A 288,358-nucleotide genomic window follows, 5' to 3' on the forward strand; every position below is an offset into this window, starting at 1 on the left:
TGGCAGGCTTTATCAGCATTGATATTGCTCCCTGAAAGTAGCACACAAGTAGACAGTAGAAGGCATATGGCACGCTTGCCTTCATCAGATGAATCATTGATCACATGCAGTGACCAATTTACCTACCAATCCGCATGATTTTGAGATGTGGGATTTCTTCACAGTGTCTGAGGAAACCCATGCAGTCACAGGGAAAATAGGCAAATTCCTCACAATAGCTCCGGAGGTTAGGACTCAACCAGATCACCGAAAAGGAGAGGCAGTGATTCCCAAAGCTGTCTGTCCTTCTGTTTTATTCTTACGTTTCAAAAAACACTGGAAATTTCATGACCAAAATCTCATGCTTATCTATGTTATTGTATCAGTAACATACCCATTTTTCTGCTTTATTAACTTCTACCTATATTTTTAACGGTAGTGGCAATTAATGTGGGTCTCAGGTACAGAACATTGGATAACTCAGCCAGTGAAACAATCTCTGCAGAAAAAAAAGTCGAGGAAGAAAGTCCTCCCCCACCTTTGCTGCTGTTTAGACTGAAGAGTTTCTCTTATTGCAGGGTCCTCAGCCTGGAAGATTGACCGGTTTCTATTTCCACAAATGCTGCCTGTCTGGCTAAGTTCTTCCTACGGTATATATATTCTTACTTTAATTCAGATTCTGCATCTAATTGTTTCCTATTAATGTGTTTATACAGAATTTCAATACTTTTATTCAACAGTTTAGATAAACCTAAGAAACAAGAGATCTTCATTTGGAACACTTTTTAAAGCGAACCATCTTAAACAATGACAAGAAGAAACCACTATATGTATGCCTTGCCACACACTTACCAAGCGAGGCATTCACTGTAAAATGTTCTATTAAGACTTCGCTGCATGAATTTATTTTATATACATACCAAAAATCCAATATATTACCATCTACTTTATATTGCTTGCCACATTTTATTAAACCCTACATGAAAGGTAATTGGTCTGTGCACTGATTTGACTTTCCTGGTAAAGTGATGCTGTAACGCTACTTTTTATATAAATTTTTGAAAGTGAACCTAATATCTTTGAGTTTTGCTAAGAGTAATTTAATTTATATTTCTAGCCATGAAGGAATATAGATGTGGACTATTAAATTTTAAGCATGGGTTGGTAATCCAATCCCTCTTGAATTAATTTTCCATCACATTACTTGACAGTAAATTCCAATTCCTAAACACCAATCGGTGGTGCGGAGTCACTTGGTTCTTTTGTTTTCACGCCGCTCAACCTGTATTTATGCCCTCTGGCCACGGAGTCTCCAGCCACTAAGTCGCAATTGATCTACATTTTACTCCTCTAAACCCTTTGTAGTTGTAAACAGCCCCATCAAATCTTCCCATAACCTTCTCTGACTAAAGCTTTTGTTCAGCAAGAAAGATAAGGCAACCAAAGTATTGCGTTCACGATTTTTTGAAGGAAAAAATCATTTAAACAAGCTGCCCGTGGTCAGGTGTCAAGTGATAAGCAGTAAATTGGCCTCAACGAAGTCGTCTTTTTCACGGAATATAAGTATTTATTTTGTGCTGAACGATTCTTGTCCCAACATGTGTACACGTGCTTTACAGAAATACCTGCAAAATACGATGCAGAAGAAGGGTGTATAGAAATGGACTGAACATATCGGTTACCAATGTCAGCTTCATACCTTCCCCCAGAACGGTACAGCGTTTACTGAGATTAAATTTATGGTTACTGAAAAAGAAAAAAATATTTTCCATGAAATAATAGAAAAACTCGAGATTATCTCCCCAGTATCTTATCCAGTTTTTTTTTTACCAACTCCCGTTATCTACAGATATTAATTTCTTACTTAATTTTAAGCACGCAGTTCTTCAGGTGCTAGAAATCTTGAGCAACACAGACTATCTTTCAAAAATAGATTTATTTTCACTATATAATATTTATTCATGTAACTCCCCCACCCCCGAATAGCCTAACGTCTTCATTGCTATTTAATTTCTGATGGGAAATTAATATTTTACAGTTATGGGAGAGTCACGACGGGAATTATTTGCCCTGCAACTAGAGGTCTTCGACCGAGACCTGGGAACCTTTTTGTTATGACACCGCCAGATGGGGACCACAGCATCAGAATTAACGCCAGTAAGGAAACTGTGACTGAAAAATACCGAGCAAATACACCGCCATGATCGGCGATCTAAAATCAAACCGCACGTTCGAGATTTGCAACTCCGCGATAACTATATCCTGACAAAATTCAACTCTTTCTACCTCAGAGCAAAATTGCTAATTATAACAAAGCATATTGAATATTAATTGTTCAAAACTATCCCTGTTTTATAAAACCAACAACATTTACAAAAAGTAATCTTTTTAGAATATCGAACTATTTGCACTGGAATTAGAAAAATACAGTGCCAGAAAATGAATACGGGTTGTGGTTTACAAAATCCTATCGGGATGGAGATTATAAGGAACTCGCTAAGAATTTAAAGCGTCAACAAAACTGATTTTCAACGTAAATCCCATTTCTGAAAATCCATATGTATATGATACACTGTAGTTTGCTCATTAAGTTAAGAACTGCGCCTGCAAATTCAGGAGGGTACCCTAAAACTATGCAACAATATAAAACAAAGTGAAGACTATAACCTAACTTTTTGGAGCGACTTTAAACTACTACCGAACTACCTTGACATTTCCTGTTCAAACACCAGATTTTGTATTGTTTTGCGATGATGTGGAAAGAAGTTCGCTTGGTTTTGAATCGCAGACTTCGCGTCGCCAATCTTCTCAACGTCATGTAGCCACTGGGCCAAAAGCAAAGAGCCTGATCACAGACCTGGAATCAGCAGGAAACCCAATACAGAGAAGGAACTTCATCCGCCACAGAAAATAGGGAGACAAAGAAAGAAAATCAAGTTCGCATTGTACAATACATTCCCAAGAACTATTCCATTCCCTAAACGAGCATTCGCTTGCGATCCTTCAGTTTGAATTACATTCAATTTGGATTTACACGTTTCAGTGGAAAACGGTTTTCCACCCCACAAAGATCCATTTAACACCGACAACACGACTACTTTTTTGACGGTTTATCATGTATCATTCGTTTGGAATATCCAAATTTCAATTAAAAATATCAACGGTATTCTCCCGCCTTCCTCCTGAGCTTCTTTAATGTAAAAAATGACTTGTCGAGTTTTGATTGCAGAATCCATCAGACGTGGAGATAAAAGATATTTACTTACGCTCAATAACTCCAGATGTGCATTCCAAGAGTGAAAATGTGAAACCTGGAAACGAGCAAAAACGATTTTTTTGGGCGATGCTGGAATCCTGTATGAGTTACCTCGGAATGTGCTATTTAGATCAATGCTCATCTGGCCTACCTAATATCCCAAGAGAAAAACAATAATTTATAGCACTTCATACAATTACAGCTCGTGACATTGCTTATGATTGATGTGCATATAATTTGACATCTTTGTCTGATTAATTTATTGCATTATTTTAACCTGCAAATGCAACTTAGCTATACGGTCTGTAACTTTTTTGCAGGGATCTTTATTGCTGAAATCTACCACAGGTATATCAGGAATATATAGATCTAGATGGTTTGGTTAAATTTCAGTAGCATAAAATTGACTAATAAACGCGCAGAAAATTATCAGTTCCGAACACACATCCAACAGGCATATATCCATATAAACGTCAATAAAATAAGTTGTTGCAAAAAAGAAGCGATTGTTAAATACTGGTTTATTCTGGAGCAATGGACAAATTAATATGAATGCATGTTTCTGTACTATAATACTGACATCACTGTGTACAGCAGTACAACCACACTGACAACCCACTGGCTGTAAATCATTTTAGATATATTGAGCTTGTAAAAAGGAGGTATTGTTTTATTTCAGTAGTCTTGCAGCAAACCCCTACAAAAACAATAACATGGTCATTGAAGCATTTCTTATTCTTTCACATAACCTCCAGTTCAGCATACACTTATTCATTTTCTCCCCTCAAAGACTCCTCTTTATTTTCTGTCACATTCAATAGATCATCCTTTGCAATCTGCACAACTCCTTCACAGTCTCCAGTACATACACCTTCCACTTATTCTCTTCAGAAATGTTCTAGTTTATTTGTCCATCTCCACCATTACCCATCACTTCCCATAGATCTTTCAGTACATCCAGACGTTGCTTTATGTCTTCCTTTGCTACTGTTCAGGGTCACAATCGTTCACTCCTAACTCAACTTAACTCAAAAGCTGCTCATGATGCTTTCTTCTCTAAATCTAAGGTGGTCCAAAACATATCGGATGACTAATTTGTATATCCTGTTGAAATTTCAGTTGTCTGCCACTTTGTTTCACTCTGACCTCAAATTTGAGCCTTATACACCGCTCTAGCAAAGCTTAGTGCGAGTTCAAGAAACACCTTATCTTCCCCAGGTAAGTTGTGGTTTACCGTATTCAACATTAACTGATTTCATTTCAGGTATTCAGCACTTGCGGCATTATTATTACACACTTCCAGCATCACTTCCTTTTCCTTTGTAATTTTAGATACACATTCTGCATCTATACTTTCCCAAACAACTTTGGTTTTCTATCAACACTTTCAGCTTGCATGATCACCTTTTTAATGTACTGGCATTTAAAGAATCTTCGTATTTAATGTAATTTCCTCGCACACGATACAAGGCAAAGTACTACGGAAATCTGAAAAAGGCTGCACATTCTCAGCGGGTTCGGTAGCAACCGTGGAGGAAGAAACTGAATAAACGTTTATCGCTGTCCGATGGGGGGGAAAAATCACTGACTTAAATCATTAATTTTATTTCGCTCTCCAAAGACGCTGCTGCATACTTTCGTCAAAATCTGTTTTTATCCGAATCTAGGATGCTGCATAGGTAATGGCAATCATTCCCGAAGGTCAGGAGGGCACAACGTTATTAGGAGTCGTCCTTGCTATTAAATAGTAATGCGGTAATTCTGATGTGACCGGGCAATCTCAGCAGTACAATGGTGGATGCTACCAATTAATTGTGTTGTCGTCAGAAACCCTTCTGTACATTCCACGAGCAGCGACTGATTGAGACCCGAGCCACTTTGGCCGGTGGAGGAGGGACTGCAAGCCGGCCGTTTGAGAGAGTGCGGGAGCTGAAGTTTCCATCGCTGAAGGGCACAGTGAGTCGAGACCTTCAGACAACTTTTTTACGAACAAAGAAAAAGCCTTTAAACCTTGAGGGAGTATGTAAGCGGAATATGAAGCGAAAGCTCGACTTCACTTAACTTGACTGCAGAGTGCGGCTGGGAACTTGTTGCTGCACGGCCGGGTTTGGCTCTCAGTGCTTCCGTCACTGACGAGGCGGGCCAATGATAATTGGCCATTTATTCCCGGTCCTCCTGCTATCCCTCCCCCTCCCCCCTTCCTCTCCCTCCAGGCCGCGGAAGGATACACGGACCGGTGCTCCGCCTCCAGTCTGAGCGTCGCCAGTGCCTCAGCGGAGACGAGTTTTAAAGTTAGGTGGGGAGGATAAAAAAGAAAGGAGAAAAAGTTGAAACAAAGACAGGTAACGTGAAGAAGTGTAGGGGGGGATGTTTGGACGCCGTCGGGTGGTTTTTGCGGCGGTGGCTCGGGCGCTTTGTGGATTCAGAAGTTTTTCCAGTGTCTGACATGGCGTCAGCGTCCAGCCGCCGGTAGCACGCCCCCCCCCCCCCCGCTTCCCTTCCCGGCCGCTGTTTCTCTCCGGGGGAAGGAAGCTGCTCGGGTGGCCGATCGCCTTCGGGTAACCGGACCGGTCTCCGGCTCCGGCACCGGCACCGGCACCGGCTCCGCTCTCCGCCGCGCCCGCGGAGTTTGCTGTTCTGGGATCCCCTCCGGTGGGCGGGGGCTGCGGAATGGAGTCTGGGCGGGGCTGCGGGGGAGGTTTCTGGAGCGGGGGCAAATTTGGTGCCAAACTCGGATGTGGGACTCCACCGCTTGCGGTGTCCCGCCCGCAGCTTGCGGGCGTTTCGTACTTTGACGATTGATTGTTAATTTTTAAAAATATAAATAAGTCCTTTCAGAGCCTCATCTGTGCAGCCTTGAAACTGTCAGCAAAAAGTGGACCATGTAATCAAAGGGAAAGCAGGAAGACACTGTCAGTGATTTTTTCCCCCCACTCTGAAATCCGATGAGATGATTTTGTTTTGGGGGAGGGGAGGAATGGGGGCGGGAATATTGGTGTGGGGTCTAGTGGTTGGAGAACCAGAGGAATGTCAAATTCTGTTTAACAGGAGAGTAACAGCTGATTTTGGATTGAGCGATACTGTACTCAGATTATGCCATACTGAAGGCAGGTCACCTCACAGATGTTAATGCAATTTTAAAATGTAACTAGTCCAAATGGTGGTTTGAATTCATTTCTAGGATGTACGTTTGTAATAAAGTGGGTAGCATATCAACCTTGCAAAATATCTTGAGCAGGTTTTTGATGTGGTATAACTAGAAGTCCTGTTGCATTCGTTTATTTTTAATCTGTAATACTATTTGTGCTTAAAATCAGCAGTGTTTTACACATCATAACACTGTATACATGATGTTAATTATTTTCAACTTTAGAGACTCGTATCCTTGGGTTAAAATATAAAGCTAAAAAGGTTTGGCTTTATATTGTTTACTGTAGAAAAGGTATAATTTTTCTAGAATTACCATTGAAGCTACTTTTCCATAAAAATCAAGCATGAATCCAACAGACCCATATTTTTAAAAGCGGGGTGCTGTAGTCTGCCGTACTGACCTCTACCTTGCCGAGGCACAGCGACAACTCGTGGATACCCCTTCTTACTTACCCCTCGATCATGACCCCACTAAGGAGCACCAGGTCATTGTCTCCCATACCATCACCAACTTTATCCGCTCAGGGGATCTCCCATCCACTGCTACCAACCTTATAGTTCCTACACCCTGCACTTCCCGTTTCTACCTCCTACCCAAGATCCACAAACCTGCCTGTCCAGGTAGACCCATTGTCTTAGCTAACTCCCTGCCCATCCTCTGGGCTTCCCTCCCCCTTTCTTTCTCCCCAGGCCTCCCATCCCATGATCCTCTTCCTTCTCCAGCCTCGTATCCCTTTTGCCAATCAACTTTCCAACTCTTAGCTCCATTCCTCCCCCTCCTGTCTTCTTCTATCATTTTGGATCTCCCCTCCCCCTCCCACTTTCAAATCTCTTACTATCTGTTCTTTCATTTAGTCCTGATGAAGGGTCTCGGCCCGAAACGTCAAAGGTACCGCTTCCTAGAGATGCTGCCTGGCCTACTGCGTTCCACCAGCATTTTGTGTGTGTTGCATATTTTCCAAACATTACTTACGAAGAGCATAAAATTAAGAGGTTATAATTTAATTTAACGTGTGCATCAGATTATATAGTGTTAATTTTAGTTAATTGCACTAGAGTTTTGTGCATTTCAGATATGTGAGGTGCTTATGATGCACAAATGCGAAAGCAAATTTTGTTATGTGGGTTTGAATGAATTCTGGATTACAGCTTTAATCAGTAATTGTGCTTGTGTTGCTGATGTCTGAAAACGTTCTGTGCATTCAAAGGGTAAACTTCTGGTGGTTTCCTGATTTTTGACAATCCTAATTGTTTTGGCTTGATTGAATCTCTGTATTTTAGCACTAATTATATTCTTTCTGTTCATCCTGCTTGTATTCCCTTCTCCCTGTTTTTTTTCCTCCCTTAAATATTTTTATTAGTAACTTAATGCTGCAAATGTATTTATAACAGTGCCTTGTGAAAGCATGCCCTAAGTCTTTGTTAACACAAATGAGTATTACAACTAGGGATTTTGATTCATTTAACTGAGAATTTTTATTTGTGAATCAAGTACTCTTTGTCAAAAACGGGGAAAATTGTAAAGCATGAAAAATTAAAAATTCAAAAAACTGAAATGTAAACAGTTCAAAAGTATTCATCCCCCTTTGCTCAGTACTTCATTGAACAACTTCTAGCAGTTATAACAGGCAGTAGTCTTTTTGGATGAGTCTCGATTAACATTGCACAATGTGATGGAGCAAGATTTGCCCGTTCCTCCTTGCAAACTTGTTCAAGCTGTGCTGGGTTAGTTGGAGAGCGGCAGTGGACAGCAATTTTGAGATCTTGCCAGAGATGTTCGATCAGGTTAAGGTCAGAACTGTGACTGGGCCACTCAAGGACATCAGTGTTCTTAATTTGAAGCCACTCCATGGTTGCTCTGCTCGTTCTGCTGAAAGATGAACTTCCTCTCCAGTTTGAGCTCTCTAGCAGAGACTAGTAGGTTTTCATCCAGGATCCCTATGTTTAGCAGCCTTTATCTTCTAATTAATCCTGACCAGATTTCCAGTCCTACCTCTGAAAAAACATCCCCTTAGCATGATGTTTCTGGGCTCCATCATACTTTACAGGAGGGATGGTGTTATCTTTGGGTGGTGGGGTAGAGATGCATCTCTACCAAAGGAGGTGAAAGGTCCATCCCTTTGCTAGCCTGCAGGTCACCAGAGGGCAAGGTATAGCACCTGCTTAACAGTCTACACCCCCAACACCAATCAGGGTCTGGTGAAGCACTGGGAGCAGGTGGTGGATAGTCGTATGAGCAGTTGGCAGATGATGCATGGCACAAGTCCTGGTTATGCGACCACTGATGCCAGGCAGTCACTCAATCTCTGAAGAGTATTGATTATTGCTGGGGTTGCCTATCTTGAAAAGATACTGTTCAGAAGGCGGCAATGGCAAACTGTTTCTGTAGATAAATTCACCAAGAACAATCATGGTCGTGGAAGGCCATGATCACCCACATCATACGACATGGCACATGATGATGGTGTGACAAGACCTTCTTCCACGTCTTTACAGTATTTTCTAAATAAAGTTCGCGGATCCAGCCATGAAGTTCCACCTCCAGTTGCAGCTATGCATTTCCTCTACATTAGCTATGGTGTTTATTTTGCTAATTCTACTTTGTAAATTGGCTAAATGTCTGCTGTAATTTGTTTTAGAAATGCTGGTTGCACAGCTTCTCCATACCTGATCACTGGAGTCTACATATTCTGTTTGTCTTGATTAACAGCTGTAGACATGAGATTTGATGCATATGTTAAAACACGCAGATTTTGGAGCTGGAACAAAATTGAGAACTGAGTATTTTGCAGAATATAAATATTTTCAACTTGTGTAAGTGTGAGGCTAGGGAAGAAATATGCAGAAGCCAGCTGAGATTATTTGCATCATCATTAACCATGGGTGAAGTGCCAATGGCCTAGAAGTTAGAAAATTTAAGGGTGGCAAATTAAAACCTGGGACCTTTAAATCAGTAAGTCTTAACATCTGTGGGAAGGAAGTTACTGGAGAGGATCCTGAGGGATAAGATGTATCTACATCTAGAAAAATGGGTTGATTAATGGAAGTCAGTAATTGTTGTGTGCTCAATAGATCATATGTTAACAACTTCATTGAATTATTTGATAGGTGACCAAGAAGGCTGATGAGGGCAGGGTGATAGATGTGGTTTACATGATTCGAGTGAGGTCTTTAAGGTTCCACATGATGAGTTAGATTGCATGGAATCAAGCAGAAGATATGGTAGAAGGTCATTTCTTTGGTCGGATATCCATGCGAGACATCAGGAGAGAGTGTTGTTTGTCATCTATTTCGGTGATTTGGATAAGAATGTACAGGGCATGGTTAGTTAGCAGATGACACTAAATTAGGTGATGCAATGGATATTGAAGAAAGTTATCAAAAATTACTGGGGATCTTGATCAGCTGATGAAGTGGGCTGAGGAACTGTGAGGGTGAGTGCGAAGTGTTGCATTTTTGGAAAGCTGAATCCAGGTAGGATTTTCACAGTGAACAAACTAGAGTGCTGCAGAACAGAGGGACCTGGTATACAAGACCATGTTGCCTGAAAGTGGAATCACAGGTAGACAAGGTGGTGAAGAGGGATCTTGGCCTTTTATAATTCAGGGCATTGAGTTTAAAATTTGGGAGGTTATGATGCAGTTGTACCCAGCTATTCAAAAGATGTTATAGAAAAATAGAGGGCTATGGGTAAGCCTAGTAATTTCTAAGGTAGGGATATGATCGGCGCAACTTTGTGTGCCGAAGGGCTTGTATTGTGCTGTAGGTTTTCTATGTTTCTAACTGGAAAGTGTCCAGAAAAGAGTTAAAAGGATGTTGCCAGAACTTGAGGAAATGGTATACAAGTTAGAGTAAGAATTTTTTTTTAAAGAATGTAAGAGACTGAGAGGTGAATTTGTAGATCAGGAAGGGCATAGACAGGGTAAATACACTCAGTCTTTTTCCCAGAGTTGGAAATTGAAAGAACTAGGGGGCATAGGTTTAAGATGATAGGGCAAAGATTTAAGAAGAATTTGAGAGGCAACTCTTTTAAACAAAGAACTGAGCATATGGAATAAGCTGTCAGAGGGAGTAGTTAGATCCATATTATAACAACTTTTCGAAGACAGTTGAACAGGTATGTGGATTGGAAAGGTTTAGAAGATTATGGGCCAAACACTGGCAAATGGGACTAGCTTGAATGGGGCATCTTGTTGTGCTGAAGGGTCTGTTTCCATTCTTTGTAACTCTGACTCTAGTGACGGGATAGCATAGTAGAGCTCCTAATAAAGTAACTTAATAGCAAGCATGGTTTGCAATTTCATTGTATTTTGTACATGGCAAAGAAGTAACTTAGAATAGGAGATGCACATTGTAAATTCTGATTTACTTTCTAATCTAGCAAATTTGTGTGTGAACAATGCAAGAAAGTTTGTGGTACATTAGAGATTTCATTAATGGATATTGGCCTTTGCTAAAGCAGTTAATCTTTATCATTGATTTGGCTCATGGGATTAAGTATAATATACTCAAAATGCTGGAGGAATTCAACAGACCAGGCAGCATCTATGCAAAAGAGTAAACAGCTGATGTTTGGGTAGAGACTTCATCAGGACTGAACTCAGTGAAGTGCGGGCACAGGGGGACAAAGGTGAGGCCTTTACTGAGGACGGAATGTTCTGCCTCAGAAAGGAGAAGGCCTGAGGGAATTGTGAAGACCTGGTATGGATGAGAGCTGGGATTAGATGGGGGTGGGCAAGAGGGTTGGTAGTGTCTGAGGAGAAAGGAGGGTTGGGGTGTTCAGGGAAGGTGGGGTAGGAGGAAGTCCTGATGGAGGGTCTTGACCCAAAATGTCAACTGTTTACTCTTTTCCATAGATGCTGCCTGGCCTGCTGAGTTCTTACAGCATTTTGAATGTGTTGCTTTGGATATCTAGCATCTGCAGATTTTCTCAAGTATAATAGATCCATGTTTGCTAGGTGGCATGATGGGTTGTGAAGAAGATGCAGATAAACTTGAGGGATATACAGGCAAGTTAAGTGAATGGTTAAGGACTTCACAGATAGAATATAATATGTGAGCTCATCACTTTTTAGAAGACAAAATTGTAAATTGGGTAAATGGTGAAAGATTGATGATAGACCTGGATGTTCTTGTGCATCACTGAAAATTAATGTGCATCTTCAGCATACACTTAGGAAGGCAAATTGTATGCTAATTTGTTTGTGAGACAGTTTGAGAACAAAAGTGGGGATTGCTTGTCCCATTATATGAAGCCCTAACGAGGTTGAATTTGGAATATTTGATACAGGTGTAGTCTGTCCTGGAGGAAGGGTGTGCATTAGAGGTAATGTAGCAAAGCTTCACGAGTTTAATTCTTGACATTGGGATTAAGCTGTCTCTGCTTGTAGAGTTAAGTGAAATGAAAAATGATCTAGTTAAAATCTAAAATTCTTACCGGGTTTAACAGAATTAACTCCACTTTATCCTTGTGTTACCTCAATTTACATTACGCATTCCCAGTTAACTAAAAGTTTTCCAAAAGTTTCTTTTAACCATTGCTAATTATAGATCATATGCTATTTCATTAGCGAACTAACACCAAGCAATTTTGGCTTTGTCACATAACTAACTCTTACAGTTTAACTTGTATGAAATCACTATAACTAGGCAAAGCCACAACATTTCTCAACCCGTGGAAATAACAAGAACATAAACGGAATGTTATTCAGTGTCTCATGCCTGTTCTGCCATTAACCAAGATCATGGTTAATCTTACACTAAGCCCATAGCACTTGACTACCTTGATGTCAGCAAGTTTATTGATCTCCATCTTGAATATACATCTCCATCCTGATAAGGAATGGTGTTTTCCCCTGCCTGTAGGATCTGTAGTTGGGGTCACAGTCTCAGGTGAGGGTATGCCATGCAAATGTGAGGTTTTTAAAACAAAAATATTTAGAGATACAACGCAGAACAGGCCCTACCAGCCTAATGAGCCACACTGCCCAATGACTCACCTACCTAGCTCTATCCTAGTCAGAGGACGTTACTATCTGGTACGCCTTTGGAACGTGGGAGGAAAGGGGAGCAACCGGAGGAAACCCATGCACTCATGGGAAGGATGTGCAATCGTCTTACAGGTGGAGCTGAAATTTATTGCTAAATTCTGACTCCCTGCACTGTAATGACATTGAGCTAACTGCTATGCTACTGTAGCAGTCCTTTTTGAGAAGAAATAGCTTCAGAATTCACTGCACAAAGTCTGTGGAGGCTGACCATATTCAAGATGGCGATCAAATACATTTGCTATTGGCAAGGTAGTTGTGTGATATGGGTTTAGTGTAGGAAAATGTGAGATGTAGAATTAGCCATGGTCTTGGTTAATGGCAGAGCAGGCATGAGACACTGAATGACATATTCTGTGAATGTTCTAGTTATTTTCATGGATTGAGGAAGTTGCAGTGGTTTTGCCTAGTTCCAGTTATTTCGTACAAGTTAAACTCATTGTGTGACAAAGCCAAAACAGCTTTGTGATGGTGCAGATGAAATGGCATATAAATCTATAATTAGCAATGGTTAAAGAAAAAATGCAGTAAATTTTTAGTTAACTAGGAATGCATAATATAGGAGGTCACATTAGTTACTGGTAAGTTATTGAGGAAGGTAGTTATTGTTCTTTTGACTGTAAATGAACAAAATCAGTTCTGACATTTAATTCAGATAATGGACCGTCTTCATACAATTCTTTTAACAATTGTATTCTCCAAATCTTTTTCATGGTAACATTCAAGATGATTGATACCTTAAAAGTTCGTAGTTCCTAATTTGTTGAAGTAGTAAAATTGTTTAATTTTCACTTCTGGTCATTTCTGGCATCTCCAAACCTGAATGCTTGAAATTGCATTGAGCAAAACTGTTCCAGATAGTCTTCCTGCATATTTCTTGACAACTATCAGTGACAAAAATCACTGCTTTTTGAACACCAACAGACGCAACTGATGTTACTTAAAAACTGTTCACTGTAGGCATGGCGAAGTGTCCAACGGCCACCCAATTGCAAGTGACTGTTACTAGTTGGAAACTGTTAGGCAACAGTCTCCTGCCCTAATTAAGCAGCACAGTGTGCCAATTAAATGAAAGGAATCTTGGCTATTTTCTGGATTAATTTTTGTTCTAGAAGGGTTATCCCAAATAAGTGGCTGGCCCAGTGAACCAGAATCCACTGTGTATGTATAAAAATGAAATTAAATAGGTAGTGCAAAAAGAGCACAAAAGAGGAAAGAAAAAGTGAGGTAGTGTGCATGGGTTCATTGTCCATTCAGGAATCTGATCATGGAAGGGAAGAAGCTGTTCCTGAAACATTTAAGTGTGTGTCTTTGGGCTGCTGTACCACCACCTCGATGATTGCAATAAGAGGGCATATAATGGGTGAAGGTGGTCCTTAATGTTGCATGCCACCTTTTTGAGACATCACCTTTTGAAGGTGTCCTGGATGCTGGTGAGTCTAGAGCCATGTTGGAGCTGACATTGTTTACAAACTTCCTCAGCTTTTTCTGATCCTGTGCAGTGACCCTCCAGACCAGAGGGTGATGAAGATAGTTAAAATGCTCTCCACAGTAATCTGTAGAAATTAGGGCGAGTCTTTAGTGATATATCAAGTCTCCTCAAACTCCTAAAGAAATACAGCCACTGTCATACCTTCTTTGTAAAAGCATTAATGTGCTAAGTTCAGGCTAGATATCTTCAGAGATGTTGACACATGGAGCATGAAACTGCTTACCCTTTTCACTGCTGACCCCTCGATGAGGACTGGTGTGTATTCTTTTGACTTCCCCTTCCTGAAGTTCACAATCAGTTCCTTCATGTTACTGGCATTGATTGCAAGGTTGTTATTGCGACGTCATTCGACCAGTTGAACTAATGTACGCTCCTGTATGCATCCTCATGATTTGAGATTCTGCTAACAATAGTTGTCGTCAGCAAACCTATAGCTGGCTTTTGAGCTGTGCTTAGCCACACAGTCACGGGTGTAGAGAGAATAGAGCAGTGGGCTATGCATGCATTCTTGAGATGATCCAGTGTTGATTGTCAGTGAGGGGATATTCTCATCTGCACTGACTGTGGCCTCCTGGTGAGGAAGTGGAGGATCCAGTTGCAGACCGAACTGCAGGTTTTGAGGCTTGTTGATTAGTACTGAGGGTATCAATAAACAGAAGCTTGACTTGGGTATTGCTGTTGTCCAGGTGGTTCACTGCCGGGTGTAGAGCCAGTGAGACTGCATCCACTGTAGACTTATTGTGGAGATTGGCAAATTGCAGCAGGTCCAGGTCCTTGCTAAGGCAGGAGATGATCCTGGCAATGATTAACTACTCAGAACACTTCACAGATGTGAGTACAACTGGGTGATAGTCGCAAGACAGCTCACCCTATTCTTGGGCATTGGTATGATTGTTGCACTTTTGAAGGAGATGGGAACCTCTGGTTGCCACAGTGAGAGCTTGAAAATATCCTTGAACATCTGCCAGTTGGTTGGCACAGGTGTTCGGTGCCCTACCAGGTACACAGTCAGCCCTAACACCTTGCAAGGGTTCACCCTTTTTGAAAGATGTTCTGACATCAGCCTCTGAGACCTAGATCATAGGCTTATTAGATGGTGCATGGATTTGCTCAGGTGTTTTAATCTCCCTCTCAAAGCGTGCATAAAAGGTGCTGTGCTTATTTGGGAGTGAAGCTTGTTTTTTTTAAAGGGGAAATCTTGCCTGACAGATCTGTTGGAATTCTCTGAGTACATAACAGGCAGGATTGACAGAAGAGGGTCAGCAGATGCTGCTTGCTTGGATTTTTAAAGTTTCAAAGTAAATTTATTATCAAGAGTACGTATGTCACCATATACAGGCTGGAGACTTATTTTCTTGCAGGCATACTCAATAAATCCAATAACCGTAATAGAATCAATGAAAAGACTGCACCAACTGGGCATAAAATCAAAAGACAACAAACTGGAAATACGAAAAGATAGAAATGATAATTAATAAATATTGGGAACATGAAAATGAGTCCATAGTTTGTGGGAACATTTAAATGATTTGTCAAGTGAAGCTATCCCCTTTATTTCAAGAGCCTGATGGTTGAGGGGTTATAACTGTTCGTGGACCTGGTGGGGTGAATCTTGGGCCAGCTGTACCACCTTCTTGGTGGCAGCAGCGAGAAGAGAGCATGACCTGGGTGGTGGGGATTCCTAATGATGGATACTGCTTTCCTGCAACAAATCTGTCTCGATAAGCTCATAGGTGGGCCTTTGACAAGGTGCTGTGCATGAAGTTGTGGACCAGGATAAGAGGTTGTATTACAGGAAAGATATTAGCATGGGTAGAAGATTGGCTAACTTGCAATAGGCAAAGAGTGGGAATAAAGTGGTCCTTTTCTGATTGGCTGCTGGTGACTAGTGATATTCTGTAGGGAACGGTGTTGAGTTTGCTATTATTCGTCATTTATTAATGGCCTAGGTGACGGAATTGATGACTTTGTAGCCAAGCTTATTAATGATGTAAAGATAGATGGAAAGACAGGTGGTGTTGAGGAACCAGGAAGTTTGCATAAGGACTTGGACAGATTAGAAGAATGGGCAGATAAGTGCAGATAAAATCCAGTGTAGGGAATTATATGGTCATGCACTTCAGTAGAAGTATAAAGGCATAGATAATTTCCTAAATAGAGTGAATTCAGAAATTGGAAGTGCAAAAGGACTTGGAAATCTTTGTGCAGGATTCCCTAAAAGTTATCTTGCAGGTTGAGTTAGTAGTAAAGAAAGCAAGTGCAATGTTAGTATTTATTTTGAGAGAACTAGAATATAAAATCAAGGCTTTATAAGTCAGACCACATTTGGAGGCCCATATTGAAGGAAGGATACGCTGGCATTGAAGGGGTTCCGGAGGACGTTGTATGAGAATGAAAGGGTTAATGTATGAGAAGTGTTTGTCTCTGGGCATGTACTTGCTGGAGTTAAGAAGAATGATGGGAGAATTTAATTGAACCCAACCAGATATTGATGAAAAGGCTAGATAGAGTGGATATGCAATGGATATTTCAAACTGGGAGAATCTAGAACGAGAGGACACAGCTTCGGAATAATAGATGAGTGTCCCTTTAGAAGAAATGAGGAATTTGTGTGTGGTGGATCTGTGGAATACGTTGCCCTAGATGACTATGGAGGCCAAGTCATTGGGTCTATTTAAAGTGAAGGTTGATAGGTAATTTAAATTAGTAAGAGCATCAAAGGTTATGGGAAGAAAGGAGACGAATGGGGTTGAGGGGAAAAATAAATCAGCCATGATTGAATGGTTGAGCACACTCAATGGCCAAATTCTGCTTCTGTGTTTTACGGTAATTAAATTCTATTTTGTATCATTGTCAATGACATCTATTGTTTGGCTGATTGTGAGTAGACTAGTAATTAGCTGCAGTGGATTTGGCCTCGGGTAGGATCTGTTCAGGCTGTTTATATTGTCTGCTAAATATCAGTGTTAAAGCTTGGCTTGAGGTACGGTTAGTTCTAAACACATGTTGTTGGGCATGTTGCTGCATCCAGTTTGCTCAGCCCTTTTATTCATGCGACATGAGGTGAATCAGATGGATGTGCAATTTGTTCTGCAGTAATGTCTCTGGAGTGGCAAGTCTCAACCAAGTAAGTCATTATGGTTTATGTAAAGGGAAATCTCGCCTGACAGATCTGTTAAAAGAGTTCTTCGAGGAAGTAACAAGCAGGGCGGACAAAGGAGAGGCAGTGGATGTCATTTACTTAGATTTTCAGAAAGCATTTCATAAGGTGCCACACATGAGGCTGCTTAACAAGTTAAAATCCTATGGCATTACAGGAAAGATACTGGCATGGATAGAGGAATGGCTGACATGCAGGAGGCAGCGAGTAGGAATAAAGGGGGCCTTTTCTGGTTGGCTGCCAGTGACTGCTAGTGGTGTTTCTCAGGGGTCAGTTTTGGGGCCACGACTTTTCACATTGCCAATGATTTGGATAATGGAATTGATGGCTTTGTGGCAAAGTTTGCGGATGATATGAAGATAGGTGGAGGGGTAGGTAGTGCTGAGGAAGCAATGCAATTGCAGCAGAACTTAGATATAGAAACATGGAAAACCTACAGTGCAATACAGGCCCTTTGGCCGACAATGCTGTGCCGAACATGTACTTCAGAAATTACCTAGGGTTACCCATAGCCCTCTATTTTTCTAAGCTCCAAGTACGGATGCAAGAGTCTCTTAAAAGATCCTATCGTGTCCGCCTCCACCTCTGTCGCTGGCAGCCTATTCCACGCACTCACCACTCTTTTTTAAAAAAAACACAACAACAACTACTACTTACCCCTGACTCCCTTCTGTACCTACTTCCAAGCACCTTAAAACTGTGCTCTCTCATGTTAGCCATTTCAGCCCTGGGAAAAAGCCTCTGACTTCCATATGATTAATGCCTCTCATCATCTTGTACACCTCTGTCAGGTCACTTCTCATCCTCTGTTGCTCCAAGGAGAAAATGCCAAGTGCACTCAACCTATTCTCGTAAGACATGCTCTCCAATCCAGGCAACATCCTTGTAAATCTCCTCTACACACTTTCTATAGTTTCCACATCCTTCCTGTAGTGAGGATTGGAAGAATGGGCAAAAATGTGGCAGATGGAATACAGTGTTGGGAAATGTATGATAATGCATTTTGGTAAAAGAAACGATAGTGCGGACTATTTAAATGGGGAGAAGGTTCCATCAGAGGTACAAAGGGACTTGGGAGTCCTTGTGCAAGACTCCCAGAAGGTTAATTTGCAGGTTGAGTCTGTGATAAAGTATGCAAATACAATGTTGGCATTTATTTCAAGGGGAATAGAATATAAAAGCAAGGAGATGATGCTGAGGCTTTATAAGACACTAGTCAGGCCACACTTGAAGTATTGTCAACAGATTTGGGCCCCATATCTCGGGATGTATTGTCATTGGAGAAAGTCCAGAGGTGGTTTACGGGAATGAAGGGGTTAACATATAAGAAGCGTTTTTGTAGCTTCGGGTCTATATTCACTGGAATTTAGTGCGGGGAATCTCATTGAAACCTACCAAATGTTGAAAGGACTAGATAGGGTGGATGTGGAGAGGATGTTTCCTGTGGTGGGGGTATGTAGAACTAGAGAGCACAGCCTCAAAATTTAGACCTTTTAGAACAGAGATGAGGAGTTTGTTTTTAGCCAGAAAGTAGTGAATCTGGAATACCCTGCCACAGGTTGCGTTAAAGGCCAAGTTCGTGGGTTTATTTAAGGTGGAAGTTGATATTTGCCTGATCAGTCAGGGCATGAAAGGATATGGCGAGAAGGCAGGTGAATGGGGTTGAGTGGGATCCAGGATCAGCCATGATTGGGTGGCAGAGCAGACTCGATGGACTGAATGGCCTAATTCTGCTCTTGTGTCTTATGGTCTCTGCTTGTGCCATTTAATTATGTCTCATTAGGTAAAATCCTTTCATTTAGTTAAAAGCCTTTTTTCATTACTACTTCAACATTTTTTCTTATTTAGACCATGTTAATTGTATGTGTACAGTTACATTCACATATTCTTCCTGCCATGCTGATTTTTTGCCATTTAAATCACTAATCTGGTTTTGACTTACTATTTAGCATTGTACATTTCCTCCACTTTTACTTTTCCAAGGCCTTCCTGAATGTTATCTTCATACAGTTCAACGTAAGCAAACCTAGAGCCTTCCTTTGATAATACTCAGTTGCTGAAATGCCACCTGACAGTAATCCAACCAAAATAACTAAAATCAATGTCAACTTCAGTCTGACTGGAGTTCTGCAGAAAAAGCTCATCTATGGGTTGTGTGTTCAGTCATTCAGGCATCCATCCATTGTCTGCACTGAGCTAAAGCATCTGTTTTTTTTTCCAGCTGCTTATTAATGCATATTGTTATATTTAAATTAATTTGGGAAAAAAAAACTCAGGTCATCAAGGTGAAATGCTAATTCTCATTTTCCAAAGATGCCTTGTGACCTGCTTAGCATTCCCAGCATGTTTTGGGATAATTTCAGATTTTCAGCCTCTGAATTGTTATTCCTTCAGGTGTTTAGGAGATATTTCATAGAATTTTCCTGATAGTTTAGATATTGGGTTGTTTCTATGTACCTTGTATATACATTATTGAATTTAAGTTTTTAAAATACTCAAAATATGAATTTCTAGCAGTATAATGATCCAAATATTCATGATTTTGTTTTCTAAAAAACACTAAGTGTGTTTCTGCTAAATTTTAAACACTGGCATACATTGTGGCCTTTTACTTAAATTAACTTTAATCTTGTCTGCGCTAATAAAATGAATTTCTCTTCCCCAAAGCACTACTTACATGACTTGATGGATTCAGTCCAAAGTATCTAAAGGTACATTCATACTTTGCAGTAGAATTTGGTACAGATTCTTTTGGTAACTGATCATTACGCAGTGCAGGTTTCCCCCACCATCCGAAGGTAGAGCGTTCCTATGAAACGGTTCGTAAGCCGAAATGTCGTAAAGCGAAGAAGCAATTACCATTTAATTATATGGGAGAATTTTGTGAGCGTTCGCAAAAATAACCTACCAAATCATGCCAGATAACACCCAAATCCTAAAATAACAGTAACATATAGTAAAAGCAGGAATGATATGATAAATACACAGCCTATATAAAGTAGAAATACTTTTCCACAATCATTACTGAACTGTTCTCTGTAGTGAAAATCTCACGCAAGCGTCGTCGGCAGAAAATCTCACGCAAGCGCTGTTGGCAGAAACACTCTCTCCAGTAACCTTTAAGCTATGAAGCTGCCAAATCGTACCAAATAACACCTAAAAATACACAGCCTATATAAAGTAGAAATAATGTATGTACGGTGTAGTATCACTTACTGGAATCAGGACAGCGCCGAGCACACTGATGATGGTGTGTTAGACTGAGTCGTTGCAGGCTGGGTGGCACAGTGGCCCCCCCCCCCCCTTCGGGCGACCAACCGATACCGCTCCGTGAAGCATGCAGGGGTCCAGCGGTAGCTGGGAGGTATACAGCACATCTTTAAGAAAAAAGCCGAAACAAACATGCTAATTAATTAGGTGCCGCCCGTAATTGTCGGCCCAGATCAGTGCCGATTTCCGATTGCGCCGTCTCTGATCTGGGCCGACAATTACATGTTGGTGGCACCTAATTAATTAGCATGTTTATTTCGGCTTTTTTCTTTAAGATGTGCTGTGTGCCTCCCGGCTACCTTTGCATTCTCCACAAATCGGTATCTATCCGTGGCCTGGGGGTTGGGGTGGTGGGACACTGGGGTGTCATCTTGTCATCTGTTTCTATCAGAGCAGACAGCTCATCTTCTATCTCTGTCCGCCTCGATGTCGAAGTTCGAGGTTCGTCGTCTGCTGTGGCTGATGTGGAAGGCTTGCTTGACTGCTGAGCCTCGCGCATTTTTCTATCACACAGTTCTTTAATAAGGACTCAAGCCATCCTACAAATATCTCCTAAACCGACGTACCCTTTCAAAATTAAAGTCGTACTTTATCATTACTCATTTGGTTTCGATTGTTATTCTTTTTTCTTCCAATTGCACCAGCTCTTCATCTGTCAGTTCTTGGTGATGGGATGCCAAAACCTCTTCAACATCATGTTCATCATCTTCCACAAGCCAAACTCACATTGTCCTTACTTCATTCACCATGATCAAAACGCTTAATTATGTCTAGTTTTACCGTAAGTGGAACACCCTTACGAGCTCTTTCGAGCTTTTCCAATACCATAGAACTCATCTTGCAAACGGCTGCTCACAGGCACGTGTTAAAGCAAAGCAGTTCCGAATCCGGGGGAGAGCGGCTGCTCGGGGCGCGCTGATTTTTTCGCACGCTGGTTTTTTATCGCGTGCTGAATTTTTTTCGTAACAGTGAAAACACCTTCTGAAAGTGAAAATGGTACTAATGTAGGTCTTTCGTAACAGTGAAGTTTCGTAAAGCGAACGTTTGAAAAGCGGGGGACACCTGTATTAGATTTGAGTTTTCTATTTTACAGCACAGTTCAAAAGAATTAACTTTTATAGTAACAGATATAGGTAAACCTACTTTGATTCCTCCTGTTACTCTTAACATGAAAGAAAATTGTGGGATTATGACACTTTTACCTCTTCCTTCTGTCATGTGCTGTTTTCCATGTGTGACTTTTTTGACGTCTTTAAACTTTGTTTTGCATTATTTAGATTTGGCATAACAGCTAATGCACTGCAGTATTTGCATGTTGCTCTTTACTCTTTTTGTGCCAAAAATACAATGCTTTGGTCTGGGAAATGGCATTGTTAAATCTGTTAGACCATTTATGCAATCAGCAGGAGTGAAGTGCATCCTCCGCAGGTTTAGTGCAATTATGAGGAGGCGGCAGAAATTAGCTCTTCATAAGCAGGAATCAGGTAATTCAAACTAGTAACGCACAGTTAGCATAATTTTAAAGGTAATTGTTGCAGCATTGATTTTTTTTTGTGTGCCAGCTTAATTTTAACTACAAGTAAACAGAATAACAAATACTGATAAATTTGTCTTTCCTTCCAGTAGACCATAACAAAAAAATGGTGAAGTAGAGATCTTTAGATGCACATTTAGCACATACTAAAAGGCCCAAATGGAGGCACAAGTTAACCTTTATAAATAATGCACACATTCTCTGAATATAATCTCCCTGGAGGTCAAGTAAAAGCAAAAATATGACATTTTCTGACCTATGGAAATTGTATATTGATTTTGTAGCAAGGGACTTGACTGTTGGAAAATAAAACTTTGTTTCCCGTTAGTATGATTCAGGAAGTCTGATCATATTGTCATAAGATGTCTGAATAATTCATGTGACATGGCAGAGGGGCAGAGCTGTTCAACTTGTGTTTTTGTAAAAGGGTGAATCAGGAAGGAACTAATAACACATTTTAAAGTACCCTATTGCATAAAAAAATCTTTGTATCTTACCAGTGGATTTGCTGCCAAATTTCATAGAAATGTCTTGTGCCATTTTACTGCTTGAGCATCTTTTCAAATATTTATTGCACTTGGATGCATTCAGAAGTAATTTACCAGAATGAAACTGATACATCAACATTGACTTCAGTTGTTCTCTTCAAAATAGCTGGTCTAGACAATATGGCAGCTTAAATGTAATGCCAGTGTCATGCCTTGAATAAATTTTAAGCCAGTGATCTTGCTACTTCCAAGTAGAATATTTTGATATATTATTTGATAATGTTAAAATGTATTTTTACTTATTACTTGCCTGTTAATTTTAAGTAGCACATGCTTTTTGGCAAATTATTGCCAAAATTTTAAGTTGTCCAAGTGCATTGAATGAAATTTGAAACTGAATGCATAAAGAACATTTTTCTATTTGTAGTATGAACAGATAACTTGTTTGTTCTTAGGGCTGTGAATTCTAATCATCCATCAAGACAGTAATTTCTTCCCTAGTCCATTATTTTTAAGGTGGCTGTAAAATGATAAAGGGTTTAGCAGATTGTGTCACAGGTGGTGAAGAATGTGCTTGAGGGGTAATCATTTTAAGAGGTGATGTATCTGTGCCTTCCATATTGGGCTGCTCTGTACTCCTGGAGTGAACTAACTCCCAGCGCTACCCTGGATGCTCCTCTGTAATGCTGCTTGTGGGCAGGGGAGTTGCAGTTTTTTAAAAGAAGCTTTGAGAACACAGATTCTCAACCTTTTTTATGCCATGGACCAGTACCATTAAGCAAGGGGTCCATAGACCTCAGGTTGGGAACCGTTGTTTAAGAACATAATTGACTACCTGGTAATCTCTTGATGTGACAGATTAGAGTGGTGCCTGTTTTGGGAATCTGGTATGGGCATATAAACCATTGGCACTATGTGTAATTAGCAACCTTGTACAGGGAATGTAACAGGTTCCTAATCACATGAAATCTAGGAGGAGGAATAATTCTGTGGAACATTGTAGTCTTATATCATATAATATCACCTCCTTTCCCACCCATAGATTATGTGGCAGGTATATTCGCCTCTTAATTTTCTGTTTGATTATTGTATTGATGTTTGTGTTAATAGCAATCAATAACTATTTAAATATTTATTAACAGATGAATGGATGTTAAATGAAAGAACAGCAATATTGTAGGCAATCCATGTTGTTTGAGGTAGCAGATCTTAATTTCCATATTGAAAATGCACTACATTTTAGTTTGCTGATTTAGTCGTACGATTACTACCTTTTTGGTTTTCATAAAATTGGGATGAACTTTTCCTTGTATTTTATAATTTTTATACATATAGTCATGCATAAGGTTTAAAGTTTTATATCCACTTGTCTGTGGACTTAATGTTTTACTGAGCTAGAGTAAGCAACTTGAGTATTACTTGTGTTCAGATGAAGATCAATAAGGATACTCGGAAGGCAACCTCTTCAGTGATTGAAACTAGATCCATTATCTTTTATCTTTTTAACTGTGATTATAAATGTTCAAAATCTCCCTTTGTTTTAACAAACTTCCTATATCCCCCCCCCGCTTTATTTCACCCCCATCCATCTTTATTATCAATGCTGTTGGCCAATGTGTTAAGGCAAGTTTTTTTTTGTTTCTGTTCTCAGCAAACAGTAAATTTACCAACAAAATGAAAACTTCTGAACAAAGTAGATGCTTAAAATCTTGAGATAAAAACCAAATGTCAGAAATGCTCGATAGGCCAGTCAACATATGATGGAATAGTTTTTGACCTGAAATTTGTACTGGTATTGTCTGACCTGTTAAGTGTTCTGACAATTTGTGTAGTCTGTTTAAAGTGCAGAGGAAACAGAACTTGAGAAAAATAATGCTTCCAGATGTTATAAAAAGGTAACACACACAAAATGCTGCTGGAACGCAGCAGGCCAGGCAGCATCTCTAGGAAGAGGTACAGTCGACGTTTCAGGCCGAGACCCTTTGTCAAGACTAACTGAAGGAAGAGTGAGTAAGGGATTTGAAAGTGGGAGGGGGAGGGGGAGATCCAAAATGATAGGAGAAGACAGGAGGGGGAGGGATGGAGCCAAGAGCTGGACAGGTGATTGGCAAAAGGGATATGAGAGGATCATGGGACAGGAGGCCCAGGGAGAAGGAAAAGTGGGAAGGGGGAAAAACCAGAGGATGGGCAAGGGGTATAGTGAGGGGGACAGACGGAGAAAAAGGAGAGAGAGAAAAAGAATGTGTGTATATAAATAAATAACGAATAGGGTACGGGGGGAGGTGGGGCATTAGCGGAAGTTAGAGAAGTCAGTGTTCATACCATCAGGTTGGAGGCTATCCAGACGGAATATAAAGTGTTGTTCCTCCAACCTGAGTGTGGCTTCATCTTTACAGTAGAGGAGGCCATGGATAGACATATCAGAATGAGAATGGGACGTGGAATTAAAATGTGTGGCCACTGGGAGATCCTGCTTTCTCTGGCGGACGGAGTGTAGGTGTTCAGCGAGATGATCTCCCAGTCTGCATTGGGTCTCACCAATATATAAAAGGCCACATCGGGAGTACCGGACGCAGTATATCACCCCAGCTGACTCACAGGTGAAGTGTCGCCTCACCTGGAAGGACTGTCTGGGGCCCTGAATGGTAGTGAGAGAGGAAGTGTAAGGGCACGTGTAGTACTTGTTCCGCATACAAGGAAAAGTGCCAGGAGGGAGATCGGTGGGGAGGGTTGGGGGGGACGAATGGAGAAGGGAGTTGCGTAGGGAGCGATCCCTGCGGAAAGCGGGGTGGGGTGGGGAGGGAAAGATGTGCTTAGTGGTGGGATCCCATTGGAGGTGGCGGAAGTTACGGAGAATTATATGTTGGACCCGGAGGCTGGTGGTAAAAAGGTAATTTTTGCCAGAGCAAGGCACTGAGTGGAGAAAAGATACTAGGGTGCTTCAATACAATCTTGGCCCTCTTGGTTTGATTAAAAGTGGAATTGCCTAATAATCCCTACTGTTTTCGAGTTGTGTATATAGCCTCATTGGAACTTGTGGCAAAATGTTTCTTATCATAATGAGATTCTTTTGTCATCTTAGTTTAATAAAGCTATATTTGGGTTCTGGATTGATGAGATTTTACTGTGTATTTGGCCCTCCTGAGCAAAGATGTCTAATTAATAGGTTTTCGGAATGTACCATTAGAACATAGAAGTCTATAGCACATTACAGGCCCTTTGGCCCACAATGTTGTGCCGACCATGTAACCTACTCTAGAAGCTGCCTAGAATTTCCCTAGCGCATAGCCCTTTATTTCTCTAAGCTCCATGTACCTATCTAAGACTCTCTTAAAAGACCCTATTGCATCTGCCTCCACCACCGCTGACGGCAGTGCATTCCAGGCACCCACTACTCTTTGTGTGGAAAAACTTAGCCTGACATCCCCTCGATACCTCTTTCCAAGCACCTTAAAACTATGTCCCCTCATGTTAGTCATCTCAGCCCTGGAAGAAAAGTCTCTGGCTATCCACACAATCAATGCCTGTCATCATCTTATACACCTCTATCAGGTCACCTCTCGTCTTCCGTCGCTCCAAGGAGAAAAGGCCAAGTTCACTCAACCTATTCTCATAAGGTACTCCCTCCAACTCAAATGTCTTAAAGGTGGACAAGTCACCTAGATCAGGTGGACTACTTCCCAGAGTCCTGAGAGAGGTTGCTGAAGAGACAACGGGTACACCGGTCATGATCTTCACTTGATTCTGGCATGGTCTTGGAGGAGGACTGGAAGATTACAAACGTCCACTCCCCAAGGAAGGAAGGCAAAAGAAAGGAAACCACAGGCCAGCCAGCCTAACCCCAGCGGCTGGGAAAGTGCCGTAGTGACCAGTAACTCAAGAAATCCAGTTTCAGGTGGACTGGTTTTTGACAGAACTTTCTAAAATGAATCTTATCAATTTGTGGGTGTTCTGTCAATCTGTTTCTACTCTCAAGCATCTGCGTTTGCTTTAAAATCCTTTTTGCTGTTCTCTCCTTGCATTTGTAATTTCATTTCCTGTTCCTGATTTGGTTATGCTTTGTCAAATTAATCCCATTGTAAAGGAAGCTGTATTTGTAATACATTTTTGTCCACAGAATTAATTATTTTCTAAATCGTAGTTTAAAAAAATTCTTACTTGTATATATCTATAACATCAGGTTGTGAGTATTTGTAGTATCCCAAATCTCTCAGCATGCAACATTGTTCTGTCAACTCATTTTTGTAGGCTGTTTGAAATATCCTCTTGTGCAAGATTAATAATTTGAAATCTTTCTGGATTACAGTAGCAGGTTTAGTATTAATGCAGAACTGGAACAAATGCTAAATTTATATAAATGTGTTGTTTAGTACATAGATCTACTCTTTCTGCATGTACATGCTTGGCTCCAGTAATATTCTTCACTTAGCAGAATCTTTTTGAAACAGCTGGTGAATTTTCTGGTCGGCCTTGTATCCTTTCATTAACTTCAGGAGCTGAATAACTATTATGTTTAGTTATTTATAGAAACATAGAAAATAGGTGCAGGAGTAGGCCATTCGGCCCTTCGAGCCTGCACTGCCATTCAGCATATATTGTTCAATTATACGCACTTCTCCTTCCTCCTTGTCCACCAACTTCCTGTATGCCCTTCTGGTTTAGTACCCCATTTGGACACATTATTAGAAGACTATGAGTTAATCATGTTGACCAATAATAGTAATGCAGGAAACTGTTGCCTTTTAATTGTTAGCAACACACATAAAAATTGCTGTGTTCGCCAGCAGGCCTGCTGCGTTCACCAGCAATTTTTATGTGTGTTGCTTGAAATTCCAGCATCTGCAGATTTCCTCATGCTTCCCTTTTAACTGTTTGTGCCTTTTAGTGTCTTTGACGCAAACACATTTGACTGCTGCTTAGATATTGGTGCAGGTGACTCTTCAATCACTGTACTTGATATCCAAAAGTGGATCAGTAACTTGATGAAAATGTTTGAATGCATTCACATCCATCTTCATTTTTATGCCAGAGTGAGTTGAAATGTGCACAACAATCAATATAATGGTGGGTACAGCTAAGTTTTTTTTATTTATTTAGTGATATAGTGCAAAGTAGGCCCTTCTGGTCCTTCAAGCCATGCTGTTCCAGCAACCCCTGATTAACCCCAACCTAATCTCAGGCAATTTACAATGACCATGATACATCTTTGGATCGTAAGAGGAAACAGAGGACCCAGAGAAAACCTACACATTTCACGGGGAGGATACAGAGACTCCTTACAGAATGGCTTTGGAATTGAACACCCAACTCTGGAATGCCCAACTGTAGTAGTGTCGTATTAGCTGCTATGCTACTGTACGGTTTTCAGCTTTGTTCCTTTAAAAATTAAATTAGTCTTAAATAATGTAATTAAATCTCTATTAAAGAAGATTTAAGTTTCTGATAGCTGGCAAGCTGTTAATGAAGTTCTGGTTTTGCAGCTTCAGGATATGACAGCAGCAACACACTCACTGGTCAGAGTAAGTTCCAATGTCAGGAAAGCCAGTTTGGTGGGATGTGTAGTGGGTTTTGTGAATCTGGAAAAATGTGTGAAGGTGAGGGCACTGACAGTACCTTGGGACTTTGGTACATGTTTACTATGTTCCACCCCTTTACATCATCAGCTCACTTTTTGTTTGACATCCTGGGTAACATCTTTAACCTTACTGTTTTGCAGTTGTTCCACGTTATTAAAGACTTTTGAGAATCCAAAATATAGTGGATTGCAGTTAACCAATAAATTTTTGACCCAATTAAGCACTGCCCCAATTAGCAAAAAATTTCATGGAAATAGTTAAAAAAGTATATTAAAAAAATACAAACTACAATTTAACTGAGTAACAAATTATGTAGTTAAATGAAATGCAGAACAAATTAGAACACTACCAGTACTACTGGTGGTTGCCCATTGTATCCAACAGTGACAGGAAACCTATGCAGAACAGTGTTAAAGTGGGAAAGTTGCACAAGGGCAGTTTCACTTTCCCAACCTCGAAAGTTCAGGTCCAGTGGTATGAGTAGACGCCACAACTGGGGTCTTCCCTGTTTACAGTGCATGACCATGACTTCGCTATCTCATCATGCTCTTCACTTTCCACATAGCATTACAGATTCACCTTCTTGACCTTTGGATCTGGCATATAAATCTCATCTGCCCAGTCCACCTGAGCTGACTTTGCGTGCTAGGAAAGGCGTGTCCCTGTCTCACTGGGGTAGGATACCCACTGGCTACCCTCACCTGGTTTAGCCTTCCTGTTGAAGTGGCATACTGGGATGCAGCTGCTGTCGTTTCCAAACAGCTAGTTGGAGCAATAGGTGAGAGTCGAGTCTCTGGTGGGGACCAAATGTAACATTCAAGATGATCCTCAATACCTTCAATTTTTTTTTGTAGTTCCTAACAATGTAGTAGTGAAATTGTTTCATTTTCACTTCTGACCATTTTTGGCATCTTGAAGGCAGAATGTTTGAAACAGAGGTAAGCAAAACAGTTCCGAATTGTCCCCTACCTTTCAAATCAGCTTTTTTTCCTCCTGTCCTGCTGAAGGGTTTCAGCCTGAAACATGGACTATACTGCCTGGCCTGCTGAGTTCCTCTAGCACTTTGTGTCTGTTGCTTGGATTTCCATCTTCTGCAGATTTTCTCTTGTTTCTGAATTGTCTTGCTGCTTATTTCTCGCCAACGATCAGTGACAAAAATCATTGCTTTTTGATCACAAACACGCAACTGGTGCTATTTAAAAACTGATCGCTCTTAAGGATTTAAATGAAGGGAATATCGGCTATTTTGTTGATTAGTTTTTGTACTTACAGTTGTCCCAAATAAAGTGGATGCCCTGATTAACCAATGGCCCAATTAACCAGAATCCAGCATATTATGAATTATCTTTTATTAAAATCTCTGTTAACGTATTCAAACAAGTCTTGGGTTGATCAGTGTGACATTTTTAAGCTTGAAGGCCATTCCTGATGATATTTTCAGTTTTGAGTGACTTTCTAATATCTGTTTTGAAATGGGATTCTCATGTTTCTTAATATTTTCATATATTGAACATTGTGTGATTTCAATAGCAGTGACCTCAAGCTGCAGTTTGTAAGAGTGAAATTCTGAAAACTAACAATAAACTTGTACTTGATAGGTTGCACAACTGATGTGAGAATATTATCACATGTTTCAAAGTTCACTTGTTTTGGAGAAAAAAACAAGGATGTAAATTCATGACTAATTTGTAGAATTGAAACAATCTCTGTCAATGCTGTAACCCATAGGAAACATCTTTATAATACACATCCTCTGGCCAAGTTCCTTGTGTACCTTCTGCTAGTTTTAATTGTTCTTACTTGCTTATGCAGTCATTCATAAGAGATTTGGATCAGATCTCCCCATTGCTTATCAGCACAGTAGCACTGTATATTGCATCTATTATCACTACAGAGACTCCTGTAACTTTAAAATATTGGTGCCTGGGTGTATTCTGGTGTGTTATTTTTTACAATCTGTTGGGAAAAGTATATCCATTGTAAAGTTCCTTAACTTGTGTTTTGGATCCTATTACTAAGCAAATAACAGATTGGTTTCATTTAATTTTAGAGCTTTCCAATTAACTTGATTTTCTTACTTTTATTAAAAAATTAATAACTTGTTATCAGGCTCATTTTGTAGCATTCAGTTGCTATTAGTCTGTTTAGAACATAGAACAGTACAGCACAGTACAGGCCCTTCGGCCCACAATGTTGTACCGACCCTCAAACCCTGCCTCCCATGTAAGCCCCCACCTTAGATTCCTCCATATACCTGTCCAGTAGTCTCTTAAACTTCACTAGTGTATCTGCCTTCACCACTGACTCAGGCAGTGCATTCCACGCACCAACCACTCTTTGAGTAAAAAACCTTCTTCTAATATCCCCCTTGAACTTCCCACCCCTTACCTTAAAGCCATGTCCTCTTGTATTGAGCAGTGGTGCCCTGGGGAAGAGGCGGTGGCTATCCACTCTATCTATTCCTCTTATTATCTTGTACACCTCTATCATGTCTCTTCTCATCCTCCTTCTCTCCAAAGAGTAAAGCCCTAGCTCCCTTAATCTCTGATCATAATGCATACTTTCTAAACCAGGCAGCATCCTGGTAAATCTCCTCTGTACCCTTTCCAATGCTTCCACATCCTTCCTATAGTGAGGTGACCAGAACTGGACACAGTACTCCAAGTGTGGCCTAACCAGAGTTTTATAGAGCTGCATCATTACATCGCGACTCTAAAACTATATCTCTCGACTTATGAAAGCTGACACCCCATAAGCTTTCTTAACTACTCTATCCACCTGTGAGGCAACTTTCAGGGATCTGTGGACATGTACTCCCAGATCCCTCTGCTCCTCCACACTTCCAAGTATCCTGCCACTTACTTTGTACTCTGCCTTGGAGTTTGTCCTTCCAAAGTGTACCACCTCACACTTCTCCGGGTTGAACTCCATCTGCCACTTCTCAGCCCACTTCTGCAACCTATCAATGTCTCTCTGCAATCTTCGACAATCCTCTACACTATCCACAACACCACCAACCTTTGTGTCGTCTGCAAACTTGCCAACCCACCCTTCTACCCCGATATCCAGGTCGTTAATAAAAATCACGAAAAGTAGAGGTCCCAGAACAGATCCTTGTGGGACACCACTAGTCACAATCCTCCAATCTGAATGTACTCCCTTCACCACGACCCTCTGCCTTCTGCAGGCAAGCCAATTCTGAATCCACCTGGCCAAACTTCCCTGGATCCCATGCCTTCTAACTTTCTGAATAAGCCTACCGTGTGGAACCTTGTCAAATGCCTTACTAAAATCCATATAGATCACATCCACTGCACTAGCCTCATCTATATGCCTGGTCACCTCCTCAAAGAACTCTTATCAGGCTTGTTGGACACAATCTGCCCTTCACAAAGCCATGCTGACTGTCCCTGATCAGACCATGATTCTCTAAATTCCCATAGATCCTATCTCTAAGAATCTTTTCCAACAGCTTTCCCACCACAGATGTAAGGCTCACTGGTCTATAATTACCCTGACTATCCCTACTACCTTTTTTGAACAAGGGAACAACATTCGCCTCCCTCCAATCCTCTGGTACCATTCCCATGGACAACGAGGACATAAAGATCCTAGCCAAAGGCTCAGCAATCTCTTCTCTCGCCCCGTGGAGCAGCCTGGGAAATATTCCGTCAGGCCCCGGGGACTCATCTGTCCTAATGTATTTTAACAACTCTAACACTTCCTCTCCCTTAATATCAGCATGCTCCAGAACATCAACTTCACTCATATTGTCCTCACCATCATCAAGTTCCCTCTCATTGGTGAATACCGAAGAGAAGTATTCATTGAGGACCTCGCACACTTCCACAGCCTCCAGGCACATCTTCCCACCTTTATCTCTAATCGGTCCTACCTTCACTCCTGTCATCCTTTTTTTCTTCACATAGTTGAAGAATGCCTTGGGGTTTTCCTTTACCCTACTCGCCAAGACCTTCTCATGCCCCCTTTTTGCTCTTCTCAGCCCCTTAAGCTCCTTTCTTGCTTCCCTATATTCCTCAATAGACCCATCTGATCCTTGCTTCCTAAACCTCATGTATGCTGCCTTCTTCCTCCTAACTAGATTTTCCACCTCACTTGTCACCCATGGTTCCTTCACCCTACCATTCTTTATCTTCCTCACCAGGACAAATTTATCCCTTACATCCCAGAAGAGATCTCTAAACATCGACCACATGTCCATTGTACATTTCCCTGCAAAAACATCATCCCAATTCACACCCGCAAGTTCTAGCCTTATAGCCTCATAATTTGCCTTTCCCCAATTAAAAATTTTCCTGTCATCTTTGATTCTATCCTTTTCCATGATAATTATAAAGGCCAGGGAGTGGTGGTCACTGTCCCCCAGATGCTCAACCACTGAGAGATCTGTGACCTGACCCGGTTCATTACCTAGTACTAGATCTAGTATGGCATTCCCCCTAGTTGGCCTGTCCACATACTGTGACAGGAATCCATCCTGGACACACTTAACAAATTCTGCCCCATCTAAACCCTTGGAACTAATCAGGTGCCAATCAATATTAGGGAAGTTAAAGTCACCCATGATAACAACCCTGTTATTTTTGCACCTTTCCAAAATCTCCCTCCCAATCTGCTCCTCTGTATCTCTGCTGCTACCAGGGGGCCTATAGAATACCCCCAGTAGAGTAACTGCTCCCTTCCTGTTCCTGACTTCCACCCATATTGACTCAAAAGAGGATCCTGGTACATTACCCACCCTTTCTGTATCTGTAATAGTATCCCTGACCAGTAATGCCACCCCTCCTCCCCTTTTTCTGCCCTCTCTATCCCTTTTAAAGCACTGAAATCCAGGAATATTGAGAATCCATTCCTGCCCTGGTGCCAGCCAAGTCTCTGTAATGGCCACTACATCATAATTCCATGTATGTATCCAAGCTCTCAGTTCATCACCTTTGTTCCTGATGCTTCTTGCATTGAGGTACACACATTGCAGCCCTTCTGCCTTACTGTCTTTACACCGTTTATTCTGCTTCTCTTTCCTCAAAGCCTCTCTGTATGTTAGATCTGGCTTTACTCCATGCACTTCTTTCACTGCTCTATCGCTCCCATCCCCCTCGCAAATTAGTTTAAACCCTCCCGAACCATGCTAGCAAACCTACCTGCAAGGATATTGCTCCCCCTCGAGTTCAGGTGCAACCCATCCAATCTGTACAGGTCCCACCTTCCCCAGAAGAGATCCCAATGATCCAAAAATCTAAAACCCTGCTCCCTGCACCAACTCCTCAGCCACGCATTCAACTGCCATCTCCTCCAATTCTTACCATCTCTGTCACGTAGCACTGGCAGCAATCCTGAGAATGCCACCCTTGAGGTCCTGTTCTTCAGCCTTCTGCCTAATTCCTGAAACTCACACTTCAGGACCTCATCCCTCTTCCTGCCTATGTCGTTGGTCCCAACATGTAATATGACTTCTGGTTGCTTTCCCTCTCGTACCAGGATGTCGTGCACCCGGTCAGAGACATCCCGGAGCCTGGCACCCGGGAGGCAACAAATCATGCGGGTGTCCTTCTCACGTCCACAAAATCTCCTGTCTGCTCCCCTGACCATAGAGTCTCCAATGACGACAGCTCTCCTCTTCTCCATCCCACCCTTCTGCACCACAGGGTCATACTCAGTGTCGGAGGCCTTGCCACCGTGGCTCACACCTGGTTGGTCGTCCCCGCCGACAGTATCCAGGATGGTAAACTTATTATTCAGGGGAATGGCTACAGGGGTGCTCTGCACTACCTGTCTGCTCACCTTCGCTTTCCCCCCTCTGACTGTCACCCAACGACCTGCTTCCGACAGCCTAGGTTTTACTACCTCCCTGTAGCTCTCATCTATGACTGCCTCATTCTCCCTTATGAGTCGAAGGTCATCCAGCTGCTGCTCCAGATTCCTTACACAGTCTTCCAGATGGCCCAGTCGTATGCACTTCTGGCAGATGTGACTCTGCGGGAGAGGGGCGTTCCCCCAAGTCTGCCACATCTCACATGAGAGGCACATCACTGTCTCAGGAGGCATTGTAAAAACTAACTGCGAGCAAGCTTGCCCTTCGCCTCTTCTCATCGAAGCCTCTCGAGTCAAAGCCTCAAAGCTCCACTCCTTCACTGGCCCACTCACGCTCTGGCCGCTTCGCTTGAGCTATCCCTCTATTTATCTATTTGAGCTTTTCAAAATGTTTGGTCACCTGACCTCGACTGCCCAATCAGCTGCTTTCTGCTGAGTCTGAGCTATTCAAATCTTGATTGTCTAATTGACGGCTACTGCTGATCTATTCAAATCTTGATTGTCTAATTGACGGCTACTGCTGATCTATTCAAATCTTGATTGACTTGATTGCACAGACCAACTGCCAAAACTGCCAGAATCCCTCGAGTCAAAGCCTCAAAGCTCCACTCCTTCTCTGGCCCACTCACGCTCTGGCCGCTTTCTGCTTTTAATTGTATTTGAACGTAAGTATGAATGTTGTACTGAAAAAGTGATTGTGAGAAATGAGTTTCAATCATATCCCTCTCTAAACCAAATGTTTTTGTGAACATTATGGAATTAGGAGGTGATGAAGTTATAAGATTAGTTTTATTTCTCACATGTATATTGAAACATATGGTGAAATGTGTTTGTGTGAATTCAAATCAGTGAGGAGTGTGCTGGGCAGCGCATAAGTGTCACCATGCCTCAGGTATAGCAAGTCCACAACTTGCCAACCATAATCCGTGCACTGATCAAGTTTATTTTTATTGTAAACTACTTTAATGAAAGTCACAAGTGCATGCTTATAGCATAAGCTCGAAGTTAATCTTGGTAGTTATAGTCTTACAGTACTGCGATAACATGCATTATAAAACAAGCAATGACTTTCAGACACTTGAATTGCTCTGCAAGATGTAAGGGCTTTGCTTTGAATTCTAGTAATGGTCCAGATACTGTTTTTGCTTTTACCTAAGATTGGAATTTCAAAGTCCTTTGGGAAATCTGCTGTAGAGAATAGTTGGTTCTTTTTTGTCTTGGAATAGTTTATGCAGGTTCATAGTTTGAGATTAAAAAGGGAAAGTGATGTTTTTTTTCTTTTATTTTTGTTGAAATTCAGCATCATACAAACATGATGTATTAAAGATACTGTATGTATACCTATATTCATGTTTGCCACAAATCTCCACATAGTATTTACCTAAGCGATGTTTTCTTCCATTTAAATTTGAATAAACTCAAACTTAAAAGCTGTTTGCATTTTGAACATGAGGTTATACAATGTGTTGGGTTTCTCATGGCCATCTGCTTTTCTGAAGTAACGGGAGAAATGTGAGTAGGTCTTTAGGCTCCTCGTGCTTCCTCCACCATTCATTAAGGTTAATGTTAACCTTGTCTGTCAGTGCCACTTTCCTGTATTAACCACATTCAGTCCAGATGAAGGATCTTTGACAGGAAGCATTGACTGTCCAGTTCCCTCGGATACTGCCTGATCTGCTGAATTTCTCCAATATTATTTGTTTCTCCAGATTCTAGCATCTAATGTCTTGTCTCCATTTCTCCAAATAATCATTTGATATCCTTACCCAAAATCTGGTTGCGGTATGAAATATTTTTGGTAATTGAGCCAGCACATCCCCCTTGGATAGTGAATTCTCTGGATTAAGATCTAGGTCCAGAATGATCAACCACTTAATTTGAGATCTACTGTCAAGCACTTTAAAGTTCCAATGAAATCACCTCTCATTCTTCTAAATGCTAGAGCAGGGGTCCCCTACCTTTTTTGCACTGCGGACCGGTTTAATATTGACAATATTCTTGCGGACCGGCCGACCCGGGTGGGGGTGGGGGGGGTGAGGTTGCAAACGGACAAGAGTAGCAGTCGAGTACGTTGTGGTTACCCGGAAAAGACTACAATGACTGTGAAGCCTTGCGCGGGCACCAGTGCGCATGTGTGGTACCTGCCGATTCCCCCCCCCCCCCCGCAAATAGCTTTTGGCGATTCTGTTCGGGGGTGGGGGGGGTGGAGTGTTAATCACAACTGGAATATAGGTGATAAGTGGCTCAATTTGGTTTCTTAAAGAGTTTATCTAACGAATTTAATATTAAACACACAGCGCATATTTTTCTCGCATGAATATAATGATAAGTCAATTATCAGAGGAGGACGGGAGCTTGAAGTAAGTGTTGAACGAACTTTCAGTAGAAGTGGCAGAAGCAAGTTCGATATTATCATTTGAAGAAAAATTGGATAGGTATATAGACAGGAAGGGAATGGAGGGTTGTGGGCTGAGTGCAGGTCGGTGGGATTAGGTGAGAGTAATGTTCGGCACGGACTTGAAGGGCCAAGGTGGCCTGTTTCCGTGCTGTAATTGTTATATGGTTATATAAGTCACGTGTCAATAGCATCATGACATTTTAAGTAATGTTTGGATATTAAACACACAGCACATATTTTCCCAGTATGAACATATAAAATCATTGCAACACACCAATATCGCTGAATAAGTGGGAGCCCTGGGCTTGTTTCCCTGCAACAAGACTGTCCCATCAAGGGGTGATGGGAGACAGCGATACTCGAAGGGGGTTCCTTATGTCCAGTCTATTCCGCAACTTAGTTTTCGTTGCATTCATTGCAGGAAAGCCTGCTTCGCAGCGATATGATGTTGAAAATGGAAGCAACGTTTTCAGTGCTTTTGTGGCTATCTCAGGATATTTAGCCTTGACTTTGATCCGGAATGCTGGCAGAGATGTTATCTCAAACATACTTTTCAGCCCGCTGTCATTTGCAAGCACGAGGAGTTGATCTCCTTCCTGCGCTGACATGGATGACGCGCGGGTAATGACCTCGCGTGCGTTCAAACTCAACAGTGCGTGACGGAATGAGGAAAGGAGCAGCTGACTCATATTGCCAAATCATATCGTTTCCTCGCGGCCCGGTAGCACATGCTTTGCAGCCCGGTGGTTGGGGATCGCTGTGCTAGAGAATATCAGCCCAGGTTGTTTAATTATATGTAACAGCATCTCTTCCCTGCCCCCACCCGCAACACAATACAAGGAATTTGGTCTTGCATGTTCTCCATCACAATATTCCTTGTATAGGGTTATCAGACCGGTACAGAATATTCCAGATAGTCTCATCAGGAAATTCGCAGTAAAATATTTTGGCACTTGTTTGTAAGCGAGGAATAGAATTGCTTTCCTTGTATGTTTGTCTCATTTCACCAAAATTTTTCTCTCATTTTAGTCCTGACTGACTGTCCCCTTAGTTTGACACTGCATTTACTAGTTTGCCAGAATTTTGCAGAATTTCTTTGCAAATGGTGGCTAAAAGTGCTCTGTGGTTTTAAAGTGGAGTTCATCTTTATTTCATAGACCCTTACATATTTTTCTTTTCCTCCCAGATGCCGTTGTCTGAGGAAGCAGGAAGCCAAGACTCCGACACCCAGATTTCAATTTTGTGAAAATAGTGAAAAGACAATTATCGAGACTGAAGAAGGAATATTTGCTTATTCACTTTTGCATAGGTTGAGATTTCCTCTGCTAAAACGGTGGCTATTTTTAATAGGTTTTTTACTGTTTGCAGCTGCTGACTTTGCCCTGGAAGCTAGTGTGATTTGATACCATTTAATTTCTTCACAATGACGATGGCAAGTCTATTCTCATTTACCAGCCCAGCTGTAAAACGTCTTTTGGGCTGGAAGCAAGGGGATGAAGAGGAGAAGTGGGCAGAGAAAGCAGTTGATGCTCTGGTAAAAAAGTTGAAGAAGAAAAAGGGAGCCATGGAAGATTTGGAAAAGGCATTAAGCAGTCCTGGTCAGCCCAGCAAGTGTGTCACCATCCCACGATCTTTAGATGGGCGTCTTCAGGTATCTCACAGGAAAGGGTTGCCGCATGTTATTTATTGCCGTGTATGGCGTTGGCCAGATCTTCAAAGTCACCATGAGTTGAAGCCATTAGATATATGTGAATTTCCATTTGGATCAAAACAAAAGGAGGTCTGCATCAATCCCTATCATTATAAGCGAGTGGAAAGTCCAGGTATGTACTCGAAAGTATGACAAGTTGTATGTATTTTGTTATTGTGTAAATGTTAATCTGTAATTTGCAGTGGAACTAAGCCATAATCTGGAAGGCCATGTTACAGCTGGGTAGATTTACAACTCTCACTGGTGGCCAATTAATTTTAGTTGCATTATTTTGGGGTGCGAGAGGAAGTCCATGCAATCACATAGGATATGTAGACTGCACAACAACATTAGGAGGAAGTGAACCTGAGTCATATTCCAGGAAACAGGACAATCATGTCACCACATCCATGCCGACCCATCTGTAGTAATCCTGTCTTTCATCATTAGCCCGTAGTTTGCTCTAGCTAGGTAATTCATGTGCTTGTGTAGACATTTACATTGTGTCAGTGACCCTGCTGACACCGCTCTTTCAGGCAGTGTATTCAAGGTATTTGCTACACCTTGGGTGAGAAAGATTCCTTTCAGATTCTCTCTATATCTCTACAATTCCTTAAGGCTGATTTATACTTGTGTGTACTTGCTTGCCCCGTAACCTACGCAGTGGGCTACACCGTTGTGAGCATTTATACTTGTGCGTTGGTGTGTCTGCATCGCTCTGCAATTTACTGCCAAAATGCTAGTTGGTGATGGGGTTTCTGTGCCACTGTGAGTTTCTTCGTGTTGAAACTCAACACGAGGAAACTCAAACTTCAAACAATGGCGACTGAAACTGAAGGAGGGTGAATTTTCTGTGCTTGTCCGGCCACTGAGAGACATGGACGAGGAAATGCATTTCAGATATTTTTGAATGTTGGCAGGTAGATTTGACAGTTTGGTTCATCGTCTCCAAACATTTATTTCGCATCAGTGTACGCACAGTATACTCAGAGACTGGCAATCACCATTCGAGTTTTAGCTTCAGGTGGAAGTCAACAGGCTGTAGCTGCTAGCTACAAACTGGCGTCATGCACAGGGTCCTCTATAATTTCGGAGGTCTGTAAAGCTTTATGGAAAGCATTGCAGCCAGAGTTCCTTCCCTGCCCTTCAATCACCCAATGGCAAGCTATTGCAGCGTAGGAGGAAATGCGATGCTACCAAGCGGACCAATCACAGTTGTTGTGGTCTGTGTCGCTGTGACGTGCAGTTACATTTTGGGAGAGGTGTGCGTTAGGCTATGGCATAGGGTTCGGTGTAGAATACAGCGTAGGGTACACGGCTACGCCGTACCTACAGCGTACATTTGACGCACAGGAATAAATCAGCCTTTACTCTGAAACTGTCTTTTGGTTTTATCTACTCTCGATATGAGAAATCATTTGCTGCGGTCTACCATATCTATATACCACAATTTTTATGTAGTTCAATCATGTCCGTTCCTAGGCTCTTCTGCTCCAAAAAGATTGACCCAGGCTGTCCAGTTTGTCCTCATAACAGACTAGCCCAGACAATATCCTGGTGAATATCCATCCTCTCGCATATTCTAACTACTCTAGCTGAGGCCCAATGTTTAGTCAAGTTGGAGCCTCTGCTCTTGTAGTTGATGCACCCAGTAATGAAGGCCTCCTTAATCACATTATCTACCTGCATTGCCAACTTCAAGGATCTTTGGGCTTGTACAGCCTGGTCCTTCTGTTCCTCAATACTCCCCATGACTACCATTCATGCCCATGTCTTAGCCCCATTGCTAGCCACAAAATGCATTACCTGATATTTATCAGAACTAAACTGTCACTAAGGCATTGATCACACCTCTGGAGGTGGAACTGAGGCAGGAGCTCTGTGCCATTGCCATCCATATTTGTAAGAATAGTTTATGAATTAAGTGCTCAACTTTCAGGGCAACAAATTATTCTGTAAGAGGTAATTAAACAGACTAGTTTAGAATAATGGAGGACAATACCGTTCAAACAATTCTTAGAGGACTTGACAGGGTAAATGTGTGGTGTTCTCCTTGCCAAGGTGTGGAACTGTCAAATTGTCATAGTCATACTTTATTGATCCCGGGGGAAATTGGTTTTCATTACAGTTGCATCATAAATAATAAATAGTAATAAAACCATAAATAGTTAAATAGTAATATGTAAATTATGCCAGTAAATTATGAAATAAGTCCAGGGCCAGCCTATTGGCTCAGGGTGTCTCAGGGAGGAGTTGTAAAGTTTGATGGCCACAGGCAGGAATGACTTCCTATGATGCTCTGTGCTGCATCTTGGAGGAATGAGTCTCTGGCTGAATGTACTCCTGTGCCCACCCAGTACATTATGTAGTAGATGGGAGACATTGTCCAAGATGGCATGCAACATAATGGTTGTCTTTTCAAGACTAGGGCAAGGAAAATCACCACCTTGGAAGGGAATCTTGTGAATTCTCTATGCAAGAGGGTTACTAAAATTTAGTTGCTGAGGGATCAAGGAGTATAGCGATTGGGTGGAAATATACCACAGAGATAAAAGATTAGTCATGATTTTAGTGAATGATAGAGTAGGCATGATGCAGGAGAAAATACAGGAAAACTTAGAATGGAAAATAGTATAGACTTGATGGGCTAAATGATCAACTGAAAATATATAGAACATTAATTCTGTTCTGGTTACTAATTGCAGCAAATAATTGAAAAGAGCAAAATCTAGGCCATTTTGTCCTTGCCAAAGGATTTAGCAAAGTGCCTTTTAAAAAGTGATTTGTCTGGTTCACTTGTGGCCAAATACTTAATTTCTTTCTGGTGTATAGAAGCATTACTGCAGGCTGTCACATCTAGATGAACTGCCAGGTCAGCAGCCCTGTATTACAAAATCTGGTATGTTTCAGTCTTCAGTCCTGTATCTGTCCTAGATTTGGAGTTCAAGAATTTATCTTGACATTTTAATATCGTCAGTAACTGAGCTTTGGAAGTATTTTTTTTAATGTGCTCTATTTTATGAAATTGAGCAATCAAGAAAATGAAATTGTTTCATTTTTAATATTGAAGTGTATCCCTGTAAATTGCTGTATAAAGTGTATTATTTAATGTTGTACAATAGTATTAGAATGACAAATGGAAACACAAGTTCAAATACAGTCACTTTTTAATTGTCAAGTTTCAATATTGGTAAAGTACAGTGGTCTGATTTAACAGAAGTTTTTGGTTAAAAATCCTCTTCGTATTTAGTATATAGTAATTTCCATTAGATTGGAGGTAAATTATTATTGACAACCATTTTTATTGTAAATTAGATATTGCTTTTTCTGCAAGGTCAACTAATCTATACAGGTTATGTAGTTCAAATGCACATAGCCGCATGAAATTTTATGCTGATGTAAAACAAAGTATTACAATATTTCAACAAAGGCTTTTAAAGCTATTCTTTTGTGTTCACTCAGCATTCTGGGGTATTATCATTATTTCAGTACTTGCAAGGACTTATTTAAAATTGATAATATTCTGTTAATTCTTGGAAGGAAATAGAATGTACTGCCGAAATACAACTGAAAATTGATGGAAGGGAGGAGGTGCTTTTTTAATAAAATGTAGCTAGTGTATTTGAAGGATACTGATTTGAATGTTTTTTAAAAAATATGCATTGCTAATGTATTGTAGATGCAATGCAGTTGTTTGCTGTGTTTTTGCTAGTCTTAACCATATTCTAGATCATTCAAACATTTTTGGATTTGTAGTCTTTCTTTTTCTGTAGTTCTAATGAAAGGTTTTGGCCTGAAACGTCGCCTACTATTTTCCGTAGAGGCTGCCTGGCCTACTGAGTTCCTCCTGCATTTTGTGTGCGCTTGCATTTGTAGTGACTGGTTTTTCTTGTCTTATAATTATGAAGGGAAGTTTTAATTATCACTGTAAATAATGTACACTTTGAATTAGAGACTTCAAATGCTGTGAGGTCTGTTAGGAGCAAGACAGTGTCAGATTGATGGCCTTACATTAGAACTGACTTGCGTAAGTTCTGGATGGAGGTATACCTATCATGTTCTCTGACCTGCATGAGATTATTTCTTTTAGATTTACAGCAAGTGTGATACTTTTTTGTGCTTTATTTGAAGACTAGGCCTTTTCTGAGTGATTTTCGTAATTACAAATTACTATACAATTGGGATTCTGCTGAAAATTAGGCATGAGGTCTTGGGGAAGTTACAGAAAAAAGCTAAAGCAGCTAACAAAAAGTGTCAATGTTTATACTGAAGTGTAGAATGGAACTACAGTTGTAGTTTAAATAGATCATCCATCTGACATGGTTGTGGCACCAGTTTATATTGTCATTAATGTGACTGAAGAATGTAAGGAAGGTCAAATATATTGTAAGTATTTTGCATTTAGATATTTAAAATTTAAGTTGAATCTAATCATGTAATCATGTTTCTCAAAATAGCAAAATTTTTGCTGCAGTCAACACTTAATTTTACCTCCCTTTTGTTTTTAAATTCTAGTTTTGCCTCCAGTCTTGGTTCCAAGACACAGTGAGTTTAACCCACAACACAGCCTCCTTGTTCAATTTCGTAACTTGAGTCATAACGAACCCCATATGCCGCATAATGCCACATTTCCGGATTCCTTCCAACAGCCAAATAGTAATCCATTTCCAATTTCGCCAAATAGTCCATATCCTCCATCACCAGCCAGCAGCACCTATCCCAGCTCTCCTGCCAGTTCTGGGCCAAGCAGTCCTTTCCAGCTGCCAGGTAATATGATTGTATGATTTTTTAAAAATAGATGTTATTTCTTAATAGCAATTCTTTTTAAACTTTGCATTTTTTTGTATAAAATAGAAGTGTTGGAAGTGCATAACGAGAGTTTTGTAGAGTGTCTTTAAATGTGTGCAAAATCCAGTATAACCTTGTATCATACAAGCTTTTGATTAAATCCAACTGCTAAAAACTCAGTGTTGAATTTCGAATGTTTTTGAAGGATGAAACTATTTTGAGGAAAGTCTTGCAATTTCGTTTTATCAGGCATCAAGGTATATTAAAATAGCATGAAACTTTTATAAAAAATGTCTATTTTAAGATGTTTTGATATATTTCCTTGATAAGTGTTGTTCAAACAAAAAATATATAAGTTTAAGCATGCTTCTGAATTGAAAATATGTTTTAAGGTGTGATGTGGTGCATGCTGCTACTTGTTCCTGCAGCCTATGAAGCCTGTATGTCTGTGGAAAAATTATTTATTTTCCTTCATCTGCAAGATTTAAGCTCTACCCTCTTAGTCATTGCCAGTGTTTAATCAAGATCAGACTTTCAAATTCAGCCTTTTCCTTAGTTGTTCATGGTTATAGGTTTCCATACCAAGATTGAAAGCATGAGTGACAGCAATAGAAGAGACTTGACTTTTAAACTAAAAATCTTGTACCATGGCACAAGATATAAAAAATGATGCAACTTTGGGGACTTAGGAACATTCTATGATAACTTAATCTTTTTTCTGTCTTGTTTCAATAATGTTTGAGCTGGAGCTGAGCTGCTGGCTTAAGAAGATTGCATTGGACTTGGACTAGTAATCATAGCATTTGGATTTGTTTAACAGTGACTCCCTGGGGTGTTGATAGTAGATTTGAAGATAGTAATTTAACTGGATTTTGGGTGCATTTTCTTGCTGGAAATCAAGTCTAGCACTTGTAATGCAAATAGTATTTGCTGCTTATCAGCCTAGTCTTTCATGTTGTTTGGATTTTGCTCACTTTACCACGGGTTTGCTTCATTGAAACAGAACAGAATAGAATGATTGGTGAAAGAGCCTCACCCACAAATGCTGGAGGAACTCAGCAGGTCGGACAGCATCAGTGGAAAAGATCGGTCAACATTTCAGGCCGGAACCCTTCATCAGGACTGTTCCGGCCCGAAACGTCGACTGATCTTTTCCACTGATGCTGCCCGACCTGCTGAGTTCCTCCAGCGTGTTGTGAGTGTTGCTTTGACCCCAGCATCTACAGATTATTTTGTGTTGGTGAAAAAACCTTGTTTCTAACCTTAATGATGGTGTAGTTGTTAATGAGACAACTGAAAATAGTTGATAAAAGAATGTGCTCCCTAGGCAGTTCTGAAAAATAATATCCTTGGTTTATTAACTTTCAAAATCAGACTATCTGTCTTTTGTACCAGTTGCGTTTCTATATGCTGGAGATGCTTAATGTACAATGTCTTAAATTTTCAGTTTATCTCTTAGTCCCATTTAGTCAAGAGTAGCTAAAGTGTAGTCAAAAAAAATTTGAACTCTAAATCTGCATTGCAGACTATGTGATAAAGAAACTCGAATATTGGAAGCAATGAATGTTTAATTGCACAACATCGGCAGGTAAATTTTAATTAATTTGGGCACCTTGAAATTGAAATCAATGATTTAATTGCTGTATTGTAATGTATGACACTTCCAAAGTTGGCTGTAATTTTTAAAAGCCTATATAGGTTCAGAATTATTTGGAATTTTTCAGGGTCTAAAGGTAACATTAATTAATTGCAGTCCAAAAAAAATTGCAACATCATATCCTTTCATTGTAGTTTCCAGAATGAAGCTGACTTTTCTCCTATATTTCGGTCTTTACCTGGACTCAAATGTGCTTCCTGCATTCTTTGCTTTTGACTTTTGTTAATTTAAAAAAATTTCACAAGTAAATCTTCTATGACTTTGCATGTTATTTTTTTCTTTGATTTTTTTTTCATCAAGAGCGAGTGCCTAGAGCGAGTCAGATCTTCACAAGGAGGACTTCATATGAAAGTCAATTTGATCAGCACTGATTGCACTGAGTGGTTTTAAAGCTTGATTTGAGCTCTAGTATGATCTTAAGTCTTGAATGTTCTTTACACAGCTGACACCCCTCCGCCTGCTTACATGCCACCAGAAGAGCAGATAAATCAAGACAGTACACAACCTATGGATACAGGGAATGTCATGATGACCTCTAGCATTCCCAATCTCCCGATTATCTCCACCAGAGGTAAGATTTCAAAATAAAGAAACTTGCATTGAGCAGATTTTTAATGTTTATCTTGTATAGGTTGGGCATCATCTGTGGAGAAAGGGCATCTCAGTAGCCTAGCAGTTAGGGTGATACTAATGCAGCTCAGGTGTCAAGAGTTCAATTTCAGCACCGTCTGTAGGGAATTTGTATGTTCTCCCCTTGAATGGGTGGGTTTCCTCCGGTGCTCCAATTTCCTTCCACTTTTCATAGACCTCCTGGTTAGTAGGTTAATTGGACATTGTAAAGTTTCCTGTGATTAGGCTAGGGTTAAATAAGTGGGTTGCTGGGCGGTGCAGCTGGTTGAGCTGGAAGGGCCTGTTTTGTACTGTATCACAAAATAAAGTTTTTAAATAAATAAACAAACAAATAAATTATTTCAGGTCAATGATATGTTCTCTGTAGACAGTTGCTCAAACTTTTCTGAAGAAATGTCACCAGCCTTACTCTTTCTCTCGCCCCACAGACATTGATTGAACTGTTGACTGTTTCCAGCATTGTCTGTTTTTACAGCAGGGAAAGAATGTCATTGAGTGGCATCAAAGATTGAGTGGCAGGCAGATTATAAGAGTTTAAGAAAGTAGACTTCAGTAGTAATCCCAGATCACTCCTGGTGCCAAGACTTAGTGAGTATTCAAATGAAAGATAGTGAAATGGAACATGTGGAGGAGAGAGAGTTTGAGATCACCAAGGCACTAAGCAGTTTTGGTGGGACATATTCTAAGCCAATAAACTGATTATTGGGGATTTAAATCTTGGTCTATATTGGATTAATAACGATTTGAGGGGCAGAGAGAGAGATTTGAATTGTTCCAGAGGTATTTCTCCTCCTCTACCTTTCTCACCCTGGACTTGGTTTGAAAATACTGCAAGTTTAGTGGAGCAAGTATCAGTCATACAAATGGAAATGGGCCTTTTTGGTCCGCTGACTACACACTGACCTTCGAGCACCCATTACACTAATCCTTTGCTAATTCTATTTTATTCTCTCCTATTCTCCCAGCTTTTTACCACTCAGTTGGCTTCTGCCACTTAACGTTTACTATTAGAAGATAGCACTGGTGAACAGCAGGAAACTCTCTGTGGGCTGCAGGAATTTATACTTTGGACAATACTCTAGGGGAGAATTTAGTGGCTGATTATCAAACCACCCACATGCACATAGAATGTGGGAGAAAACCAGACCACCTATGGGAAACTACTCAGTCACCAATAACATGTAAATTTCACATAGATAGTACTGGCGGTGAAGATTAAACTGTGATCACTAGAGCTGTGTGGCAGTAGCTCAACTACTTTTGTCACTGCTGCATCATTCAGAGAGAACTTAGGAGCATAGTCATTGTAACAAGGTTGAAAAATGTTCTCAAAAGATAAGTAACTCCAAAGTAGAAATGACCAGTTGAACAATCGGAAACAATTACAATAAAATGAGAGCATCATAACATGGAAAAAGTGGAATGCAAGTTCGGGCTGTTTGTGGTAGAATCCCACTGGAGATGCTGAAAGCTACAGTGCATAATGTGAATATATTTTCATTTGAGAGACTATCAATTCAAGAAGATGGTTTTCCACCTTCCCAAATGTAATAACTTTGTATTAGTGTGGCAGAAGTGGTAGAAGAAAGAACAAAGCAAACATTTTGCATCACGTGAAGGGCAGCATGATAGAATAACGCTATTACAGTGCCAGTGAACCGGTTTTAATTCTGCTGCTGTCTGTAAGGAGTTGTATATTCTCCCTGTGACCATGTGGGTTTTCTCCAGGTTCTCCGGTTTAAATCTCATATTTCATAAACCTGTGGTTAGTCAAGTTGAGTATATTACGGTGGTGTGGGTTATTGGGCCAGAAGGGCCTGTTACTGTGTTACATCTATAAATAAAATTTTAAAAAAAGCCTTCATTTTAATTTGCTGCTACTTGATTTATTTCAGATGTTCAGCCTGTTGCTTATGAGGAGCCAAAGCACTGGTGTTCCATTGTTTACTATGAGCTAAATAATAGAGTTGGAGAGGCTTTCCATGCTTCCTCTACCAGTGTTTTAGTGGATGGATTTACTGATCCATCCAACAACAAAAATCGTTTCTGTCTTGGTCTTCTGTCCAATGTAAACCGTAACTCCACCATTGAGAACACCAGGCGGCATATTGGTAAAGGTATGCTTAAATTTGAAACTTATAACTAGAAATGTCAACGGTACAAGATTAGATTGTGTTGTCATTGGATGAAATTAGTTCCTGACTGTGAGCTGAAAATTGCTGGCAATCATTTCCATGTGTCACCTATTATAAGCTTGTAACATTTCATGACAAATATTTTTTAAGTTCAAGTACTTGTGAATAGAAATGTTTAAAATGGTCTTGTGTGTTTTCTTGAGTCGTTTCCTTACATGACAGTTCTGGCATAAAGATTGTACGTGGCTTCTTGATGAACAAGTTTAATTTTTTTATTGCAAAACAATTCAGGTGCTTTAGCAAAGTGGTGTTGTTTATTCTAGAAGTTTGGGACGATACCTGCCCTTGTGCACAGATTTCATTATTAGTCTTTTTCACAGTAAAATCATTGGTCAGCCGACTATTGAATGAATTTCTGCTTCTTTTGGAACTGATGGTCAACCAACCCCTTGAAGAATATTCTTTTTTGCATCTTTGCCTTTCCTGTTTTTCTTTTTGCCCTGCATCCCCTCTAGTTAAACTTTCAAGCTGTGCTGCTTATTCTCATGGAAAGGTGAATCTTATTTATGTTCAGTAACTGATAATGTAATTCTATAATTGCATTAATAAATGTATTTTTTTTATAGGTGTCCACTTGTACTATGTGGGAGGTGAAGTCTACGCTGAATGTCTCAGTGACAGCAGCATTTTTGTACAGAGTAGAAATTGCAACTACCACCATGGCTTTCATCCTACCACAGTTTGTAAGATACCAAGTGGTTGCAGCCTGAAGATATTCAACAACCAAGAGTTTGCTCAGCTTTTAGCTCAATCTGTAAATCATGGCTTTGAAGCAGTTTATGAACTGACCAAGATGTGTACCATTCGCATGAGTTTTGTTAAGGTGAGGTAAAAATTTGAAATATAATTTAAAAGCTTTTTACTTAAATTAACTTTTTAAAATGTTTTAAGAAAACTCATCACAGTATAATAATTTACTGAGCACTTTGTCAAATGGTAAAATTTAAGGCTGATATCATCTCCCTGTGTAAAGGATTCCAAGCTCTCTCCAGTTAATGAATAGCAACCAATTTTGCAGTTTCTCACCAAAACAATTTGTTGAAAGTCTCCCACCCCAACTACTTGACTTTTCACCATTTTCTCAGCCTTTGTATAGTTGTCTTTTATATAGATGCCTTCATCATCTGGTCAACTTTGACCTGCTACTTTTGTTCCCAGCAGTTTCTCATGTTGAAGAATAACTTTGTCCGAAGTTCTTTAATGATGTCATATACAACTCCAAGCCTACCTACTTTTAACATCAGGAAGACATCTTTACTTGCGCGTGGTTTTTAGAAGGAAAACTATATTTTCTTTTACCCACCATTAGTTTGGAGACGATACAGAACCTATGGATGTTCTTGTGGGACATGAGTACTTAGAATGAAACAATAGATTAGGAAAGAGAAATATTTGAATAAGTTTTGGCAGTGTAATTGAGGTATTGCTAGGTCATTGGTTGTTGAATGGTAGGATTAAATAGGTTTATCTCTGAATGCTTGACACTTTTTGCAAAAAGATTGGTACATCTTAAACTCTTTAATGGACTGGATGCCTTTGACAAGCAATAATAATTAGTTGCTCCTAATCTGAATCATTTAAAATTACACGAAACAGAAAAGGCTTACAGCACAGAAGCAGATCTACCAAGTGCACGCAGGCTATTAAGCATCCATGTCTTTATCCCATTTAGTCCTTTCCTCCATTTTCTCCTCCCCTCTCCTCCTCTTTGTCCCCTGCCTTGCGCCTTGTCCCCTGCCTTGCGCCTTTCCCCCTGCCATCGCATTAAATTTCATTAAGCTCTCCTCAGAATCTTTAGGTGTGACACAGTAAATTGGAGCACACAGTGGAACCCCATTGGAAACTGGGTCACCTAATTTGTGTATAGAAGCTCAATTCACTATTCTCCTGCCCTTTGAGGCATTCTAGCATAACCATTTCTTGAACTTTCTCACCTTGAGAAAATGCTTGAATCCCTTCATTGCTTTTTCTGGCTGAGTTCTGAAAAGTCTATAGTGGGAACGTACATCCAAGTTACTGTGTGACCATATGTTCTGAGAGTGCATTGGATGATTTTCTATTCAATTGGTGCAGGATGTACATAACCATCTTGTCACATTGATCCCACTGACTTGATGCTAAATTATGGTTATGTTTTCTGACCAAAAAGTTTTGACATGGCCCAGCTCATTTACATTGGAGCCAACTTGTACAAACCTACTCTGATAAATTTAACCCTGCCCCACTAGATAGCTTATGACACTCCTAGTTTTCTTTCTTTCATGTGCCTATCTTTGTGTGTGTGTGTGGCCTCTATAATTGCCTCTCATGCTTCTCTGCGTAGGAAAAAATATTGTGCTTACTCGATTTTTCTGGATAGAACATTAATATTTACATTTGATCTTTTACACCCCATGTGTTACAACATTGACTCACAGGACTTTGTGCTACAAGGAATCACAGCCCATGTTTTTTTTTGAGGTACTATGCATCTGATCTTGGAGTACAGTACAACAACATGCATATAGACAAAGCTCCATTTTTCATATCTTCCTCCACTTGACAAAAGTACTTACCACTAAAGATAGGGATCCTATTTAGAAACATAGAAAACCTACAGCCCAATACAGGCCCTTCGGCCCACAAAGCTGTGCTGAACATGTCCTTACCCTAGAACTACAAACGTACCTAGGCTTACCCATAGCCCTCTATTTTTCTAAGCTCCATTTATCCATCCAGGAGTCTCTTAAAAGACCCTATCGTTTCCACCTCCACCACTGCCGCCGGCAGTCCATTCCATGCACTCACCACTGTGTGTTAAAACAAACAAACAACAACAATAAAAAAAACTTACCCCTGACGTCTCCTCTGTACCTACTTCCAAGTACCTTAAAAGTATGCCCCCTCGTGCTAGCCATTTCAGCCCTGGGAAAAAGCCTCTGACTATCCACATGATCACTGCCTCTCATTATCTTGTACACCTCTCACCTCTATCAGGTCACCTCTCATCCTCTGTCACTCCAAGGAGAAATGGCTGAGTTCACTCAACCTATTCTCATAAGGCATGCTCCCCAATCCAGGCAACATCCTTGTAAATCTCCTCTGCACCCTTTCTACGGTTTCCACGTCCTACCTGTAGTGAAGCAACCAGAATCAAGCACAGTACTCCAAGTGGGGTCTGACCAGGTTCCAACATTACCTATCAGCTCTTAAACTCAATCCCATGATTGATGAAGGCCAAGGCATAATATGCTCTTGATTGAAATTATGTGGAAGTAAATTGTCATTTTTTTCCCCTCATGTTGCCTTGTCTGAATTGTTCTCATTATGTTGTGTTACATATTCAGACCCCGCTTAACGGTGAGGATGTGTTCCCCTGAGGTGGAGTGCTAGTAAACCAGTGCCATGCAGGGTCATTATAACATGTAAATGGACATTATATAGTCATAGGCTTTAGCTTGTCACCTTTAGCATTGCCTACTAGCAAGATAGTTAACTGGTCCTTTGCAATCTTGAACCAAGATGCATGTTTCTCTTCTTGGGAGATGAAAGTGCGAGAAGGCATTCTTTTTCCAAGATAGGTAAGTATCCATCCACATTGAAGACAAGCTGGGGAGGAAATCGTTCTTTTCGATTTGGCCATCAGTGTTGCAGGAAAATTTCTGGCTGCTTTCCTGTCCACACTAGCCGCTTCACCGGAGATGCATATGCTATGGAGGTTACAACACTGTTTAAATCTATCAAGCCAACGTCTGCTGGCTGTGAATGTTACCAAGGTATCATCTTCTTGAATATGATTGAAGATGCTTCTTGCCAGTTCCATTATTATCAGCTGGCTTAGGGGCATGTTGTGTTTGGTCATCCACCATACATTTAGACTGTTTTCCTTTTTTTTTCATGCAAATGACTCTTTGAACGAGTCACCCTTGTTGATAACTTTTGAGGTCATTGTTGCTGAAGCTTTTATCTTGTCTGCATTTTTTTTATAATGTTCTGGTCGTCTTGTCAATGTAGCCAATTTCAAAGAAGTGCTAACATCAACCTGATGCTCACCAGTTTCCAAATGCCATATCATTTGCAGTTTCACATCCATTCTGATGCTTTTCCTAGACATATGTACTTCCCTCAATGGAAATTGCAAGCCATTTTCCAGAAATGGTTGAAAAAAAATGAAGTAAATTGGCGAGCTGGCGAGAACATTTACACATGAGGGGGAGGTGGAACGTGAGATAATACGTGATTGGCTGTGAGTGGTTCAGAGCGAATGTAAAGCGCTCTTTTTGGCTGATTGAATGTTTGCTATAATGGTGACTGCTCTTGAAAAGTTTTAAGTGTTTAGAATGAACTTCTGTCATTTAAAAAAATTTCAATGAAGTATAACCGCATTGTAACAAATCAGCACTATGCAGGGACGTGAGTGTAACTATTTTATAACTAATTTGTCCTCTTAGACCAATATTTCCTTTTTAGTCTAGTAATGTTTTTGTTATTACTCCTCATTTCTACAGGGCTGGGGTGCAGAATACCACCGCCAAGATGTAACCAGCACACCATGTTGGATAGAAATTCATCTTCATGGTCCACTTCAGTGGCTGGACAAAGTTCTTACCCAGATGGGCTCTCCTCATAATCCTATCTCCTCTGTATCTTAACAGTGAATTATGATCAGTAGGGTTGTGGAAAACACCAGAGGGAGGAAATTTTATTTAAACTGGACACTGTGAAAGATATACTGGAAGAACAATAAGAAAACTCATGGCAATCTTTAAGATTTTATGACCAATCATTGATTGTTTTGCCATACTAATACATTGAGTGGTATTTATAGTTTTTTTTGCCATCTGCTAAACGCAGCTGTTAATGTTAAAATACTGTTGATGAATGTTACTAGAACCTTTGTGATGCTTTAAATCTGAATGCTTCAACATATTGCTTTGCTGTGAAGTCCAACTGTATTGAGGAGCTGTATATACATTTTAGGTGATTAATTATGGGCAGTAAAAACGACATCTTAAGTTGTAGCCTGATAATGCTAACAAGATGTTTCAATTATGTTAGCATCTTATGAAAATAATTGTTTTTAAAAAAAATTGATCATGGTTATACTATTCCAGGGAAGCTAACTATCAATTGAGATTCTGATCAGCTGAGAAGTTTCTCCATGTGGAACACTTTTTCTTGCATTTGCCAAAGTGAATATGGTAATTCTTTTCAGAAAACGCAAGCCTGTTCTGAGCATTGTATTTGAAACATTGAGCTGCCTGTAGAAAAGCATTTCCATTTGTCATCTTATAGATGTATATTGCATCCAATGTTGGGACGAGTCTTAAATTTTGTATTGTATATTCATGAGCTTGGAGTTGTATCATAGTATGTAGAACCTTCTGGTCCAACAGATGTTGTAGTGAGCTTATATGTAGTTAATGCAGATGGTCTTTGTTGGGCTACTATAGCCATTACTGATCCTTAAAACTAGGGAAACTACTGGTGAACACAAGGATACAGTTTATAGTCCAGCGTGTAGTCATAGCAGCAGGACTGTCCATAAGTGCAAGCATTTCTGTTGCTGTAGAAATGGAGACTACTGTCACATTTGCATGCATTAAAACCTTTCATATTTTAATTCATTCTCGCCTATCGATTCCTAATGATAGGTAATGTAAGAGAGCATTGAAATTCATTTTGTCAGATTCTCCTCTGTAGCTTAAGTCAAATGAGCAACAGTCTGACTTGGAATTTATGTATCAAATATGCTAGAATTTATCTTTCAGCAGTGCCTATCTGATGTCAAGCTATTTACACAAATTGTAGGTTAGGAAAGTGGATTGTTATCAGTAATGTTTCTGTTAATTTCATCTGAATCTATACTTCATCTGCTCATAACTTTGGCATTTCATTAAAGAGCAGCATAACCCTTCATATTACAGGTAAAGTAATGTTATTTATTTTTTTGGGGGGAGGGTTGATCTGTGTGTCATTGGCAGGCCAGCATTTATTGCCCATCTGTTATTGGTGAGCTGCTGCTGTCCTTCCGGTGAAGGAACTCCCACAGCGTTATTGCCAAGATTTCAATGGTGAAGGGCCGATGTTATATGGTGGTGGACTGCAGGTGGTGTTTTTTTTTTCTGTGTCTGCTTCCCTTACTGGTGATCGTTTGGAGTCTGAGTATTCCCGTCAGAAGTAATATTTCCCACAGTAGATGAATGCTGCAGGCAGGAACTCGGCATAAAATGTGTTTCCTTCAGGTGCTGGGTCTTTATAAAGCTACATTTAGCTCTTTCTAATTTGTATGATTAATATTTGCTGTAATTGTAGCTTGATGTGCTTTAACTCACGATTATTGGGAGTGAAATTTCTCAATAGTATAAATTGGTAAATCTTTACATAATGAGTTAATGAATTCAATGTATGTGTCCAAATTGTATTTTTGTTGCTATTTTGTTTAGTTTATGATCAGAATCTATAAAAGTTTCTTTTGTAAACTACCAACTCCTGGATAATGTTTAGTTTCAATAGGGAGTTTTAAAATAGTAACTTTTAAAATAGAGGAATTGTTTCTTCATCTTGATCTCCCTTTCTCTTGGGGATCCACATTTATGAAACAAATGCTGAATAGGATATAACAGTGCTAATGTAAAAGTGGTGAATGATAAACTGGATGAGATATTCTACTCTGCTAAAGTTAGCCTTTGTTTAAAGAGAAAAGAAACATTGGAAAAGGTGACCAATTACCTGCTATTTTCCTAATGCACCTTGTGCTCTTCAGCACCATTCCCCCCGCCCTTATAATAAGACTTCCTTAAAGTTGGGACTTGTTCAAAGGTTGATAAATGAGACTGACCATATCCTAATTATAATTTGGCCATTGCCTTCTGATACCCTTCACTGACTTTTCACTTTGCTTGTGATTTCAATTGGCAGTACATATTGCTTTCGTGCTCATAAACATTTGCAATTTTAAATATGCAAACCTGTTACAAGGCTTTATTTTGCATAACTTGAGAAAATTTGAAGATGTTTGAGTCCATACAGTGTAGAAATATGTGTACTGTCAGAATTCCTTTAATAAAGATAATACATTTGCCTGTTAATAGTGTTTCATTTTGTGAAATATGGATTATTTGGAAGTTTAATGTTGGATAATTTAATTTCCTAACAGTTTGGAAATAAAAACCAGTGGAGAATGGATTAAACCACACGATTTAAGGCCCAGATTTGAATGGTTGCATTATATTACTATATATACATATGGCCATTTAAATCATGTATTTGAATATCTATAAAATTAAGCTTAAATATGCATGTTACTGGTATCAGCACTAAGAAAAACAATATGCTTGCAGTTAGGAAATTGTGCTTGGATCCCATTGCACCTAGCTTCAATTAAATGCATTCTTATTATTGTTACACTGACAATCTACTTAATGTTCACATTTATCTGCTTGCATACCAGCAAACAAATTAAAAACCGGAGTATGTCACTCAGTCGATTGAGCTTACAATGCAATTCAGAGTTTATTTCCACCTACTTCGGATAGCCTTTCACTCACTAAACAAGGGTTGCCTGTCCTAGTAAGATACAAAAACTCTGCTTTTATCAGCCTTTTGGGAGAAGAGCTAAAAAACCTTGATCCTTTGACATCTCATTTCTACCTAATAAGATCAACCCGTTTTTAAATACTAACCCCAGTTCTAGATCCTCCCACAAGAGGAAACATCATCTCATGATCTCGTATGCTTCAATCAAACACCCTTCTCTTTGTCTCTTTCAAATCTGCCTCCTCTCCCTCTGCCTTCTGTAAGACGCCATTCTTCTAGTTCGTCTGATATGCTTCAATATTTTCTCAATAGGTTCCTGTGAAATGGCTTCTTTCTACCATTTCCATTATTTCTTGCAACTCTTCTCTCCTCTTGAGCAAACTCGTGATAAAGTCTGCTGTTTTCCTCATCTTCCATTCCACCAACTTCTGCATTCAACAGATTATCCTTTGCAATTTCTGCCAGCTAACCAGATTACATCACCCATTCCACCTGCTCTCATTCCTACATTTTTTTTAAGGGTCTGTTCCTTTGTTGATTCCCTGTTCTGCTCTTCTGTCTTTACGATACTTTCCAATGCAACTGAAGACAATATAAAAATATTCTTTATAACAGTACATGAGGTCGAAGTTCAGTTGAATTAACAGAAAGCTTGGGCTTGCAATTACAGTGCATAATATTGGAAGAAGTGCAAGTGAATTGCAGAATAAACAAAGGATTGTTTTGTGTCCAGTAGAGGGAAACAAAAAAGTTGAGGTCCCAGTTGCATCTTCTGTGGTTGCTTGACAGAGAAGTTGTTGGTCAATGTAGAAGGGCAAATCGAAAAGTTGAAGGGAATGGCCCTTTTAGAGCCCTGAAAGGGATGGAGAATGTATCTGGTGATGGAATTTCATTGACAAATTGCTAATTAAATACTGTATGTATTCACTTTTAGAGTATATTCAATTTAAGGTTATAGTGTTAATGTTTTCAACTTGTGTACCAGAAATCCATTTTTGTCCTCTTGTGGAAATGCCATTCATTAGCTACTGATGTGGATCAAATCATGTCTGGCAAATTGGAATTTATTTTACAGCATCATAATTTTATTTTCTATAAGTAAGCTTTTAATTGCCAACTGGACTGCCCACAAAACTGGTATGAACAGTTAACCACAATGTCCAAGCTGAAAGTCTGCAGGTAGTCTTACTTACATTGAAGTGTTTACTTCAATAATTTATGGCAGCCAGTTAGTATTTAACAATATACAGTCATACAAAAGTTTTAGGCACCCTAGCTATATGTGACCAAAACTTTTGCACAGTATTGTATTTGTCAATGTGGAGTGGAGAGAAAGTTTGTAATGTAATACCTTGGTTAAGAACATGTTTTATTGTTTTACTTGTTATATTGTTGGGTATTTTATTTTCTGCAGTATTTTGTTTTCTGTTAAAATTGATAGCATTCTATCTAGTGGGATGCCGTGGAACAGTCGAGAGAGATTGGCAGCATCCAATTTCTAGGACAATGTGGGTTGTTGGGGTCTCTTTTTCTGGAGTTAGAGAAGTGAGGTGCAGAGAGGAGCACAATGGAAGATGCTCACGGACCCTTGTCTGAAGTGCAGTAATTCCTTGTGCAGGCAAATGGTTCCAGGGAGGAAGTGCCGGTATTTTTGAATTGGCCAGCTAGCTCCTAATGGACTAGGAGGAAAGTTCGAATTGTGACCTGTGCCTTTCATGCAGAACATTAAGTTCAGCGCCGTGAGTAATTAAAGCAAAGCACACAACTATGTAACAATGAGCTCCAACGTTTATGTGCACATTATAGACTGGTTTAACCGTAATGGGCCCTTTTTCTGTTAACTGTTAAAGTTGAAATGTTTGTAAATGTACTTCCACTTTAAGCTCATACTTGTGTAAGTTCTGTTTTTTCCTGGTGAGCAATAACTTCTGCATGGGGCAGTATTTGTACAGCATTCACCATAATTTTTGTTCCCTCAACAGACCATTCCAACTTTCTGACTGTGTTGAACCTGAATCAGGCTGACCCTAGATGTGTGTTCTTTATTGGACATGGCCGTCACACCTTTACCCGTGTGATGCCAAGTCACGTGGCTGTTAGTCAGAGATGGTCAACAAGCCTAATTGCCACAAGCCACAATGAGGGTTACTTTTTTGGGGGCTTTGTTCCGGGATGAAATGCTGTATGAATGCTGTACAAGAATTGGACAAGTGGTTTGTTTGTGTTTTAAGTCCGTGTTAAACTAGTGTTTTATGGAACTTAAGGTGCATCATAATTAAGGTATTGTAATATATGCCACAGAGATTAAGGTCTGGTACAATACGAAGGGATTATCCACTTAATGCTTGTGTTCTGAGCGATGATTTTGCCCAAGTTACCGATGAAATGTTATATAGAAGATTGAATTCTGTGAAAGTATTGGGGAAAGTTACACTGACATTTTGATGAATCAGTTGGTAAAGATGTTGTGTTAGTTCAGACCACCAGTGATGTGACTGAATTCACGCGACCTGATAGGTTTACCTGGAGAGAAGGGACCATGGCCAGTTCATATCTTTAGAGTTGCTGAAAATGTAATGGAGGGTGCTGAATATGCTGAGGATGAATTTTTTTTAAAAAGGCAAGCTCTCTTTTCTGACAAGTGAGGGAAAGACTTTGATGTGAAAAGTTTAACAAGTCCTTTAGTTTTTGATTTAAATTTTGAGCTAATACATCACCGGTCGATAAATGTCAAAGTGTATCTGCTGAAAGCCAAAGCTATCGTAGGCTGAGAATGCTCTCTGGGGTCAAGCCCACACCCGATGGGGAAGAAGAGTATGAGGCTTGGGCTGAGCACACATCTCAGTTAATGAATGGCAGTGCTCGGATAATATGGAAAAAGTAGAGACTGGCAGAGAGATTAAAGGGTCTGGCCACTGATGTAGTGAGGTTCCTAAAAGCAGAAAATCCTTTAGTCATGTCAGCTAACTAAATCCACGTGTTGGAAAATGCTTTTGGCACTATGGACAGCTCAGCCAATCTTATGATGAAGTTTAGGGACACATTCCAGGAGGAAGGAGAGAAGCTTTCTGCCTACCTTTTCAGGTTAGATAACTGCTGCCTTGTTTGTGCTGTAAAGGGGTCATTCAATTAGCTGAGATAAATCATTTCAGAGCAATCTCGTGATTTCTCTATGTATTCAAATACCCCACAAGATGCATCCTCCATCTTTTACTGAGTTACTTGGAGAAGTAAAAGGAAGAAAATATGATGGAGGAGCAGAATTTTCCAACAGTCAGGTACCACAGGTTGCTCAAACAGAAAAGGAAGATGGAAAACTTCAGAGTGACCCAGTTAGAGAATGGCCTGGCATCTCAGAGAGAATACATTCACTATGAAAAATTTGAATGTATTGATAATCATTTTGAATATTACAATGAAAGTGAAGATTTGGAGGTTGCAATTGTTGAACGCAGTTCAAATGTGTTTCTAGGTGTCTGCGCTGACTTTGTTAACATACAGTCAATCAAAAGAACACCAGTGTACACTGAATTCCTTTGATAACTAGAAATCAATAAACAGTTTTATAGTATTGTAGTAGTATTGGTAGTGTTCTAATTTGTTACGCAATTAATTTAAATACATAATTTTTACTCAGTTAAACAGTAGTTTATCTTTTTTATACCTTTTTAACTACAGTGGACTCCTGTTAATTGGGACACATGGGGACCAATACATTTTTGGCCCAAGTTAGCTGAACTTTTATAGAAATAGTTAAAAAGAAATTTAAAAGACAAACTACCATTTAAATGAGTAACAAAATATGTATTTAACTGAACAAATTAGTTCTGAATTGTCTTGCTGCTTATTTCTTGGCAACTATCAGTGAGAAAAATCACTGCATTTGAACACACACGTGCCACTGGCATTATTTAAAAACTTTGTTTTAAGCATGGTGCACTGTCAGTGCACGCAGCTGACTACAGTTAGAAACTGTTGACAACAGTCTCCTGTCCCAATTAAGCAATATAGTGTCCCAAATAAACAAAGGGAATTCTGGCTATTTTTCGATTAGTTTTTATTCTTTGTAAGAGTTGTCCCAAGTAAGCAGCTGTCTATATTAACGGATAGCCCAATGAAATGGAATCCACTGTTTCTATGAAGCTTCAGCTAATTGTGGTATCTGCTTAATTGGGCCAAGATGTACTGGTTCTGATGTGTCCCAATTAACTGAAATTGACTGTATTTTGTCACATTGAATATAACTGTCCTCACCTCTGATTTACTTTGTGGATTAGACCTCTGCTTGAACTGTGTAAAAGTAATATTGAGGAAGTATACCTTTCTTGGTTTATGAAGGTGAGTGCATTCTTGTAACATAATCTGCTTCAAATTAAGTACCTTCAGGATTTCACTGCGTTCACATACTTATCACTTGAAATATTCAATGACTGGGTTAAAAAATCACTCCAAAGGCTACTTTTATTTGATTAAAAACAATACAATATATAAGAGACTTTCAACATGAGCAGTTAAATATTGATGTACTCAAACACTATTATTTAAACTGTGCTAGTGATTTGAACAACAAAGTTGAAACAACTGTAAAAGTTGGCGCAATGGCACAGCTAATAGAGTTGTTGCCTCACAGCACCAGAGTCCCAGGTTCAATCCTGACCTCGGGTGTTGTCCCTGTGGAGTTTGTACATCCTCCTAGTGGCTGCATGGGTTTCAGCCTGATGCTCCAGCTTCCTCCCCCATCCAAACCATGAATGGGTTAGTAGATTAATTGGCCGCTGCAAACTGCCCCTAGTGTGTAGTTGAATGATAGGATCTAGATGAAGTTGATAAAATCTAGGCAGAATGAGACTATTGTAGGTTTGCTGTAAATGGGTATTAATAATTGGCAGACACTCCTGGACTAAAGGGCCTATTTCCTTGCTGCCTCTCTACAAGTCCAAGTTGGAAGAAAATCAGTCTAGATATTAATGCTCGAGTATTAATTTTTGTTTTCTGAAAGTAATGTTCTTATAGAATTTGAATTCAGAATTAAACAGCTTCAGATGAACAAAGAGAAGCTGTGTGTGACTTTCAAATCCAGATGAATCAAACATTTAATTATGGAACAACACACACAATGCTGGAGGAACTCAGCAGGCCGGGTAGCATCTATGGGCAGGGGGGTGGGAAGGTACTTTTTTTCTATGGATGTTGCCTAACCTGCTGAGTTCCTGCAGCATTTTGTGTGTGTTGCTCGGATTTCCAGCATCTGCAGATGTTCTCTTGTTTGTGATTTACTTACGGAAATCAGAAGTGGATAACAAAGGGCAAAGAGTCAGCTAAATGTTTGTGAAATACAAAACTGAACAAAATAACAAGGAATAAAGTGCCAGCTATAGGACAGACTGATCTCATGGCTTGGGTTTTGTTACTTATTTTGTTAACAAAAGTGAGATGAAAGACTTTAACTTCCGGGTTGTAATCCACAGAGGAAGTTATGTAAACATGATTACATGTTTTTAAGTAGACTTTTCACATTTATTTGTGTTTTCATCATAGTTCAAACCAGGATTGATAGAATCCTCAGTAGCAAGAAAAGTAATTGATCCACTACCACTGCCAGTTGTCAGTTAACCCTAACCTATAAGGGACACATTTCTTAAAATAAAATGCTATGACTTTAATATCCAACTTGTGCAATGTTTTCCAATTACGGATACATCTCCAAGCATAAGACTGGCAGCAGGTACTTGCTGCACATTATTACTGGAGGCTGCTGCATGCTCCACCAATACACATTCTGTCTGGTGTGGATTCAATCTTGTCCCTCCTTGTTGAATTTCAGTCTCTCTTCATTCTTCCCCTCTTCATTGCCCTAATGTAAAAGGCAATCTAATTGTGCACAGCTAAATAGACTGGTTTCAAATACTATTGTATAAATTAATTCACTTGTTATCTTGTCTCAGACATTTTTTGCCAAAAAGATTATTTCTTTTAAGGTACATTAAAACTGATATCAATTATTTTTTGAAGTTTTTGCCAAATTTGTCACTGAGTTGCTGAATGAGATGTGCTAACTCCCCTGTTGCTTGTGACTTTTCCTCCAGGAGTTCATAGCGAAGACTAGAAATGTCCTGTTTGATCTCCTTCAGTTCTCCTGAAATAGAAATGTAACATTAGGTTGCTGGTTCTGAAAATACAGGTATATGAAAATGAATATCAAGCACTTAAATTATAACTTGGAAAATTTAAATACACCTCTACAATTCTCTGTGCAGTCCATTTAGTGCCAATGTCTTGCCGTATATTTGTGGCTGTCTTTCCATGTTCTCTCTCTCTCTCATCTTCCTTTACAGAATGCCTTAAACTTGTATATCCTAGTCAGTTATTTGGAACATATTTTCTTCCATCTTGTACATAATTTTTAAAAACCCATTCAGACCTTCCTGCATTTCAACCTGGTAGCTAAATCTCTTCTCACTAGAATTGTTTTGGTAAATTTCCTCAGCTTCACTCAAGGACATATCTCAATCTTTCTGAAGTGTAGAGACTGGAAATGAATATCAGACTCGGGCTGTGTAAGGAAGAGCTTTATAAAGGTTTGGGATAGCTTTTCTGCTCTTCTATTCTCACCTACGAAGCACAAAATACCATGCACTTGGCTAACTATACTCTCAATATGTCCTTCCATCTTTGGTAATTTGTGCATAATACAAATTCCTCTGTTTCTGCATACTCTCCAAAACAATGGCATTAGGTCTATATTGCCATTTAGTATCCCTCTATCAACATGCAATGCCTCATGGTTCTCTACATTAAAATTTCAGAGGCTAGCTTTCTGCCTGTTCTGAGAGTTAATGCTTTGTTGCAGTTAATTGGAATCAATGGCAAATTTTGAAATTTTACACTAATCAACTCCAATATATAGTGAAGAAAGCTGTGACCTTTAACAGTCTACGTTTGGGAACATATTGATTGATTCCTGGGATGGCAGGACTTTCATATGAAGAAAGACTGGATGAACTGGGCTTGTACTCATTAGAATTTAGAAGATTGAGGGGGGATCTGATTGAAACGTATAAGATCCTAAAGGGATTGGACAGGCTAGATGCAGGAAGATTGTTCCCGATGTTGGGGAAGTCCAGAACGAGGGGTCACAGTTTGAGGATAGAGGGGAAGCCTTTTAGGACCGAGATTAGGAAAAACTTCTTCACACAGAGAGTGGTGAATCTGTGGAATTCTCTGCCACAGGAAACTGTTGAGGCCAGTTTATTGGCTATGTTTAAGAGGGAGTTAGATATGGCCCTTGTGGCTACGGGGGTCAGGGGGTATGGAGGGAAGGCTGGGGCGGGGTTCTGAGTTGGATGATCAGCCATGATCATAATAAATGGCGGTGCAGGCTCGAAGGGCCGAATGGCCTACTCCTGCACCTATTTTCTATGTTTCTATATCAATTACAATTTCCTAATCAGGAAAAAAATAACCATTTATATTTATTTGCTGCTGTCAATCTTTAACCAATACAAGTCGTTACCCTTCTGTTCCATGAGCCTCTGCTTTGTTAACTGACTGGAACATGAATATTCCTGTGGGGTGATGCAGCAGAAAAAGTTGAAGGGAGCACATAAGATATTTACATGGAGTATGTATATGTGATGAAATGCCATATATTAAACCTATTTAGAAAAACTAAAATCCAAAATTTTCTAACTGATAATGATGTAAACAGTGTCAATCAGGACTTTAAAAAGATACTGGACCCAGATTTGAAGTCCAGAGCTGCAGAGTGAATAGGATTGGCTGGATTGCTTCTAGATTTGATGGGCCTAGTGAACCTAGGCTTAAGGAGAATCACAAATGTGCACCTGTCTGGATTACAGTGATAGCTGGCCAGGGTCACCTTTTTCTAGTAACTACCCCTAGAAGAAGACAATGGATAAAATTCAGTTTACTACTTTTATTTCAAGCTCTATAGGATATTTGTTTGACCCTTGAATGCTTTGCCAACCTTTTTTTTGAAACATTACAAATGATTGGCACCTGCACATCTGTCCTGAAATAGAGAACCTATATGCTCAAATGCATACTTCATTTATCTATTATAAATTTCCTATATACATTTTTATGCAAATAAAATGCAGACACTCAGTTTTCAGCTACTCTAAAGCATGATATTTACTTAAAAAAATGTGTGTGTGTGAGCTTCAGTGGCAAGGCCAGCGTTCATTATCCATCACTGATTGAATGGACTGCACAGTCTGCATCCAGAGCCATGTAGGCCAGGTTTCGTAAGGACAGTAGTTCATCAGTTACCATTATAGCAATAGTGAACAATCCACTGGTTACACAGCCTGCACTGCAGAGTTTACTTAGTTTTAAATTTCATTGGTAAGTGTTTAAACTTGTCTTCAGCTCAATTATCAAAACATCCAAATTCTAGTCCATTGGTTAAACACTACACCAGAGTTGAAAACTACTTGCCTTCATTAACTTCATCATTTTCTCTGTCAACCTGTGCTTTCAGTACATATCGCTTTATTAACCGTTTCATAATTCTCTGTAATATGTTAAAGAAAATAGTTAATTTATTACACATCCTATAAAGAATAAGTATACAGCCACAGAACTGCGAATATTTGTGACATTTTGGCATACTCTTATCAAGGTGCATTACTTTTGATGAATAGTGAGTTATAACTCGAGGCAGGAGTCTAGATTTCCAGCATCTGCAAAATATCTTGTACTTATGATTTGCTACTCAAGTCTCTTCATGGTATGCCTACCTAAATCACCTTTTCAGGAATTCAGTGAGACCCTGGCACTGCTTCCCCTCTGCTGTTCTCGGACTCTTCGACCATGTGCTCACCCAGACTCACACCTATTACCCCCTCGCTTGTCCTCCTCCTCCTCCCCCCCCCACCTTCTTATTCTGGCATCCTCCCCCTACCTTTCCAGTGCTGATGAGGTGCTTGGGCCCGAAAAGTCTGTATTAGTTTTCATAGAAGCTGCCTGACCCCAGTTCCTCCAGCATTGTTCGTGTTACTCTGGCCTTCCAGCAGAATCTCAAGTGTTTATAATACTCATCTACATTCTTTATCTGCAATTCAGAGCTGAATATTTGCATGCTGGAATACTCATGGAATACTTTAGATGAAAATATTTATTCAAATCCTCAAGTATGATTCTGTCAGCAAAGTAACATATCACTCAATAGCGAGGCCTTACATAAAGTTAAAAGCAACATACTGAATCCAGTCTGATAACGGAAGTCTCAGATTTTTCCTTCAGCAACAAGTTTGAAATGAACCAGCTGGTATGTAAATGTTTTCAGATCAACTGTAAGGTTTCATGCTAAATGCAGTTGGAAAATCTCAACCAATATATCTTGGTCTTAGATACATTTTTAAAAAATCTAAAGATCTTTTGAAGTACAATGACATTTTAAAAGATGGAACATTTCTTTAATGAAACACTCAAAATGTTGGAGGAACTCAGCAGGTCAGGCAGCATCTATAGAAAGGAATAAGGAGTTGACGTTTCGGGCTGCAATCCTTCATTACCACCCTGCCTGTGATGTAATCTTTTGAATTTAGTCAAAGAAGATGAAAGCTGGAGGAACTGCCTTTTGGATCAGATTTGAGTGTTTTTTTTAAATTACTGAACTGGGCAGTCAAAATGAGAGAAAGAAAAATATTTTCTATTTCCCAGCAATGATAGCCCCACCACAATGAGTAACATACACCAGAATCATTCACCTAATCAACTTAATGGAGAATATATTGCATTTTGGGGAGAAACAGGCCCAAGGATAATTAGTCCATGCGTGTATTCAGTTACATAATTTGGTTTAATTTTACCATTATTGCTATAGATATTTCAGATCATGACACTGACAATTCTTCCTTCCCCCACCCTACTCCACCCCATAGATGCAGCTTAACCTGTTGAGTTCCTCCAGCAGCTTCTTTTTCCATCCTATAAGAAGTTTTTCCTTCCATTCCCATAGCCAGTATTTTTCATGATTATACAAAAGGAATTAACCAGTTATTCACTATTTTTCTCTAGGAATTATTTGTAAAAACACCATCTCTCAAAGGTAATTAAATGTTTATGAAGCACTTTGAGATAATGGGTAACGAATGTAATATGGTATTAAATAACGGTGAGCATCTTTCTCTAAAAACATCAGAATAAACTGATTATGGAAATATTCAAGCAAGTTTATTTTGTAATTTTTTTGTTTGCATTGACTATGCATTAGATCTGTTTAATTAGTGCAGCATGATTCATTCTTTGTATCTGGCAGTTTTGTATCTTTCACATTAGGTTGGATTTCATACAATTCAATGTCTCCCTCTGGAGGAATATAAGCAATGTAATACAATGGGAGAATTTTCACAATTAACTAACCTGATATCTTGTTGGATTGCTAATGGGCTTTTTCAGACCACATCCTTCTCCATGTCCAGGATTAGATTGATACTGCTGACCTGGCTAGAATACAATTAAATGTTGATTTATCATCAGAATCAGTTCATTGTCACTGATTTGTATAACATGAAATTTGTTTTGTACCAGTTTTGTGCAAGACAAAATTACTATATACTACAAGATAAATAAATAGTGTAAAAGAAAGTAATGGGGAAGTATTCATGGGTTCATGGACCATTCAGATATCTGATGGAAGTGAAGAAGCTGTTCTTGAATCTTTGAGGTAACATTACAAACTTGTACATCACCTGATGATACTATGATTTCCATCTCTGAAGCCGTTGTGCTAGCAGCCTTCAGGAGGGTGAACCCACAAAGCTTTTGGCCCGAATGGGGTATCTGGCCAAGTACTAAAGACCTGTGCAGATCTTTAACCTCTCTCTTTGGCAATGTGTGGTACCCACCTGCTTCAAGCAGGTTTCAATTATACTTGTGAGGTGACCTGCCTCAATGACTTAACACCCAGTAACACTTATATCCACAGTGATGAAGGATATTCAAAGGTTGGTGATGAAATGTGTTAACTCTTGCCTGAGAAGTGACTTAGATCTGCTCCAATATACCTACTGGAGCAACAGAAATGCCATCTCATTGGCATTTCACTCAACCCAAAAGATACATACATTAGGGAGAAGGAGAGAGGGAGGGAGGGAGAGAGAGAGAGAGAATCCTTGAGATGTATCAAAACTAAGTTGGCTTATTTAAAAAAGAACAATGGATGTGAAAAAAAATGAGATTTCCTTAGTAGAATGATAAGGAAAAAGAAAGGATTTTATTTAATTAGAAGAGAAAACTGGAAATAGATTTAGAATTGAAATATTTTAGACTAATTTTGTAACAATATTTTAAAATTGTGATAAGGCCACAGCTTAGAACATTCATAATTTAGTAATTTACCTTAGAATTCAGCATACCCATTTCAAGGTCAGCTTCAGATTTTTGCACCTTGGATTTGCACAAGTGAATAAGGCAGATTTTAATTTTGAATATAAAGTAGTAAACTGACTTTGGGCTTGGCACAAGGTTAAATGGAGCAGGCAGAGTTCTCCCTTCATCAAAATATGATAGCCAGAGCTTAGCTCGAGCAAATTTCCACTCAACATCTGCATCCTCCTGTATGAATAAAAAGAGAGATTAATTATTGTACTTCATTTAGATGTAGGCTATACATTGACATCGCTTTTAAAAAACTCACTTCTTCGTAGAGCTTTATGGCACAGAAAGAGACAATTTTAATTCATGTTGGCCAAGTGGACCTATCTAGATTTACTCACTTCCCAACTCTTGATCAGGAATCTGGCAGCTTAAAGTTCTTCAACTACTCATCCAGGTGCCTTTCCAGTGTACCCAGTGTTCAGCCAGTGGGATTTTATTTCTTAAATTCCCACCCCTTCAACCAATGACCTAATTAATTGTCTTGTGTATTGATTGCTCTAAAAGGGAATTGATCTTTTTCACCCCCTCGTGATTTTACACACGATAACACAACTTTGCCATAACAAGGTAAGCTGTGAGTCCAGTTACAATAATCACTGCATTAACACTACACGTAATAAACAGCTCTAATTCATCTGTCTCCCTTTTCATGTATTTAATGACAAAACAATGTCTTAGGGTTTTACTTCCAAGTTTACTTTTGTTTTAATTTACTGACTAATGTACTGTATGATTTAGGATTATGAAATAATTCCAGCTATGTATAATTCTACCATAACACAATAGTACTAAAAAACAAATTTAAGAGAGAATGATCAGGCAACAATATTTTGTTACTTTGCAAGGTAGTGCTCAGTGTCGTACCACTCCACTACGAAATCTGGACTGTTTTTAGGCTGCACAAGCTCACCACTTGGTGGAAAAAGTGCCTCTTTCTATAGAAACATGCTCAATAGTGGTTATAATTGTTACCAGAGAGAAATCTCAGGGCTAGGAAGGTCTATGCAGACAAACCAAAGGATGAGGAGCCGGCCGTTAACATTGCTGACAGCAAGCAGCCTCTCTGCACTGAGTGATTTATGCTGATGGAGGACTAATGGAAGGTGGAGATTAACATAATTTTCCCAGCATAGTAATAGGAAGTGCAGGGGTTCACACCACCAACTAAATGCTCAGGCTTCAGGACTAAGAGCACTATACTAAATCAGTGCTTTGTGAGGTAGTGCTAGGTGGTGTACCAATGTACAGAGAGGAAGACTGTCATTGCCATATGATCTATCAAACTTGTGAGTGAAACTTCAGCTGCAATTACATTCCACTGAATAGTTTCAGGTTATTAAGTGCAACAGTTGTATCATATACATACATATTTAATTCTTACATGTGACATCTAGGAACTTGAATTGACATGCAGTAAATTGAACTTGAATTCTGCTGTTATATGAAGAATAAATACATTTAATTAAATTGATTCAGTCAAAGGTTCATATAGAGAGGCTAGGAATCAAGAGGTTAGGAGCCTTAAACATATTTTTAATAAGGAAACAATGCGATAGACAGCTAAACAGAAAAAGCTATGATTAGAGCATGGATGACAGTGATTAGCTAAAGGAGATAGTTAACTAAAAGGCATGGATTTGTTGGGCTTAATTACTTTTCTGGTTGCCAGACTTGTTCTAATTTCCATCTTTCTTTTCTGACCATAGGGGGCCAACGGTGTGGAAGCTTAATATTTCACCTCTGCTGCATCAGGACGAGTATCACTCTTAGGACATCTACCACCAGCTCTGGGTGTGATGAGCGACATTGACTATAGACTGGCAACCAAAGATAGGAAATTCAAATCTGGATCAATGACACATTTATTTAACCAACTGAGATGATGTTGGAGTTCAGGAGGAGAAATTCTTTGTAATCTTGTTGACACTGATCACTCTCTCTTGGACTGAGACTCAATTTTCTTAACTGTAATGAAGTGGCTACCACTTACCTTCTTCAGTAGATTTGCTCTGAATTCTCATTGTTTTTAACTTTGTGCCAATTCCTCAACCATCTGCAATTCCTTTGTAATTAAATGTTTCCAGTTACACTTCATACTGGTTATACCTTGTATTTTGAATAATCATACTTGGAATTAATTTTTTAAAAGAGAAACATTAAACATACCTCGATTTCTTGATAAGAACTATTGATCATAGCTATTAGCATATTGAGCAGCACCACCACCATTGTAACATTGTATACTCCATAGAGAATGTATCCTATGTTCTCAATAAATTTATGATCATACTTGAGGACAACGGATATCACTTCTGACAAGCCAAATATTGACCAGAATAAGGTTTTGAAACTCTCTTCAACACTAAAACAATAGAAAAGAACATTAAACAGATGGTAAAATATCAATAATTTCAAAAATAGGAAGAAAACAGCTTTAGAAGCATAATTTAAAACAAATAGAATCCACAAATGGACAGGAGATCAAAACTGGTACTTACTTATTCAGCAATGTTGATGATTGGAGTTAAGCTACTGTAAAAATTTATTGTTTTAATCAATGAGAGTTGGTGAAGATTTGAAATTGAGCTCTTCAGTAACATTGGCCCAATATTAGAAATCCAATCAATAGCATTTAAGTGGGACTGAAATCTTGCAAAGGTGCTGATCCACTAAGTTCTGGGATGTGTTTGGTCATGGATTTTAGCATTAACGAAGACCATGAGACTGGGAACAAATTAATTTACAGCTTTAATATCTTGAGCAGATGTCAGTGCAAAGTAGGGGTGCACCTTGTTCATCAAATGGAGTAGGAAGTCAGGATTCCAAAGTAGACCCAACTTATTCTACATTTTGTTTAAAAGAAAACAAAGGGATAAATTTAAATTTTTTTTGTAGAGATGATTTTGTAGATAACTCCTGAATTCCAAGATTTTTCACTGTGATATTTCCATATCATCAATTGTCTGCAATTAATGAATCTTACTTTATCTTGTTTTGGTAAGGGAATAAGCTTACCAGCTTTCAGGCAAAACATATCATTGAGTCAGGCAAAACATATCAGTGCACTTCCCCAACTGGTTACACTGTGGTTGAAGGATCAGAATACATACAGCAGGAAAGTCAATTTCATTTCTGAAGAAGTACGAAATTGTAATCAAATTTTGGCCTGTGTTAGAGATGATAACATGCATTAAATGATCTAATCTTATTTGACGTAACAAAAGAACAATTGCTAAAATGATTGAACAAGGAAGGTTTAAGCAATTTATAGCCCGTGAATAATGGAAAATGTATTCACTTCCATCTGTATTCAAATGAGCATCTTCAAGAATGTGATTTCTTATTGCTGAGTCAGTAATCTTTCATAACAATTATTAACTTTACATCTTCGTGCAGACCAGAGGTAAGTACACATTTAAATGCTATATGCCTGTTTCAACATGTATCTTTGAAAGGTTAGTAATCGGAATTATTCCTGAGAAGAATCATATTAAACTTTAAGGTTTTTGAACATTAGTTATGAACAAATATACACACAACTAAATTTTTTTCAATGAATAAGGAACAAGGTTGGAAAGCATGACTCACATTTTGAAAATGAAGTTGTTAATTTCTGATTATAAGACCGGGAAACCAGACTATTAGAGAGTAAGATTTGAGTTTTCCAGAGTAATAGACATGCAGAATTGATAAGCAGTAAATTAAAAAAAAGTTAAGTACTAAATGAAAATCTAGTTACGAACAAGGCAGAGGTGACCAAGGTAGCCCTGCATAGAGAAAATTGAATCTTGTATAGATCAGAAACAAGCAAAAATCTGCAGATGCTGGAAATCTAAGCAACACATACAAAATGCTGGAGGAACTCAGCAGGCCAGGCAGCATCTATGGAAAAAAGTACAGTCAACGTTTTGTGCCGAAACCCTTCGGCAGTACTGAAGAAAAAAGCTAAGGAGTAGATTTAAAAGTTGGGGGGAAGGGAGAGAGAAATACAAGGTGATAGGTGAAACTTGAAAGGGGAGGGGTGAAGTAAAGAGCTGGTAAACTGATTGGTGAAAGAGATACAGGGCTGGAGAAGGGGGGAGTCTGATTGAAGAGGACAGACAGCCATGGAAGAAAGAAAAGGGGGAGGAGCACCAGAGGAAGCTGGTCTGGGGGCAAGATGATAAGGTGAGAGAGGGAAAAGGGGATGGGGAATGATGAAGGAGGGATGGGGTGCATTACCAGAAGTTCGGAAATCAACGTTCATGCCATCAGGTTGGAGGTGACCCAGATAGAATATAAGGTGTTGTTCTTCCAATCTAAGTGTGGCTTCCTCACAACATTGGAGGAGGCCATGGACAGACATATTGGAATGGCAATGGGAAGTGGAATTAAAATGGGTGGCCACGGGGAGATCACGCTTTATCTGGCAGGTGGAGCATAGGTGCTCGGTGAAGCAGTCTCCTAATCTACATCAGGTCTCACCGATATTCAGGAGACCATACCGGGAGCACCGGACACAGTATCTAACCCCAACAGACTCACAGGTGAAGTGTCATCTCACCTGGAAGGACTGTTTGGGGCCCTGAATTGTAGTGAGGGAGAAGGTGTAGGGTTCCCTGGCTTCCACCATCTTATTTTTACTATGTATGTCCAGTCTCTATACACTTCCATCCCCCACTAGGAAGGCCTTAAAGCTCAGAGTTTCTTTCTGGACACCAACCAGTTCTCCTCCACCACCACTCTCATCCGCCTAGTGGAACTTGTCCTCACTGAAAACAATTTCTCCTTCGGCTCCTCCCACTTCATTCAAACAAAACATGTAGCTGTAGGCACTCACATGGGTCCCAGCTATGCCTGCCCATTTGTCGGCTACGTGAAACAGTCTATGTTCCAAGCCAACACTGGTGACCATCCCACACTTTTCCTACACTACATCGATGACTGCATTGGTGCTGCTTCCTGCATCCATGCTGAACTTGTTGACTTCATCCACTTTACTTCCAACTTCCACCCTACCCTCAAATTTACCTGGTCCATTTTCGACACCTCCCTCCCCTTTTTCGGTCTCTCTGTCCCTGTCGACAGCTTATCGACTGATGTCTATTACAAGCCCATGGACTCACAGCTACCTGGACTCACATCATTACTTGTAAAAACACCATATCCCTCTCTCAATTCCTCCATCTCCACATCTGCTCTCAGGATGAGGCTATTCATTCCAGAACAAAGGAGATGTCCTCCCTCTTCAAAGAAAGGGGCTTCCCTTCCTCCACCATCAACAGCACCCTCAACCACATCTCTTCCATTTCACACATGTCTATGCTCACCCCATCCTCCCACTTCCCTACCAGGGATAGGGTTTCTCTTGTCTTCACCTAACACCCCACCAGCCTCCGCATCCAGCATATAATTCTCTGCAAGTTCTGCCATCTCTAATGGGATCCCATCACCAAGCACATCTTTCCCTCCCCCCACTTACTGCTTTCCGCAGGGATCACTCCCTATGCAACTCCCCTGTCCATTTGTCCCTCGCCACTGATCTCCCTCCTGGCACTTAACCTTACAAGTGGAACAAATGCTACACCTACCCCTAAACCTCTTCCCTCACTACCATTCAGGGCCCCAGACAGTCCTTCCAGCTGAGGCGACACTTCATCTGTGAGTTTTTTGGGGTCATATACTGTGTCCAGTGCTCCTGGTGTGGCCTCCTGTATATCGGTGAGATCCGACGTAGGTTGGGAGACCACTTCACCGAGCACCTATGCTCTGTCTGCCAGAAAAAGTGAGTGGCCACCTATTTTGATTCCACTTCCCATTCAGATAAGTCTCTCCATGGCCTCCTCCACTGTTGTGATGAGGTCACATCCTGGAACCTGGACTTCCTTCAGATCGCTGGCAGGTGGTAAGAGTGGGCTCCCTCACCTCTGCCTCTCTGACCCTTAGCACAGGTGCCCCTCAGGGCTGTGTACTAAACCCCCTCCTTTACTCTCTGTATACCCATGACTGTGTTGCCACCCACAGCTCCAATCTGCTAATTAAATTTGCTGACGATACTACATTGATTGGCCTAATCTCAAATAATAAGGAGGCAGCTTACACAGAAGAAGTCATCACCCTGACACAGTGGTGTCAAGAAAACAACCTCTCTCTCAATGTCACAAAAACAAAAAAGCTGGTTGTGGACTACAGGAGGAATGGAGACAAGCTAACCCCCTTTTGACATCAATGGATCTGGGGTTGAGATGGTGAACAGCTTTAAGTTCCTCCGCATCCATATCAATGAGGATCTCACGTGGTCTGTGGATACCCAGCTGCATGGTGAAAAAGGCACAACAGCGTCTCTTTCACCTCAGACAGCTGAAGAAGTTTGGTATGGGCCCCCTACAGGGGCACAATTGAGAGCATCATGACTGGCTGCATCAGTGCCTGGTATGGAGAATGAACTTCCCTCAATCGCAGGACTCTGCAGAGAATGGTGCAGATAGCCTAGCACATCTGTAGATGTGAACTTCCCATTATTCAGGACATTTACAAAGACAGGTGTGTAAAAAGGACCCTAAGGATCATTGGCGGCCTGAGTCATCCCAACCACAAACTGTTCCAGCTGCTACCATCTGGGAAATGGTACCGCAGCATAAAAATCCAGGATCACCAGGCTTCAGGACAGCGTCCTCCACTAGGCCATCAGACTGATTAATTCATGCTGACAGAATTGTATATCCATGCTATATTGGCTGTCCTGGTGTACATACTATTTATTATAAATTGCACATTGCACACTTAGATGGAGACATAACGTAAAGATATCTACTCCTCATGGATATGAAGGATGTAAGAAATAAAGTCAATTCAATTAGGTTGGAGGGACAACACCATATATTCTGTCTGGGTAGCCTCCAACCTGATGGCCTGAACATAAGATTTCTCAAACTTCTGGTAATGCATTCCCCCCCCACCCCCTTCAACATTCTCCATCCCCTTTTCCCTCTCTCACCTTATCTCTTTGCCTGCCCATCACCTCCCTCTGGTGCTCCTCCCCCCTCTTCTTTTTTCCATGGACTTCTGTCCTCTTCTATTAGATTCCCCCCTCTCCGGCCCTGTATCTTTTTCACCGATCAACTTTCCAGCTCTTTACTTCATCCCTCCCCTTTCAGATTTCACCTATCACCTTGTGCTTCTCTCTCCCCTCCACCACCTTTCACGAGTACAGGAGCAGGGAGGTACTACTGCAGTTGTACAAGGCCTTGGTGAGACCACACCTGGAGTATTGTGTGCAGTTTTGGTCCCCTAATCTGAGGAAAGACATTCTTGCCATAGAGGGAGTACAAAGAAGGTTCACCAGATTGATTCCTGGGATGGCAGGACTTTCATATGAAGAAAGACTGGATGAACTGGGCTTGTACTCGTTGGAATTTAGAAGATTGAGGGGGGATCTGATTGAAACGTATAAAATCCTAAAGGGATTGGACAGGCTAGATGCAGGAAGACTGTTCCCAATGTTGGGGAAGTCCAGAACGAGGGGTCACAGTTTGAGGATAGAGGGGAAGCCTTTTAGGACCGAGATTAGGAAAAACTTCTTCACACAGAGAGTGGTGAATCTGTGGAATTCTCTGCCACAGGAAACTGTTGAGGCCAGTTCATTGGCTATGTTTAAGAGGGAGTTAGATATGGCCCTTGTGGCTATGGGGGTCAGGGGGTATGGGGGGAAGGCTGGGGCGGGGTTCTGAGTTGGATGATCAGCCATGATCATAATAAATGGCGGTGCAGGCTCGAAGGGCCGAATGGCTTACTCCTGCACCTATTTTCTATGTTTCAAATATACACTTCAGCTTCTTTTCTTCAGTCCTGCAGAAGGTCTTGGCCTGAAACGTTAACTGAACTTTTTTCCATAGATGCTGCCTGGCCTGCTGAGATCCTCCTACATTTTGTGTGTGTTTCTTGTATAAATCACAATGGCCCTTCAGCTGCTGTAAGTGTGAAATGAAATAAAGGAGTCAATTGATAGAAAATGAATTGTATTTAATTTTGCATGGTTTTGTCAGAAGTTTAGCTTTGTTAGAAGGAAACTTTAGGAAATACTTTCACAGTGAGCTATTCAATTTGAGGAATTTCTTGATGGACAAAATGGCATTTTCTATTCCTCATAGATTCTCATTTTTTCCCCCTCTCTAACAGGAAATGATTACTAATATGCTCAAGCACTTTGTGAGCACTTTTGTCTTCAAGGTGGTGCTGGTATTTTATGAATACAGTGAATAATTAGAGAATAGGGACACAATCTTTCTGAAATTACAGAAAATGGAGCTATCAGTGTAGAGAAACTGACTGTGGTAGGTGCTGTTCACTCAAAAGATCATACAATCAATAATAAGCACCAAAGCCCATCTGTTTAAACAAGTAAACTTCATTTGCATTTTAGAAATATTTGCCACAGTGAAAACGAAATGGATTGAATTCAGTCATAAATATTTAATGCATTTCATGAAATCTGTTCCTATTGTGGAAATTAGATTTTAATTTCAGTATTATGAAGCAAAAATGTGCATTTACTTACGTTGTAAAAGCTGGATTATATTTTGCTCCCAAATAGTATGAATAAAGATTAAACATTCCAATCATGAAGGCAACAAACACCATAATGAATATAACCATGAATTTGAAAATGTCTTTTACAGTCCTTCCCAAGGAGATCTGCAGCGGACCAAAGCTTTCATTTGCTGGTAGAATGTAAGCAATTCGAGAGAAGCTTAACACAACAGCAATTGCATAAAGTCCTTCTGATATGATTTGTGGATCAGATGGAAGCCATTTATTCCTAGCTGGGAAAAATGAAGAAGAAAACACATTTCTGATGAGAAGTACTTCCCCGTGCTGATATAGAAATAAATATACAAGTTAGTAAAGAGGTGCTCCTTTGTATATAGTTTAGAATTTTCAGAATTAATGTGAGAAAGGTTAAAATCCTGACAGCATCACAGTGTGGCTTTAACTTATTCTTCACTTTAATAAATTTATATTGAATCTGCAGTAGTATCTTTATACTTAGGCTTGGGGTGATTTTCTTCTAAAATGATGCCATGAGTTATGTTACATAAAAGGAAAAAGTGGAATATTGTTTAAATGGTGAAATACAAAAAGGCACTGATGTTCAGAGGGACCACGGAAGTTAACATTTGAGATTCTCTACTGTTTTGGAAGGGAAATGTTATGTTAGCCTTTTCTTCCAATAGTTTTTGAATACAAGAATAGAGATGTCATGCTCCAATTACAAAGAACCCTGGGGAAACATATCTAGAAGATTGTGTTTATGTTTGGCCTTCTCTACCTAAAGAAGGGTATACTTACAATAGAGTGAATTCAAGGAAGGTTCATCAATTAAATCCCTGGAGTGGTGAGTTTGTTATACAAGGAGAAGTTAACTGGACTGTGTTTAAAATCTCCAGAGTTAAGAAGAATGAGTGATGATTTATTGATGTATAAAGTTTTCAAGGCGCTTGACAGATCAGAGTCCCATGTCCCATCACTGGAATGTCTAGAATCAAGGTGACAGTCTAAAAATGGTAAGCTATTCAGGGTAAGGTACAGAAGACAATAGAAGAATTATCTGTTGAAGAGGTCCATGGAGCCACAGACACTGAGCAGAGCTAAGACAGATCAAATTTATTTTAGATATTAAGGGACATACAATCATTAACCACTTTATTAGATACAAGAGGTATCTCAATGTGTTCTGTGTTCAGAGATGCTCTTCTGCATATCACTGTGGTAATGCATGGTTATTTGAGTTACTGTCACCCTTCCGTCATGTTGAAGCAGTCCGGACGTTCTCCTTCGACCTCTCTCATTTACAAAGTTTTTATGCCCACAGATGGTTTTGCACCATTCTCTGTAAACGCCAGAGCAGGAGTTCCCAAATGTCTTTATCCCATGGACTCCTAACATTACCGAGGGCTCCATGGACCCAGGTTGGGAATCCAGCTATACAGACTGTTGAGAGGAGAAAATCTCGGCAGTTTCTGAGATACTCAAACCCTCCCCCCACCTGGCACCAACAATCACTCCATAGTGAAAGTCACTTAGATCACATTTCTTCCCTATTCTGATGTTTGGGGTGAACAATAACAACTAAACAGCTCGACCATGTCTGCATGCTTTTATGCAGTGAGTTGCTGTCACATGATTGGCTGATAAGATACTTCCATTAATGAGCAAGTCTACCTAGTAAAGTAGAAACTGGGTGTAGGACAGGAACTTGGTATTGAGCTAGAAGATCAATGTTGAATGTTGGAGCAGACACCATAGGCAGATAGCCTGTTCCTACCCCTAGTCTCCATATCGATGTATTCCCATAGCTCTGATGAACTGGAATGTGAAATTTCACTGATTTAGAGTTCTAGTTAGTGCTGTGGTCAAACTAAATATAAGTAGAAATTTACTTCCTTAAAGGTTATCAGTGAATAAAAGTGTTTTTAACCACACTATGGTCTTCATTATTGCTACTTTTTAAAATTAAAATTAATTATCTAGCTTCCAAAGTAAGATTTATTTCAAGCTTCTTGACTATGAGTACAGTAACAGAACACCAGTGTTACCATTTCCATGTGTACCACATGAACTATCCTTGTGTTGTTATACCTTAGAATTCAAATACTTTAAAAAAAATTTGTAATATTTTGCCAAGTGCCATTTTGTGAAGCCATCATAGCAGGATTGCCTTGAGATAGAGTGAAACAAAGCAGCCAGTTCTGCAACTACGGGAGACAACAAGTGCCTGTTGCTTGACAAAGTAAAAGCAGGAAGCGAACCAGGCTTACGTGTCTCTTGGGGAGCTATGTGCTCTTCTTTCAAAATTTGCAGTGATGCTTTTTCTTGTCTCTGTGGTGTCATTTAACAGGCAAAACAGTGCAGTAAAGCAGGCACAACTCTCTCTCAGCTTTCTCTCTCTCTCTCTCTCTCTCTCTGTCTAATGAATTCCAATCAAAATCTCATAGTCATTATTTGGGCAAAGGTAGTTTATGCACTGATCTAAAGCTACACTCAGACATTATAATCTAAGAATTTCCTCTGGCAATAGATTAGAATGCAATCATATTCTGCAGTGAGATATCTCACATTGGACAATAAAGATATTAGCAGACATAACAAGTGTCACTAGGCTTCTCCCCAAGAAGCATTATTAAGGAGCCCGGTCCTGATCCTGACCCTACCGTCTGGCCAAAAATCAAATTAACTTGCTTTTAGAATGCAGCATGATGTAAGATAATTGCAGATGAGAAACAACATTCAGATGAAAAAGGATCTAGTGCTTTCCCAGCGTATATGACGAATAAACTCTTCTTGGGCTTCCAGCTGGGTACAGATATTGAGTTTAACTGATGTTTCAATGCCGAACTCTGCACCTTCATCAGGGATTATGCCTGGGCATGCCTGGTCTGGTGGTATTAATACCCCCATTGTCCATCCCTCCTGACTTGTTAGTCCTCATCCAACCAGGTTTCCACTGTCCCACCTTGTTTACAATTGAATTCCAGCTCTTATTACAGTGAGACCTTCGTCTTTGCTAAAATTCTTTTCCTCTGGTATTATTTCAATGGCTTCCTTCACCAGGTGGTGCCAAAGCTATTGGCGTGGCCAAACATTCAGATATTTAGCTCAGCGTAGCTCATCTATTCAGAAATAGCTCAATTGTTCTTCAGAGCTTCCAACTATTTCCTAGTATGTATTCAAAATATTTACCTTTCCCATTTATTGGGAATTTATTTTCGACCACTGGATCAAAGGTACAGGAGGAACTTCCCCTTAACTAGTTTGTCCTCCGTCACTTGATTGCAAGTACAGATTTAGAATTTCCACTCCATTTATCATTCCAGACCATTCTGTAAACTCGCCTGCTGATGCCTCCTTTCTGACCTGAAGAGCCAGCATGTATATGGATACACTACTGTGCCACGTGGATTCTGTATACAACAGTGAACTAATTTGAGCATAGAACATTAGAACATAGGATGTTGTGCCAAGCCTTTAAACTAGTCTTAAGATCAATCTAACCCTTCCTTCCTCCGTTTTTCTTCCATCCATGGCTATCTAAGAGTGTCTCTGTCTCTACCACCACCCCTGACAGCTTGTTACATGCACCTCTCACTTACTTTGCAGGGTAAAAAAACTACCTCTGGTTTCCTCCAGACACCTTAAAAGTTATGCTCCTGTGTATTAACCATTCCTGTTCTAGAAAAAAAATAGCTGCCTGTCTAAGGAGGACATAAATAATCTTCCAGAAATAGTAAGGGACAGAGGGTCCAGTGAGATGGAGGAACTGAGCGAAATACATGTTAGTAGGGAAGTGGTGTTAGGTAAATTGAAGGGATTGAAGGCAGATAAATCCCCAGGGCCAGATGGTCTGCATCCCAGAGTGCTTAAGGAAGTGGCCCAAGAAATAGTGGATGCATTAGTGATAATTTTTCAAAACTCGTTAGATTCTGGACTAGTTCCTGAGGATTGGAGGGTGGCTAATGTAACCCCACTTTTTAAAAAAGGAGGGAGAGAGAAACCGGGGAATTATAGGCCGGTGCATGGATTTTCCCGATGTTGGGGAGGTCTAGAACGAGGGGTCACAGTTTGAGGATAGAGGGGAAGCCTTTTAGGACCGACGTTAGGAAAAACTTCTTCACACAGAGAGTGGTGAATCTGTGGAATTCTCTGCCACAGCAAACTGTTGAGGCCAGTTCATTAGCTATGTTTAAAAGGAAGTTAGATATGGCCCTTGTGGCTACAGGGGTCACGGGGTATGGAGGGAAGGCTGGGTTCTGAGTTGGATGATCAGCCATGATCATAATAAATGGCGGTGCAGGCTCGAAGGGCCGAATGGCCTACTCCTGCACCTATTTTCTATGTTTCTATGTTTCTATGTTTCTATTCTATCTATGACTCTTATCATCTTGTACACCTCTATTATGTCACCTCTTATTCTCTTTCGCTCCAAAGAGCAAAGCCCTAGCTTGCTCAAGCTACCCTCATACGAAATGCCCTCCAATCCAGGTATCATCCTGGTAAATCTCATCTGTATCTTCTAAAATTTCCATATCCTTTCTATAATGAGGCAACAAGAACTGAACAAAATACTGTACTTCAAGTAAAATGGATTACACAATTTCTTGAATCTTTACCATAACTCAGACCCTGACATTTTTCCTATTTTCCTCCAATGCTTGAATGTCACTCTTGTTCCTTGATAGGAAAAAATGGATATGGTACTTAAGGATATTTTGCTATATCATTCCCAAATATTGTCAATAGCTTTAGCTATTTGGCAATCAACACTGGTACACCTCAGGGGAGTGTGCTTAGCCCACTGCTCTACTCTCTGTATACACATGACTGTGCGGCTAGGCATAGCTCAAATGCCATCTGTAAATTTGCTGATGATACAACCATTGTTGGTAGAATCTCAGGTGGTGACGAGGGGGTGTACAGGAGTGAGATATGCCAGCTAGTGGAGTGGTGTCGCAGCAAAAACCTGGCACTCCACACCGATAAGACGCAAGAGCTGATTGTGGACTTCATAAGGGTAAGATAAAGAAACACATACCAAACCTCACAGAGGGATCAGAAGTGGAGAGAGTGAGCAGTTTCAAGTTCTTGGGTGTCAAGATCTCTGAGGACCTAACCTAGTCTCAACATATCGATACAGCTATAAAGAAAGCAAGACAGCGACTATACTTCATTAGGAGTTTGAAGATATTTGGTACGCCAACAAAAACACTCAAGATGTACCGTGGTATGGGGGCCTATTGCACAGGACCGAAAGAAGCTGCAGAGGGTCGTAAGTTTAGTCGGCTCCATCTTGGATACTAGCCTATAAAGTACCCAGGACATCTTCAAGGAACATTATCTCAGAAAGGCAGCATCCATTATTAAGGACCCCCAGCACCCAGGGCATGCCCTTTTCTCACTGTTGCCATCAGGCAGCAGGTACAGAAGCCTGAAGGCACACACTCAGCGATTCAGGAACAGCTTCTTCCCCTCTGCCATCCGATTCCTAAATGGACATTGAACCCATGAACACTATCTCACTTTTCTAATATATATTATTCCTGTTTTTGCATGATTTTAATTTATTCAATATATGTATACTGTAATTGAATTATTTATTTATTTATTTTTCTTCTAGATTATGTATTGCATTGAACTGCTGCTAATAAATTTCACGACACATGCCAGTGATAATAAATCTGATTCTGATTCAACATTGTATTTTCATAATTGATTGCTGCCTTGCATTGGTTGAAAAATATCAGGCTTACTAAGACACCTCATATCTTCTTGCATTTTGTCCATGTTTGTTTCAATGTGATTCAAAGACAAAGCCTGTTATATTCATGCTGCTATTAAGTGGTAATTGCTAAGTAGAGAAGGCAGCTTGCATCTAATAAAGTAAAACAAATAGCAAATTAATTAATTGATTTGATTAAGGTGGATGATTAATTTATGGCATAAGGTACTCGCTGGAGTTCAGAACAAAGATGGACATGGAGAGAATGTTTACAATTTTGGGAGCGTCTAGGACAAGACGATGCAGCCTTGGAATAGAAGAATATCCATTTAGAACAGAGATGAGGAGGAATGTCTTTAGCCAGAAGGTGGTGAATCTGTGGAATGCATTGCTTCAATCAGCTGTGGAGCAAAGTCATATTTAAAGCAGAGGTTACTAGGTTTTGACTAGTAAGAGCATCAAAGGTTACGAGGAGAAGGTAAGAGAACAGGGTTGAGAGGCAAAGCAAATCAGTCATGATTGAGTGGCGGAATAGATTCAATGGGCCAAATAGCCTAATTCTGTTCCCATTATGGAATGAAGAGTGTTATGCATTCTATGAAGTTTACCTCCTTGTGCTTTAGTTTAATATTGTATTGCAAAGTTGAATTATACCACAGGGTGGCGGTGTCTAACCATTATTGTAGGGGAACGGTTGGCTACAACTGTGCCAGCAAGCTGTTCACTATTAAATTAATTCAACTCCATAGCCATAAAAATATTACTTTTTGTAATTTTCAATTTCCTGCGCAATCAAAATGTTTGAAGTGGAGCATTTTATTGCACTCCCTGCCACTGTAGTACTGCAAATAAAATCAGCCAGAAGCTGAACTTACCATAAGTAAAGTATGCAATTTCTGGAGGCAGTGCTGCCTTGGAGAGATCGCTGGCATTTATGCGTAAATCCACATAGCGTTGTGCTTCAGAGGCCTTTAGAAATGCAATAAATCTTGCCGTGAATGAGGCAACAAAGATAGACAACATCCCAAAATCTAGAATGTTCCACAGATGCATGACATACTCTTTGGGTCCTTCTGCCCAAATTTCTTTGCATTCTGTCCATATCATACCTGAGTACAAGAAATATATCCTTATTAAGAGAAGTCTGAAGGGAACCCTTCCTTCTAAAGCAACCTCAAATGTTTATATATATCAGTAAAATCACAGTTAGTCTGTACATGTTTAAACTTTGTAGCAGTTTGTTTTATCAGTGGGGTAGAGAAACAGATTTGTATGCATTTTACATGCAGAAAATGTTTCCAGTTACTCTTTGTCTCCTACTAGACTGGAAAAGAGCCAGGCTGTTTTTCCTGGTGACTGGTACACAACTGGTGGTCCCCTACACATAAAGAAAGAGGTTAACAGCTGTTTCAGGTGAAATGTACTCTGGGAAGCAGATGGATTCTTTAGCAGCCACTGGGATGTATTCACCCACACCCCCCTCCCACTGCGGTTGCTTGCTCTGACCCTCCATCTGGAAGTTAGCATTGGTCTGCTTCAGACCTGTCCTTGGTTACCTTCAATGTGAGAGCTGCTGATGGACGGCACTAGTGCTGTCAGCTCATGTAATGAGGTCTGGGGCTTGAGACTTCATTTTGGCTGCCCTTAGGTCAGCTGGCTGGGTACAAACTGTTCAATTTCTATTCTGAATCTTCTGATGCAATTATTCATATCAGATGGAATTTCTGTCTTTGAGTGTGACAGAAACTAAACTATATTTGATCATTATGAACTCATCCAATAATTAATGTACGCCACATATGTGCATACCTCATAGGAAATACAATAATGTATTGTGTAATATACCAATATTATAGCACTTCGACATTGAAAAGTTGTTGACTTCAGAAGGAGTAGCGGACCGCACGACCCAATTTATATCGGTGGTGCGCAAGTGGAACAAGTCAAAAGTTTTAAGTTCCTCAGGGTCAATACCACAAATGACCTGACTTGGTCCAACCAAGCAGAGTTCACTGCCAAGAAGGCCCACCAGCGCCTTTACTTCTCGAGGAAGCTAAGGAAATTTGGCCTGTCCCCTAAAACCCTCACTAATTTTTATAGATGCACCGTAGAAAGCATTCTTCTAGGGTGCATCACAACCTGGTATGGAAGTTGTCCTGTCCTAGACCGGAAGAAGCTACAGAAGATCGTGAACATGGCACAGCGCATCACACAAACCAATCTTCCATCCGTGGACTCACTTTACACCGCACGCTGTCGGAGCAGTGCTGCCAGGATAATCAAGGACACCACCCACCCAGCCAACAGACTTTTCGTCCCTCTTCCCTCCGGGAGAAGGTTCAGGAGCTTGAAGACTCATACGGCCAGATTTGGGAACAGCTTCTTTGCAACTGTGATAAGAGTGCTGAAGGGATCCTGGCACAGATCTGGGCCGTACCCTCCAAATATCCAGACCTGTCTCTCAGTTTTTTTTTGCACTACCTTACTTCCCATTTTTCTATTTTCTATTTATGATTTATAATTTGAATCTTTAATATTTACTAATTTTAACTATTTTTAATATTTTTAATATTTAATATTTGTAATCTAGGGAGTATGAAGCGCAGAATCAAATATCGCTGTGATGATTGTATGTTCTAGTACCAATTGTTTGGCGACAATAAAGTAAAAGTAAAGTAAATGAGGTTACTTTACAGAATTCAATAGAGTGAACCTCAAATAGCCTCTGACTCTCAACACAGGAGCCCCTCAGGGCTGTGTACTGAGTCCCCTTCTTTACTCCCTGTATACCTATGACTGTATCGCCACCCACAGCTCCAATCTGCTAATTATATTTGGAGACGACACTACATTGATTGGCCTAATCTCAAACAATCACGAGGTGGCCTACAGGGAAGAAATCACCTCTCTGACACAGTGGTGTCAAGAAAACAACCTCTCCCTCAATGTCGCAAAAACAAAGGAGCTGGTTGTGGATTACAGGAGGAGTGGAGATGGGCTAACCCCTATAGAAATCAATGGATCTGGGGTTGACAGGGTAAACAGCTTCACGTTCCTCAGTATCCACATCACTGAGGACCTCACGTGGTCTATACACATCAGCTGTGTGGTGAAAAAGGCACAACAGTGCCTCTTTCACCTGAGACGGTTGAGGAAGTTTGGTATGGGCCCCCAAATCCTAAGAACTTTCTACAGGGGCACAACTGAGAGCATCCTGACTGGCTGTATCTCTGTCTAGTACGGAAACTGTACCTCCCTAAATCACAGGATTCTGCAGAGTGTTGTGGACAGCCCAGTGCATCTGTAGTTGTGTATTTCTCATGATTCAGGACATTTACAAAGACAGGTGTGTAAAAAGGGCCCATAGGATCACTGGAGACCCAAGTCATCAACCACAATCTATTCCAGCTGCTACCATCCGGGAATCGGTACCACAGCATAAAAGCCAGGGCAGCTCTGGGACAGCTTCTTCCACCAGGCCATCAGACTGATTTGAGTGTACATTGACTGTTCTATTTATTATAAATGACTATGATTGCACATTGCACATTCAGATGGAGTTGTAACGTGAAGATTTTTACTCATGTATGTGAAGGATGTAAGAAATAAAATCAATTCAATTCAATTACATCAACCCATCTTTTATGTGCTTAGCTAGCTTGAAGGATATTTCTCAAATTTCTCACATTTCCAATTCCCATATATGCATATATGATTCTGCAGAGACAGCGCTGAAAGTCAGGACTGAACTTATGCTTTTGGAATTGGCTTTTGAAAAGAAGACCCATACTCAGCATTTCAAAATCAGCTTCTTGCCCTCTTCAGTCAGATTTCTGAACAGTCTATGAATCCTTGAACACTACCTCATTCATTTTTTGCACTATTTATTCATTGTAACTTAAAGTCTTTATTTTATATAACTTTATGCTTCAAAACAACAAATTTCACAACATATGCAGAGATAATAAACCTGAATCTGATTCTAAATTTAAGGTACCAGGAGTGATGACTTTGGCAGTGAGTAGATTAAAAGTGGGTTTTTTAACATGACTAGTCAAATGAACTACCAGTTCATTCTCTAGTTGGACCGGTCACCATTTTTTTTACAGTCATACAAGTAAATCCCTCACAAGTACAGAGACAAATATCTGATTGAATTCCATTGCAAAGTTTGCTGCTGTTGGTCAAATCAAAGGTGGCGACGAATCAGTTAAAAGGAGGGAGATTGAAAATCTGGCTGTGATGCTACAACAACCTCAATGTCAGCAAGACAAGACTAAGGAGCAGATTAATGACTTCAGGAGAAGGAAATCAGTGGTCCTCAGCAGGGGGTCAGAGGTTCAGCAACTGTAAATTCCTTGGTGTTACTACTTCAGTGTTACCATGTCCTGGGCCCAGCACGTAAGTGCTATTACAAAGAAAGCACGGCAGGTCATTTAAAATTTTGACAAACTTCTATAGATGTACAGTGGAAAGTATATTGACTGGTTGCATGATGGACTGGTAGGGAAACACCAATCCCTTTGATCAGGAAATCTTGCAAAAAGCAGTGGATACAGCCAAGACGTTGAGCATATGTAGACAGAATGCTGTCTCAGGAAAGCAGCTTCCACTAGCAAGGACATCAAGATCCTAGCCAGAGGCTCAGCAATCTCTTCCCTCGCCTCGTAGAGCAGCCTGGGGAATATTCCATCAGGTCCAGGGGACTTATCTGTCCTAATGTATTTTAACAACTCCAACACCTCCTCTCCCTTAATATCAACATGCTCCAGAACATCAACCTCACTCATATTGTCCTCACCATCATCAAGTTCCCTCTCATTTGTGAATACCGAAGAGAAGTATTCATTGAGGACCTCGCACACTTCCACAGCCTACAGGCACATCTTCCCACCTTTATCTCTAATTGGTCCTATCTTCACTCCGGTCATACTTTTTTTCTTCACATAATTGAAGAATGCCTTGGGGTTTTCCTTTACCCTACTCGCCAAGGCCCACTTCTTGCTCTTCTCAGCCCCTTCTTAAGCTCCTTTCTTGCTTCCCTATATTCCTCAATAGACCCATCTGATCCTTGCTTCCTAAACCTCATGTATGCTGCCTTCGTCCACCTGACTAGATATTCCACCTCACTTGTCACCCATGGTTCCTTCACCCTACCATTCTTTATCTTCCTCACTGGGACAAATTTATCCCTAACATCCTGCAAGAGATCTCTAAACATCGACCACATGTCCATAGTACATTTCCCTGCAAAAACATCATCTCAATTCATACCCACAAGTTCTAGCCTTAAAGCCTCATAATTTGCCCTTCCCCAATTAAAAATTTTCCTGTCCTCTCTGATTCTATCCTTTTCCATGATAATGCCAAAGGCCAGGGAGCGGTGGTCACTGTCCCCCAGATGCTCACCCACTGAGAGATCTGTGACCTGACCCGGTTCATTACCTAGTACTAGATCTAGTATGGCATTCCCCCTAGTCGGCCTGTCCACATACTGTGACAAGAATCCGTCCTGGACACACTTAACAAACTCTGCCCCATCTAAACCCTTGGAACTAATCAGGTGCCAATCAATATTAGTGAAGTTAATGTCACCCATGATAACAACCCTGTTATTTTTGCACCTTTCCAAAATCTGCCTCCCAATCTGCTCCTCTGTATCTCTGCTGCTACCAGGGGCCTATAGAATACCCCCAGTAGAGTAACTCCTCCCTTCCTGTTCCTGACTTCCACCCATACTGACTCAAAAGAGGATCTTGCTATATTACCCACCCTTTCTGTAGCTGTAATAGTATCCCTGACCAGTAATGCCACCCTTCCTCCCCCTTTTCCCCCCTCTCTATCCCTTGTAAATACAGGAATATTGAGAATCCATTCCTGCCCTGGTGCCAGCCAAGTCTCTGTAATGGCCACTACATCATAATTCCATGTATGTATCCAAGCTCTCAGTTCATCACCTTTGTTCCTGATGCTTCTTACATTGAGGTACACACACTTCAGACCTTCTACCTTACTACCTTTACACCATTTATTCTGCTTCTCTTTCCTCAAAGCCTCTCTATATGCTATATCTGGCTTTACTCCATGCGCTTCTTTCACTGCTCTATCGCTCTGGGTCCCATCCCCCTTGCAAATTAGTTTAAACCCTCCCGAACCATGCTAGCAAACCTACCTGCAAGGATATTGCCTCCCCTCAAGTTCAGGTGCAACCCATCCAATCTGTACAGGTCCCACCTTCCCCAGAAGAGATCCCAATGATCCAAAAATCTAAAACCCTGCTCCCTGCACCAACTCCTCAGCCACGCATTCAACTGCCATCTCCTCCAATTCTTACCATCACTGTCACGTAGCATTGGCAGCAATCCTGAGAATGCCACCCTTGAGGTCCTGTTCTTCAGCCTTCTACCTAGTTCCCAAAACTCACACTTCGGGACCTCATCCCTCTTCCTGCCTATGTCGTTGGTCCCAACACGTATCACGACTTCTGGTTGCTTTCCCTCTCGTACCAGAATGTCGTGCACCTGGTCAGAGACATCCCGGACCCTGGCACCCGGGAGGCAACAAACCATGCGGGTGTCCTTCTCACGTCCACAAAATCTCCTGTCTGCTCCCCTGACTATAGAGTCTCCAATGACGACAGCTCTCCTCTTCTCCATCCCACCCTTCTGCACCACCGGGTCAGACTCAATGCTGGAGGTCCTGCCACCGTGGCTCACACCTGGTCGCTTGTCCCCGCCAACAGTATCCAAGACGGTAAGCTTATTATTCAGGGGAATGGCTACAGGGGTGCTCTGCACTACCTGTCTGCTCACCTCTGCTTTTCCCCCTCTGACTGTCACCCAACGACCTGCTTCCGACAGCCTAGGTGTGACTACCTCCCTGTAGCTCTCATCTATGACTGCCTCATTCTCCCTTATGAGCTGAAGGTCATCCAGCTGCTGACTACCTGAAGGAAAGTGAATCTCAGGGTTGTATATGGTAAAATAAATTTATTTTGAAATTTGACTAGATTTTTACTGGGACCTGACTGAAGCAAGCCCAAATGAAGCAGGTTGATTATTCTCAGTTGGAGGGAGTGATCTATCAGAGTAAAAAAAGTAAAAGGACCCTCTGAGCTCTGTGAATTGAGTTGTGAACTCCCCAGGCTTGTCCAATGTTCTTTAATTTCACTTTGGAGTCCATGAACCTAACAGTGGACGGGAAGTAAAATCACCTGTATGCTCCGAAACCTTCCACACATACACATTTTACACTTTTCACACTCACTACCATTGCAAGCCTCACTTCTCAGACCTCATACCTTGCATAATTTAGTTATTTAGAAGCCAGCCTGTGACCAGGCAGCTTGGTTTGTGGAACAGTGCACAGGGTGAGTAAATCAGGGTATGGTGAACGAAACACCTTATCAGGAAACTGGGACAGTCATGCCACGCATAACAAGTTAAATGTTCAGGAATGGAAAATCGTTCCTTTCAGAAAGGTTTCTTGTTGGCAATGGGGATTATGAAAGGTTCTAGGGGTGCATTTATGAATGGGGTGCATTGGTGGCAATGCGAGTGGGTCTTAGTGCTTCCTCATGGTGCTTTGCCCAAGCAAAGAAAGAGAAACCGTAGATATTTCTGGTTGAAACCCTGCATCAGGACTGAGAGTGGACAGGGAGTTCAGAGGAGAGATCTTACCTCTACACTGTCAGTATTGATGCAGGTTTTTAACGTGAAGCATCAGCATTTTCTTTTTTCCAACAGAGGCTGCTCGACAGGTAGAGATTCTTCAGCAGATAGTTGGTTGCTCCAGATTCCGAAATCTGATGTCTCTTGTGTTTCCTTGGTCTGTGAAGGTGGTTTGGTCATTTCCCTTTGACAATGTTGATTGAAACTGGTGGATTTTCCTATTGTAACCAGCTGCAGCATGGAGTGTCACAGAAGAGTAAAGGTTAAAGGCCAATGACTCTGATATCTAGAGATAGTGATAACTTGAAACGTAACTTGTGGGTGCAACTTGGTGGCAGCCTCCATTGTGAAGAAAAGTTGCCTACAAAATTGCTCTTTAGTATTAAAGTGGAGGTGCTTATTGAAGACCTTTGGAGGAGATGATCTCTTGCTGGCTACTCTAGTTCTTCCTGTAAGATAGCACCACTATATTCAAGTATTTTTAGATTGCTGCAACTCACTTTGCCAATATTATTTGCATATTAATGCCAGATATTCCAGTGGATACCATGTAGAAATAATTCGCATTAATTAATCACAGTATACAAAATGTATCACCACTATTCGATGACATTTGGTTCCTTTGACCTTGTATGTTTTGCAAATGAAAATGCATTCTTAGTCCACGTTTTTCCACTTGGTTTGGTGGACCCTGTAAGAATATTCCTGACAGCTGCGTAAAGATAGGTGTGCCCATGTTTGCAAATGTGAAGATAGATAGATAGATAGATATACTTTATTGATTCCGAGGGAAATTGGGTTTCGTTAGAGCCGCACCAACCAAGAATAGAGCATAAATATAGCAATACAAAAACTACAAACAATCAAACAACAAAATGCAAACTATGCCAGATGGAAAAAAAGTCCAGGACCAGTCTATTGGCTCAGGATGTCTGACCCTCCACGGGAGGAGCTGCAAGTTCAATGGCCACAGGCAGGAATGACCTCCTGTGCCGTCCAGTGTCGTATCTCGGTGGAATGTGGCCGAAGTCCAACAGTAAAAAGTTCAATATCCGGTCTACAAACACGTTCCTCGATCGTAATATGACCCGGATTGCACCATTTGTTGTTAACCAGAACAGTAAGCACCCAACTCCTTTATGCTTACTGCTCTCAGTGCACTTCCGGTCAGCCCGAATGGTCTGGAAGCCGTCCATGGAAAAGTTTTGATCGGGTATGTCCTCGTGCAGCCCCGTTCCAGTGAAACACATAACACTGCACTCCCGAAATGTTTTCTGACGCCTGGCTAGTGCCGTGAACTCGTCCTTTTTATTACCCACCGAACTCCTCTTCTCCATAAGTCTCTGTTGTCTTGACCTGGTCCTCTTTCCTCGACTTTGTGATCCCCCTCTGCATCCTTTGTGTGTTTTCCTCCAGATTTCAGCAAGGGTGTCCGCCGCTCTGCTCGCTAAACCGGCTGGTGAAGAGCACTGACTTGGTGGGGAAGCTCAATTATTCTGACGTGCCCTGTTTCATGCAGGAACAAACTAGTCATTACTACGTGCAATTCGTTTTTGTAAAAAGCCAACAACCTAATTGTTTGTCAGCCATTAATGAATCCCCATGAAAACAAGCCTGTTGTGACGACTTAGTGGAGAGCTTCTGTGTGACCAAAATCACAAATCTGAAAGCATAGATTTATAGTAATAAATATCTTTTGTGTAGCTTGTTCAGCCTAATGTGGTAAGTATCCCCCACCGATCCCTTTTTTTTCCTAAAAGGAGAATTCCCACTTGGAAACTTGTTGATCTTCATTTAAAACCTCTTTGTCATGAGAACATAGAGAACAAATGAAGAGTGACAGAAATGAGAGAAAGGAAAAATGTGACACGATTCCTTGAACATAACATATCAAACACTAGCAGCTGGCTGACAGTAACTCAACAGGGACACCTAAGGATACGGCACAGTGCAGGCCCTTTGGCTCACAATGTTGTGCCAATCTTTTATAAACACACTCTCACAGGGATCTCAGCTGACCGAGAGTATCTGACATTAATATAATGAGCTGCTTTCGTAATCTGAATACATATTATTTTGTAGAGAAGAATACCATACCTGTTATCATCATGAGGACTAGACTATCAATATGAACTTTCCAGTCCTACCAGTAAATGCATGAAGACAAAGTTAACATATGACTGTGTTGGATCTGAATTGTGGTTGGTGCGATCCAGTGCCCTTGCAGCTGAAGAAATCTCTTTTGCTGATGGAGTTTATAACTCCAACAAGTTACATGAAAAAATATAAATACCAAAGGAGACAGGTGTTAAAAGTTCAGTTTATAGCTTTAGATGCTACTTGCCAGTAGAGTAATGGAAGATCATAACAAAGCAATAAACTATTATCTTAAAACATCTGTAATAAACTGACACACACAAAATTGCTGGAAGAACTCAGCAGCTCAGGCAGTATCAATGGAGCTGAATAAACAGTCAATCTTTCAAGCCAAGACCCTTCATCAGGACTGGAAAGGGAAACCAAAAGCCAAAATAAGAAGTTAGGGGAGGGGAGGCACGTGATAGGTGATAAGCAATTTGTACTAAACCATTGTTTTTACAGTGGAGACTGTGATTAAGTCAAGGAATCTAGCTAATACTAAAACCAGTAATATAAAACCTGAGTTTTCTAAAAAAATTAGTCAGTTTATATAACTTAAACAAAGCACATACAGTTTGACCTTAACTCTGTGGCCATTTGTGCACTGCCCTCCTTATGAATGTTATTAATGGTTATGAATGTTAGACAATGTGGTACATGATCTGAAGGCAGGCAAAATCATTCAATGTCAGTAAGACTTTGATCATAATTTACCATTCTACACTATTATTTAATATTTCATGTTATTTTAGGTATACTATATCTGCTACAGTTTAGTACAATGCTAATATTGTTCATTATATATATACAATTGTAATATCTAAAAAGTGAGAAATTGAAAGTGCTGATTTTCAGAGGACCTGAGTGTACTTGCACATGAATCATTGAAAGTTCATACAGCATGCAGGTACATCAACCAACTAAAAAGGCTAAAAATTATTACAAAACTATTTGTGCAGAAGAGCAGAGATGTCATGTTCTAATTTTAAAGGGCACTGCTGGGATCTTACCTGGAATATTATCTACACGTCTGGTATCACAACCTGAGAAAAGTTGTGCATGCAACAGAGGAAGTGCAATAAGAATTGACCAGAATGGCACACTGAAGAGAGACTAAGCAGATGCAGTTCATACTCTCCAGTTTAGAAGAATGGCCAGTGAGCTCAATGAAATATGCACAGTTCTTATTGAGCCTAATATTTCCCCCAGTGGAGTGTCTGGAACCTGGGGTCACAGTATCAAATTAACAGGTTGGCTATTCAGCGCTGAGAATGAAGAGAAACTTCTTCACACAGGAACTCTATACCATTTGGAAGCTCAGTCAATGAGTATATTTGAGGGAGAGATTAAATAAAACTTTGGATATTCAGGATGGAAGGAGAATCTGGAAAATTTTTATCATTTTTAAAATGGGGCAACAGGCACAATGACTCAAATATCCTACTTGCTTCCATTTCTATTTCTTATGCTCCTATGATTAAACAAAAGCAAAATCAATTGTAAAAGACAAATGAAAATATTTTTAAACGTCATGCTTTGCATTTTTCATTTAAAATGACAATACTTTACCTAGAATCCATTTCATTATTAACAATTCAGTCCAAGTAAATGTTGTAGTTTTCACTCTGAAGATCTGTCTTGGGTTGTCTGTGTCAGTTTCATTAGGCAAGTTCTTTACACCTTCAAATCTGTCCGATGCATTTAACACCAGAAGTCCTAGAAAGATGGTGAATGAAACTGCATGTGCTACAAACTTCATAAAAGGACTTCTTAAAATTTGTCCCAGCTGAAAACAAAAAAGCAGCAAGAAATGTATGATGGTAAGCAAAAAGAGATTGAATTCTTTATATTATTTGTAGATGGGGCTATGTTATCAGTCATAGGTCTTATTCAAAGTACACTAGTTCTAACATTCACATATAAGGATCACACGTGTAAAAGAAAGAAGATGATTTATAATATGTTTTTAACTGGTAATGCATTATTTTTTTTTACCATTGAGGAAACATTTAAAGAAAGTTGCTAAAAGGCAAAACTGATGCCACAGGAAAGCAACACTGATATCAAATGCTGTAATGGTTTCAAGTACTCCTTCAAGGATACAAGGCTTGTTGGGAGAGACAGAGAATACTAAAGTAAAGGGGACAGGATAGCTGTGATGTGCCAAAAGGTTTTTATCTTTGTTTTCTCTGAGGATCTCTTTCACATATAAAGAGCATAATATCCACATCAAATCAATGGTTGTTCTTTTACAGATACAAGGGACTGCAAGTGCTGGAATCTGGAGCAACAAACAATCTAGCAGTGCTACTCAGCAGATTGAGCAGCATTAGTGAGAGGAAATAAATTGTTGATGGCTTGTGTCAAAACCCCGCAGTAGGACTGAGAGAGGAGCGACACGGTGGCCAGCATGGACAGGGGAAGGGGAATGGAGAGGAAGGATTCTGAGGTGATTGCTGGACTGAGGAAGAGAGGAAGATGACAGTCAGGTGGTGTCAGGTAAGGGAGGTGAGGGGGATGGAGATAGAAGACTATGGCAGATGAGTGATAGATAGAGGCAGACAAAAAGAGAGAGGAAAAAGAAAAAAAAATCAACAGATGAAGCAAGGTAGGAGGGGGAAGTTTGTGAAGATGGGAAGACAGCTCCTGCAGGGAGATAAGCAGGAATACAAAATGCTACCAGAACTGGGTCCCGAGAAGTAAAGATGAGAATGGGATGCATTAGGGGAGAATGGAAAGGTTGGAACCAGTTGGGGGAGGGGAGCATGGGAGGTGGGGGTTGGGAAAATCCCATTTGTGAAATGAGTGGATAGAGCTGGGGGGAGGGGCAAAGATGGATGGAGGGGGCTGTAGGGTGAGTGGGAAACAGACAAAATAGGAGGACTGGGGGATTTTTAGAAGGCATTAGGGGTTAGGGGGTAGGGGGTATGGAGAGGGAGAGGGATATGAAACAAGAAATTTGGAGTACCTAAAACTGGAGAACTCAATATACATTTCATTAGGTTGTAAACTACCCAAGCAGAATGTAAGGTGTTGCTCCTTTGGTTTGTGTTGGCCTTCATCCTGGCAGTAGAGAAGGCCAAGGATGGACAGGTCAGTGTGGGAATGGGGAGGGAAGTGGAAATGTTGGACAACTGGGAGCTTGGAATGACCATGGCAGGCTGGGCATAGATGTTCTATGAAACAGGGTTGGAGGAGATGCAAGTGAAACTTTGCCCCACCTGAAGAGATTGTTTAGGTCCCTGGATGGTAGTGAAGAAGGAGGTGTAAGGACAAGTATAACATATACTGTGTCAGGGGAAACTGCCAGGAGTAGAGGAGGGATGAGTGAAGCAGGGAGTCATGGAGGGTGCGGTCACTATGGAAGGCCAAAAGGAGTGGGGAGGAGAGGATGTGGTTGGTGGTGGGATTATGTTGCAGCTGGCAGATATTGATGAAGGATGGTACATTGAATGCACAGGCTCTTGGGGTGAAAGGTAAGGACAAATAGAACTATCTCTGTTCTGTCTGTGAGGAGGTGCTGTGAGAGAAGCAGAAGAAATGTGAGGTCAGACTCCATTAAACACAACAGAAGAGAAGCTGCACGCCTTGAAAAAATGGGACATTTCAGGCGTCCTAGAACAGAAAGAACTATCTTGAGTGTAAATGCAGTGGAGAGGGAGAAACTGGGAGAAAGGAAGAGCATTGCTGTAAGAGACAGGATGAGAAGAGGTGTATCGTAGGTAGTGAAGGGAAAAATATTAGTGGATAGTTTGTCTCCTGAGGGGGAGATAGTGAGGTCTAGGAAAGAGAGAGAACTGTCAGAAATGGTTCACATGAATTTGGTGGTAAAGGTGAGAAAAATTAGTGAGTTCTGTTCAGGTGCAGGAAGCAGTACCAATACAGTCATCAATGTAACAGAGAAAGTATTGGGGAGTGGTACCAGAGGAGCTTTGGAGCAGGGACTGTTCCAAGTAGCCAACAAAAAGGCAGGCATTTCTGGGGCCCATGTGTGTATTCATGGCTCCACCTTTGCTTTCAGAGAAGTCAAAAGACAAGTTGTTTAAGGTAAGAACAAGTTCAGCCAGGCAGATCAGAATGTTGGTAGAGGGAATGGCCATCCCAAGCTCCCACTTGCTCACCATTTCCACTCCCCTCTCCATTCCCACATTGACCTGTCTATACTGGGTCTTCTCTATTGCGAGGATGAAGCCAAACAAACTGGAATAACAAGACTTTATACTGTATTTCACCTGGGTAGTTATGAACTCAATATATAATTGAGTTCTCCAATTCCAGGAAATCCTTCCCTTCTTACTTACTTTTTTGCCTCCCCCTTTTCTTCTCCTTCTGATCCTCCAGTGCTCCCATTTTTGTCCCCCTTCCTGCCCTCCCCCAGCTCCACTTCACCCTCCTTTATGCCTTTCCCTCTCCTGGCTCCATCCACACTCCTCACACACAGGTCCCTCCCCCCCCCCCATTTATCTTTATCTGCTCCATTAGTGCTTTGTGTTCCTCTTCATCTCCCTTCAGCAGTTTTCTACACACACACCTCTCCCCCACCTTGCTCCATCTTATTTTCCCTCCCCTCTCTCTTTGTCTGCTTCAATCTATCATTCACCTGCCACAATCTTCCACCTCCACCCCCGCTCATCTCCTCTACCTGCCTGTCGTTTTACATTCCTCCTCAGTTCACCCATCACCTCTGAGTCCCTCCTTGCCATTTCTCATCTCCCCTCTCTGCTGGCCATCGTGCCTCTCCTCTCTCAGTTCCACTGCAGGGTTCTGACCCGAACTGTTGACAATTCATTTCTTCCCACAGTGCCACTCGATGGGCTGGGGTTCCTCCAGCAGATTGCTTGTTATGATGATAGCCAACCTTTAGGTAACAGGTTACTGAAAGTCAAAACATAATGTCTTCTTGTTCTGAACTTAAACAATAACAAAGAAACACAATCTTGTGAAAAAATAGTCAGTAAAAAAGTGAAGATTAGGTATGTGGTTTGGAAACATAACTGAGAAACTAGAGGTGAGAAAGATGCTTCTCTCAAACAAATTGGAGAATGGTGCCACAAAACATAATGTCTAAGTGTTAACAATTTACACTATCTGCACTGGTATCTTGGTAGCTGTATACTAAATAGTTAAATCTATTTAGTGAGTCCTGACAAAGGGCTTTGGCATGAAATTCCTCTCCACAGATGCTGCCTGACCTGTTAAGTTCCTTCAGTACTTTGTGTGTGCTTCTCTAGTTAAATCTATTGTTAGTTTGTCTTGAGGACTGCATAGGAAATTTTACAAGGACATTCCTTGGATACTAGGTGAGTTAAAAATAGGTTGGGGGCTAAATCAGGTAATTATCTAGCCTTGCTGGGAGGCTTCCTTGGCTGTTGAAGGGCAGAATTTGCAGAAGTGTTGGCTGCGGTTTTTTTAATCCTCTTATAGAATTCTACTCAGCTACCCAAGAATGAGTATTTGATTTTTTTCCCCCAGATCTGATCCAATCACGGTCACAAAAATATAAACTCAAATCACAGTATTGAGCTGTTCAGCCGGAAGCTCCAGGTCGGGCAGTTTGCTGAGTATACCACATGTGAGTTCATATCCGGTATTACTCAGCAACTCACCCGACCTGGATAAAGTTTTGTGCTGACTTGCACCTGGCCTAACATGACCCCGTCCTGCTCAAACCCAAATCTTTTATCAAAATACACACCCTGTTCAACTGTAAAGGGGCTCCAAGGATGTATATTCTTACAGGAAGGGTGTTAGCAAAGGATTAGAGGATAGGAATTATTACACACTGTTCGGGAAGGGGGAAAGAGAAAGCTGGCAATTACAGAATGGCCATTTTAATATTGGTGGTTGAAAAACTTTCAAAAATTATATCCAGGAAGAAATTAATAGCCATATGGAGTAGCAGATTCTAATAAAGTATAACTGGCACAGATTTGTCTTTGAGGAAACATGTTTAATGAGTTGGACAAATAAGTTTGATAGCACCACAAAAAAAGATGGATGAGAATAATGCTATTAGCTTTGAAAAATTGTCTGTTAAAGTACCACATATCTGGTTTGCTGATGAAAATGTGACTCTTGGGATAAAAAGAAAGGAACAAACTGGATGCAAAATTGTCTGAGTGCTAGAAAACAGGAAATTTTGTTGAATCAAAGTATACATAAAGTTTCAGAAACTAAACTCAGACAGGGTTTTTAGGAATATAAATAAAAGAAGGAAGGATTTAAATAGGGAATCATAAGGGGCTGAAGGTGTCATGATATGTCCTTCGTGAGTGGCATTAAGGAAACCCCAAGGGTATTTTATACGTACATTAAAAGGAAAAGCATAGCTAGATAGAGGGTAAGATGAAGGAGGACCATGGACAAAGGAGGAAAATTATGTCAGGAGCCACTGGGTGAGATATTAAATACAATGATATTCACCAAGAAGGACATGGAGAATAGTGAGATCAGTGTGGTGTAGACTACTACCATCAAGCATGTTGATATGAAGGAGGTGGTTTTGGGGTTCTTGAAGAACATTAAGGTAGTTAAGTTGCCATAACTTGAGGGGATCTATTCTGAGTTATTAAGAGAAGTAATTAAGAAAGGAGATTACTGAGGTTCTGGCAGAAATCTTTGTCTCTGCTTTAGCCAAAGATGAGGTGTCAGAGGTTAGGAGAATAGCCAATGTTGTTCCTTTGTTTAGGAAAAGCAATATGAATAATGCAAAAATTAAAGGCAGGTGAACCATACATCTGGGAAGCTATTGGAAAGAATTTACTTACATTTGGAAAAGCATGGTCTTATTGTCATTAGTCATGATTGTTTTTGTGTGGGGCTATTCATATCTTACGAATTTCATTGCATTTCATGAGGGGGTGACAAAGATGACTGATGAGGATAGACAGTGAATATTGTCTATGTGGCCTTTTGCAAGGTATTTTACAAGGTCCCTATTGTAAGATTATTTAGAAGATGAAGTCACATGGGATCCAAGATGACATAGCACATTGGTTTCTCTGACTGGGGATCTGTGACCAGTTGTGTTTTCCTCCACATTGCAGAAGCCAAACACAGATAGGAAATTGCTTTGCAGAACATCCATATTCAGTGTGAAGTGCAACCTTATGCTCTCTGTCACCTGCCATTTTATATTCTCATCCCACTGCCACTCTGAGGCCCAAGGCAAACTTGAGGAACATCATCTCATCTTCTGTCTGTGCACATTGCAGCTTTCTGGACTCAATACTAAATTTTACAAATTCAACTAACTTGATTTCTTTGTCATTAGTCTTCCATCTGTGAAATTAGACCAGCGTGTTTGTGTTTCCTTCTTTTCTCTTTGAGAGGGAGGATACGCTCAGCCTGTCCTACCAGGGATTTCTTCCCCTCTGCATTTCTCAACTCCCATATCCTTTTGTGTATGTGCCTCTGCCTACATTCTCACCGCCTAATTGCTCTGATTCACTCATTTACAAGGTAACCGGTTTACAGCTTCTCCCCAAGCCCACGGTAATTTTATCCCCTCAGAGATCACTTCCCTTCCCCACTGTCCCTGACACTTTACAAGCTTCTTTTATCTCCTTTTCAATTTTAAAGAAAGGATTCCTGAACTGAAACTGTTTTTCTTCCCACAGATACAGCTTGGTTTGCTGGGTATTTCCAGCATTTACTGTTTCTGAATTAGTAAGAGTAACAGTACTAATGAAAAGCTATAAAGATACCAGCACAAAGAGCCCAAACTGTGGCTGCTTAGACTACTCCCATTTTTGAGACATGTTAAGGCGACAGACTTCTGATAAAAGGGAACTATACAAATTGCTGGATAAATTTCATAGTCTCCTCAATGCAACCCAGATTTGTATTAATGTGATTCAATCACTATTTTAACACTGGCTCACTGAATCACAGGGGACAATTCTAATAGCATACAAAAGCCTTTGCACTAGATCTATATGAATTTAGTGTGCAATTGGGAGGCCATAATTTAAAATTAATTAAGCTCCATTTATAAATCTAAACAGATATTGAATATACACAATAGTTAGTAGTTATTCAAGTAAACCTCTGATAGAAAAATCAGTACCTTGCTGCATGGAGCAAACCAGTATCCAATTGCAAGAAATGGAAGCCCTATGGTAACACCGAAGACGGCCAAGCACTTCACAGCAATTGACTGTTGACGCAAGCCTGAGAGATTTTCATACCAAATTGTAAGCAGTTGTTGCTGGCAGTTAGGGTGAGCAACAAACTTGGGGGAACAAAAGAAATATTACATATTAGGACAAATATGTAGGACTGTGCTAGGTTATGCATGTGAGAGATCTTTTGGATAAAACAAACATTTCAAATAGATTGAATAAAATTATTAAATGCATTTTAAATATTTCCTTAAGAAAATGTCAATAAACCGATCCCTCACCCCTCCCAACTTATTAGTCAAAAGTGAGGTGCTACCCCATTTTTGTATGTAAGTAGGATTGCTGGACTATTATTAGTGAAGCTACTACTGGGGAAATTCATAGATTAAAAAAAAACATTTAGAACACACTATTGTAACAAAGGAAATAAAAGGTTCAAATGAAAGAGTAAGATTTTGTACGTTTCATTATCTCTACAAATTGATATTGCATGATAATTAACTATTAGCATGAATAATAAATGTATTGATGGCTATATTAAAATAACAGAGTAGAAGTATTTGCTATGACCACACTAAGTGCTGATTGGTTACTATTTGTTCAATGTAATTTACACATTAACGTTTACACTCAGTGACTGCTTTATTAGGTACAGCAGTGAAAGCCAATCTGGGCTTCTGCTGATGTAGCCCATTCACTCGAAGGTTCTATGTGTCACGCATTCAGCACACCACTTTTGTAACGCATGGTTACTGTCGCCCTTCTGTCAGCTGGAACCAGTCTGGCCATTCTCTTCTGACCTCTCTCATTAACAAGTTGTTGTCACCCACTGAACGACCATTCACTGGATTTTTTTTTTGCTCTTCGTATCATTCTTTGTAAACTCTAGAGACTTGTGTGTGAAAATCCCAGGAGATCAGCAGTTTCTGAGATAGTCAAACCACCCCATCTGGCACCAACATTCACTTGATGATCAAAATCAATTAGAGCACATTTCTTCCCCATTTTGATGTTTGGTCTGAAAAATAACTGAACCGCTTGACCATGTCTGCAAGTTTTATCCACTGAGTTGCTGCCATGTGATTGGCTGATTACATATTTGCTTTGATAAGCAGGTGTATAGGTGTATCTAAAAAAGTAGTGGATACAGCCCAGTCCATCACAGGTAAAGCCCTTTCTACCACTGAGCACATCTACATGAAGCGTTGCACAGGAGAGCGACATCCATCATCAGGGACCCCCACCACCCAGGCCATGCTTTCATCTCATTGCTGCCATCTGGAAGAAGGTACAGGAGCCTCAGGACTCATACCACCAGGTTCAGGAATAGTTATTACCCCTCAGCCATCAAGCACTTGAACCAGTGGCGATAACTTCACTCAACTTCACTAAATTGTTCCCGCAAACTGCACTCACTGTCATAGACTCCTCATCCCATCTTCACATTATTTATTGCTTATTTATGTATTACGATTTCTTTGTTTCTTTTGTATTTGCTCAGTTTGTAGTCTTTTTCACAATGATCATTTGTCCACCCTGTTGTCTGCAGTCTTTCATTGATTCTATTACGGTTCTTGGATTTACTGCGTATGCCTGCAAGTAAACGAATCTCAGGGTTGTATACGGTGCCATATGTGTACTTTGATTATAAATTTACTTTCAACTTTGAACTTAGAATAAAGTAGCCACTGAGTGTATATGTGTTATAATTTCATGCTTATTTCTGTTGTTACTTTCAGTCCTGGTGACAACTTGAGGATTCTTGACCCTGCTAGCAGGGTATATGATGCACCTGTATACCTTTGTCAATTCATCAACACGTCAGTGAGTCTGATGATTGCTTTTACATACACTGATTTTTTTTTTCATTTGTAATGTAAGTAATTATACAATCCATCAAATATGATCGCAATGTACTTATAAACACCCAAGCCTATTATTACTATGTCTGCTCTGCCTCATTGGTTGGGAAAACTGGAATGAATATATAAAAGGAGTGGTTGAATTAAAGCTATAGATGAGTACGGTATCACAATTTTCGTTCCCTTCCCCAAGGAAGGATATACTGACAATGGTAAAATTCCAACGAGATTCACTGGGCCATTTCCAAGGACGAGAGCTTTGTCCTAAGAACCCAGATCTCCAATGTTTGAGTTTAGAAGAATGAGGGCTGATCATCTTGAAACACAAGATCATTAGGGGCTTTTCAGGGGACATGTTTGCAAGATTAGGGGTAGTGCAGCAGCTGTTGTCTATACAGGCTTTCGTAAGAGAGTTGATAAGATCCCTGATGGTACACTGATCCAGAAGATTAGAAGATTAAGATGAGTGGAATTCACAGTGACTTGCTGATTGGATTCAAAACTGGTTTATTCATAGAAGACAGAATACAGTGGCAGAGGAGTGTAATTCTGACTGGAGATCTGTGACCAGTGCTGTTCTACAGAGATCATCACTGGGACTTCTGCTGCTCCATTAGTGCTTTGTGTTCCTCTTGATCTCCCTCCAGCAGATTTCTCCAATCTGCACACACCTCTCCCCCTACCTTGCTCCGTCTTTTTTTTTCTCCCCTCTCTCTTTGTCTGCTTGTATCTATCATTCACCTGCCACAACCTTCCAGCTCCACCCCCACTTTATGAGGGATTGTAAAGGACACAGTAAGAAATGTAGATGGGCTGATTAGTAAGTTTGAAGACACACAAAAAATTGTGGAGATGTGGATAACAAAAAAGCTTGTCAAAGGATACAACTCAGCTGCAGGTGTGAGTGGGGAAATGGCAGATGGAATTTAATCTGGACAAGTGGAAGGTGTTGCACTTTAGAAGATCAACTATAAAGGGAGAGTATACCATTAATGGTGGGACCCTGAGGAGCAATGATGTGCAGAGGGATCTTAGATCCAAGTACATGGCTTCCTGAAAGTGGCAACTCAGGTAGACAGGGTGTTAAAGGAGGCATCTTGCATGCTTGCCGACCATCATTGGTCAGGGCATCAAGCATGAGGCAAGCAGTTGGGGTGCAGTTGTATGAAACTCAGGTTAGGCCTCATTTGGAGTATTGTTTGTAATCCAAAATAGTCCATTCTAGGAAAGATGTGGAGGCTTTGGCAAGGATGCAAAAGAAGCTCATCAGGATGCAGCTGAGATGAGAAAGAATTAGCTATAAGGAGAGATGACATAAAGTTGGATTGTTTTCTCTGCATCACAGGCTGAAGGATGATCTGAAAAAAAAATGCAATTATGAGAGGCAGATAGGGTACATAGAGTCTTTTTCTCAAGATATAAATGTCCACTCTTCAAGGACACAGCTTTAAGACAAGAGCAGGAAAATTCACAGGAGATGCGCATAACAAGTTTTCTTACACAGAGCATAATAGGTGCCTAAAACGCACGGTCGAGGTGGTGTTAGAAGTAGACACGATTAATGCGTTTAAGAGGCACAACAGACACACAAACATGCAGAGAATGGCGGTATGTGGATCATACGAGATTAGTTGATTGGAGGACTGCACAGACGCAACAAAAGCATTCCCGCACAGGTCCGGCCAAGAGCTTTAAAAACCCAGTCTCTGTAAAAGAGGGGTACTGCCTTGCAGAGCAGTCATTGTGGGAGTGGTCTTCGAAGTAGCCCTGTGTCAGAGTAGTAAGGCTCAATAGGGCTTCGGCGAGAACAGGCAGAGGCAAGGTAAGTAGGTAAGTTCATTCCTTACTTCTTATTTAAACCTTGTGAGAATATGTCTACAGAGCCAGTGTTCTGATCTGGGTGTCAGATGTGGGATATCTGGGAGACTTCCAGCACACCCCCTGGTGGCCACATCTGCACCAGGTGCATCGAACTGAAGTTGTTCTCAAATGGCAAGGGTAGGCAACCTTGGCTGACAAAGGAAGTTAAGGACTGCATCGAAGCCAAGGAAAGGGCATATAAGGTAGCAAAAGTGAGCGGGAAGTTGAATGATTGGGAAGCTTTTAAAAATTCAACAAAGGACAACTTAAACAAAGCTATAAGAAGGGAAAAAATGAAATATGGGAGCAAATTAGTGAATAATATAAAGCAGGACACCACAAGTTTTTTCAGTTATATAAAGAATAAAAGGGAGGTGAGAGTTGATATTGGACCACTGGAAAATGATGCTGGTGAGGTAGTAATGGGGTACAAAGAAACAGCAGATGAACCTAACGGGTATTTTGCATCTGTCTTCACCGTGGAAGACACTAGCAGTGTGCCAAGCTCCATGAGTGTCAGGGAACAGGAGTGAGCACCTTTGCTATTACAAAGGAAAAATTGCTAGGCAAACTCAAAAGTCTTAGGTGGATAAGTCACCTGGACCAGATGGACTACATCCCAGAGTCCTGAAAGAGATTGCTGAAGAGATAACAGATACATTGGTCATGATCTTTCAAGAATCACTTGATTCTGAGATGGTCCTAGAGGACTGAGAAGATTGTAAATGTCACACTGTTCTAAGAAGGGAGGAAAAAAAATGACATTGTAGGCCAGTTAGTCTAGCCTCTGTAAAGGGAAATCTATTAAGAGTTTTTCGAGGAACTAACAAGCAGGGTGGACAAAGGAGAGGCAGTGGATGTCATTTACTTGGATTTTCAGAAGGCATTTGATAAGGTGGCACACATGAGGCTGCTTAAGATAAAATCCTATGGCATTACAGGAAAGATACTGGCATGGATAGAGAAATGGCTGATAGGCAGGAGGCAGGGAGTGGGAATAAAAGGAGCCTTTTCTACTTGGTTGCCAGTGACTGGTGGTGTTTCTCAGTGGTCAGTATTGGGACTGCTACTTTTTACATTGTTTGTCAATGATTTGGATATTGGAATTAATGGTTTTTGGTACAGTTTTTGGATGATACAAAGATAGTTGGAGGGGTAGGTCGTGTGAAAAATGGCACCAGGACTTAGGCAAATTGGAAAAATGGGCAAAAAAGTGGCAGATGGAATACAGTGTTGATAAATGTCCAATGCATTTTGGTAAAAGGAACAATAATGCTGATCATCATCTAAATGGGGAGAAGGTTCAAAATCAGTGTTGCAGAGGGGACTTGAAAATCCTCGTGCAAGACTCTCAGAAGGTTAATTTACAGGTTGAGTCTTTGGGAAAGAAGGCAAATGCAGTGTGGCAAATGCAAGGAGAATATAATATAAAAGCAAGGAGATAATGCTGAGCCTTTATAAGACACCAGTCAGGCACACTTGAAGTATCGTCAACAGACTTGGGCCCCACATCTCAGAAAGGATGTATTGCCATTGGAGAGAGTCCAGAGGAGGTTCACAAGGATGATTCCGGGAATGAAGGGGTTAACATATGAGGAGTGATTAGCAGCTTTGGGCCTATACTCACAGGAATTTAGAAGAATGCAGGGGGATCTCATTGAAACTTACTGAATGTTGAAAGGACTAGATAGGGTGGATGTGGAGAGGATGTTTCCTATGGTGGGGGTATCCAGAACTAGAGGGTATAGCCTCAAAACTGAGGGGTGACCTTTTAGAACAAAGGTAAGGAGGAATACTTTTAGCCAGAGAGTAGTGAATCTGTGGAATGCTCTGCCACAGGTGGCAGTGGAGACCAAGTCCGTGAATATATTTAAGGCAGAAGTTGATAGTTTCCTGATCGGTCAGGGCATCAAAGGATATGGCGAGATGACAGGTGTATGGGGTTGATGTGGATCCAGGATCAGCCATGATGGAAAGGCAGAGCAGACTTGATGGGCTGAATGGCCTAATTCTACTCCTATGTTTTATGGTCTTATGGTCTAATTTAATTTAGCATTATAGTCACCACAGAATTCATGGGCCAAAGGGGTTTGTTCCTGTATGGTATTTCTTTATTCTACTTATTCAAGGACAGTGATTTAAAACTGAGATGAGTGGGAACTTCTCAAAGAATGGTGAACATCCGGAATTCTCTGCTCCAGAAAGTTGTAGAGGCCACATTTTTGGGGGGATTTAAAGAAGAAATGGGTAGATTTTTGAAAGATCAGGAAATTGAATGCTGTGGGGGAAACTGGCATAAAAGAGGGGATGAGGCATGAGGAAGATCAGTCATGATCATATTGAATAACAGGGCAAGCCTGAAGGGGATAAATGGCCAACTCATTTAATGCACTGTGTTATATTTCAAGGACTTCCCAATTTTATTGAAAAACTATCACTTCTTTGTTGGGTGAGTCTTCCATTATTTTGGAAATAAGAAAGTTAATGGTGTGTTCTGTAAGAAAATGCTGAATCACAAGAATAAAATCATGTTTATTGAGTCTGACATTTCCTTGCAGAATATTTGGAATACTGTGACTCCCAAAATGGGAACTACTTCATCTTAAAATGACAGGGCAAAAATGTAATCTCTTAGCTTCCTTCAAAATGTTCTTATTCTTTCTAAGTCCAATTTAGTTTGATATCCTCTTGCTGAGTCTGTGACAAAAGCACTAAGGTCACAACACACCGGATGCAAGGACAGATTCAGTCCCCCTGTTATCAGACTCCTGAATGAACCTGTCACAAGCTAAAACAGGAACTCTTGGTCTCCTAGTCAAACTCGTCGTGGCCCCTTGCACTTTCTCTGTAACCGTCACACGATATTCTGCAATCTGAGTTCCTTTTACTTCCTCTGTGAAATTATGTCTGACATGATCTACCTGGATGGCATACAAACACTTTTCACTGCATCTTGGTACACATGACAATAGTAAACCAATCTCAAAACCAATACAAATAAATCATAGCAACACACATAAAAGTTGCTGGTGAACACAGCAGGCCAGGCAGCATCTTTAGGAAGAGGTATAGTCGACGTTTCGGACTGAGACCCTTCGTCAGGACTAACTGAAAGAAGAGCTAGTAAGAGATTTGCACAAATAAATCATATTTTTGTGGTGTAATGTTCAAAAAGAAATGCACAAAATGTCCCGCCAGTTCTGACTTTCATTCTCTCTTTGTGAGTCAACACATCATCTCCAATGAAGACTTTCTGGGTCTTCATAGGAGATAATTCAATAGAGTGTTGATCAATCACAATTTTTTTTCTTTTGCAGCTGATTATCAGCTATGGTTGATAAGATAACATATTTCCAGAAACGTGATAGTGACCATATTCCAGGTTACTCTGGACATTCATGCATAGAGACTGAGACAAGACCGTGCAATTGTAATTTGCTTCATAACCCAAACAATGGGAGTCTAGTTCATGCATTTCAGTGTAGTACAATTTCTAGACCAATGGGTCAAATACATGATTCCTTTATCTGATGAAGGTTCACAGCCTGAAGCAATGGCTCTTTGTTTCTCTCCATAGATGCTGCCTGACCTGCAAAATTTCTCCAAAATTTTGTTTGTGTTACTCTCACTTTCCAGCATCTACTGAATCTTTTACTCTAAGATGTTCTTCAGTTTGATCCAAAACTTAAGACCATAGAACCATAGAAACTACAGCACAGAAACAGGCCCTTTAGCCCTTCTTCACTGTGCCGAACCATTTTCTGCCTAGTCCCACTGACCTGCACACGGACCATATCCCTCCATACACCTCCCATCCATGTATCTGTCCAATTTATTCTTAAATATTAAAAAAGAACCTGCATTTACCACCTCGTCTGGCAGCTCATTCCATACTCCCACCACTCTCTGTGTGAAGAAGCCCCCACTAATGTTCCCTTTAAACTTTTCCCCCTTCACCCTTAACCCATGCCCTCTGGTTTTTTTCTCCCCTTGCCTCAATGGAAAAAGCCTGCTTGCATTCACTCTATCTATACCCATCATAATTTTATATACCTCTATCAAATCTCCCCTCATTCTTCTATGCTCCAGGGAATAAAGTCCCAACCTATTCAACCTTTCTCGGTAACTGAGTTTCTCAAGTCCCGGCAACATCCTTGTAAACCTTCTCTGCACTCTTTCAACCTTATTTATATCCTTCCTGTAATTTGGTGACCAAAACTGAACACAATACTCCAGATTCAGCCTCACCAATGCCTTATACAACCTCATCATAACATTCCAGCTCTTATACTCAATACTTTGATTAATAAAGGCCAATGTACCAAAAGCTCTCTTTACGACCCTATCTACCTGTGACGACACTTTTAGGGAATTTTGTATCTGTATTCCCAGATCCCTCTGTTCCACTGCACTCCTCAGTGCCTTACCATTAACCCTGTATGTTCTACATTGGTTTGTCCTTCCAACGTGCAATACCTCACACTTGTCAGTATTAAACTCCATCTGCCATTTTTCAGCCCATTTTTCCAGCTGGTCCAAGTCCCTCTGCAGGCTCTGAAAACCTTCCTCACTGTCTACTACACCTCCAATCATTGTAACATCAGCAAACTTGCTGATCCAATTTACCACATTATCATCCAGATCATTGATATAGATGACAAATAACAATGGACCCAGCACTGATCCCTGTGGCACACCACTAGTCACAGGCCTCCACTCAGAGAAGCAATTCTCTACCACCACTCTCTGGTTTCTTCCATCGAGCCAATGTCTAATCCAATTTATCACCTCTCCATGTATACCTAGCGACTGAATTTTCCTAACTAACCCCCCATGCGGGACCTTGTCAAAGGCCTTACTGAAGTCCATGTAGACAATATCCACTGCCTTCCCTTCATCCACTTTCCTGGTAACCTCCTCGAAAAACTCCAACAGATTGGTCAAACATGACCTACCACGCACAAAGCCATGTTGACTCTCCCTAATAAGCCCCTGTCTATCCAAATGCTTGTAGATTCTGTCTCTTAGTACTCCCTCCAATAACTTACCTACTACTGACGTTAAACTCACCGGGCTATAATTTCCCAGATTACTTTTCGATCCTTTTATAAACAACAGAACAACATGAGCCACTCTCCAATCCTCCGGCACTTCACCCGTAGACAGCGACATTTTAAATATTTCTGCCAGGGCCCCCGCAATTTCAACACTAGTCTCCTTCAAGGTCCGAGGGAACACTCTGTCAGGTCTTGGGGATTTATCCACTTTAATTTTCCTCAAGACAGCAAGCAACTCCTCCTTTTCAATCTGTACAGTTTCCATGGTCTCACTACTTGATTCCCTCAATTCCATAGATTTCATGCCAGCTTCCTTAGTAAATACAGATGCAAAAAACCTATTTAAGATCTCCCCCATTTCCTTTGGTTCCGCACAAAGCCGACCACTCTGATCTTCAAGAGGACCAATTTTATCCCTTACAATCCTTTTGCTCTTAATATACTTGTAAAAGCTCTTTGGATTATCCTTCACTTTGACTGCCAAGGCAACCTCATGTCTTCTTTTTGCCCTCCTGATTTCTTTCTTAAGTATTTTCTTGCACTTCTTATACTCCCCAAGCACCTGATTTACCCCCGTTTCCTATACATTTCATACAACTCCCTCTTCTTCTTTATCAGAGTTGCAATATCCCTTGAGAACCAAGGTTCCTTATTCCTATTCAATTTGCCTTTAATCCTGACAGGAACATACAAACTCTGCACTCTCAAAATCCAAAATTAGACATCCTTTGATTTTCTAAAAAAAATCATTTAATTTTTTAGGCCATTGATCCGCAAACATAATTTGCATCTGTTAAGTTTTGAATTTATTGCCCCTTTTACTTACCTCCTTCAACATACCGCACATCAGTACTTGAATAAGAGTCAGGTGAGCCTCAGCTGCTGCTCATGCCTCAGCTGCTGTTTGATGCTGTCATTAAGGAACTAGCTTTTAGCGATGCTGGTTCTTTCCCGCACTGTTATGGGAAGCTGCTTCCACTAGAGGGCAAATGGATGGCAGAGTGTTTATGTGGCTCAAGGATTCAGGGTTGCTCCTCCCACAACAAGATGACGCCAGAATGTAAGAGAGTGATTTATTCGTAGGGCAGGAAGAGACAAACAACATGCCAGTTCATTGGATGTGTGGCACTGATATTCAACACTGAACGTAGGTAAGGGTAACAATACAGAGAAGCAGCACAGTCCCAGCTTGGCATTGTACAGAGTAAGTTTATTATCAAAGTACATGTATGTGACCATATACAAGCCTTGAAATTTGTTTTCTTGTGAGCATACTCAGTAAATCCAAGAAGCATCATAGGATCAGTGGAAGACCGCACCCAACAGACAGACAAAAGATCAATGTGCAAAAGACAGCAAACTGGGCAAATGCAGAAGAAAATATATAATAACAATAATAAAAAATACGCAATAATAGCAAGAACATGAGATGAAGAGTCGTTGACAGTGAGCTCATAGGTTGTGGGAACAGTTGACTGATGGAGCAAGCAAAGTTGAGTGAAGTTATCCCCACGGGTTCAAGAAACAGATGGTTGAGGGGTAATAACTGTACCTGAACCTAGTGGTGTGGGTCCTGGTGCTCCCGTACCTTCTTCCTGCTGACAGCAGCGAGAAGAGAGCATGGCCTGGGTGGTGGGGGTCCATGATGATGGATGCTGCTTTCCTGTGACATCGCTCCCTGTAGATGTGCTCAGTGGTGGAGAGGGCTTTACCTGTGGTGGACTGGGCCATATGCACTACTTTTTAAGAGCATTTTCCATTCAAGTGTATTGGTGTTTCCATAACTCGCCATGATGCAACCAGTCAAGATACTCTCCACCACATATCTACTTGTTTGTCAAAGTTTTAGATGTCATGCTGAATCTTTGCAAACTTGTAAAGAAGTAGAGGGGCTGTTATGCTTTCTTTGTAGTTGCCCAAGACAAATCCTCCAAAATGATAACACCAAGGAATTTAAAGCTGCTGACTTTCTCCACCTTCATCTCCTGATGAGGACAGGCTCGTGGACCTCTAGTTTCCTCCTCCTGAAAGCAATAATCAGCTCCTTGGTCTTGCTGAAATTGAGTGAAAGGTTGTTGCTGTGGCAACATTCAGCCAGAATCTCCCTTCTATATGCTGATTTGTCATCACCTTTGATTTGGCCAATGTCAGAGTGTCATCAGCAAGCTTAATTATGACATTGGAGCTGTGCTTAGCCTCACATGCATAAGTATAAAGCTAGTAGAGCAGAGGGCTAAGCACACAGCCTTGTGGTGCACCTGAGCTGATGAAGATTGTGGAGGAGATACAGTTGTAAATCCGAATTCAAGGTCTGCGAGTGAGGAAGTCAAATATCCAGTTGCACAAGGAGGTATTGCAGCCAAGGTTTTCAAGTTTAATTGATTAGTTTTGGGGGGATGATAGTATCGAATGCTGAGCTGTAGTCGATTAAAAGAATATTCTGACGTATGCATCTTTGCTCTCCAGATGTTCCAGTATTGAGTGAAGAGCCAATGAAATGGCATCTGCTGTTGACCTGCTGTGCCAGTAGGCAAATTGGAGCAGATTCAAGTCGCTTCTCAGGCAGGAGTTAATATGTTTCATCACTAACCTCGCAAAGCACTTCATCTCAGTGGATGTAAGTGCTACTGGACGATAGTCATTGAGGTAGGTTACCATGGTCTTCTTATTGAATCCTTCTTGAAGCAGATGGTATCTCAGACTACTGAAGTGACATTAAAGATATCGGTGAACACTCCAGCCAGTTGATCAACACAGGCCTTGAGTACTTGGCCAGGTACCCCATCTAGACCAGATGCTTTCCATGGCTTTTCCCTCCTGAAGGATGCTGTCACATTAGCCTCAGAGACTGAGATTGCAGGGTCAACAAAGGCTTTGGAAGTTTGTGAAGATTCCTCCATGTTTTGATGGTCAACGTAAGCATAGAAGGCATTGAGCTCATGTGGAACTGAAGCCTTGTTGTCACTCTGTCATTTAGTTTCACTCTGTAAGAGGCAATCTAAGACCTGTCACAGCTGTTGAGCATTCTTCAATGATTCAAGTTTAGTCAGGAATTGCCATTTTGCCCATGAGATGGCTTTCCAGAGATTGCATTCGGACCTGTTGTATCTTACTCGGTCACCAGACCTGAATATCACTGATATGGTCCTCAGCAGACTGCAAATCTCATGATTCATCCAGGGCTTCTGGTTGAGGATGATTCTACATGATTTTCTAGGGACACAATCATCCATGACTGTTGTCATAAAGTCCATGAGAACTGTGGTGTATTTATTCAGATCCTCTGATGAGTCCTTTAACACGGCCAGTCCACTGACTCGAAGCAATCTCATAGCCGCTCTTCTGCTTCCCGTGGCCACCTCTTTCTTGTCCTTATGTCTGGACCCTTGATCTTTAACCTTTGCATGTATGCAAATAGGAGATGGGCAGTCAAGTGAGCAGATATCCCAAAATGCATTCTTGGCATGGAACAGTAGGCTGTTCTTACCATAGTACAGCAGTGATCTAGGGTGTTGGGTCCCCTGGTGCTGCAGGTTATATGCTGATACTAACTGGTCAGAGATTGCTTCAAACAAGTCTGATTGAAGTCTCCAACTATGATTTGAAATGTGTCAGGGTGGGCTGTTTGTTGTTTGGTTATGGCAGCATTCAATATTTCAATTGCCTGATTACTGTCAGATTTTGGCATCATATAAACTTTGGTCAGGACCTCAGAGGAAAACTCTCCTGGCAAGTCGTCAGCACTTATTTGTTAGATTTTTCCAGATTGGGGGGAAAACAAGAATACGACAAAACCCCCCGTTCCAAGCACCACATCGAGTTTATTATGCAGCACAGACTCTTCTCTGAACAGAGCCATTTTTTGCCTTCTCTGAATGATCAGTTCAGGCCATCCTAAGTATAGAGAAGCCCTTGGGTCTGATCACCGAAACCAGCATGTTCAGATTGAGCCATGTCTCTGAAACACAGGACATAGCAAATCCTCATTTCCCTCTGATATAACAATCCTGCCCTTAAGTCCACGATCTTGTTCGCCAGAGTATATATTTGCAAGCAAGATGTTGGATAGAGTGAAGTTCATTCCTCTGCGCCTCAGCCTGCCATGGCGAACGACCACGTGATTCCAGGAATGCTCAGCGAATATGGTGATACGTACGAGTCTTGTAGTAATTGAGGATTCAGTCTTTGGGAGTCTGACAACATTTACGTTGACATTAATATGAGACCAGGTGGTTTACTACCTCTCTCTTATCAGGGCAAGGAATAACACTGACTGGATGCAGAATATTCTTGAGGGAAAAAGGAGAGGAGACAGGTGTTGCCACACCTGTCAAAACGAATTGATAGTCAATGGAATAGGGCTGAGGTAGTAAAGTCATAGATAGGGAGGGAACTGAAAAGCAGCACCTCAAGATAGTAATCTCAGTATCGCTCTCAGATCCAGGTGTTAATTAATACAGAATTAATGAGACATGGTAAGTAGATGCTTGGCTGGAGTCAAAGCACAGGACAAAGGACTTAAAATTGTCAGGACTGTGGGAGGAGGGGACTGCTGAAGACAACACAGTCCAGATCTGACCAGATCTTGGACTAGTAGCATACCAGGTAGGTTAACAAGTACTGTGAGATGGATTTAAAGTAATGCAGCAGGGGTCTGCGCACCAAGATCCAGTTTTCAAAAGAAACAACTGGTTTAAAGAATGCTGAAAAATTCAGAGTTAAGAAGGTTAATAATAATAAGGTTAGTCAGCTCTCCCATCAAGTTCACGGCTTGTCATGTAAAAAAGTCAGTATAGAACCCTACATTCCAATTAATGGAGCACTTCAGAGACCAACCTTACCACAGGGACTTCATTCCTTAGAATTACATTTTGTGCATTGATTCCTCAAACAACCTTACCAGAATATAGAGCAAATTCAACATGTTACATCAATAGTACATAATTCAAAATGGTATTAGAAGGTTAAGTGAATTATGTTCCAGGATACAACTACAGAAAACACAAGAGATTCTGCAGATGGTGGAAATCCAGAGGAACGCACATAAAATTTTGGAAGAACTCAGCAGGTCAGGCAGCATCTTTGGAAGTGAATGAACAGTTGACATTTCGGACTGAGACCCTACAACTACAGCATGTAGCAATCATTTCACCTTTTTAACAATTGCAATAAATAAAAGAATTACCTTCTTAACCTCATACTTAATGGCAAGTTTCACTCTGCTCAGAGATGGCCGGTGATGATCTCCCTGAGGCTCGGAATCAACGTCTCCATTTAGAATGGCCTCCACTTCCTCTGTGTCCCGGCACAGGTCTAGTACACCAACAGCAAAATCCTTGCATTGCATAGATAACTTCCTGTAATCATTCTAAACAGAAGAAAATGACACTTGCTGAGAATTACTCCATCTCATTTAAAAGTAGGAACGCTGTTGGAGTGAAGAAAATAAGCTTTTATTATTTGGGTCACTCAATTTTGATGTTAATCAAGTATTAGTTAAATAATAGTTTGTTAATTTATAGAGGGAACCAGGCACAGTTTAACTGATCTTTGGATTCAAGTCTACTTTCATCTTGACTTTCAACGGAGCTTTAGAGGCCAATCCCATTGGAGGGAAAATGGCCACCTTTTTCTCAATATTACACATAAAAAAATAGCCCAGTCCATCTAAAGGTGTACATAGGGAGTGCAAGATCATGACTTAATAATGAACATTTATGGAACAATATCAAGGGCAACACAAGAGGAAAGACTAGCATCTGTATTGTGCCTTTCATAACAACAGAACATGTCCAGTTAAGTATTTTGAGGTGTAGTTGCTGTTATAATGTAGGAAATTGAGCCGGATATTAATGCAAAATCTCACAAGCGGCAGTGTTTCATTTGTTATCATCAACTTCAATAACGCTAGTAGGGGGAAAAAAACTATTGGTCAGGAATAGCTCTCTTTGGCTTATATTTTACTTAGTGTTTCAGAGATACAGCACGGAATAGGCCCTTCAAGCTGCACCACCCAGCGTCCCCGACAACCTCAATTTAACCCTAACCTAGTCACAGAATAATTTACAATGGCCAACTTACCTACCTGGTACATCTTTGGACTGAGAGAGGAAACTGGAGCACCTGGAGAAAACCCACACGTTCCACAGGGAAGATGTACAGAGGCTCTTTGCAGAGGATGCCGGGATTGAGCTCTGACCTCTGATGCCCTGAGCTGTAATAGCATCGCGCTAACTGCTACACTACAGTGGTGCCCTTTGAAATAGAACCTAGTGATCACTTTACATCTACTTTTCGAGGGAGCATGGTGCCTCAGGTGTAAAATCTTCACTGAAAGTTGACTAGCAACAATGCAGTACCATACCTGTAATGCATTAGAATGGCTTAAATTTTGTTGATTTCTGCATACTTAATTTTTATTCCTAACAGTTTGCTGAATAATCTGAATATTCAACAGATTCTTCAAAACTACAAATCATTAATCATTTTAATCTTCATTAAGTAACAAATATTATTTACACCTTTCCTAATGTTTATGTAATGGTGTCAAAGCATACTATTCAAGCATTAACATGCTTTTATGCACACAGAGCTTTATGATGGTGTGCACGACCTATGAATTTTCAGAAACCTTTAATCTGCATGAAAATAACAGTGCTGTGTCTAAACACAATTTTATAATCTGTTCAGCATTCAACTCCATGTAGCTGGATTAATCGCACTGACTTCATTCTGTTGGCTATCAGTGAGTGACAAACATACATCACCAATGTGGACGCAAATATCAGAGTCTGGATGCATATTAGCTTTTCCATGCAAGTGATCAATCAGTCAGAAACATTTCTCCATCCATTTTAAGGGAATATTGATGACCAGTAGTATTGGATGAATGTGGAACGAGATACTGAGGAACGACAAGTTGGTTACAAGTCCCATGCTTGATATTTGTATTCAACTGGCAATCCTGACTACTAAAAGTATTTCTGAATAGAGTTCATATTACTTCCTAGAATGTGGAAAACAAAAGGAAGGTAATGTTATACCAAAAATTGCCCAGTGGTAAGAAACAGTAAAAAGAGCTCGATGTAAACATGTTTATATTATTTAATTATATATACAAGCTACCCAATTACCTTTCTGACATCGATAGCTCTTTAGGTCATCATGACATGCATGTTAGATGCTCCTAGGGAAAGTGGAGATATTGGGAATTTATAGTCATGACTTTGCTCTCATATAAAAATATGGGTGAGCCTGTGGCTTTAAATGAGATTGCAACATGTTGAAAGGCACAAGAAAAGCCTCACACACACTTTTCACTAATTTTCTGGTTCTCATGAGGAACTGGAATGTGCATACAAGGCCAAATGTATAGTGTTACGTGGATCCAAGATTTATCATAAAGAAGCACTGAATTCATGTGTTATTAAGATTGTACTTGGCTCATTAAATACCTATATTTGCAACATGGGTCCAAAGCATTCTTCACCTGATACCTGATTAATGTGGAATGCAGTCGGTCCCTTCACCATTCTAATTTAGAGCAACACACAATAAATGCTGGAGGAACTCAGCTGATGAGGCAACACCCATACAGAGGAATACACAGTCCACATTTCAGATCAAGACCCTTCACCAGAATGGATGCTGCCTAACCTGCTGAGTTCCTCCAGCATTTTGTGCGTGTTGATCTGGATTTCCAGCATCTGCATAGTTTCTTGTGTTTATCATTCTAATCTACCACCTTTCATTTCTTGCTCTTGCTTTCAGTATTGAAGTACTAAAATAGGACAGATGATAGTTTTGCCCTGAACTGCATATATTTAAGCCTCCAGTAGTCCAGTTTGTGGTGGAATACATACATGTAGATTCTGTTAAAATGGTGACTTCTAAAAATTGGGGTGCACCCACTACATTTTGGCACGTAATTATGGGGAGTATAATATCTGGGATATTTGAAAGTTTCTTTTTGTTAAAAAAAAAGTGTCTTCAACCTTCAATTGTGTCAAGTACTTAGAGCATGAATGGTGGAACTTGAGTTTAAAAATGCAAGTGCATTTTCTTATAAAAGCATCTACTCTTGGTGTCAGATAATATTAGCCCGGGTGTAGATTTTCACCTATAAAATGGCAGCAATGTTTTATGTTTCAGAAAAGCCGTAGCAACTCACTTATTGAACACCAAAAACTAAACACAAAAGCTCACCAAAACTCTTTACGTAGTAACATCATCACATCAGACCAGCCTCTTAAAGTGAAAGCCCAACTCAACGTCAGTAGTTGTGAATTATGTACATTTCTCCCAGTTACGTTACCTGCTAGTTGGTAGTATTTTTGTTTACTAAAGGATCAGCCAAGTGCCAGTAGGTCAACGGGGAGTGATTGTTATTCATTAATCTAACGGAAGATGACTATTCATACAGAGGAAAGGGAGGATTCATATCATTGATTATGTGAGGCAGCTTCCACAATGTGCATCACCGAAGGCTGTGCAAAATAATTATTATAAATTTAGCACGTTAGATGTTCTGCCCATCCTCTATTTTTCTATTGATCTGAGGAATCCAGTAAGGGAAGTGAATTAGGATTTCACTCACTGTGCTTTCCTCCATTTTCAAGCCAAACAATTTTCCTCCAAACTGCAACATGAAAAATGAAAGAATGGAAAAAAACACAATGAAAAATGCAACAGTCTTGATCATGTTTTGTGATGGATCAGCATAGATTTTACAACACATCTTTTCTCTCTCATGGTTTGACAAAGTCATGCAGCAGGAATACCACTGGCATCAGAAGTTACTTTTTCAGTAACTATTAGAGTTACTAACTATTATTGAACAGAAAACCTCTTCAGCTAACTAAGACTATTGTATGCTTGAAGTGATCCTCACAAAAGCCAATAAGTTTTGTTAATCTTGATGCTTCCTGGAAAAGGCAATAGAATGAACTTCAATGCAACAGCTACAGGCCTGACAGAGTGTAGAGAGACAAAATAAAGTTAAATGCCATTACTGTTGAGCATAATATTTTACTTATTTGTTTATTTATTGGGGTCCATGCATCTCTAGTGTAATCAGCACTTATTGCACTTCCTGAATTGCCCTCAAGAAGATGGTGGGCAGCTGCCTTGAGTTACTACAGTTCTCCGGTGAAGGAACCCATTGTTTGGCTGGTGGTTAAATCTAGCGATGATGAAGGAGGAAAAAGTTCCTTTCCAATGCATGGTATACAGTTTGGAGGGGTCAAAGACACTGTGCTGTTGAGAATGAATGTTTAGGATAGTAGAGAGGGTCACATAATAAACAGGATACTTAGTCCTTTATAGTGTTGAGCTTTCTGCGTGTTGCCCAAGCTACTGTAATCCAGGCAAGTTGTAGATGATGGAAGACTTTGGTGTCAGGGAAGTAAGTCACTCAACGCTGGATAATAAGCCTCTGATCTGCTGTTGGATTCATAGCTTTTGTGCGGCCAGTCCAGTTGAATATCCAATAGTCAGTGGAGGCTTGCTAGAACATTGATGATTGGAGATTCGACAAAGGTAAAGGCAATGAATATCAATAAAAGCTGGTTAAACTCCTGATGAAGGGTCTCAGCTTAAAACATTGACTGTACTCTTTTCCATAGATGCTGCTTGGCCTGCTGAGTTCCTCCAGCATTTTGTGTATGTGCTGCTTTGGATTTCCAGCATCTGCAGAATTTCTCTTGTTTTAAGCTCCTTGTTGGAGATGGCTATTGCTTGGCTGTATCATTGCATGAATATTACTTGCTACTTATCACAGCACATGCTTGAATATTGTCTATGCACGGACTGCATCCAGCAAGCAGAGACTGCTTCACTTGCTCAGGAGTTACGAAGGGGATTGAACATTATGCAGTCCTCAGTGAACACGTTCACTGCTGAGCTAATGATGAAACAATGTTCATTCATGAAGCATCTGTGGGAGATGGGCAGCAGACTTGAGGAACTTCTATGTTGCTGCCCTAGAGACAGAGATGATTGACATTTAACAATCACAACCATCTTGCTTTGTGTGAGGTCTGACTCCACCACTGTGTTGCTTTCCCTTTGAAACCATTGCAACCTTGATGTTGAAGTATGTTCTTTCTTACTTCACAAGAGAAATTCAGCCCTTTCGTTGATGCTTGGGCCAAGCTACTGACGAGATCTAGGCCCATGGTCCTGGTGTAACCCATACCAGGCATCATTCAGCAGGAAAATAAGTGCCGTTGGATGATACTGTTGACAATAGTTTCCATCAGTTTTCTGAAGATTGAGAGCAGGCTGACATACAACATAATACAGAATTTTTGGCCCAATGAGTCGATGAGTGCCCACCACTTAGCCAGATTCAATATTTCCACTTTTTATGAAATGCACAATTTTCCATATTGTCAGGTTGATGCCATATTGTAACTGTTCTGGAGCAATCTGGCTAGAGGTGCTGCTGATTCTGTCAGTCAGATCTTCTGTACTACAGCTGGGGTGTAGTCTGGTTCCATGGCTTTAGCTGTATCTAATGTTCTTGGTATCATTTGAAGTAAATCAAATTGGCTAAGATCGTGGAGGAATCAGGAAGAAGCAGAACTGCATAAAGCATCCAGCATTTTTGGCTGAACATGGGTTCAAAGTAAGTTTATTATTAAAGTACATATATGTCACCGTATACAACACTGAGATTCATTTTCTTGAGGGTAAAATCCTGGAAACACAATAGAATCAAGGAAAGAGCACACACAAAGGACAACCAACCAATGTGCAAAATGCAACAAATGTACAAATACTAAAGAAAAAAATTAGAAATAAATAAGAAATATATATCAAGAACATGGAAATGATTCAAGCTTGTCCTTCCCATGCAAATGCAGAGCCCCACCATTGATGAGGATGGGTATATTTTTTAGAACAGCAGCCTCCTGTTAACTCCACCAGACACCAGCATCAAATTTTACTCAAAGGATTTAACTCAAACTGTTTCTCTAGTCATCCTTAGTTCAGTTACTTCTGATAAGGCACAAGGTAATGGTAGGTTTACATATTTTAAAGCATTTCTAATATAATAAGGGAAAGAATAAATAACTTAGCCATTGTAGGTGATCTATTGAGCTAGATTTATACTCCATACTTTATAGTCGCCAAACAATTGATACTAGAATGTACAATCATCACAGCGATATTAGATTCTGCGCTTTGCGTTCCCTGGAGTACAAATCGATAGTAAATATTAAAAATTTAAATTATAAATCCTGAATAGGAAATAGAAAAGGGAAAGTAAGGTAGTGCAAAAAAACCGAGAGGTAGGTCCAGATATTTGGAGGGTACGGCCCAGATCCGGGTCAGGATCCCTTCAGCAGTCTTATCACAGTTGGAAAGAAGCTGTTCCCAAATCTGGCCGTTCGACTCTTCAAGCTCCTGAGCCTTCTCCCGGAGGGAAGAGGGACGAAAAGTGTGTTGGCTGGGTGGGTCAGGTCCTTGATTATCCTGGCAGCACTGCTCTGACAGCGTGCGGTGTAAAGTGAGTCCAAGGACGTAAGATTGGTTTGTGTGATGTGCTGGGCTGTGTTCACAATCTTCTGCAGCTTCTTTCGGTCTTGGACAGGACAACTTCCATACCAGGTTGTGATGCACCCCAGAAGAATGCTTTTTAAAAGGTGCATCTATAAAAATTAGTGAGGATTTTAGGGGACAGGCCAAATTTCTTTAGCTTTCTCAGGAAGTAAAGGTGCTGGTGGGCCTTCTTGGCAGTGGACTCTGCTTGGCTGGACCAAGTCAGGTCATTTGTGATATTGACCCCGAGGAACCTAAAGCTTTTGACCTGTTCCACTGGCACACCACCAATGTAAATGGGGTCGTGCGGTCCGCTACTCCTTCTGAAGTCAACAACCAATTCCTTCGTCTTGCTGACGTTGAGGGATAGGTTATTGTCTTCGCACCATGCCACCAGGTTCTTAATTTCCTCTCTGTACTCAAACTCATCATTACCTGAGATACGGCCTACAATTGTGGTGTCATCAGCAAACTTATACATTGAGTTCGATGGAAACTTGGCTACACAATCATGGGTGTACAGTGAGTACAGCAGGGGGCTGAGTACACAGCCTTGTGGGGCACAGGTGCTCAGAGTGATTGTAGAGGAGAGCTTGTCCCCTATTTTTACAGCCTGGGTCCTGTCTGTGAGGAAGTTAAAGATCCAGCTGCAGATCTGAGTGCTAAGGCCCAGTTTCCGGAGCTTAGGAATCAGTTTATTTGAAATGATGGTATTAAAGGCAGAGCTGTAGTCAATGAAAAGGAGCCTTACATATGTGTCTTTATTCTCCAGGTGTTCTAAGGAGGAATGTAGGGCCAGAGAGATGGCTGGTAGGCGAATTGCAAAGCGTCGAGGTTGACTGGTAGGCTGTGGTTGATGTGTGCCATAACCAATCTCTCAAAGCACTTCATAGCAATTGACGTCAGAGCCACAGGTCAATAGTCATTCAGGCATGCCACCTTGCTCTTCTTCGGCACTGGGATTATCATTGCCTTCTTAAAACATGAGGGGATCTTAGACTGAAGCAAGGAGCAGTTGAAGATGTCAGTAAACACTCCAGCTAGCTCGCTTGCACAGGCCCGTAGAACCCGTCCCGGGACGCCATCTGGGCCTGTCACCTTCCTTGGATTTATCTTCAGGAAGGCCCTTCTAACGTCCTCCTCGGTGACGATTAATCTCGATGCCACCAGGTCCGGTTCATCCGGAGGGAGTGGGACGCTCCTCTTCTGTTCGAATCTTGCGTAGAATACGTTAAGTTCGTCAGGAAGAGAAGCGCCACAGTTATTGATATTCCCAGCCTTTTCTTTGTGCCCAATGATCTCATTTAGACCCTGCCATAGTCTACCGGCATCCCTCTGGTTAGCCTGGGCTTCCAACTTGGCTCGATATTGCCTCTTGGCGCCCTTAATGGCTTTCCGGAGTTCATGCCTGGATTCCGTGTAGTGACTGGTATCCCCGGACCTAAAAGCCGCAGCTCTAGCCTTCAAAAGGGACTTGACCTCATAATTCGTCCAAGGTTTCCGGTTAGGGAATACCCGGATCGTCTTGCGAGACACACAGTCCTCTGTGCATTTCCAGATAAAGTTCGTGACAGCTGAGGCATACCCATCAAGGTTAGCTGCCGAGTCCTTGAATACTAACCAATCCACTGATTCAAAGCAGTCACGGAGGACCTCAGCCGTTTCCTCCATCCAACACGACACTACTTTTGACATCGTGACCTCCCGCTTCAGTTTCTGTTTGTAAGCCACGAGGAGGATTATGCCCTGATGGTCTGATTTTCCGAAGTGAGGTCATGGGACGGAATGGTAGGCATCCGTGACTGCTGAGTAGCAGTGGTCAAGTATATACGGGCCTCTAGTGGGGCAGGAGACATGTTGGTATAACTTTGGCAGCGCCTTTCTGAGGTTGGCCTGGTTAAAGCCTCCAGCTGTAATGAGCAAAGCCTCCGGATACCTGGTCTCAAGTTCACTGATGTTGGCATACAGTATGTTCAGAGCACACTCCATGTCCGCCTGGGGGGGAATGTAGACCACTGTCAGTATGACTGAGGTGAATTCCCGTGGCAGATAGTGGGGACGACACTTCACCGACAGGTGTTCCAGGTCCGGGCTGCAGGAGCTTGTCAGTGCCACTGTGTCCGAGCACCACCCAGTGTTGATCAGTAGGCAGACACCACCTCCCCTCGTCTTGCCCGAAGACGCCGTGCGGTCCATCCCCTGGATCGAAAATCCCTCCGGTCGGATGGCACAGTCAGGGGTGGCAGGGAAGAGCCAGGTCTCAGTGAAACAGAATCTCCCTTTAAGATCATCCGCCTTGTTCTCTATGGCTTGCGCATTAGCTAGTAGGATGGTGGGCATAGGGACCCTGAAGCCCCTCAGCTTCAATCTGACCAGCAGTCCAGCTCTTTTCCCACGCTTCCTCGGTAAATAGTGCATCTTTCCAGGTTTCCATTGATGCAGTGTGTCGTTGTCAGCTCTTTGAGGTTGGTGGACACGTTCTGTGGGGATCGATCGGTGGGCCGTGTCGTTGGGCGCTCCGGGTGGGACCGAGTGACGGGGTCCGCTGCCACTTCCAGCTGCTGGGGGCCTGGGCTGTCAATTGGGTCGGGCTCCGAAGCTGACACTTAATCCCGGAGGGCCGGGCTCCTGGCTAAAATAAGTCCGTGAGTTGAGTCACGGTTGCGGAGGCCTCTGCTCCAGCTGAGCCTCGGGCTCGATTTCCGAGGTTGGCGACGGAAGCCTCACTTCCAGCAGCTGTGGATGTCCACCAACGGGGCTTTACGGTGGGCGCTCCAGGGAAGCGTCTGGGGCACCTTGAGGTCTCCAACGTCACTTCGTTTTGGTTGTCTGCTCCGGAGAGGTGCTGGTCAGAATGGGCCGCGTCTCGCAGTGCTCCGGCACGGTAGCAGGCCGTGGGTCTCCGGAAACATGGTGGGCCTCGGACCAGGCCTTGCTGGTCGGGTCCAGGTGCAGTCCAGAGTTGAAGAAGCAATTCTGGCACGATGATCTCCAGCTGGGTCAGTAGCTTCGCCAGGGTGTGGTTGATCTTGCTAGATGTAGCAGATTGGAGGTTTAGAAGGGTTTCTCGGGTATAGGATAGTGTAGAGGGCAGTTTGCTTGGGAGAGCACGCGCAGAGTCGTCAGATACTGGCACCATCTTGAAAACCATATAGTTTTTAATGACTGATTTAATAGTCAGTGGTGAAGAAACAGGGCAAACAAATGTCTCCACAATCAATAAATGAGACAGTATAGGACTTGAAGGTTCCAAACTAGGAAGTAAACTTGGAATGTTTAATGAACTGTAATAATCAAGTATAAAAAATATAATGATAAGATTCTGAGGGTGAAGGAGCAAATAAGACAAAAATATTCAGAATTTTAATTTTAAACTTTAAAATTCTAAAGTTCGACGTTAAAATTTCAAAGTAAATTTATTATCGAAGTACATCTTCTATCATGAGATTCATTTTCTAGGGCATTCACACTGAATACAATCAAGCAATAGAATCAATGAAAAATTGCACAGAAGACAAATGACCAACGTGCAAAAGACGGACTTTGCAAATACAAAAAGAAAAATGACAAACAAAATAATTATAATCAATAAATAAGCAACAAATATCATGAACTTGAGATGAAGAGTCCTTGAAAGTGAGTCCATGGGTTGTGGGAACAGTTCACGGATGGGGTGAGCAAGCTGAGTGAAATTATCCCCTTTCATTTAAGAACCTGATGATTGAGGGGTATTAACTGTTCCTTAACCTAGTGCTTGGAGTTCTGAGGCTCCAGTACTTACTTTCTGATGGCAGCAGTGGGGTGAGAGCATTATAAAGAAATGATATTCCATATTTGTAGAATTGCAGATTTAGTGCCAGTGGATATGTTGCACAATAATAAAAAAAAAATCACCTTCCCTTGAATGAACCAGCCTGATTTTTTTGATATGATTAAGGATTTCCATGGAACTATAATCATATTGAATTACTTGATGAAGTAATGATGTAATGTAGCCTTCAGAGAGAACCAACATCCAGATTACTATGCTCAACTGTGCATATGAACTGAAAGATTCAACCCATTGTGTTAGTCAACACTGATCACTTCACCATTGTTCTTCATACAAATCCTCGAGCTTTGTTTCCTAAAATTTTAGCGTACAAGTCTGGGATTTGTTCCTCTGACTCAATTAATGAGTGGGTAAATTCAGTGAGGTATCAGTAAGATCAATTTATGTTATTAATATTTCTACACAAGAAATGACAAACAAAAATATTACAAACAAGAGAAAATCTGCAGATGCTGGAAATCCAAGCAACACACACAAAATGCTGGAGGAACTCAACAGGCCGGGCAGCATCTATGGAAAAGAGAACAGTCGACTCTCTATTACCAGGGGTTCAATAACTTCCAGCTGTTCAGTTTTCAAGTTTTCCTTACATTTCATACTAATGTACTTAGTAAATCAATGGTCTTGCTTCCACATTGATGTTAAGGGCAGACTGTGGAGAAGGACCAGCTGCATTCTACATTATTGGCCAAAGTTCTTGCTGAAAGACTAAGTATTGGTGTAAGGGACAATTAACCTAATTGAACCAGGGAAGCAAAGAAAAACCAAGGAACATAGAAAGTAGTAGAAATGAAATCAGAGACAGCAATCTTATTACTGGCAGTAAAGCTACAGATATTCAGAAAACTATTGGGAAGAGAATGAGAAGAATAGCAAAAGTGACAAAGAATCTACTTACTTGTAGATGTGGGGAGACAATGAGTTTAGTGAATGGGGAAAATGTTAAATTGATTATGAAGTTGCAAAAACACATGTGACTTAAGCAAGGCCAGGAATAGAATCTAAGTCTATCTGGCTATCAAAAATTCTAGGATGACAGAGAAGAGAAAGAGAAAAAAAACAAAAACATGGCAATATCAAGTAAGTTACTGTTACAACAAAGGTAGTATGAAATAAGTGGTCCTATGTATGTTTGAATTCATTTGAGGAACTTAGTCAGATTATTGAGATTTTTCAAATAGAACAACAGAAAAGTTCAATAAATTTCAAAACTGAGGAACAAAAATTAGTAGTATTGTTAGTTGCCCAAACAGAGATGAGACAAAAAACCTGGGGAAGGAGAGAGATATCCAGTTTGAGTACAAACGGAACCTTTTCAATCAATATGTTGCTTGCCCAGTAAATCAGGGAGCAGTGCAAGTTCTGATTCCAGGAAATGAGATAATTTAAGTGGCTTTTTAGTATCCAAGGATCTGTCCTGGGCCCAACAACCATGAAGAAGGCACACCAATGGCTCTTCTTCATTAGGAGTTGGAGGAAAGTTGGATGTCACTAAAGACTTCAGCAAATTTCTACAAATGTACAGTGGAGACCATTCTGATTGGTTGCTTCACAGTCTGATATGGAGGCTGCAATACACAAGATTGCAGGAGGCTGCAGAGGGCTGTAGATGCAGGCATCTCTCCCCACCACTGAGGACAATTTGAAGAAGTGGTGGCTCAAGAGGGACCTACCATTAAGGGCCTTCACTATCTGGAACATGTCCTTTCCTTGTTACTAACATCAGGAGCCTGAAGACCAACACTCAACAATTTAGGAACAGCTTTCCCCTCCACCATCAGATTTGTAAAAGGTCCACGAACACTACCCTTCTTTTGCACTATTTATTTATTTGGTAATTTTGTATTTTTGTCACAAAAAAACAAATTTCATCTCATATAAGACAGAGATAACAAACCTGATTCTAATTCTTTAACATAATTAGGTATATGGATCGATTAGGTATATTGACTGGATCGACTAGGCTTATACTTGCTGGAATTTAGAAGATTGAAGGGGGGATCTTATTGAAACATATAAAATTCTAAAGGGATTGGACAGGCTAGATGCAGGAAGATTGTTCCCGATGTTGGGGATGTCCAGAATGAGAGGTCACAGTTTAAGGATAAAGGGGAAGCCTTTTAGGACCGAGATGAGGAAAAACTTCCTTACACAGAGAGTGGTGAATCTGTGGAATTCTCTGCCACAGGAAACAGTTGAGGCCAGTTCATTGGCTATATTTAAGAGGGAGTTAGATATGGCCCTTGTGGCTAAAGGGATCGGGGGTATGGAGAGAAGGCAGGTACAGGGTTCTGAGTTGGATGATCAGCCATGATCATACTGAATGGCGATACAGGCTCAAAGGGCCGAATGGCCTACTCCTGCACCTATTTTCTATGTTTCTATAATTCATCTAATTTATTAAAAAGAGATTAGAAAATGTTAAAATTACCCAACTGGGCAATTTGGCTCATTTGGTGATCTGAGAAGGGATGCAGCATAAGCAGATTGTGAAAACTGATAGCAAGCAAGAACATTCAATCAAAAAATCACCTCAGCAACAAACTAGGTTGATTCACTTATGAAGACCATTCACTGCTAACATGGACTGCAAGGGAACAAACAATAAAAGTAAAAGAGCAAATTAAAGTATTGTAACTCAATGCCGTGGATTATCAAGATATAATTAATTACAACAATTAATATTGGCTGACATATATTATAACTGTTAACAGCAAAGTTTAATGAAAAACCAATGGTAACATGGGAAAAGATATGCAGATCCATTAAATAGTTCAAAAACATTTTATAAACAAGTATAACTTCAAGCAATAGCCTGAGAAAAGAATTAGGATTTTTGAAGAAATATGGTTAAAAGATTATGTCATCAAGAAGTTAGCAATGGAAGGGATGAGCAGCTTTAAGTTCCTGGCATCAACATCTCAGAGGATACATCCTGGGTTCAACATATTGATGCAATCATGAAGGAGGCAGCCAGTAGCTATAGGTCATTAGGTGTATAGGAGAGTTGGTATGTCATCTAAGACCCCATAGCTAATTTCTACAGATGCACTGTGTAGAGCATTCTGACTTGTTTCATTACTACCAGGTATGGAGGCTCCAATGCAAAACAGAGGTTCGCGACCTTTTTTTTTAATAACCATGTAGCCTTACTATTAACCAAGGGGTCCACGGATTCCAAGTTAGGAACCCCTGCTGCAGAGGATTGTAGACTTAACCAGCTCCATAATTGACACTAGTCTTCCCACTGTTGGATGTCTTTCATCTGACGTTCTTCAGAAGTCAAGAATGAAGTATAAAATTTGTTGTTTATGATTGTTTATTAAATAATACAAGAACAAAGGAAACAAATGCAGGAAGATGAAGCATGAGGGTGAGAGGAAAAGAGAGACAAAGAAATGAGACCACAAGTGACAGGGAAAATAACAAAAAATGGAGACAAAAATGACCGACACAACGTGGTGTGGTGTTCTTATACGGGATTGCTAATTCCACTGAACAACTATAGATAAGAATTCACCAGTCAGGTAGCCCCTATTCAAGTATCGCAATCCCCACAACTGCAACCAAGTTGTTACAAAAGCCACTGCAACCACTAGAAAACACTCTGAGCAACTGCATAGACATAGACAATCACATAAAAATACAAGCGAGCATAAGAAAGGTAAACTACAAGGAAAATAACAATTCTACAGTTCAATCCAACACCACCATTGAGGAAATCTTTAAAAGACAATGCCTCAAGAAGGTGGCATCCATCATTAAGGACTCTCACCACCTAGGATATGCCCTCTTCTCATTACTACCATCAGGGAGGAGGTCCAGGAACCTGAAGACACCCACTTAACATTTTAGAAACAGATTCTTCCCCTTTACCATCAGATTTCTGAATGGTCCATCAACCTGACCTCACCACTTTCAGCATTTTCTTTATATTCCTTGTTGTAACTGAGAGCATTCTTTTAAGTATTGCACTGTACTCCTGCCACAAAACAACCACTTTCATGGCAAACAACAGGAATTCTGCAGATGCTGGAAATTCAAGCAACACACATAAAAGTTGCTGGTGAACGCAGCAGGCCAGATTGATACTTTGTGACCACGATTATAAAGTGGATTATGACAAGGTTAGAACCAAAGAGAAAAATGAAGTTAAGGAAAGAGATCAATCATTAAAGCGAATGAAAAATAATTATGATTTCTGGAATTTGGCTAGTCTTCTGCTCCAGATTGAATGTGTCCTAGTAAAGATGTTTGGCAGGGGAATAGATGACAAAGTTTCGGTTGCAGAACTAATGGTGGAGGAATAACCTTGCATCACATTTCAGGGGAGAAGAATGCACAAGCGAACTACAGACCAATACACCTAGTGCTAAGCATGCGATTATTGTAAGCCATCAGCAAGGACAAAATTGTACTTTTCAAGGAGAATACAGAACTTTTACCTGTAAGTTATCAGGGATGAGGTGCTTCAGTTATGTGGTGGCACTGGGTTGTTCTTCTTGGACCAGAGATTAATAGGTCTCCTTAAAGAGCTTTATAAAATTATAAGATTTATTCATAGATTACATACTTTGGTATATACATGTGTGAAGTGCTGGTGCTATTTTATTTTTGAGTTGGGACACTCTACATCAGATGGTTAATTTTTGCATGCTTTAAATAGTTGGAATTCAATTGCTACACTAATACATGTTTCTTTGAAGCTCCTGTTCTATGCAAGTTGTGTGATAAACTATAGAACAAGAACACCACAAAATAATACATAGATCAAACCCATTCTTTCTGGTGAGTGGCTGAATATCAAGGGATCATAGTTTCAAGATCAAAGGAAGAGGTGGAGGAGAAATAGTTTAGTTCAGTTTATTTATTTATTTAGAAAAACAGTGCAGGACAGGCCCCTCAAGGCCAGCAATGCTGCTATCTAACCCCAGCCGAATCACAGGACAATCTACAATGACCAATTAACTTACTAACCGGTATGTCTTTGCAATGTGGGGGGTGGGTGGGGGAAGCTGGAGCACTCGGAGGAAACCCACACCCTCACAGGAAGGACGTACACACTTCTCACAGACGGCGTTGGAATTAAACTCCAAACTCCGATGTCCCGAGCTGTAATGGCACTGTTAGGGTAAACATAGAAACATAGAAAATAGGTGCAGGAGTAGGCTATTCGGCCCTTCAAGCCTGCACCGCCATTTATTATGATCATGGCTGATCATCCAACTCAGAACCCCGCCCCAGCCTTCCCTCCATACCCCCTGATCCCCGTAGCCACAAGGGCCATATCTAACTCCCTCTTAAATATAGCCAATGAACTGGCCTCAACTGTTTCCTGTGGCAGAGAATTCCACAGATTCACCACTCTCTGTGTGAAGAAGTTTTTCCTAATCTCGGTCCTAAAAGGCTTCCCCTTTATTCTCAAACTGTGACCCCTCGTTCTGGACTTCCCCAACATTGGGAACAATCTTCCTGCATCTAGCCTGTCCAATCCCTTTAGGATTTTATACGTTTCAATCAGATCCCCCCTCAATCTTCTAAATTCCAACGAGTACAAGCCCAGTTCATCCAGTCTTTCTTCATATGAAAGTCCTGCCATCCCAGGAATCAATCTGGTGAACTTTCTTTGTACTCCCTCTATGGCAAGGATGTCTTTCCTCAGATTAGGGGACCAAAACTGCACACAATACTCTAGGGGTGGTCTCACCAAGGCCTTGTACAACTGCAGTAGTACCTCCCTGCTCCTGTACTCGAATCCTCTCGCTATAAATGCCAGCATACCATTCGCCTTTTTCACTGCCTGCTGTACCTGCATGCCCACTTTCAATGACTGGTGTATAGTGACACCCAGGTCTCGTTGCACCTCCCCTTTTCCTAATTGGCCACCATTCAGATAATAATCTGTTTTCCTATTTTTGCCACCAAAGTAGATAACTTCACATTTATCCACATTAAATTGGGTACTAACTGTTAGGCTACCATGGCGCCCCAGATAGAACTCTAGGACTGAGAAGATGTTAGAAGGGAATTCCAGAAGGGAGAATGGACTGTGTTGGGTGTGGATTCAGAGACAGTGGAAAAAAAACCTTTTAAAAAGAGGCTTTCTTCTGCACTGAAACTTTCTATAAATCTTTGATTTTTATGCAATTGTGCCTTTAACTTGAACATTATAGTTGTAACACTTGGTTTGATCAACTCACGTTCATCTAGGGGAAACTGCAGTCTGCCCACCAAACTGTGTCTCACGTTTGCGTAGATGCTGTGTAATGCGCCCCGGTACAAGCCCACAATGTAAAACATCAGACAGTACACAACATGCGATTAAATGATTACACTTTATAACTCTTATTTGGTGATGTGGTTAGTAGAAAAGCAAAAATAGTAAAGAAAAAGGAGCCACTGTAGTTAATTTTAATCAGTCTGTGCACAAGTAAATTGATGGAGCTCACGGAACCAGGTTTCCTTTCCAATAATCGATCTTCTCCGAACTCCGTCGACCCTCGGCTGGGACCACCCCCGGTGGTCTACTAGAGCGCTCCACACGCATCCTTCCTCTTCTCTTCTCCTCGACAAAAAGCCCCGCGCACTAACTCTAGTTCCCATAGATACAAGATAGAATAACATGACTTCCATTGGTTTGTTCCCCATTATCTGTAGTTATAACCCAAACATCGCAGCTACAGGGAAACATTACCTCATCAGTTATCACTACAGAGAAGCCATTTTATTATTAGCAGTTAACATTACTGAGAACCCTCCTACTTTCTCCCCCCACTGAATTAGTCATGCCCTCATGACACTCAGGTAATTTGCCAACCCTTCCTGCAAAACACAGAGCCCAATCCAAATGCAGAAAGCAGTGACATAGCTCCCCAAAACAGTAGAGATCACACCCTGTTCCCCAGGCGCTACATAGGACAACCTATCTGAGGGATTCCTAATTCTCTGAGACCTCCGTCCCTCCTCTTCTAACTCCTCCGGCTCAGACACTGTTGGGGACACTTTGGGGCTACCTGGCAAAACCTCCCGCGATCTGTCACTCAAACCCTTCGGCAACTCAGAGCTCCCTGTCTTGGGTTCAGGCCCCACTTCCTCTCCTCCAGAGTCTTGCTGTACTCCAGGCTGCCTACCAACAGCTCCCCTCACTTCACCTGACTCAGTGGGAGAAGGGCCAGGAGTTGCTTCCTCCATCGGGGGGAGTTAGCAAACGGCAGCGTGTACCACTCATCTGAATCATCATCCTTACAGGGGCTGGGCCCAGCCCAGTCTCTTCAGGGGTGGGTTCTTCTGTCACCCCGCTTGTTTGCAGAGTCCTTGTACTGGGTGCAGACTCCAAGTCAGGCTCCCAACCTACCTGCACCTCTTGTCCCAGCGGCACAACAGGTGGTTCCGATGGAGAATCTTGACAGGCCCCTTCCCCTCCTCCGGCCTCATCCGGAAAACCGGTAGATTTGGCATCTGGCACTCCACCACATAGGGTGTGGCTGCCCAGCGGTCAGCCAACTTGTACTTTCTAGGTAGCCCCAAATTCCATATGCGGGCTCGATCTCCTGGCAGGAGTTGGGAGAACTTCCCTTTCTGGTCATACCTCCTCTTATTTCCCCGATTCTGCTTGGCGGCACCACCCCAGCCAATTCATAAGCCCTTGTCAGCTCTCTCCTCATATCAGACACATACTTCAGATAAGTCTTCGGTGGAAGGCCACCCGCGCCAGTTCCGAAACAGAGGTCAACAGGCAACCTCACCTATCGCCCAAACATCAAATAATAGGGCAAGTACCCATTAGCTTCATTGCATGTGCAGTTGTAATAGTGAAGCAGTTGACTCCACCTGCTCTTCTTACTGATCTCCAGGGTTCCGAGCATGTCCACCAATGTCTGATTAAACCTCTCAGGCTGGGGATCACCTTGCGGATGATAGAGCGTGGTCTTAGATTTCTCAACTCCCAGCATGCCCAGTAACTCATAGTTGAGCCTACTTTCAAAGTCCCGTCCCTGGTCACTATGTATCCCCCTGGGAAGGCTATAATGCACAAAATACTTCTCCCACAGCACTTTTGCCACCGTAGTCGCCCTCTGGTCCTTAGCAGGAAAAGCCCGAGCATATCCAGTGTAGTGGTCCGTGATGACTAAGACATTTGCCGTGTTACTGGCATCGGGTTCCATGGACAGGAAATTCATACACACCAGATTCAGGGGCCCTGCACTCTGCAAATGTGACAGAGGTGTTGCCTGCACAGGCAGTGTCTTCCGGCATAAGCAGCGAATGCATGATTTGCGGTACTCTTCAAGCCCTGACTTCATTCGGGGCCAGTAAAACCGGTCTTTGAGCTATCCGTAGGTCCTTTCCACCCCCAACTGTCCAGAATCATCATGCAGTGAGTTCAACACAATCTTCTTATACTTCTAACTTCTAACTGCCAACGCTGGGGTCGGTCCGGGGGTGACGTGACCTGGTGTAAAATGTGGTTCTTCAACTTCAACTAAGGCCATCCTCTCAGTAATGGTGGCACCAATTCGTGTTTCACCTTCTCCGTCTGTGCCATATCCCCCTGTTCAACCGCGTACCAAATGGTGCCAATGCCCGAGTCATCACGCTGAGCAGCTGTCACTTCCCCAGAACTCAATTCTGGCAGCTGCCTGGTCTTCAGTGCAGTCAGGTTACAATAAACTGGGGGTACAGCATCATCAGAAACCCCCAACTGATCCACTGCACGATCTGGCCTCTCCTTCTCCTTGGCCTTCACGGTGATAGCAAACTGACAACATGGCCTTCACTCCAGGGGGAAGGAACGCTCTCCCACTCCTCGTCCTTCTCCAGTCTCTCATGCTTCTGTCGGGACAAAGCGTCTGCATCGACATTCCAGCTCCCCGGCCGGTACTTCAGGCTGAAATCATAGGCAGACAATGCCGCCAAGCACCGATGGCCTGTGGCATCCAGTTTCTCCAAGGCCAGGATATAAGTGAGCGGGTTGTTGTCCATCCTCACCTCAAACTTGGCCCCGTAGAGATAGTCCCTCAGCTTATCCGCCACTGCCCATTTCAACACCAGGAATTCCAACGTGGGTGGGATAGTTTCTCTCAGAGTGCAAAAACTCTGGCTTATAAATGCTACCGGCCTCAGCCCTGATCCTGATACAGGATGCCCCCTAACCCCTCTCAGCTGGCATCGGTGTGTAGTACATAGGGCAATCGGGGGTCTGCAAAAGCCAGCACTGGTGCCTGGGTCAGCAACTCTTTCAGTGATTGAAAAGCCTCCTCACAGAGTTCCGGTGATGTCATCGTCCAGAATGGCAGCTTAAATCAATAGCTCCTCCGGAAAAACGCATATATTGCCCCATTAATCCATCAAACATAAGATCTTTTGAAAATATCTGAATTGATAAGGGGAGGAAGAATGGGGAAAAAGAATAAAGATAAAAAAGCATCACTGCAGAGCCTATAGGCGAGAGACGTGCAACACACAGCTCTCCTACCCGAACGTGTGCTAGCGAGACTGATGATGGGCCTCGTTCAGGCAAAGCGGCAAATCTGATAAAAATTTTGGAAGAGATACGGGGAGTCCAGAAAGTTATAAAACAGCAACTCAGTAATATCAAGTCAGAGCTCGCCAACGTCAATCAAAAAATAGCGGTGGCAGAGGTATGAATTGAGAAGGTGGAAGATTGTGTCAAGTTGGCAAGGTGTACTTTATGAAGTCCTTCAGTCAGTCACAAGAATTGCAAATCAGGGAGGTCAGGTAAAATTTCTATGGGTTCCAGCACATGTAGGGGTGAAGGGGAATGAGAGGGTGGATGAGTTGGCAAAGAGGACGTTAAAGAAAGAAAATATAGAATGCACATTAGCATCAGTAAAGCAGAGGTTAAGTGTGTAATCGAGGAAAAAAATCAATCAAATGTGGCAAGAAAGATGGGACAGGGAGGGGAAAGGGAGGCATTTATATCAAATACAACAAAGTGTTGCAGGTACTAGGGTAGGTAGTGGATACAGAAGAGAGGAAACTGTGTGGACTAGGTTAAGGCTGGGACACTCTGCATTAAACAAAACATTGAAAATGATAGGGAAACACCAGACAGGATTGTGTGAGGAATGTCAGGAAGAGGAGTCAGTAGAACATGTAGTTCTGAGTTGCAGCAAGTATGGGATACAGAGAGAGATGATGAGAATTAATCTAAGGGAACTGGGGGTGCAGGAATTCACATTAAAAGGGTTGCTAGACATGGGTGAGAGAGAGCACAGGTTAGGATATTTTTAGCTTTCTTAAGGGGTACAGGGTTTTTTTTTTATAGGATATGACGGATAAGCAGGAATAGGGTACTAGGATGGCCAGAGATAGGAGGATAAAGTGTAGGTTAGGGTATGTGTGTGTGTGTGTGTGTGTGTGTGTGTGTGTGTGTGATTGGGTGAAGGGATTTAGAATGTAAGTCTATTGCACACTGCGGAGCAGAAGGTGGCAGTAATGCACCACTAAGCTGGGTGCCAACCACCATAAAACAAGATGAAGAAGAAGATAAAGTGGAAGATTGCGTGCAAAATATGAAAAGGATACTAAGTAAGATGATAAAAATATTAAATCAACAAGAAAATAAACTGATTGACCAGGAGGGAAGATTGCGACGGAAAAATATCAGGATATACAATGTTCCTGAAGGAGTGGAGGGTTTGTCTATGACGGAGTTTGTAGGAAAGTTGCTGTGGGACATGCTAGAGATTCCCTCCACTATGGAGCTTGAAATTGAGAGGGTGCATCCTGTGCTCGTTCTGAGGCCTACTGGAGACAGAGAAGATAAGCCACGCTCAGTAGTAATTAGATTCATTCGATACAATACCAAGGCGGAGATTCTACGAAGAGCCTGGGGTAAGAATAGGGTGTTTTTGGATAGGAAATTAATATATTTCGATCAAGATTAACCCCCGGCGGTCCTGCAGAAACGTAAAGAATACTCTGCAGTGAAGTGAATATTAAAGCAAGGAAAGATTAGATTCCAAACTCTGTGCCCTGCTAAACTGAGGGTGTTTTATGAAGATGGTATGCAACTGTATCAGATAGTGGAAGAGGCGACTGCAGACATGAGGAACAGAGGGCTGCCCGTCAACGTGATCAAATCGAGGGAGCAGTCATCCCGGCTGAGCAGTTATCCCGATCTGCTTGGGAAACAGTAAGAGAACCGAGAAACCAGGGGACAGGAGGAGGGCAAAAGAATATCAGGAAGAGACTGTGAGTTCTCCAAAAGACAGCCCTCACCCCCTCCAGAACAGCCATAAGGTTTGGCTAACTTTAAAAGTGTTGGTAAGATAAACAGAAGCCAAAATAGACGGTGCTATACCCATTTCAAGAAATACTTATTATAATATGGATTTTATATTACTCAATTTTTTTAAATTCACTCCTTTTTCCCCACCTAAATGAGAATATATATATGGGAGGAATACACAGGGAAATCTTTTCTGTGTAATGGACATAGACTTGTTCACTTACTTTTATGGGTACTGTAATGGGGGCCTCCAACTCACAGGGAGGAGGGACTATCCCTCACAGCTAGACGTTTCCTCTAGCTCAACCCAGGGTCATCTACTAGAGACCTCAGCCTTGGAATCACACCTTGGTTGCCTTTTTCTTATTCACATTTCTTGGTTCTTATTTTTCAGGGAGTAGATCGATTGAGTTCTATTTTGCTAATTTCAATGATATATTGACAGATAAATACACATGGCGAAGGGCGAAGGACAAAGTAAAATTAATTTCTTTTAATGTTAATGGGCTGTTGAATCCAGTCAATCGCAGTAAAATTCTATCCAAAATGAAAAAAGAACAAGCCCATGTAGTATATTTACAGGAAACTCACTTAAGTGATAATCAGCATGGAAAACTAAAGAGAATGGGCTTCACTAATTTGTTTTTCTCCTCATATAAATCAGGACACGGGAGAGGAGTTGCTATTCTTATCTCAAGCAAGCTAAATTTTGAAAAAGTATTCGAAATGGGAGATAAGGAGGGCAGATATATTCTGATAAGCGGGAACATAGATAGAAATTCAGTTACTTTATTGAATATATACGCACCTCCAGGAAGTGATATTAGTTTCTTCCAGAAAATTATTAATATTATGGTAACAGAAACAGAAGGTCTCCTGATATGTGGAGAAGACTTAAATTTACAATTACAAAGAAAGTTAGACTCTTCCAATAGAAAAAACCTATGAAACAAAGTCTTTACATAAGAGAGTTAATACACTCTTTGAGGATGTTGGTTTAATTGATATATGGACGGACCTTTTCCCCAACAAAAGGGATTACACTCATTATTCTGCGCGCCCCCCCCCATTCCGTATGCACGGGGTCTTTCTTTTTTTGTATGTTAATTTTAAAATGGCTTCTTTGTTATGTTATATTTGGGAATGCTTCTTTGTTATGTTAAACGCTGAGAAAGTCCTTCCCGCTAGCAGTTTGTTGAATCACGTTACTGACAGGAGGATGTTATGAACCAATTGGGATAGTTGTTATGATCTTGGTGTATCTGGGAGATTTGTATGCGCGGGGTTTTGGGGCAGAAGGTGGGAGAGCGAGACAGAGGATGGACGAGGTGCTGTGATGTCCGCTAACGGGGTCGGACTCCGAGAAGGGCATTCGGTGAGGAGACGGAGACGGACTCATGTGGAGCATCTGGTCGACCACCGTTGTTGGTCCCAGGCGGCCGGTCGAGGTGGTCCGAGGGGTCGCAGGGTGAAGAAGAAGGGTCCTGAGCTCCAACTGTTTTGTGCACGAAGAGATTGAACTTTAATAAGTGTGGCGCCTTTTATTTTCCTTTTATATTTTATTCTCTATTAATTATATAGTTCCAGGAATATCTATAAACTGTAAATTATTTAATCGTATCTGGTGTATTGTCTGTTATTTGGGCGGGGTGGGGTACATCACATAGCATCCACACAACTAATTACCCCGTTTGGTGGGGCCGAGGCTGTTTCCCTAGACGACAGCGAGCCGAGCGACCCTGAGAGTGGCCAGGGGCGCTACACGTATGTAGCCCCCCCCCCCCGGCCACCCTCAGGGTCGCTCGGCTCGCTGTCGTCTAGGGAAACAGCCTCGGCCCCGGCAAACTGGGTAATTCGTTTGTGTGGATGCTGTGTGAGGTACCCCACCCCGCCCAAATAACAGACAATACACCAGATGCAATTAAATGATTTACAGTTTATAGATATTACTGGAACTATATAATTAAAAGAGAATAAAATATAAAAGGAAAATAAAAAGGCGCCACACTTATCAAAGTTCAATCTCTTCATGCACAAAAACCGTTGGAGCTGAAGGACCTTCTTCTTCACCCTGCGACCCCCTCGGACCACCTCGACCGGCCACCTGGGACCAACAACGGTGGTCGACCAGACGCTCCACACGAGTCCATCTCCGTCTCCTCACCGAACGTCCCGCTTGGGGTCCGACCCCGTTAGTGGACTCACAGCACCTCATCCACCTCTGTCTCACTCTCCCGCCTTCTGCCCCAAAACCCCGCGCGTACAGTATCTTCAAATACACCAAAACCATAACAACTATCCCAATTGGTTAATAGCACTTACTTATCACACTCTAAAGGGAAAACAAGCTGCTAGCGCAAACTTTCTCAGTGTTTAACACAACAAAGTCGCATTCCCCAGATTAACATAACAAAGACGCCATTTTAATTAGCCTCCGCAGTAACATAAAAGTCGAAACCCCCTTACACGTATATACAAGAATAGACTACTTTATAACATTTGGAAAAGACGGAGACAAAATAATCACCTGTGGAATTGGGACAATAGATGTAAGTGACCATGCACCTATATATTTATCTGTTGATTTTGACCTACAACCAAAGAATACTATTTGGAAACTAAATTCAAGTCTACTCAATGACCCCTACTTTAAGGAACAAATTAAAAAAGAAATTGGTCTTTACTTAGAATTCAATGAAAATGGAGAGGTTTCACCTCCCATTCTATGGGATACACTGAAGGCTGCCTTAGGAGGGGAAATTATAGCAATATCTTCATATAAGAAAAAGATAAGGAATAGAACATTAGAGGAATTACAAAATAAGCTGAAGGAACTAGAAAAAAAACACAAATTGAGTCTGGCACAGGATACACTAGAGGAAATTTAAAAAATTAGGAATGAAATTAATAGTTTGGCTACACAAGAAATCAGAAAAAAATTAATGTTTCTGAACCAGAGACACTATGAAAGTGTATCTAAATCTATGAAAATACTGGTGTGGAAAATAAAAAAAAGATAGCAGAAAATACAATTCATAGAATAAGCGATCCAAGAACAAAAGTGATAAAAAAAATAAGCTAAGTGGAATTCAAGAAGCCTTTGAAATGTTTTACAAAACTCTATATTCCAAAGTTCCAGGGGGAAACATAACCCAAATTGACACCTTCCTGAATTCTCTAGAGTTACCCACTTTAAGCGAAGAACAAAATAGAACGATGACTGCTGACATAACTGAAGCTGAACTAAAAACTGCAATTAGTAGGCTTAAATTAAGCAAGTCACCAGGTTCAGATGGGTATACGGCAGAGTGGTACAAATAATTTTAAAATGAGTTAATTCCTGTCTTACTCCCCACACTGAACTGGGCTCTAAAAAAAAAGGCACAAATGCCACCCAGTTGGAAGGAGGTGATAATCTCAGTTATACCGAAAGAAGGCAAGGATAAAATGGAATGTGGGTCATTTAGGCCAATATCCGTTCTTAATGTAGATTATAGATTATTTACCTCCATCATGGCCAAACGATTAGAAGTGTTTCTACCCACACTGATACATAAGGATCAGACAGGTTTTATACAATTTCGCCGAACACAAGACAATATACGAAGGACACTTCACATTTTGGATCATATGCAAAAAAAGAAAGTTGAAGCAGTAGTGATGAGCGTGGATGCTGAAAAGGCATTTGATTCAGTTAATTGGAATTTTCTTTACAGAGTTTTACATAGATTTGGTCTACATGACACAATTATTAAAACTATACAGGCACTATATGATAATCCTATTGCTAGGATTAAAATCAATGGATATTTATCTAATAGCTTTACCCTAGAAAGGGGCATGAGACAGGGTTGTGCATGGTCACCGCTACTCTTGGCATTATATCTGGAACCATTAGCTCGATACATCAGACAAAATGAAGGTATCAGGGGAATTACTATTAAAGGGACAGAGCATAAATTGGCCAGTTATGCAGATGGCATTTTGATCTATCTAGGGCAACCAATATACTCTTTACCTAAATTGATGCAATCCTTTGAACAATATGGTCAATTATCAGGATACAAGATCAACATCCATAAAACCCAATAACTTTCATATAACTATAGCCCACCAAGAGAAATTGAAAGTAGATATCTCTGGGCATGGCAAACAGAGTCTTTCAAATATTTGGGCATCATTATGCCAAAAGATTTGTCAAACTTATCAGAATGCAATTATCAGCCTATATATAAAAAAATTAAGGAAGATAAGACAAGCTGGAACCTAATTCCTTTTTTTTAGTCTCAGTTCAGGGATTGAATCTACTAAAATGAATATTTTGCCCAGACTATTATATCTCTTTCAGACCCTACCAATAGAGATTAATCAGAATCAATTTGATGAATGGAACAAAATGTTATCAAGATATATATGGCAAGGTAAAAGGCCCAGAGTTCATCTCAAAACTTTGCAATTAGCCAAGAAAAAGGGGGGATGGGGCCTACCTTCTCTTAGAGATTATTATTTTGCAGCACAGTTGAGAGCTGTGATATACTGAAGCAACCCATCATATGACACTCAATGGAAAAACATTGAGGAGAGGATACTTCCCATCCCCATACAGGTAATTTTGGCTGATAACAACCTACAAAGGTACATAAATACTACTGATAATCCATGGGTGAAATGGACTCTCAAAATATGGAAAACTATTATAAAAGAATATAAACTAGAGGGAGATATTGCAATTCTTAAATGGTGTGCATATGACTCGGATTTTACGCCGAATAAACTGGATGCTAGATTTAAGAATTGGACAGCTAAAGGAATAACAGTTCTTCGCAATATAATGAAAGAAGGAACACTGTTCAGTTTTGAAATGCTTAAAGAGAAACACTTATTAGAAAAACAAGACTTTTATCGATATCTACAGATGCGACAGTATGTTAATAGGAGTGTTAAAAATGTAACCAAGGCAAGTTCATGTTTGTTAGAGCTATTTAGAAAAGCATTTAATTCAGATAACAGTAGTAGTAGAAGAATCATTTCAAGCGTGTGTAAGGGTTTGTCAAATCTTAAAACACATTCGACTTCATACATTAAAACCAAATGGGAGAAGGAAGGAGGGATAATTATATCTGAGAAAGAATGGACAATAATATGGAGGTATCAATGGAAGTGTACCAGTTCACAGAAATGGTGGGAGTTTGGATGGAAAAACTTGATAAGATATTTTATTACACCCTCTCAGAAATCCCATTATGATAGTAACCTCCCTGTTTGCTGGAGAAATTGTAGAAATCAAAATGAAAACTATTATCATATTTTCGGGGATTGCCCCATTATCAAAGACCATTGGAGTGGGATACACAATGCCCTACAAGACATTTTTAAATGTGAAATACCCTTAGAAAATAAGACCATATATTTTGGGTATGTACCTCAAGAATGGTTGAAAAGAGATAAATATTTAATGAATATACTGCTAGTGGCTGGTAAAAGACCCTTACCAGGAAATGGTTATCACAGGACAGCCCAACTTTAAATGCATGGATGGAAACTACAATGGACATTTACAAAATGGAGAAGATAACAGCATCTATTAATCATAAGTTGGAACAATCTGATTCATACTGGGAAAATGGTTTAACTACATAAAACCTCAGAGGCCTGATTTTACTCTCATGTCAATGAATATGTTGTTAAAAAAAGATCACTCCCTACTGTCTACATAGTTTTCTTCTTTCGATTGTTCTTTCTTTCCTCACCTTTCTATAAGTGTATACCTCAGGTAAATATTATCTGGGCACCTCTAGTTACCTGGTCCATCCTTAATTGATCCACCTCAGCTATCACTCCCCACAAACTTTCAACCAATCTCTGTCGCTTTTCATCATCCGAGCACTGCCACTCACTTAACAACTACGATGTTTGCTCTACCCATGTCTCACAATCCTCTTCAACTTCGGGTGTGGGCGTTATCCCAAAGAAAATTCTTATCTTCTGGCGGGGCACCTCTGCCTTTCTCACCGGGGAGGTAATGGCAGATGCCAACTCGGAACTCTCACCTTTCGCTGGGGGATAGAAACTAACCAAGTTTTCCAAATCTGACCATTCTTTCCCTTCATCCCTCAGTAATGAGAAAATTCGTTCCTCAAGATCTCCGCCCTCATTTGCCGGCAACTCAGCTCGCTGAGCTTCGGCCCCTCCCTCACTGACAGTTTTCAGACGCCATGGTCCCACCTCCCCAGGACACCAATAAGCTCTGGCAACTCCGCCCCTCGTACGTCCATGCTTGTCTGCACTAACACTAGGTCTGTTCTCGTCTCAAAAATCAAATTTTCGCAATATGATTTCAACCTTGTCAACAGCTTTAACCATACTCAAACCTCAAAGTAACACTTCACCCAGGGTACGAGCCTCTACCCCACTCAACACGCACGCATTGCTCACTGGCAAACCTTCAGCCGCACACCAGCGCTGAAACGCGGCTGTCGCCATAACAACACTACTTTAAACAGGGCGATCACGCAGCTTCCACAGAATCCAATTCTGGACGAGCCCCCACAAACGTAACACGTGGCTTGATCGACTCATGTCCGTCTAGGGGAAGCTGCTGTCTGCCTGCCAAACTGTGTCTCACGTTCGCATAGACGTTGTGTAATGCACCCTGGTACAAGCCTACAATGTAAAACATCAGACAGTACACAACATGCGATTAAATGATTACACTTTATAACTCTTATTTGGTGATGTGGTTAGTAGAAAAGCAAAATAGTAAAGAAAAAGACACCACTGTAGTTGATTTTAATCAGTCTGTGCACAAGTAAATTGATGGAGCTCACGGAACCAGGTTGCCTTTCCAATAATCGATCTTTTCCAAACTCCGTCGACCCTTGGCTGGGATCACCCCCGGTGGTCTACCAGAGCGCTCCACACACAACCTTCCTCTTCTCTTCGACAAAAAGCCCCGCGCACTAACTCTGGTTCCCACAGATACAAGATAGAATAACATGACTTCCACTGGTTAGTTCCCCGTTATCTGTAGTTATAACCCAAACATCGCAGCTACAGAGAAACATTACCTCATCAGTTAACATTACAGAGAAGCCATTTTATTATTAGCAGTTAACATTACTGAGAACCCCCTGCATAATATTGCCCCAATATGCTTATCATTGAACTGTGAATTGCCATCTCTACAAATGGAGGTCATAACATTCCAACAAACTGGCGTCTTTCTGTCCTTCCCCCGAGCAAATGGTTTGGTACTGTGAAAATTATTAATGGCTTCATTGTCATACACAGAACAACACATTAGGACAATGATGCTTATCTCTGTCTCCCCTAAATACAAACATATGTCTATGTGTGTAGTATGTTTACTTGACTGCGGGTCAAGTAGTAAAAAAAGTGAGTACAAATTCATCAAATATCCAACAGGGATATATTCCTAACATGCCAATGTCATCATTACATCTTGCCTTAGACTTGCAGCTAGTCTCAAATCAACTGATGTTCCACTTCAGGAATTTGTCTTCTGACAACTGTGTAATGGTTCGGCCAGTCCTTCCTTCATCATTACTTGTCTAAATCATGAAACTCCATCCTCAGCAGTGCTTTGGGAGTACAATGTACCAGAATGACTCGTGCCTGTGTACGTTCCTGACAGTCTATGGTTGTTGTTCAATGTTTTATTCACATCTGACTAGCACAGATGGAAAGAGGCTGACCTGTGATTTGATTGGCAATGGTTCAAGTTGTTAGTAGTATAATCAATCAGCCTGGCTGGTGCAGCTGTTAAATTCTGCTAGATCTGTGCAAAGCCCCTGCTTATATCACAATCACAGGTCATCAGTGGGGATAAAGCTTAGATTAAACTGCTTGTGTTTGAAAGGATTTATTGATCAATCGTGTAAATATTGAAGAACAGGACAATAGCTGCAATTTCCTTTGGGTTCAAAGTAAATATGACAGTTCCCCACAAGTGTTTGGATAAGCCAAATTTGATTATTGAGAGTAAAACTGATGGCAGTGATTTGTTTTTACTCAGAACAAAGTACAATGGATGATCCAGTTCTGGATGATAATTGCAGAATAAATCACTAATTGTCTTAAACCAACAGACATCTACAGCTTGTACATTTTCACTAGAACAGCACTGCCTAGCATCTGCACTTCTGTGACCTAACACAAACAAAGGAAACAGCAAACAGGTAGTGCCAAACACCCTCTAGGTGTCACACTGCTACAGATGGATGGTTGAAGTCATGCAGCATCTCCCTCATAAGAATGCATGTAGCCTATGCCACAGATGTGACCATGACAAACGGTTATGCTTAGCACACTTCCAGAGCCTGACATTAACAAAGCCTGCGTACTGTATGTGGAGGCAGAAAGAGAAATAAACCATCTTAAGCATCTCAGTCAGTTACATGGTGAAATGAGGCTGTACCATAATTAATAAGGCCTGTGATCACAGCAAGGAACAGAATGTGTCCTTTTACTCTGTCACATGTGCATTCAGGATTGTGTTAAAGTCAATTTGCAAGCTTTGCAATGTGTCCATCACTGGCCTTGACTATGACTATAACTTTGATGGATAGACAGAAGAAATAGAAAAACTTATATCTGTCAGTGTGGAGAGAACACTGCATTAACTATCTTTGATAAGCATGCATATAAAAATTTCAGTGGCCTAAATAATTTATTTCTGTGAAATGACAGTTTAAATCATCTGCTATATATTACATTATTTAGAGAAGGCATCACATTATTATGCAAACAATATGACAGATAATTTCAAATGAATATGAAAACATTTTGTGGTGGTTTATAAAGGTTGCTTTCCTTGCAGAAGAATTATTGTCAGTGAAAAATAGTGCAGACAATAAGGTCTAGTCATCCTTTAATTCAGGGGGTAATAGAAAATGTTTATGCCATTTATCTTAAATTTTCCATCAATTTAATATACATCTTTAATCTTTACACAAATAAACATTAGCAACCATTAACGTAGTAGGAGGGTGGTGGGGTAGAGATATGTCTCTACCAAAGGAAGTGCAATGTGCTCCTTCCCTCCGCTAGCCTGTAGATCACCCTTGGGCAAGGTGTAGCACCTGATTAGCACCCCAAACAGGGTCACATGAAACCATAGGAGCAGGAGGAGGATTGTCATATGAGCAGCTGGTGCATATCACAAGTCCTGGTTATGTGTCCACTGATGCCAGACAGACAATCTCTGAAGAGTATATTCCTAAAGATAAAATTTATTATTTAAATCCATGATTAACATTTATAAATATAAAATTTTCTAACAAATTCTGTTAGTTATTTAGTTCTTGGCTACTGCAACCACTGGCGTTGCCCATGGGCTCCACTCAAACTTGGAAAGAATTCCTTCAGCCCCCATACGGTCCAGTTCACTGACTTCTTATTACGGATGGTATAAGGAACCAGATGGGCTTTGTAAAACTTCGGTGTGTCATTTTTGTTTAACACTATTTTACTCTTGGTACGTTTGCGCTTTCCAATACCATCATTGAACACTGCTCATCATACAGCACCTTTCTTAATTCACTTTCAGTTGAATCATTTACAGGAGATGTGGCATGCAAATAGTGAATGGATCTCCAATCAAGTTGTAGTTGTCTCTGCCAATCACATCCCTATAATGCTGGCCTTCCTGTTTTACCGCAAACAGTACAAGCCTTGTTGGTTGTTGTACTTCACTGTTACAAATGTCATTCTCACAGGAGTCATCTTTTTTCCAGTAAAAGTTATTAGTTGAATATCTGTAGGCTTTAATTCAGTATCTTTGAAATGCAGTTCAAACTCTTTTTGAGGAATGACTGAAACAGCCAAGCCAGTGTCCAATTCCATTTTAATTAATTTGCCATTAAATTCTTCTGTAAACCATATAGCTTTTCTATTGCTAATTTTCACACTGTAATTCTGAAGGCTACTCAGTCCTGTGATGCTCTCATCATTATCATTTTTTTTAAATCAACAGCATGCAGATTACTGGTTGTTTTGAAACTGCAACCTAACTTTTTAATCTTTTTCTCATCCCTGTCCAGTCCATTTATTTTTGTCTGCTCGACATACTCTTTAAAGGTGTCCTACTTTGTTACATTTTCCACAAGTTTTGCCTTTAAATCTGCATTGGTCTGGTGTATGTGAGCCCTTGCCACAACAGTAACCACAGCTGGGTTCTCTTTAAATCTTACTTTCATTCCTGACTGTGTTTCTGTTTGTTGTTTCCATTGATACAACTATTTCAACTGCTCCTTTAAATGCAAATTGTGCTTCAGTTGGTAGCTGTTTTTGAATGCTTTCTTGTAAAATTCCACAAACTAAATGATCTCTCAGTGCATCATGAAGTCTATCACTGAACTGACTGCTCAGACAATCCCTTCCATTCAGCCACATAGGCTGAAATGGATTCCCCTTCCCTTTGATTCCGCTTATGAAAGTTAAAGTATTAATATCAGTAAGTTCATTTCGTCTGGTTTGGTTGGATCAGTCAAATGTGTAAGCAAACTATATTTTCCCCACCTATTACACTCAGCTAAACTGGTAAGCATTTCCCATTCGCTATTCCATTTGCTTTAAAGTACTGCTCAATTTGCTCAGTACACAATATCCAATTATCTCTTATGCAATTGAACAAGTATCTTTCCAATGTAGTCAGACATTTCTGATTTTAAATTTATGATTACCACCCAGAATTCACTTGTTTATGAACCCATGAATTCATTGGTTTTCTACCTTTATTTTTTTAAAAAACTTGACTGTGTCTGTCTCTTCCTGAAGAAGCATTTGGTGCACTGTATTTTTCTTACTTGAGTGTTTCTCACTGTGCTTTTTTAAAAACTTGAATGTTTTGCTGCACTTCAGCAGGTAGGTAGTCATCTCGTGATCATTCTAAATGTCCTCGTAGTCACTGTTGTGCTTTGTAACTCCAAAACATAAAACTAATTGAAAGGAAACACAGACCTGGGAATGCATGTCTTAGTGTTGTTTTTACTTCTAGTGCGACCCACACATAGGAAGCACTGGCGTGATGATGTATGCCATTCATGTACATTTGCACATAACCCACAATGCATTATGCAAACAAAGAATGCTTAATCAAACAATATATTTTCAAATATTACTCAAATATTACTGAAATATTAAATATTCAAAAGGAGTGAGGAACACACTACTGGGGTGGTGGTAGAGGCGGATACATTAGGGAATTTAAGAAGCTCTTAGATAGGCAAATGGATGACAGAATAATAGAGAACAATGTGGGAGGGAAGGGTTAAATTGATTTTAAGAGTTGGTTAAAAGGGTGGCAAAACATTATGGGCCAAAGGGCCTGTACTATGCTGTAATCTTACATGTTCTATTAACTATGCCCTCAGGATTTTATACAGTATACCTCTAAGGTCAGCCCCACCTTTACAAAATCCAGGGGTAAAAAACTCATTCTATGCAATCTCTTTTCATAACTCAAGCCCTCCAGTCCTATTGACATTCTTGTGAACCTTTTCTGCACTCCTCCTAGCTTGATGACATCTTTCCTAGAATTGCACCCTCAATATCACATCCTTTGTATTCGATGCCTCAACCTGTGAAGGCAAAAGTGCCAAATGCCTTCTTCATCCTGTCTTTCTGTGTCACCATTTTCATATTTGTAATCCTTTGCCCCTCTGTGCTAAAAAAATCTGCAATGCCCTGCCATTTACTGTGTAAATGATACTGTGGGTCAACTTATCAAAATGTCACACTTTGCACTTGGAACATAAATCAATACAGCACAGGACGGGCTCTGTGGCCCATAAAGTGCTTTTTGCAGAGGTGGGTGGGAGGTGGGGGAGGGTCGTTGCTTTTCCTCTGCGTGCGAAGGGGAGTGGAGGGGTGCTCGGGGTTCTAACGCTTTAACTGTCACTCATACTTTCGGGCACTCTTCTGTTCTTGTGGATGTCTGCAAAGAAAAAGGATTTCAGGATGCATATTGCATATATTTTTCTGATATTAAGTGAAACTATTGAACTGTTGAATATCTCTGCTGATCACAATGTTGTTACATCATGGATATCTTGTGACTGTCTTATGAGGATGATGTAATGGTCTTGCGGAGGTCACATGATGTAATTTTCCCACCAGTGAGGTCACATGATGAACTGTTCTCAACAGGTATATAAAAGGGAGACCCCTGGTGACGCAGTTAGATTATCGGTTTATTTTTGTGTTAGATACTCCGTTTTGCTGTGTATTCGGCTTATGACACACTTTTGTTTTAAAGTGGAGTTCTACTTTCTATTGTAAGTAGTATTGGAGAGTGAAGACCTTACCAAAGTACAGGAACTTGCCGAGTCAAGTAAAGCTGATATTGTTTGGCAGTTTTGGAGAGGATCGACCTTTATCAAATCTTCGTTCAAGTAAAAGTGACCTGCAACTGAGATATCCCATGCTAAAGTAGGAAGGATAGTGCAGTGTCTATTCACCAGAGGAAAAGGCCAGTTCCTTTAAGCCGTTTTATTTCTGTCGTCGTGAACCCTGCAGACAAGGCAGATTCCAGCTGGGATCAGCAGTAACGTGACGTCTTCGACAAATTCTTTACTTCAGAAAAGTCTCTCCTAATTGACTGTATAAATCTCTTGGACTTTGGAATTTACCATTCTAAGAATTGTGTTCAAATTTACCACTTTAAGAACTGTTTTCGCATTTACCCTTTTAAGAACTGTTCCAGAGCTGCCGTATAGCAGTTAACTTCCGGTTAAGTCAGTCATTTGAATACATTTCGCTATTTTTGAGCAAAGTTTAATAAATGTTTGTATGTTTTTATAAAACCTGACAATTCTATATTCATTGTTGCTGGTCACGTGACAATGTGAATTAAGCTAATTCTCCTCTGCCTGTACATGATCAATATCCCTCCATTCCCTGCATCCCTCGTGTGCCCATCTAGCATCTTCTTAAAAACTACTATCATGTCGGCTTCAACTATTCCCCCCAGCTGCCCATTCCAGGCACCCACCACTCTCCGTGTAAAAAAAAATCTTGAGCTGCACATCTCCTTTGAAATTTGCCCCTCTAGCTCTAAAGATTTCTGTGCTGGGAAAAAGATTATAACTATCTAACTATACCTCACATAATCTTATAAACTTCTGTCAAGCTTCCTTTTACCTTTCAACACTCCAGCGAAAACAACCCATGCTTGTCCAATTTCATATACCCTGCAGTCCAGAGAGCATCCTGGTGAACTGCTACTGCACTCCGTCCAAAGCCTCCCACATCCTTCCTGTGAGTTGGTGATCACAACTGCACACAAACTTGCAGACTGAGTCGGTGGTACGGAAGGCAAATGCAATGTTAGCATTCATTTTGAGAGGACTAGAACACAAGAGCAGGGAGGTGACATCAGGTATTGGTCAAACCGCACTTGGAGTATTATGAGCAGCTTTGGGACCCTTTTCTACAAAAAGATGTGCTGACATTGGAGAGGGTCATGAGAATGATTCCAGAAATTAAAGAGTTAACATATGAGGAGGGTTTGATGACTCTGGGCCTGATCTCACAGGAGTTTAGAAGAGCGATTCAAAGGTTCATTTATTATCAAAGTATACAACTCTGAAATTCTTCTTCTTCAGAAAGCCACAAAACCAAGAGAAAAAAAACAGCAACATGATCATGAACCCCCAAATCTCCCCTCCCCCGCACAAAAAAAACAAGAAAGATCCGGCGAAAAATGCAGAATATAGAAAACTGTAAGATTGAAAATAGTCCATAGTCCAAATGCATTTCCATATCCAAATGTACAAAACCTCGACAACGTTCTCTGGGCACAGCGGCAGGCTACACAGTCTCCCCTTTCCAGTAGCAGAGTGATCCCCCAGCAATCAAAAGGCAGGCAGCTGGTGCTCACCTTCTGCACTCACCTCGATGTTTCAATTTCCCTCATTGCTTTAATCAGTGAACAATGGAAGCTTTAATTGGCGAAATGGAGTTGAACATCGGCTCGTGCCCCCCCTCCCCCCCCCCCGAGCTTTCTCACAACGAAGTACACTGCCTCTGCCTCTCGGAATCCTCTTGGAGACAGCAAAGCCCTGGATCTCCCAAACAGTCTCCAGACTGCAAATCACAGGCTCCAACTGTTCCAGAAACACATTAAAGATGAAAAACAGACATAAAAAACATAAGAAGTTAAATAAATAGTTTTGTGGTCTCTCCAGAAGATATCGACCATGAGAGCTTTGTATACAGGTGCCATTTTGAGGGAAGATCACACTGAAACCTATCCAGTATTGAAAGATCTAGACAGAGTGGATGTGGAGAGGATGTTTCCTGAGTGGATGAGTCTAGAACCAAAGGGCAGAGTCTCAGAATAGAGGGACATCCATTTAGAACAGAGGTAAAAAGGAATTTCATTAACTAGAGGGTGGTGAATCTGTGGAATTCATTGCCTGGGGAGGCTGTGGAGGCCAAGTCATTAAGAGTATTTAAAGCAGGGCATCACAAGTTATGTGGAGAAGGCAGGAGAATGGGGTTGAGAAGGATAATAAGTCAGCCGTGATGGAATGGTGGAACAGACTCAATGGGCAAAGAGGCCTAATTCTGCTCTTATGTTTTATGGCCTAATACGCCAACTGCAGGCTAACCAAGCTGCAACATAACTTCCTGATGCTTCTACTCAATGTCCCCAACGATGAAGCCAAGCAAACCATACAACTTCTTTACCACCCTATCTACTTGTGTGACCACTTTCAATAAGGTTTGAAGCTGACATCGAAGAACTTTCTGTAGAGCGATGCTGTTAAGGGCATTGTCATTAACTGTATACAGTAGACCCTCCCCCCCCCAAAGTAAAACAAGTCACCCTTACTTGGATTAAATTTCATCATCATCATGTGCCCTGTCATATGACAGAGGTGAGAATACTTTCATCCTCGGCAAATTTTTCTGCAGAAGTTGTTTGCCACTGCCTTCTTCTTGGCAGTGTCTTAACAAGATGGGTGACCCAAGCCATTATCAATACTCTTCAGAGATTGTCTGTCTGGCATCAGTGGTCACATGACCAGACCTTGTGCTATGCACCAGGTGCTCATATGACCACCTGCTCCCATGGCTTCATATGACCATGATGGGGGGGAGGGGCTAAGCAGGTGCTACACCTTGGCCAAGGATGGCCTGCAGGCTAGCGGAGGGAAGCAGAGTCTTACACCTCCTTTGGTAGAGATGTACCTCCACCCCACCACTGTCCTACTACATTAATGTTTGCTAATGTTTATTTGTGTAAAGATTAAAGATATATATTAAATTGATGCAATTTTAAGATAAATGCCATCTTTATTTTTATTACCATCTGAATAAAAGGATGACCAGAGCTTATTGACTGCATTAATTTTCATTTTGACAGTAATTCTTCTGCAAGGAAGACAACCTTTATATAATACCACGAAGCGTATTTATATTCTTTTGAAATTATCTGTCACATTGTTTTACATAATTGTCTCACAGAAAACTCTTGCTGCTAATTCCTACTGGAGGAGACTCACATGATCAACTTCCCCTTGACGTTCTGCAAAAGCGTGGCTGGCTTACCATTGAGGGCTATTTCTAGCCTAGTGTCCCAAATTGCAATATTCAAAGGGTTTAATTGTGGTTATCAAAAGTCCAAGGAGAAGGATTCATTTGTAGCTCACAAAGTATCTGTAAATAATTGTCAATGTGGTGAGTTTACTGTAGCTCCCACACTCCGAAAGAGTAAATATCAATGAACAAGAACAGAATTCAGGAAAATATAGCTCCTTGTGTGTCCAAAACAGATGAAAACCATCAAAATGAGCAAAGCATCTTCAGACAACAGGAATTCTGCAGATGCTGGAAATTCAGTCCTGACGAAGGGTTTCAGCCTGAAACATTGACTGTACCTCTTCCTAGAGATGCTGCCTGGCCTGCTGCGTTCACCAGCAACTTTGATGTGTGTTGCAAAGCATCTTCAGTATCAGTAGGAATATGAAACTGATCCTGTTGTAGCCTGCCATTATTTTACAAAACATTTTCATTATAAAAAATAGCATCCTATATATAGTTTGCAAAAGGGTAATCAATTTAAACCACAGAAATTTTTTTGCTTTATTTATTTATTTTTGCTCAGCATAACAAAACTTTCAATTTACAGATACATTTACATTTCTTCCCTTCATAGATATCAGCTATTAGAACACTTCCACCAAAATACAGACATCACCCCAACATCCCATACAAAAGCCCTTATTAGTATAGCAGACAGGTTTACATCTACATACTGCAGAAAAGGTTGCCATGTTTTATGAAAACTATTTGTTTTTGAGTGTAACATACATATCAAAAAGTCCAAAGGAATGTATTCCATGATTAATTTACACCAACCAAAAAGTCCAGGGGCCTTATCGGATAGCCAACAAAGTAAAATGTTCTTCCTCGCACAAAAAGTCAGGATGTTAAAAAGTTTTTTCTGATGTGCATTAATAATACGACTGCTGGGTAAGCCTAAGGGAAAAGACACTGGGTCCAGTTCAAGCTCCATCTTCAGAATCTTTTCCATTTCACCCAAAATATCACTCCGGTTTGCCCGAAGCTTGGGACAAGACCAAAAACAGTGGGTGAAAGTTCCAGTATTTACCTTACAGTTAGAACACATTGGAGAAACCCCTGTCTTAAATTTTGAGAGACGATCTGGAGTCAGATGGGCTCCATGCAGAATTCTGAGTTGCAGTGCTTTAGTTCTATTACAAACTGAAATTTTCTTTGCATTATCACAGACGTCTTCCCATGTTTCAGCTGTAATTTCTACTCCCAGCTCCTCCTCCCAGACCCTTCCCAGCTGCACAGCCTCTCCACAAGAAGATTCCCTCAGGATGCTGTAAAAAATACTAATGGAAACTTCACCCTTAGAACAAAACACCCTCTTTTCTATATCAGAACTATAGAAATCAGTTAACAATGATGTTTTTTTCTATATATAATCGCGTATCTGAAAGAATCAAAAAAGATCCTTGTTGGGTATGTTAAATTTCTGTACTATTTGACTAAAAGGCATCATCGTTCCTTCATCAAACAAATCTCCTAGATGGAAAATACCCTTAGAAATCCAAAATTTAAATCCAGAATCTATTATGCTAGGCTGGAAATCTGGACTGCCGGTTATTGGACTGATGAGTGATATTTTCGCTCCGTTGCCCTCAATTGTTGCAACATCCTCCAAGCCCTGACTGTATTAATTGTTATTGGATTGCAACAACACTCCTTAACTAGTTTCATCTTATTGAGGAAAAGCAAATTAATAAGAGGGCATTTGCTTGGGAAGCTTCAATGTCAAGCCAAATTGAGGAGGGGTCCCTGCAAACCCAGTCAACCACATAAGATAAGAAGGAACTTAACTGATATTTTTTGATGTCTGGAAAATCCAGACCCCCTAGACTACCAGGAAGCTGTCACTTAGACATTTTAATACAGGGTCTTTTTTTTGTTCCAGATTTAAGAAAGAAACAAACCAGCCATTTATTTTTTAAAAGTATTTGTTGGGTAAAGATGACTGGAATCATTCGTATTGGGTAGAGCAGATGAGGAAGAATGTTCATTTTGAGCAAGGATATTTGGCCAAGCTAAGAAATGGGAAGAGTGCTCCATCGCTCAAGAATCTGTTTGATTTTGAAATAATAACTGTAAAGTTAGCTTTGAACAATTGATCAAATGTAGGTGAGATAAATATGCCTAAGTAAACAATACCTGTCTGTGACCATTTAAAGGGGAAAACACACTGAGTGTCAGGTACCTGCTGCAGATTCCCCCCATTTAGTAAAGTTTATTTTATAACCTGAAAAGGCGCTAAATGAATTGATGCATTGTGGTGCACTGATATAGCAGGGTTTGACAAGAAAATTAGAACATCATCCGCATACAATGTAATTTTATATGACTTTGGTCCTATGTGTGGAGCAGATATTTTGGAGTCTTGCCGAATAGCCTCAGCCAATGGCTCGATCACTAGTGTGAAAAGTAGTGGTGATAAAGGGCAGTCCTGCTGGCTGCCCCTCAGAATACTAAAATTATCTGACCTAATACCATTTGTGAGAATCGCAGCCAAAGAGTCAGTATAAAGAACCTTCACCCACTTAATAAAATTATTGCCCAAACCAAACCATTCTAAAGTGAAAAAAAGATATGGCCATTCGACATGATCAAAGGCCTTTTCTGCATCTGAGGAAACCACCAAGGCATCCACTGCCTGTTGCTGACATGCCTGAATCACATTAAGTAATCTTCTGATATTGTTAGATGATCTACGGTCTTTTACAAAACCCGTTTGATCCTCTTTTATGATAAAAGATAACACAGTTTCTAATCACAATGCTAAGGTTTTAAATAGGATTTTAAAGTCAACATTTAACAATGAAATAGGCCTGTAGGAGGCACAATCTTCAGGGCTCTTTCTTTTCTTAAGAATTAGGGAGATATTAGCTTCTCTCAGCGATGGTGGGAGGAGACCACAATTAAATGCATGATTGAACATGTTTAGCATAGGCTCTGATAATAACCCTGTGAACTCTTTATAGAATTCACTAGTGAGTCCATCAGGACCAGGGGCCTTCCCACTTTGGAGCTGTCTCACAGCTTCCTGTATCTCATGTATAGATAACGGAGCATTGAGGAGGGACTCTTGTTCAGAAGAAATGCCTAGGAGATCCAAATTCCTGAAAAAGTGTTCCATTCTAGATTGTCCATCACTACATTGCTCAGATCGATAAAATTTAGAATAAAAATTCTTAAACACAACATTAGTCATTTTAGAATTACTAGTGAGGGCTCCTGTCCCATCCCTAATTGAAGCAATAGTCTGAGAGGCATTTTTCTTTCTAGCTAAATAAGCCAAATACCTACCTGGTTTTTCACCATGTTCAAACAATCGTTTAGTAAGTGTCAATTTTCTTTTGGCTGCTTGTGTCAGTAAAGAGTTTAGTGTACAGCGTAGGGCTGTGATATTCTGTAACTTGGCTGCAGAAAGCTTATTAATATAATCCTTTCAGCTGCCGCAAGCTTTGTTTCCACTAGGTGCTGCTATTCCGCAGCTTGTGGCTTTTTACTAGCAGAGTAGGAGATAATTAATCCTCTTACATAGGCCTTAGCGGTTTCCCAGAGCATCGATGGACTACTAGCTGATTTGGAATTAATCGATAGGGAAGTTTTAAATTCGGACGTAAAGTAGTCTATAAATTTAGTATCTTTTAGAATAAAAGGATTCAGCCTCCAATGTCTAGATCGTGCTGAATTATCTTTAGGCTTAATATTTAAATATACTGCTGCATGATCAGAAATAGCAATATTTCCAATTGTGCGGATACAACTAAATCTAGGAGCATTTTGGGGTTTAGAAAAAAGTCTATTCTGGTATAACACCTGTGTGGATTAGAAAAAAAATGTGAAGTCTTTGTCTGAGGGATATAACAACCTCCAGACATCCACAAGCCCTAGTTCTCCACATAAGGCCATGATTTGTTTGGACTGTGAGGAGAGCAACGGGGAACCACTAGACACTCTGTCCATCAATGGGTCCACGAGACAATTAAAATCCCCACCTACAATAATATTTTGCATTGAAAAGCTTGTAAGTTTGGAAAAGGCATCTAATAGGAATTTGAGAGGATGGGCTGCAGGGCAGTAAACATTGAGAATACCATATTCTTCTCCATATATTGAAGCCTTAACAATCACATATCTCCCATACTTATCCTTAATGCAGTCTAATAACTTAAAAGGTAGGTTCTTCCTAATTAAAATGGCCACCCCTCTACTCCTGGTATTAAAAGATGAAAAATAGACTTGATCAAATCCACTCTGTTGCAGTCCTAGGTGTTCTTTATCATTTAAATGTGTCTTCTGCAATAAGGCTATGTCCACCCTTTCCTTTTTCAGGTTTAATAGGATTTTTTTTCTTTTGATTGGTGAATGACTCCCCTTAATGTTCCAAGTGAACAATTTTAATATATTATTGGTCCTAACCCTTTATAGCAATCATTTGACTCCAGAGAAGAAGAAAACTGACTTGAGATCAGCTGAGCAGCAATAAGTGAATAAAAAAAACACAAAAAAAAACAAAGCGCCACCAATGCTGAACAAGAGGACTTATTCCACACTTAAAGGGGATATCTGAACCTTCTAGCACCCCATGTTCTACCCCACTGCCAATATGGCATTTAACATAGTCAAAAATGAAAACGACATAATTTATCAATCCACCGATTTGTTACTGTCATGTTTAAACTCCTTCAGGCTGGAGTAGCACCGCTAATTTAAACAAGTAATGAAACTGCATTAATCAAAACAAACACATTACCCATCCTATAAGATATTTTGCCGTCAAGTAATGAAAACGTAAAATAAAGCAACCATCGAGCATGTTATCACCCATAACCAGGGCTACACAATATATACATTCTTTAGCCCAGCATGTCTACAAAAGTTTTAGCTTTGCCAGGAGAATTAAATATCTTGATGGTCCTGTTGTAGGTGATTATCAGCGCCGCTGGGTACAGCATAAAGTACTGGATTCCGGATTCCCTCAGCCGCTTCTTTACCTGGTCGAATTCCTTGCGCTTCAGAATAATGGCTGCTGAAAAATCTTGAAAAAACATAAGCCTAGATCCCTCATATATTAAAGCCTGGGCATCAGTCCCACGGCGCCTTGAAGCCTCCAACACTCTTTTGCTTATCACTGAAATTATGGAAACGCAAGAGAACAGATTGAGGGCATTGGTCTAGGCCCGGTTTTGGAGCCAGCGTACGATGAGCTCTTTCCTCTTTAATGCGCCTAGCCTTGGTTTCCAAGTCAAGGAGATTAGGCAGCCAGCCCTCAAAAAACTTCGTTGGCTGGCTGCCTTCAGGTAGAACGATAATTCGTATGTTCTTCCTCCTACTTCTATTCTCAAGATCATCGATATGGTCAGACAGGATTTGAACTTGCTTTTCTAGCGCCTGAATGCGGCTTTGGGCTTGATCAGCTACAGTCTCTACCGCGAAGACTCGTCCCTTGGCCCCGGTCATTCTTTTATCACGATATTTAAGCTCCAATGTGTGGTTCTGGAGTGTTAGAGAGGGTGGTCCCAGCTTCTCATCCATCATTTTGGATATGTTCTCCATAACTTCCTGAATTACTTGACGAAAAGCAGGGTCCAATGTGTTAGCATAGCTAGTAGCAGCTAGCTCCTCAGCCCCAGGCGAGCACTCTGTGCAGTCCATTCTGGCCGCCTTTTTAGTACCTTTCAATGGCATGGTGTTGAAGCAACTCAAAAGAATTACTCATCAATGTTTATGTTATTAAATCCGACACTTGGACATTTAAAAAAAAAGTTGGACCGGACAGGTTTATATGCGAAATTATCAGTGTTGCCGTGCTGAGCTCAGCAAGCAGACCTTTCACTGTGTTGCCATCTTGAAACCCCCACAGGGAAATATTTATTAGTTTACCCGCAAGGGAGGGGTGAGGGATTAATGCTATTGTTGCTATTTTTTTCTGTGGGGGAAGAAGTGAGGGATTTTGGGGTTTGCAAGTTTTGTTTCTTTCTCTTTTTTTGTGTGTGTGTGGGGGGGTTGTTTTCTTTTCTTCCAACAACTCCCATGGTCTTTCTGTATTTCATGGCAATCTGGAGAAGACAAATATCAGGGTTGTATTGTACATGCAAACTTTGACAATAAAGTAAACCTTTGAACACTTGAGTTGTTTTGTCTAATTATTGGCGCTGTTACTTTTGTAAAACTTTATTATAATATTCTACTTCAGATTCTTTTAACATTTAGGACCTGATCTTTGTAGCAAAGGCAGAATTAATTAGCCATCAGTTGAGAAGGTAGTGAGCTACCTTCCTGAACTGCTATAGTCTTTCAGGTAAAGACATTGTTGTACTATACACAGCATAATTATAATTAATTCTTCCCATCCACCCCCATCAGATTTCTGAATAGTACATGAACACTATCTCATTATTTGTCTTTTGCACTATTTATTTATTTTGTAACTTATTGTAATTCGTGTCTTGTTGCTTTCTTGCCACAGTAACAACACATTTCATGACATACAGTATGTCAGTAATAATAAGCCTGATTCTGTTTGTTAACCGCTATTCAGGTCTGCAGACCAAAGTAATTAATCCATTACTTTGCTAATGGTTGAGAGTAAACTGATTGGCATGGTCATTAGCTGGTTCTGTGGGCAGGTCATACATCTCCTATATTGTCATGTAGATACCATGGTTGTGATTGTACTGGAATGGCTTGACAATAGGCACAGATGGTTCAGGCAAACAGGATTTGACCACAACCTTGGGCAGCACAGTGGTGCAGCCTCTAGACTTGCAGCTGCAGCCATTCTGACCTCCGATGTCAGTTGTGCAGAGTTTACATTCTGCCCGTAACTGCTTAGGTTCCTCCAGATGCTCTGGTTTTATCCCACAAACCAAAGACATGCTTTGATAAGCTAATTCACAATACTCAGTTGTTTCTAATGTGTGTTGGTAAGTGGTAGAATTGGGGATGGGGTAGGGAGTTTATTGCTGTGTGTGATGAAAAACGGGCTGTTGGTGCAAAAGGGTATTTGACAGCTGGTGTAAATGTGGCTGACTAAACTGAGCCACATGGAAACTGTGACTGGGAGATACTGTAGACAAGATTATTATTGACACAGTTGATTTGGAACGAATCTTAAAACCTCTCCTCATACAACGTTTTATGCTTTTTAAAAACTCAAATACAATAATAAACAATTAACTATAGTTACAGAGACTATAATGACCTACTTTAACATTTTGAATGTAGACAGGTAATTTTGCAGAATTATATATTTACAATGAGAGTACATCTCAACCAGCAGAACCCCTTTGAATATTCAAATACTAGTTGCTTGTCCTTGAACTTCTAAGCACAAACTCCAGACACCCAAAATATACCTCATTTGTTACAGTGTTGAGGGATGGCACCATGAATATACAAATAGCTAAAATATTAAGTGATAAAACAGACCTGTCCTAAACTGTGTAATGACTGGTAGGGGTACTTTTTTTAAGCAATATGTTAATATAGGAGCAACAGGAAAAAAAACCCAGAGGAACTCAGCAGGTTAGGCAGCATTTATGGAAAGAAATGAACAGACTATGTTTCAGCTGAAACCCTTCATCTCAGGAGATGACCACATAATGCCTTCCCTGATCTCAACCGGCTGGTTTCATTGATCAACAATCAACATGAATCCTTCGTCTTCTCTGTAAGGTTCAATGGGACAAACTCAGACTGTCCCACACACAATCATGGGTTTCAATAGATTTAGAGTATCAGTTGAAGTTAAATTGTGAACAAGTTTTATTTCCTGAAGACGGAAATAACTTGGAAGTCACTTGTGTCCTCATTTTAATTAATAATTGCTATCCATTACTTCATGACTCCAGAATAATCCCCAACAGTAAACACTGTAGGCCAAAGGGTCTGGACTTCTTTGCAGCTTCACAATATCAAGCACTCTCATTCTTTAAAAAAAAGCAATTTCAAGGAGCTGAAATTTGGCTTCATTGTTAGTGGGTCTTAGAAGGAAACTGAGATGGATCAGATACTTGTTTCTGCCTACTCTTTACTAATCCCCGCCATCCAGATGTTCTTAGAGAACTTTGATGTATTATTACATCAATGTGTACCTGGCAGGTGGTTTCCACCTGGCTCAAAAGGACATCAATCTCACTGGTGTCCAAGAGCAAGGTGATCTTCTGCAATGGCTATCGTCAGTTGCATTCACATATACTGTGAAGTGAGAGGTTGGTCATGGCTGTAAATAATTCCTGCATGAGAAAGACTTGGACCCATTGCAATTTTCCTACTGCCACAACAGGCCTAGAGCTCACACAATCTCAATGGCTCTCCACTCAAATTTGGAGCAGTTGGACAACAGCAATACACATCAGGTTGCTGTTACTCCGATTACTGCTTGGCATTCAATAGTATCAACCCCTCATTATTAATCAACAAGCTTCAAAGCCCAAACCTCTGTACCTCCCTCTGCAACTGGATCCATAACTTCCTTATTGGGAGACTAAAGTCGGTGTGGATCGGCAAGAATATCTCCTCCTCATTTACAATCAATACAGGTGCAACTCAGTGATGTATTCTTAGCCCACTGCTTTATTCTCTCTAAACTGATGACTGTGTAGTTAGGCACAGCTCAAAGTTAATCTATAAGTTTGCCAACGACACCACTGTTGGAAGTTTCTCAGAAGGCGTCGAGGAGACATACAGAAGTGAACTAGATCACCTGGTTGAGTGGTGTTGCAACCATAAACTCATACTTAGTGATAAAAAAATCAAGGAGTTGATTGTGGACTTTAGGAAGGGGAATTTGGGAGAACACACCAATCCTCATTGAGGCATCAGTGATGGAAAGGGTGTAGCTTCAAGTCCCTGAGCGTCAAACATCTCAGAGGATCTAACCAGCCCCCAACACAGCGATGCAATCATGAAGAAGGCACACCAGCAGCTCCACTCTTGTAGAGTTTGAGGAGGTTTGGTATGTCACCTCAGGGAGCATTCTGACTGGTTATATCACAACCTGGTATGGAGGCTCCCATGCACAGGAACCCACGAGGCTGCAAAAGGCTGTACTCAATCAGCTCCACCACAGGGACAACCCTCCCACCATCGAGGACATCTTTTAAAGGTGACACCTGCAGCAGGTGACATCCATCATTGAAGATCCTCACCGTATAGGAATGCCCTCTTTGTATCACTTCCATCAGAGAGGAGGTACAAGAGGTTGAATACCTACCCTCAAAGTTTTAAGAACAGGGTCTTCCCATCCACCCCCATCAGATTTCTGAATAGTACATGAACACTATCTCATTATTTGTCTTTTGCACTATTTATTTATTTTGTAACTTATTGTAATTCGTGTCTTGTTGCTTTCTTGCCACAGTAACAACACATTTCATGACATACAGTATGTCAGTAATAATAAGCCTGATTCTGATTGTTAACCACTATTCAGGTCTGCAGACCACTGTCCTGATCTGTTGATTGTGAGATCTATCAATTGCACGATGTCTTTACTGTCACGGAGCATTTAATGCTGTGATACAATTTCACCTCGTTGGCACTTCAATTTTGCACATATCCTTCAGCAATCTTCCTGCAGCAGAGCTGAGCTGATCCCCTGACTTGACGGTAATAGCAGAGTACAGGAAATGCCAGGCTGACATTTCAAATTACAGTGGTCATATTTCTGCCATCACTGATGGTCCACAGTGCCTCATTAATGTCCAGTTTAGAGCTGCCAGATCTGTTCTGAGTGCATCCCACTTAGTACCAGAAAGTGGAGTGTATGATTAGTGTGATCACAAGTCTTCTCAAGGATGTCACCTCGACCAGTGCTATCAGGGATTGACACATCCTCCCAAGGTAAAATGGCAAGGAAGAGTTCATATGATTTGGAGCAGAACTAGGTTATTTGGCCCAACCAGTCTGCTCCACTATTTCATTATGGCTGATCCATTTTCCCTCTCAGCCCCAAGTTCCTGTCTTCTCCCCATATTCCTTCATCCCTGACTAATCAAGAATCTATCAATCTCTACCTTGAATATACCCATTGACTTAGCCTCTATAGCCGTCTGTGGCAAGGAGTCTTACAGAACCTTTCGATGGCTAAAGTAATTCCTCCTCATCATCGGTTGTGGGAGCATCTCAGCAGATGAGTGTAGTTGTCCTCTTTTCTTCAACAGTGGTTGAGGGGTAGCAGCTATTCTTGAACCTGGATGATGCAACTCCTGGCGCTCTTGTACCTTCTACTTGATGGCAGCAGCAAGGAAGGAGCATGGCCACATGGCCTGGGTGGTGGGGATCTCTGATGATGGATCTCAAGGCCTGTCACCACTTGATAGGATTCAATGAGGACACCCCTCATTTTTCTGAAGTCGAGTGAGTAGAGGCCTGGAGTCATCAAATGCCCCTTACATGATAAGCCATTCAATCCCAGAATCATTTTTGTGAACCTCCCTTGAACCCTCTCCAACATCAGCACATCCTTTGTTAGATAAATAACTCAGTACTGCTCACAATACACCAAGATGGCCTAACCAGTGTTTTATAAAGTCTCAATATTATATCCTTGCTTTTATATTCTAGTCCTCTCAAAATAAGTGCTAACATGGCATTTGCCTTCCTCACCATCGACACAACCTGCAATTTAACCTTCAGAGAATCCTGCAGGAGGCCTCCCAAGTCCCTTTGCAGCTCAGATTTTTGAATTTTCTCTCCATTTAGAAGAGAGTCTGCCTTTTTATTTCTTCTACCAAAGTGCATGACCATACACTTCCTAACGCTGTATTCCATCTACCATTTCTTTGCCTATTCTCCTAATCTGTCCAAGTCCTTCTATAGCGTCTCTACTTCCTCAAAACTATTTGCCCCTCCACCTATCTTTGAATCATCCACAAACTCGGCCACAAGGCCATCAATTCCGCCATCCAAGTCATTGACATATAACGTAAAAAGAAGTGGTCCTAACAACGATTGCTGTTGAACACCACTAGTCACCGGCAGCCAACCAGAAAAGGCTCCATTTATTTCCACTCTTTGCCTCCTATCAATCAGCCAATGCTCTATCCATGCCAGTATCTGTCCTGTAATACTATGGACTCTTAACTTATTAAGCAGCCTCATGTATGGCACCTTGTCAAAGGCCTTCTGAAAATCCAAGTACACAACATCCACCAAGTGTCCTTTGTCTATCCTGCTTGTTATTTCTGAAAGGATTTCAGTAGGGCTTTCTCTCAATGTTTGTTCATTCTCTACCAGCCACAGATGCAGTCTAGCAGTTAAGTGCTTCAAGAAGCTCTCCACCCATTTATGCTTTTGCTAACTTCACTCCAACTTATAAGTGTTGCTCAGTATGGAGGGCATTTATGTAAGACCAATCGTGAATCAAACAACAGTTTTCTTCCTTGTGATCTTTCATACTTTATTCAATGTGAAGCTTCAGAAAATATTCAGACCAGACAAAAGGATAAGGAGATATTAGTGTCAAAATTAAGTCCATACCAGAAGTAAGTTCTTGATTTCACATATTCCCCTTGTGTGTGGAATTATCCTTCACAATCTGAGAGATCTGACCCCAGAGATCAAAGAAATTAAAAAAGAAAATTTCTCCTCCCAGATCAGTATTAGATATCAACTACATTGGAGAGAATTAGGCATAGAGACTGCACATTTTTATGAAGTTGCATTTGGTTATTATATAAGTGTGGCTTGGTAGTTAAAAAAAAAATAAAACTTTTAGAATCACATGGAGTCACAGGAAGAGCATGTGATTGTTAAGGCTATGTTTGTTAAGGCTATCTAATATCTATGTATTGGAGCTGACCTGTTAAGGATTCTTCCATGACTTCAATTCATGAAACTACAAAAGAGATTCAAAATTGTTTCACAGATGGACTTTCAATACATTTTCAAATATTTGTTTCACTCAATTAACATTGCAAGGTTCTATACTCAGTTAATATTTTCAAATTTATCCATATCAATTTTCCAAAAGTATTTCACCATAAGTTATTTCCAATTAGTATAACTACAAAACACTCAGGAAGGTGAAAATTTTTGTCCCACTTTGACTACTGTACCATTCAACTTAAAGCTAGACTTAAAAAAAGACTTAGCATAACATTTTTCTTGTTAAGAATGAAGGCTTTGTATTGATCATACTTGTGTTGCCATTACATCCCAATGAATTTGTGTAGAAGTTGCAAATTTTCAGAGCATTTGTCATATGAATATTTGTCTACATGATCCCTGTTTAGGTCTCTTAAAATTGCAGGGCCTCCTATTTATTAAGTAAAAGCTAGCTGTGTAACCTCACATTTAGAAGGTCTGAGTTATATAGAATTATGTTCCTCAGGCACAAATACATTTGAAGAATAAACTTATGCCCATCAATATAGTGATTCAATTACATTAATATTTTGAATACATTATCTAAAAAGTAATGAATAGAACAATCATTCATTTAGCATTTTCTATTTGCATTAAGAAAAATGTTTTAACTAGTTATCATCTTGAAGGAAGGAAAACCTAAAATTAAAACTTATAAATTTTTATCTGTTTTAGTTATTTTTCAGTGTTGAATCATGGGATTCTGCAAGAAGTTGAATCATATTATCCTGTGTATGAACCCATAACTCCAAAGACTTGAAAATAATATTTTTAATCTGTAATATACGTATGTACTTCAAATCAAATCAAGTTTAATTATCATTCTAGCATACATAGATACAGCTGAATGAGACAGCATTCCTCTGGGGCCAGGGTGCAAAGCATACAAAAAAACATTCCAAATAGCGAGCAAACAGTCCAACTAGTGAGCAAGCATTCAAAATAGCAAAGAAGTATGTTCACTTGAAAAAACATGTACTGTATATAGTCCAAGACCCTCAGTGACATGTCTCACAATCGATAGTACAGTCTCCCGGCAGTGCACAGACACAAATAATTCAGCCTGTCATGCCACCGTTCAAACACAGGAGGGCAGTACTGATGGGAGAGGTGAATCCCCATCCGTGTGCAGACACCACACTGCACCTCCTCTGGTGTTTCCTCACCTGGTCTGCAGCAGCAGGCAAGTCCACGGCTCAAGGCCTAGTCCTTACTACAACTGAGGCCACACAACTACCACATTGTCACACCACCAGACAATGGTAACAGGCCTAGGGCAGCTTACATTATCATTGTCCAACAAGTGTGTTGTGATTACAAGTGAAGTACCTGAGACAATCTCCCACAGTTATACTACACGTCATCTTTGCGCACCAACTTTGATGTTTCCAGGTAGCAGGCAGCAACACAGTCTGCAGCTATGCAAGCAAACACAAACACAAACCGGTTCCCTTGACATCCCGACTGACTCCTTTTCTGACATCCCCACTAGCCTCGTCCACGGCATCCCCGTTGGCCCCGTCCCTGGCATCTCGACTGACACATTTTCTGACATCCCAGCTGGCTCCATCCCCGACATCCCAACCAGCCCCTTTGGCACCTCAGCTAGCTCCGATTCTGACACTAATCCAGTTACTCCGATCAACAAGCAGCTCACTGGTGGAGTAGCCCTGCGGTACCCGAAGCTCGTAGAGTAGAATTGTCTTTCAATCGTAACAAACAAATCTTACAGAGAGAAAAGCACCTTTCGTTGACCCCTGTGAGGCTGCTGCATTTGAACATGCTGCCATCTTACTGGAATTTCTTCTGTCTCATTGAAGGATGGGCAAGCAAACACTTAGATATGCTAAGCTAGATATGAACTGGTAAACTTGAAGGGAATCATACAAAAATTATGAATAGAATCATTTAATTCAATTAGATTAAAAAAAAATCACCCAGTGTTCTCTCCACATGAAGGAGCTGACTGCTGATGCTGTGCTGCCATTCTTCTACTGTTTGTGCATATAGGTACAGACCAATCACTCAAAAGGTCTAGTCTCAGCTTTAAAACTATGTCAGGCCATTCAGAGTTAGAACCAAAGAGCCAACTCATGGATGGTGACCAAGATGCTAAACCAAGCTAGTTGGTCTACATCCCTCTAAACCTTTTCTATCCATATACCTAACCAAATATCTTTTAAATGTTATTATTATACCTGCTTCAATTACTCCCCCTGGTAGGTCATTCCCTACATGTAATACACTCTGCATGGAGAGCTCCTCAGGTCTCTTTCCCCTCTCACCTTAAACATATGCCCAGAATTTTTGATTCCCTTTCCCTGAAAAAAAGACTGTGTGACCTTATCTATGCCCCTCATGCTTTTATACACCTCTCACCCATCAGAATCCTACATTCAAAGGAATAAAGTCCTAACCTGCCCAATCTTTCCCTATAACTCAGACCCTTGAATCCTGATATGTTCCTAAATCTTCTCTGCACTCTTTCCAGCTTAATAATGTTTTTCCTCACAACAGTGACCAAAGCTGTACAGAATACTCCAAGTGCCATCAACATTTTGTACAACTGTAATGACACATTGCAACTTGTACTCAATATCATGACAGATGAAGGTCAGTGTGCCAACTGCTTTCTTCATCAACCCATCTCCCTTGATGCCACTTTCAGAGAACTGTGCTTGTACTCCTAAGGTCCTTCTGTTCCACGACACTCTCCAGGGCACCATGATGTTCAGCTTCTCTGTATTGACTTCATACAAATTGTAAAACCTTTGCTCACCTCTCTTAAATAGCATGATCATTTTTCTACGGCAAAAGATTGTTTCAGAATGAAGAAAACTGGTAGATTATAGTTAAGCCATGAGCAATGTTCTCATCTTTTAAAAGAATAGCAATACTAGAAAAAGATCCACTTCTGGGGATTTGCTGAAGTTCACTACTACATACTCTTCATTGTTTGATTACTTCATAGTGGAATTGAAGCAAATTAGTGACCTGGTGGGGAAAGCATTTACACTAGTTTTGGCCATGGCTCTTTATTGGCCCATATCTCTTGTCCTTTAAGGGCATTAATTAATTTTGCATCACATTAAAATCTTTTTTTGTCATACACGGAACTGCTATTTCACCTATTAACAAACTTCATCAGTTTACTGCATTCAGTCTCTGGCCTCAAGATGAGACCATACATAGAAACCATCACATCCTCACCAAAATGTGTAGCAGGGTGCAGCTTGGAGTTGTGAACCCAACCATTTTCATCTAGGAACAATGGAAAATGTTTTTTTATCATATGACTTACATTTTGTGGCACAGTTACACTAAGTAACCATGAATAATTTCCGGAGTCGTGAATGAAGCACGAGTGAAGATGGGACCGCATTAGGTGATCAGGGACTGCTATTAGAAGCTGGACCTTGGCCATCAAGTGCTCAAGAAAAACCATTTATAAGAGTAAGAAAGTCATGCTGCAGCTATACAAGATACTTTAATCAGACCACACTTCCAGTATCGTGTGCAGTTCTGGGAAAGATGATACAAAATACATTATGGGAAAGACTGTGCAAAAAGTGCAAGAGGTTTACCAGGATGAATTAAAAGGAAAGGTACAACAAAACTGGATTGATCTCCCTTGAGCATCAGATCAGATCTCTGCTCAGCTTCGGATGAAGGTTTTCTTTTAAGCAAGGAGAGACACAATCTTCTCCCCAGGGTAGAAATGTCAAACACCAGAGGAACTGCCTTTAAGGTGGCGGGGAGGAGGAGAAGAAAAGAGTCTTTGTAAGGGCGATGTGAGGGGAACTTTATTTTTAAAATTCAGTGGGGTAGGACCGTGGGGATGGTTTTCAAGGGTAGTAGTAGATGCAGACAGTTTGGTGGAGTTTAAGAGACTTTTAGACAAATGAATATAAAGGGAATGGAAGGATGCACAGGAGGGAGATATTTAGAATCAAAATCAGGTTTAATATCATTGGCTTACAGTACTGTGCAAAGTCTTAAGTTTATATATGTGCCTAACACTTTTGCAAAGTACTTTATTTGCCAACATGGAGTGGAGAGCGAGTTTGTAAATCTGGTGGGAGCAAATGATGCTGAGAATGGCAAGGGTGGAATGCCATGGGAGGTGGGTGGAACAGGTGGCAGAGAAGGTACATTGGAGGAGGGTACTGGTGGGGACGATGGCAGAGCAGAAGTGGCTGAAGTATCTGGGAGTAGTTCACAAGGTGTAGGATAGATATGTCCCACAGAAGTTATTCTCAAATGGCAGGGGTAGGCAACCGTAGCTGACAAGGAAAGTTAAAGACTGCATAAAAGCCAAGGAAGGTGCATATAAAGTAGCAGAAGTGAGTGGGAAGTTGGATGACTGGGAAGCTTCTAAAATAAAAAAAAGGCAACTATAAGAAGCTATAAGAAGGGAAATGAATGAAATCAGAGTGCAAACTAGCCAACAATATAAAGCAGGATACTAAAAGTTTTTTCAGTTATATAAAGAGTAAAAGGGAGGTGGGAGTTGATATTGGACCACTGGAAAATGATGCTGGTGAGATAGTAGACGAACTTAATAAGTACTTTGCATCAGTCTTCACTGTGGAAGACATCAACAGTGTGCCAGAGGTCCGTGAATGTCAGGGAGCAGAAGTGAATACCATTGCTATTACAAAAAAAAAAGTGCCAGGCAAACTCAAAGGTCTTAAGGTAGATAAGTCATCTGGACCAGATGGACTACATCCCAGAGTCCTGAGAGAGGTTGCTGAAGAGATAATGGATGCACTGGTCATGATCTTTCAAGAATCACTTGATTCTGGCATGGTCCCAGAGGACTGGAAAATTGCAAGTGTCACTCCACTCTTTAAGAAGGGAGGAAGGCAAAAAAAAAAGAAATTATAGGCTAGTTAGCCTAACCTCAGTGGTTGGGGAAGTGTTGGAGTCTATTAGTAAGAATGAGGTTTCAGGGTACTTGGATAGAGGAATAACTGACAGGCAGGAGGCAGCAAATGGGAATTAAGGGAGTCTTTTCAGGTTGGCGACCAGGGACTAGTGGTGTTCTTCAGGAGTCAGTTTTGGGACCACTACTTTTCACATTGTTCGTCAATGACTTAGATAATGCAATTGGTGGCTTTTGTGGCAAAGTTTGCAGATGATACAAAGATATGTAGGTAGTGCTGAGGAAGCAATACAATTGCAGCAAGACTTAGACACATTGGAAGAATGGGCAAAAAAGTGGCAGATGGAATACAGTGTTGGGAAATGTATGATAATGCATTTTGGTAAAAGGAAGAATAGTGCAGATTATTATCCATATGGGGAGAAAATTCAAACATCAGAGGTGCAGAGGGACTTGGGAGTCCTCATGCAAGACTCCCAGAAGGTTAGTATACAGGTTGAGTCTATTGAAAAGAAGGCAAATGCAATATTGGCATTTACTTCAATGGGAACAGAATATAAAAAGCAAGGAGATAATGCTGAGGCTTAATAAGACACTAGTCAGGTAGTACTTGGAGTATCGTCAACAGTTTTGGGCTCCATATCTCAGAAAGGATGTGTTGTCATCGGAGAGAGTCCAAAGGAGGTTCAGAAGGATGATTCCAGGAATGAAGGGGTTAACATATGAGGAGTGTTTGGTAGCTTTGGGCCTGTACTCACTGAAATTCAGAAGAATGCCAGGGGATCTCATTGAAGCCTACCGAATGTTGAAAGGACAAGATAAGGTGGATGTGGAGAGGATGTTTCCTCTGGGTGGGGGTATCCAGAACTAGAGGGCAGAGCCTCCAAACTGAGGAGTGACCTTTTAGGACAGAAGTAAGGAGAAATGTTTGTTAGCCAGAGAGTAGTGAACCTGTGGAATGCTGTGCCACAGACTGCAGTGGAGGTCAAGTCCATGGGTATATTTAAAGCAGAAGTTGATGGCTTCCTGATCAGTCAGGGCATCAAAGGATATGGTGAGAAGGCAGGTGTATGGGGTTGAATGGGATCCGGGACCAGCCATGACGGAATGACGGAGTGGTCCTGAAGGTCTGAAAGGCCTAATTCTGCTCCTACGTCTTATGGTCTAAGGAGGACCAGGGATGGGGGTTGGCACAGGTGCGGACACACCCAGGCCTGGGACACCAGGCAAGGTCATTTGATTCCAGACAATTGGTTGATTGATCATTACAGAATTTTATCTCTGATGCTTCCCTCTCCCTCCCCTCTTCCTGCCCCCCTTCACACTCTCAGTCCAAAATAGAGTCCGTATCAGAATCAGGTTTATCATCGCTTACTTACGTCACAAAATTTGTTGTTTTGCAGCAATAGTGCATTGCAATACATAATAATAATAATAAACTTTAAATCACAATATTTAAAATAAATTAAATTAAATAAGTAGTGCAGAAAGAGAGAAAGAATATTGTGATAGTGTTCATCGTTCATTGTCCATTCAGATATCTGATGGTGGAGAGGAAGAAGCTGTTCCTAAAGCATTGAGTGTGTCTTTAAGGTCCAGTACCTCCTCTTTGATGGTAGTAATGAGAAGAGGGCATGCCCTGGATTACAGGGATCCTTAATGATGAATGCCTCCTTTTTGAGATATCCCCTTTTGAAGACCTCCTCAGTGCTGGGGAGGCTGGTGCCCATGATCGAGCTGGCTGAGTTCACAACTTTCTGCAGCTTTATCCAGTCTGGTGCAGCAGCCCCTCCACACCGGACAGCGACGCAACCATTTAGAATGCTGCCTACTGTACATCTGTAGAAATTTGCAAGAGTCTTCGGTGGCTTACCAAATCTCCTCAAACTCCTAATGAAGTACAGCTGCTGTCGTACCTTCTTTGTAATTGCATCAACATTTTGGGCCCAGGAACTTGAAGCTGCTCACCCTTTTTACAGCTGATCCCGATGGGAAAGGACTGCTGTACGTTCCCTTGACTTCCACTTCCTGAAGTCCACGATCAATCCTTTAGTCTTACTGATGTTGAGTGCAAGGTTGTTGTTACCATACCACTCAACCATAGAAACATTGAAAACCTACAGCGCAATACAGGCCCTTCGGCCCACAAAGTTGTGCCGAACATGGCACTACCATAGAAATTACGAGGCTTACCCATAGCCCTCTATTTTTCTAAGCTCCATGCATCTATCCAAAAGACCCTATCATATCCGCCTCCACCACTGTTGCCAGCAGCCCATTCCACAGACTCACCATCTCTGCATAAAAAAAAACTTACCCCTGACATCTCCTCTGTACATACTCCCCAGCACCTTAAACCTGTGTCCTCTTGTGGCAACCATTTCAACCCTGGGAGAAAGCCTCTGACTATCCACATGATCAATGCTTCTCATCACCTCTATCAGGTCACCTCTCATCCTCTGTCGCTCCAAGGAGAAAAGGCTGTGATCACTCAACCTGTTTTCATAAGGCATGCTCCCCAATCTAGGTAATATCCTTGTAAATCTCCTCTGCACCCTTTCTATGGCTTCCACATCCTTCCTGTAGTGAGGCAACTAGAACTGAACACAGTACTCCAAGTGGGGTCTGACCAGTGTCCTATATAGCTGCAACATTACCTCTCGGCTCTTAAATTCAATTCCACGATTGATGAAGGCCAATACACCGTAGGCATTTTTAGCAACAGAGTCAACCTGCGCAGCTGCTTTGAGCGTCCTATGGACTTGGACCCCAAGATCCCCCTGATCCTCCACACTGTCAAGAGTCTTACCATTAATACTATATTCTGCCATCATATTTGACCTACCAAAATGAACCACCTCACACTTATCTGGGTTGAACTCCATCTGCCACTTCTCAGACCAGTTTTGCATCCTATCAATGTCCAGCTGTAATCTCTGACAGCCCTCCACAACACCTCCAACCTATCTATCATCAGCAAACTTACGAACCAGCTGATCTATTGCTCTCTTGTACACCTCCTCATCACCATTTGAAATTCTGTCCATTATATTGGTGTCATTTGTCATTGGCAAACTTACAGTTGGCATTTGAGCTCTGCCTAGCCAGATAGCCATAGGTGTAGACAGAGTGAAGCAGAGGGCTAAGCATGCATCCTTGAGGTGCACCGGTGTGGACTGTCTGTGAGGAGAAGGTATTATTTCTAATCCGCACTGATCGTGGTCTGCTGATGAAGAAGGCAAGGATCCAGTTGCAGAGTGCGGTACAAACTGGCACCGAGATTGGTACAACACTGTGGACCAAATAGCTTGTGTAGTGCTGTACTGTGCTACGTTCTGAAAGCTTGGGATCAGGCCATTCTGATTCTCTGTCATTTAATCAGTGATTGTGGCATTTGGGGATCTACAGTATGTGGTGACAATCAGGGCAGTTAGTGCGCTCATATACTTTCAATGCAGAAATTCTTAGTTTGAAAGCAAGAAGAGATAAGGTCCAATAATACAATGGAGAGGAATTGTGAGCATCCACCTTGTTGTACACCCAAAGCAGTGCAGGTAAGGTCTGACCCTTTAAGGAGTGCTGTACCATGTCTTCAGTCTCAGTTCGAGGATCTGGTTCCTGGTAGCGCTCTTTGGTACTTTGTTATTACACCTTCACTCTCCAATGTTGCAGCAGTGACAACCATCACTGGCCTGTACTAGTGAATTAAGCGCAGATGTGTTCAGTTCAAATTCCCATGGTAAACCAGTTTCAGTCAGTTCATCGTTCGGTTCAGTAACATAGTACAAGATCATGACTCAGTTTCAGGGCTCTGGCTCATTGCAATAACTACATCTTGAACTTTAGTAGATGATTCACAGTCCTCTTTGAACTCTGCATTGAAATCATTCACATTGAGATCACTGAGATAAATATTCACACATTGTTAGGTAGTTAACTAAACCTGGCTCATTATTCAATGCTAAACTGAGCATGGGAGCAACACGCGTAAAAATGCTGGAGGAACTCAGATCGGACGGCATCTATAGAAGGAAACGAACAGTTGAAATTTTAGGCTGAGACTTTTCATCAGGATCAGAAAGAAAGAGCAGAGGCCAGAATAAAAGGATGGGGGTACAGGGGAGCACAATCTGTTGGGTGCTACGTGAATCTGGAGAAGGGCGAGGGAGGTAGGAAGGTAGGGGAGTGTAGACAAAAGGAAAGATGAGAGAAGCTGGGAAGTGATAGATGGAAGAGACAAAGAGCTGAAAGAGGAGGAATCTGATTGGAAAGGACAAAAGACCATGGAATAATGGGAATGAGGTAGGGAACCAGAGGGAGGAAGGTATAGGTGATGGCCAGGTCATAAAGGGAAAGTAAAGGGGTAAGGGAGTGAGGGGATAAGGGAGAACAAAGAGGAGACACAGGGGAAAACAGGGGAGTAGTTACCAGAAGTCAGAGAAGTTGATGTTGATGTTGTCAGATTGCAGACCATCAAGATGGAATATGAGGTGATGCCCCTCCAATCTAAGCTTGGTCTCAATGTGGCAGTACAGGAGGCTGTGGATAGATGCGCCAGTGTGGGAATGGGAAGTGAAGTTAAAATGACAGGTCACCAGAAAATTCCGGCTGTTATGGCAGATGGAGTGAAGGTGCTCGGTAAAGCAATACCCCAATTTGCATCAGGTTTCACCAATGTAGGGGACCTTGTACCAGGAGCGTGGAATACAATAAATGACCTTAATGGATTCACACGTGAAGAGCTGCCTCATCAGAAAGAATTGTTTAGAGCCTTGTGTCTCTAAAACCATGATAGCCGCAGCTGGATGCTCATTTGATCACTGCAATTATTCATTTCACTAGTTCACAGCTGGTCTAGGAGATCCGCAACCTCCTCTTTTTTTTCTCTATCCAGAAGATTAAGAATTTTATAGCAAAGTACAATACTTGGTGCAGTAAGATTTAATTTCAAACACAGGGCAGTATCGGCCATTTGAAGAGAGTCAGGCTTTCACAAAACTGGAAAGCCTGCTCTGTCACAAGTTAAAAGAGACAAGTTGTGAGTTAGTCTTTGACTTACATATTTGTATCTCACTCAGGCTCTCTCACGGACTTCACAGCAGCAGAACTGCTCCTGGCTGTGGGATTCATTGTGGTTCTGGAGTTAATACTGCCTCAGAGCTCCAGCCACCCACATGCACATCTAACCCAGAGTGCTGACTTTGTAGAGTTTGCATGTTCTCCTTGATATTTCTTTGGTTCCTCCCAGGCTCTGGTTTGCTCTCAGATCCCAAAGACAGGCAACAGGCTGGTTGGCAAGTTGACTGGGTCATCACAGGTGGGCTGCCGGACGATTCGGGGGGGGGGGTGCAGAGTGCGCAGCTGGAGGGAATGTTCAAGATTACGCAGGGGTAGAAAGTGGGGAATGGGAATTCTTTGTGAGTGTATTTGGACTTTATGTCAAATAGCCATCTATGTTATGAGACAATATAAAAATATTGGATTATATTTTTACTGTTATGCTGTATGTATTTTATTTAGCAGTTCTGTAAGAGCAGTCTGTTCTGTTTTCAGTTTGTTTGGGTTATTGTTGAAGATAAGAGATGAGGAGAAATGTGTGCCATCCAGTTAAGATGGTTGAATTAAGGGGAGGTTTCTCTGGTGAAGCACACTAAGGCTGGGCTTGGGGCTTTTGGTTCGAGAGGAGATGAAGAGGGAAGACGCAGGAGAGAAGAGGTCGTAGGATTGGACACAGAGCGGGACTAGGATTCGATGAAGCCGGGGCGAGATCGATTGAGGATCAGTGACTATGGAGAAACTTTGAGGTCCAACTTGTGCATATTTAACTGTTTCATTAAAGTGGGCCCTTTTCTTTTTTTTTTGCTTTTCTCTTTACTAACCTTTTAGTTAAATTAAGATTCATAAATGTAATCTTTTAATTGTATGTGGTGTACTGTCTGTTATTCCATGGCACTAATTTGTAACAGGGTAGAGAATTACACAGCATCCACACAAACAGGAGTTTGGGGTGGGAGAGCACCTCAATCTCATGAGTTTGGCAGGGCCAGAGGTGGTCTTCCCTAGACTTATGCAGCCAAGGAAACCAGGGGGTCTCATGTGTAGAAATATGACCTCCAACAATCCCCATCTACTCCCTTAACCTAAGTATCTCCAAGCTTGTCCTTCATCATTTCCCAGATCCATCAATTAGCTTCCCTAGCCTTAACCAACCTATAGACCCCTAATCATCTTCCCATACCATTGACTGGCATCCCAATCCTATTGTTGGATTCTAGGAACCGAGATATAATCAGACAGATCCTCTTTTAAAGCACAGTGAAGCAGATCTGTGAAGCCATGTGCTGTCAGTGGGTAATGCACAAGTGATTGGAAATGATAAAATTGGACTGGCAATTACATACCATATAATTCTATTGCACGTATCAGGGCTATGTTGTACATTAGGAGGTCAATTGTAGCAGATCTGGAAGGGAAACTACTGACTTCTTGTAACCCATAAATTTCTCCAATTTTCATTTATTTTCACTTAAATGTATTGCAGCATGATTCATGTACTTGACACCAGTGCTTTATTTCATTTTCTTATGCAGCTGAATGGATTTAAGTATTTTCTGACACAATGAGTGCAATTCATTTTTATTATTACTTCAAAATATCAACTATTCGTTTATAGCCTGTGAGAATGATTCATAATCAACATTTCTTTTAAAAGTTGGAAGCATTACTAAAGCTTAAAACAACATAACATAAAATGAGATTTATTGTAGATAAGTGTTTAAAAGATTCCAATGATTATTTGTATCAATTGTCCTGGTACTATTGTCATGATATCCCTGCCTGTGTTGGTTATTGGAAAAGATCAAATATATGATAACACACTCAAAGCCTGTTTTTAACACAGTGCAATAGATTTGCAAGCAAATTAGAAACACTCAATGGTAGATGATGTCACTTATTGTTCCACACACTAATCTTGGAGAGCAAGGACACAAAAGTCCAATCACAAACAAGAGAAAATCTGCAGACGCTGGAAATCAAAGCAATACACACAAAATGCTGGAGTAACTCAGCAGGCCAGGCAGCATCTATGGAAAAGAGTAAACAGTCGAGGTTTTGAGCAGAGACCTTACATCAGGACTGGAAAAAAAAAGATGAGAAGTCAGAGCAAGAAGGTGGGGGGGGGGGAGGAAGAAGTACAAGGTGGTTGGTGATAGGAGAAACCGGAAGAGGGAGAGGGGGAGGGGTGAAGTAAAGAGCTGGGGATTTGATAAGTGAAAGAGATAAAGGGCTGGAGGAGGGGGACTCTGAATCTGAGAAAGTATCCTCTCTCACTGGGCCTGTCTCTGTGCTGTACTTTTCTATGACTAGGACTCTATAAATGTCCGTTTTTGGAGTAAATACACTTTTACCTATTGAGAAAAAAAGGAAATGAATTGCAAAGCTTAACCTTCTTCTGCATGTCAATCGTTGAATACAGGACCCTCACCTTCTGCGAGCTAATTTTATCCTTTCAATTCAAGAAGCAGGAATCCTTTAAATATTTATATTCTTAAGGGATTTCTATACAGTCAGAAGTGATCAAGAAGCACTTAACATCACCACTACGACTTCTCGCCCATGGTAATTTAGCAAAAACCCAGATGAAAGGAGGAAACAAAGTCAAAGCCATTCTCTTGCAGCATCTACAGGAAAGTAAAGAAATACAATATAATTTATGAAGAACTATGCACAAGGCTGAAACGACCAATGTGCAAAGTAAGATAAATTCTGCAAATAAGAAAATAAATAATAAGCTTCCTATTGATCCACATCTACTATGACGAAGTCTAACTTCGCTTTCTCTCTCTCCAAGTACATATTTTGGAATAAACTATTTCAAGCATGCATTAAATTTGAAATTAGGAAATGATAATGGGATACTTTGGAGACTTGAAGATAAATGCAATATTTTTAAAAAGCAACACACACAAAATGCTGGAGGAATTCAGCAGGCCAAGCAGCATCTATGGAAAAGAGTAAACAGTCAATGTTTTGGGCGGAGACCCTTCATCAGAACAGACAAAAAAGATGAGAAGTCAGAGTAAGATGCTGCCTGATCTGCTGAGTTCCTCCAGCATTTTGTGTGTGCTGCTTGGATTTCCAGCGTCTGCAGATATGGTCTTGTTTACGATCTTTAAAACAGGCTCCTTTTTTAATTCAATTTAATTTATTGGCAATCTAGTCTGTCTAATGCAAATAATATAACCCGTATATTTGATTTCAAATTCATATTCAGTTATATATTTCATGTGCAAAATACAATTTTCATGAGAAGGCAAAGCTTTATTTGGAGCTGAAACTAAATTTCATGGCCTGCAACCAAAAGGCAATGTTAATATAAATCATTTCTAAACGTGGCTTCACAATTACTAGCATATATTTATCTGTCACTTGGATTACCAAAAATTAAATTGGTATTATAGGCATTAGAATACACATTTCTGACCTAGATTCTTCCCAAGATAATTTCTGAAGAAACAATATTAGTTGTGCAAACCCTGCACAACTACTGAATGGTATGACTGGAACCATAATGAAATAGAACATAGGAAATATGAGGCAAAAGTGGACTTTTCCCCTTGGATCACTGCTATATTAGATGCATATAATCTATTTCTTTAATAGCATACTAAAGAATCCCCTATGATGTCATTTGGGAGGAGGAAGTATTCGTGGGATAGTGGCCCACTACTTGACCAGGCTGTGATGAGTCAGATACCAGGGGTTCACCGGGCTCAGCTTCTTGCATCAGTGGCTAGAGATGGGTGTCCCTCAGAATAGTTTTACCCAATTTCCCCAGCAATGATTTGCAACCATGAGAAAGTGGATACATTTTGAATGGTGTGATTCAATTCGGAAACAGTTGCAATTGCATTTCATTGTGGAACTACACAAATTTCTAATGTCTGTTTTAAAGTTCTAATGAGGATCTGAGCAATTTCTATATCTGCAACCCAGCTGAGTAATCTATACAAACTTAGATCAATGGCTGATAGAAAACTGGCAGGGTCTACACTTTCAGCACAACGTTTAAACAGCGCCTTTAGGCCTGGCTTCAATCCAAGGGCTTCCCGTTTTCTAGCAAGGTGCTGTTGAGTTTGGCCCATGAACACATCATCATCATCATCATCATCATCATCATCAGGTGCCATGCCCAGTTTGAGCTTTGACTGCCATGGCCCACACACTCCTGTTTTGGGTCAAGTGGATCAATTCATTGGTATTCATTTCCAGTTCTCTGGCTGCTGTCTCCATCATCATTTGTCTTTGCCTTCCTCTTGCTTTCTTCCCTTCTATCTTTCCCATAATTACTGTGCATTCTAACTCCTCTTTCCTAATCATATGTCCAATGAAGTTACATTGCCTTTTTATGATCTCATACATTATTTCTCTTTTTGTGTTTGCTCTGTTCATGAAATCTTCGTTAGATATTCCTTTCATCCATGATATTCTTTGCATCCTCCTTAAAAACCACATCTCTGCTGCTACAGTTCATTTCCTCATGTTACTAGATATTGTCCAATATCCTGAGCCATATAACATAACTGGAGAAACGTAACATTTCAGTACTCTGAAGTGGGTTGTCATGCCTAGTTTAGTATTAGTCAGTATACTCTTCATTCTCGTAAAGGTGTCTTTTGCCAACCCTATCCTTCTTTTGATGTCCATGTTGCACCTGCCATCTGATGTCACCCAGCTTCCCAAGTAGCAAAAGTTCTGTACTTGTTTTATGTCTTCTCTGTTTATTCTCAGCCTGCAGATCAGATTCTCCTTCTTTTTGGATATCACCATACATTCTGTCTTTTTGCAACTGATAGGTAGACCCATTTTTGCACTTTCTTCAACAATTATATCAATTAAGTTTTGTAGTTCTTCCTCCGTACTTGCATTTAACAGTGTCATCTGTATATCTGAAATTATTGATGTTTTCACTGCCAACTTTGATTCCCAAGATGTCTCTTATTTTTTGTAATATTCTTTCACTGTACACATTAGATACATCAGGGGAAAAAACACACCCTTGTCTCATGCCTCTCTTGATTTTCGTAAACAGACTCACTTCTCCATCTATTCTTACAGTGGCAGTTTGTTCCCAGTACAGATTTCTGATTAGGCGGAGGTCTTTCGAATCTAGATCTAGAGTTTCCTGTAATATTTCAAATAACTTATTGTGCTTCACTTTATCAAATGCTTTTGTGTAGTCGATAAAACAAACAAATCTTTTTGCACTTGAATAGTTCGTTCTGATAGTATCCTTAACATCAATATCGCGTTTCTTGTTCCTTTGTCTTTCACAAAACCACATTGTTCTTTACCTATTTCAGCTTGTATCTTACTTTTAGTTCTTGTCATCAAGATTACCATGAACACAGGAGCATTGACATACCTGGAAGAGGTTTTCAGCCATCCAAATTTGGCTGATCCTGCACTGGAAGAGTACTTTCAAAGTTTAGTTTTTACTTTTGTTACCTGGTGTGTTTAAAATATTAATACTCTTATTTCATATTAAATAATTTTGTCTCTAAATCACCAGTGTTACAGTAATAGAAACACTAAATTGTATTGTACATTATTAAGAAAATTTTATTAAGAAAACCTGCCATTAAGATTAATCCTACTGATTTTAGAAAATTAGAGGTACCTTAAATAGAATGGACTAATCTCTTTGCCCAATTCTCTCATAGTATTCTTGATCTGGAATGCAATTTGTAATAAAGTTTCTAAATCCCATGACAAGTGGGTCAGGCTTAGTGAAGACCCTTCTTTCTAAACAGCATTCAAATATATTGCAAATATTAATTTTTTTCCTAAATTGACACAAGAATTATGATATCAAATATATCTACTGCCTCGTCATTTTTGTGTCAGCACTTTAAAAACACTGTCTAATCAGTCTCACTCTCCAACCTTCTTTGCTCAGTGCTGCAAGTTTCTCTGAATATTACCTTTAAACACTACAGAATGGCAGAAGCTTGGAAGCAGTGTACTTCTAGATTTGGCAAGAACCAAATCCAGTCACTACAAAAGAATTTTAAATTCAGAAGAGAAACATCAAAAATGTAAAAGATACCTAGACAGCATTAAAAAGACATTAATTAACTTATAGAATGGCTAATACAAGTGTCAAATAAGTTCCACATAAGTTTAAATGAAGTAATAAGATGACAATGTACTCCCCTAAAAAGTGACCAAGGTGCATCATTAGAAGTTAAAAAGTCATTACGATGAAAACTGGTATGTATTCTATGAGGTCAGCACTGCAAAAACATGCTAGTTTTTTGGGAAATGTCTATAAAAGTAAAGAGGAAAGGCAATGAACTGAGTGTAAGTTCCCATGAACACCCAGGACACCCAAGAACATAAGTGGCTCTTTTTCAATATGTGGCTAAAATACTGTCTGAATTGTAAGTACGCAAGACAAGCTTTTCACTGTATCTCAGTAAATGCATCAATAATAAACTATTTCTAGTATATCTGGCAATAAATCACTGTGCTAGCAATTATCAATAGTTCCAGTCTAGTCTTTGTATCTCATGACAGTCAACATTAGAATACTAACACATCATTTCATTTTTCTGTAATATTTGTAAATGGGAAAGTTATTCTATCAACATGATCAGCCTAAAAATCCAAATTCAGAATTTTAATTTCCTGACTGTCCATTATCAGTGAAGTAAATTGGAATAACAACATGAAATGGGCTTGATTTCCACATCGCTGATCTACTTTCCTCACAGAAGCAAAATCGCATAAACTAATTCTACCTTTAACAATATAACATCAAGTACAGAAGTGACTTTTTAATTTTACAAGTTCATTTTGTAACTGTTACAAATGTATTTTAATCTTATTTTGACATTATTGCCTGCATTTCTACAAATTACCAAATGTGCACACATTGCTTTCAGAATTATTTCAATATGGGTAAAGCTAGTAAGTACAGAAGTGTTAAAACACAACAGCACCACAACAGAGTCCCAAGGTGAATCCTTGAACTGTGCTCAGAAACAGGATGCTGCACTTGGCAATAGACATTTAAACTGTATTCTATCTGCTCCCTCTGATATGCAAAAAAAAAAATTCCCTGCACTATTTCGAAAAGCAGGCAAGTATGATTTTCATTCCTTATCCAAACTAAATGAAGCAGATTCTTTTTCATCATCACATCTTTGTGTGGAAGCTTGGGATTAACAAATTAGTTGCCACATTCCCGGTGACTAGACCCTAGGTACTTCAATGTCCATAAGCAGAATTGGAATGTGGCTATATAATTGCAAATCCTTTTTTTTCTACTTTTTCATTAAAATAAATAATTAATATGTATTCAAACTATAAAAACGTAACATAATTACAGGAACAAAAAGCATACAGAAAGATATTTAAACAGACCAGGCACATACCAGCAACACTACAACTTTTACAATGCATACTTATTAACCCAAGAGTGGATACTGTTCCAAATGCAAATATTTATTCAGCAAAGTTTTAATACAAAAATGCTGATTCAATAGTATATTTAGAAAAACACAAGTGAGAAAAAGTTGTTATCATTAGTGTTGGAGATAGGTTAATGTGGTTTTAAAGTTCTGCTTACATGCTAAAGGGGACCATATTTTGTTTTTTAGTGTTTAAATTCTTCTAGTAATAAGGTTTTGAAGACTACAAAGGGCAGACTTTATTATATGCTGTCCATTTTCTTTCCTTTCTGAATGCTCTGCATTATGAACATGAGTATTACAGATATTTATCTTGCTGCTCTCCCATCATACTAAAAGGTATTCTTTAAACCTCAACTTTAAGTTGGCATCATGCATAATTTAGGAAGCTGGCTAGAGAAGAAGGTTTTACATGTATCAGTGGCCACAAGATAGCAGCATTTAGCTTGAGGAGGCAGAATGCATCAGGATTGAGGAAAGGCAATTACAAGGAAGTGGTAAACCATAGTATCACAGCATAAGAGGTGGCAAATTCAGGACATCAGGTCCATCCCGGTTCTGTGGAAGAGCAATTCAGCTGCCACATCTGTTCCACCCTCACCACCGCCCCCACCACTGAGCTGCAAGTATCTTTTTGAGCAATTCCTTAACTCATTTATGAGCATTATAACTAATCTGCTTCTATTACTCTCCCAGCAAGGCACGACAAATCCTCACCAACTTTTCACTTTTGCCACTTTCGGGTCTTTTTGCAAATCATATTCATTTTTTGTCTCCTGACCTTTTCATCAAAGCGTACTCATCTCTCTTCAGCTACCTAGACCCTTCATAATAATTTCTGTCAATATCATTTGTTCTAGAAACAAATACATTTTTTCAAATCTATCCATTCAAATAAAGTCCCTCATCACTGGGAGCAGTGTAGTTTCCATCCGCACCATTATAAAAGGCTTTCCAAAAGGACTGTGCCCAGAGGTGAACACAAAACTTTAGATTTGGCCAGATAATTGTTTATGCAGGTCATCCTTGCTCTTTGCTAATGAACTCAATGGCTCTATTTACAAGTCCAGAATGATGAATGAAAAAATACTTCTCCAACTTTTGAAATTTATGCATAATTACCAACAATCCCCATCTTTTACAGTTTCTAGAATTATATCCTCTGGTTTAAGTTGTCTCTCTTCATTCTTCCCATCAAAATTCAAAGAATTGTCATTTCTGCCTTAATTTTAATGTAGCCTCAATTCACTCATTTCATCAATTTGTACATATCTCCTTGTTGTCTTTCTATTCTCCTCATAGTCCCCTCCACCTCCAAGTTTTATGCAATTTTCAGTTTTGAAACTATGCTCTATTCACCCTAGTCAACAGCGCAGTGTACTTAATATTTCAATAATATTTGAGTGATATTGTAACTATATTGTTTGATTAAGCATTTTGTTGTTTACATGATTCATTACAGGTTATATGTAAAAGTACATGAATGGCAAACATCATTACACCTCCACATCATATATTCGCACCTCACTAAAGAAAGGGAAAGTAAAACCCAAGTAGATCTGCCTTATAGCTCCCGCATTTTTCTTTTTATTAGTTTCTGGAGTTACAAAACACGATAGTGGCAATGAGTAAGTTTTAAAATGAACTGGAGATGACTACTTCCCCGTTGAAGTGAAGAATACTTTTTCCTTTGCAAGGGGAGAGAGACATGCGAGTTAAACAAAATAGCACTTTTTTTCCCTCCACTAGTGGAGAAGCACAGTTAAATTTAAAAAAGGCAGAAAATTCACAAAATTCACTGGTTCGTAAAGTGAGCACTGGGTGATAATAATAATGATAAATAATTTAAAAAACAGAAATAGCTGGCTACATTGGAAAGATAGACTCATTTGATCACACACAGATAACTAGCACATGTACACTGAACAAATTGAGCAGTATTTTAAAGCAAACAGAATAGCAGATAATAAACGAGTGCTAATTTTGCCCAGTGCAAATGTTGGAATAGCATACAATTTGCTTAGATGTTTGACCAGCCAAAGTGAACTTTGCTGATATTGTGAATGTAACGCAAGAACATTTAGAAGCAAAACCATTGTTGATTACAGAATGCTTTAGCTTTTATAATTGGAATCAAAAGGAAAGGGAGTCCAGTTCAGTTTACATGGCTGAATTAAAGAGATTGCCTGAGCATTGCCAGTTCAATGATGGGCTCAATAATGTGCTGGGAGATTGTTCAGTTTATGGAATCTTACAAGGAGTATTCAAAAATAGCCCCTACCTAGAGCACAACTCACATTTAAAAGCACAGTTGAAATCACTGTATCAATGGAAGCTGCAGCTAAAGATGCAATTGAGTTGTAGTGAGGAATGGGAACGAATGTGACAGGGGCTCACATACACCAGAACAATGCAGATTTATAGGCAAAACTTTCAGAAAATGCAATGAAGTAGTTCACATACAAAGAGTGTGTCAGGCAGACAAAAAGAAATGGACTGCACAGAGAAGAGATAAAGATAAAAAGTAAAGTTGCAATTACAAAAAAAGCACTAATCTGTATTCTATTGATGAAAAGTCTGATAGTAATGAGAGTGGCACAGGACTGAGTAGCCTTGAGACTTACTATGTGAAAACTAACAAGAGACAAACAATATGTATTACGCCAGAAGTAAATGGCAAATTAATTAGAATGAAATTGGATACTGGCTCAGCTGTTTCAGTCATTTCACAAAATGAGTTTGAACTGCATTTCAAATATACTGAACAGAAGCCTGCAGATATCCAACTAAGAACTCATACTGTTGAAAGTAAAATTCCAGCAGGAATGACATTTGTAACAGTGAACAGTACCAACTACAAACCAAATTGAGCTTGTATGTGGTAAATACAGGAGGGCCAGGATTGTGGGGTTGTGACTTGCTGAGACAACTACAACTTAATTAGAGATCCATCTAACATTTGCATGCTCCATCCCTACATTTGTCAACCGAAAGCAAATTAAGGAAGGCACTGGATGATGCCACAGCAGTGTTCAAGGATGGCACTGGAAAACTCAAACATATCAAGTGTGAAATAGTGTTAAATGAAAATGCCACACCCAAGTTTTACAAAGCCGTCCAGTTCTTTATAACATCTGTGATAAAGTAGCCTGTGAGCTAGATCGCATGGAGGCCGTAGCAATTCTTCCCAAGTTTGAGTGGAGCCCAAGGGCAATGCCAGTGGTCCCAGCAATCAAGAAAGATGGGTCTGTCAGGACCTGTGGTGATTTAAGGTCACCTTCAACCCAGTACTGAAAGTAGATCAATATCTTCTGCCTAGGATAGAGATTATTTCGGCAAATCTTTTGGAAGGAAAACACATCAGCAAAGTGAACCTAGCTGAGGCCTACCTATGGATGGAGATGGAAGAAGAGCCCAAAGTGTTTCTCATGATAAACAAAGGACTTTATCGCTACAATAGGCTTACTTTTGGAGTAGCATCTGCACCTGCACTTTGGCAGAAAGCTACAGACTAGGTGATGCAAGCCTGTCCAGACACTCATGGATGGCATCAATGAGGATGACGAGAAACACCTCCAAAATCTCAAGACAGACTATGGCTTATTTTATCCTATGCTTCCAAGTATTCTGAAACCTCATCCTTAATAATTGACACCAACATCTTCCCAACCATTGAGTCAGACTAACTGGCCTATAGTTTCTTTTCTTCTGCCTCTCTCCCTTCTTGAAGAGTGGAGTGACATTTGCAATTTTCCACTCTTCTGGAACCATTCCAGAATTGAGTGATTCTTGAAAGATCATTACCAATTCCTCCACAATCTCTTCAGCCACCTCTTTCAAAACTCTGGGGTGTACACCATCTGGTCAAGGTGACTTACCTACCTTCAGATCTTTCAGTTTCCCCAGAACCTTCTCTCTAGTTATGGTAACTTCACACACTTCATAAATAAGAGAAAATCTGCAGATGCTGAAAACTCAAGCAATACACACAAAGTGCTGGAGGAACTCAGCAGGCCAGGTAGCATCTGTGGAAATGAGTACAGTTGATGTTTTGGGCTGAGGCCTTTCAGCGGGACTGGAGCGTCTCAACCTGAAACGTCGACTGTACTCTTTTCCATAGATGCTGCCTAGCCTGCTGAGTTCCTCCAGCATTTTGTATCTGTTCACACACTGTATGCCTCCTGACAGCTGGAACTTCCACCATTCTGCTGGTGTCATTTTGTTGTCCCCCATTACTACCTCTCCAGAATCATTTTCCAGTGGTCCGATCTCCACTCTCACCTCTCTTTTATACTTTATGTATCTGAAGAAACTTTTGGAATCTTGTTTAATATTATTGGCTACATTGCTTTGGTGCAGCTTTATCTTCTTAATGACTTTTTTAGACTACAGAGATGATCGGAAATGGGTATAGTACTCAGGAAGATTAAGGACTGAACAGGACCACTCTCCTACACAGTGGAGATTGCGTCCAGCATTATCTGGAGACGATGCATTGATCATTTGAGGAGAGCAGAGTTAATTGTTCAAGAAGAAAGGTGCCCAGAGCTGTCAGAACCATTTCTTGCAATCCCATAGTCAACTCCTACAATCACCACGGAGGAAGCCCAGAACCTGAGATTGTTCTACGGCCACAAGTCTCACCAGCTCCCTCCCCACATCCTGTCAGGATACTCATTGCCCCACAACAGGAAGAAATCCAGGGCTTCTGGGGCACCTTCAAGGATGAACTTGAAGAGGTGCATCTTGATGGACAAGATTAAATAATCCTGTTTCAGCCTACAACAGCTGCATCCAAGGTCTTTACAGTTAATAAAAATGTTTTAATGTGATTGAACAATCTGCCGCTGCTTAAAACCGATGAAAATCACACCAACTGTGGCCAGACTATCCTCACAAGGAGGGCTTTGCGGAAACGATGCTGCTGCTCTGGGCTAGTAGTGAGTTGAAAAAAAACGAGGATTTTAACACCCAATGTCAACTATCCTGCTCACAAACGTAGTCTCTGGTGAAGAAAATTGAAGATATCGGAGCTAGGGTGCTACATCAGAGGGACATTAGGACCGCTTGTGCCTTTTGTTTCATGGAATCCTGGTTAACTCCTTCTGTACTGCTTGCAGTGATTCAGATTGACGGGTTCATTATACACCATCAGGATAGGGCTGTCAAGTATCTCAAAAGCAGAATTGGAGGTGCATGCCTCATGATCAACTCCTCCTGGTGCACAATCCTGGGCCTCTGTACCTCCTTCTGCAACTGGACTTCCTAACCGGAAGACCATAAACTGTGAGAATTGATAAAAACATCTCCTCCTTGCTGACGATCAATACTGGCACACCTCAGGAGAGTGTGCTTAGCCCACTTCTCTACTGTCTATACCCATGACTGTGTGGCTAGGCATAGCTCAAATGCCATCTATAAACTTGCTGATGATACAAGCATAACAGATGGAGACGAAAGGGTGCACAGGAGTGAGATCTACCAGCCACTTGAGTGTCGTAGGGCACAGTCATAAGATATGCAACAACATCAGCATGAGCACGATGGGCTGCAGCACCATCTTCTGCTCTACATAACTCTATAATACTTTGTCTTAAACAAATCTGTCTTGGCTTTCCCCTAATCATTCCTCATTTGTAAAAGTGACTAACTTTTTAATTATCATTTCTACCATTTTCTCTACCACCAAAATCAAACTGATTGGGCTTTTTTGTATGCAACACACACAAAATGCTGGAGGAACTCAGCAGGCCAGGGAACATCTTTGGGAAAAAGTACAGTTGATGTTTCTGGCCGAGAACCTTCAGCAGGAGGGTGGTCTTGGGTTTTCAATATCTGCAGAATTTCTCTTGTTTGGGTTTTTTTTTTGCATCTTTAAAATCAAAGGCAACATACACAAAATACTGGAGGAACTCAGCAGGTCAGGCAGCATCTATGGAAATGAATAAACAGTCGATGTTTCAGGCCAAAGAGCTTCTTCAGGACTGAGAGGTAAGGAGGAAAGATGCCAGAATAAAAAGGTGGGGAGAGGGTATGGAGACTAGCTGGAAGGTGATAGGTGAAGTCAGGTGGGTGGGAAAGATCAAAGGATGGAGAAGAAGGAATCTGATAGGAGGGGAGAGTGGACCATAGGAGAAAGGATAGGAGGAGCAGACCCAGGGGAAAAGGATAGTTAAGTGAGAAGAGGTGGAAGGTCTGAATGGGGACTAGAAGAAGAGGGGAGTGGAAGGGTAACTTTTTTTTTAAATTGGAAGGAGATATTCATGCCATCAGGGTGGAGGCTACCCAGACAGACTATAATGTGTTGCTCCTCCACCCTGAGGGTGGCCTCCTCTTGTGCCAAGATGAGGCCATGGACCGACATGTCAGAAAATGGAATGGGTATGGGGATTAAGATGGTTGGCCACTGGGATGTTCCACTTGTGGCAGTTGGAGTAGAGGTGCTCAGTGACGTGGTCCTCCAATTTATGACAGGTCTCACCATTGTAGAGGAGGCTGCATCAGAAGCACTGGACACAATAGACGAGCCCAACAGATTCACAGGTGAAGTGTTGCCTCACCTGGAAAGACTCTCTGGGGCCCTGAAGGAGTTGAGGGAGGAAGTATATGGGCAGGTGTAGCATTTAAAGTGCTTGCAGGGATTAGTGCTGGTTGGGAGATTAGTGGGGAGGGACAAATGGACAAGGAAATTGTGGAGGAAGTGATTCCTGTGGAAAGTGGGGGAGAGGTGCAGGTAAATTTATGTTTAGTGATAGGATCTCTTTGGAGATGGAGGAAGTGCAGAAGGTGTTGTGTTGGATGTGGAGGCTTATGGGGTGGTAGGCAAGGTCAAGAGGAACGCTATCTCTGTAAAGGTGGTGGGAAGATGGGGTAAGTGCCGATGTTTGGGAAATGGTGGAGATGCGGGCGAGAGCAGCATCAATAGTGAAGGGAGGGAAACCCCATTCTTTGAAGGAGGACACCTCTGATGTCATCAAATGGAAAGCTGCATCCTGGGAACATTGTGGCTGAGGTGAAGGAACTGAGAAAAGGGACTAGCTTGCTTAGAGGAGACAGGGTGGGAAGGAGTATAGTCAAGATAACCCTGGGAATCGGTAGGCTTATACAAAATGTCAGTTGAGAGTTTGTCTCCTGAGATGGAGACAGAGACTGAGAGAGGGGAAGGAGGTGTCAGTGATGGCCGAAGTGAATTTGTGTTTAGAACTTTGTGGTCAGCAAACCCAGTACCATCACAGTTGGTGCTTGATGTGGTCACGTTATAGCAGACGTATAATTTTAGAAGGAATTATTATTTAGCAGTAGTCCATTTCATTTCTTGACAAGAGCTACAACACTCCACCTAGACTATACAATGGTCAACACTCTGGTTTCCAGCAGTTGCATAGGAAAATGCTGGTTGATATAATGAATGTGGTAATAGTGTAGCAGAAATATGGAATAACCCTGACTGCTCCTTAAATTGAATAAGATGAATATTTTATTTAAGTCAGTGACTGGAAAGATGAAGGAGTAGAACAGAGTAGGGTGTAGATTAGACAGACCAAATCCTGCTGGACTCAGACAATTACAGTTTGTACCAAACCTAATAATGCAGCAATAATTCATGGCTAGACAACAAATTAACTTCACCATGGATGGTCCCAAGCCCCGCTGTGAATGGAGGACGGTTGGGCTTGATATAGCAATCCCATTCTGTAAAAACCCAGCATTATAGAAACACCAACAGAAGCTCCATAAACCTCATCCCTGGGAGTAGAAGGATCTTAGATGAGCTACAGCTTGAAACACTGGCACAGGACAGAGGACACTGGCGAGGTTCTGTCGGCAGCCTATGGCCCAGTAGGAACAACAGGCTTAAGAAGAAGGAGACAACAATTTGGCCCCATTTTAGATAGGAACCAAACACCTGGGTGGGGAACCAAATGCTTATGTGATAAGATATGGGTCACCAGTTTCTCATTCCGATGCATGTGAATACTGTGTACTTCTTCAAAGCACACAAGAGGTAACAGCCTCACCAGTAAACTCTACGGATACGAATGAAGCCTGGAGAAAAGATACTTGAGAACATGTGCTAGAATTACTAAAAAGATTGTCTATAACCAGCAAAAGAAGAATGCAGGGAACTGCTGCAGCATTCTCTGTACAAACCTCCCATCAAGTTTTTGGATCTTTGACTACTGAAAGTTTGCTGCCAGTGTGCGCCATACTCCACCTGATGCTGAAGGAATTCTGAAGTGGCTACTTCAGAATGCTAAGAGGTTACATGCCGTCTGGGTCAGTCATACTCCCCTACGTAATTAGCAATTCTTATTAATGTTACTTCCCATGGTCTTGGTACCACCTCCACAGGAGTGTGGAAATCTCTATCAGATATATGCGTGGAGATGTACACGGAGGACTCAATACTGTATTGAGTAAAATAGTTAAACACTAGGGTTTAATAACAGCTTATAAGATCAGAGGCTGTAAAAATAGGGGACAAGTTCTCCTCTACAATCACTCTGACCACCGGTGCCCCACAAGGCTGTGTGCTCAGCCCCCTGCTGTACTCACTGTACACCCATGATTGTGTAGCCAAGTTTCCATCGAACTCAATTTCTAAGTTTGCTGATGACACCACAATTGTAGGCCGTATCTCGGGTAATGATGAGTTTGAGTACAGAGAGGAAATTAAGAACCTGGTGGCATGGTGCGAAGACAATAACATATCCCTCAATGTCAGCAAGACGAAGGAATTGGTTGTTGACTTCAGAAGGAGTAGCGGACCGCACGACCCCATTTACATCGGTGGTGCGCAAGTGGAACAGGTCAAAAGCTTTAAGTTCCTCATGGTCAATATCACAAATGACCTGACTTGGTCCAACCAAGCAGAGTCCACTGCCAAGAAGGCCCACCAGCGTCTTTACTTCTCGAGGAAGCTAAGGAAATTTGGCCTGTCCCCTAAAACCCTCACTAATTTTTGTAGATGCACCGTAGACAGCATTCTTCTGGGGTGCATCACAACCTGGTATGGAAGTTGTCCTGACCAAGACCGTAAGAAGCTGCAGAAGATCGTGAACACAGCCCAGCATATCACACAAACCAATCTTCTGTCCTTGGACTCACTTTACACCGCACGCTGTCAGAGCAGTGCTGCCAGGATAATCAAGGACACGACCCACCCAGCCAACACACTTTTCGTCCCGCTTCCCTCCAGGAGAAGGCTCAGGAGCTTGAAGACTCGTACCGCCAGATTTGGGAACAGTTTCTTTCCAACTGTGATAAGACCGCTGAACAGATCCTGACCCGGATCTGGGCCGTACCCTCCAAATATCCAGACCTGCCTCTCGGTTTTTTGCACTACCTTACTTTCCCTTTTCTATTTTCTATTTCTGAATTATAATTTAAATTTTTAATATTTACTATCGATTTGTACTCCAGGGTGCACAAAGAGCAGAATCAAATATCGCTGTGGTGATTGTACGCTCTAGTATTAATTGTTTGGCGACAATAAAGTATGAAGTAAAGAACAAACGCCAAGGACAGAACTGAACCTAGTTCATTCCATAATGTCACCCCTTTATCCTTGTGAAAACCTCAGCACCATGTGTGCAATAGTCCTTAATCACCACCCGATACCTGAACAATTCCAGGTCATTGAAGAGATCCTGCACCCAGCATGGTGGTTTCTGAATTACTGCTCATTCCCACACAAAGGCAATGAGCTCTTTTCCCTCTAAAGGGAATGTAGGATCAGTAACAAAGTCATCAAACTAACCTCATCGCATTCACAGCATTGTCCTACACCAGCCCCTCAGCAAGGAAAACATAGAAAATGTACAGCACATTACAGGCCCTTTGGCCCACAATGTTGTACTGACCATGTAACCTACTCTAGAAGCTGCCTAGAATTTCCCTACAACATAGCCCTCCATTCCTCTAAGATCCATGTACCTATCAAAGAGTCCCTTAAAAGACCCTATTGTATCCGCCTTCACCACCATCGCTGGCAGTGTTTTCCATGCACCCATCACTCTCTGTGTGAAAAATTTACCTCTGACATCCCCTCTGTACCTACTTCCAAGCACCTTAAAACCATGCCCCCTCGTGTTAGCCATTTCAGCCCTGGGAAAAAGCCTCTGGCTATCCACACAATCAATGCCTCTCATCATCTTACACACCACTATCAGGTCACCTCTCATCCTCTGTCACTCCAAGGAGAAAAGGTCAAGTTCACTCATAAGGCATGCTCTCTAATCCAGGTAACATCCTTGTAAATCTCCTCTGCACTCTCTCTATAGCATCCACATCCTTCCTGTAAAGAGGTGACCAGAACTGAACACAGTACTCCAAGGAGTCTAACTAAGGTCTTATATAGCTGTAACATTACCTCATGGCTTTTGAACTTAATCCCATGGTTGATGAAGGCCAATACACCATACGCCTTCTTAACAACACAGCAGCAGCTTTAAGTGTCCTATAGACATGGACCCCCAAGATCTCGCTGATCTTCCACACTGCCAAGAGTCTTACCATCTTCAAGTTTGACCTACTGAAATGAACCATTTCACACTTATCTGGTTTGAACTCCATCTGCCACTTCTCAACCCTTCTGCATTCCATGGATGTCCTGCTGTAATCTCTGACATTCCTCCAGACTATCCACAACACCCCCAACTTTTGTTTCATCAGCAAACTTACTAACCCACCCTTCTACTTCCTCATGAAGGTAATTTATAAAAAAAAAATCACAACGAGGAGGGGTCCCAGACAGATCTCTGCAGAACATCACTGGTCACCGTCCTCCAAGCAGAGTACAAACCATCCACCACATTTTGCCTTCTGTGGTCAAGCCAATTCTGGATCCACAAAGCAAGGTCTCCTTAGATCCCATGCATCATTACTTTCTGAATGAACCTCTCATGGGGAACCTTATCAAATGCTTTACCAAAATCCATATACACAACATCTACTGCTCTAACTTCATCAATGTGTTTTGCTACATTCTCAAAGAATTCAATCATGACCTGCACTTGACAAAGCCATACTGACTATCCCTAATGAGATTATGTCTCTCCAAAAACGTAATCAACAAACCAAGCAAGTTCCCTGGAGACCACCTGAAGAGATATTAGGAAAAGCTTTTCACCCACCGCCTAGATGGCTAGACACTAGGTATAGGCCATGACCTGTAGCTCCACCCTCTGTCTTAGACCAAGGTACACCTCCCCGGACAGAGGGAATATTCAGAGCCCCATCGATATTATGGAGGAGAGTATGAAACTGGCCACACGCCACAATGTCTGCCTCATCATTCACCTATATAAAAGGACAGGGCTCATTGCTAATGTCCACTTCCGCTCCTTGTGCTCAGGGAAAACAAAATGTAAAGAAGGAGAAGGATAATGTTAAGGTAATAAAAACAGCACAGAATTTTAACAATTCTACTCAAAATGCTTCGTCTGATGAATAGAATACAGATATACCTAGGCTCAACTTTCCATATGCCAAAGCTCATATTTTTGGCAAAGTTTAAACCTGCCATTTTGATACAGTGATAGACATTACAACATATACTGCAAGAATTAACTCAAAGATGTATAAATCTTGCACAGATCTGTCCAATGACTTCTGGTCACACCCACTTCTTGAAAGTGACTGACAGAGGCTATGTAATTAACATTAAAAAATCTCAACTCTGTCATACCTAAGAAATTTACTTTTGTATGACAATTACCAATCACAGACATAGCTTGAATTTTTCTCTGGAAAAGGAGTGGGAGGAGCTAAAGATGGCACTGGGGATTTTTGCAGACCAGGGTGACTTCTTCCATTTCGTCCGTGAAACAGTTTATTCTTCTCTTCTCATGGCTCTTTTCTCTTTCCAAGGTGGCTGGGATCCTGTCGAAATCTGTGACCTACAGCTGCAACTCAAGCTAAGGTGGTTTTTTTTTTAAACGGGTGGTGGGTTCTCACTCTCAGACTCCCCAAGTGGCTTGGCATTTCGATATCTCCAGGTGCGGCCTGGGAAATGTGTGCCTTCAGGGTGCAACTCGATTTCTCACCGATGTTGCCAACTGAAGCATCATGGGAGATTGAAACGCCGCCATCAAAATAAGGCCCCTGCACTCGAGCAATCTCCCTCTCCCTCGGGGAACTCTGACAAGTGATGTAGCAAATTTTAACATTGAAATGGCGAGCTGTTGGTCTCCCCCCTTGCTGTTTCAGGAGTGATATCTCACTCTCCCTTGCTATTGAGAGAGAGAGCCTGTCTGAGATGTCAAAATGTAGGGATGGACAGTAGTTTCTGATGGATTCTACATCATGGTCTCTGGGGGCTTTGCTATTGCTTGCATGGTGGGTGGGGGGGGGGTTTGATGTTTTTGTGGAGCAAGTGGGGGAGGGGTTTTTGCTGCTGTTTGTGTGTGAGGCGGGCTTTGGAGTCCTAACATTTTCCTGTCATTCATTCTTTGGGTTTTTTTCTGTTTTGTGGATGTCTGGAAAGAGTAAGAGTTTCAGGTTCTATGCTGTATACATTCTCTGATATTAAATTGAACCATTATATGACAGATGCAAACCAAAAAATGCAAAGCCTTTTGTTTTAACTTCAGCTGACTGAGGCACTAGAGAAATTAACGAATGCAGTTCAGCATGCATCAGACCTCTGGACAAGAGGCCACACCAAATCTCTTGCTCTGTGAATTCATGATTACCCAAACACCGCTATAGCCATCTGCTATCATGAGGGAGCAGAAACACAAGCCCTCATACACTATGCCTCATAAATTTTACCCGAACAGAACAGAAATTTAATGCCTTAGAAACACGCTATGGTAATCGCTATGGTATTCTACACACTTATTGCAGTAAGGCCACTGCAAAGGAAAGGACCAATCATTATACAAACATACTACAGGCGTCTTAGACAGCTAAAGTAATAAACTAAGTAATAAGTCAGTAACCATTTAACTTCCTACCCCCATTCCCATTCCAATGTCTCCTCATCTGCCTATCACCAACCGCTGGTGTCCCTCCTCCTTCCCTTTCTCCCATGGTCCTTCCACTCTCCTCTTCTATCACATTCTTTCTTCTCTAGTCCTTCGCCTTTTCCCACTTATCACCTCCCAGATCCTTTTCTTCATTCCCCCACCTCACCCACCTGACTTCCCCTATCACTTTGTAGCTTGTTATCCTTCCCCTCCTCCCACCCTCTTATTCTGGCATCTTCCCCCTTCCTTTCCAGTCCTGATGAAGGGTCTCAGGGTGAATAGTGGTCTTTTAGGAGTTGAACTTTGTCCTTATAAGGCTTAGCAGGTTGTATTTATACTACAGAATTAATTAAATGTTTTTGCTCCAATCACAGTCAGAAAAGTTGGAACATCAATGTCAACTGCAATTTGATTTGCCAGTGCAAAACAGTCAAATCTTTTAGTGTATGAACTCCATTGCTCTGTTGTTTTATCATATGGCCCATACTTCCAAACATTTCAAACACAATCTCCTTTCAGAAGTTAACTAATCTTAGCCGTCTCTCTCCCCCCCCATGTACTTGTTTTATTTAACCATCCCATTCTTGTTCTCTCCCCTCAGATTCTTCACTCACCACGCTTCCTGCAACTGTTTTCTAGTAGCGTGTGGGAACTTCTTTTCAATCACCCACGTTACACAGTGTTATACCACCAGCATTACACATAGACTTTTATTGCGGAAGGGAAAAAAAACAACAAAAATCGTGCGGGGACTTGTCACCTTGTCACCAATCCCTTCGAAATAGTGTCCCTTCTAATTTTTTTTCCTTTGAAACCTTGGAACTGGTCTGCCTCCTTTAATGCAGAATACATTTACTGCAAGTCTAAAATAGGATGGTAAAGATTTGAGGTTACCCATGTATATTGGGTAGGAGGGGAGGTTTACTGAACGCACTATTGGTATTGCTGCCATACAAGAGCTGATGCCACTCACGATTGACACTGCTCCTGCACTACTTTCTCTCTTGCACTTTACAAGAGTAATTGCAATGGGCAATTCCTCTTTATCCGAAAGCCTTACAATGTGTCGCACTCATGTTTCACCTTGCTACTCTGTCTGAATCATATTGTAAAATTCACCCAAGCAATCCGGATAGCCGACGGTCAAGCACATCAACAATCTCTTTAGAATTTCTGGCAGCAATATCTCTCTCTCACATGGGCAATGATGCACGGTGATACTTCGTTACTGAAGGAAGGCCCACTTAGGAGACGAGACGAATGAGACACTGACCTTTATCAGCCATCACAATAAATATAAAAAATAAATCAAATAAGCCGCAAGAAAAGCACTGGGTACATTCCTGATCCTCAAACTACATTAATGAATGCATTAGTACTTGACAGTAAAGGTTTATAAAAATGCTGCCAGCGTGGAGTGTTTCATTTTTGAGGATGGTCTTTCTTTACTGTGTCATCTCCTTTGGAGAAGGGAAAGACAGATTTAATCAATGTATATCAAGCGTTGCGTGGTCTAGATAAACAGGTGGGTAATATTTGGTGAAGAGATCAAAGGGAAGATGGGAAAATAATCCACTGAATGACCAGTGGAGTGTAGAAGGAGAAAGCAGGGCTCACCACCTTTCAAATGCCATCCAGATACTCATTAAGAGCCATAATGTGCAGGGCTGTTGTCCAACAGCAGGGAATAGGCCTAAAGTTCAGTTATGGTTGTGGGAACATGGGCTGAGTGACCTCATTCTATGCAGTAAATTTCCATGATGCTATGCATTTTATTGCAGGAGGAGTGAATGAAAGTTATTAGGAAACCAGACACAAACCTGGATAAGCCAGTACTATGTTCGTAAAAAAAAACTGGATGCCGAGAAGGCAGAAACTATTCCGAAAGATGATGATGGGGTACATGCAAAGGTGTTGTTTACAGCATCTCATTCACTACTACCATAAACTTTGAGCTCTCCCAAGCTGTTGCAATGGATGTAAATATACTTTCTGAAGTAAAGCATTTTGGTGACATCTCTGATTCTATGAAAAATTACAAAGTGGAAGAGGTGACAAGATGGGGCTTTACAACAGCTTTCTGCATGATAGACCCTGGTGGCTTCTTTATGTACTAAAATGAAGGTATATGATGATATTTATCAGTGTAGGCACACAGAATATTCCCTGAACATAGACCATAAGACATAGGAGCAGAATTAGGTCATCTGACCCATCGAGTCTGCTCTGCCATTCAATCATGGCTGATCCTTTTTTTCTCCTCCTCAACCCCAGTTCCAGGCCTTCTCCCCATAACCTTTGATGCCACGTCCAATCATGAACCTATCAATCTCTGCCTCAAACACACCAAATGACCTGACCTCCACAGCTGTGTGTGGCAACAAATTCCACAAATTCACCACCCTTTGGCAAAAGAAATTTCTGAGCCAAACACCTGCTGTACCGTGACCTCCAAAGCTGCGGTCTTCATCTTCTGTTTTTATCCACTGATCCTAGTGTGCTCAGCTCTTCCAGAATCAAGACTAAACTTCTCATGATTGCAGTGAAATAGCTTCAGAGGCAAAGTCAAAACTACACCAACATCTTTGTAAGCAGCAAAACGTTGAGAATTTAGGAAAGCTTATGTGACCATGTACCACTGTCGTCATCTGGATTGTATTTCTGAGTATGCAATATGCACAGCTGAATAAAAAGATCTAAATTACGTGAATGGTACATGTACAACATAAATGTGTGAAAAAATTCATAAAAATTAGCGTTACTGTAGAGTCACTAGGATGACACAAAAGGTTCCAGAAGGATATCATCTGGGGAAATTAGATGACATCCAGGGCAAGAGCTGATTCTCATTGTTGATGAACGCCCAGCCCATGTTTTCCCAATTTCCACTAAATAGAATTGCTGCTATTGTCCTCAGCAATTCACATCTCAGTATGACAAATCAGACCCAGGTGGGTTCATAGAAACAGAAACTGTCAGTCATGAATGAATTGTTATGCCTATTAATGCTAATCCCATTATCCCATTTGCCTGTCTGTACTCCTCAACTCCTTTCCTATAAGTGTACAAATAATTTATGAATATTGTAATTGCTTCTGCTTCTATTAGTTCATTACACATAACTGCTTCTGTGTGATCAAAAATTGCTGCTCAGGTCTCATTTAAAATTGCTCCCCGCCCTCCTAAATTGATGCCCCTTAGTTTTAAATTATTTTCTCAGTATAGTGGAGTCTATCTACCCTATTTATGCCCCTCAGTCTTATAAACCACCATATAGATGTCCTTCAACCTCCTGCGCTCCAGAGTGAACAAACCCCACCTATCTAATCTCCCCAGGCCAAGCAAAACAGGGTGAATGTCTTCTCACTGTTATTACCACATCCTTCCTGAATTGTGGCAACTACAACTGTACATAATGCTTCATTTAATCAAAGGACTTCTTTGATCAGACCCTTGGTGCTCACCACCACATTCCGCAATGACCGTCCAACAATCACTTACATCCATATTCACCGTTGTGCACTAAATGCATCCCGACCTCAAGAAACTCATTTTGTCACCCTCTATGTCAATTTCCAATCCCGAAGCACCTTCTCTTTATCCCACCCACTCTCCAGGGTTGATCACATCTCAAATGCTTCAGTCCATGTTCCTAATCTTCAGATCCTGCTCCTCCACTCGCCCCAGTCCGAACAACTCAATTTCTAATCTCAATTGACCCTCTATATTTCTCCTGCTGAGCTGATCCTGTCAGTAGTAGGTTTTTCAGAGTGTAAAGGAAGTGTCCAAATGCTACTGCCAAAATCTACAGTGGTAGAGACTAATGAGTGAAAGGATTATTTTCATGCTTTCAATTGCACTAGAGAATTTCTAGGATCACAAACAAGAGGAAAATCTGCAGATGCTGGAAATCCGAGCAACACACACTAAAAGCTGGGGGAATTCAGCATATCAGGCAGCAAACGTACTTTTTTTCCATAGAATTTTGTGCGTGTTAAAAGAATTTCTAGGTTTGCAAGTGAGGCCGTTGTGCCATCAGAAAGAATTCCTAAAGACCTTAAATTTGCTGCACTTTGGGAAAGCGGTCTTTACAGATTTCAAGCTCTGCCACAACCAGGTCCAGGTGTGTTATTAAATTTGTAAATGTAGATCATGATTGGGGTAAATTGATGGCAATGGAGGGTATTTGTGATGCAAGTCCAAAAAAAATTAAAGACATTGGTATGGGGTAACGATAATGCAAAAGCTTTTGAAACTATGCGGTGCATTTTGAAACCTTATAGAACATAGCAAAACCCGATTGTGACTGGGCCATATCTCAAATTGCTTCCCTTCTTGAACAGCAAGTGCAAGCATTAAGCCAGCAAGGCTGTGTGATTTTAAACCTCATGCTATTTTCAAACAACAATTGAAGTAGCTTTAATATGTATTTATTGAGCGCTATAGGCCCTTGCGGCCTAATAAGCCTGCACTGCCCAATTACACCCATGTGACAAATTATCCTACCAACCCCTATGTCTTTAGAATGTGGGAGGAAACCCATACGGTCAGGGGGAGAATGTACAAACTCCTTATAGACAATGGCAGATTCGAACCCAGGTTGCTGGTGCTATAATAGCTCTACATTAAGTGCTACATTACCATGCCACCTAATATCTACATTAAATACAGTTACTGAGCACTGACAAGATTTATCATTCTTTGGCTTTACTAAGCTAACAATTACTTTTACATTTCATCATGGACTGCATTTCATTAGAGCTTGAATGCCAACATTTTCTGACAGTAGTTGTGCCTCCACACAGTTACCTGTCTAATGTGCTATGAATCCATATTAAGAATTTAATCTTTAGTCTTGTTCACATGCCAGATTAGCCAATATGCAAAGAAAGAACATTTTCCACTAATGTGCACATTTCAATTTACATTTTCAATCTTCATATCAGGTAGCAAAATGATATTTAAAGAATAAAAGCTGTTTACCTTAAACTCTGTTTCTATATTGGCCAACCGTGCCAGTTCATTACTTAGTTCCAGAGCCGTAAGGACTGGGTCTTCACTTGACAGAGACAAATGGGCAGCACTTGCTAATCCTTTGTATGCATTCATCCTTGATCTGGAATGGCTAAAAGAATCTCGTTTTTGTTTCTCAGCACATTCGCTACATTTGCAAAAATAGTCATGGGGTTTCTCAATTCGTGCACCCTTCAGTAGAAGTATATGCACAATCTCATATTCTTGGCAATGAGAAGCAAGAATAACAGGAGTGATATCTTGGGAGAAACGGGTACCATCTTCATCATAAGCATAGAAATCATCATCACGTAGTTCCTGTTCGAGAGGGCTGATGGCCAGTCGATGTCCCTGTGCAAAAGCCGGATGATTTAAAATTGCTTCTACTATCCTCACATAACCTTTGCTTATTGCCAAGAGTAAAGCATCACCAATCCGTGCAAGATTTTCTTTTTTTAATAGAAGCTCCGTTACTTCTAAATGTTCGTTTCCCACTGCAAGTTGCAAAGCGTTTTGCCCCATGTAGTCAACACAGTTGAAGTTCAAAGTCTTTGACTCCTCCAGCATTTTACGTACTACTGGTATATTCCCATATTCTGCTGCATCCAGGAAGCGTTCTTCTTCAGGGGTCAGGCTTTTACCCCTCTCGTTGAACATATAGGCTGGGCCTCGGATGGCCTGTCTCCTTCCTTTCTCACGAAGGGTAGTATGTCTCCGGTGCATGGCCTGAATGTTGCTACTGTCCACACTACAAAAGAGAAAGGATACCTTACAAACCAGGTATTGCATGCAATGAGCAATTTCATGCAAATTAAAAGCCAAACTTCAACTTAATATTTTGCAATTCAGTAACAGATTTTCAGTGGATGAGCACTTCCAACTCTTGGATTCTAACTCAGCTGAATTAAACCTGATATGAAGTTAATGGGCAGAGGATGGGCCAGAACCATAATCCGAGAGGAGGATGTGTTCAAATTACATAGAAGGGCTGCAGTGAAGCACGAGGTGCATGGTCAGCATGGGCTTATGATCATAGTTCAATCTACTTCAAAGGTTCATTTTATTATCAAAGTATGAATGGAGGATACAACTCTGAGACTCATCTTTTTCAGATAGCCATGAAATACTGAAATAATTGACCATCTGGGAGATTCACCCATGGAATTGTTGTTTGCTGGCGCCACCTTGACCAGAAGCACTTCTGTTTAAGCTATGGATTCTGCTAGCTCCTGAAAGGAAAGCATGGACAATAATTTCCAATCATTTCAAATATCTTTATACTGAAGGTCCTTCATAGCTTGATTCTTTCAATTTATTCCAAAAGCATCAGGATTTAATGATGTAAAGTTTATTTGCAGCCTTACATTTTAAATCAAGGCCAATTAAAATTAAACTAACCGAAACTAATTTAAATGCATGAAATAAAATGCACAACAAGTGCGATCTGGAATTTTAACGGACTGAGCAAATACCCTGCTTTGCCACCAACAATGCAAGGCTATCAGAATAACTCAAAATTACTTACTGTCTCTAGTTAGTACCAAGCTCCATGAAATGCCAACTGCACATATATTGTATTTCATAACAATTTATCTTTCATCTTGTTTTTCGGATATGCACCAATTGTGTCATTACAATTGATGTCCAAATCAAATTCTGAATGATAATTAAATCATTGTTGAATGGCAATGTAGGGTAATATTTCACTTAAAGAACACATCTGTAGAAATGTGATTGAAGTTATTGGAAAAACAGAATCTATATCAAGAGTCTAGACTTTAATGTTACATGTTATCTCTAGAAAAATGAAAGCATTTCTTCCTTAGGTCGCCTCAGGAACAAGGATACTCACATTTTCAATTCAGACCCATCACACAAAGTTTTTGGAGTGAAAGTGAAATGAATTTCCCATCCTCCCCATATCCTGAGAAATGTCTTTACATTTTTTTTTAACTGCATGAAGGCTTTGAACTAAGCAGGGATTTTAATGTAATTTGGGTAAGTTTCATATTTAAAATGTTGGCACTTTCTAATTATGGCCTGCTTGATTTTTAACCCAGAGGCAATCTTGTGATTAGCAACAGTTGTGCTTTTCTTGTCACAGCCATAAGGAAGAAAAATAATGGTTTTACTCTAGACTGTTTATTCACAGTGAAAATATTAATATTCAGTACATTTTTAGAAATGTTAGTGTAGCTGGAAGATAAATATTTGCTCAATTTCTATTTGGTTGGTATCATTTCAATCAATTGAAACAATTCCTTCTTTACCTTAACTACATTTTTAGCCAATGCAAGATTACTTGATGCATTTTTCTGAAAAAGATGCACAAGTCTTTTTCAGAAGAAAATTTTTAACTAATTTTAAAGATCGTTTTTCTGCTTAAACAGTTTCAAGTTTATAAAAGTGAAGTTCTGTCATAGGCATACATACTTTGGTTATAAATGTCATGAAAGATAGTTTCTTTACAGCACAGTACAAAACAAGGTCAAACAAGTTAACAGACTTAAATTAACAAATAAACTTCCAAGAACCATTTTCTTTCTTGCCGCAATTTTTAGAGACTTGAAATCAGGAAGGAAAAAGATAATTAAAGAAGGGAGGGGAGGAGAAGATGGAGATGCGACGCAGTGTGCGTGGTGGCTCCGAAATGATATCGTATTTGTAAGTAGGTACCATGCATAATCCTGATTTGATGAAGACAGACGTGAGAATCATGGAGGAACATCTGGAGAAACTTCTGAAATGCCCGCTTCGCTGCTGCTGCTACTGTGCGATCGAGAGTCTCCGGAGGGGAAGGCCTCAAATCCTCGGCTTTGCCTATTGCCTGTTGCCGGGGCCAGGGTCGAAGCGCTCGGCAGAGATGGTGCTCGGTGCTGGAGGGCTGGTCAGAGGGTCGAAGTTTTCGGACGGACTCAAGAGTCGGCTGTGGTCAGGTGCTTCCAGGGTGCTGCATCGGCACGTTTGCGGCGCTGGATGTTCATGGCAGGGAGAGTTTTTCTTCCTTCTACCGTCTGCATGAGGTGATGGGACTTTTGAGAGACTTTGAGACTTTTTTTTTACCATGCTCGTGGTCTGTTCTTTATCAAATTACGGTATTGCTTAGCACTGTTGTAACTATATGTTATAATTATGTGGTTTTTGTCAGTTTTTCAGAGTTGGTTTGTCTTGTGTTTCTGTGATATCATTCTGGAGGGACATTTTATCATTTCTTAATGCATGCATTACTAAATGACAATAAAAGAGGACTGCGTGTCCTCATAATCTAATCTAATCTAAATCTAAAAATAACTGATGACATGAAAGTAGTAAAGGGGAGAAATGGATACTCTTGAAGGAAATGTGGGTGAAATTGGAAAGGCAGCTGACAGGCAGGATCTCATGAGTGCAAGACTGATCGTCCAAAGGTGCTAATTAGCAGAACTAAAGTCCTCTCTTGGATGATTCAATTCCAAATCTCTCCTGTGATGAATGTTTATTCTAGAGTACCCGTAGATCATTATATTAGTAAATCTTGAGACTTGTTCTAAATTTCACAGACCTATCCTTGTGGTGCTTCCAGGCCTTGGTTGAGATTAAAAAGTAATTAAATCACAAATAACCTAGGGTACAACTTGCCCAGAAATTTAAAACTGAACCAGTTTCCTCTTTTTAAGAGGATAACTATTTCAATAGTGTTTTTCTCACTGTTCAATTATGAGAAAATAGAAATAATACTAACGTTTACTATTTATTGGAGTTTATTCCTAACTTTTTTGCATTGAATTAATGGGGGAGATACATTTTCCTTAAGATACCCATCAATCAATACCCTTGCCTTTTGCATTCTGAATGGAATAGTTTACCAAAGCAATGCTAGTTCCGGACAGCACTAATTTGTGCAAAAAGTTAAATATGCTTTTCAAATATATTTCTTATATAGCCAATACTTAAGATTTTCTAATTTTCATTCCTTACTGAATTGAATTTGTAACAGAAGCTTAGCTGTGACTGTAATATTTCCAAACTAAAGCATTCAAATTAATGGCATATACATATTCTGCAGTTACATATTATTCATATGTTATTGCTCATATTCAAGAAAAGCATGTTTGCTTCAAATGAATATGAAAAGACCACACTTTTCTAATTCATCTGTGTAAATATTACAGAATTAATAATGTAGCAAAGATGCTCTATTAGAAATGTAACTGCACTGTAAATCCTCAAACTAAGATTGACAAGCATTGTATCACTATCAAGATTTACACTCAGTGACCACTTTATTAGATACAGCTGTTCGTTAATGCAATTCAGTGGATAAAACCATACAGACATGGTCAAGTTCAGTTCAGACCTAACATCAGAATGTGGAAGAAATGTGATTCCAGTGACTTCTACCATGGAATGATTGCTGGTGCTAGATGGGGTGGTTTGAGTATCTCAGAAACTGCTGATCTTCTGGGATTTTCACACAAAACAAACTCTAAAGTTTACAGAGAATGGTGTGATAAGCAAAAAAAAAAGTCCAGAGAGTGGCAGTTCTGTGAATGAGAGAAGTCTGAAGAGAAAGGCCAGATTGGTTCAAACTGACAGGAAGTCATCACAATAGTGATGAGCAGAAGATCATCCCTGAATGCACAATACGATGAAACTTGAAGTGGATGGGCTACAGCAACAGAAGACCACATGGGCTCCACTCCTGCACCTTATAAAGTAGCTAGACCATATTAGATATGAGTGTATATCCAATCACATTAGAAATGAGTGTATATCTGATCTACATTTAAGAAATCAAAAACCATTAAGAGGCATTTAGGAAATAAGCAGGATTGTTAATGCATTCAGTTAACTTGTGTTCTGCTGCTTTTATGTCATTTAAATAAGAAATGTGGTCTCCTGGACCCTATTCCCATACTGTTAGCAATGCAGAGATGTACCATAGTCTGTTGCATGGATTGGGCGGTTTTAGGGGTAAATAACACAGTTGATTCACTTCCTATCTGCTTTCATCATACTTCCAGGGTGTTGCTTAGTTCCAAAGGAAGGGTTCTGACTGGGGCAGATTGAAGTATAGGGGTTTCCCAGGTTATACTCATTGAAAATATGATTGTATGCAAATTCTCCCATACATGTTCAAAACATTTTTCAAGCTATAACAGTTCATGGTATTAACAGGATGATATTTATTCAATTAGTTTTATTATGGGTAGTATTAGGGTGAATATTCAATGAAAAAATTGTACCAAGTGCAGTGATATGATATAGGTTTTATTGGAAACAGACACTTCTGAATTAAGAAACCTGCTGAATTACAGTGTTCAGGAACAGAATCCTCAATGAAGGGACTGGCTGTATTATTCCTACATTGCCTCCATAGAAATTTGTTTGACTATTTTTGGTAAACATGATCTGGCTCATATTGTGGACTCCATATTTCTCATGCCAGATTTGGAATCCCCGAATGAATGCATGACACTGAACTCATTTGATTCAAGCACCCTTGGATTTCAAACTTAAGATGGCTGCCATGCTGAAAGAGGTGAATAGCGTCCTCTATAGCACTTTCTGAAGTGCATCTTCCCTCTTTGTCCTCATTGTTTTCCAAAGTCAAAATTGAGGACCTGATGGCAAGATTGTTGTATCAGAGTGATTGTTGTATTCTCTGTCTGAACAAGACTTGGCTGTCTCTGAGCACACCAAATACAGTGATCAAACCAAAAGGCTTCTTGATGTAGTGGATGGATCATACTGCTGCTTTAGAGGCGTGTGTGTTTAGTAATAAACTCTCAGTGATGCTCCAATGTGCTGGTTCCGGTCGAACTCGTGTTCCCCCGACCTTGAACACCTAACGATCAAATGCTGTCCATTCTGTTTACGAAGGGAGTTCTTCTCCATGATCTTGACGGCAGTTTACATGCCACCAGTAGCCGACTATAATCAAGCGCTCGTGATACCGCATGATGCAGTTTCCAAGCAAGCAACAGTCCAAACAGCCAGGCTTGTTTGAAGAAAACCTACCCAATTACCATCAGCACATAGCCTGTAGAACCAGAAATCCCAACACCCAAGACAACTGTTATACTAATATGAAGGGAACCTACTGATCTATGCATTTCAGTCAATTGGATCACTTGGCTGTTATTCTGCTACCTACATACAGGCAGAGGCTAAAGAGCAATGTACCAGAGACAAGGACAACAAAGAGGTGTGGGATTGCGTTGAGTCAGTGGACTGGTCTGTGTTCAAGATCTCATTTGAGGACCTGAATGAACACACCATAGTTGTCGCAGACTTTATTAAAAGAGCTGTAGATGAGTGTGCCCCAACAATATCACTCAAAGTCTTCCCTAACCAGAAGCCCTGGATGAACCATGAGATCTGAAATCTGCTGGGGGCCAGATCAAGGGTATTCAAATCTGGTGACAGGAAGTTACAAGAGGTCCAGGTATGATATCTGGAAAGCAATCCCACAGGTAAAGTGGCAACCTGCATCAATGACTATTATCCAGTAGCACTTATATCCTCAGTGACGAAGTGCTTTGAGAGGTTGGTGATGAAACACATCAACTCTTGCCTGAGAAGTGACTTGGATCTGCTCCAACTTGCCTACTTGTGCAACAGGTCCACAGCAGATGTCATCTCATTGGCTCGTCACACAGCCCTGGAACATCTGGACAGCAAGGATGCATACATCAGGATGCTCTTTATCAATTACAGCTCAGCATTTAATACCACCGTTCCCTCAAAACTAATCAATAAGCTCCAAGACTTTGGCCTCAACACCTCCTTGTGCAATTGGATCCTCTGTTGCCTCACTTGTCACCCCCAGTCAGTTTGGATTGGCAACAACATCTCCTCCATGCGCTCCATCAACACAGGTGCATTACAAAGCTGTGTCCTTAGCCCCTTGCTCTAGACTTGTGACTGTGCGGCTAAGCATGGCTCCAATGCAATATTCAAGTTTGCTGACAACACCACTGTCATAGGCCAAATCAAAGGAGGTGAACAACAACATCTTATGCAATGTCAGCAAGACAAAGGAGCTGATTATTGACTTCAGGAGAAGGACACCAGAGGTCCATGAACCAGACCTCATCGGAAGATAAGCAACGTTAAATTCCTCAGTGTTATTATTTCAGAGCACCTGTCCTGGGCCCAGCTTGTAAGTACAATTACAAAGAGAACACGGCAGTGCCTCTGCTTCTTTAGGAGTTTGCAAAGAATCGGCGTGATGTCTAAAACTTTGAGAAACTTCTATGGATGTGTAGTGGAGAGTATATTGACTGGTTACACCACAGCCTGGTATGGAAACACCAATGCCCTTGAACAGAAAATCTTATAAAAACTAATAGATACAGTCCAGTCCATCACAGGTAAAGCCCTACCCACCATTGAGTACATCTACTCTCATAGGAAAGCAGCACCTATCATCAGGACCCCTACCACCCAGGACAGGCTCTCTTCACTCTGTCACCATCTGGAAGAAGGTCCAGCTGCCTCACAGCTCACACCACCAGGTTCAGGAGCTGTCAGACTCTTGAACCAGAGGGGATAACTTCACTTAACTTGCCCCATCATTGAAATATTCTCACTATCCATGGACTCACTTTCAAGGACTCTTTGTCTCATGTTCTTGATATTTATTGCTTATTTTTAAATCATTTTTTCTTTCTATTTGTATTTGCACAATTTGTTATCTTTTGCACACTGGTTGATTGCCCAAGTTGGAGCAGTCTTTCATTTCTGTTATGGTCATTATCCTATGGATTTACTGAGTATGATCACAAGATAATGGATCTCAAGGTTATATATGTACTTTGACAATAAATTTACTTGAACTAGAGGATCAAGCCATGATCCCTTACTATACAGCTTTGTGGCATATTCTCATGGCTCCATTCCTCCTTACTCAATTGCTAATGCTTCACAAGTGACATCTCTTACCCAGTTTCTTCTGCAGGCTCCAAAGGCCCAACAAGCTCCGTCCCTCTTTTCTATATATCAATTGCTTGGCAAGAAATTGTGAAGACATGCATCACTTTGTATATTATGCTGTAATGTCTGTCTACGACCTCTTCCTACTCCACTAGGGAGACAACTTTCAATTCCTCTGCTTCTAATTCCAGACATTTTCAGTCTCAGACATTATCCAGGAACAATATCTTTATATTAAAATGATTTCAGGATGCAAATTGTTGGGGATGGCGGGAAGTTTACAATTCCACCAGAATGCAACTTCACCTTTATTCTGCACCTGTTATAACATTAGGATGCCCCTAGAGTATTTTACAATACCTTCAAAAGCTTTTTATTTGCTGTAATGTTTAGATCAAGCTCCTGTAGTGGAGTGACAAAAAAGAGACAAACATAAAACTGATGTTGGTTGAGAGAAATACTAGCCAATATACCATGTGAGCCTATTCTGTACTCGTTCAAGCATTATTGCTCCAGGGCTGTTGCCCTGACTTGATGGTAATTGTGGAGTGATGGATACGCTAGGACTAAGGGACTGGGATGGGTGGACAACTTGAACATATCTTCTCAATTGCAAGCTGGCAAACCTACAGTACTTTGAATTAACCCTATTCACCATGCTAGTTGTTGCACAAGTGGTTTATCACTTTATACTTTGGCATAGTTAGGAAGTCATTTCATTCAGGACTTGACCAGCTTGGTTGGTCATGGAGCTATTGACTGCTTCTTGGTAGTAAACATTAAAGTGCTCCTCTAGATCAAGATCCATGTTTTTCTTATTTCTTCTTCCAAGTGGCATGGAAATGAGGGAAAATAATCAGTTTCAAGCAACAGATATTTTTGTCCTGATTTGATATGATGCAAACATACACAGACACAGGCGAGGAACAGGAATAGGTAACTTGGCCCCTTGAGACCACTGCAACATTTAATAATATCTTGCCTAATCTGACTGTGTTCTCCTGCCTATTTGCAAAAAAAAACATTCACCCTGTGTTTATCACAAATCTATTTACCCATCTAAAAGATATTGCCTCATTTGTGTCTTAAGTAACCCCTTATTTTAAACAGTGACCCTAGTTTTAAAATTCTCCCAAGGGAAACACCCTCTCTGCAGTCACCCTTCAAGAACTCATCACCCATTCCCCCCAGGTCTAGATTGTACTACCTTTCCTTATACAACATTGTACCCATTCCAGATACGAGTTAGATTTCTCTTCATCCTTACTTAAATATGATCAATACTGTGAGTAGTGCTCCAAATGTGATCTTACCTACGCCTCATTTCAGTAGCATAATCTCCCTACTTTAGCGTTCAGTGGGCACGTGGCCAAGTGGTTAAGGCATTCGACTAGCGACCTGAAGGTCGTGAGTTCCAGCCCCAGCCGAGGGAACGTGTTGTGTCCTTCAGCAAGGCACTTAACCACACATTGCTTTGCGACGACACCGGTGCCAAGCTGTATAGGTCCTAATGCCCTTCCCTTGGACAACACTGGTGGCGTGGAGAGGGGAGACTTGCAGCATGGGTAACTGCTGGTCTTCCATACAACCTTGCCCAGGCCTGCGACCTGGAGAGTGAAGACTTTCCAGGCGCAGATCCATGGTCTCGCAAGACTAACGGATGCCTTAGGATTAGCATTCAGTTCTCCCTACTTCAGAGAAGATGGTAACATTCCTTTGGCTTTTCCAAATATTCGATGTACTTGCATAATAGTTCTTTGTGACACCCAGATCCCTCTACATGTCAGCGAAAAAGCTTCTATTTTTGATGCCAAGATGGGGAATTCCACATTCTTCTCATACTCCATTTGTCAGATCCACGGCCTCTTCACAATCTGCTTTTCTACTCATCTTCACGACATCAGCAAACTCAACAATTATACCTTCATCCAAGTTACTTACATAAATTATGCAAGACAGAGGCACTAGTTCATCTGGTACATCACTCATCGCCAACCAGAGAAGATCCACTTATGGTAACTATTTCCCATCAGCCGGTCAATTTTCCACCGAAACCATATTCTCCAGAAGCACAAGCTTTTATTGTTCATCATAATCTTTTCAAATGCCTTCTGGAAATCTTAATGCACCCATTGGTTCCCCTTTAACCACAGCACTTGTTCAATTCTCTTGTTACAATGTCTTCAATATTGCTTCTAACTTTTAAAATGCCAAATGTTAAATTAATCTGTAGTTTCCTGCTTTGATTTCTTCTCTTCATATAGTTGAGACTCCAACTCCTTTTCAACCGTATAGTACTAAACTGTCATATGTTGTGGAAATTTCTAGTTGGTGGAAAAGGGCATATCCAGATACAGTGGGATGAAGGATATAATTCTGTAATTGTGACGACAATCAGGGTGCTATACATATTGCTGTACACATTTCCCTGGATCCTGGACTACATAGGAGAAACAGCACACAAATAGAACATTTGGCCCAAAAAAAAAAAAATCAATGTTAGATCTGTTTGGACTTCATCCTACTTGTCTTGTGTAGAACTGCATAATAGAATGCAACAACGTTTTTGCAGGATATGCCTTTCCCAATGGTGTTCATCAGGTGCCCTCACTGATGAGCTGACTGGCGCAGGGTGAGATGGGGTTTCTTGACCCAGTCTGCAACATGTCTTGTTCACAGTGCAGTGCCATTTGGTACCATTCTCGTATGTACATAGCCATTGCAATTTGTGAATATTGATTTGTAACAAACTATTTTTCATATGTCATTAGAAATATTGTATTCCTGGTAGGAAGATGAACAAGCCTATAGTTTCTCCAGGCAATGCTGATGTGCATCTCATAAAAATAACTGATCATCACGACTTTGGTTTACACTACAGATGGATTATAACCATGAACTTCATACTGAAAATTAAGTGCCATTTTACAAATGATTTCAGACCAAATAAATCATCCACAATATGCTTACTTCAAAAATGGGTCACAAGTTATGAATCAGTTTAATTAGCATAATAATGAGAAGTTGAGGCAAGATTTAATGACAGAATCGAATCTCGTGACAAAGATTTTCTGGAATTGCATAACTGGCGCTTAATAATACATTTTTATAATTATAAATCATTTTAAGCTGTTTTACTTTAGGACTATCTATTTCACTGCAAAATTAATTAACAATTGTGCTGGCATAAAAGATGCTGTGGTTAAACATGTCAATTATTTATAGTAATGTTCCTACTTGAAACCTAATTAAACTTCAAAATCAAAGCTTGGGTCCCCATTTAAAGAAAAATATAGTTGGTACTGAAGTGCTACAGGCCACAAAATATCATTGGGAGAGACGCTGAAATTTATATCTTCTGTACAGCTTCTGCACAGATCTAGCCGACAGGAACGTAGAAAATATGAGCAAAAGGCCTTATAATCCCTCAAACCAAACCCTCAATTTTAACATATCATGGCTGATCAGATGTCAATTGTATTGAAGAGTTGTCTGGCTATGTGGTAATCATTTGCTTTTGCCAGAATTCCTAACTGGTTTGAAAACTGATGTTAATAGCGAGGTAGCTTCTATACTTTATCACAACTGCTCATCTGAATCTATTAACTTTATAATTTCTCCCCCTCTCCAGTAAAAGGGGAATAAGATTATGGAGAAGACTTTCAGCTGTTTCACCCTGTCAAGTTTAGCAGAAGGACAATTTAACCCAAAAGGGTTTGTGTGCTTTAAGAGTGGACTCAAACGATCACAGGACAGGTTTCCGATAAAAGAGTCTCAATAAACTAAACAAGGAAGTAATTGCTGGGAAACTTCAGAAATAAGGCCAGCACCTATCTTGCTTGCTCTATTTACTCTATAGTTATGACTGTGAGACCAAGTACAGCTCCAATGTCATACTTAAGTTTGCTGATGACACCACTGTTGTTAGTTGAATCAAAGGTGGTGATGAGTCAGCGTATTGAAAGATTGAAAATCTAGCTGAATGGTGCCATAACAGCCACCTCCTACTCAATGTTAGCAAAACCAAAGAGCTAATTATTGACTACAGGAGGAGGAATCTGGAGGTCCATGAGGCAGTTCTCATCAGGTGTCAGAGGAGGAGAGGGTCAAAAACTTTAAATTCCTTGGTATTAGCATTTCAGACTATCTGTTCTGCATTCAGCACACAACTGCCATTACAACAAAGTCACGGCAGCATCTCTACTTTCTTAGAAGTCTGCAAAAATTTGGCATGTCATCTGAAACTCAGACAAACTTCTATAGATGCGCAGCAGAGAGTGTACTAATTGGTTGCATCATGGCCTGATATGGAAGCACGAGTGGAAAAACCTATGAAATCAACGGCCTGATATGGAAACATCAATGGATACAGTCGAGTCTATCACAGGTAAAGCCTTCCCCACCATTGAGCAGATGTATATGGAGTGCTGAAGCAGGAAAGCAGCATCCGTCATCAAGGATCTCCTCCCTCCAGGCCATGCTCTCTCCTTGCATTTGCCATCAATAAGAGCTACAGGAGCTACCAGGTTGAAAACAGTTATTACCCCTCAGCCATCAGACTTTTGAACCAGAGAGGATAACTTTACTCACCCTTGACTGAACTGATGCCACAAACTATGGACTCACTTTCACGGACACTACAACTCATGTTCTCAATTATTTTCATTTTCTTTTTGTATTTGTGCAAATTGTTGTATTTTACACTTTGGTCACTTGCCTTTGTGTGCAGTTTTTCATGAATTGTATTGTGTTTCTTCGCTTTTATTGTGACTGCCCACAAGAAAATGAATCTCAGGGTAGTGTTTGATGATGTACATGTACTCTGATAAAAAAACTTACTTTGAACTTTGAGAAACTTGTGCTGACGGACTTTTAAGGACCACTGCAGTCCATATGGTGAGCACTTCCACACTGCTGTCTAATGTTCTCCCCAGCAACGTCAATGCCCAAGTCAGGGTAGTATATAACTTGGAGAGCACTTAATTATGTTCTTATATGCCTACTCCTTTTGGACTTCTGGTTGAGAACTTGCCACGTTCCTTTCAAGATGCTCGACTCATTGGTGCAAAGCACAAGCTGGAGCTAAGGTATGTTAATGATAGAGCAAGTGTATGTTTAACGTGGTCTCATCCAGTCATATTCAGGGAATCTGTGTCACCTCACTCTTGTTCAAGAGAAATGTTATTAACTAAGTTACCTAATGAACTGTGGGAGAGGCACATTGCTCCAAAGCTCCATAATTTCGAACAAATTCATACCATCATAATACTGCATAAATGCCTTAAGTAAAGATATGTAGTTACGATGCCTAAGACTTTTGCACAGTACTATATTGTCAACGTGGAGCGGAGAACAAGTTCGTAAATCAGGTGGGAGTAAAGGATGTTGGGAATAGCAAGGGGTGTGGGATGAGTGGCACAGAAGGAGTGTTGGGGCTGGGGGGGGGTGTGGTGGGGCAGGTGCAGACACACCCAGCCCTGATACAACAGGCAAGGTCATTTGATTCCAAACAAGTATTTTATTGATCATTACAGAATGTCATTCTGGTGCTTCCCACTCCACCCCCTCTCCTTTTTCCTTTTCCCATCATGATTTCCCTCTCTCTGCCCCCTTCCCAATCTCAGTCCACAATAGAGACCCGCATCAGAATCAGGTTTATCATCACTCACATCTGTCATGAATTTTGCTTTTTTTTTGCAGCAGTACAATGCAATACATAAAATTACCACAGTGCTGTGCAAAACCTTTAGGCACCCTAGCTATATATTCAGTATGTGCTCAAGACTTTTGCACTGTATACCACCATAATCTTGTTACTTGCTGATTTCTTTGGGATAGAAATAGCATAACACCCTTCCACTGGTATCAGAGGATTTCAATAAGCAGTAAAAGTAGTAAACAACAATAAACAGTAGTAATATTGCTGCGAAAGATGAAATTGAAGAACTTTTTTTTGAAAAAAAGAATGCTTTCACAAGGCCTGGTTCTGAAATTAGAACATGAGATGCTGGTGCATGGCATCATTGGATGACCTTAGCTTTCTCTGAAATTGTTTTTGTGAAACTCTAGAACATTTTAAATTCATGTAATATTACCTCAAGGGTATAGGAATGTAATATTCTGACAAATACTAGTTTTTTATGATAGTATACATAATTAAATTTTGGGGATTCTATTGTGCTACTCCTTTTAGTTCATCAAGAAATTTGATGAGCATATTGCTTCTCTGCTATGCAGGTCTCAAAATTAAGCAACAAATGAATCTATATAATGTGCATTTAAAAACTCGAACACGAGGAATTCTGCAGAGGCTGGAATTTCAAGCAAAACACATAAAAGTTGCTGGTGAACGCAGCAGGCCAGGTAGCATCTCTAGGAAGAGGTACAGTCGACGTTTCAGGCCGAGACCCTTCGTCAGGACTAACTGAAGGAAAAGCTAGTAAAAAATTTGAAAGGGGGAGGGGGAGGGCGAGATCCAAAATGATAGGAGAAGACAGGAGGGGGACGGATGGAGCCAAGAACTGGACAGGTGATTGCAAAAGGGATATGAGAGGATCATGGGACAGGAGGCCCAAGGAGAAAGAAAGGGAGAGGGGGGAAAATCCCAGAGGATGGGCAAGGGGTATAGTCAGAGGGACAGAGGGAGAAAAAGGAGAGAGAGAAAAAGAATGTGTGTATATAAATAAATAACGGATAAGGTACGAGGGGGAGGTGGGGCATTAGCGGAAGTTTGAGAAGTCATTGTTCATGCCATCAGGTTAGAGGCTACCCAGACGGAATACAAGGTGTTGTTCCTCCAACCTGAGTGAATCTTTACAGTAGAGGAGGCCGTGGATAGACATATCAGAATGGGAATGGGACGTGGAATTAAAATGTGTGGCCACTGGGAGATCCTGCTTTCTTTGTAATGCATACTCCATAATCTGTTCTCTAAAAGGAAAGGGCTTATATTCCAACATTTTTGGGAGACTTTCAACTGTATGTGGACCATCATTGAAGATAAGCCAATTCAAACTTAGTTTTGCAGTTTAGAAAGTGTCTCACTGCTCATTCATCAAGGATCAGCACATTAGGATGATCTGGTAGATTGAAGAATTGTCTGATGAGGGAAAAAAATCTACTCCTAAAAATAAAAATAAGTTCCTTTAGATCCAAATGCATGTTAGCTGGTTAAGTGACAACAATGGCCTGAGATACAACAGGTCTAACCTGAACATTGCTTCGTCAATCTCAATATTCCACATAATCTTGAAGCCAAGTAGTCCTCCATATCCAAGGATGATAGACCCTTATTGGTTATTGCACAACTGTGAACAATGATCCAATGTTCAGTAGACAGTAGGCAGAATTTCATGAACAAGCTGGACTGTAGTAGAACTCACATAAAATCCATTGACGGTTTCACATGCAGACAATATCCCAATCAAATAATAGTTCCATCAATTTAAAGTGCAGAATCTCAAGCTGAAACCACTTGTTTCTCTGCAACAATCAGTAAAGAGCCAATCTTCACAGGTAGAAATGGCCTTTGTGCAATTTCCTTCCAATATTTGTAACATAAAAGCCATTAAACTTTAGCAAAATAAGAATCCATTCATGGATAAATTGCAACATTTTGATTTCACATGACTAATCAAAGATTTTGATAAAATGAAAAGGTTTTGATAAAATATACCATGCAAGCTTGGCTCCTTTTCCAGAGTATAAAGTGCATTAAAATCAACACAGGCAGTGTTTCATCTCAGATTACCAGGAACCTGAAGTGGTGCTGAAAATCTTTAATAATGGATTTTACAGCCATGACTTGACAACAAAGACAGCATTTGCTCCCTTAGAGATTTTGGCATAAATTTTCACTAAAATGTGCATCAGCCAATTTGGAAGGTATATCTGTTATTATGGTCAGTATTCAAAAATTCTCTCTTCTTTAACCCCAGTCACTGCTAAAAGTAAAATGTGATCTTATGGCTAGATATTGCATTAGGAAGGCAAGGGAAAGGCACAACACTGCTCTCTCAATTGCAGACATATTTGTCAATATCAAATCACTAGATAATATTACAGGAAACTAGAGTTCAGTTTTGCCTTGATTTGATTGTGGTACAGTACCCTAATAATTGTTTGTCTAGAGAAGCAAATCATACAGGGATATAGGGAGAAAGAAAGAAACCAACAAAGCAAATATTTGGCATGAAATTCAGTTGGACTACAATTCCAGTATGTTACAGTTTGGGGGCTTTTCATTTATCTTTGAACATTTAAGAAATTGCCAAGCTCTTACTCCACATCTGTGATAGTCAAGTGAGAGAAATTAGTATCTTGGGGCAAAATGTAGCTCTCAGTGGCCATATTGTATACGAAAACATAAGGAAAAAAATTATACATTTAAGACTTGCTGACTTTCCTATTTCAGTATTGGCCTCAGGAAGTCACCAAGGCAACACATGTGGCAAATGAAAATGGCATACCATTACAGAAGGAATTTATTTTTGAGATTGGACAGGAATGAATTACAAGACTAAAACTACACATGTTTACCATCAATCCGTGGCTATCTCCAGAAGCAATAGCAAAGTCACTTTTGAAGTGTTACATTATTAAGTGTACAGGTTGATTCATGTTAATGTTAACAACGGCTCAGTATGCAATAGGTCAATGCTGTCTGTGGCTGGTTGATTTATTGGTAGGTACACCTAGAGGTCTTGTCTAATACTAGAAGGCATACTAAAATATTCATTACTTGCGTGGAGGGTAAAGCCTTAATAATCTCTTACTTCACACAGCAAGAGTTTTAAGTTAATAATTTTAGTTCGTGATGTCCCTGTCCATCTCTATATTTACCAACCTTAAATTAAATTTCATACTTGTCTAACCTGAAGCCAATTTAAGATATACTAGGAAAACACTCTTTAACTCTAGACGTGGTCTTTCGCGGACAGCAGAGCTCTCAATTCTCCTTCCTCCAGTTGCATTACCCAAGGTTGGTGGGGAATTAAAAGAAGCCACTGCTCTCCTCATTGAACTGATTGAACGTCTCGCTGCCGGCAGGGGGCAGCTCTTTCTCTTTCCGTACCACAGAATGAATTTGAAGGATTTACCTTTGAAAATATATTTCAGTACTGTACTTAGCGCTTCAGAAACATTTTATTCAAACAAATATCGGCTGAAAACTAAGCCATCCCCGTGACTATTGGTTAGAATGAAAATAATAAAGGTATTTTTTCAGCAGTTGAAACAGGTTAGTGATTACAGGGATTTTCTTTATATTCAGGTTGTGTCCTTACTATTTCAGTTCAATTTTTAAAACGCTTAAGCGACCGTATCAAACAAGTTATTTTATTGTTAGAATCACTATATTAAAGTCATTACAAAATAGAAAATTAATGAGAAATGTGATAGAGGTCAATGGCTTAAAGGTCTAGGATATTGTGTTGCGTTTCTAACAGAAAGGATCTGCTGGTAGCAGGATGCAAATAGCTGGCAGAACAAACTTTAACAAGGGTTCAGAACCCGACCTGTAAGATGTGATCGCGCCGAAGTGTGGTAGCCATTGACACTCACTCACCTGCGCTGCTGTCCCGAGTTGTCGTTCCCACCGCCGCCGCCGCCGCCGTGTTGCTCTATCTCCTGGGACCCGCTGCTTGTATCACCAGGCGTGTGCCGCTCCTCACTGGGCTGCTGGCGAAGTCCGGACAGGTTGAGATGGCTTCTCCGGACCACATTATTCCTGGCCACTTTCATTGACATGGACATCGCCGGGCTTAGTCGTTACACATGTCCCGAGCTTCGGCACGTTTGAGGCAACTTGGCCGGAGCTCGCTCTGCAGCCCTCCAGCTGGCGGTAACAGGTCCCCGTTCAACCATCGCTTGGCATCTTTGACAAGTTACCCAGGAGCTTCCAAGCGAGCTTCAGCCGGGCTCGTGACGTCACCCGGCGTAACCACCGATAACATCGGAGTTTCTGGTCAGATGACATATTAAACAGTCAAATTAATCCTCAAAGAAACCCAATTCGGCGCCGCGGCACGTCAAGCACAGAGGGGATATTTGCATTTGTAACATCAACATGGTTGTGTTTGTGCCACTGTTGCAGTAATAATTGAAAACCATGCGCTTTTGGTCCAGATGTCCGGGTACGAGCTTGCAGGCTGGCTTGAGATTTTTTTTACGGTTAGATTTAATTAGTGACCCAAGACAGTGTTTTCTGCGATAGGCAAGAACATTGGCGGCGGTGTGAGATCACATTCAGAAGAAATCCCTCTTGTAGGTTGCCTCGTCAGAGGAGCGGATAAGCGTGATAAAATGACTGCTCTAACTTAAATCAGATCAGAATCAGGTTTACTATCACCGGCATGCTTCGTGAAATTTGTTAACTTAGCAGTAGCAGTTCAATGCAATGCATGATAATGTAGAAAGAAAAAAATAATTAAGTATATCAATGACAATAAGTATATATACATATATTAAATAGTTAGATTAAAACTGTGCAAAACAGATATAATATATTTAAAGTGAAGTGGTGTTCATGGGTTAAATGTCCTTTCAGGAATCAGATGGCAGAAGCTGTTCCTGAATCGCTGGGTGTGTGCCTTCAGGCTTCTATACCTCCTTCCTAACAGTAACAGTGAGAAGAGGGCAGGTCCTGGGTGATGGGGGTCCTTAATGATGGACGCCGCTTTTCTGAGGCACCGCCCCTTGAAGATCTCTTGGATACTACGGAGGGTAGTACCCAAGATGGAGCTGACTAATTTTACAACTCTGTAGCTTCTTCCAAGTCTGTGCCTTAGCCCCCGCCCCCCACCCCAGTGATGCAACCTGTCAGGATGCTCTCCACCGTACATCTATAGAAGTTTTCAAGTGTTTTAGGTGACAAATCAAATCTCTTCGAACTTCTTTATAGCTGCATCGATATGTTGGGACCAGGATCAGAGATATTGACACCCAGGAATTTGAAATCGTGCTGAAGTGTACCAGAGAATTAGGATAAATGAGATTTTGTGGTGTAAGATTCAGGGGCTTGTCTGTACTGTAAGCAGCCATCAAAAAAAGGCAAAGTTACAGTGATAATACAAAAAATGTAAATGGAAGCATGAGAGATTGAAGCAGGAAGCGGCCATTCAGCCCCTCGTGTCTTGTATCATTCAATAAGACAGTGACTGATCTGTTACTTCACTGCCAGGTTCTTGCTCTTCACCTTGACTGGAATATACTAAGTGACTGAGGTTCCTTGGCCCAGCTCCGCCTTCTGGTTGACGAAATTCCTTCTCATCCCAGTCTGAATGGCCAAGTCCTTACTAGCACCTGTGACATTCGGTTCTAACACTCTATTGGAGGAAAACATTATCCCTGTATCTATCCTGCCAAGGTTTATGAGAGATTATTCTCTTCTTCAAAACTTAAGCAGGTAAAGGTCCACTCTGATTAATTCTGCTTCCCCCTTCTCACTAAAAATCCCAGGATTGAATCTGGTGAATCCTGGTTGCACTCTGATATCTCAAGTATGTCCTCCTTAAACTTGGAGACCAGACCTATACACACTGGTCCAGCTGTGGTGTCATCAGGACTCCATACAATTGCATCTTTACCTATGACCTCAAATTTTAATGTAATAAAGGATGATATATAATTTGCTTTCCTAATTGCATGTTATACCCACACTTTAATTCTGAGTCACTAATCTACAAGGGTATTCAGGTCCCTGTGAACATCATTTTTAAATCTCCCACTATTTAAAAATCTAATTCTCTTTTCTATTTGTCCTACCAAAGTGGATGACCTCACACATTCTATATTGTACTCTATTCACCACGTTGTGCCTCACTCCCTTGTCCATGTCTCTACATCTTCCTCACAGTCTTCATTTCCATGCAGCTTGACTGAGAAACCTGGACATGTTGCAACTGGTCACCTCATACAATGTAGATTGTAAACAGTTGGGACACCACCACTGATCCCTGTGACACCCCAGCATTCACTGTCCTTCCACCAGAAAAAAACCTGCTAATTCTTAATGTCTATTATCTGCATTTGCCCAGTATGCAGTTCCTGATGTTTACAATTTACAGATCCTGTCTGCAGTTACTGTTCTATAGATTTGCTATAGAATTATAGCAAAAGAATCTAAAGAATCTCAGGGTTGTATGTGGTGACATGTATGTACTCTGATAATAAATTTGACTTTGAACTTTGTTTATTTTCCTTCCAAACTTTGGTAAATATACTTTCTCAATCCTATGTGCTCTAATTTTGTTTAATAACCTCTTTTAGAAACATTTTATTGAAGGCCTCCTGGAAGTCCAAATACATCACATCTATTTTATTCCCTTTCATCTCTTCTGGCAATTACAACCTCTAAAAAAGGTAACAATACCAAACATTATTTCCTGTTCTAGTACCCGTTTACTCTTTTCTTAATAAATCAGTTCAAATATAGTTATAATACTCTACTGATGTCAGAGTATATTGGTGCATTTTTTTTCTTTTTGTCTCTCTCTTTCTGAAATAGTGGGGTTATGTTAATTGCCTTCCAGCCTACCTGCAGTAATCTTTTTGGAATCTATGTAAATTTGCAAGGTGACAATCAATGCTTCCACTATCTCTATAACCATCTCTTTTCTATGCAGGTCATCAGGTCCTGAGGATCTACTGAATTTCATTATCTCATTAATTTCTCCAATATTATGTTTTACTAATAGTAATTTCTCGTGCTTCCTGATTTTCTTTATACATGTTGTTCCTCACTACTTCCAAGGATTTTTCATGTCTTTTTCCATAAAGACCTTCATAAAATTGTTGCTACACTTCCTGCAATTTCCATACTTATTTACAGGCTGAATATAAAAACCCCATAATGTATTCTAATAATTTTCTTTCATGCATCTTTCGAAGCCTTTACTGGCTGCTTTTATATTTCCTCTTCATCACGGTCATTCTTTGCTGAATTCTGGAGTTTTCCCCAAATCCCAGGCTGACTGCACGTTTTGGCAATCTTATATGCCTTTTCCTTTTCATCTAATACCATCATTAGCTTCCATTGTTAACCATGTCTGAACTACTTTTCTTGTAAGTTCATATATTTGTTACAAATGACATCCTCTTACACATTAGCCATTGCTTGTTAACTGTTATATCTTTTGTTGTCCATGACAAGCGCCCTTTTGCTGCTCAGTGTAAGCAGAGATATGATTCTTGCATGATTTCTATATCACTCTTGTTGTGTATATTTCTAATTTCCCATTCATATTATATCCTTGTAATTTGCCTTGTTTAGATTTAAATTCCTGGTCTCAGATTAAAACAAACCACTTTTAATCTTGATGTTAATTCATTAAATTATGACCATTTTGTCCTGAAAAGCACCCCTAATACAAAAGGTATTAATTAACCCTTCTCATTGGAATATACCATTTAAAATTCCTAATTAAAGCTTCAACAAATTGGCCTAAGTAGCTATTCATCAAACATTCTCCATATTACTATTGCTGATTTGGATTGCCAAGTCTATATATAGATTAAAGTTCTTAATGATTATTGTATGCTCCTAATTACACATACCTATAATTTCCCTTTTCATACTTTGCTGTGCCACAACTGTAGATAATTCCCAATGGTCTTATCTTCCCTTTGATGTTTCTTATCTCCAGCAAAATTGATTCTACTCTTTCACTTTCCAATTCTTTCTTTGTACTGCATTTAACTATTTCCCTCCATTGGTCAGGGTTGACAACAGATGTTGTGTACCAGCTGTCAATGTGGTATGCAGGCCAGGGCAGTACATTATGGAAAGCGAGATGTTACCCATGTAGCAGGCTTCCCCTCTCCACACAGCTGGTGGATCCAAAGGAACAACAGTGACCGATGCAGTTTGGCAACAGCGGCATCACAGGAATTGTCAGTCAGCATTGAACGTAACGTAGGACTGCCTTAGGGACTTCAGCTCCTGTTTTTTCCCTCAGGGTTTACTCCCAAAGCTTTCCTCATGAGTAGATATATCCGCAAGGCAACGGAGATTTGAGATCAGAGTTTTCCTTCCAGATGTGTTGCCAACCTTGGCTGGCAAGCCCCACCTGCCCAAAGTGGCTGATTTTAAGGCACCAGTAACCCGCCTTTGCCCCTTCTTGTGTCTGTAGAAAGAGTTCTGATGGGCTTAGTAGCTAAGCCACACATGAAGGCCAGGAGGTGGACTTGGTTTTAAGACGCCCACCATTGGGAGCATTTAATAGGTGGTGGGAGCTTATCCCATTACCGCCCCACTCCCCCGGCTATAAGAACTATTTCTTATTGTTAGGTTTACCCATCTTCCTTTCCCATTTTAACTATCTCTTCTAACAGTTAGTATACCGGAATACATAATTCCCATTAACAGTCACTTTGCAACTATGTCTCTGTCACACCCACTTATTTCTCATTGTGTCAGTAATTCATCTACGCTGTAATGAATGTTGCTTGCAATCAGATAAAGAGCCTTCAGTTTTGATTTTTTTTTTAAAACAACCTACCTGGTCCGACTCAAAAGTAATAGATTGGATAATGTGTAGATTCTTCCTGATGAAAAGGGTGCCAGAGAACGGATTTCCACTGCCAACTATAATTTGGTCATCTTGTGTAGTAATGGTAATAAGCAATGCAGACTGTTGTATTTGGAATTGTTTCCAGCTGTTAAGTGCAGGGTACGATTTTCACTCATCACGGCCACAAATGAACCATTTCACATCCTCTTCCACAAATGAACACAATTCAAATTATAGTTGATATTCTGTTCATAGCAGAGATGTTAAATGCATTTTAAATTATTTGATTTCACACAGAGTGATTCAAATTGGCTGAAGCCTGGCTTCAGTGACTGTGCGAATGGTAGGCAAGGGGCAGAACTGATCATTCCCTCAGCATTTCTAGCTACAGGTGATTGCAAGCACTTCACCTTTGTTACAAACTTGTCTCCACATTTGTGGGAATAGAGGTAGTCCCAGCAAAGCATGATTCTTTTTTTGTTGTCTAATTGTCTTTGAGCAATCGAACTGAAAATGACAGGACCTCGGGGTGTTGTCTGGTCTGTTGATTATGGAATTATTTAACTCCGCCCATTGCATTCTGCATCTACTGTTTAACAGGTGTATATTTCCTTACAGTACAATCATCGAGTTAGTATCTCAGTTTTAGGTGTTGCTGTTCTACATTCCATATTGAATTAGAGTAGGTCTCCTAGAGTGAGGGATGAGGGAGGATGAATCAGGTCACAGTCACAGTCATAGTCATACTTTATTAATCCTGGGGGAAATTGGTTTTCATTACAGTTGCTCCATAAATAATAAATAGTAATAGAACCATAAATAGTTAAATAGTAATATGTAAATTATGCCAGTAAATTATGAAATAAGTCCAGGACCAGCCTATTGGCTCAGGGTGTCTGACCCTCCAAGGGAGGACTTTTAAAGTTTTATGGCCACAGGCAGGAATGACTTCCTATGACGCTCCTTGCTGCATCTCGGTGGAATGAGTCTCTGGCTGAATGTACTCCTGTGCCCACCCAGTACATTATGTAGTAGATGGGAGACATTGACCAAGATGGCATGCAACTTAGACAGCATCCTCTTTTCAGACACCACCATCAGAGAGTCCAGTTCCACCCCCACAACATCACTGGCCTTACGAATGAGTTTCTTGACTCTGTTGGTGTCTGCCACCCTCAGCCTGCTGCCCCAGCACACAACAGCAAACATGATAGCACTGGCCACCACAGACTCGTAGAACATCCTCAGCATTGTCCGACAGATGTTAAAGAACCTCAGTCTCCTCAGGAAATAGAGACGGCTCTGACCCTTCTTGTAGACAGCCTCAGTGTTCTTTGACCAGTCCAGTTTATTGTCAATTCGTATCCCCAGGTATTTGTAATCCTCCACCATGTCCACACTGACCCCCTGGATGGAAACAGGGGTCACCGGTACCTTAGCTCTCCTCAGGTCTACCACCAGCTCCTTAGTCTTTTTCACATTAAGCTGCAGATAATTCTGCTCACACCATGTGACAAAGTTTCCCACCGTAGCCCTGTACTCAGCCTCATCGCCCTCGCTGATGCATCCAACTATGGCAGAGTCAACCGAAAACTTCTGAAGATGACAAGACTCTGTGCAGTAGTTGAAGTCCGAGGTGTAAATGGTGAAGAGAAAGGGAGACAAGTCCCCTGTGGAGCCCCAGTGCTGCTGATCACTCTGTCGGACACACACTGTTGCAAACACACGTACTGTGGTCTGCCAGTCAGGTAATCAAGAATCCATGATACCAGGGAAGCGTCCACCTGCATCGCTGTCAGCTTCTCCCCCAGCAGAGCAGGGCGGATGGTGTTGAACGCACTGGAGAAGTCAAAAAACATGACCCTCACAGTGCTCGCTGGCTTGTCCAGGTGGGCGTAGATACGGTTCAGCAGGAAGACGATGGCATCCTTAACTCCTAATCAGGACTGGTAGGCGAACTGGAGGGGATCTAAGTGTGGCCTGACCATAGGCCGGAGCAGCTCCCGAACAAGTCTCTCCAGGGTCTTCATGATGTGGGAGGTCAACGCCACCGGTCTGTAGTCATTGAGGCCGCTGGGGGCGCGGCGTCTTCGGCACAGGGACGAGGCAGGACATCTTCCACAATACAGGAACCCTCCGGAGCCTCAGGCTCATGTTGAATACATGACGAAGTACTCCACATAGCTGAGGGGCACAGGCTTTGAGCACCCTGGTACTGACACCATCCGGTCCTGCAGCCTTGCTTGGGTTGAGACGTTTCGGCTGTCTTCTCACCTGTAGAGCTGTGAAGCCCACCGTGGTGGTTTCGTGTGGGGAAGGGGTATAGTCATGAGAGCAGGGTGGGGGACTGTGAGGAGGGGTAGGAGGGGAGAGTGGAATATGTGTTGGTTGGGGGCCGACAACAGATGGCTCATGTGTGGGATGGACAGGGGCCACACTGTCAAATCTGTTAAAGAACAGGTTAAGTTCATTGGCCCTGTCCACACTGCCTTCAGCTCCTCTGTTGCTAGTTTGCCGGAACCCAGTGATGGTCCTCATCCCCCTCCAGACCTCTCTCATGTTGTTCTGCTGGAGTTTCCACTCAAGCTTCCTCCTGTACCTGTCTTTAGCCTCCCTGATCCTGGCTTTCAGGTCACTCTGTATTGCCCTCAGCTCCTCCCTATTTCCATCTCTAAACGCCCTCTTTTTAGCGTTCAGGATGTCCTTAATGTCCTTTGTTACCCATGGCTTGTTATTTGAATAACAAAGGACAGTTCTTGTCGGAACATTGCAGTCCACATAGAAGTTGATGTAATCAGTGATGCACTCTGTGAGCCGATCAATATCCTCTCCATGTGGCTCGCAGAGTGCCTGCCAGTCTGTCACCTCAAAACAACCCTGGAGTGCCTCATAAGCCTCCTCCGACCATTTTCTCACTGTCCTCGAGGTTGCAGGTTTACTCTTCACCAGAGGCACGTAGCAGGGTTTTAGATGCACCAGGTTGTGACCTGACCTTCCCAGTGGGGGGAGGGGAGAGGGGCTGTATGCATCCTTAACGTTAGCGTACATCCTTAACGTTAGCATACAGGAGGCACAGGCTTTGAGCACCCTGGTACTGACACCATCCGGTCCTGCAGCCTTGCTTGGGTTGAGACGTTTCGGCTGTCTTCTCACCTGTAGAGCTGTGAAGCCCACTGTGGTGGTTTCGTGTGGGGAAGGGGTATAGTCATGAGAGCAGGGTGGGGGACTGTGAGGAGGGGTAGGAGGGGAGAGTGGAATATGTGTTGGTTGGGGGCCGACAACAGATGGCTCATGTGTGGGATGTCCTCTCCCCTCTGGTTGTAGAGCTCACATACTGCGTGAAGTTGGGCAGTGTTCTAGCCATGGTAACCTGGTTGAAGTCACCCGAGATGGTATTGAGGGCACTCGGGTGCTGGGTTTGTAGTCTGGCTATGATGGTGTAAATGATGTTACACGCCGACGTCTGGTTGGCCGAGGGAGGGATGTACACAACAACCACAATTGCATGCGAGATTTCCCTTGGTAAAGCAATGAGTTTGTGGATAGTATGGATGGAATACAGATTTGTCCCTTCTGGTGGCCAACAGTGACATGTGAATGCCGATTGCTAGCTGTCTTAAATTTGTTCCTTTTAATATGATTGTGGAGTCACAAAACACATTAGAGAGATTATGAAGATGGGATTTAATCACTACAATGGTCATTTCTACCCATACGATAATGGTCAATGGACTGATGAGAACCAGGCCAAGAGTAATTTCTTCATAGAACATAGAAATTTACAGCACATTACAGGCTCTTCAGCCCACAATGTTGTGCCGACCATGTAACCTACAGTTGGTTCTCTCATCCTCTGCCTTGGGCCCAGTCTTTTCTGATGTCTAGCCCTAACTCCTTCAGTGCATCTTCTAAAATTAATTCAACAAAAAGCCAGTCCAATTCATCAACTGAGGAAGAGCAGTGGAGAGGGGTGGGTAAGATCAGGCAGATGGAACCAGGTGGGTGTAGGCAAGAGCAGAGACCGAGGTGGTAGGTGGAACCAGATAAATGAGGAAATGAGGGTAGATCAAACAAGGCAAGGGAGAGAGCGGGGTCAAGAAGGGTGAACTAAGGGAGAAGGTGGATGGATATGAGTGTGGTGGGTAGATGGAACTCTCTTCCACCTGGTTCCATTTACTTTTTAACCACATATCTATTAATTGGGTTTCTCCTTCCTTGGTTTTACCATCTCCTCCTGACCTGGTTCCATCTGCTCATCATACATCCTTAAACTGGTTCCACTGGTCACCTACCAGTTTCTGTCTCTACTCACCCCCTTCCCCTCCACCTCCCAGTTCCACCTAGCTAATTCATTCCTCTTATCTGTATCCATTGACCACCTTGTCGTCTCTCTCACCCATCCCTCTCACTTCTCCATACTGGTCATCTTCCCTCTGAGCTCTCAGTCTTGATGCAATGTCAGACATCCCGTTGAATCCATTGGTGATGCTTCACCCCCCGAGTTCTTGTATCAGTTTATATTTTGCTGCAGGTTGCCGCATTCGTGGCCTCTAGTGACTCTAAAATATCAGCAAACATGGCTGCAGCCAGACCAGTCTGCGGGACAGATTTATCAAATTGCGATGTTATAGCCTGAACTTTCCAAATTAGACTCACAAATTTACTTTTGTCTGAACCGTTAAGTAGCAGTGTCATCTTGAACCAGGTGTTATGTTAACTTGAATGTGTAATATATGGTAATGAGGTATGAAAGTAGCACAGACGCACCAACTGGCAGTTACCGTAATGTTGCCAACGTGTTCACTGCCTTGTTTTCATAACCATTTGCAGGTATTATCCCTTGTATCTATGCCAGCTTCAGGGTGATGCCAGGCTGTCTATTCATTAGTATGATTAAGTGAACATACTTTTGCATTTACTGAAATATGAGTATTAAACAGAGAAGGCAAAAGCATATTTTTTTAGTTGTAGTTCCTTCTGTATCACATAGATTCTTATGTATTTGTTCTTTCAATACTGAAGTAAACAATCAACACTATTGTCTAACTATCTGCTGATACCATTTATCTGATGAAGCCAATTTATCCTGGTTGTAAATATTCATAGTGCACAGAACAAGGTTTTATTTTTCCAGCAAATGTGCCTCAGCTACCATTTACATTGAGCATCAGCTATGTGAAGGATGACATTATCGAAGACATTGCCAGAGGTGTTTTAGAGTTGTAAAGTTACAGAACACCTGCAGCATAGAAATGCAGGTTCTGTGGCTCATCAGATCCTTTCTGTCCATGTCTACCAATCCCACTCACCATTAGGTCTGTCTACTTATATGCCATTCTAAATATCTGTTAAAGTTACTGGTAATATCTGACTCCATCATTTCCTTTGGCAGTGAGGGCCAAATAGCAACCACTCTGTGTCCAAAAAGAACGTTACCCTCAAATCCCATTTGAAACTCCTTCCTTTCATCTTAAACCCATGCATGGTCTCTTGGTTTTTTTTTACTCCTAACATGGGAGAAAGATTCTGATATCTATCCTTTCTATGCCTCTTTATAATTTTATATACCTGTATCAGATCACCCCTCAGCCTCCTTAACTCAAGGGGAAAAACTCAACATGTGCAATCTCTCCCTATAAGTAAACTCCTCCAGCCCAGGCAATATCCTGGCAAATCTCCTCTGAATTCACCCCAGCACCACCACATTCTTCTTATGGCGTGCCAGCCAGAGCTGCAAACAATACTTCAAACATGGTCTAACCGTTTTATAAAATTGCAACAGAATGTCCCAACTTTTATACTGTGTGCCTCAACCTACAAGAGGAAAAGTCCCATCATACCTTCTTTGTTACAGTACCTACTTATGTTGTCACTTTCTGGGAACAATGGACTGGAACCCCAAGGTTCCTCTATACACCAACATCCTATAGCTAGCTACCATTTACTGTGTATGTCCTATTCCTGCTTGACTTCCCAGAATGCATAACGTTGCACATGTCAGGATTAAATTGCATCTGCTAATGCTCCCAACTTTCCATCTGATCTGTATCCTGCTGTAGCTTTAGACAACCTCCCCTCCAACTTCCGTGTCATACGCAAACCTACTAATTCTGCCTTCTGCATTCACTTCCAAATTGAACAACACTGGTCCCAGGCCCAATCCCTGCAGTTCACCACTAGTCACAGACTTCTAAACACAGGCTTCCTTGCACTCTAAATCTCTGCTTCCTATCACTAGGTCAATCTTGGGACCAATTAGCCACTTTGCCATGGATCCTATGTACTCTAACCTTCTGCACCTTCATGTGGAATCTTATCATATACTTTCATGAAATCCATGTAGACAACATCTACCTCGCTGCTTTCATCAATCTTCCTCAAAATAAAGTTAATCAATGTACTAAGGTAGGATTTACCCAGTACAAAGTCAAGATGACTATCCCTGATCAGCCCTTACCTTTCTAAATATACATCAATCCTGTCCCTTAGTATTTTCTCCCATAATTGTGTGCAATCTGGCTGGCCCATTATAGGAAAGACGTGGAGGCTTTGGAAAGGATACACAAGGGGTTAATGAGGATGCTGCCTGGATCAGAGGGTATGAGACTGAAGTTGGACAAACTTGGGTTATTTCCTCTGGAACCTTGGAGACTTGATAGTTTACAAATTAAAGAGGAGCATTGATAGGGTAGATAGTCATTTCCCCAGGGTAGAAATGTCAAATACTAGAGCAGATAGTTTCAAGGTGAGAGTGAGAAAGTTTAAAGGGGATATGGAGGACAATTTCTTCTCACACAGAAAGTGGTGGTTGCCTCCAACAGGCTACTAGGGGTAGTGGGATATTCGGAAACGATAGTAGCGTTTGGGAGGTTTTTACATTGTCATATAAATATGCAACAAATGGAGGGATGTGGATCTTATGTAATAAGAAGAGGTTTTTAAATTTAATTTAGCATTGTGTTCAGTACTGGCATTAAATTTAGCACAGGTATCATGGGCAAAGCAGCTTCACTGTTCTGTGTTCTAATTTCACTACCACTGACATAAGGCTCATTAGCTTTATCCCTGTTGCCCTTCTGATACTCCTTAATCTTACTTGCCAAAGATACTTAATGCCATTTTCATCCTCCCAACTTATTATGTAAGTTGTTGCCTACACACTCTGCAAGAAACTCCTTCAGTCCTAGTTGTCAGCACCCACCATATGCTCCCTGATGAAATCATCAATATCCTTTGTTATACAGGGTTCCCTAATCTTACCTTCACCCTCACCAGCACATTTTGGCCCCGGAATTCTTACTAACTCTTATAAAAGATTCCTGCCTTTCATCCACAATCTACATCCCTGTCTACTTTTGCCAGGTCTGCTCTTACGTTATTGAAATCAGCTTTCCCCAGTTCAAGTCTTCAACTTGTCAACCAAGCTAAGGTCTTGAACTGGGGAAAGCTGAAATCAATAATGTAATGTCGAGGGAGTGGATGTTGAGAGGATGTTATCAATAGTGGGTAAGTCTAGGAAAAGAGAGCACAGCTCAGAATGCAAGGATGTCCATCTAGAACAGAGATGAGTGAGGAATTCTAGAAGACTTGATAGGCTGAATGGCCTAACTGTTACGCTGTGCACTCGACTGCGCCAGCTTCTAGGGTTTAGTCGCTCTAACTCTCTGTAGTATGGATAGTTGGTGCAGCACCTTTAAAGATTCAAGCCCGCCCAGCTAACTGCTTGAAGTTTTCAGTATTATGCTCACTGTTCCCAAAGTGTTCCGTACCAACAATTCCACCACCTGTACAATTTGACTTCTGCAGACAAGGTCAAATATTCACATCGTCTCAAAACTTTCTTGAATGCACTTGGAAAATTTTGTTCAATCTATGCTCTTTGCACTAAAGCAATCACAGGCAATACTGGAAAAGATAAAATCCCCCATTATTATAACACTATTGTCTTTACATCTTTGCAATTGTCTTACACATGCTTTCCTCTAATTTCTGTTGACTTTTGGGAGACCTATAGCGTAATTCCCAGTAAAATGATTATACCCCTCTTAACTATGTGGTTTATAGAACAATCCTTCCAAGATATCCTTTTTAAGTACTGCAGTTACATTCTCCCTTAGGAGTGTGCATTCCGTCTAGATAGACAGGGAGATACTTTATTGATCCCAAAGGAAATTACAATGTCACAGTGGCATTACAAGTGCACAGATATACAAATATTAGGAGAAGTAAGAAAGAAAAAAAATAAGTTGCATTAAAAATAAGATGTACACAATTTATAAATCAAAGGTTACAAGATTTCCAAGTTCACACTGATAAGATGGTACTGCAAGAATTACTGTAATATTATACAGTAATGGATGCATATTCAGACCATCCAAATAAAAAATGATGGTAGTATTGCACAGGGTGTCCGTGATAGCAGGGTGTGGTAAACAGAGCTTAATAGCAGGCTAACAGGAGGGTATCATCACTTCCCTGGCCATAGGGTGACTAATAGCTGAGCTGAGAATGACCTCATATAGCACTCTTTGGAGCAGCGCAGTTGTCGTAATCTATTACTAAAAGTGCTCCTCTATCCAGCCCAGGTGGCAAGCAGAGTGTGAGAAACATTGTCCAGAATTGCCTGGATTTCCCAGAGGGTCTTTTGTTCTAACACAGCCTGCTGTATGTCCAGTTTGACTTCTATAACAGAGCCAGCCTTTCTAATCAGTTTACTGAGCCTATTGGCATCCCCAATGTTGATGCCATTGCCCCAGCACACCACCACATAGAGGATTGTCCGGGTGACAGAGTGGTAGCACACGTGAAGGAGAGGCCTGTGCCTCCAAAGGAGGTCAGTCTCCTCAGGAAGTAGAGGTGACTCTGTCACATTTACAATTCCATACCTCAGTCTCTGAGGCTGCTAGTCCTCTCCTTTCCTCAACTATATTTCTGAGTTTTTTGTCAAATAATCTAAGTGCTGGTCCATGGGCAACACTCATCCGTTTTACCTGTGAGAGTCCTTGATTTAGGTAAATGCTTCTGAGCCTGACAACTCTACCATTCTAAAGTTCACTATTTGGCATGGTTTCAATATTCCTTTTATGCATTCTTTTGCTATCATGTGACCACTTCACAACTGTCAATGTGCCAAGAGAGATCAATGGGATTCACTTATCAGACAGCCATACCCCTATGTACAAAGCAGGCCTTCACAGCAATTTTTGGACTTTATGATGAGGAATCTTTTATTAATATCTGATCTTTATAAGTCACTGCTGAGGACTTAGTTGAAATTAATTCATTGTTATAATATATAATCCTTGTATTCTCCAAATTTCACAGGTGTAAAGCAAAATCATCTGACTGCCAGTTTATAGAGGGGGCTAATTTTACCAGGCCAGCCGCCACCTCACCCCAACTCCCCCAGCTTTCAAAGAAGGTAAGTGAACCCGCTCATCTATTAAAATGAAACACAGCGTTGATAATTCTAAGGCTGCTTGCTTTTTTAAGCTTGAAAGTCTGATAGCCATGTTAGATTGGAGGCAAGATGCGGCAATATCGTTAGCATACTATTCCTGTAGCTGTCTATGACCACAGCTGGCAGCAAACAGGATTTCAGAAGCTAGGCCTGTCAGCACCATTTCACTGTTCTGTGGAGCAGTGGTGATGCACATTGCTTCTGAATCTAGTCTTAGATTAGATTAGGGTTTTAGGAAGGCACTGTCCATCATTGAGGACCCCCATCAGCCAGGATATGCCCCCTTCTCATTGTGACTATCGGGACGGAGGTACAGAAGCCTGAAGCAATACACTGTGTGATTCAGGAATAGCATCTTCCCCTCTGCCACCTGATTTCTAAATGGACTTTGAACCCATGAACACCACCTCACTAATTTTTTTTATTTCTACTTCTTTTCACTATTTATTTTAAAATAACCATTTAATAGACATGTAAACTTACTGTAACACAGATTTTTTCTCTATAATCTATTTATGATGTACTTCATTGTACTACTGCCATAAAGTTCATAAATTTCACGACTTATGCCGGTGACATTAAACCTGATTCTTATACTGGAATTATTGAAGTCATAGCAAACATCACAGCAAAGAAAACACTCATAAATATACAGTATTATGTACGATTGTACTGTAAAAATAGCTATTTTTGTACAAACAAATTCCAGATAGACAGCTTAAAATGGATTTGTTTGTAGCACATTATTGAAAGCAGTCTTTCCTCTGATGAATTGATTAGATGAATCAAGCTGCTAGTGATGTTAACCACACAGTGACAGTTCTTCAGGAGATCAGGGAGTCTTCATTAAATTAGACCATGCTGCAAATAAAATTTTTTGTTGATGCAATTGTTAAAAAAGATATCAAAAGAATGGTCAAATTATTGATGTGACTTACAGGAGGATGAAGTACGGTTTGAAAAAAAAATCTGTCTCATCCCTTCTGTTCAATTTAACTAAATAGGGATCCAGGGAAATTAATGTCAAGGAGATTCAATTTCAATATGGGACAAAGGTGAAAGGGGATACTTTATCCTCTGCATGTATTAGCTCATCAAAGGGAAACATTTTGGGGGAAAATGCTAGGTGGAATTGGAACAATCATGTTTAGAAATACAGATGCTATGAATCTGTAATGAAAACAGAAAATGTAATTAATATATAGCAGCAAGCAGCATTTCTAGAGAAAAAATACAGTTAATCTTTAAAATTGATGGGCATTTCTCTGAATGAATAAAAGTTAGAGGTTTTTGCAAGTATAGATAGATACAGGAGAAGGGAGAAAAGCTGAAGTCAGTGATGGGATGAAAGCAAGAAGACTGAGTAATAGTCATGATGGTGTAAGGCAAGAGGGGAAGAAATGAACCAAAGCATGTCTATGGATGAGGTGAAAGTAACTATTAATAAGGCCATTTGTATTGTTGTTTTTACCATAACAGTAGCATAATAATTGCAGAAGTTACAGAACTCAGTGGATTTGACAATACTTGCTCATCTGTGGATACATGCAGAAGTCCGAAATTCCTGCCAACCAGGGGTGCTATTATAATTTTCCTCAAATAAGCCAGGACAGAGGCTTTCCTGATTGTATTGTAACTCCTGCCCAGGCTCCACTGGGGCCATTGACCATTGATTGCACCATTAAGCAGTTTTTCCAGTATTTTTGCTATAATGGAGATATTTCCTGATCTCCCCAAATTCCTAATAGCTTGAATTATCTAAGCTTTGTATTAAAAAAACTCTGTTTGTGATTTTTTTTTTCCCCATTATCTGACTGGAATTTATTTGCTAAAATATTTTCTATTTTCCCAGTACAACACTGCATGACACACTTTGAATATTTAATTTGTTGCAGTTGTTTTTGTGACTTTCTCAATGCATGCTGCAAAATCAGGTGTTGGAGAATAAAGAGTGATGATTATCATTGAACAACCATTTGAGTCCCTAAAGAAGTACGTGTCCGTACCTCAGAGAAAATTAAAATATGAGAATGAATAAAGGAGTCCTGTTTGTTCATTTCCATGGATGCTGTCTGACCTGCTGAGTTCCTCCAGCTTTGGATTTCCAGCATCTGCTGAATTTCTTGTGTTTATAATAAAGGAGGTTCAGAATCAGAATCAGCTTTGTCTTTTATGACATGAAATTTGTTGTTTTGCAGTAGCAGAATATTTTAGGAAGTAAATTTTTCTGAAATATTTTTCTATTATCTTTTACTTAATCACACATATATATTCCATCAATACTTTGAATCCTATATGATGACTTAATTGTTTTGGATGGTTTCCTGCTTTACAATCTGAGATTTGTTTTCAATGTGATATTTGAATTTCATTGTTCTCTTGGGAACAGAGCTCCTCTAGAGGGCGTCAAATTCAAACAGAATCTGACTGGAAGTTTTCACTGGAAAGACTGATAAAAACTATTCTTGAGTTAAATGGTAAATCAAAAAAATCATACCTTTGGCACTCACAGAAAAGTCCAAAGCTATGGTCAAATCGGAAGACTGTAATCTATCTAAATGGAAAATAGCAGCTCTTTCTTGTGCTTCATTGGAGCATTGCATGGGAGCCAAGGACAAAGAGTGAACAGCAAATTAAGCGTCTTTCAATGTCCTTTTTCTCTTCCGTGGAGTAACCATGGCCAGAAGCTCGGCTAGGCCAGCCACAGAAATACCATGGGTACAAAATCGGGATATTTTACAATGAGTATCTCACCTTCTGACACCCTTATCCACAATCTACAAAGCATCTATCAGGGGTGTGATGGAACTCTCCATTTGCCTGGGTAAGTGTACTTTACAGTAACACTAAAGTAGCTCAGCAGCATCCAGGATAAAGCAGTCCATTTGTCTGGCTCCCCATTCACCACCCTAAGCATTAATTCTCTCCACCACTGCTGTGCGCTATCTACAGGCAAGCCTGTTATCTGCTAAATGTTCTAGAAAAGCACTTCCCAAATATATGACAGCGACTACCAAGAAAGAAATGACAGCACTTCCTTATCCTACTCACCCCCCTTACCCAGTATTGTGAATATATTCATTATTACCGGATCTCCTGTAAGTGGTGGACTGCCAACCCCACTGCACTGTGGGGATACCTTCACCAGCAGAACGGCAGCATTTCAGAAAGGCTGCTTAGAACTGCAAAGACAATTAGGGATGGGTACTAAGAGTTGACATTGTCAGCAAAGTTCCACAACCTTCCCTCCCCAACCAAAAATTGAAATCTCCATTCCTTATCTTGCATTATCACGGTCACCCTCCCGCCCTCATCACAGACCTTCTCACTTGTTCTTTGCTGTCAGCTTCTGCACTGGTTCAAATTCTGTTTGGGCTTGAAAAAAATTTGTTCCAGCACTAGTACTGCGGAGCTTCTGAATATTTCTTATTAATATACTATATTTCTTTTATCTAAGGCATTACAGAACAGATGTGCTTTATGAGAAATTGCTTTAGGAGTAATGAATGATTGCAATATAATTGCTTTTAATGTCTTAAAACTCTCTTTTCAAGTTCTTCTTCAAATTCAGAAATAATGAGCCATATAAAGTATGTGTACTTATTCTCAAAACCTATCCTGCTGTGATTTGTCAGGTCAGAACCTTATTTGAGAAATGTTGAGTTTGTGATAATTTGCCTCCAACAATTTGAGTTCTCTGCCCTGAATTTTGTTTGTTGCAATGGTTCTATTGACTTACTTAATGCATAGTAAGTGTAAAATCACGAAATGACCTATATTTATGACAACAGAGCAAGTGATCATCATCACAAAGCAATTTTTTCTGTCCCTGAAAAGGGAAAACCCAAAATGTAATGTGAAATCAGTTTGTATCATTGCTGACTAACAAATCTAACTACCAATAATTCTAAAAATCTAGCAAGCTGCAGAAAAAAATGTAACAAAGGTTTTCTGCTGTAAGTCAAGAGTGTATTAGCACTTGAGGTTACACAGTGCTAGCAGGTCCAACTGCAGACTTCAATCTTCTCAAATTTTATTTATGACATATCACATTCGATTCCATTTGACGCAAGTACCAGTTAGTCGCTCAAAAAGATAATTATATTGGATCAACCAGAAGCACATTTCCTTGACAGTGTTCCGAAGTATTTAGCAGATTGTACAGTTCATGGAGGGAGCAGCGCTGCAGTGAGCGAAGTGGTAACAAGCAGGAAACTCAACTAATCACGTTTAAAATCGATCATCTTCCATCTTGGGTATAAAAGTTATATCCATTGTAATATGTACAGGAAAATATCGGACCGCTACAACTTATTGTTTATTAATTATTTAATGTTGTTATTGAAATTAAAAATCTGAATGTGTGATGAATTTTTTTTGAAAATTATATTTGGCTTCAAACAACAAAAAAGTTCCGACTGAACTGATGTGCAGTAACTCATCCACTCTGAAGAGAAAAGCTGTCTGATGTTGTTTTATACGTTGCGTCTGGCGTCAAAGCGGCTTTGGTGCCAGACATTTACATCTTTCAATTTCTCGTCGTATTCCGGATACAATCTAATTACGTTCACATCCTGAATCGCATGTTTAAGAAACCCATTCCTCTTAGAATTCACTTCTCAAAGGAGGTTTTGATTGTGATTCTTTATTAAATCCAGAAAATGGAGAAACAATTTCTAAATAACTTTAAATGTCTAAAACATAATTAGAATCGTTACTTCAATATTGCAACAAATTGAATATTAATCTTAATGGAAACGCTTTGTTTCTCAAACAGAATCTAGCACTACACTGTCAATTTTTCAATGTTGATTATACTTTTTAGGGGGTTTGAAAGGCTAATGTTATGAACATATGTGACGATTTTATGATGAACAGCGTCAGAAATAATAGAAATTATTTACAATTTTTTCCAAATTTCTTAGGACCAATTATTCATTACTTTTAACTGATGCCATTGTTCCATTGCTGATGAGCGGCAGCGCTTGGAAAGATTGTAATTTTAAAAAGGAAGGAATGATGTATTTGTGGGAGTGGGAGGAGGAGAGGCTTTTGGAGAAAAGTTTCTGATGAACTTGGCACAGAACACACAAAATAAATCCTCTTAGAGGGAAGTTCAGGATTGAGACTGAAGAGAGAGAGAGAGAGAGACATTAATTGACATGGGTTGCAAAGTTGATTGTAGAGCAAGTCTGTGAGAAATCTGCGAAGAATTTTGAAGTTAGTGCATTGAACAGTGGAGGGTAAGTAATGGTGCGGAGAATTGGAGATGCTTGAGCAGAACGCTGTGCAGGATAGAATGCTGTTAGACCAATTAATTGAATTGGTCGAGACTGGGAAATTATTAAAGAGAGCATTAAGTAAATTAATCCTGAAGTATGGATACATTTTACCCACTTAATTCTAATTTTTCTTATATCACAGGTGACGGGGTTTAGGTCATACCAGTCATCTGCAACGCCCTTTGAGAAAATGGTTGCGATCCACCTTCAATCACTGCAGTCCTTTCAGTGAAAGTATTTCTATTGTGCTCTCGGATAGGAAGTTCCAGGATTTAGACTCAGTAGTGATGAATGGCAGGACAATACATTTCCAAATCAGAATAGCGTGTGACTTTGTGGGGGATCTGGTGGTGATTTAATGCAGCTGCTATTCTTAGCTTTTTGATGATAGCAGTCATGGGTTTGAGAGGTGGCTAGAGCAGCCTGGACAAGTAAGGGCAAGTTGCATTTTGTAGATGGTACACACTGCAGCCACTGTGCCTGGTAGGGGAGAGAATGAATGTTTAGGTTGTTTGATGGGTGATGATCAATGGGCTGCTTGACCCTGGATGAGTTTGAGCTTCCAGTGCTGTCACTTTGAGAGCATGTTCTTCATTGAATTTTTATTTTAAATTTAGCCATGAGCACTAACTCAGGATCTGAAACCTTTTGACTGGTTGCAATTTTTTTTTGACGTCACCTTTGTGGACATCCAATGCATTTCTTGAGCATGGAGATTAGGAGTGGGGGTATTATGTAGCTGTTGTATAGGTTGTTGGTGAGCCCACACTTGGAGTATTGTACATCATTTTGATCATCTTTTATAGGAAGGATGTTGTCAAGCTGGGGAAGATATGGAAGAGACTCAGGATGCTGCCGAGACATGAAGGTCTGAATTATAGGGAGAGGTTGGCCACAATGGATCTTTATTTCCTGCAGCATAGAGACAATGAGAAGTGACCTCACAGAAGTTTATAAAATCATGAGGCATATCAACAAGGTAGATGGTCGTAGTCTTTTTCCTAGGGTTGGAGGGGGGTACAGATACAAGATAAGAGGGGAAAGATTTAGAAGAGACCTGAGAGGCAACTTCTTTACACAGTGGGTCATGACCACCTGGAATGAGCTACCAGAAGAAGCAATCAAGTGAACATTTAAGAGACATTTGGAGGGGGAAGGTTTGGGAGTGTTATGGGTAACAGGGCCTACCATGGATGGTGCTGGCATGGACCAGTTGGGCTGAAGGGTCTGTTTCTGTGCTGTATGACTGTATGACAATATGACTCTAAGAAGCTTCTTTATACAACTTTACCAAAAACATTCACATATACATAAAACATATAATCAAGGACAGAAATTCTACCATTGTCATCCCTATCACGTGTAGTAGAAGCACAAAAATTTCTGGACCTTTTCAGTTGAAGTTTTTTTTTCACCCTTAAGAAGTTTCTATTTTCTATCCTTGTTTTTCTGGTCTTTGTGTCATTTTGTTTTAGCTTATGCCAGTCATTGCTTCTTTAGATACTACTCACCATCCTGAAATCCAGCTAAAATTTTATTTCGGAGTTTAATTCTGAGAAGGAAGTCTGAGAATTGGAGCGGGAGTGCGGAGGAAGCCATTTTGAATTTTTCTTTTTTTTTCATTGGCGTTCAGAGAGGCGGGACTCCGCTGGTGTGTGACGTCGGGCAGTGAAGCGTGGAAGATTTAAAAGGAACAGAGCCTGATACAGCGGGCAGCGTTGTTTTGCGGGCAGTGGAGTGAGTCGGGAACAGAGTGAAGGTTTAAGGGCTTTGGCTCAATGGGCTTAGGCGGGAAGGGGCGAGGCGAGGAAGGTTTGGTTATTCATTTTTTATTGTTATTTGAGGAGAGGGGGAAGTATGAGTGTGAGGGCAGCTTGTTGTTCTCAGTGCCGGATCTGGGAGGTCGTGGAGTCTCCCAGCCTCCCGGACGACCACATCTGCACCAGGTGCACCGAGATGCAGCTCCTAAGGGACCGCATTAGGGGACTGGAGCTGCAGCTCGATGATCTTCGTCTGGTCAGGGAGAGTGAGGAGTTGATAGAGAGGAGTTACAGGCAGGTGGTCACACCGGGGCCGTGGGAGGCAGACAAGTGGGTCACGGTTAGGAGGGGGAAGAGGAAGAGTCAGGTAATAGAGAGTACCCCAGTGGCTGTGCCCCTTGACAATAAGTACTCCTGTTTGAGTACTGTTGGGAGGACAGCTTACCTGGCAGAAGCAACAGTGGCTGTGCCTCCGGCACAGAGTTTGGCCCTGTAGCTCAGAAGGGTAGGGAAAGGAAGAGGAGGGCAGTAGTAATAGGGGACTCGATAGTTAGGGGGTCAGATAGGCGATTCTGTGGATGCAGTCCGGAGACCCGGATAATAGTTTGCCTCCCAGGTGCCAGGGTCTGGGATGTTTCTGATCGCGTTCAAGATATCCTGAAATGGGAGGGAGAGGAGCCAGAGGTTGTGGTACATATAGGTACCAATGACAGAGGTAGGAAAAGGGGAGAGGTCCTGAAAGGAGAATATAGGGAGTTAAGAAGGGAGTTGAGAAAAAGGACCGCAAAGGTAGTAATCTTGGGATTACTGCTTGTGCCACGCGACAGTGAGAGTAGGAGTGCAATGAGGTGGAAGATGAATGCGTGGCTGAGGGATTGGAGCAGGGGGCAGGGATTCAAGTTTTTGGATCATTGGGACCTCTTTTGGTGCAGGTGTGACCTATACAAAAAGGACAGGTTGCAATGAATCCTCGAGGGACCAATACCCTGGCAGGGAGATTTATGAGGGCTACTGAGGTGACTTTAAACTAGAATGGTTGGGGGGGGGTGGGAATCAAATTAAAGAGACTAGAAGAGAGGAGGTTAGTTCACAGATGGAGAGAGCTGGTGGACGGTGTGTGAGGGAGGGTGGGCAGGGGACAGAGATCAGGAGCACTCAGACCAAAGATGTAGGGGACAAGGAAGAAAAAGATAACAAAGTTGTTTGCTCCATTAAGGATAAACAGAGAGTAAGAGGTGGAGAGTTTCTTAAATGCATCTATTTTAACGCTAGGAGCATTGTAAGAAAGGTGAATGAGTTTAGAGCATGGATTGATACCTGGAAATATGATGTTGTAGCTATTAGTGAAACATGGTGACAGGAGGGGTGTGATTGGCAACTAAATATTCCTGGATTTCGTTGCTTCAGGTGTGATAGAATCGGAGGGGCAAGAGGGGGAGGTGTTGCATTGCTTGTCAGAGAAAATATAACAGTGGTGCTCTGGCAGGGTAGATTAGAGGACTCGTCTAGGGAGGCTATTTGGGGGGAATTGAGGAATGGGAAAGGTGTTGTGACGCTTATAGGGGTGCATTATAGACCACCTAATGGGGACCGAGAACTGGAGGAGCAAATTTGTAGGGAGATAGCATATATTTGTAGTAAGCACAAGGCTGTGATTGTGGAAGATTTTAATTTTCCACACATAGACTGGGAAACTCATTCTGTAAAAGGGCTGGATGGTTTGGAGTTTGTAAAATGTGTGCAAGATAGTTTTTTGCAGCAATACATAGAGGTACCAACTAGAGAAGGGGCAGTGTTGGATCTCCTGTTAGGGAATGAGATAGGGCAGGTGACAGAGGTATGTGTTGGGGAGCACTTCGGGTCCAGTGATCACAATACCATTAGCTTCAATATAATTATGGAGAAAGATAGGACTGGACCCAGGGTTGAGATTTTTGATTGGAGAAAGGCTAACTTTGAGGAGATGTGAAAGGATTTAGATGGAGTGGATTGGGACAATCTGTTTTATGGGAAGGATGTAATAGAGAAATGGAGGTCATTTAAAGGTGAAATTCTGAGGGTACAGGATCTTTATGTTCCTGTTAGATTGGAAGGAAAGGTTAAAAGTTTGAGAGACCCATGGTTTTCAAGGGATATTGGAATCTTGGTTCGGAAAAAGAGAGGGATCTACAATAAATATAGGCAGCTTGGAGTTAATGAGGTGCTCGAGGAATATAAAGAATGTAAAAAGAATCTTAAGAAAGAAATTAGAAAAGCTAAAAGGAGATTTGAGACTGCTTTGGCAAGTAAGGTGAAAATAAATCCAAAGGGTTTCTACAGTTATAGTAATAGCAAAAGGATAGTGAGGGATAAAATTGGTCCCTTAGAGAATCAGAGTGGACAGCTATGTGCGGAGCCAAAAGAGATGGGGGAGATTTTGAACAATTTCTTTTCTTCGGTATTCACTAAGGAGAAGGATATTGAATTGTGTAAGGTAAAGGAAACAAGAAGGGTAGTTATGGAAAGTATGACGATTAAAGAAGAGGAAGTACTGACACTTTTAAGGAATATAAAAGTCGATAAGTCTCTGGGTCCGGACAAGATATTCCCTAGGACCTTGAGGGAAGTTAGTGTGGAAATAGCAGGGGCTCTGACAGAAATATTTCAAATGTCATTAGAAACGGGGATGGTACCAGAGGATTGGTGTATTGCTCATGTGGTTCCATTGTTTAAAAAGGGTTCTAAGAGTAAACCTAGCAATTATCGGTCTGTGAGTTTGAATTCAGTGGTGGGTAAATTGATGGAAAGTATTCTTAGAGATGGTATGTATAATTATCTGGATAGACAGGGTCTGATTAGGAACAGTCAACATGGATTTGTGCTTGGAAGGTCATGTTTGACAAATCTTACTGAATTTTTTGATGAGGTTACTGGGAAAGTTGACGAGGGTAAAGCAGTGGATGTTGTCCATATGGACTTCAGTATGGCCTTTGACAAGGTTCCACATAGAAGGTTAGTTAGGAAGTTTCAATTGTTAGGCATTAATATTGAAGTAGTAAAATGGATTCAGCAGTGGCTAGATGGGGGATGCCAGAGAGTAGTGGTGGATAACTGTGTGTCAGATTGGAGGACGGTGTGCAGCGGTGTGCCTCAGGGATCTGTACTGGGTCCAATGTTGTTTGTCATATATATTAATGATCTGGATGATGGGGTGGTAAATTGGATTAGTAAGTATGCAGATGATACTAAGATAGGTGGCGTTGTGGATAATGAAGTAGGTTTTCAAAGCTTGCAGAGAGATTTAGGCCAGTTAGAAGAGTGGGTTGAAAGATGGCAGATGGAGTTTAATGCTGAAAAATGTGAGGTGCTACATTTTGGTAGGACTAATCAAAATAGGACATACATGGTAAATGGTAGGGCATTGAAGAATGATGTAGAACAGAGGAATCTAGGAATAATGGTGCATAGTTCCCTAAAGGTGGAATCTCATGTGGATAGGGTGGTGAAGAAAGCTTTTTGGTATGCTGGCCTTTATTGATCAGAGCATTGAGTATAGGAGTTGGGATGTAATGTTGAAATTGTATAAGGCATTGGTAAGGCCAAATTTGGAGTATTGTGTACAGTTCTGGTCACCGAATTATAGGAAAGTTGTCAACAAAATTGAGAGAGTACAGAGGAGATTTACTAAAATGTTGCCTGGCTTTCATCTCTGAAGTTACAGAGAAGGGTTGAACAAGTTAGGTCTTTATTCTCTGGAGCGTAGAAGGTTGAGGGGGGACTTGACAGAGGTGTTTAAAATTATGAGGGGGATAGATAGAGTTGATGTGGATAGGCTTTTTCCACTGAGAATGGGGGAGATTCAAACAAGAGGACATGAGTTTAGAGTTAAAGGGCAAAAGTTTAGGGGAAACATGAGGGGGAACTTCTTTACTCAAAGAGTGGTAGCTGTGTGGAACGAGCTTCCAGCAGAAGTGGTTGAGGCAGGTTCGATGTTGTCGTTTAAAGTTAACTTGGATAGATATATGGACAGGAAAGGAATGGAGGGTTATGGGCTGAGTGCAGGTCGGTGGGACTAGATGAGAGTAAGAGTTCAGCATGGACTAGAAGGGCCGAGATGGCCTGTTTCCGTGCTGTAATTGTTATATGGTTATATGGTTAAAATAAGAGGGATCTCCAACTTCAACCAAGAAAAGAAAAGAACAAGAGGAATATCACTGAAAGATCAGAAAATGATGTGAATTGGAAGCCAGCAGGAAGGATACTTAGAAGCAGCCAGAGAAATAAGTACCAGCATGAGGTGCACAGAAAAGCTCTTTTAAACTGGCAGAGAAATACTCAATAGTGAGTCCAATATATATCGATCTCACAATGTGTGGACCAACTCTTAAAATGAACTTTGAATTCTGGTTTTACAAAGGTGGACTACAGAGGCAGTATTAGATCATTACAACTGTCACCATTCCTTCAAACGAGACAAAATGAACAGACCAAATAAGTTCACGTAATCTTCTTGGAGTAGGAAATATAAATTCAGTGACCACCTTATTAGGTACCTCTTGTACCTAACAAAGTGGCCACTGAGTTTACGTTCATGGTCTTCTGCTTCTGTAACCCATCCACTTCAAGATTTGATGTGTTGTGCATTCAGAGATGTTCTTCTGCACACCACTTTTGTAACATACGGTTATTAGAGTTATCTTCCTGTCTGCTTGAACAAGTCTGGCCATTCTCCTCTGACCTCTCTCATTAACAAGGCATTTTCACCCACAGAACTGTCACTCACTGAGTGCTTTCTTTTGTTATTTTCTGTAAACTCTAGAGACTGTTGTGCGTGATAATCCCAGGAGATCAGAAGTTATTGAGATACTCAAGCCACCCATTCTGGCACCAACGATCATTCCATAGGCAAAATTACTTAAATTACAGTACTTATCCATTCTGTTGTTTGAACTGAACCACTTGACCATGTCTGCATGCTTTTATGCATTAAGTTGCTGCTTCATAATTGGCTAGTTAGATATTTGAGTTAATGAGTAGGTGTACCTAATAAAGTGGCCACTGAGTGTATACTGAAATGACCATTTCAAGTGTATAAGATTTAACATCCAGGGCAACAAGGAGAGTGTCTACAATTAAAGAAGTGTGGTTATTAGTTCAGAACATTTGCCAATTTGGCTGGAACATGAAGGTGTAAGGGATAGATGGACAGAGCTCTTCCACTAATGACAGGAGACTGATATTTGGTTAATGATAATTTAAAATCAGTTTCTACAATCAAGTTTATTACATTTCAGTAACTGGTGTATGAACTGATCAATTTGCAGTTTTATGAGTAAAAGTTGACTCTGCACAGTTTGGAGGTAATTCTTTTTTTCATTGTGACCCACTGATCAAGAGCTTAAGATATCAAGCTCCTCAGTCTCTTTGGATTAGGACAACCAAATAGAATCCAGAGATTAGAAACCAATGAGATTATGCTTTTGTAAAAGTACATTTAGGAAATCATTGTTGGTCTCTTAACACTCCTGGTCCAAGAAAGATTAGGAATTTATGAAGTGTGGGGTAGTTAGTCGCTATGACTGTAGATGTTAATATGCTATTATTCCACATCTTCATCATTCATGGCAACTGGAATACATTTAGGAACAGGCTCTTTATTATACTTATACTTTATACTTTATTGTCGCCAAACAATTGGTACTAGAATGTACAATCATCACAGCGATATTTGATTCTGCGCTTCCCACTCCCTGGATTACAAATATTAAATATTAAAAATAGTAAAAATTAGTAAATATTAACAATTTAAATTATAAATCATAAATAGAAAATAGAAAAATGGAAAGTAAGGTAGTGCAAAAAAACCGAGAGGCAGGTCCGGATATTTGGAGGGTATGGCCCAGATCTGGGTCAGGATCCGTTCAGCAGTCTTATCACAGTTGGAAAGAAGCTGTTCCCAAATCTGGCCATACGAGTCAAATTGTTTTATTGTTTATTGTTTCTCTATCCATTAATTTACATATTGATATGTCACCGACCATATTTTAGAATTGAAGGTAAGTACTCAGTTTTGTCCTGGGCCTCTCCATTGTGTTCCGTCTGTCTTATTCCTTTATTTTAGCTCTGCTTACAAAATCTAGTTTAGCTATGTAACCCCCTGTAGTTTAATTTTGTAATTCTTGATTCATAACCTTTTAGTATCTTTTCATTTTCTGTGCAGGATGTATATTGGCTTTTTGCTCATTTGTAAGATGAACCAATCACTTTCAATTACTAGCCGAGGGCAGTTCAAAATGCTTCAGAAATTAATTAATTTAGAGATACAGCATGGACAGACCCTCCCGGCCCCAGTGAGTTGCACTGCTTTGCAACGCACTTACTTAGCATTAGCCCACTCACAATTAACCTGCTAATCGGTATGGCTTTGGACTATGGGAGGAAACTGAGGTCAATGGAGAAAACCCTTATTGTCACCTTCTATCTGTCGTGTTCATAGTATGAAGGTATGACTTGATTTCCAAAGTGCAATGTCACTCCTACAAAAATGGTCTCAGGTAGATACCAGATACATCTGCAGGCACGCTCTTTAATTAGCCAACTTCATCCTCTGCAGCAAAGGTGCCAGACAGACAGTTGCTGTGGTTGCTCAGAGTACATCCTGTGCCCTTGCTGCCTCCTATGCTATTTCCAACTTGTTTTTATCACAAAACAAAAATGATTCATCAAATGACGACAGCCGGTGGTAATAGATTGGGCATTCCCTGCCATTCTTTGAAACAAGACCACAAGAACTTGAGGGATCTTAATTAAATGTTGAGAAGTCACAGTCACTTTCCCCCTCTGAAGGTTTCTTCTGACGGAACAGGTCATATACACTGAAGAGACTAGACCCTTTGACTATTAGGTACTGACCTTTATTATGACTTTGCCAGCCTGATGCTTGACTTGCCTGCGGGACAGCTTTCCCAATTTATGGTGTATTCAAAGAGGAGGTTACAGGAATCATTGCAATGGATGCAACTCTGTCACATTTGATTCAGGTTAGTGCTTGGTTGTCCGTTGCCAGTTTTATGCCTTTTACTTTATACAGCTGTAAGGCTTGACCAAACGTTTTATTCAGAGGAAATGAAGTCAATATGTTAGCTATGAGCCTAAAGTCTCATGTAGGCAAGAACATGAGACTGGCCTAAGTAAGCAGATTTCCTTCCTTCCCTAATGAACTTTAATAAACCAGATGGGTTTTTATAACTTTTTGGTAGATTTATAATCACCATTAATGTTACTTGTATTTTACTCTTATATTAATCGAAAAACATTCAAATCCTCCTCTACCATGGTGGGATTTGAAATTGTGCCTTTCAAACATTGGGCAAAGGGGGGCAAGTGGGAAAAATGCTTTTTGATTTTATCCATATTTTTAATCTTATCTCTGCTCAACTTTATCTCGTGGTGTAACGAAAATCAATAACCACTCTGGAACACATGTTGCTATTTGGAAAGGGCTTAGCAGACCCAATGGGCCAAATGGCCTAATTCTGCCCCTATGTCTGATGATCTTGTAGTTTTATGGATATGAGAAATTCTGCAGATGATGGAAGTCCAAAGGAACTCAGCAGGCCTGGCAGCATCTGTGAAAATGAACAAACAGTTGACGTTTTGGGCTGAGACCCTTCTTCAGGACTGGAAAGGAAAGGAGGAAGATGCCAGAATAAAAAGGTGGGGGAGGGGAAGGAGGATAACTAGAAGATGATTGGTGAAGTTAGGTGAGTAGAAAAGATAAGGGGATAGAGAGGAAGGAATCTGATAGCAGAGGAGAGTGGATCATATGAGCTCTAGATGTTTGGAATTAAAGTTTATGTGGAGTGTTTTATTTGCTGAGACAGAAAGCTATTTCCATGCAAATTGTAGGAGGAAGAATGGCAATTACAGTCATTGGGATTTTGTGTGAATCACAGATCTAGCAATCCAGGGTCAAACCTGACTTCCATTGCTGTCTCTATAGTTTTTGCACTTTCTCCCTGTGAGTGCATGGGTTCCTCGAGTTGCTCTGGATTCCTCTTAGATCTTAACCGTGTGCAGGCTTGTAGGTTAGTGTGCCACTGTAAATTGCCCTTATCACATAGGTGAAATCTTGTGGAGGGGTTGGGTGGGGGCAGGTGTTCTTGTTAATGGGAATGTAGTGAGAATAAAAGGGGATTACTGTAGGGTTAGTTTAAATGAGTTCTCGATGGTTGAGTCAGTGGGCCAGAAAGTCCATTTCTAGGCTGACTCAATCACTAGATATGATCAACTATCCTATATTTTTCATGTGATATAGGTCTCCATTTGTGAGCAACTTTGATCACATTTCATTTCATCACATCAGTGCAAGTGTCATGCAATCTGTAATGTTGAAGTTGGAAACATGTAGAAAACCTTTTGCAGAAGCCTGTCCTGTCTCATAGAGCCTTGTGTATGTAACCAACCTTTTGTGAAAGGTACACACAGGAATACAGTCCTGAAGAGCAGAAGCTGCACACCTGCTATCTTCAAAGGCATTCTTAATTATTTGCAGGCTTTATCAGGACTGAGTTACAGAAGAGGTCATTTTCTTTTGCATTGTAGCCATGTGGAGTTTCCAGGGTTACAGCAATATCTGCCATTAAGGTACAAGCTGTAATTTAAGTACATGGATTGTATGAGACTTCCAGCACAAAGAAATAGAGGAGAGGCACCAGAAACAAGGTCTCTCAAGGCAAACGTTATCATGCTGGTGCACTTGTTCATTTTCTGTGTTAGAGTACCCAGCCATCAGTGAGTCACGAACTTACTTCCTCACTACCTCTAAGTTCAAAGAAGAATATATTATCAAAGTACATATATGCAACCCTATACAACGCTAAGATTCATTTTCTTGTGGGGGTATTCACTAAATCTATAGGATAGTAACTAGAACAGGATCACTGAGAAACCACCCATCTATGGCGTTCAACCGGAGTGCAGAAGTCAACAAGCTGTGCCAATGCAAATATAAATAAATAGCAATAAATAATGAGAAAGTGAGATGAAGAGTCCTTGAAAGTGAGTCCATTGGTTGTGGAACCATTTCAATGATGGAGCAGATGAAGTTGAGTGAAGTTATCCTTTAGTTCAAGAGCCAGATGGTTAAGTGGTAGTAATTGTTCTCGAACCTGGTGGTGTGAACCCGGAAGCTCTTGTACTTTCTACCTGAATGCAGCAGCGAGAAGAGAGCCTGACCTGGGTGGTGGGGCTCCCTGATGATGGATGCTGCCCTCCTATGACAGTGCTGCATGTAGATGTGCCCAATGGTTGGGAAGGCTTCACCCATGATGCACTGGGCCAAATCTACTACTTCTTGTAGGATTTTCCATTCAAAGGCATTGGTATTTCCATACCAGACTGTGACATAGCTAGTGACGGCAATTAGAGATGATCAAAGCATATCGGCCTCCATTGGCAGCCTCCTTACACAAGGGAAAACAAATTGTGGGAGGAACACAACAGGTCAAGCAGCATCTGTGGAGGAAAATGGACAGCTGACTTTTCAAGTGGGATCCTTTATCTGGATAGGCAATCTACAGATGCTGCTTGATGCTGAGTTCCTCTAGCAGTTCATTCTTTGCTCCACATCCCAGCATCTATAGCTTCCCACGTCTCCTCCGTACACAAGTAATTATGTATATAAAACAAATCCAAACTTGCATAGTGACATTGTTTCTTTGTCACTTTCTCTCCATTATTTCACTATCTTCTTCAGCACAAATAAGAATCAATAAAAATCAGCATGCTAACAATTGTTAGCAGTAAAACCGTGACTCATTAACGTTCACCAGCTCAGGTAGCATCTATGGGGATGAATAAACAGACAATGTTTCAGGACCGTGAAGGGTCTCGGCCCAAAATGTCAACTGTTTATTCCTCTTAATAGACGCTGGCTGGCCTGCTGAGTTCTTCCAGCATTTTGTGTGTGTTACTCTGGATATTCATCTGCAGCATCTCTTGTGTTTGTGACTCATCAACCTTGTGATATCCTCTGTTCTTGCCTTTGCCTGTTCCCGTCTTCCTGGACAGTTTTTCCTGAATGGATATTGCCACCGTGGTGAATGATTGCTCTCTGGTAGTGGAGGAGAATGGAGCTGGCAGTGAAGGAGAGCAGAAGTGGTACTAGGGATTGAATATGAGGCTACATCGGACTCTACCTCACTGTAAGTAGCAACAGCTTGGGCTAGCTGTCTGTTTGCCAACACCAAGGACAGAGTGGGAGCACAATTTATTTCAGTTAAGGAGCAGTCTGTCGATTATTTTTCCTTTGGTGTGGAGTATCAGCATTTCCAGTAATCAGCCAAAGGAAAGATTAACTGAGCGCTTTGATGACTCCTGCAAAGCCGATGCAGGAGTGATAGTGGTAGGTGACCGAGTATTGAGAACTCCTAATCTAGCACCCAGCACCCAGCACACAGGGCAGTTTCTGCATGTGCTACAGTGGAGTCTGAGACAGTGAACCACATTTGTTGAGGAGGAATGGTGATGGATGTTTTTAGCTCTAGTACATAGACTAGTATTTGTGTGTTGTGTTTATTTGTCAGTCAATCAGGTCTTTACGTTTCTGTTTGATCCAAAATTTTCCCAAGCTCTGTGATAACGGCCATTAGTAGCCAGCAGTTACATCATTTTGAAGACATGAAAGCATGGCTTCAATTTCATATACAAATGGATAAACTGGTACCTGGGTGCACGGTTTGCAGCACAAACACCTTTATGGATTCCATAAATTTTTACAGCACGGATGTAAGTTGTTTGGCCTATCATAGGTATGCTGGCTATTTAAAGAGCCATCCAAACTAGCACCAAACACCCCAGGTCATTGCCCTTGCTATAAAATTTACCACTATTGAATTAATTGTTAAATCTGCTTCTACTAACCTTTCATTCCAGATCACAATGATGATATATATTAAAAAATAGGTATTTAATGCATATTAAAAGACCTGTCTCATTTTTGATGGATTTGGCAATGATTCTACATCTCAGTCCTTTGCTTTGTGGCAATGGGATAAAGTGGAATAAGATGACTTGAGGGGATTTTGCCTTGTGCTCTGTGTATTTATTTTACCATTTTTAATTAATTTGCTTTTGTTTATTCTCTATTATTTCTCTATCAAAATCAGGATTCTTATTGCCTTTATTAATCTCTAGGCTCTAAAGAAAAGCACCATCTGCTTCTCCAGAACATTGTTAATTTAAATATCATCTCATGACTCTTAAAGCATTGTGATGACCTTTGCTTTGCAACCAGCATGGGACATCAGCCAAGGGTCCGTCCATGTTGGAGAGGTGCGGCAGACCATTTTGTTTAGGTCCACAATCAGTAGAGTCCAACCACTTTCTGTGATTTGAAAAAGTATTTGTTTTTTTGATAGCAGTTTTAACATAATTTGGATTTCTGAGATGATCTATGACAAATGAGCATCACTATTTGAAGAATATATTTTAGCTTGTTAGTCAGGATTCACTTCACTGCTGAAATTTAAATGAACCGTGCAAACAGGCATATAGGTTTCAGCATCTTGACGATTGACAGTAAACTAATTTTCCAATGATTTTAAACTCTTTCTACCTGTTCTGAAATTGCCAGGAAGTGATGTTGTAATTAGACAAAACGAGGCAGGTATTATCTTACTGCATTATTGCCCTTGGAATAATAGTTCATTTGGCTGCAAATTTGATGATGGTTTGAACTGATGCTCAATTTAGCAAAGGTGGAAAGTGTGAAGCATAGGTAAATATGTTAGTAGTCTGATTACTGTCAGTATAATATGAACTCAGGTATTTTAGCTAGAACGCAAATTCTTCTTTGCTTTGTTCTCATAGATAGGGGGAAAAAAATAAAAATTTTCAGTCTTTGTCAATGTGATTTTTTAAAGTTATATCTTAAAGGAAACTGCTGGATTGTAACAATAGTCATACCTGCATTTGACAGTGAAGATATGAATATCGAAAAGAGGTGGGGTAAGGAATTTTTAAAAAATAACTCCATTAATTTCACAAATCTGAACTGCTTTCCATTGTAAAGCTAAGTATGAATCTTCATCTATGGTAGGATGTTAATTAAGCAATATTAGAAAATGATATTTCACTAGTTAAGGGTTAATACTAAATATCTATTGATGAATAGTAAAATGTTTATACTATCCCCGGGTTTAGACAGTTAGAACAGAAATGGATGATGAAAATAGATGAGTTTTCAAGGGCATGAAATACCAGATGTGAGCTATCAGATGGGAAATGAAGTGTGGGCCCAGGAGTAGGTAATTAATAAACAGTGAATAAGATGGTACCAACAGATACCGCAGTTACATCTAATATCAGGGGTTTGAAATAATTAATTGATGGTTATGAAAATTAATTTGAATAATTTTCATTGGCTATAGATCGAAGTTGTTATTCCAAGTTCAATATTGTATATTTAGGAGTTATGTTTTTATTACCCATAATTTTGTTCCACTGAACTCTGTCAGTAATAGCATTACTTTTTCACTTTTACAAAATGTAAGTTTTCATATTTCCGTAATGATACCCTGGCTATTTTTAACATTTATTAAATTAGAATCTAGATCACAGGATCTGGAGCTGCCATAAATTAATCAGAATTCCTTGTCCATTTTACATTGGCACAGCTGCAGCCAATCCTACCAGTCTCCCTGGGGGCTTTTTGTACATTCATTTAGGTATATTGTGTTTAACTTGGACATCTTAGTTTCTTTTGTCATTTTTTAAAAAATTTAACCTTGCATGGAAAACTGCATTCATTTTACTGAAATCTGCAAATCTTCTATTAGTAAATTGGATTTCCATTCTCCACCTCTGTTTTCTGTGTGCCTAAGCAGTGATGATATATGAGAAATTTAACATATGTATGGTGCTACTGAGGAGTATGAATTGACATCAAATTTCATACTGCCAAATATCTTTTACAATCCTACTAACTCTCACAGTTATCTTGACTAAGCCTCTTCTCACCCTATCACTTGTGAACATGCAATTTCCCTTCCCTCAGTTTCTCCATCTCCACTGCATCTGTTCTCAAGATGACGAGTGTTGGGGGCGGGGGGTTCTCTTCCACTACCATTGATACTGCCTTCACGCCCATCTCCTCTATTTCCTGCACTTTTGTCCTCACCCCTTCCTCCCACCATCATAAGCAGACACAGGGTTCCCCTTGTTCTTACCTACCACCCCATGAGAGCCACTGTATCCAGCACATCATTCACTAGTCCCCCCCCCCACCATGCCACATTCCCTTCTTCTCTTCCTTCCATGGTCCATTATCCTCTCCTGTCAGATCTTTCTTCTTCAGCTCCTTATCTCTTTCATCTATCTCATCCCAGCTTCTTACTTCAAACCCCTTCCCTCACCCAGCCAACTTCACCCCACTTAGTTGCATTTGCCATCTTCCCAACCCCCTACCTTCTTATTCTAACTTCTGCCCCTTTCCCTTCCTGTCCTGATGAAAAGTCTCACCTGGAAACATTGAGTGTTTATTCCCCTTCATAGATGCTGCCTGACCTGCTGAGATCTTCATGCATTTTGTGTGTGTTGCTCAGGGTTTACAGCATCTGCAGAATCTCGCGTTTTTATGACTTGCTGCTGAATATCTTCTTCTTTCACTTTTACTTGATCTCTCGGATGCCACAAATGTAGTAGGACTAGGTACAGGGCCAATGCACAAAATGCAATTACACACAAAAAAATAAAATTTCCATTCATTTAATTGTAAATAAATTGCAATTAAAACTAGCAGGGTTCTGTTTTCCTTGAATTTTATGCCAGTTCAAGATATAATTTATCCAGATCAAGGTCTTGAGGAGCCAGGGGGAAATATGTAGACAAATATTAGACTTCTGCTATGCCAATAAAAAGAAGGCTTTTCAAATTATACTCCTTGAACAAGATCATGCTGGACCTGGGGTTGGCCCTAATGCAGATGCTGAGCTGGGAATACAACGAGTAGCCTTGTAGTTCCCAATGCACTCCTGACGTCAATGTTGTGGTCATTTCACACTGATGAAAGAATTCAGGACTTTCTGTTGTTTGTAATTGTTTCTGATGATCACAGGTGTTTAGAAGCAATCGAAGAAAATTGAAGTACTGTAATTTAGTAGAATCAAAATGAGTAAAAATGTAATTAAGAACACATTTAGAATCATAATCGGGTTTATTATCACTGACAGATGTCATGAAATTTGTTGTTTTGTTGCAGCAGTATAATGCAATACATAAAACAAGTCAGAATAGGAAATATTAAAAATAAATAGTGCACAAGGGAGTAAAATAGTGAGGTGATGTTCATGGATTTTTCAGAAATCTGATGGCGGAGAGGACATAACTATTCCGCAAATGTTGGGTGTATGACTTCAGGCTTCCCGACCTCCTCCCTGATGGTCGTAACAAGAAGAGAACTGAATGTACTGGATGGTGAGGATCCTTCATCATGGATGCTGCCTTTTTGAGACATAACCTTTTGAAGATGTAATTGATAAGACCATAAGATATAGGAGCAGAATGAGGCCATTTGGCCCATTGAGTCTGCTCTGCCATTTCATCATGGCTGATCCAATTTTCCTCGCAGCCCCAATCTCCTGTCTTCTCCATAGATCCCTTCATGCCCTGACTAATCAAGAATCTATAAACCTCTGCCTTAAATATACATAAAGACTTGGCCTCCACAGCTGAGGCTGTGACAATGAATTCCACAGATTTACCACCTCTGGCTAAAGAAATTCCTCCTCATCTCAGTCCTAAAAGGACAGCCCTCTATTCTGAAGCTGTGTCCTCTGGTCCCAGATACTCCCACCATAGGAAACAACCTCTCCATATCCATTCTATCAAGGCCTTTCACCATTCAATAGGTTTCAATGAGGACACCTTCATTCTTCTGAATTCCAGTGAATAGAGGCCCAGAGCCATCAAACACTCTTTATATGACAAGCCGTTCAAACCTGGTATAATTTTCATGGATCTCCTTTGAACCATCTCCAGTTTCTGCACATACTTTCTAAGATAAGGGGCCCAAAACTGCTCACAATACTCCAAATGTGGCCTCACCAGTACTTTATAAAGTTTCAACATTACATCTTTGCTTTCATATTCTGATCCTCTTGAAATGAATGCTAACATTGCATTTGCCTTCCCCACCACAGACTCAACCTGAACATTAACATTTAGGGAATCCTGCACAAGGACTCCCAAATCTCTTTGTGCCTCAGCTTTTTATATTTTCTCTCCATTTAGAAAACTGTTAGCCCTTCCATTTCTTCTACCAGAGTGAATGACCATACACTTCCCGACAATGTATTCCAACTGCCATTTCTTTGCTCATTCCCTTAATCTCTCTAAGCCCTTCTGTAGCCTTTCTGATTCGTCAAAACTACATGCCCCTCCATCTATCTTCATATCATCTGGAAACTTTACAACAAAGCCATCAATTCCATCATCAAAACTATTAACACATAATGTAAAAAGAATCAGTCCCAACACCGACCCCTGTGGAACACCACTAGTCACCGGCAGCCAACCAGAAAAGGCTCCCATTATTCCCACGCTTTGCCTCCTGCCAATCAGCCACTGCTTTATCCACGCTGGACTCTTTTCTGGGCTCATAGCTTGTTAAGCAGCATCATGTGTGGCACTCTGTTATAGGCCTTCTGAAAATCTAAGTACATAACATCAACTGATTCTCCCTTGTCTGTCCTGCTTGTTATTTCTTCAAATAATTCCAACAGATTTGTCAGGCAAGATTTTCCCTTGAGGAAACCATGCTGACTACAGCCTATTTTACCATGTGTCTCCAAACCCGAAACCACATCCTTAACAATCGACTCCAACATCTTCCCAATCCCTGAGGTCAGACTAATTGGCCTGTAGTTTCCTTTCTTCTGCCTCTCTCCCTTCTTGAAGAGTGAAGTGACATTTGAAATTTTCCAGGCTTCCAGAAGTTAATGCTGAGGAGGCCAGTGCTCATGATGGAGCTGGCTGAATTTACACTTTATGCAGCTTTTTACAATGCTGGGCATTGGTGCTTCCAACCAGACAGTGATGCAAACAGCCAGAATGCTCTAAATGGTATACCTATAGAAATTTAAAAATACCAAATTTCCTCAAACTCCAAATAGTATGTAGCTTCTGCTGCACTTTCTTCATAATTGCAGCGACATGTTGGGTCCAGGATAGATCTTTTGAGATGTTGACATCCAAGAGCTGGAAGCTGCTCACCATTTCCCCTGCTGACCCTCAAAGAGGACTAGTGTGTCTTCTCCTGACTTCACCATCCTGGTCTTCACCATCCTGATTCTGTGGTCCTTCTGACATTGAGTGCAAAGTTGTTGTTGGAAATTGTCAACCTATAATTGCCTTTATGCATGCTTGCCCTTAACTAATAAGGGAGGCAGCTTTATAAAGTTAGAGTTAGGCAGCATCTGAAATATCACGTACAGTTCTGGTCATTGCCATTACAGGAAGGATATCAATGTTTTGGAGAGGATGCAGAGGTTTACCAGGATCCTAGCTGGGTTAGAGGGCATGTGCTATAACAAGAGGTTGGACAGGCTTGGGTTGTATTGTCTGGGGCACGTAGGCTGAGGGAAGGTTTATATTATAACATTATGAGAGGCATAGGTAGGGTAGACAGACAGCATCTTTTTCACAGGCCTCTGATGTCTAATACCAGAGGGCATGCATTTAAATTGAGAGGTGGTAATTTCAACAGAGATCTGCCAGACAAATTTTTTACACCAAGAATAGTGAGTGCATAGAATGCACTGCCTGGGGTGGTGGTAGAAGCAACTACATTAGAGACTTTTAAGAGACTTTGGATAGGCACAAGAATGTGAGCAAAATGTAAGGATTTGACATTGTGTAGGCATAGGGGTTGAGTTTATTTGGTCATGTCATTACTAATTAAATTGGTTTGGCACAACAAGTGTGGGCCAAAGGTCCTGTTCCTATAGTCTGCATCTATGTTCTATGATGTTCATTTCTTAAAATATTAAAATTAACTAAAATAAAGAAATCTAACGATTTCCCTTCAGTTAATTTTTTAATGAGGTGGATTGTGCTGGACTTGTCTTTGGGGAAGCATTAGTTTAAAGCTGAGGGACCCAGCAACCAAATTACGTGACAACCTTGGACAGTGGAGTCAGATGAATCTTCAAGACACCTCTTCTGCATTACATCACCACACTGTGCTGAAGTCACAATTCAATGACCATTATTTCTCTATGTAACTGTACACTCACAATTTACTAAATTTGGCCTGTTGTCAAAGGAAACAGATGTATAGTTTTTTTATAGCAGCAATATTTAACATTATTAAAAAACTGATCAATGAAACAACGAAATGTTTTAAACACAAAACAGTGAAAATTTAATTAAAAACAGAGAATCCTGGATTTGTTCAAAGGGTCAAATGGCATCTAAGGAGGGAAAACAGTGAATATTTCAGCTCAATGCCTAGGATCTAAAATTTGGCCACGTTTCCTTAAAGTCATTCTCAGGGGCAGATATTTTTCAAGATTGGATTACTCACACATAAGAATTAAATCAACCTTATTAAAATGCTTCATTTTAATAAGTTGTATCTATAATTATAATTATAAACTATAATTAAAACTACTAATTACATCAACGACGTTTTCCATGGAAAAATAAAATAAGGAATTGAGTTTTAGCGCCTGCTCATCTGCCCTGTTTCATTTAAGTATTTATGTCTTACTACTAGAATATATTTGAGTGGAATTGAGCTCCTGGGACTCTGAGGCAGGGTACCTTCTGCAGCAGGTGGGCATCCTGGATAGACCAATGCTGTGTGCTTTGAATTTTGCTTGCTGCCTCTTTGACAGGGAAGCACCTGGTTTTGAGAAGATTCCTAACTACCTCCCATATCAAGTGAAGAAGAAATGACTCTGGAAAGGGTGACATTCTAGAGGTTACTGATGCTGTTGTGAGCAAGAAAAATGGTTGTTGACGTCTCCTTCTGCAATGCAATGACCAATGCTGACACTTCCAAATTTGGCTCAGTAGAGTGGACTCAACTTGAGTCATAGATGGTAGTTTCCTCAAGTTAGGCCCAGCTTTGATTCTGCTACAGTAAGAACTGGGTCATTTGCTTAATCAATTTGCATCTGTTCGCAATCAAAATGAAAATGCTAGAGAAAAGAAACTCAGCCGACCAGGCAGTATCCATGGAAAGAGAAGTGGAATTGATATTTTTGGTCAATGACTTTGGTCACATCTGGGAGAGAGAGAAAGAAGTTGGTTTGAATTTGTAGAGAGTGTGAAGGAGAGATAAGTAGAGCAAAGCAAATCCTGCTGATAGGGTGGACTTGGTTTGCAATGCATATAAGAGGAAGTGAAGTCATACAGTAAATAGATTAATGAGGCAGTTAGAGTGAATATGAAGGAAGGATTACATGGACTGAAACATAGGATATGCCTAGCAGATCAAGTGGTGTTTGTAGACTGAGTCAACATGGTGGTTTGAATGACTTTCAACAGAACTAGCCAGTTCTGATATAAACAAAGAATGCAAATTACCTAAAGTTGTGAAATTTGCCATTGAGCCCAGAATGCTGCCGCCCAGAAAGAAGATGAAGTGAGCAGATCTGCTGTTGGCCATCCATCCGTAATGCTAGTTCAGTTTTTTCCCCCTCTCTGTCTGAACCTGCATTTCTTACAGTATATCTTCCTTCATAAGAATAGCTAAAAGTAATTAATTGTTTTCAGACTGTTCTATCTAGTGTTACATTTTGAGGAATTTTTTTAGGTTCCTTTAATATCAGAGAATGTATACAGTATACAACCCAAAATTTGTACTCTTCACAGACATCCATGAAACAAGAGACCGCATAGAATGAACGATAGAACACTGAAGCCCCAACTCCCCTCCCGCACCCTTCACAATGAAGAAAGATTAAAGATACAGAAAGAACACTGAAGCCCCAAAACCCCCAACAACCCACCCTTCACAGAAGCCATCCTTTGCACCCTTTGCAATAAAGGAAATAAAGATAACAGAAACGATACATTTTAAAAAGATTCAGAAGAAAAGAGTGCACAGAAAAGAGAGCAAACTTCAGGGTTGACAAAGGCAAATGGTGATGGATGGAGGGATTAATGTTTGAAAAAAGGGGGAGAGACTACTGGGAAATATAACTTAAAGGATAGAGGTAGAAAATTATACTTAATGGCCTCATTAAACAAATATGTAATATGAGAAGCATGTTATACTCCACTCCCAAAATTTTGTGCCATTGTGAATGAAAGGAACAAAACTTCAGAAGTGTAGAGCTGGTACCATACAACAGAATCTTGTGCAAATCACCAAGGATGGATTTCTACTCTTTGCTAATGCAAGGAAGTTATTATAAACCATTTATGAATTACAGATTAGGCCTCAACTACAGTAGCAGATGCAGTTCCAGAGAAGAGATGTAAGGAACAAGGTCAAAGCCTTGGAGAGGATGCAGAGGAGTTTGGATGGTACCAGGAATGAATATTTACATTTACACAGAGAAAGCAGAGAACCTAGGATTCTTCTCCATGGAGCAGAAAAGGTCAAATGGAAATTTACTAGTATAATTCAAAATTATCAATAAATTTGCTGAAGTAGGTAGATTTATGTAGCTTTTTGCTGGTGGGAAGGTTGTATTTAAGATGATTGGCATCAAAAGGATATGAGAATTATTTAGTTCAGAGAAGTTTTATGACTTGGAAAGACAAGTATATTCAAAAAGGAATTGGATAGTTCTTGAAGAGAAATAGTTCTTTCGATATGGAGAAAGAGGAGGAAAGGGAATCCCTCTGGGTGGTTGGTCAGAGCTAACATCAGTTGCATATAAAGAAAGGTTTTCTGTGGTGTTGCACAATTCTCTGATTGTCTTTTATTAAGACCATAAGATATAGGAGCAGAATTAGGCCATTTGGCTCGGCAAGTCTGCTCTGCCATTTCATCACAGCTGATCCAATTTTCCTCTCAGCACCAATCTCCTGTTTTCTCCCGTATCCATTCATGCCCTGACCAATCAAGAATCTATCAACTTCTGCCTTAAATGTACATAAAGACTTGGTCTCCACAGCTGCCTGTGGCAAAGAATTCCACAGATTCACCACCCCTGGCTAAATAAATTCTTCCTCATCTCCGTTCTAAACGGACAGCCCTCTACTCTGAGATAGTATCCTCTGGTTTTAAATTCTCCCACCATAGACAACATCCTCATTACATCCACTCTATCAAGGCCTTTCAATAAGTTTCAATGAGGTCACCTTTCATTCTCCTGAATTCTAGTGAGTACAGGCCCTGAGCTATCAGGTGCTCTTCATATGACAAGCCATTCAATCCTGGAATCATTTCTGTGAACCTCCTTTGAACACTGTCCAGTTTCAGCACATCCTTTCTAGGATAAGGGGCCCAAATCTGCTCACAATACCTCAAGTGAGACCTTATGAGTGCTTTATAAAGTTTCAACGTTACTTCTTTGCTTTTATATTCTAGTCTTCTTGAAATGAATGAAAACATTGCATTTGCCTTTCTCACTACTGAATCAACCTGAAAATTAACCTTTCAGGAATCCTGCACAAGGACTCCCAAGTTCCTTTGCACCTCAGATTTTTGTATTTTCTCTCTATTAAGAAATTAGTCAACTCTTTCACTTCTTCTACCAAAGTGCATGACCATATACTTCCCAACAATGTATTCCATTTGCCATTTCTCCTAATCTGTCTATGTCGTTATGTAGTCTCTTTACTGCCTCAAAACTACATGTCCCTCCCCCTATCTTCATATCGTCTGCAAAGTTTGCAATAAAGCCTTCGATTCCATCATCCAAATCATTGACATATAACGTAAAACGAAGTGGTATCAACACAGACCCCTGTGGAAAACCACTAGTGCTGCAGCCTGTCAGAAAAGGCTCCCTTTATTGCCACTCTTTGTCTTCTGCCAATCAGGCACTGCTTTATCCATGCCAGAATCTTTCCCATAATACCATGGGCTTGTCGCTTGTTAAGCAGCCTCATGTGTGACACGTTGTCAAAGGCCTTCTGATAATCCAAGTATGCAATATCAACCGATTCTTCTTTGTCTATCCTGCTTGTTATTAAAAGAGGTGGACAAGATTATTAAGAATTTATCATGTATGCAGACAAGTCTGGGAATGTTTACTCTATACTGTATGTAATGAGATAATCAAATTTTAACAGGTAATTGTGGCCTCAGGATTTATTTTAGAATCTTCTTCAATCTACCTCTTAAATTTGGTTTGCTTTCTCATGAACTGAGAACTGGCAGTAACAGATATTTAAGTAACTTTTTGTTCCCCAGAAAAAAAAATGTTTGTTATTGTAAAACTGATTGAAGAGACCTATCTTTTACCAGAGCTTGTGGATTAAAAAACAGCCACAGTCTTCAACAATCTAAATGTTATAGTTCTGGAAGAAGCAAATCTGAAGTGAATTTAAATGCTGAATTTATGTTCTTAATAAAGATGCTAATTGCTTGGAATTTCCTTGTTTTGAAATTGATCTAAGGAAAGGTCAGCATTCAATTGTTCAATTTAGAGTACATTTCAGTATAATCCATTAATTTGTTAGCTTCATCAGGCAATACTCAATGTGACCTATGAAGAATGCCAAAAGGCACTTAAAAGAATGAGAATCTTCACCTTGTATTAAGATAGACTGCTGTTTATCACACAACACACATCAAAGTTGCTGGTGAACGCAGCAGGCCAGGCAGCATCTCTAGGAAGAGGTACAGTCGACGTTTCGGGCTGAGACCCTTCGTCAGGACGGAGGGTCTCGGCCTGAAACGTCGACTGTACCTCTTCCTAGAGGTGTTGCCTGGCCTGCTGCGTTCACCAGCAACTTTGATGTGTGTTGCTTGAATTTTCAGCATCTGCAGAATTCCTCTTGTTTGCTGTTGTTTATGACTATTAGTTCTAAAGGAAATGTAACATTGCATTAAGGCAAATCGTGATTTTTTTGTCAAAACTGATTAATTAATGATACAACTGTACTAAACTATTTTTGTGTAATCTGTGATTGCTGGTAATGAAATGTTATGCTTTGTAGCAAAAATCATCACCTCCATTAATACTGTATTGCAGCTAATGAGCCATTTAAATGTGAAAATTATTTGTTTGTCCAGGGATGGCTTGTCATATAAAGAGAGTTTGATGGCTCTGGGCCTGTAGTCGCTAGGATTTAGAAGCATGAGGGGTGACCTCATTGAAATGAATCAAATGGTGAAAGGCTTTGATAGAGTGGATGTGGAGAGGTGGGAGAGTCCAAGACCAGAGGACACAGCCTCAGAATAGAGGGGCATTCTTTTAGAATAGAGATGAGGAGACAGAGAGTGGTGAATCTTTGGAATTCTTTGCCACAGGCAGCTGTGGAGGCCAAGTCTAAGCATATATAAGGCAGAGGTTGATAGATTCTTTACCAGTCAGGGCATGAAGGAATATGGGGAGAAGGCAGGAGATTGGGGCTGAGAGGAAAAATGGATCAGCCATGATGAAGTGGCAGAGCAGACTTGATAGGCCAAATGGCCTAATTCTGCTCCTGTATCTTACGGTTTTATGGATGGAGTGCAAAACTGAGGCATGCAGTGGCTGAATAACCATTGAGAAAATCCCTATTTACCCAAAGGCACAATGGCAATGCTGATGTTGCATATCAAAAATAGCTTTTAGAGCAGCAGAGATAAAGATGTCCCATTGCTTGATTGTTCTCTTGCTATTTGATGATCTACAATGTACAGTAAATACCATATCATACCCATAGTTGTAACCTGTTTGTAGTAGGAGCAGCAGTGGGCCATACAATTCTCTTAGCTTTCTTCACCATTAGTACATAGAATATAGTGCAACATAGGAACAGGCCCTTTATCCCATCACATCTGCATCGACCATGAAGTTAGTATAAAGTAATCCCATCTGCCTGCACATGGTTCTTATCTCTCTGTTTCCTACCTGTTCATGTATATATCTAAATGCCCCTTAAATGTTGCTGTCGTATCTGCTTCTATCACCCCCACTGGCAATGCGCTCCAGGCAATCACTACCACGTGAGTAATAAAAAGACCTTGCTTTGTAACTCTCCTGTATATGACATCTCCAGCCTCAGTAAATGGCTCTGACTGTCCTCTCTATGCCTCCCTTAGTTTATATGCTTCTGCCTGGTCACTGCTCAGCCTCTGGTACACCAGAAGAAACGATTGAAAACAGTCCTAAAACTTTTGGATTACAAATATACTCATCCAGGATAACCCAGCAACATCCTGGATAACCTCTTCTACACTGACTCCAAAGTACCAAGATCAAGTCCGTTCCTCTACCATAGCTTTATTTTCCAATACTATCTCCATAGCCTTTGATTCCACTAATGCCCAGAGATCTACCAAACTCATATTTGTATGAATACAATGACAGAGCCTCCACAACAGTTGGGGATAGAGAGGCTACTCAGTCAAGGAAAAAATGGTGTCCATTTCGTACTGCATACCCACCATCCCTGGAAACAGTGTTGTGACTCTTCACTGCATCCTCTCTATGTTAAATACATCTTCTCTTTGGTAACGAGACCAAAAGTACTGTATATGTAGTATTCCAGTTGTGGTCTGTCCAGGGCCTTATGCATTTGAAACAGCACTTTCTTACTACTGTAATCAAATCCTCTCAAAATAAAAACTGACATACAATTTTCCCTCCTGATCACTTACTGAAGTTGCTGCTTGCCTTCTGTGACATATGTAGAAGCATACTTAAACTTCTAAGGATATCCAATAGGCCTTGATAGAGTGGATGTGGAGAGGATGTTGCCTATGGTGTGACAGACTAAGACCAGAGGACACAGTCTCAGAATAGAGGGATGTCCTTTTAGAATGGAGATGAGGAGGAATTTCTTTAGCCAGAGAGTGCTGAATATGTCTGTGGTGAATATGGAGAATAGATCTGCCTGTCTCAGGCAGCTGTGGAGTCCAAGTCCTTATGTATATTTAAAGCAGATGTTGATCGATTCTTGATTGGTCAGGGCATGAAGGGATACAGGGCATGAGATTGGGGCTGAGAGGAAAATTGGATCAGCCATGATGCAATGGTGGAGCAGGCTGTAGTGGTGACAGGAGATTCCATAGTTAGAGGAACAGAGACGAGGTTCTGTGGGCACAGTAGAGACATCCGGATGGTATGTTGCTTCTCTGCTGTCAGAATCAGAATGTCTCAGATCAGGTCTTTGCTATTCTCAAGGGTGAGGGTCAGTAGCCAGAGGTCTTGGTGCATTTTGGCACCAATGACATAGTCAGACAAGGTGAAGAGGTTCTGAAGAGAGATTTTAGGGAGCTAGGTAGAAAGCTGAAAAACAGAACCTCCAAGGTAATAACCTCTAGATTGCTGTCTGTGCCTCTTACCATTGAGGATATGAATAGGATGGTTTGGCAGATGAAAGCATGGCGGAGGACTGGTACAGGGGTCAGGCGTTCAGATTTATGGATCATAGAGATCTTTTCTGGGGAAGGTATGACCTTTTCTCAAGGGAAGGGTTACACCTGAACCCAAGGTGGTCCACTACCTCTGTGGGTAGGTTGGATAGAGCTGTTCAGGTGGTTTTAAACTAAATTGGCAGGGGGATGGGATCCGGAGTGATTGTTTTGTAGATGCGGTAATTAGTTTACAAACAGTGCCAATGTGCAGTGAGACTCCTAGCAAGGAGAAGCTGATGATAGGGCGAAATTGCAGTCAACAGGATGAGTTGCAACGTAAAAGGTGGACAAAATCAAAAAGGATGAATACAGGACTGAAGTGTTATATTTGATTGTGTGCAGTGTACGGAATAAGGTAGATGTACTTGTAACACAGTTACAGATTGGCATATATGATGTTGTAGACATCATTGAATCGAGGCTGAAAGAGGATTTTTGCTGGGAGCTTAATGTCCAAGAATATACATTGTATTGAAAGGACAGGCAGGAGGGCAGAGGGGGTGGCGCTGATCTGTTGTTAAAAAATGGAATCAAATCATTAGAAAGAGGTGACATAGGGTTAGAAGGTGTTGAATCATTGTGGGAAGAGCTAAGCAACTGCAAGAGTAAAAAGACCCCAGTGGGAGTTGTACACAAACCCCCAAACAGTAGTAAGGAAGTGGTCTACAAATTACAACAGAAGATAGAAAATGCGTGCCAAAAGGGCAATGTTACAACAATCATGTGGAATTTCAATATGCAGTTAGATTGGGAAAATCAGGTTGGTGCTGGATTCCAAGAGGGAGAACTTCTAGAGTGCCTACGAGATGGCTTTTTAGAGCAGCTCGTAGTTGAGCCCACTAGGGGGTCAGGTGTTCTGGACCGGGTGTTGTGCAATGAGCCAGAATTGATTAGAGAGCTTAAGGTAAAAGAACCCTGAGGAGGAGGTGATCATAATTTGTTTGAATTCACCCAAAAAATTTGAGTAGGAGAAGCTAAAGTCAGATGTATCAGTATTACTGTCAGATGTATCAGTATTACTGTGGAGTAAAGGGAATTACAGAGCCATGAGAGAGGAGTTGGCCAAAGTTGATTGGAAAAGAACATTGATGGCAGATCAGCAATGGCTGGAATTTCTGGAAGCAATTTGGAAGGCACAGGATATATACTTCTGAAAGAGGAAGAAGTATTCTAAAGGCAAGATGACACAACTGTGTGTAACAAGAGAAGTCAAAGCCAACATAAAAGCCAAAGAGAGGACATATAATAGAGCAAACATTAGTGGGAAGTTAGAGGATTGGGATGCTTTTAATTACCAATAGAACGCAACTCAAAAGGTAATTTAGAAGGCAAAGACAGAAGACAAAAGTAAGCTAACTAATAATATTGAACAGGATGCCAAAAGTTTCATCAGATACATAAGGTATAATAAAGAGGTGAGAGTGGATGTTGGACTGCTGGAAAACAGTGCTGGAGAGGTAGCAGTGGGGGACAAGGAAATGGCAGACAAACTGAATAAGTATTTTGCATCAGTCTTCACTGTGGAAGACACTAGCTGTCGGGGGAAATGAAGTGTGTGAAGGTCTGAAGGTAGATAAGGCACCTGGACCAAATGGTGTACACCCCAGGGTTCTGAAGGAGGTGGCTGAAGAGATTGTGGAGGCATTATTACTGATCTTTCAAGAATCACTAGATTCTGGAATGGTTCTGGAAGACTGGAAAATTGCAAATGTCACTGCCCTTTTCAAAAAGCGAGAGAGGAAGAAGAAAGGAAATTATAGGCCAGTTAGGATGACCTCAGTGGTTAGGAAGATGTTGGAGTTGATTGTTAAGCACAAGATCTCAGAATACTTGGAGGCATATGATGGTTTCGTCAAGGCAAAATCTTGCTCGACAAATCAGTTGGAATTCTTTCAAGAAATAACAGGCAGAATAGACAAAGGAGAAATGGTTGATGTTGTGTACTTGTATTTTCAGAAGCTTTTGACAAGGTGTCATACGTGAGGCTGCTTAAGCAGCAACAAGCCCATGGCATTACAGGAAAGATTCTAGCATGGATAAAGTGGTGGCTGATTGGCAGGAGGCAAAGAGTAAGAATAAAGGGATCTTTTTCTAATTGGCTGTTGGTGACTAGTGGTGTTCCTCAGGGGTCTGCGTTGGGACTGATTCTTTTTACATTATATGTCAATGATTTGGGTGGTGGAATTGATAGCTTTGTTGTAAAGTTTGCAGACAATATGTAGATAGGTGGAGGGGCAGGTAGTTTTGAGAAAGTAGGGAGGCTACATAGATTTCATAGCTTACACTTCGGTAGAAGAAATGGAAGGGTTGACTATTTTCTAAATGGAGAGAAAATACAAAAAACTGAATTGCATTGGTACTTCGGAGTCCTCATGCATGGTACCTTAAGGTTAATTTGCAGGTTGAATGGGTGGTGAGGAAGGTGAATGTGATGTTAGCATTCATTTCAAGAGGACTAGAATATAAAAACAAGGTTGTAATGTTGAAACAACACACAGAAAAATTGCTGCTGAACACAGCAGGCCAGGCAGCATCTATAGGAAGAGATACAGTTGACGTTTCGGGCTGAGACCCTTCGTCAGGACTAACTGAAAGAAGAGATAGTAAGAGATTTGAAAGTGGGAGGGGGAGGGGGAGATCCGAAATGATAGGAGAAGACAGGAGGTGGAGGGATGGAGCCAAGAGCTGGACAGTTGATTGGCAAAAGGGATATGAGAGGATCATGGAACGGGAGGCCTAGGGAGAAAGAAAGGGAGAGGGCGAAGCCCAGAGGAAGGGCAAGGGGTATAGTGAGAGGGACAAAGGGAGAAAAAGGTGTGAGAGAGAGAGAGAGAGAGAGAGAGAGAGAAAAAATTAATAATAAATAATTAAATAACGGATGGGGTACGAAGGGGAGGTGGGGCATTAACAGAAGTTAGAGAAGTCAATGCTCATGCCATCAGGTTGGAGGCTCCCCAGACGGAATATAAGGTGTTGTTCCTCCAACCTGAGTGTGGCTTCATCTTTACAGTAGAGGAGGCCGTGGATAGACATATCAGAATGGGAATGGGACGTGGAATTAAAATAGTACTGTATATGGTACTATTTACCAAATGGTCAATATTCATAACTGATGAACCAGTTATGGCTTCAGAACAGTGTGGGTGACAGGGGCCATGCTGTTCTCATTGAGTTCGATTAATTCTTGATTCAGGAATACGGGGAGAAGGCAGGAGATAGGGGTTGAAAGGAAAAGTGGATCAGCCATGACGAAATGGCGGAGCAGACTTGTTGGGCCAAATGGCCTAATTCTACTCCTGTATCTTATATCCTTTTAAAGCATTTTTACATCCTTCACCTTAGCTACATTTCCACTTGCTTTAATATAATCAGGAAACCAAGAAACACAAAACTTCATCCCCTTGGCCAAACTGTTGATTTTCGTGAATAACTGATGCCTAAGCACTAATCCCTGAGAGCATCACATGTCATAACACCCATTATGTCTCAATCCTTCAACAAATGATAATTTTTCTCAGGTCCTAAATTATGTCCTGAACAAAAATACCATTTTCTCTTTCATGGAAGTGTAAAAGCCACATTAAAAGTCCCATCCCAAGTGATGATCGTTTAAGTGGTGATATATTTCTGGTTGCCCCTTTTTTGTTGCTATTTTGGGGGACTTTGAATTGGGGTGGCTTGCAGATAATGAGCACTGAGCTGAACTGAATGTGCTAGACTCTTTCAATCATGTGTTTTATACTCTGTGCTATATACTCTTCTTTTTGCTGCTGTTTGCACGATTTGTTTTTTTCACGTGTGGCTGGGGGGTGTTGTTTGGTGTTCTTCTTTGAATGGGTTCCATGATTTTTCTTTGTTTCATGGCTGCCTGTGGGGAAGACGAATCTCAGGTTTGTATACTGCATACACACTTTGATAAAAAAATGTACTTTGAATCTTTGATAACTTTCAAGCAATACTGTAAAATCTCGTCTTTCTATTTTAACTAATTCCCCTTAAAGTTTGACCAGGTTTGGAGGCTACCCTCTGCAAGTATTAGCTAACTGCAGCTAATGACATAACTGGAACTTGAGTTCGGGAGAAGCAGAGAGTTTTAGTAGGAAAGTTATTGCTGGAGTAGAGGGGATGCAAACCCGTAATGTTTCCTCTTTATAAAGTGGCACTTGTTAAATATTTGAAAAGATGCACATGTCTCCCTCTTGATCCCTCTAAGCCTTTGATTAGGTTTAGAGGTGAACTGATGTGTTCTTCAGAAATGCATTTGTGTTTCATTCCAGTCCATATTCAATTTTTAAATTAGCATAATCAATCAGCTATTAACTCTCCTCTGAAATTATCCTTAGAACTGTGAAAATTTATGTCCTTGCATCTGATAATTGATTCATAGAAAGATTTTTCACAGCTAAGAATGGTCAGAAATAGTGTAATTTCTTTCTGGTATAATGATAGTCTCAAGCAAAATTACCAACTTTTATCCTGTGTGAAAATTACCAGGAGATGAGGAGGTGTGAAAGCCACAGAGTAGGTACTCAAAGGCGAGAAGATATCTTCACAGATTTTTATTGTTAAAATTTGGTTGGCTAAAGATGACTCTGCTGTTGAGTGAATGTCCCATGTTGGCTACTGATTTTCAGTACTGCCAAAAAACACAGACAATGTCTGTGTGTTACCGTTTGAAAGAAAGCATGTCACGAAAACTGAAAAACAATACTCTTTTTTAAATTAGCCTTACTGTATGTATCTTAAATTATTACCTCTTGTGGAATAATTGATTTGGCTTATCTACATTTCTGAATTCTACTCCATATACAGTTTTCTGACAAAGGAAGCATTAAAGGCGTGGATGGTGCATTCAATTGTTAGTCAATAACTCTCCCACAGAGGAGAGAGAAAGAAAAAAACTTTCTGCTCCATTGTGTGCAATGTCATTACATTTTAGAAGAATTCCCAAAACTGAACTCAGAGTTAGAGATCTGGGGACCGCAGAATTCACTGAACTTTCAGCTGTGGAATCTGCTCTTAGACCATATGCCTGTTTAGGCCTGGTGCAGATCTGTAATCCATTTAAATATAATTTTATGGTAACAAGAAATAAAATTAACAATAAAGCACATGATATATTTTTATGCTTATTGAGATCAGTTATTTTCCATGATTTTTTAACTTAAATATTAAAAATTTAAATAAACTTTAATATTTTAATTTTTATATTTAAATGCTTTTATTCATGAAAATCAGAAGTACTGATGAAAATTAGATTAGGAAGCATAATGGACCCAATAAAGGACTACTATTTAAGGTCCAGTATTGTGCAAAGGGAAGGGCTTAATTTAATCAGTAATTCAATAACTTAGAAGTTTTAAGGAAGATCAAATCACCTTTGATTCTTAGGAACTGCGAAAGAGAGAATGAAGGAAGAAGAAGAAGGAAGAACAATTGTAATATATAATTTTATACAAAGATTGAAGGTGATATAACCAGTTTGAAATGAGGTCTAAAATCTAAACAGACTTTGAAGGTATGAGGAGAACCAGTTCTAGAGTGAATGAAAAATGCAAGAAATAAGCATTTTTCAAAGAAAATCACTGGACAAATTAATGGGACTGAATACTGATAAATCCCAAACATATAATGACCGGCATCCCAAAAGGTTGAAAGAAATGGCCGTGAGATGACTGAAGCATTGAGTATTATCTTCCAACATCCCATGGATTCTGGAAGGAGTCCCACAGATTGAAAGGTTGCAAAGATAACTACAATATTTGAGGAAGGTCAAAGAGAGATAAAACATAGAACTACTGACCAGTTAGCCTGATGTCACTGGTGGACAAAGAGCTTGAATCTATTGCAATGAAATTGATAACAGAAAAAAGTAACATACGAGATAAAGTCAACTTGGATAAATGAAAGAGAAGATACGTTTGACAAATCTAAGTTTCTTCAGATTGTATCAGTAGACTAACTAAAGGAGAGTCTATTTGAACTTGTAGAAGGACTTCGATAAAGGCACCATTCAAAAGGTTAGTAAACAAAATTAATGCACAAAGGATTGGGGTTAATATAATTATTTTTGGTTTGGGCAACTGTGACCAGTGATTTTCCACTGTGATCATTTACAAAGCATGTGGAGAGAACCAGAAAAATGATATGTGGCCAAGATCAGATCAACCATGATTTTATTCAATTGCAGAACTAATTGCAAGGACTACTCTTGTTCTTGCTTTTCATGTCATGAAGACAGCTTTGACATGCAAAAGCTAAGGGTATGGCTTTGCCACTTGCCACAAACTTCTTCTGCAGTCTTTTCAGACAGGGTTGTTCAGGCCCAACGATTAACTGTTGCAAAGAATGGGTGAACCCAAACGCAGGACACTGGCACAGAGATAGAGTTGGGATGCAGACAAGGACGTGAGCATGGCTGGAGCTGAACGGCAAACAGGAGGATGAATGGAAAGGCAGGCGGCAGGCAATACTTATCTTGACATGGAGTGTTACTGGAGTTGAACGGCAAACAGGATGATGAATGGAAAGGTAGGCGGCAGACAATGCTTATCCTGACGCGGAGAGACAGAGCTACACAGGCAAATCTCAGTACTGAAACAAAACTTAGAATACACAATGCTAAGCGGCTGGGAACAGGAATTACCACACCGGCTGAAACAACGATCTGGCGATCAGTGGATGCAAAGCCAGGGTATTTATGCTGCAGGTTTAGATGAGAATCAGGTGTGCCACAATCAAGGAGCGCGGGAGAACACGGGGAAAAGGGAATTAGGAGAATATCAGGAATTAACGGTTGGGGCCATGACATTAGCTTGATTATGATGCACAAAGTCCTGGGACTACACAGGGGTTCATGGACTCAGTCCAAAACTATTAGTTTGGCTGTCTTCAAGAAAATGAAATCTTAATCAAAACTGCTCTTTTTCAAACTGTAAGAGCTATACACGTCATTAATTTTGCAGATAGATACATGATTTAAAAGTTGTAAGTGACTTTTTAATTTAATTAGCATAAATTAGACACATTGAATGACAAATTGAGTTTCAACTTCTACAGCCTCGTTACTTTGTTTGCTCAGTGATGACTTCATTGTCGCTCAAAGGCTCACAGTGCCCGGACTTTAGAACTTTGATATCCTAATGTCCAAAAATATCAATGACAGCGACTTTATCTAGTATTCTTTTATGATGAAAATTAACTTTGAATGATGCAGTTTTTTAAGATGTTACATCATGATATCGTGAAGCAAGAAAGTGGCAAGTCATTATTGTTGCAAAGCCTTGGAGGTTATAATTGAGAAATGAAACCATGAGAGACATCATTTACATTATAATCAATCATCCACAGATCAAATAGTTGCAATTTGAAATTAAAGAGGTTGTTAGTAATTTAGGTTACATCCGTTTTAATGGTCTAAAAGCATTTTACAAAAATTAGTTAGAGAATAGCAGAATTTATGAAGAATTAATGTTTTCTAAAAATGATCCATATTCGTTCTGGAAAATTTGTTTGTAATCTAAGCCATGTGCTGACCAAAAGTTCTATTTTCTTTTTTCCTTATGGTCAATAACTCCATGATATAATAGAAATGATAAACTTCCACTCTGTCCACAGAATGTCACAAATGTGACATTAATGTGATAAATTTAATGTTATACCAAATATTAAAGCGCAGTACCAGTGGCCCCATATTGGCACCAAATATATGTGGTTCTTTATCTGTGCATACAGTCTTCTAAGTCTGTGAAGCACACTAGTCAGAAGAAATTAATCTAATTTAAACTTATTTATTCACTACATAAAGTTAAAGAATTTAATGAGCTTATTTAAATGATTTTTAATGCATTGAATGTTTACGATAAATCTTCTATTGGTACATTTCCCACCGGTTGCTAAAATGAATTGAAAATATAAAACAGGTCCAATTTGCACTCACCACTGAATATTCCTTCTTTATTAGCAACCATCAGAATTCATTTAGGACACTAAATTATTTTTTTTCTTATCTTAATTAAAAAGGTAATATCAATATCATCACAATGACTAAACACAACAGCACTTTTTAAAAAGAATCCGAATCATTATTCTCTGAAGTAGGAAATCTTTGTCACTGTGGATGAACTTTCAGTCTAAACATAATTAGAATTCAGGCTTCATTTCCCTTTAAACCAGACTAATGACAAAGTAGTGCAACCTGATTTTTAAAATATTGTTGTTGTTCAATTAATTTTAGTGTGATGGAGGTTATACTTCTAAACATAGCAAGACAGATTTTATGAAGCTGCATTTTCAACGGAGAGCAAAGTACATAAGTAGTGTGCATTGGAAATGCAGATGGGCAGAGGTCAGGAAACCTTTGCAAGATATCCTATCCATTATTCAAGTCTGTACCTTGCCCCAATACTGCCATAATTTGGTTATTTCAAAAATAGAACTTTATTGAAGCACTGGAAGTAAAGGGAAAATCATATTCAGTTTTCTCACTGTCCTAATCAGTGATTAATCCTTAACTAACATGATAAATAAATGGTCCAGTCATTTATTTAATTGCTGTTTGTGGGAACTTACACTGAGACCATTCAGAATCAAAATCAGGTTTATTATCACATGAAATTTGTTAACTTAGCAGCAGCAGTTCAATGCAATACATAATCTAGCAGATAGAAAGAAAAAAATAATAAATGAAATAGAACAATAATAAATAAACAAGTAAATCAATTATATATATTCAATAGGTGATTAAAAATGTGCAAAAACAGAAATACTGTATATTAAAAAAATGAGGTAGTGTCCAAAGCTTCAAAGTCCATTTAGGAATCAGATGGCAGAAGGGAAGAAGCTGTTCCTGAATCACTGAGTGTGTGCCTTCAGGCAGTGATGCAGCCTGTCAGAATACTCTCCATGGTAGAACTATAGAAGTTTTTGTTGAGTGTATTTGTTGACATGCCAAATCACTTCAAACTCCTAATAAAGTATAGCCATTGTCTTGCCTTCTTTATAACTACATCAAGTATGTTGGGACCAGGTTAGATCCTCAGAGATCTTGACACCCAGGAACTTGAAGCTGCTCACTCTCTCCACTTCAGATCCCTTTATGAAGATTAGTATGTGTTCCTTCGTCTTACCCTTCCTGAAGTCCACAATCAGCTCTTTCATCTTACTGACGTTGAGTGCCAGCTTGTTGCTGCGGCACCACTCCACTAGTTGGCATATCTCACTTCTGTACACCCTCTCATCACCACCTGAGATTCTACCAACAATGATTGTATCATCAGGAAATTTGTAGATGGTATTTGAGCTATGCCTAGCCACACAGTCATGTGTATAGAGAGAGTAGAGCAGTGGGCTAATCACACATCCCCGAGGTGCGCCAGTGTTGATCGTAAGCAAAGAGCTACTTCATATCATCACATTTCATAAATTCTTCAATGGTTGCAAAGTACTTTGATATGCTGTGAAGTAATAGAAATAATAATACGTTTTACATTCTTGGGATTTCATGTACAGTTAAGATGAATTATTACATTGTACAAGCCATTGAAAAGATGGTAATGATCCTTCAACACAGGCAGAGCTCTGGAGGAACTCTGTAGGCCAGGCAGCATCTATGGAAAAGAGTAAACAGTCGACGTTTTGGGCCGAGACCCTTCATCAAGTTGACTGTTTACTCCTTTCCATAGATGCTGCCTGGCCTGGTGAGTTCCTCCAGCATTTCGTGTGTTGCTTTGATTCCAGCATCTGCAGATTTGGACAGCTGATGGTGTAGTGGCATCAGCACTGGACTTGAAAGCAGATGGTCCCGAGTTCAAACCCGGCTGGGTCCCAACCTGGGCAGCAGCAGTATCTGCGCAGAAGAAAGGCCTGGCAAACTACTTCCATATCTTGCCATGAAAACCCTATGGTCCATGAGGTCAGCAAGTCAGACTTGACTTAACAACTGAACAACAACAATGTGTTCCTTTTTGTGGACTTGTATGAAGCTCACAATGAACACATTAGGGAAGGACTTGAAGCATTTTCAGTCAATAACCTTGTTGGAAAGATGATATCTAAACAAGTAGAGCTGGTTTGTTATTTGGTGAAAAATGTGGCAGAGATCGCATTTCCATGTAGCTGCTATCCTTCTAGAAGGTGAAGGATATGAACAGTCAAGTATTATCATTAAAGTTTTTTGTGATTATTTTTACTCTTTACCAGAGATATTGATAAAGGAAGATATTTGTGTTTGGAGTCAAAGTATGTGGCCAAGGTACTGAATGAGCAGTTTGTGTTGGTGTATATTGAGGAGAAGAGGAATGGTGAAGGCAAAGTGGGGCATGCTAATGTGTGAGTTACAGCTTTTCACCCTCAGAAGATAGGGCAATGTGGGATTAAGGATGAGGTAGAGCTAGATCTTCTGAAAAGCAACAACATCACCAAGACCTGATGACATATATCCCAGAATATTAAAAGAATCAAGTAAAGAGATTGTTGGGGCTTTGACAAAGATCTTAGTGTCCTAACTAGCACCATACAAAGCCCCAGAGGGCGGGAGTGTAGCAATTGCTGTGCCTTTGTTCAAGAAAAGGAATATTGATAACCCAGATAATAATAGATCAGTGAACCTCAAGTCAGTGGAAAAGAAGCAGTTGGATGGATTACTGAGGGATAGGACTTATGCCGATTTGGAAAGGCATGGCTTGCTTAGGCAGTCAGTCAGCATGGCCTTGTGTAGAGCAGGCCACGTCTTACGAACTTTGACATGTTTTTTGAGGAGGTGCCAAAAATCTTGATGAGGGTAAGGCAGAGTGTGTTATCTACATGGACTTCAGATGAGGCATTTTATAAGATTCCTCATTGGTTTATTGAAGATAAAAATGCATGGGATACAGAGTGAGTTGCAAGTTTGGAATTTGAACTAGTTTACTCATAGAATACAGAGAAGAGGTGGTAGAATGTTTGTGATTGTAGCTGGAAGTCCACAGCCAGTTGTGTTCTGTGAGGATACATGCTGGGACCTCTGTTGTTTGTGATATACTGTAGATCAATGAGTTTGATGATAATGTAGATGGGTGGAATAACAAGTTTGAAAATGGCACCAAGATAGGTGGAGTTATGGACAGTGTAAAGGACTATGAAAGAATACCATAGGATATAGACCACTCACAGATATGGGCAGGGAAGTGGCAGATAGAATGAAGTATTGGGAAATCAAATGAACCGCAAAAGTATACAGTAAATAGTAGACTCCTTAATAGCACTGAGGTATGGAGGGAGTCTGTGTTGCAAGGACATGGCGGTGGAACAAACCCAAGTGCTGAACACGGGCACAGAGGCTGAGTCAGGAGGCATTATGGTCATAGCAAGCGTGGAATTGGTGTCCAAGGAAGTCTTTACCAGGAGCCTTGGTTTTAGTAGCAGATTCAGGAACAATACTAGACTTAGAACTGATAGTCCTAAGAACTATGGAACGAGGTTACTCACACATGAGTCAACCAAACAAATTGGCAGTTCCTTGTTGTGGTCACAGGTTCTCTATCCTGCAGTCTCTGATGGGACGCAGGTGTGTGTAGTTAGTGGAACCTGGGAATGATTGGAAATTAAATGAGGTGATTGAGGCCCAATTCCTGTGGTAAATAGCAAGGTGGGGGATTGCCAGAAGGGACTATGACAGTCTGGGGTTCAGTATCACAGTTCACTGAAGGAGACTACTCAAGTGGATGAAGTAGCAAAGAAGGCATATAACGTGTTTTTCTCCATTGGTATGTGTGTTGAGTATAAGAGAAAGGAAGTCATGTTACCACTATGTAAAACTTTTATCAGACCACACTTGGAGTACTGTGTGCAGTTCTAGTTATTCTGCTTTGGGGTGGATGTGAGACTATGGAGAGAGGGTAGAAGAGCTTTACATTGACTGGATTAGAGGGGATGAGCTACAAGGAAGGGTTGGGCAAATTTGGGTGGTTCTCCCTACAGCACCAAAAATTCTGGGGAGACATAATAGAAGTTTTTAAAATTCTGAGAAGCATAGGCAGTCAGACAGTCAGGGGCGAGTTTTTTTTTTATGCAGAGAGTGGTAAGTGACTAGAACAGGTTACCAGGAGTAGTGGAATCAGGCAATTTGGTGGAGCTTAAAGGGCTTTTAGGTAGACATATGAAGATGATGGGGATGGAGGAATATGTTTGATGCACAAGAGGAGGACATTTGATATAATTTGGCATTAAGATCAGCACATTGTGGACCCAGTGCTGTACTGTTTTATGTTCAACGGTCTAAAGCAGGGGTTCCCTGGGGTCCATGAACCCTTTAGTTAATGGTAGGGGTCCATGGCATTAAAAAAGGTTGGGAGCCATTATTCTAAAAAGTAATTTCAAAGAAAATAGTCAGATCACCTTTGAATAACCCAATAGTTCTAATGAATTGATCAACACTCACTGATAAGCTTTAAAAAAAAAAGGATCTTGTGCTTTCCCGTGTATATGACAATTAAACTAGGTCATGAAGGAAATCAATCAGGCCCTTAAGTGGGTTAACAGAAAAAACAGGAAACCCAACAACGAGGAGGAACCCATGGCTAACATCTGACTTCCCTAAATTTTCATGGTTTCTGGTAGGATCACCAGGATCCTGAAGAAATACCAGATACCATACACAAATCTGTAAGGAAGCTCAATTCACAGATTATGCAGGTCAAAGAAGACCTGGGACTCATGTTGGCTGGCACTTACAGGATTCTCTGTGAATGTGGAGCAATGTATATCAGCCAGACGGGACGCATGGTGGAAACCCACATTTGGGTTACCCAGGTAAATCGGCAGTAGCAGAACACTGCATTCGCAATGGCCATAGGATTGACTGTGAGGACACAAAACCTCCTATGCCTATGGCTTTGGGACCGCCTGGTAGTGGAAGCCATTGAAATAAAACTAGAGGAAAAGAATTTTCACAAAGCCGAAGATCTCAGTCTAAATAAGAACTGGAATTCAATTGTAAACAAGGTGGAAGAGCGAAAACCTGATTGGATGAGAACTGACCAATCAGGAGGGACTGACTACAAGGGTATAAATACTACTGGACTAGACAGACCCAGGCATCATCCTTGAAGAAGATGGCAGAGTTTGACATTGAAATGCCCCTTATAATCGGTACCTGTACCCGGCTGGAAGCCTGAGAAGAGTTTATTTGTCACTGATAAAGCTATTTGAACACACTGTAAATTTTGTTTGTATTTGAACTGAGTAGATTGCTCACCTCAGCTTCCAATAATGAGGTGAATAATTATAATATTTTCTTCACTGGAACTTATATTTGGGTTTTTCCTTCAAATGGCATCATGGAACCTGTTGCATCTGTTGTAGGCCATATCAAAGTTGGTGATGAATCACCATACAGGAGGGAGATTGAAAATTTGGCTCAGTGGTGTAATAAGAACCTCTCACTCAATGGAACAAAAATTACAACTATTATGAATGCTAAGCCAGAAAAGAGTTTGCTGTTCAATCACAGTCTAAGCTTACTTTATATACTTGACTTCTGGTCAAGATGGCATCGAGCTGCGTTCTCCATTGAGGTCAGTGCTCAGATACACCGGTTTTTAGGTTTTTGGGGATGGTTTTGAGGACAGAGAGGAGAGTTACAGGTCAGATTAGGATTTAGGGAAATGAATGTGGGAGAGTTAGAGGTCAGGCTGGAGACTAGGTCTCCAATCCATGCTCCATATTTGAAGGCCAGCCTCGTAGATGTGGGACGAAGATCATCTGTGGACCTTCATGGATTGAAACCAGAAGGTCAATCAGAAGTCCGAAAGTCAGGCCCAATGCCCGAAAACCCGGATCTGCAGGTCTGTGAGTGCATTGGGAACGAATGAGGCTTATTTGTTGTTGTTGTTTTGTTGGTTTGTTTCTGTTGTTATTTTTTTGTGAACGTGGCAGACATGCTATTTTGGCACCAAAATGTGTGGCAACATTTGAGTGCTGGTCCTGGCATATCTTTAGGTTGTCTTTGTTGTTTATGCAAACAGTGCATTGCACTGTTTCAATGTACATGTGATAATAATTCTGAATCATCTGAATATAATTGAAGCAACTTTTAAATAATGGTGTAATTTTAGAAGGAAATGTATAACAAGTACTTGAAACAAACAACAGAATTATATGTTCTAAGAGACTCTTAGATAGCTACATGGAGCTTAGAAAAATAGAGGGCTATGGGGTAAGGAAATTCTAGGCAGCTTCTAGAGTTGGTTACATGGTCAGCACAACATTGTGGGCCGAAGGGCCTGTAATGTGCTGTAGGTTTTCTATGTTTCCATGTTTCATTAAGCAAATTCATATTTCATTATTATATATTTAAAATTCTTGAATCTGAATTTCACCATAGCAACAAATGTTAAAGGAATTTAAAATACAGTTAGAAATGCTACTAAGTAGAAAAGATTTTCACCATTGCACTAATGAGGAAGTCTTTAGAAATGCACATTTGCCGGTGGAAAAGTTTGTATGTAAAGCATTTTTTGTTAATGTGAAGGTTCTATTTTGAAATAAAAGAGATGTTAATTTTTTATTACACTGGCTTTAATATTTGATTTGTATTTACATTTGAATACTTTTTCTAATAAGTTTGACAGAAGCATTTTCTTAGGTAGAATAAATATACATTAATTGAATATAAATCTGAAAAATTAATTTGACAAAATTCTTCAATTGACTTCACTATGGAAATAAAAACTGTGAAATGTAAAACATTAAAATATTGTCAATGCACCCATTAGCCATCTTTCACAAGAGAAAGTCTATTCTGTTCTGTTTTGTGGATCATTGAAAATTAATCTTTAGGTTAGAAAATGAAACTCAAAAATACTTGATATTTACAGAAAATCAATCTATTAAATGCATTTATGCTGTTCCTGTTTGATAGACAGAGTACAATTACTTTGCATACCTTTAAAACTGTTTTCTTTCACAAAAAAAAATTCTTTTTATTAGTCATAGTCATACTTTATTGATCCCGGGGGAAATTGGTTACAGTTGCAGTTACAGTTACACCATAAATAATAAGTAGTAATAAAACCATAAATAGTTAAATAGTAATATGTAAATTATGCCAGTAAATTATGAAATAAGTCCAGGACCAGCCTATTGGCTCAGGGTGTCTGACCCTCCAAGGGAGAAGTTGTAAAGTTTGATGGCCACAGGCAGGAAGGACCTCCTATGACACTCTGTGTTGCATCTCGGTGGAATGAGTCTCTGGCTGAATGTACTCCTGTACCAAACCAGTCTATTATGTAGTGATTGGGAGACATTGTCCAAGATGGCATGCAACTTGGACAGCATCCTCTTTTCAGACACCGCCGTCAGAGAGTCCAGTTCCATCCCCACAACATCACTGGCCTTACAAATGAGTTTGTTGATTCTGTCGGTGTCTGCTGCCCTCAACCTGCTGCCCCAGCACACAACAGCAAACTTGATAGCACTGGCCACCACAGACTCGTAGAACATCCTCAGCATCGTCCGGCAGATGTTAAAGGACCTCAGTCTCCTCTGGCCCTTCTTGTAGACAGCCTCAGTGTTCTTTGACCAGTCCAGTTTATTGTCAATTCGTATTCCCAGGTATTTGTAATCCTCCACCATGTCCACACTGACCCCCTGGATGGAAACAGGGGTCACCGGTACCTTAGCTCTCCTCAGGTCTACCACCAGCTCCTTAGACTTTTTCACATTAAGCTGCAGATAATTCTGCTCACACCATGTGACAAAGTTTCCTACTGTAGCCCTGTACTCAGCCTCATCCCCCTTGCTGATACATCCAACTATGGCAGAGTCATCAGAAAACTCCTGAAGATGACAAGACTCTGTGCAGTAGTTGAAGTCCGAGGTGTAAATGGTGAGGAGAAAGGGAGACAAGACAGTCCCCTGTGGAGCCCCAGTGCTGCTGATCACTCTGTCAGACACACAGTGTTGCAAGCACACATACTGTGGTCTGCCAGTTGGGTAATCAAGAATCCATGACACCAGGAAAGCATCCACCTGCATCGCTGTCAGCTTCTCCCCCAGCAGAGCAGGGCGGATGGTGTTGAACGCACTGGAGAAGTCAAAAAACATGATCCTTACTGTGCTCGCTGGCTTGTCCAGGTGGGCGTAGACATGGTTCAGCAGGTAGACGATGGCATCCTCAACTCCTAGTTGGGGCTGGTAGGCGAACTAGAGGAGATCTAAGTGTGGCCTGACCATAGGCCGGAGCAGCTCCAGAACAAGTCTCTCCAGGGTCTTCATGATGTGGGAGGTCAATGCCACCGGTCTGTAGTCATTGAGGCCGCTGGGGCGCGGCGTCTTCGACACAGGGACGAGGCAGGACGTCTTCCACAGCACAGGAACCCTCTGGAGCCTCAGGCTCATGTTGAATACATGGCGAAGTACTCCCCATAGCTGAGGGGCACAGGCTTTGAGCACCCTGGTACTGACACCATCCGGTCCTGCAGCCTTGCTTGGGTTGAGACGTTTCAGCTGTCTTCTCACGTACTTCTTTATTTCATGGTATCTCACTATGTCAGCTCTTTTAAGCAACACACACAAAATGCTGGAGGAACTCAGCAGGCCAGGCAGCACCTAGGAAAAGATTACAGTCAATGTTTCGGGCTGAAACCGTCCAGCAGGACTTGCTACCTGGCCTGTTGAGTTCCTCCAGCATTTCTTTCATGTGTGTTGATCGGAATTCCTGTATCTGCAGATTTTTTCTTGTTCTGCTCTTTCGAGCTTTGTGTTTATACTTTCTAAAACAACTTGTTAAGTGATGAAGTCTTTCATACTGTACCTAACTGCCCTGGGGTCGCTTTCAATCTATCATGTTCATTCATATTCAGAATTGTATGCATGAGTTTTGTGATGTATGGAAAAGATCTGAACATCACAATAAAATTGAAGCTTCAAGTTATGACATTATATTCCCAAACTCTCTGTTGTACTAAGATACTCTCTATTAATTCAGCGTTCCAAAACTTATTAAGTTTCTTGTCTATTAATTGTGGCTATCCTCAAATATCTTTACGGGAAGCAAAACATTTTTGACTGGTCAGTACCCTCCTTTGAGTCTTATCAAAGTGACAGAGAAAATCACGAATAGTAGAGTCGTAGAGCACAGCACAGAAGCAATTCTTCTGGGCCATCCAGTCTGTGCTAAAGTGTTATTCTGCTTCATCCCATTGACCTGCACCTGGACCATAGCCCTCCATATCCCTTCCATCCATCTATGTACTTTCCAAACTTCCCTTAAATGTTTCAATCAAACTTGCATCCAGCACTTCCACGGTGGCTCCTTCCACACTCACACCACCCTCTAAGTGAGCATCCCCCTCTGGTTCCCCTTAAGGCTTTATAAGGCATTGGCCAGACCACACTTAGAAAATTGTGAGCAGTGTTGGGCCTTTTATCGAAGAAATGATGTACTCGCATTGGAGAAGGGTCAGAGGAGGTTCACAAGAATGACATCAGGAATGAAAGGGTTAATGTGTAAGGACACAAACGTGAGAAAATCTGCAGGTGCTGGAAACCCAAGCCACACATACAAAATGCTGGAGGAACTCAGCAGTCCAGGTAGCATCTATGGAAATGAGTAAACAGTCGACATTTTGGGCCGAGGCTCTGCGTCAGGATGTGTGATTACAATTTAACAGCTTAGGGCCTGTATTCACTTGAGTTTAGAAGAATGAGGGAGGATTTCATTGAAAGGTGGAAAGATCTAGATGGAGTGGAGGTGGAGAAGATATTTTCTTTTGTGGGGGAGTATAGGACAGCCTCAGAATACAAGGATGTCTATCTTTAACCAGAGGGTGGTGAATCTGAGGAATTCATTGCCACAGACAGCTGTGGAGACTGACTCATTGGGTCTATTTAAAGCAGAGGTTGATAAGTTCTTGAATAGTAAGGTTGTCAAATGTTACGGGGAGAAGGCAGGAAAATGGGGTTCAGTGGTATAATAAAGCAGCTATGATGGATTGGCAAAGTAGAATCAATGGGCTGACTGGCCTAAAGCTGCTCCTATGCTTTATGGTCTAAATATTTCACCTTTTGCATTTAACCTAAGATTTCTAGTTCTAGTCTCACCCAACTCAGTGGAAAAAGACTGTTTGCATTTACCCTATCTATATTCCTTATAATATTGTATACTTCTAACATGTCTCCCCTCATTTTGCTATGCTCCAGGAAAAAATGTCGTAACCTTTTCAACTTTTCCGTCTAACTCAGGTCCTCAAGACCAGCAACACCCATTAAATTTTCTCTGTACTCTTTAATTCTTATTAATATCTTTCCTGTAGGTAGGTGACCAGGACTGTACACAGTACTCCAAATTAGCTCTCACCAATATCTTATACAACTTCAGCATAAAATCCCAACTCCTATATTCAATACATTGATTTACGAAAGCCAATGAACCAAAAGCTCTCTTTACGACCCTATCTACCTGTGACGCCACTTTCAAGGAATGATGAACCTGTATTCCCAGATCCCTTTGTTCTATTGCATTACCGTTCACTGTGTAAATCCTTCCCTGGTTTGTCCTCCCAAGTTGTGACACCTCCCCACTTTTCCCATGGTACAATCAAACAACATCTACAGACTGATAAGCTGGTAACCCATGGCTGCTTTGACTTTTTCCAGACCTGTTGGGTTTATGTCCTGTTTCAATCTTGAGAAAGGGTAAGTATTTTTTATCTTGTCATAGGAATGAGAGCATTAGTGTCAGTTCCATGTGTTTTATTTTGGTTTTGAAAAGCCAAGCTTAATAGAGTTATACAAAGTTAACCATTGATTTTACAATTAATAACTTTCAAGCTGCCAGCTATATATGAATAGGATGAAATCATAAATTTTAGTATTTAGTTCTATTACTAAACTGATTTTTTGTCATTTTGAATCATATCTGAAAACAGTTTCCCATCACCACTGAGATTTCTACACCACCTTTTGAAAACTTCCAGTATCATTTCCATGGACAATGAAGTGGTTCTTCTGGATATCTTAGAACTAGAAGGATGGAGAGTGCTAGCATTGATATACTACACCCCATAGCAATGTTAGAGACTGTGGTGGCATTAGAAATTATCTTTCAAAAATTATTGGACTCTGGTATGGTGCCAGAGAACTGGAAAATTGCAAATGTTACTCTACTCTTTAAGAAAGGAAGAAGGCAGCAGAAAGGAAATTACAGACCAGTTAGCCTGACCTCAGTGATTGGGAAGATGTTAAAGTCAATTGTTAAGGATGAGGTGATGGAGTACTTGACACAGGACAAGATAATACAAAGTCAGCATGGTTTCCTTCAGGGAAAATCCTGCCTGATGAACCTGTTGGAATTCTTTGAGGAGATTACAAGTAGGATAGATAAAGGGGATGTAGTGAATGTTGTATATCTGGACTTACAGAAGACCTTTGACAAGGTGCCACACATGAGACTGCTTACCAAGTTAAGAGCCCATGGTATTACAGGAAAGTTACTAACATGTTTAGAGCATTGGCTGATTGGTAGAGGGCAGCGAGTGGGAATAAAAGGATCCTTTTCTGGTTGGCTGCCAATGACTAGTGGTGTTCTGCAGGGGTCAGTGTTGGGACCACTTCTTTTTATGCTGTATATAAATGATTTAGGTGATGGAATAGATGGCTTTGTTGCTAAGTTTGCAGATGGTACGGAGATTGGTGGAGGGGCAGGTAGTGTTGAGGAAACAGGTAGGATGCAGAAGGACAAAGGCAGTTTAGGAGAATGGGTAAGAAAGTGGCAAATGAAATACAATGTTGGAAAATGAATGGTCATGCACTTCGGTAGTAGAAATAAATGTATGGCCTATTTTCTAAATGGGGAGAAAATCCAGGAATCTGAGATGCAGAGGGACTTGGGAGTCCTTATGCAGAACACCCTGAAAGTTAAATTGCAGGTTGAGTTGGTGGTGAGGAAAGCAAATTCCATGTTAGCATCCATTTCAAGAGGTCTAGAATACAAGAGCAAGGGAGTAATGCTGTGGGTTTATAAGGCACTAGTGAATCCTCACCTTGAGTATTGCGAACAGTTTTGGGTCCCTCACCTTAGAAAAGATGTGCGGGCATTGGAGAGGTTCCAGAGGATAATTCCAGGAATGAAAGGGTTATCATACGAGGAATGTTGTTTGGCTCTGGGACTGTACTCACTGGAATTCAGAAGGATGAGGGGGGATCTCTTTGAATCTTTTCGAATGTTGAAAGGCCTAGACAGAGGAGATGAGTAAAGGATGTTTCCCATGGTGGGAGAGCCTAGGACAAGAGGGCACAGCCTTAGGATAAAGGAATGCCCTTTCAGAACAGAGATGTGGAGAAATTTCTTTAGCCAAAGGGTGTTGAATTTGTGGAATTTGTTGCTACATGCGGCTGTGGAGGCCCGGTCGTTGGGTGTATTTAAGGCAGAGATTGATAGGTTCTTGATTGAACATGGCATCAAAGGTTACGGGGAGAAGGCCGGGAACTGGGGTTGAGGAGGAGTTAGAAAAAACAGTATCAGCCATGATGAAATGGCAGAGCAGCCTTGATGGGCCAGATGACCTAATTCTGCTCCTTTATCTTATGGTCTTATAGAGTTCCTGATTCAGATTTATTGATCTCAAGTATATTGAAACATACAGTGAAATGGGTCATTTGCATTAAAAACCAACAGTTGCTGTTCTCCATCACGACAGGAATTGTATGTGTCCTGGACAAAAAACAGGCAGGAAAAATAATTGCGGACACTACCTACTGGGCAAACTGCCTTTTCCAAAAGCTCCCTTCTGGAAAATGCTGTAGTGCTGGTAAAACAAAAACCTCACACAATCTTGTAAATTTCTGCCTGCAGGCAGTTAAGCTGATCAGTCATTCTACTTAGTTCCTGCCCCGTAACCGATCCTCTATCTATTATCCCCATCACCGCACTGCACTGTAAACACTTTAAACCACTTTTTATAATGCTGTTTTCGTTCTAAATACATGTTGGTCTTTATTTATGCCCATTTTACTCCACATCCACTATTTAACCTCTAACTATGTTAGGTTTTAAATTATATATAATTATTTTTATATAATTCTTTATTCTATATAATTGTTGAATGTTGTTATTTGCTGTGTGTTCCCTGACCAACACATTGCAGCAAATTCCTAATACATGTAAATGTATACGGTAAATAAAGTTGATTCTTGTACACAACCTAGGGATGTGCTGGGGGCAGCCCGCAAGTGCCATCACAGAACACAACAAAACACTACAAGCAACAAAACAACCACAGCAACACAAGCCCCTTTCCTCCCTCCCACTAACCAACACATACAGAGAGTCATCCAGTCCCCAAGCTTCATCCATTGGGCTTCAGCTTCTGGACTTGCGACTGACATTCGGGTCCAATCTTCGGTATTGACCCCTGCATTGGCCAATGGTGGGGCCACGAATTCCAGGCTTGATTGCAAAGATTAATGCTGCGGACTGGACTTCTCTGAGGAACAAAACCATCCTTTCTCAAGACTGAAACAACCCAATCATTTCTAGCCAGGGATTACCAGGTTATCAGTTGTAGATGGTTTTTGACGGTCCTTTTAATGAGTTTTGTACCACTTCTTTGATAGGATTTAGGGGTGGGCAGTGACCAGTCAAAAATATTTTGTTTCTTGTCCAAATCTAATTTATGGGATTATTCCAGGCAGCTGCAGCTAATCCAGGCTGTATTGTACTCTTTGCTTTTCACACAATATTATGGAGGTTGGTGGGTCAAGAATGAGAATCAGGTTTAATATCAGTGGCATATGTTGTAAAATTTGTTAACTTTGCAGCAGCAGTACAATGCAATACACGATAATAAACTGAATTGCTGTAATAGTTAAATTAAGTAGTACAAAAACAGAAATAAAAATGTAGTGAGGAAGTGTTCATGGGTTCAATGTCCATTCAGAAATTGCATGGCAGAGGGGAAGAAGCAGTTCCTAAATCACTGAGTGTGCACCTTCAGGCTTTGTTACCTCCTTCTTGATGGTAACAATGAGTAGAGGGCATGTGGTGGGGACCCTTAATGATGGATACCATCTTTTTGAGGTAATTTTCTTGAAGGTGTCTTGGATATTAGGGAGGCTAGTGCCCGTGATGGAGCTGACTAATTTTACAACTTTCTGCAGCTTACTTTGATATTGTAGCCAGTTAGAATGCTCTCCACAGTACATCGGTAGAAATTTGCGAGTGTTTCTGGTGACGTACCAAGTCTCCTCAAACTCCTAATGAAATATAACCACTGTCTTGCCTTCTTTATTACTGCATCAATATGCTGGGATTAGGTTATATCCTCAGAGATCTTAGCCCCAGGAACCTGAAATTGATCACACTCTCTGCTTCTGATCCCTCTGAGTACTGGCGTGTGTCCCCTTGTATTACCTTTTCAGAAGTCCACAATCAGCTCTTTGAGATTGAATGTAAGGCCGTTACTGTGACACCACTCAACGAGCTGATATATCTCACTCTGATAGGCCTTCTAGTCACCGTATCAGGATGAGCTGTTTCATGTCTATTGATCACATCACACAGTTCATCTAGAGCCTGCTTGACATTGGCCTGTGGTGGGATGTACACAACTACCAAAAAGATTGCTGAAATCTCCCACAGCAGCTAAAATGGACGGCACTTTATCCTGACGCATTCCAAGTCTGGTGAACGGGACTGGAACAGCACCACCACATATGTAAACCATGAGGAGCTGATCATGCAGCCTACTCCACCACCCTTGGCTTAAAACAACCAACAGTCCTAGCTTGGTAGTGTATTGAGAACCCGTCAATCTGAATCACCACATCCAGAACAGAAAGAGTTAACCAAGATTCCATAAAACAAAAGACAAGAGTTGTCCTAATGTCTCTCAAATACAGCATCCTAGCTCTGAGATCTTCAGTTTTATGTACCTGAGTCTACATGTTTGCCAGCAAGATGGTTAGTACTGGGAGTCAAAAGCCTCATTTTCTTAAACTCACTCTTAGCCCAGCTCTGTATCCTCTCATCTACCACCTTAAAGGGGAAGGGTGCCAGTGCCGGCAACCAAATTGATCTGTTCCATCACTTTTAAGTAGCGATAGATTTTTTAGTTACACTAAAATGTCGTTATTGACTGTACAAACCTTAGATGCTGTTGTAGTTCTCAGCTGTAGCAGACTGAAACAAGAGTATTTGATGGTATCCATCTGAGCTGCTTGCATTAGACGCCTTTTTCGATGGTTCCCCGGTGATGCCTTATATACAAGAAAAAAAATGACTGCTGCTTTTATTTCTTTAGCGTAAAAAAATCAATTCATGATAAACCAATATCACATGTGAGGCATAAATTAAAGAATCTGGCTGTGATACCTCAAATAACTAAATGAACAATCGTACTGATCATTTTGTTTCTCCACACCTTCCTCATCTTGCCAACAATTGTTGTTCGCCATCTCTTTAAACAAATTGATTTCTAGAAGGCAGTAAAGTCTGTGAATTTATGAGCCTTGGAAGCTAACTTAAAATGGGCTTGAACAATTAATGCCCTCAATCTCTGATGTGTAATAAAAAACATAATGAGTTCTTTATGAGATCTTTGTCTGAATGAAAGCCAGCTCTAACCATTTTGGGAACTTTGTCATCTTTGACTTACTGTCTGTGATCAAGCTCATGTAAAAACAATGTAATCACAAATAGCTGGAAGCCTTTCTTCCACTGGAGACTTGCCATAGGACAGCTGTAACTAAAGTCCTGACACTGAGCTACTGAAATAGAGAAGAGAGGTAATCATAATCTTAAGAAATGAGCAAGTACAACAATATGATCTGTCATTGAAAACTAAAATATGTGAATAAAATATAAATGGATTCCCAGACATCTCCAAAGATAAAGGAACAGAATGTGAGACACACTATTCAGTCAGTCAGGCAACCAGCACAGAAATTTACATATCATTTGTCTCTCCCCATGAAATCAATGAGTTGGGCTCTGCAGGTGGGCTGGCAGCATTTGTGGCTTTGTTTAGCCCACACAGACACATTGCTGTTTGGAAGTCTACCTGTTACGTGCATTTTCTTTACCCATCAAGGCAGTGACTGCTCAACTTTGTGACTTCATCAATCCAGGCTCGTGAACTTCATAGCCGACATATGATCAATAATCTGGTTTCACGTTAAGAGATGGGTGGAGCAATGGAACAGTGGAGTGTAGCAAGGCAAGGTCATGGGATACAATGGATAGGTACCATAATACATTAACCATCAATGGGCACTCTGATTATAGCAGAAATATCAATCTGTTAAAAGATGGGATAAAATACGTCTCTGATTTAAGTGAATTAAGCTGCCCTCTCAAGTTTTTCTTTGATTGTATGTTCCAACAGTGTTATCAAAACTGTAGCCGAGGTTACACTGAAGATCAATAGAGTTATTGCATTCATCAATTGCTTATGAGTTAAATAGTAATTATGGAGGGAATTACTGTTGGATTCCTGACAACAGAATATTTGAGCCAAGTGATTTAAGTACACTAATATAGACATTAAATGAAACTTATTACAAACCAGATTTGCTTTAATGCCCACCATAATGCTTTACCTTTGTGCGTTATGTTGGCTTCACTGTACCACCCAAGTTATATTATGCTGTCTCTTATGCTGCCAAGCTGCTGGAGGTGTGTTACCCTTCATTAGTATGGATGGCAGATGTTCACAATGATCAACTCTTGCCATTGTAGGAGTGGGGAAACAAGCTGTTATCTGAGAGGTAATGGTGGGAGGTGAAATAAGAGCACAAAAGTCTTCGTGCTCAGCAATGACACTGGGACAAAGCAGGTAATGAGATCTGGATCTGTGTGATACCGACTACTCTACTGCTGTAGCCTCTGGACCAACAATCAAATCTCACAGTATAGCTGTTTTCTCTAAGAGAACCATAGTGTTTTTAATGTTACCTAATTAGGTGCTAGAGAATTATTGAGGCAATGTTTCAATCAAAGAATTCCTTAGTCAACTCTCCTCATGAACAGCTGCAAAATATGTTTGAGGGTGACACAGGTACAAGCCATTTGGCCCAGCATATCATATTGACTATTACCTACCTATTTGTACAAACCACATTAACTAACACATGGGCTGCAGCCTTTTATGACTTAATGGTTCAACTGATGGTCTAGATACTTATAAAATTTGCCCACTCAGGGTAGTCTTCCAAATTCCAGACATGCTCTGAGTGAAAAGCTGTTACCCCTTGCCCATGCTGTCTAGTTGTAGATACCTCCACCATGGAGAAATGTTTCTTACTATTTAAGCCCCTCATAATTTTGTGCACTTCTCTCAGGCGATCTTCAGCCTCCTCTGTGTCAGACCCGGCTTATCCAGTCTCTCCTCATAACTGAAGTATTTTATCCCAAGCAATATCCTGGTAAATCTACTCTGCTCCCTCTCCAGTGCAATCACTTCCTTCTATAATGTACAATTGCTTTGAAGAGGTAAGAAAGTACAGTTAAAGTAGTCTACCTGGACTTAAGTAATGATTTTCACAAGGCCCCAGAAGGGCAACTGATCCATTTTAAAGATTAGAATCCATGGGATCCAAGTCAAGTTGGTGAATTAGATCTTAAATTGGCTTGGTAAAAGTACCCTTTGTAATATGTATCAACAACTTGGATGTGAATGGAGGAGGAATGAATACTAAGTTTGTACTAAGACATGAAAATTAGTTTAGTAGATAACAAAGAAGTTTGTCTACTGTTCTGATGGAAATGTTGAGTGGAGGTGTGGCAGGTGGAGTTTAATTGGAGTTTAATTCCAACAAGCATAAGGTGATGCATTTTGTAAAGTCAGGTGGGGTGGGTCATATAGTATACTACTAAGTGTTGAGTGCTAAGGAATACTGATGAACAGAGGGACCTTGGGGTTCACATTCATAGTTCCCTGAAAATGTCAAGTGGGTAGATAGGGTTGTTAAAAAGGCATATGACATTCTTGCCTTCCCAAATCTGTTCACAGTGTAAGTTCACTAGTGTCCTGGAGAGTTGTATCAAAACATCATGCCATTAATACTCCATACTTCCTGCAATAAAGGCAAATATCTATTAGCTTCTTCATTATCTGCTCTGCCTTCAAGCTGACATCTTGTGTTTCATGTGCCTGCATCCCTAGATCCCTTGGCAGCACAATGATTTGTAATCTCACTCCACTTAAGGAATAAATGAAAAGCAAATAATTGCAGATACTGGAAATCTAGAATATAAACAGTAATTACTGGAAAAACTCAGCATCAGTGGAAAGAGAAAACAATTCATACTTCTACCATTCACATTTTTACTCCCCTCAGTTTTTGTATGTCAATTAATTCACTCCCTTCACAATTTTCTAGTCTGTTCTTTCATCCTCACCTATAACTCCCATGTATTACCTCAATCACACTCTAGATCTTTTCAATGACTCTTTACACACTCTTGATCTTTTTAACAATATTAAGTTCCCTGGCTCTGATCGTTTCATTTTCATTATGGATGTCCAGTCCCTATACACTTCCAACACCCATCAGGAGAGCTTTAAACCTCTCCGATTCTTTCTGGACAACAGACTCAGTCAGTTCCCCTCCACCACTACTCTCCTCCGTCTGCCAGAACAGGTCCTCACCCGCAACGATTTCTCTTTCCATTCTTCCCACTTCCTTCAAGCCAAGGTGTAGCCATGGGTGCTTGTAGTGGCTCAGCTATGCCTACCTTTTCATTGGCTATGTGGAACAGTCCATATTCCAAGCCTACTCTGGTATCATTCCCCAACTCTTCCTACGCTACATTGGTGCTGCTTCCTGCACCCATGCTGGAACTTTGCCTCAACTTTGACTCCGACTTCCACCCTGCCCTCAAATTTATTTGATTCATCTTTGACAGCTCCCTCTCCTTTCTCAATCTCTTTGTCTTCATCTATTCCACCATCACTTCTGCCATCTCCAAAGGGAACCAACTACCAAGCACGTATTTCCTTCCCTCCCTCCCTCCCTTGCCTTCCACAGGGATCTCTCCCTACGCTCCCTATGTGACTGCCTTGTCCACTCGTCCCTCCCTACCGATCTCCCTCCTGGTACCTATCCTTGTATGCGGAACAAGCGACCCACCTGCCCCTACACCTCTTCCCTCGCTACCATTCAGAGCCCCAGACAGTGCTTCCAGGTGTGGCAACACTTCACCTGTGAGTCTGTTGGGGTCATCTACTGAATCCAGTGCTTGTGGTGTGGCCTCCTGTATATTGGTGAGACACAGCATGGATTGGGAGACCACTTCATCCGCCACAAAGAGCAGGATTTTCCAGTGGCCACCCATTTCAATTCTACTTCCCATTCCCATTCCGACATTTCAGCCTATGGCCTCCTCTACTGCCGTGATGAGGCCACATTCAGGTTGGAGTAGCAGCATCTTGTATTCCGTCAAGTTGGCCTCCAACCTGATGACATGAACATCGTTTTCTCGATCTTCAAGTAATTGCTCCCCTCCCACCTTCACCATTCCTCATTCCTGTTTCCTTCTCCCACCTTATCTCCTTCCCTGCCCATCAGCTCTCTCTGGTGCTCACTCCGTTCCATGGTCTTCTATCCTCTCCTATCAGATTTACCCTTCTCCAGCTACTTATCTCTTTCACCAACCAACTTCCCAATTCTTTACTTCACCCACTTCCCATCTCCTGGTTTCACCTATAACCTGCCACCTTGTACATCTTCCACCCCTCCTTTCTCTTTCTTAGTCTGACTTCTTCCCCCTTCCCTTCCAGTCCTGATGAAGGGTATCGGCCCGAAGCGTTGACTCTTTTCCATGGACGCTGCCTGACTTGCTGAGTTCTTCCAGTAATTTGTTCATGTCCTCCAGTATTATGTCACTTGCCCATATCACTGAAGGAGCTGCAATAGCTGCATTTTCCTTCCCACTATCCAGAGATCCAAGCAATCCTTCCAGGCGAAATAGCAATTCTCTTGCACATCTTCCACACTGAAAGCAGGTTGATTGACTGCTTTGCAGAGTACTGACGTTAGTCCGGGGGAGTGACCCTGAGTTTCAGTTGTTCATCATTCTAATTCTCCATTCCACTTCCACTGTGACCTTTCTGTCTGTCATCTCCTACACTGCTACAAGTTTAACACAAGCTTGAAGAACACCTTGTGTTCTACCTGAGCACACTGCAGCCTTCGGGACCCAATAATATCAAATTACCTAACTTTATTCAACTCGCTCTTTCCATTAGAATTGGGTATTTATGTTTGTCATTTCAGGCAGTTTTTATTTTTCTATTTGTTGGACTGCTGGGCATGTCCCACAGCTTTGCTACTAGTAACCCAATGCACACAAAGGACATTTAATCTGACCCTAACTGCTTCAGTCTTCAGTCTCACCTGATTCTGCATGTTCTACTCATCCTTTTCCCCTTTTTCTCTGCTACTGAAAACTGGTATTTCTCATGTTTTC

The 288,358-nt window shown here is 40.7% G+C and overlaps 2 protein-coding genes across 5 annotated transcripts; one reads left to right on the forward strand and one right to left on the reverse strand.

Moving 5' to 3' along the window:
- Positions 1–5,452: 5,452 nt before the first annotated feature.
- LOC134349279 (mothers against decapentaplegic homolog 5) lies at positions 5,453–54,318 on the forward strand. The gene is made up of 7 exons (XM_063053346.1): positions 5,453–5,577; positions 37,369–38,005; positions 42,388–42,639; positions 44,760–44,888; positions 46,843–47,064; positions 47,709–47,965; positions 51,630–54,318. Exons 2-7 carry the CDS (start codon positions 37,606–37,608, stop codon positions 51,771–51,773), a joined length of 1,404 nt encoding a protein of 467 aa, XP_062909416.1. The 5' UTR covers positions 5,453–5,577; positions 37,369–37,605; the 3' UTR covers positions 51,774–54,318.
- A 4,801-nt stretch (positions 54,319–59,119) lies between these two features.
- LOC134349277 (short transient receptor potential channel 7) lies at positions 59,120–197,194 on the reverse strand. 4 transcript variants are annotated; one of them, XM_063053344.1, is made up of 12 exons: positions 196,442–197,194; positions 112,214–112,396; positions 98,195–98,359; positions 91,696–91,912; positions 81,193–81,426; positions 74,603–74,867; positions 68,233–68,428; positions 66,028–66,243; positions 65,379–65,416; positions 65,050–65,068; positions 63,121–63,196; positions 59,120–60,796 (listed from the first exon to the last, which is right to left on the reverse strand). In XM_063053344.1, exons 1-12 carry the CDS (start codon positions 197,192–197,194, stop codon positions 60,660–60,662), a joined length of 2,499 nt encoding a protein of 832 aa, XP_062909414.1. In that variant the 3' UTR covers positions 59,120–60,659. The 4 variants fall into 4 exon arrangements, with proteins under 4 accessions (XP_062909414.1, XP_062909413.1, XP_062909412.1 ...); XM_063053343.1 differs by lacking the exon at positions 65,379–65,416 and having other exon boundaries at positions 65,050–65,121; XM_063053342.1 differs by lacking the exon at positions 65,379–65,416 and having other exon boundaries at positions 65,050–65,124.
- Positions 197,195–288,358: the final 91,164 nt, after the last annotated feature.

Source organism: Mobula hypostoma, chromosome 7 (genome assembly GCF_963921235.1).
Source record: "Mobula hypostoma chromosome 7, sMobHyp1.1, whole genome shotgun sequence".
NCBI classification, from domain to species: domain Eukaryota; kingdom Metazoa; phylum Chordata; class Chondrichthyes; order Myliobatiformes; family Myliobatidae; genus Mobula; species Mobula hypostoma.

Bases quoted from the DNA above. Each gene is read 5' to 3' on its own strand.
- LOC134349279 (XM_063053346.1), top strand. From the start codon at position 37,606: ATGACGATGGCAAGTCTATTCTCATTTACCAGCCCAGCTGTAAAACGT. The intron at 44,889-46,842 runs GTAAGATTTCAA...GATTTATTTCAG, and splicing joins CCCGATTATCTCCACCAGAG to ATGTTCAGCCTGTTGCTTAT. The intron at 47,065-47,708 runs GTATGCTTAAAT...TTTTTTTTATAG, and splicing joins CAGGCGGCATATTGGTAAAG to GTGTCCACTTGTACTATGTG.
- LOC134349277 (XM_063053342.1), bottom strand. From the start codon at position 197,194: ATGCACCGGAGACATACTACCCTTCGTGAGAAAGGAAGGAGACAGGCC. The intron at 98,360-112,213 runs GTAATTCTTTTA...TGTTCCCCCAAG, and splicing joins TTAAGTATGAGGTTAAGAAG to TTTGTTGCTCACCCTAACTG. The intron at 60,797-63,120 runs GCAAGTAGTTTT...TTTCTATTTCAG, and splicing joins AAATGATGAAGTTAATGAAG to GAGAACTGAAGGAGATCAAA.